Raw genomic sequence first — 288,358 nt, 5'->3', positions numbered from 1 at the left:
AAGGCCAGCACCATCCTGGCTTGTATCAGTAGTCCATTCAGCAGGAGCAGAAAGGTGATCCTCTCCCTGTACTCAGCTCTGGTGAGTCTGCATCTCGAGTGCTGTGTTCAGCGTGGAGCACTTTGCTACAAGGATATTATGTTGCTTGAGTATATACAGAGAACAGCAACGAAGCTGGTGAAAGGACTCAAAAACAAGAAAACGAGGAGCTGTTGAAGGGAATGTTTAGTCTGGAGAAGGCTGGTAACTGCTTGAAAGGAGATCATAGTGAGGGGTACTTCTCATTTCAAGGATGACAAATGAAAGGAATAGTCTCAAGTAGCACTAGCAGAGTTTTTGATTGGACATAAGGAACAATTTATCATAGAAAGGATAGCTAAGCAATGGAAGAGGCTGCTGTTTGTATGTGTTGCATTTTCCATAGAAATAAAAAGGAGGCATCCATTTCAGAGTGAGCAACATGGCTTGTTGTTTTTTTTTCTTCCTATTTATGAAGACGTGCTCACAAATTACTTCAGTATTCTTTATTCCTTATATTTAATTGCAAAAAAGAAGAAGCACCATCTTTTTTTCACTCTGCTGTACTGCTGTACATGCGCCTTTTGTATTCAAATCAAGAGCACAGCTCTGGAGCACAACTGTCTCCTCCTTCAGGTTTCTAATGGGCCAAATTTTTCCTCTCTACTACTTAAACCATTGTTCTTTAACATGACTATCACGCTTCACCCCAGAGCTACATGCTAGTAACATGTAGTGTGGATGCCCTGCTGTGAACAATATTTCACATGCCAGGCTATGGAATTGCTTTTTAAATGAAATGATGGACTACAGTAATTTCAAATGATCAATTTCCATTAGTCTAATTATAGCAGATTAGTTTTGTTTGATTTTCCCAACATCCATTCCACTTCAGAAAAGCACTTACACCAGTAAGTAGCAGCATTATTTCATTCATTGTTGTAATGGGACTACACATGCTTGAAATAGATGCATTAGCACTTCACAAAAGTAACTCTAATGGCAAAATCATTGTTACCATCAAAGCCCTGGGTTTCACTTATAACGTGTATTTTTAACTGATTCTTTCACTGAAGGACTAACACTTTCTAGGGCAAGGGACAAACATCTGTGTAATTTCTAAATACATTTCAATCTCCGATCGCTGACAAAATAAATAAATAAATAAATAAATACAAGCTCAACTGGAGAAAATTATTTTACATAGGTATTTCCTTACCTGAAAACTATCAAATTACTGCTGTATGAAGTAGGCAGCAACTTGACATGCAACAACCCTTGCCTACGCTGCTCCTTCACAGTATCCATATATGTTGTTCCATCAGACGTGCATATGTTGAGCCAAGTACAGCATCACAATGCAAGCTGATATTGTGACAAAAAGGAAGACAAAAAGATGAAGAATGGTAAAAGCACTAAAAAATTATAGTGACAGATATCTCTGAGAAGATAAAGGGCAAGTATCCCAGTGGCTCAGTACTGTTTACTAAAAAGAAAAGCTTATGAAAAGAAAAACATCCTATTCTATGTCTTTATGTTCATGACACTAATTTAAGGAAATCCTGCTTCCTTGATGTTGCTGTCACAATTTCCTTTTTTATTTTTTTCCCCTAGGCTTGTTTTTAATTCACTTCTATTGGATTTATAGCATGGACCTACAAGCAGGAGTTTTCTCAGTGCAGATGAGGTAAGATTCAGGAAAGGAGTGAGGTAGAGGAACAGAACAGGTGCTCTTTCAATTGGTATTGCCAATGACATAATGTGAAAGTAGCCTTAGAACAGGGATACATAGTTTGCTCTGCTATTCCATGTTAAGCATTTAGCTAAACAAACAGCTTCTGGGTATCTATCTCAGTTGTCGCAGCTGTCACAAGTGTTCTTTACATTTCAACATAACTTCCTTCATTTTCCCAGCCCAAGATTTTGCAGGGCCTCATAGTAAACTGGATTGGGAATCAAGACAGGACAAAAGATCAAGGACAGAAGTTGAGTTTAGCAGGGAAGGAGAAAATACATCATAGTGGGACATAAACAGTTCCCACAAAGCCAGTATCATTTTGATCGTAATCAGTGTTGTAATCAGCTTACTATTTTGAAAATTTACAAGTTTATGCTGCGACAGAGGATGAAGAGACAACATTTCAAATGCAGACAAAAAAAAAAAAGGTAGAAAATTCTTGCTTCTAAGAAATTGCCTTTGACAAATATGGTTAGAGATGGCACAACGCTGCAGTCTGTGTGTTGATTCTCACATTTCCTTATATGTATAAAATAAATACAAAATGAAAAAGCTGGCTCAGATAAAGTTAATATGATAACTGTCATAGATTTCAGTACAGCTAAGAATGCAAGCAATGTTTATACTATTATGAAGATCACATCCAGACTTGATAGAGTTATTCTATAGTTAGAATTTAAAAGGCAGAAGATGCATCATGGGTTCTTTTGCAGTCTTTAACCAATAGTCTTAAAAATTGCTAGGAACTAAAATGAATGTTAAAGGCATCTGACTTAACTTTTTTTATTATTTACTTTCATTAATGCTTATACTTTATCAAGAAACAAAGTTAAGTGCATTATTTTATGTTGTTCTTTGCTACACTTATGTTACCTGAACTTTAGTTTTCATATTATGCAAGCCAACAATAATTTTTTCATTATACTTTCCCCTTCTGGTTTTATGTAAAAATCACATGAAAAAAAAAGTTATGCTATATCCTATTTCCTTTGGTGGCATTTTCATGTCATCCTGTATTCTCTTTATAAACTTAGCATCCTAACTGAAATAGCAGATTAAGATTTCTAGTATGGCAAGGTCTTCTGAGTGTTATTTACCATAAACATTTGAGGTAAAGAAAGAAATGGAAAAGAAGTTCTTGTCTGATCTTTTTCCCAAACGTAATTTTTTTTCCACCCAGACTCCAAACGTTTTATGGCTATTGTGTAAACCCATCACTTTGCTTTGTGGGTAATTAAGTCATTACAATAACACACTATGTTACCATGAATCAAAGCAAAAATGCCAGACCTCTATCAGGCAACTATAAAAGGCCAGATGTTTCTAAGAGTTCAGGCAGAATCACAGAGCTATCACTAATCACCAGGTTTGTTTGCGTAGGAGAAAGTGAAACCATGAAGTCAATGTGAAACTTCCTATGTATTTCATCCAACATCATAAATTATGTTGCAGCTTATCTTTTAGGACCTGAAGTGATAGTTTTTCTGAAAAAAAGAAAAGAAAAAAAAGAAAAAAGAAAAAAGAAAAAAGAAAAAAGAAAAAAGAAAAAAGAAAAAAGAAAAAAGAAAAAAGAAAAAAGAAAAAAGAAAAAAGAAAAAAGGAAAAAGAAAAAAGAAAAAAGAAAAAAGAAAAAAGAAAAAAGAAAAAAGAAAGAAAAAAGAGAGAGATTGGAAGTATCTGTAAAGTCTCTAACTTTCAAGTCAGTCATATCAAATCTGTGTACTGATAGATCAAGACAAAGATTCAGTGAAAAAATTGAGACCTGGGCACACAGTCAATTGTATTTCGGTCCAGCCATTCAGGACACAGGATATAGATTGATAGATTTTATGTCAGCTTTATATTTTTAAGCCAACAGTGTGCCAGCTGTCAGAGACAAATTATATTTGTTTTGGCAAAAAACCTTGAATGATTTGGACCAGCAATGTTTGAATCAATATTAAACTTAGACAAAGTTAATGCACTGAAAGTTTTTGAACCTGTCTGAATCAAAGAATTAAGATCACACTAGATTATTAATTTACATCATAAGGTCTCAGCATTTGTAATTAAAACTCTAGAGAAAGATTATTACAACTAGAAAGTTGTTCTATTGTTTTTGTTGTTGAAATGATTTTGTTTTTATAGATATGTATGTTTACACTAGGGAAACAATTTACTTAGTTTCTCAAATACTTTGGGTTAAGTTCAGCAAAACTTATGAAAGATGTTAGTAAACTACATAGTAATAAGTAAATATCTTAGATCTATGAGAAAATGGGAAAATGGAGAAAGGGATACTCTGTAAGCAGATGCTTCTCAAAAAGATGCAATATACTTCCCAAACCAGAGCTCCAAATGGTCTCTAAGAATATTTATCTCTATAAATATATGTTTCGTTACTAAAACACAGTTTCTTCCTATGACTAGAAAGCATTAATTACTTTAGCTTATTTTATGAAGTAAATAATCCCGTGTGTACCAAAATATTAAATTTACAAACATACAGTTGAGTTAATCTGCTATAATTAATTCAAGAATAAAAAATTAATTCAAGAATGCTGAATTTATTTATGTTCCCTTTTTGTTTTTTCCAGTATGTGCTTTGTGTCGGTTAGTGGAAAGGAGAGAAAGTTTGTTTTCACTCAGATAATGTAAAAATTTGGAAAGGACCATCAAATACTCTTTGCTGACTATGGATATAGTGACAAATATACCATGTCATTCAAACACATTCTAATTCTATTCTAATAATCCCCCGAAAAGATCAACTATGAGACTGATAGACAGTTTGCTTGACACAGAACATCAGATCATCTGACATGATTTTCCATATATCATGGCCCATTAAATTCTATTAAAAGATTCCTGTTTTGGTCCAAATAACATGGTTTTTGTTTAAATCATATTTTCCAAAAGATACACAAGCTTGATGGACAGAGAATCTTCTATTATTTATAGTACAAATACACTTTATAATACAAATATGCCTGTGGCATATATATATATATTTTTTTTTGGTAAGTTTTTTTTTTGCAAATCCATTAGGAGCACAGTATTTTCTTCCTGTACTGTACTTACTTCTTAAACTTGCTCTAGATTTTTTCTCTAATCTTTGAATCATTTGGGCAGCTTGCTGCGTTATTGTGTCCAGTTTTCTAACACCCATTCAACAATGTGAACATTAGGTATTTGCAGAGAGCATCTGGTCCCTGGGACAATTAGTTTAGAGCTATTAATCATACATTTGTTCCTATTTCCAGTTCCTCTCTTTATGTGATTAAAAACAATTTGTGTTTTTATGCACAGCTCTATTGTTTCTCCTCTGCATCCCTTTAGTTCATCCTGTTTGTTTTTTTTATCCAAGGTTGCAAGCTACAAATCTGTAGGCATCAGCAACAGTACCTATGTAAACTTGTTAGATGGCTACTCAAAAAGTAATGCCTTCTATTTTATTATGTAGGCTTACAATGACATTCAGGTTCTTGTTCATCACTGATGAAAATGTGTAGCTAATGATGGTGACTACATTGAAAAAATAGTGTTTTGCAGCTGAGAACATGCTCTATCAAATGGTGTTATTGTGCTCATTGTAGCTGCCATTCCATGGGAATAAATAGGAGGCATTACTTTCAGAGTGACCTACATAAAAGGTTGTGTGAGAAGTGTACTGAAATGTAGTAATTTTGAGGAAGGATAGATCATACTATGCTCTGTACTACAGGCTAATCTTTGTTGTTACTTATAACTACCTCTACGTGTGTGATGTATTTCACCATCAGCATTTTATTTCTTTCCAGATGACCTGAGTTGAGGTGGATGCACCACCTACTGCTGCAGTTTCATCATAAAAATCTCTAATCTGTGATGGTTCCCCACAAATAAACATTTTTTGAAAAAGTAATTACAAATTAAAATTAGATAGGTAGAGATATATTATCCCAAGAATTAGGGTTAGCTGAATTGGCCAGATTTAATTCTTCAGTTCTTTAATGTAAGCATATGCATAAAAGGAGAACTCTTGGCTCAAAAAAAAAAAAAAAAAAAAATGGTACTGATTAAACCTACCAAGAATTTCATTCTGTTTTGTGTATCTTTTAGGACAATCATAGTGACAAGTGGAGCAGTGATGAGTAGTATGTCATACCACCATTTTTTTAAATTTTGCACATAAGCACACTGCTACGTTGTGGTGCTCCCCGCTATACTCAGTGCATCCTTATGAGAACCACTGCTTCTAGAAAACCTTTGCAAGCACTGCGGAGCTTCCTGAATGGATACCTCAACTTCACTCAGAAAGTAAATAGCATTAGACACTAAATTGCCAACACCATTCATCTGTGGCAGGCTTTCTGAACAGCAAATCCTGAATTCAGAGATTTTGAGACCTTGTGATACAGAGAAGAAACTTTGCAGTTTACAATTACACCTAGATTGCTCCTGTGGTCTCAGGAAGAAGAATGTAACAAAGTAAGTTTTGGCAATAGGCAAGAGCTCTTGTATGACTGCTGTTTTTGAGTATGAACTTAGAAAAAGGTATCCACTGCCCCTCATGGAGTCTTTTTCCTAGCCAAATATATTGTTGTTTTTTGAATTCTAACCAAATAAAAGACTCCTGTAGTCTAATAATAGGTACTACTGAGGAAGATCAGATTTTGACTTCTGTGTCAGGGTGTTCCAGCTTTTGCAGATGTCAGACTAGAGCAGGAGCTATGAACTCTAAGCCCAGTTTCTGGTAGGATCAACAGCATACTTTCACTTCTACAAAACATACATTCACTTTTTGCTTTCCTCATACTATGCAGTATGAGGAAATCTAATCCTCCAAGGCAGTTATCAATGGCTGGAATAGGAAGTTAAGGCCCAAGCAGTAGTGAGGTCCTTCAGTACAGAGGGACCAGAAGCCCCAGGTAGAACTCAGGGTGAAAACTGAAAGGCACATACGTGGTTGCCATCAACCTCCTCTGTTCTTTTGAATGTTATGCCAACAGGTTTTTCTGCCTGCCAGCCTGCATTGGTTCTACAGATATCTCCAGATAGTAGGAAGACCGAGTCAGCAAATCGTTATAAGATTCAGATGAGGCAATAGCACAAGAACTTTTCAACATTGACCTTAAACAGCCAGTGACCTTCTCCTTTCCATACTCATGTGGCAGCCAGTGGGGAGTGATGCTTATGGAGCTTGTCCAGAGACCACTGCTTGAGGAGCCCAGTCCACAGTGCTCAGCTATATGAAATAGCCTTCCTTGCACATTATAATTAAATTTATTTCACTCTTTGCCTATAAAATGCCTCACATACCCATGGCATCATAAAATCAGTAGTACTATATATATTTCTGTTGATGGGAAAGTTGCTATTTGCAGCTTATCCTATTCCCCACCCATGGGCCCATGTCCTGGTATGACCTCAGCCTGGTCCTGTCCCAGAGAGGTGCTTGAGGCCTGGGACTGGGACTGCTCCTGTACCCCTAGCTGCTTGTTGCTGGTGGGGCAGTGGGATGGGGCTACTTGCCATGCTCTGCCTTGGGAGAGACTATCCAGAGCCCAGGGGGAGCCACTGGTGCCATCAGGGCCCTGGCAATCCTTTCTCACTCAGCTGTGCTTCTGCTTTGACTTTGTCTGTTGCCTAGTTCCTCATTAACAACTTCATACCATTTTTCACTTGGTATCTGTTATAATTCTGCCAAGCAGTCTTAAATAATATAAACATATTAAACATATACTTACCCACTCTCCCAAAGGAAAAAAATTCATTCATCTTTATCTGAAGTTATCTTTAAGTAAAGAAACACAATGCCAAAACTTACCAAAAGCATAACACTTGGCAGTGACAGAGTTGATTCTGTACTTATTAGAAAGTACTTTCAAGTTGTGACTTGCAAAGCAGAGACAGCCAGCAGAAAGCAAGGAGAATGCCGTGTTTCTCAGGAGGAGAGTGATGAGTGGACCTGGAGTGGTCTCAGAAAATGGGGAGCGTTGACTGCTTACAAAGCACCCATCGTTCACTGTGACTGATTGCACAGTGTCATCATTGGGATTAGGTGAGAAGGAATGCAAGACTGGCCTAGAAGCTCTTTAGTCATGCTGGAAAAAATGCACATAATGATGAATATTAACCACACATCTCTGGAAACTTTTTTTCAGCATCCTCATATTACTTGAATTGTAGACTTTCGAGCAACTTGTGGTCCTCACATGATTATTCCAATGCATTCCAGACAATACTTCTGTTTATAATTTTTTGTTAGATGAAAAAAGGAACTAGAGGTTCAGACCAACAGTCTTGAAATCCTCTAATGGTAGAGAAGAAGGAACAAACGTCTTTAGATGAATTGGAAAGGCTCTTCCCTGTTCTGACATAAGTATCAGAAACTGCCACTGCCCCTTGGCAATTTTAAACTTTGCTCCTGAGAAACAGGTTCCATCCTTGTTTTGCAGTACCTGGCTGTCATGAGAGAAGGCCTCACAAACAGCCTTCCCTGTTTCAGTTACCCAGAAACCAAGAAAATACCTCTGGGCAATCCAAAATTTGGGGAAGAAGCCCACCACTTCTGTACAGAGTCAGCATTCACAATGAGGATAGTGTTATCAGGGCCAAGTGAAAGGCCACAGTATCTCAATGCAGAGCCTGGGCTGAGCTGCAGGGATGTATGCAGTAGAAAAACAAAGGACTAAAGGGAAGGCAGAAGAAGTACCATAGAATGTCTTTTGAGGCAAGTCATCCTGCATGCTTGCAAGATTATGGAGTGATAAGCAGTAAAATGATCTGAGGAACCATGAAACTTAAATGTTGAAGTTAATCCTGGAAATCATTTCCAGGTACATAAAGGAGAAGAAAACCATCAGAGTAGAAGATGATTTGCCAAAGAGAAGTTATGCCTGACCAACCTGATAAGTTTCTATAATGAAATCTGCAGTCTGAAAGGGGAGCAGTAGATATCCTCTTCCTAGACATCAGTAAGGCTTTTGACATTCTCACTCCTAAGTTCATAAGTTCATAAGTTCATAAGTTCATAAGTTCATAAGGTTGGAAAGGACCTATAAGATCATCTAGTCCAACCATCCTCCTATCACTATCTCTACCCAACTACTAAATTAAATCCTTTAGCACTTCATCTAAACGCTTCTTGAACAGCGCTAGGGATGGTGCCTCAACCACCTCCCTAGGCAGGCCATTCCAGTGCCTGACCACTCTTTCAGAAAAGAAATGCTTCCTCAGGTCTAATCTAAATCTTCCCCGGCACAACTTGTGGCCATTCCCTCTCGTCCTGTCGTTATTTATCAGGGAGAAGAGGCCCACCCCCTCCTCACCACAACCCCCCTTCAGGAAGTGGTAGAGTGCAATAAGGTCTCCTCTGAGCCTCCTCTTCTCCAGACTAAACAATCCCAGCTCCCTCAGCCGCTCCTCATAAGACTTATGCTCCAGACCCCTCACCAGTTTTGTTGCCCTTCTCTGAACACGCTCCAGGGCCTCAATGTCCTTCTTGTAGTGAGGGGCCCAAAACTGAACACAGTACTCGAGGTGCGGCCGTACCAGAGCTGAGTACAGGGGGATGATCACCTCCCTGCTCCTGCTGGCTACACTATTTCTAATACAGGCCAGGATGCTGTTGGCCTTCTTGGCCACCTGGGCACACTGCCGGCTCATGTTGAGCCGAGCATCAACCAACACCCCCAGGTCCTTTTCCTCTCTACATTCTTCAAGCCATTCTGCCCCAAGCCTATAGCATTGCATGGGGTTATTGTGGCCAAAGTACAGGACCCGGCACTTGGTCTTATTGAACCTCATCCCATAAGAAGCTGTTGAAATATGGGCTGGATGAGCATACTATGAAATGGACTGAAAATTGGCTGACTGGTTAGACCCACTGCAGTAGTATTCAATGGCACAAAGTCTAGCTGGAGACCAGTAATGAAGGGAGTACCATAGGTTAAATACTAGGTTTGATCTTATTTAAGATCTTTATTAACTGTATAAATGATGGAGTAAAGTGCAACCTTAGTAACTCTGTGGACAACTGAGGGTGTATGGCTGACTTGTCAGAGAGCCATGCAGCTATCCAGAGAGACCTTGCCAGTCTGGAGAGGTGTGCTGACAAAAAATTTGTGAAGTTCAACAAGCGGAAGTGGAGAGTCTGCATCTGAGAAGGAACAACCTTACACATCAGTACAGTACATGCTTGGGAAAATTCAGGTGGAAAACAGCTTTGCAGTATGGACCAAGGATGTCTGTCAGACAGCCAGCAATGTGCCCTTACCACTAAGAATTCTAATGATATTCTTGGTTGCATTAGACAAAGTATTGCCAGCAAGTTAAGAGAAATGTTCTTTCAACTCTGCTCAGTATTGATGAGGATGCATCTGGAGTACTGTGTTCAGTTCTGGGGTCTCCAAAACTAGACGGACATGAACATACTGGAAAGAGTACAATGGAGAACTAACAAAATGATAAAGGGATTGGAGCATCTCTTCTCTGAGAAGAGTTGGGACTGCTCAGCTTGGATCTTATAAATGTGTCAATCAGTGTATCAATACCTGAAGAGGGGGGGGTTTAAAGACAGACTGAAGTTCTTCGTGGTGATGCTCAGCACCAGGAACAAGAGGCTAAACATCTAATCTACTTTACTGCTTTATTGTGCAGGTGACAGAGCACTGAAACAGCTTGTCCAAAGAATTTATTAAGTCTTCTTCATTGGAGATCTTCAAAAGCTGTCTAGAAATGGTCCAGGGTAACCTGCTCTAGGTGACCCTTCTTGAACAAAGGGGCTGGACCATTTGACCAGCAGAGGTCCCTTCCAACCTTAATTTAACCATTCTGTGCAGAATAGGGTAACAATCCTCTCTGCCTTAGCTACAAGGGAGAGGATGACTTAAAAAATCACATGGCTACTAAAATAACACACTTTGAATTTTTCAGTTGCTCGCAGATATCTGAGTAGTCTAGTAGAAATAAATTTACAGTAAGATAGTGAACCCTGGGAGCCCTTCCCCTTAAAAATGCAACACTGGCCACTACTTTCTTCTAAAACTAACCTGGAGGAAAGAATTCTTATATAATGCCCTGACAAAAAAAAACACAAGCAATAATTAAGAAAACTGAATAGAGTATTGTGATCTAGTTTTAGCCCTCTTCTATAACGACTTGAAGTCCTACAGTAAGCACCCTAACCAAAGTAGGTGTGCAAGAGGTTAAGTGCAGTGGGCTGAGGGAGATAAATCCTCCATTTCCCATTGCCTTCTCATCCTTTCCTTCAGTATCTGATCTCCCACACATGAAAAAAAGCATACAGAACAAGTAAGGAAGTGATCAATGGAGCTGTGGTTTGTGATTTATTGCAAAAACTGTTTATTAGTCATTTGAGAAGCCAGTTGTTGTATGACATGAACAAATAAATGGCTCTCAAGACAGGGTCTTCAGGGTCTAAAAGAAGCCTTCTGATTCCATAGTGGGAAGAAATTCTTACATTTTGTCACTTTTGAGTGAACATCTATCTTTAAGTCTAGTTAATGTTTTGCCTAAGTGTTCCTGGTTAAGAGTACCTAAACTTCTGTAAATATGTGCAACAAATGCCCAGAATCTCAACCATCTTCAATGGTGTTGTCACAGTAGAAACTCAGATGAACAGACTGAGATGAACACTGATGTGTTCTTAGGAGATATTGAGTAATGAAATGATGATAGATCTACAAGAAATAAAAGTAAGATTAATTAAACTATTTTCAATGCTCAAACTATGAAAATTCCACAGAGTGAACAACCAGCAAAGCCACTACAAGTGATAAATGGAACAATAAAGCTGATGTCAATGCTCTTACCACAGTTTAAATATTCAACTTTTTAAGCAATATTGTGGTACTGTTCTTTTATAGTAGGAAAAGAAACAATTCAAAAAAGAAAAGCTAAAAAAGAAGGGGAAAAAAAGAACGAATAAGTATGCAAGCAGGAAAGAATAAAGGATAAGGAAGAAAGGGAGAGGAGAGGAGAGGAGAGGAGAGGAGAGGAGAGGAAAAAGAAAAAAAAGAAAAAAAAGAAAAAAAAGAAAAAAAAAGAAAAAAAAGAAAAAAAAGAAAAAAAAGAAAAAAAGAAAAAAAGAAAAAAAGAAAAAAAAAAGAAAAAACAGATAAAAAAGAAAAAAAGAAAAAAAAGAAAAAAGAAAAAAAGAAAAAAAGAAAAAAAGAAAAAAGAAGAGAGAGAAGAGAAGAGAGGAGAGGGGAGGGGAGGGGAGGGGAGGGGAGGGGAGGGGAGGGGAGGGGAGGGGAGGGGAGGGGAGGGGAGGAGAGGAGAGGAGAGGAGAGGAGAGGAGAGGAGAGGAGAGGAGAGGAGAGGAGAGGAGAGGAAAAAAGGAGAATGAGAAACAAGTGAGGGAACTTTATGCACTTTCTTACAGAGCATGGCAATTTGAGAAGTATAATGCACCGTGTCACACCTAACAGACAGTTGTGTTTTAGAGTTTATCAAGGAAAAAGGGGAACTGTTTCCTTAGAGCAAGACTTTTGCAGGGAACATGAGAATAAGAACTTGTAAAACTGCATTCTTAGCCTTGTTCAACTCGTCTGATGTTATTATGCAAGCTCTTTCTAATGAAGTTTGTGGCTTGATGATAAATTTCTCAATATTACTTTTTTATTGTTGCTGCTAAACTATCCACAACAGAAAAATCTAAAGCATTTTTTTTTCTCTGTGATTGCAACAAATCTTTAACAGATGCACCATACAAATCTTTCACTTAAGAAAAGATTAGCTTTGTAAGATCTGTTCATGTAGGTTAAGGGAGTCAAACTAATCTGACTTAACTGTCTTAAGGTGAAAGCCTAGACTGACTATATGTATGAAAGAAACAGTGGCACCTCCAAAGGACAGCTGTCTTCACTTATATTAGGACAAGTTGAGTCATCTCAAGATATTTGTCTGTTGCATTGTGAGTATGGGGATCCTATACAAGTAGTTTGAGCCAGATATTTGATTTTTAAATGGCTAAGTAATCCCAACTGAATATCTGTCAATTATGAGGCACCAGGTTCAGGTAGTGTTGGTAAAGACATAAAAGCTGCTGCCCATACAATGTTCCAAGATATTCTTTTTTTCTCTGTTTGCTCTGAGTACAATCATTTCTGTACTGTTATGTACTGTCTCCCCCTTTCCTTTACCTTTCCTGCCTTGCACTTGAATTATAGCTGAATGTTGTCTCTCATCTTCTGTTTTTCCCTTCTTCAAGGATCTTAAATCATAGTTAAATCCAGTGCAGTATCTTCTTACTCAACAGCTCTGATCCCTATGTGTGTTCCAAATTATATTTTCTTACTTAACTGACCAATACATTTTATCACTCTGGGAAAGATTACTTACAGGTTTTATAGGTCTGTAAGAATAATGAATCAATTTTCCAGTAATAACCCACGGAATTACTATAAATGATGGAATTCCTGTAAGTTTTTCTTCCCCAGAAACTGGGAAGTAGAAATAAAAAGGGGAAAAAGGGGGCTGTAAAATGTAAATTTGAAGAGCAGTTTTTCTCTCAGAAGCAGCAGAGGGACTGAAAAGCAGCAAACAAGGGCTCATCAACATAGTTGTATGATATCTTAGTTATTTGGACTACAGTGCAATCTTGCATGTCTTTAAGAATGTACATACGCTCCCTAAGGTCCCTAAGGTCCATACCACTACACATACACTTGCATTTAAAAAATTCCCTGGTTTCAGCTAGGATAGATTTAATTTTCATCGTGGTGGCTGGTATGATACCATGTTTTGGATTTAAGAGGAAAATAACCTTGATAACACACCACATTTTAGTTGTTGCTGAGCAGTGCTTACACTAACTGAAGGGTAGTTCAGCTTTTCACAGTGCTCTGCCAGTGAGGAGCTGCAGGTACACAAGAATCTAGAAGGAGATAAAGATGGAACAGCTGACCCAAACGGACCAAAGGGATGCCCCATACTGTATTAACAACAAAACTGGGAAATTGACCATGAGGACTACGAGGGTTAAGGACTGACTGAGCAACATTAAGCTGGTGGTGAGCATTTGCATTTGTTCAGCATTTGTTTTGTATATTATTTTCTTCTGCTTTTTATTTTCCCTCTTTTCCTTCCTATTAAACTGTCTTTACCTCAACCCACATGTTTTACTTCCTTTTTCCTAATTCTCTCCACACCCCATTGTGGGGAGAGGAAGTGAATACCTGTGTGGTGTTTAGCTGACTGACAGGTTAAACCACAACAAGAAACACTACAGAATGCATGCATTCATACTGTATTTTCACTGATGCCTGGTATAAGATGCTCTGCTCTTCAGGGATTGTCATCTGGTGAGATAAATGAATGATCATTCACCAGTATTTTTTACTTAGAAGAGAAAGATTTTACCTCTGCAGTTACTGACTAATAGACTTGATTTGCATATGTGACTTGTGATTATTACTTCAGTAAACAACAGAGAAATATCAAGGATTTTGGTAGTAGATACATGCATGGAAAGCCAGATGCACAAAGCAGCTAGTGTCACAAGGGAACTGAAAAGGCATTTCAAATGGTACCAGTCACAGATAAATTTGCTTCTTGTAATTTTTCAGTCTATTAATCCATGACATACGTCAGCTACTCTGCTTAACTTCACTGTCAGCCAAGCTAAATATTTTTGGGTAAGGATTCACAGAACAGAGGAACAAAAAATTGCTTGGAAATATTATGAAACTAGAAAATAATAATAAAAAAAAAGATTATATGATTCTCAATCATTTGCAATGTGTTCAAGGATAAGATCCAAAAAAAAGAGCCTGTAAGCTCACAAATCGTCATTGAAATTCCTGACTTCAAGATAAGGATATCAAACACCATTTCTAGCTTCCTGAGGTTAATAAGGGCCATGGGTGCCTGCATATTTTTCAGGACGCATCTCAAGTTGTGCATCTTTCACTGTGCAGAAGAGCTTCACTTTTCTGCTTGGGTTGAGCACTGGGGCAGTTCTCTTATTTTAGAAACTAGACAAACCAGCCAAGTAGTCTAATTCCTACCTCTCCAGAGCTATCTCATCAATTCACAATGACGGATGCAAATCCAGAGGATTACATGAGAGATGGCAGTGTAGCCATGGACATTTTGAATGCAAAAAACCGTTGGAAGAGGAGACAATGAGCATTACTTTGTCTAAGATTGTCTCTGCATATGGAGAGGCCCATCTTCAGTTCACTCACCAGGGGTTCATATTAACATCTGTTTTGAAGGAGATTGTTGTGACTAGCTGAGCTCACATTCGTTTTGATATCTGGAGGGATGCTCCCAGAATTGTTACTCAAACTTCTGAGAATGAGTTGTGAGACCAAGTAGACAAAAGTAAACTCTATTCAAAGTCTAGCATGGCCAGGGGATGATGGATGGGAACCTGGGCAGCCCTAACCTGGTGGATGGAAACACTGCCCAGGGACTTTGGAACTGGAAGATCTTTAAGGTCCTTTCCACTCCAAGCCATTGTATGTTTCTTTACCAATATTAATCACCATGTTCACCGAGAAACAGGCAAGTTTCTACAGGTAAAAGGAGAATTTCAAGGGGAAAATTGAAGGAAATAAGGATTTGTTTTGGGAGGTATCTCTACAAGGAAAAGCACTAGTATGAATAAAAGAAGAAGTGGCACCTTGTTTGAAATAAACCTAAAAAGTGATGAAGTGAGATTTCATTAGAAGCAGGAATAGGACTTTCCACCAGTGAAGGAAAATAACAGTGGAAATGAACATTGGTTGTGAAGGGTGAAAAAAAAGGAAGATATTTAAGCTATATCCGAAACAACACAGAAACAGAAGGCAATAAAGGTATGCAAAGCTAGATAGAATTTAGAAGATTAAAAACTCATGTTGGAGAGACAGCATGAAAAATGTATATTCTGTCATGTCAGTCAGGTGAAGTCTCTTGTAGCTGGAAGAAAGACAATGTCACATTCACTTTTAAGAAGGATAGAAGGGACAACCCAAAGAACTGCTGACCTGCTAGTCTGTGCTGGGGAAGATCATGGAACATATCCACCTGGAAACTATGTTAAGGCAAATGGAAGAGAAGGAGGTGATAAGAGTCAACCAGCATAACTTCATGACGTTCTGCTTGATCAACATGTTCACAGATTATTTAAAATTTAAGAAAGGCAAAGTTTGGACTGTGAGATTATATGTGAAGAAAGTATTTTCAGTCTGCTGCCACTTTAGAATACAACCAGTCAGAAATGTATGTGTTGTAGTTCTTGTGAGACTGAGTAACAAATTGGAAAGCTAAGGATAAAAATATGTAGAGTTAATTTTAAGTTAAATATGGATTACACACTACAGGTCTATGTTTTTATTGTAGATATCTCTAAATATAAAAGGCTACAGTGGGTTTATATTTTGAATTAGTCAAGAGATAATTAATCCCCAAATTAAAAATATTTCAATCCTGGTGCCAGTCATTATAAAAATGCTGTTTTGCTCAGAGTGGTTAAAGATCTAGGACTCCATACACTTGGTCTAAAATTATAAATGAATAACAGCATTGTTTCAAACTCAGGGTAGCTGAGCCTAAAATCCTGCTGAAACAGTGGCCGTCAGCAAGCAAGCAAGAGCAAGGCAAACATAGATGACAGTTTCCTTCCTCCAGTACTCTGCAGACCTCCATTGATGGTCTGATCATGGACTTCTTCAGACAATTGTAATTATGCAAGTGAATTGTAATTATGCACTAATTCTCAGTGGATATATCTTTCAAATATGTGTCCTATCTCTGTTCCACAGGCCTGCTACTCATTTTGTGAAGAACTGTTTCTACTTGCTCATATTCAAGCAGCTCCTACATACTTCATTTGATATTCTTGCTCATTATAGTGGAGAAGACAGTGAGTGAAACAGCTGATCCTGCATATATAGTGCGTATGCTGCTCATTATTTTTAGACCTTTATTATATCTCCCCAAAACTGAGTGACTAAATTCACTTTGTCAGTCCTACATCTTAGAATATTTTAGGTTGTAAGGGACATTTAGAAGTCATAGTGTCTGACCTCCTGCTCAAAGCAAGGCCACCTTCAAATTTAGACTCAGGAGTCATTTGAGTATTCCTACAGTTAAGTTTTTGCAGCTTTCCATACCTTATTTCTGAGAAAGAAATCCAAGTCTGCCAGGGCTCACCTATCTTTCCTGATCGAAGCTGCAAGTTCTGACCTGATACCTAACAAGTGAGATTGGTCTAAACAGTAGTGTCTATCCAAAAAATGTGGTGACTTATGAAAATTAGTTCTCAAGCATACCCTGTAATCAAGAAAGAGAAGAGCACCTCAGGATGTGATTTATCCCATGTAATCAATAGATCTCTTGTCATGTGCTCAACTGCCTTGTTTCTCCACACTGATTTCTAGGAGGAGCCTGGCCACATAAATTTTCAAAAAGAAAAGGATCAGATGAAAAAAAATCCAATAAAAATAAATCATCAGCTAGAAGGCAGTATTACAACAACTGAAAATCCCATAACAATCTCTGCTTCAGAGGTTTTATTTTTACCATGTTCAGTGCAAACTAACTTCTGAGAATGTACATGCACTTTGAAAGGATGCTGTAAAAAAAGAAAAGAAACAACAACAACAAAAAGCAATTATGTGATGTATCTAGTATGAGGAAAAGGAAATTATGACACAGGAAAATTATAGAAGTCAGGGATTATCAGCATCTAGCTGTTTGTCTGTTCTGCATTCTCTGAGAATGAGCTGAGTATTTTCCATTTTTGAAATGTTAACTCTACAAGTTAATTGAGTAAGTAATTTCAACTACTATAAAACAAAGTTAGTAATTCCACCTTCCTGGTCCAAGTCCCAGCAGAGATCAGGTTTTTACATACCCATGTAAGATGAAAGTGTCATTCAACTGCTAAAAGTTTCATCCAGCTTCCACTCAGTTCACACAACATGTACAGTTAAGAATAACAGAATGTTCTGTAGATTTATGATGTAATAATTTATCTCACATCCAAAATAATTAGCGTATTTTATAATCTGTACACAAAGTAAAATTCTCCATTCAAATATTTTTAATTTAAATCTATGGAAAACATTTGATCATGTATTTTAAAACCACAGCTCTCCAAAGCTACAAAAACTGTCCTGCACTCATCTTTCTTTCAATATTCAGTTGATTAAAATGCTGTGTATTATGTCATTTGGGGCCCATTCAGTTATACACACACACACACACACATATATATATATATCACACAGTGGGTAAATACTAAGTTGTTTTGAACATCAACCTGTTCTTGCCTCATTAAGTGCAGATTGCTCTAGCTCTTAGCAAGCATTATGCTCACACCAACGAAGTCTGCCAGGCCAAGTCTTCGGACAAGAGATTTTTTGTTGTTGTTCTTTTTTATCCGGGATGGCTTTAGAAGCTTTACTAACCAAGCAGAATATCTTACAACAGCCACTTTGGAGGTTAAGAATTCACTTAAATGTACTGCTAATTTTCTGCTGTAAAGTCACTTACTCTTTGCCATAGTAACTGCATCAACAAAATTTTACTTCAGCAGAGACTGAATTTGAAGGTCTGAGTTTCTGTGTTATCATTAGGAAAAATGGAGGAACTGACAAATTTTGTTGAAATCGTCAACCTGGAGGCTCTAGAATGGAATGCTGGAATTACATTTACTTTGCAACTTTAATTACTGAGTACTCCTTATATAGCATTGCAAACCTTGCTTAGATATTGATTATTTAGTTTTGGTCTTTGTAAAGCCTTGGAGATGACAGTTTTCAGCTGGTGCCTTCACTAGATGGCTATATATTTTGTGATTTTTTTCTCTCTTTTTTGTTTTATTTTGGAGATATTTTTAGTGAATAGTCATTTAACTACTTGTGTGTTGCATCTTAACCCCAATAGAGAGCTAAGCATCACACAGCTGCTCTCTCTCCCTCAATTGGAATGGGCTTAGAGAAGTAGTGGAGTAAAAACAAGAAAATTTGTGGGTCCAGATAAATACTGTTTAATAAATAAAGTTAAAACTGTATGTTAAGCAAAGAAAAATAAGGAATTCATTCTCTACTTCCCATCAGCAGACAGGCGTTGATCTATTTCCCGCGAAGCGGGCCACTATCACTTATAACAGCTGTTTGGAAAGACAATCACTCTGACCATCCTCCACTTCTTCCTTTTTCTCAGCTTTTTGCTTTTGTTTGTTTGTTTGTGTGTGTGTGTGTGTGTGTGTTTGTGTGTGTGGCACAAAACAGCTTGGACATTTTGACTCAGCTGGCCTGGCTGTGTTCCTTCCTAGCTCCTTGTGCACCCTCTTTCTCCTTGCTGGCTAAGTAGAGTGGGAAACAAAGACCTTGGCACTGTGGAAGCATAGTACAGCAATACGTAAAATATCATTGTGTTATCAACACTGCTTTCATCACATCCAATATATAGTATCAGATGAGCTCCTATGAAGAAAATTAGCTTATCTCTGCCTGATTAGTTGGAGTAAGGTGATTAACAGAAAATTAGAGCTGTCAGAAAAAATGATATAGTGACTAGCCTAAAGCATATCCATTAAAGACCATGCTAGTTCTTCCTAGGAAGCAGTCCTTAGATTTGTACAAGATAAAAGAAAATAAAGACCTACTTTATTCCAGGAAATGAAATGGAGGAGGAGTGAAAAGACACAAAGCGAGGTGCAGGGCAAGAACCAATAATACACTTAAGCAGTCAAGATGGGGAGGTGAGGCAGAATTAAAAAACAGCAGTTTGTATCATGTCCTGGCTGTGTTTTTGAGAATGATAGCTGGATCTTTAATCTGAGCCTCAGTAGCTAGATTGGATGGATCTGTGTATGTCAGCCAGTGACTTGTGAATCCTATAAAAGTTTCCTACATCGCTCCAAAGAAAATCAACTTTCTCTAGAATTATTTTTATTTTGAGCTGTTTTTCAATTAATTACTGAACCCATACAATAAGAAAGCCATTGCTTCATCAGGCTAACAATGAATGCCTTCCACATGAATGGTCTCAAGTTATATGCACAGGAGGCCTATAGGAAATCAAATCCATAGAAATGTACATAACCTCTTACGATGTTAAGATCTGGCATTTACAGTGTGCTCACATTTTCAAAAAAAAAAAAAGTTCAAGTAATGAAAGAAAAGGAGAGGTTGTTTCCTTTACAGACACTGTCTATACATGGTGACTGAGTTTCATCTTACAAAAAAGGCAACTTTACTCTGAACAAATAAGAAGGAACACCTAATCCTTAGTAGTCTAGACAACAGTATCTTCAAATATATACTGTTTTATTTGCAACATTCTCTGGTATTCTTCCAAGAAATGTAATGTCATGATGATTCATCTCAGAAGACTGGCTATTCCCTCCTACCCATACATTCCATATGCTGCTTTTTTGTTTGTTTGTATTTTATTGTTTTATTTTTTATTTTTTGGGCTGTCTGGGATTTCTGATGTTTTGTTCTAGTATTACCAGAACAAAACACAAATACAAGCCTCTATGTGTCCTCTACTGACATTTTTTTTTACTGTTAGCAGGATGAAACTGTTAACAGGTACAGTTGGTTCACCTTATAGTCTAACAGGATATGCTTTAATTGTGGTGGGATAAGAAGAAAAATGCTGCAGAGGTTCATTAACATAGCTTTCAATTCAGAAACCTTTTTTTCCACACAATCAGAAAAATAAAACAAAGTGTAATTCAAGGAACAGAGGTTCTTTTGCACTGAAGGGTAATTTTGAAAATGTTAACACAATAGTCTTTTCAGATCCACTGAGGTGTTTTTAATATACTGTAGTGCACTGCAAAGAAAATTAGACTAATAGATGGTCTTGTAGCTCCCCTATAAAATCCCTATGCCTCTCCCTTTGCTTAAATTGTCTGTGAAATAGATTCAACAGAAGAAAGGATTCTCCTTCTCCACCTCTTCCTCCTCCTCTTTCTCATCCTTCTCTCTCTTCCCCTCCCTCTCCCTTTCCTTCTTCCTCTCCTTCTCCTTCTTCCTTTTCTCCTTCTCCTTCTTTTTTATTTAAAAGGTGACTTTTAATTGAATTGAGATAAATCATATGTGAGAAATAAGAAGTAAAATGTTAATCCACAAGACTGAAATTAAAAGTACTTGTGAATGTATAACAGAATTGTGCTTAATAAATGTCACCAGGAAAATCTATCCTTTGAGTCTTGGGCCTTTGTTACCTCTAACAGGGCAATTAACCATTTTTCCAGTACAGTGTTGCTACTCTGGAGTAGGATCTGCTGCTTCATTTTCACAAATGGTGAAGAAAACCAAGAAAAAAAGTGATTTAAAGCAGTTGCAGAGGAGTACTGCCTGGATTCCCTGGTGATGTTAAGAAACAGTCTTCATGCTGCATTTTGGGTGAGTTTGAGTTTTTATGACATAAACATAAAATGCTAGCAATATTTCTAACCTCAACATATTTATCTCCAAATGGAATGTGAGCTCAGTGGCATTACTCGATGACCTAGAAATAGAGAGTGCTAGAATTGCATGGAAATCAGGATAGAAGAGAAATCCACACAGTGTACTATATTCCTTCAAGAATTATTTTTACTTGGGAAGACATTTCTTTATTATTAAAATGCATTTGCTGTGTGGGCCTTGAACATATGTACACTTTTCACAACTTAATAAATCACTGAATGTGGTTTTCAAAAATGCTGTTCCACCCACTCTCCTGTTCAGAGAAGGCTGCAACAAATGACAGACCTTTCCTTTAAGGTTTTCTGATTCATAGTCTGTCAAAACAGTGGGTAAAGAAATTCCGCAAGCTGAGGATCTTTCTTAGATCCCTCTGATTTTATTGCTAAGTCTCAGATGTAGTAATGCAGTAAGAAAGAGCTGCACTTTCGGCAAGGAGTAGGCTTTATCAGCCAACATCTGTTACTTGAATTGGACACAGAAATGAATGAAAGATCACATAGCTAGTGAGCCAATTGACTAAAAAAAATTATGAGTTTGTTGTAAGCTATTTTCCATTATGGAAGCTGAATGCTGATCCATCAAATGAAAAGATGATCCCTTTGCTTCAGTGAATGTGTTATTTGTACACATGAAGCAGCAAGACTTTATAGGAACTATGGCAGAGGCATGTGATATAAAATATCTTCCAGGAGTATTCATACGTATAACCAGGACTAATTAATTTTAAATGTATAAATAAAAGGCTAGTTAACATATGGCTACAATGCAGTACAGTACATATGAAACAAATGTTTCACCACAGCTTTGAGCAACCTAGAGACAAAGACAAGGAATACAAGAATGGAGTGACTGGAGATGAATTTACCTGAGAACCAAAGTGGGCTGTACGATAAGTCTTCAAATCCAATGGCTTAAGTTTATGATGCGTATGTCTATATCTCTGATGGAGAAGATACCGCTGTTGTTTGTCCTGAACACCATTCCAAGTACATCCTGCCATGACTACTTTTTGGGTCTTTGTTCCTTTGTGGACTTATTAGCAGAAAATGATTATAATTGCTAGAAATGAACAAAAAAAGCCCTAAATTTCAAAAAAGGCATTTGGGAATAAAAAACCCTATATTATCTACTAAATTATTTGCATTAGCTTTCCTATTTTTGCCACGAAGTGTTTTTACTTATGCTGTTGCTGAAGACAACAGTAACAAAGCTTTTGTCTTTTAAACAACTCTTCCCTCATCCTATTTTTTTTCTTTGTGAAACAAACTGTCCCTAAGCTTCAGTGAGGCATCCTGGCATGCAGAGCAACAATGCCATTCTGCATTGATATCACTTTAATTTACAGTGAAATTTGACACACAACATAAAAATGTAGCCCAAACTGAGAGACCTTTAAATAGTCCTGCAGAATTTGCATAAGGCTGCTAAAAAATCCACTAAGTTTTCAGAGCAAAACTCAGTTCAAGTTTCATCCTTGCAGAAAGCATCATTGTAAGAAAGTGAGGCCATAAGATCTGTGCACAACACATAGTTCTGAGCTGTTAAGATGTAAGCATAGAACGCACATGGAGATGCTCTTCCTGCTGTAACCCCAGAAGCAAGTGTCCTTTGAGCAGTCATTTGCTCAGCTCTGTTGCAAAGGGTGAGTGTTCCCAGATCCTGCTACCTAAACTCATTTAATAACAAGAGGCAGACAAGGAATGTAAGACCTGTGGAGGAGCACATAAGTGCTGGTATCACAGTTAAGTGGAATTCCTTGGAATTGATGGAACTGCAGAAACAATTCTGTATGAATACAAAGTTCAGTAGAGGACCTGAATGAAGTACTGAAAGTTCTCAGTAAGCAGGAGCATGATTCAAGGTCCCTCTACCATTCCAGTTGGCCAGCTTCACAAAGTCTTTAACTTCTCAGAAAGGCAGTTTCCCTCCAAACATTTTTCTCTCCAGCTGTAAGCTAGGCTGCTGATTTATTTTTTCCAGAGGTGGTGTATCTTCTTAGTCACTCACATGAAATGATATTTCAACAGATATTTTTGGTGACAAAGTGCACCCTGTACTGTCTTTCTGTAGGAAAATGTCAAAAAGCATGGAAAAGCTTAAATAAAATAATGCAGCTTATAAAAACACATTCCAAAGAGTCAGACTGATGGAAATGTTTTGGGGGTGAAACTTTGGGTCAGCTCAGCTTCAAAAGCAGAAAGCATCAAGAGGAGCTTTATCATGCTCCACAGAATGAATAATTATTGAAGTAGGGTAAGAGGAAAACTAAAATGGCTGTAGCCTTATAGTCCAACACTGTAGGCAGAAATGCAAAGAAGTTTGGTAGGAAACTAAATCCCTGTCCACCTCATGCCTAAGAGAAGGAAGGCCTGGATACTTCCAGAAAGCTTTCAGCTTACAAGGGGCTCTTCTTTTGATAACTTCATTAAATAGCTTCATTAAAGCAACAGCTTTGAATGCTTTGAATGCTGGACTATATCTTAAGTGCAATGTATTTTTAGCTAGCATTTGTTTTCCTTTCATTGAATTCCTTTCATAAAGAAAGTTGTATGTTAATACAGACATTGGCATCCTTTAGAGTGTTAAAATTGCTAAGGAAAACTAGTTGTAAATTTTGAATTATACATCTGCTTTACATTAAGAGGAGAAGAGAATAAAGAAATCTCAATTATACCTGCAAAATGTCTGCAAGCAAAAAATAATTGTGCTCACCTGACCTAGATGTATTAATAAACAGACAGAATTACGTTGATGAACAACTGCTTTGCAAACATGTGCAACTGCTAATGTACATAAAAGCAAGTGAGTGCATTTTTTGGCATCTATGTCCCAGTAAAATCTATTTGTACATGCTGTGATAGCCATGCAACCCCTTTACAGCTTGTATTTCACTCACACGCAGTAAACATAATTATATATTGTCAGTACATACAGATTTGTCGAATACACATTGTGCATCACCTGTAAAATCTCAGAGAACAAGTTTTAATAAAAATTTCTTGTCTCTAAGAGGAAAATAGAAGAAAATGTGGACACAAAAAGTAAAGCATTGCTAGTATATCAGAAAACTGGATCCGGTAGACTATTCAAAAATAAGAACAACTCTGTGATAGCAAAATGTGCCCAATCTGATGGATGATGCTAACACAATACTTAATGTATGGCTATGGACTTTTCTTTCTACTTTTCTGTAGATAATACCATTATGGAGATGTTAAATTTAAAAAAATAGTTGCTGTCATAAGAATATCTCTCTCCCACTGTTTCTTTGTCAAACTAAAAGTGGCAGAAAGAAAATAGTTTGCTGGCAGTATTTCTGCAAGTCTTCATTTTGAGAAGAATAATTTGGAACATTTGTCATGTAAAAATCCGTGAGAGGCCACATTTAAAGGCAAACTGATGATAAAATGAATTGTGTTCTCAATTGCACTGATGTAAGTTTGTTGTAATGAAGTTACTCCCTCTTTAAACCAATATAGTGGATGGTTGAAGTGGGCATTTAGGTTAAAAAGTGTAGGTTGAGGGGCAGCCAGAGACTCCACCAGTCTATTGCCTCTTGGAGCTATAGCACATACAAAGCTGGACAGTTTCAAATACAAAGTTTCATCCACTTGTCATGGTGAAGTATTAGAACCTTGCTGCACTGCCTGGCATCAGCAGAAAAAAAGAAATCGTGCCAAAATGAAGCAGTTGCACTAACTAGTTTTGAGTTTCTAGCATAAGGCTTTTGGCACCTGCAATTGTCTCATAAGCACCCGCCTGTGTTATCAAAACATCTGAATAAGTAACTGAGAGCAGCAGATTTTATTCATATGTTTGAAAAAAAAATCTGATTCAAATCTCTCCAAAAGAGGGATATACCTCCATATATATATACATCCTATATAGCTAGAAGATAGATAGACCCAAATGCTGAATTTATCTGGTTATAATCAGGAAACTGCTCAGATCTAGATTAATGAAAGGACAGATATTTCCACTACACAAAGTATTCTAATTCAGCAAGGATTTTGTTTGTACTATATTTAGTCAGAAAAGTCTCCATTTACAAATTCGTATGCCTCCTTCTCCCTTCCTTTCACCCCAGTCACTCTGCCAATCTTGTATTCCTTGGAAAATTCAGCAAACTGCAGGAGTGCTCACACTGGGCAAGGAGGGGAGGGGAGGGCTTATAAAACACATCTAAAAGGGAATTCAAGTGTCCTTCTGTCTTGACACAAGACAGCAACAAGGCTCCTTAGACAGCTAGTACCATCTTTCATGCAGGAGGCTGAATACAGCTGAAGTGTGTGCTTAGATTACTCTACTAGCATTTTTCTTAAGACTAAGGTTTGCAGTGCTAAAACTCAGAAACTCAAGTTAGCCTTTTCTAAAAATGTATGCTTTCTTCTACTTGGACCCATCCAAAAACACAGCTCTTATGTACAGGAAGCTCGTACCCTGAGTTTGAAGAAGACTTGATCACAGTTCAGTAGTTCAGTCCACAAAGAACTAAGTACTGTAGTCAGTACTGAGAAAAGGCAGTTCAGAGAAAAAATCACAGAAAAAAAATGGTTTTGGGGATAGAAAAAGTGATTTATTATGAGAGACAGGAAATGTTAAATAACTTTGTCTTGCAGAAAGAAACTTGACAAGTGCCTTGTTTGTAGTAGGTATAAATTCTTTATGAGAAGAAAATATGAAGTACAAAAATACAAAGTAAGAGAGAAAGACATGACAGAAAAACAATAATAACTGAGGTCAGCCAAGTGCAATTGAGATAGAAACCATAGTTACTCTGAATTTTAAGAACTAGAATAAAGCACCAAAGAATTCTCAACTCTTCATGCCTTCAGCTTCAAACTTTCCATCTTTTTAAAAGCTGCTTTCAACAAACAGAAGTTATTAGAATCAGAGCAAGGCCAGCAGAAAGTGATACAGTGAAACTTGATAAGCCATGATCTTATACTTAAGACCTAATTGCTCAGATTGCAGTAAATTCTGTGGCTCTCAAACATAACATGAGGAATGGAGAGCATTTAGATTGAATACCTCCAAAGGAAACCAGATGCCATAGACAATATTGCTGGTAATCCTTTCTGGTGCTAAAATAACTCCTACTGCACACCCTTCTCTCCTGCAATGCTCTATCCAGTAAGACAGGAATTTTAAAAAATCTAACTTTGATCTATGTTCTTTCTGACATTCTTCCAATTATATTGCCAGATTCCAAGTGTGAATAAACACAGCCTTCACCTTTACCCTCACAGCTTCTACTGGAAAAAAAGTCCTTATGTTTTGTTCTGTTTTTTCTCCTAAGCAATGTTCTAGGAGGAAATGCATATACAAAGCAATACAAAATACAGTAGAAAATTTAAGTTTTATTGATAGTGTCTATTTATTCTCTGCAGAAAAGAGATAATTCTGGCCTAAAACAATTTTGCAAATGCAACTATGCCTTCTAGATAGACAAATGTCCAATTAAAATCAGTGGAAAGATTCTCATTAACTTTCCTTGGCACTGGATCAGGCTTAAATAAATGCCAGGCAGACAAAGCACCATATGTGTTTGTACTCACAAGTAGATATTTAGATTTTTGTTTTCTATTTAACAGTCAACATTTCCTTAAGATTTCCTTCATAATGGACTCATGCTGATAAGAAGTTCTGTACTCAATTCAAGGGCAATCATCTATATACTGCTTTAACATGAAGCAGTCTTTTTGTGGATTACAGAAAAGCAGATAGCACCTGAATGAATAAACTCAAACAACATGGATTGTCAGTGGGTAAGGTTAAAATCACAACCATCTCACCAACTATTTCAGCTGAGAAGGGATATGACAGTCAGGACCAGAAACAATGAATGCTGGCGAGGATCAGCTCTTAGACTTCTCAGAAATAGACCTCTTTTCCACAACACATCAGTGAAGTGAAATGCTTACACAAGGGGATAAAAAGGTTTCTATGTCAGCTTTTTGACACTTTAAACTTACAACTCCCACATGGTACCAACCAAAATCAATCTGATTGTTTCTTCTCCATACTAGGAAACAACTGAGAGAGATGAGAGACCAGAGATGCAAGTGGAAAAAGCAGTGTAATTGAACTAACTTTTTGATGCTTAAAATTCTTGGGTACTGTAACTCTAATTGCTTGATAACAGGCTGTACTACATGCTTACTTCCTTCTCACATCTGTAACTACACATGACACCTTTTTCTCCACATTAAAACCACTGACATCCGGTCTGGACATGAAGCTTCAGAGGCCAGAAAAATTCTCATCAGTGATATAAGAACTGATGGTGGCCAGGTGCCACAGGTGTGCAGCAAGATACTAACTAGGCCTGAATTTTGAGAATTATTTGTTGTTTGTTTATAAATTATCTCCTACTCAGTTACCAATTTTGAAAATGAGAGTAAGGGAGAGAAAAAGAGAGAAAGGATTTTGAAGTTGTCTTCGCTCATGAAGCTAAATCCAGGTGCCACTGTTCAAAGAACCGTAAAAGGTCTAATGTAAGACTCTTCAGAACTTTCCCAGGCTAGACAATGCACTAAATGGCAATTCCACAAGTAATTGAAGTCTCAACCATAGTACGTAAAGCTTCCCTTCCATTTCTGTTTAGCTGAATACAAGAAACTCCTATTGAAGTACAGGAATAATGTGCAGAACTGCTGGTAATGTTGTTTTATAGAGCTGTTCATACATAAAAAATTAAAATAGGAGAAAAAGGTTCAGCTAATCCTTTGGGCCAAGCTTGCATATTTTCTCCTCCAGCTCCTAGAGCTGGTTGAATCGATGTATTATTCTTTTCCGTCTTCAAACCCTGATAGTGAAATTCTTAGCTTAAGGGAACGAAAGAAAGTTTCACTTATTCTTACGGTAAGGATTTAGAGGTGTTCTTGAAGTGATGAAATGGCAAATTTCAGCCAGAAGTACCCTAAATCTTGCAAGAGTGATGTAAATTTCCCTGCATGAAGCCTTTACTCCTCCCTCCTGACCAGCACTATCCTCTGAACCTGTTTCAGAAGAGACAGTCAACCATGATGAATTATGTATATTTGCAAGGGACCAGATCTGTGTGACCACCAAAGGAATGTTTCCTTTCCTGAAATAACTACCTTTCACAAGAGATTTTCTGTTCCCTTGCAAGTTATATTTCAAGCATTATTAATATCATTAGCATTTAATGAATGTTCTGTATGTTCAAACATTCACTATATTTATTACTTTCTGGCTGAGATTATCCTGAATTCTCTGAATTTCCTGTTATGTTCCATCTATTTATTACAAAAAGGCAGATGCAAGCTTTTGTCTAGTATGCTCAAGAAAATCCCAAAGTTATTTCCCTGGAGCACAGGACTCTTCATTCATTGGATAGAACATACAGAGAAAAGTGTAACGTTTTGTTCAGTACGCCTCAAAACACTGTCAAATTAAGTCACTAGAAAGTACATTATCCTTACATTAAGACATAAACTCTCACAATTACTACAGAGAAATCAAGTTATGAGACCAAGCTGTTCCCTCTATCCACATAAATATCCAAATTATAGAAGTATAAATAGTTAAAATATTTCAGATTTATATTCAAGCAAAAATTTCCAGGGCTTCTTTACACAAAATAAAGGACCAAAAAAACTCCACCAGATAATCTCATTTTTGTCTGCATACATTAAAGATTAGCACATGGTATGCTCCACCCATGTCTGACTGACACAGGTTCCACTATCAATAAATCCTTTCATTCTCAGTTATATATTAAATATAATTATATATTAAACATAATTAAAAAACAAGGTGGGGCTGGAAATCTTTCTTAGTCATACTGATCTTTGTTTCATCAAAATGTTTTTCCTACTTAGAAAATAAAGTAATTATATATACAATACTATTTATTTTTTCCTTTAATTAATTAATCAAGTAATGAATTAACTTAAATGCATAAAAGTTGGTTAGGTATTTAAGGTATATGAGGAGGTGATTGATATATGTCATCAGTACCCAGGAGCAGGCTCATGGAAAACGTGGCATCCTTCAACCTATTAGTAAGGCACTGTTGACAGTTTGATTTAGAGTCTTTTGGAGGAAGAGATCCTGGCTCCTTGCAAAAGGAGATGTGAACAAAGTGAAGGAACTGCAATCCACTAATCTCCGCTATTATCCACAAGAAGAAAAAAAAAAACAGAATTTGAAGAATTCTCTGAAATTATCAGCTGAACATGAAAAATAATTGATTTCTGATGTAATATTTCCACAAAGGAACTGCCAATCTCAAGAGGGAAAGAAGATGCACAGGCATGAAAAGGAAGAAAGGAAGCAATTTAGAGTTTTTATCCAAAACTGCATGCCACTGGAGAAAAAGAATAAAAAGAAAACACAACACAAATGTTTAGATAGAAAATAAAAAATAAAATAAATTCTGAGGTAAATGGCAGAAGCTTGGATTTTCATTAACTTGAAATCATTCCTAACTTTGTTTAATTCTCTGTTCCTACAGTGAAGTCTGCCAGGTTCAGCATAAGCCTGTTAGCATTATGTTTTCATGGGCTCCGTAGGAGTTCTAGGTGCCATACAGATAAATGACAGGAACACATCCATTCACCTTCCTCTGGTGCAGCTTTTTCCCTTACTCAACCAGAGAAATGAGTAGCACTGGGTCATAAATAGAAAGTGATTGAGTATGAAGGATTTGTGGAAAGCTGATTGGAAAAGGACGTTTTCCTTTTAACAATATTCATACCTCACTGTAATTCAGAGCAACACTTTTTTTTGGCATAGCGCATTAGACTTTTTTATTTAAATTCTATTTTTCACCAGAACTAGAAACAGCTGCTTTCTGATGTCGGGTGGTATATATGGTAGTAGTGTGGGTGGAGAAAGAGATTTCTTTTTCCTCACAAGAAATACACAACCATGGAAAGTATGACATTTTGGAAAAGTGCTAGCAGGTGATATAAAATATTTCTTTGGTTTACATAGGTTAAAGAACATCCAACCAAATTGCTTCTGAATGATTCCAGTTGTAGCATCTTTAAAGTACAAAGGTTTGATCACCACAACAGTGATTAGCACAGCAAAATAATCTTTTTTCTTTGAAATTATAATCCCCAGGAGAGGATGTTTGGAACATTTTTAGGCTACAGCAACCAAATCTTGCCCCTCTGACATATTATGAAGTGATTATGTGAAATAGAAGAATAAAAGTAGAAAGAGCCCAGTTTTCTGCCACTCCCTTGTAATTATACCTCTGGCTTTCTCATTTCTCTTCTGAAAGCAGGCATCTTTTTGGAAATGCCACTTAGTTATTTTCAAAGGTTTTTGACCACTGTACCACAACACAAGCTTTCTCTGCTTTAGTTAAACCTATCACATGTGATGTTCCTTCAGAATTTCCCTGAAAAGATGCATGGAAGTTTACCAATTTAAGCAGAAATGGGCCTTGTGCCTTCCAAATGCCTCCTTATCGGTTCCTACATCCATACACTCCAGCATTTTGCCCCAGCAATTCAGGCTGAGGTTTGCAGTAGCTCCCCAGTCACTTAGCTGCAGCCCTGCTGGCTGTAAGGAAATATGCCACAGTGTTTTTTAAAGCCCCAGAACAGGGCAGTGAGCAGGGAGACACAGGATGTTCCCCATAAAAAGGATTTTTAGAGTGTGTGCAATATTTATCCATACTGTGGACTGTTTTCTGCAGGTTGTTACTAAGTTTACATAAGTTCAAAGGCTATCAAATGAATTAATGAAATAAAGAGCTATCAGGGTTGATTGAATACAAATACTCCAGCTGAAGAAGTTTGTAAGTCACAAAATGTTTGCAGTAGAAGAATTCAGGGGAACTGTGGACACCTTCGCTTTTCATATTCTTCACAGTAACATCTGCTTCTGACGTTAGAGACATGACAGATCTATTCTTCTGGCTTTATGTCATTTGACACAGATACAGAAGCAAAGGTTCCATAGATTAGTGTAAGACTGGTCCAGTAGGGCAGCTATTTATATGAAATCTAAGATTAGATTTGAAAATGTTTCTTAAGAAGAAGGGATGCTTGGGGTGAGAGCTAGTTGTTACTTCCTTTCCCTTTCTTTTCCTTCCCTTTGGAAAGATAAACTGCCTGCATTATTCTCTCCTTGCCACTTTTCCACGTCCTTTGGCAGACAGACCTGTCTTCTTTTGCAAAGCAACCTTGCAGCACAACTCAGACTGTGGTTTTTCTGGTGACACTTCATGCTAATTAGAGCTAAATGTTATCAACACAGAGGCACAAGAAATACAGGGAGCTTGTATGGAAGTGTCAGTATGATTTCTTTTTGTGTTATTTGTCTTTTATGGAGTCTTCCTGAACACGTGTGCAGTTTAGGTCTAACTTCCAGTCTTAGGATTAAGAGTATCTTAAGTGGTCCAGATCAGGCTCCCTTTGGAATGACTCCTGGATGATTAAAAGGATCCACAACACAGGAGTGCTGGTCTCTGGTTTGACTGTCAGGACTCAGACTTAGCACGTGTAGGTCAAGAAAACAAGCTATTACTATCTTGAGCAGAAACAGTAAAAGCCTTTCACCTGCTGGGACTGGAGCTGTGCACGTTTTGCATGAGCTGACTGATTCCCCTTAGAGACATAGCCTACTAGTTCTTTCTTCCCTCCCCTTGGGCACCTAGAGAACCCTTGAAATGGGCAGGTGTTATGTTCCCAGGTGGAGCTGAGTTCAGCTGGGTTCACTCCAAGCCTGTGACCTCAGTCTGGAAGAGGAAGCCTCGCTTTGGTGCTGGAGGATGGTGTAAGGAAAGCAGGGACACGCTGCGCTGTGAGAGCTCCCAGGCAGGTGTGAGCTACAAAACACAAGTGGAAGCCCAGACTGGCCCTAGGGGGTACTTGGGAGAAACCTAGCCACTGGCCAGCCTTCCTCCTGCATTTTACCAGAGTTGTGGAAAGTTCAAGGTAAGCTATTCATTTTCTCTAGAACTTCCCAGTCTGATCATGAGGTCTATTAAGAAGTAAATGGCATCTCCATCAGCCCCTTGTAAAACTTGGGCTTATAACCTCAGTTGCACAGCAAGATATCACACAAATATATGTACATTTATTCTAGTTAGTTATCCCTTAAGAAAAAAAAAACACTTTTCCTTTAATCTGTACTCCATAATTTCTTGCATAATGCTCTCCTTAAGTGAGCACACAGCTGTACACCAGTGGCTAAAGACTAAGTAGAAACTAATTTCAGGCTTTGGCCTATAGTGATTTTAAGAAGTCACACCTGGGCTGGGACTTTGGGTGCCAAGATTTTAGCCTGGAGCAAATTTTTACAGCCAAGTTTGAAAGGCCTGAAAATGAGAAGAGAGAGGGAATGTTATAATGGAAAGGCTGGCATAACTTCAGCTGCTCTGTAGCAGCCATAGAAGTCTAAGAAGGAAGCAAATCTTCCAGCTTTCACTCTGTTCAAATAAGGTAAGTCTTGCTAAAACCTTTCACTGTTAAAAAAAAATAAAATAAAGTTGCTTTCACCTCTTCAGAAAGCCACCACTTATTAGGAAAAAAAAAAAGCAGTCAAAAATAATACAAACACACTTTCCATCAAAGTCTGCTTTTTTTCTTTGTGCTGCGTGATTTCTTTTCTGTTCAGTAAAATGAGATGTGGGAAACTACCTTTAAAATGAATGTGCCTATTCCTGGCTGGAAGTTTGGGCTCTACCTATCCAGAAAAAGGCAGTATAGTCTGGGCCATTCCCAACAATAGAGTGGCGGCAGGCTAAATATAACCTCGCTTACAGCCCCAGAATTGGCATCTAACACCAGGGGCTTACAATAACACTGGAGCTGCTCCTGCTCCAGCAACAGACGAAACGAGGGGAGGGAAAGCTCTGTTTGTTTTTCAGCTGGGCCTTCATTCTTCACTCAGCTGTTTGCTATTAGGGCTGGAGCAGTAGCAGTGAGAAATTCATTGCTGCTTGGTCTCTGAATCCTGACACAGTAACAGCGCAGACCCAACCAGCCAAATCCACAAAGGATCAAGGGAAGGGGAAAAACAGAGCAACAATCATTTGAATGCTTGCCGTTTCGTTTATATTGCACCTTTCATCCCTGAGGAGCCGATTTACCAAGGGTCTGACTCTGCCCCATTCCTGCCGAGATGCGTATTAGCGAGTGCTGGAAGTGGAGCAAGGAATTTCCTCTCGTCTGGCTCCCTCCACCCTACTAGTGTGACCTGTGTGACTGGGAGGTTCTTCCACCATGTCCCTCCAGCTGTCACCTGCACCCCACTGCCTGCCAGCTCTGCTCTCCTGCCGGCGGGGAGGAGGGATGGGGAGCAGAGCAGGACGAAATGGGACATACAGCAGGAGTATTCTGCACAGAGCTGCAGCTCTCTGCTCCCTGGAAGGGCACAAACCAAGCACAATCTTAGTTAAATTCATCCTGATGCTCTGAAAGCCTTTGGACCCAATTCTGCTGGCTTTGACACAAGTGTACAGTGAACTGAATTATGCTGAATGTATATATATATATAGCTATTTGATTTTAGCTGAAAAAAGGAAAGTTAGACCCATCTTACCAGCGCATCTCTAATTAGATCAGTGGAGTCACTGACATGCCACAGTGCTGGGGGCAAAGACTCGACCCCACAGAAACTTAGTGAAGAACACAGGCTTCATAGGGATGACAGGCTGAGTGAAAAGCAGAGATTCCTTTCTGAGGCAAGTGCTCCAGAGCATTTGCTATTCGGGAACATTAAAACTGCTTTCTGGGGCTGTTTTTGAGTGGTAGGAATGTGCTACCAAAGTGAATTGCTGCTTTTCAGAGCAGGCTTCCCGGCCGCTGCAGAGAGCAGAGCTCAGCTTCTCGCAGAAGAGAGCTTAGGAGGAGGAGCCTTGGCTTGGGGTCCCTGGGTACAAAGGGTGATTTCTGCTAGTCCAGCTCGAAAGCGCTGCAGCTGAATGACGGCTGCTGGATACAGACAGCGTGGACAAGAGTTCGTGCTTGAAAGCCAGTCCCAGCGGAGGAGCTGATTTGCTTTCATTCTTCTGCAGTCTATTTACATTTGAAAATACAAATGGTATGTAAGAACACTGGAGCTTTTCTGCCAGTATAGCTGCTTCCCCTTCTGGGGACTCTGTGCCGTCTGGCTTGTGAACTAAGCGATAAGATTCCCAGGACTGGGAATTTTGTTTTGCATTTAAGTGCCTCCTTGTCCTGTTGACATAATGATCTCATATGCAACAACAAATCACCCCCTGACCACAGCATAACAAATAGAATGCAGTACTCCACGCATGGGCTGTGAGACCATCTGCCCTGTTTCTTTTGCTGCAATAGAGTAAGAGGGTCTGTCTTTTATCTACAGCCTGTGTATTGCACTACAGTTGAGCCTATTGCCAGCTGTCACCTGTGAATATTTCCCTCCAAACTACGTTTTCTGATTACTGGGAACAAGTAAAAAATGTCCCCATAGGCTGACAAACTAGACATGAAGGAATACTTTGGTACATTTGAAAAAATAAAAACAGGCAACAAATGATTGCCTTTATACAGAGGCAGTCTGAGTTATTCACTAAAAAGCACACCTGTCGCCAAGTCTGTGCAGGTGTGTGTAACCACAGCTGGCTGTAAATGGCACACACACAGTGTGAGCAATATGAACAGCAACATGTTGATATTCAACACACTTGGGAGAGAATATCATGCATGCTGGCCCATCACCTAGATCAGTTCTTGTGATTACACTGAAACCTGAACTCCACAAAAGGCAGCAAGAAAGGCAAGACTCATAGCTATGGAAGCATCAGCTGTCAGGTCACAAGAACTGCTTCCCTTTGTTTCTAACCCACGGCACAGCACGTTTACTTCCTCTACTTTGTAAACAAAACTCATAGTTGTTTAGTACTAGAAATTCTTGGTAGGCTACCCAGCACACACAGGATGACAAACACTGCATGTCGACCAGTTGAAAAAATATGGTTCTTGTTTTAGATGATTTCCACAGACTTTCTATGACAGGTATCCAAAAAGTAATTAAAAAAATGTATTTCTATTCACAGGCTCACACTACATTGCATTAGCCGACAGGGCCTCTATTTAAACAAGAAAACTTCAGGAGCACATCTGCTGAAGTACCAGGAACCACTGGTATGTAGGGCAGAACTGTCAACCTACAGACATGTGAGTTTTGCTTTGTGCCAGGACCGTGCAGCTATTCAACTGAGTAGACTATTGTCAGCCTGCATAGTGACACTCTTATTCTCTATAAAGAAAACTTGACTAGTAAGAAAGGAGAACAGAAGAAAGCCTATGGCCTGCGTCACATCACATACATTTATTTCACTACTACAGAAATACAGTCAGTAAGAGCCATAGTAAATAATTTATTTCATCTATATCAGTAGCAATTGCATTCAAGTATCTGTGAATAAGCCCACTTTTTTAACGCCATTTATCTTGAGTATTTTGTGACTTTTTGGTATGAAAACATGGCAGCTCTCAACAATGGATATTAGTCAACTGACCCAGGGCTTTCCTCTTCCAGTGTTACCTTTATTTTGCCCTGGACACTTCTACTGCTCAGTACTGAACTGTCTTTTCAATAGGCTTTTATTCCAATGGTTTAAATATCCATTTCACCTCTGAGAAATAACTTGGAATTACTCTGCTAAGGCACATCTGGCATGAACCTCATTAATCTTGAAACAGTATGATATATGCTCAGCAAAATTTTGGCGCTGTGAAAGAGAGAAATAACAATGTTTCTTCAGAAGCTCTGAATTCCTGGCATTCTACACAAGTTACTATAGAAAGCATAGTGTACCTTAGGACCACACTTACAGATAGAACATCCTAGCAGCTGTCTTGAATTGTTTTGCAGGGATAAAAAAATAAAGTCTGATGTGTCTTTGCCAGTCCTCACCTGATTCAGAATAGTACCTACAAGTCCACTGTCTTCCATTAAGGCCCTGACCAGGTTACAAATGACTGAACCCATGAAATTAGCTACAAACCCCGTAGAAGGATTGTGTATTTCAAATATACATGAACTTCAAAAGACCCTTGAGGATATGAAATTTCTTTCAGCAACTTCTGTAACTAATACAACCACATGCTAACACTCATCATTTGTACACTAGGTGATGAAAATCAGATCTTGTAGACAATCATCCTTCTGCTATCACATTTGCTGTGGTGAGGTAGCTTCCACCTGTTACAATATGAAAACCAGATAAAGGAAATGCTTTTGACATTGGAGTTGCCACTATCATCACTAGAGGGAGTGAAGTCTGTTTTTAAAAGCACAACCTGAATCTTTGAAGTCCTTCAAAAACATTGACTAAGTCCTCTGCAAGTCTTTAAGTTGGTAATGATAACCTCTAGCATGTCTAAGAGCAATTGGAGCTTGAGAGATTTGCACATTTATCTGATCTCCTCAGCACCATCCTAGATGATGGAAAGAAATAAGCCATACATCTTACTTAAGGTTTCTAGATCAGGTAGAGGTGAGCCACACCCCAGACATGCCTATTTCCCTCAATTATCTGTTGAAGAGGCTAGAATGATTAGCTCAGAGATAATTACCTATACTTGATCGTCTAAATGCCACCACAAGACACTGCTTGCACTGCCAATAAACCTCTGACCCCAACTTTTTACAATATGTCTCCCTTTAGATCACAAACTTCTTCCCCCTTTCATTCATACTTGACTCCACAGGTTTTTTTTTTTTGACCACACTCAATCACAGTGATGGTCTTGTTCTTCACTGTTTTGGAGGCAAGCAAACAACAGGGTACATCTTACAACCTGTGAGTATCATTTAAACTTATAGTACTATGTGTGAGTAAAGACATCAGTGTGATTTAAAGTTTTGGTTATAGGCCATGCTGAAATCCTAAACTCCAAGCGTATTTATTGAAATGGCCCTAACTGTATGATCTCAATTATATTTGTCAAGGCTGTATCAGTATCATTTCACCTGAGTAAAGATGCCAGCTGTTCAGTCGTATATAACTCAACTTTAAAGAACAAATTACCTACTGTTTTGATCAAGTTACCTCTGGTGCTCTTGCATGTGCTTATAGGTTCTTAATACACAGTTGTTATTCAGTATTTGAGGTCATACTGCAGGGTTGCTATTTTGCAATGCATTCTATTCATCCAGTGATCATAAAACTGTAATATTTTCAATCAGATGGAGCTATGCTTTGGAAATCAGTCAGCAGCATTCTAGCTCAAGTGCATGAAGCAGGGGCTTTATCTGTGTGCTATATGATTGAGACTCATCAAGAATAGGACCACATAATACAAATAACACCAGCCAGATCAGTTAAAATGAGAACACTGATAGGATAGTTTCTCCCTCAGTACGAAATCAATCTGCAATCCCTCCAGAATGTTCTACTATTTTGTAGCAGTGACATTACATCAAATAATATTGGAAAAATTATGAGTCCTGGGGAAATAAATTAAGCTCATAAATCAACCATTTTTGTTTATGTCAACGAATTTCATCAACAAAACTAAATAAATGAATACATACATACATATAAAAGTAACTCCAGAGTGACCCTATCCACACAGCTGAGACTCACGCAATTTTTCATTTTCTCAGGCTCCTACTCCCTGGCCACAGTAAGCTGGATCAATGTCTTGGCTCCCAAGACAAACCAGCCATTGCAAACACGACATGTAGCCATGTCTTAACATCAGACAACTTATACAGCCCTAGGTACAAACCTGACTACTCTGAGCTTGGTGGGCACCAGGAAGCAGAGGAAGGAAGAAGAACTTCTTTGCTCCCCGGGGAAAGCAGCCACAGGGTGCTCCTGCTTTTAACAAGCAAGCAACTTCACCAACTCTTAGCCTTTGTCAGGGAGCTATTCTTGCATTTCATGAATGTTGATGTTTTATTTCAAGTTTTACAGACAGGAATGATATGAATTTTATTTTCCCACAAAACATTTCACCCCTATACTGGAGAGAAAAACTCAAGAATTTATGTAGTTAATATTTAAATTCCAAAAGACAAAAGGGCAAGAAAGCAAACCCAAATGGGCTTATTTGCAGCTCAAGAATTTTAGAATATCATTTTTGGGAAACTTAACCCAAGGAAAGGGAGAACATTTGAATGTTTGGGACTGGAGGTCAGAAAGCAGGGATCTACAGCAGAGTAGCACATGCCTTGGTACTGCTCCTTTCTGCCCTCAGGCTCCCACAGCAGCACACCGACCACACACAGCTCAGACAGTGCTTGTCAGTGGCCAACAAACAGCCCAACACCAAGACTTCCTTCTGCATGCAGCTGCTAAACCAGAGGCAGAGGAGCAAGGAACCTTCCCCTGAAGATACAGTGCCTACATAGATGGAAAGAAGGCTAGGGAAACCAATGCCCTAAGCTAGGTAAGCTTCTTTGTAACATGGCACACAGTATGAGGGGAAAGGCTTCATGGCATCATTAAACATAAATGTCTTCTGATGTGTCTAGCTCCTAGTTCTTCAGTGAGACCAGAACTGAAATGAAATACAGTAAAACAACTGTCCCTTTCTTTCTGAAATAAAATATAATAATAATAATAATAAAAAAAAAAAAAAACAAACTAAAAAGCTGCTGCAATAGGCAGCAATTTACTGTAGCAATAGGCAAACTTAATTTACTGTCTTCCTTCCTCCAGGGCACTGTCTTCTAGATAGGACATCTGAGAGGGTCCCTAAGCAGAGCTGCTATGTGAGGAATCCGGAGCAGCAGAAAAACACAGGACATGGAAAATTCTTTTTTCCAGGGTAGTCCTCACCTGGTTTCTATTGCTAATGAAATCATCTCCTGCAAACAGCCAGACTCACAGGCTCCTTTGATGCACGTCACCTCATATTTTTAGGCCACAGAATGATTTCCCTCAAATCACCCTTAGAGCTTGCTTTATACAGTGCTCTGTATGTTTAAAACTGAGAATGGCCAAAATGTGACTTTGCCAGTGGAAGCAGGAGGTATTCTTATAGCACTGCATCGTGTTGGTGCTCTGCAGTGCTCCAACAGATCCACAGGCTTGGATCAAACTATCATAGGGGGAGCTGTTGCTCATGGGTTGGTCTGTAAAAGGAAAAAGGATCAAGAGGAAAAAAATAATTGAACTCTTTTCATGGACTCCATTGATTCTCTTCTTGGATCCTGGGGTGTCTTGGTCATCTCAACTACACTCTTCCAGTGTAGTTTCATCCTCAGCTCCAAGATGAAAATTTGTGGAAAGTCCTTGGACCTCTGGACCCTCACTAGGAGAAGAAACTTGGGAATTACAGGGCATCTAATAAGGGCCTGTAAGAGTCCACATGACACTTATTTCCTGCAGCCAGAATACAGAGACAATTATCAGTATCCTTTACTTCTTGGCCCCAAACACTAAATGCTTCAGTTTGTCCTGTTTCATGATTGTACTGAAGTTGGAAAACCTTTCAGAATATCCCCTTTCAGATTTCACAGAGAGAGGATTCAAACCCATTGGCTGCTCCCAGACACGTATTCAGGTGTACAGATAAATGGTTTAAGCTAATCAGGCTTCACCCAGATCCTATTATTGTTTGAACGTGATGTTGCCCCATCACTCTTAAAACATCCCTCAATCTTTTTTCTCCCTGTTGAAGCACCCGCCAACTGCTGCCAAACTGTTCTGCAGTGCCATCTAGTGAGGCAGATACATTTTAACAGAACTTCATCACTGAGCATGGACACATAAATCATTCTGACAGAGCTTTTCAGTTTTTTTGCTAAGGCTCATTCTTTCCTTCCCATACAAACATCTCTCCTCAAGTCTTTTGCATTCAGAGTCCAGCCAGAGGAGCCCCTTCCACCTGATATGAGGCCAAAGTCTTGACTCCAGGACAGTTTCCCAGTTTACTAAGCATAACACTGCTGAAACTGGTTTATATCTTCACAGTCTGCAACATATTAGGTGGGTATAGATGGTATCCCTGCCCTTCAACAAAAGTCAAGAAGGCAAAGATAGGATATGTGGGAATGCGTTGAGCTGAAAGTTTGTGACAGGGAACAGGAACAGCAGCTGCAGCACTGAGAAGCTGGGAGCAAGCAAGGATTGGGATGGAAAGCATGCTCATGGGGGTCTATTGGGCATGAGGCCTAGTAAGTGTCAGAGGTAGGTGCAAAATGGTGACTATGTAGGCATTAGTATTCTTGTCTGAAGTTTGGTTATTTAAAGACCTAGGAAATGTAATGGATACCTGCAAAGCACACACATATGCAATTCTTACAGGTTTAGAATTCCAACTCTCTTAAATTAGCAACTGTCTGATAGGGTTGCTTGTACACCCTGGATCATTGTATGACTTAAAGTGAGGAGGCATTTGAGTTAGAGAGAAGACAAGAGGGTGCAGTAATAGACTTGTCTGTAGAGGACTGTGCCTGTTATTCTGCAGGCAGGACAGAAAAATGAGACAGGAGATGAGCTCATGGTTAAGGCAGCTGAATGATGCCACAGAGCTGGACTTTCTTTCCTTTCCCACTATGCCCAGTGGAAACATATCTAGTCTTTTAAGCTTTTTCTCAGGTGGTGCTCAGTGTGTGCTTCTTAATTTGAGGGCGTCAGGCTGGAGATCTAAGAACAAAGTTTGCAGAAAGGTGAAGACATGAAACCATAAATAAGACTGTTAGGAATTTCCACACTATATTGACACTGAGGGCTATACCAATAAACCAGCATGGAGGGCACATATACTCCAAGAAAACCATCAGTTCAAACCATAGCAGTTTCTGGCTTTCTCATGTGTTGCTAACCAATTTCCCCATGCTCAAGCACAACTCTACCTTTTTAGAAGGTAGATGTCCCTGTGGTCTGATCTGCTGTGAGTTTTCATGAAGTTTTATGAGGCTAGGAGTCAAAGTACTAATAAATGGAACTGCATGTAATCTGATCTTTTAATAAAACTACAGCTATTGGGGAAAAAAAATCTTTGTAAGATTTCAGAATAGTCTGTGCTGCATTTTCCATTTTGCTTGGACAGAAATGTGAAGCAGTGGCTGCACTGAGGAAGCAGAAGGCAACATCTTAAAGCCCTTAACTATATCTTTAAGCACCTGGAAGCATACCACAATCACTCTCAGTTTTAGTTCAGTAAGAGTAGGAACTCAGTGTACTTCAAAGTAGCAAAAGGGAAAAAAAAAGAAAAAAAGTGAAAGAGAGGAAAGCCGCAATAAACTCATGGGGTATTTTCCATACTGTATGGCTGGGTTTTCAGTATTTATGTTACATAATATACAGATACTAGAATTACTGTGTCCTATTCAAGAGAACTTCCGGAAACCAAATTATTTAGTGGCTAGCAATGAATGCTAACCCCTTCATTTGAAACACAAGCATAATAATATAGAAGTTTATTCTACCCAAGGGTATGGGCATCTATCGTACTTGAAAAGCATTCCTCTGTATGATGGACTCAGCTTGATGGGCATGTTTACAAAGGCTTTCTTCCTAGGATAATTGGACAATTTTGGTTTAGGGGAACAGAGACATTTAAAAAGTATTCTAGCACAGTAAAGCACTCCAGAGATCTGGCTACAAAGTGTTGAGGACTTAGGAAATGGGCAAAACTAGGAATAAAGAAATGAGATCATCAGTCTCAAACAGCCAAGAGGCCTGCTTGGGTAGGCTGTGGTTACCACTAAGAGATCCACGGTCGACACAGCTGCCCCTTTTTGCCTACACCACAAAAGGATGAGGACTACTGTTCATTTGTAATGCATGAGCTTACCTGGCTTACTTCTGATTTTCCCAAGAAATTCTTCCTGTGGAACACTAGAGATCTGTCAGTGAGATCCCCAAGGCTTACAAAGTCATTGCATCTGGCGAGTCATCTAACTGAAGCACAGTGTGAAAACAGCAGGCAGTAGACTTTGCTATGGCAATGCAGAGTCACACTTAAGTTCTCAGATGAAAAATAATTCACCACTAACACAAGGATTCAAGTGTGACAGCTAGATTCATGCAGGAGTGAAGGTTCACTGGTTCCTTGCTCTCTCCCCACTGTCCATACTGGTATCTTGAAGACCCTGGATATCCCACTGATTCATCCCATAAAAGGTTTATCTCTATAATATATAAATGTAAAGAGATGTATTCATTTACTGTATTTCCCCAATTAATGTCTGTTTTTTTCTCCAAAATACATTAATGGTTTGTATTCACTATCACCATTTATCTGTTATTCACAACCAGACAAAAAAATATATATATGTTACATGTGCTTGTTTTCCCAGAGAGTCAGGAATCAGGTTAGACAGGGTCACCGAGATGCTACTTCTTTACAGCTGCTAAACCAAGACCTTTTAGAAATAAAAGATAATAATTTCTTTAAAACAGCAGTTTAGTGTCCATTTTCAGAGGTGGAGAGGTGCCACAGCTTGCAGTGTCCTTTTATGCTTTATCTAGTTCAGACTGACTCTCCATGGCAGCACAGGGACTGTCAGAGTGCTCAAGCTGCACCTCCCACCCAAGGAGCCCATCGTGTCGCAAAGGCCGTGGCCTCCAAACCACCCTCAGCTCATCTGAGGCATCTCATTCAATATGTTTCATATGCAAACTTCTTATAAGAAAGTCACTATTTTGTGTAGTCATAAGCCTGATAGAAGGAGAAACACAAACTGGAGTTTAGTCAGAAGAAAGAAAATCTTAGAGTGGAAGAGAATGGGGAGAAAGTAGCACAGGTGATGAGCAGCACAGGGAGGACAGTAAAGACTGGCTACTTCATTTAAAGGAAGGATGCAGGAAGGAAGCTGTAGTAGCTGTTAGATCTCCTGTGCTGATGTGGCAGGTCTCCACTCCCTGTGAGGCTCTGGAATAACAATGCTTCTCAGACATGAATGGCCACTGAAACTAAAAAGTACTTTTTTCCTTAGTATCAAAACCATCAGAGACCCTCTGCTTTTTACTGGAAGGTTCAGTGTAAAATTTGTGTTTGTAAAATTTAAAATATACCGCCTTTATACACACATCTGCTTCCACTTAAAGGAATATCATAGCAGTGACAGGATAGTTTCCTCACCTTTGTTTTAAATGTCACCCTCACCCCACCTACCCCTAAGTACAGTTTTGCTGATTTCATCTTTGCAAGGAGATTTCCTGTACCCCTGACTGTCACAGGAACTGAGACCAACTAAGAAAGAGGTTTTTACTCTGTTCATGTGTAAGTTAAAGGGTGTCACATTCTTGGCACCTATGCTCAAAAATATCTCTGAGTCAAAGTCAGCTAACAATTCTTAAGAAAGGCATAACCTGGGCAAACTTTGTCAGACTACCAGGAAGAAATGTGAGCTGGCCACCAATGTTTTTTCCTCTAAACATCAAATTTATGTTCAGTAGCCAATGGGATTGCAAAGCAGGTGGCAGTCTAAAGCTTTAACTATTACAAGCTATCCATAAGCAAGGTTAGAAACCTCCAATTGTCAAAACCTATAGCTGAGGTTTGCCTACTATCAAGAACAGGCTACAGTCCTCAAGGTTGACTAACCAAATAAGGTAGCAACTTTGGGGGTTTTACAGAATTGTGAAGCTGATAAAAAGAAGATGGTCAGTAAACATTTGGACATTTTAAACTACATGGTATGGGTTCTAGATAGCCATGAATCCTTAATAAGTGCCATAACCTCACCTGGGAGTACCCCAAAATCAGCAAACATCAGGGATACTTTAAAAAGTTTCTTCCAATTGTGGAATAGTGATAGACCAACAATTATCGATTCCAGTGAAAACACAGATCCGGGACCCACAAGTCAAGTATATATCCTCTGACTTCATAAGCACATAGATGCAGATATCCACTTAGAAACAAGCCCATTAGGAGTGAAATTGTCGAAGACAAAACTGGATCTCATGCACCACCAATGAAAACATTCTTGCATAGCTGCAGAAATGTGTTCATGATGTCACTGCAGTGCTACTGTAAGAGCAAGATGTCCCATGAATTCCAAGACTCACTGTCTGGCACCATTTCTGCATAAACAAAACACCACCAGAAGCTTGTTTTGCAATGGGTTACATGCTGAAACAATTGAAAGGTATGGGGCAGAGATGAACCTGCTAAAGAACATCTTGATACGTATTTTAAGATAAAACAAAAAAGCTGGATGGAGAGTTAAGTAAGCTATTCACATTAATAATCACAAAACTTTTTGGTAAGTGGTAAGAGCACCTGTTGCACAAAGAGTCAAAGACTCAGAGGTTAGTGGGTGAAAACATTGGTGATAGCATTTTGTAGTCTGTATTAAAAAGAAAACAAGTCCAGACAGACAGTAATTTTATTAAATATTGAATTGTCTCTTAGTATCACATTACTATCTTCTGGAAAATTTATGTTGTCCTAGGAAAACTCTAGTGTGTAAAATGTTCAATTGAAAGACATGAGTTCAGTCATTTCTTGGGGCCTGGCATAAACAAAGGTGTTCTATGCCAAGTAGACATAACCAGGCAAGCTCTTTGACATTCCTACAGCAACAAGTAATTGTTATTATTCCAGCTTCAGATATGACAATAGCTTTCTTGTCTTCTTACATAAGAAAGAGCTATCATTTGCTTTGTGAAGCCTGGTAGGGAGCACTTTGTACCTCAGTGAAGAACAACCTAATAGAATTGATTTTAGCACACACGCTTCACAGTTTGGTCGACACAAGAGTATGTTCACTTCATATTGTGAATGAATTCTGAATGCAGTAAACTTGCAGGTTTTTCCCCAGTTTGGACTGTTGAAACAAGTCCACCAGGCTAGAGTTGCAGAGGTGACAACAGAGAGACCTGCTCACATAGAGTATTATAGAACACACCTTTTTGGGGAAGCATAATTTACATGTTTTCAAGATTGTTACAGCTGTGGAGAACCAGGGCTGCTCCTACTCTCAGGAAAGTAAGGGGAGATCTACTCCAACATCTCTGGGAGCTGAAAAACTATATCCCTGTTCAAGAACATTTTTTATGTCTTCTAGTGACATAAGTCATAGGAATTAATCTCTTATTCCAGACATCCAAGTGAGTAACAAGTATTAATTGTAATTGCCCCACTCCAAAAAGTTAAGAGTCAAAATCTGAATACATTAGGCCTTGGCCAGCCTGTCACAGGTGACTAACCTGCGCCTGTATTCTACAAGGCTATTTGTACCTTTCTAGGGAACAATTGCTGCTAGCCACAGACTGAAAGACAGTTTTGAATGCAGAGCATCCCAACAATGGTGTTTTGTACCTGGGCTCCCCCTACTATTACAATGGAAACATACCAACTTATCTGGCAACTGAGTACACTCACAATTATTCCCCATGTTCCCAAAGAGTACTTTTGCATCCAAACTCTAAAACTTCTATGCTCTGGCTGACAGTTTTTTTTCCTATGAGCATAGATGGTGCTCTAGTTATCAGATCCTCAGATACATTCACTGGCAGCAGCAGATTTTCATCTTCAGTCTATCCCACCTTTGTGCAACACACGTTTGACCACCACCAAGCAAACAACTCCTACAGTCCACCACAAAGTCTTGGAATTATGAGAAACAGAGAACAGAACTACTCTTAGAAAAATGTTCCCTTTCATCAGATCTGGGCATAACTATCACTGCCTAAGCATGTCTTAACTGGTAGGCACTCGTTTGTTTGTTTCCCATTTCTTTTTCTGACAGAACAGTGCAGTTACTTTCAACAGCCTTTTGTTATAAGAGAAAACTGTGATTGTAGAAAGTGTCTCAAGAAGCTGAAAAGAGAACTGGTGTCAGTCTAAATGCATGGTAAGAAGGTCTGCACTGTTTTCACCAAAAAAAAGCATCTTCAACCTCCAGATCTTCAACCTCAAATTTACACTTCTCTTACTTTTCTCTTTTGAGAGAGAATAGAAAGAAAATAATAATAATAAAAATCCCAGAATAAAGAGAAAAAATGGGGCCAAAAGCAGCAGCAACATGTACAACAGATCATCTTTTATCAATGGAGGCATGACCATTGCTGCCATGGCAACTTTAACAACTCACCTGCAAGGACTGTCAGCAGTCCTCTTCCTTTCTAGCCACCAATACATGACCGAATAGAATACACAAAGCCCCTTCCACCAGCCCTGATTCCCTCATGCCAAGTACTACACTGTTATATGCAAAAAAACAAACAAACAAAAAACCGACAACAGTCAGCATGTGTAAGGATCTGGCTGTTTGTTACTGCTTTCATTCCACAGACAACTCTTCCTGGAGTTTGGTCCCACAGAGCTGCTCTGAGTATCAGCAGTAAGAACTGAATTTGACCATGCTTGTGCAGAAATGTGATGTGTAAAGGAGACACTCCACGTCAATATCCAACACTGGTCTAATAAGAAGCATACCCAACGCAGCCATTTTGGTGCATATGTCTGACTTTTTGTATCCTTTCAATAGGCGTTTCTAGCTACACCCACAGTGGATGACTACGAGCATTCTTCTGCCATGACTGGTATGGAGCAATTTATACAGCTCTGGTGAAGAATTTTGTTTTAAGACTGTAGCCTTTCCCCATCCTTTTACATCCTGTGACAAAGGGGGATAAATTCTCACTAACTGCATTTCCAAAACAGCAAACTTATTGCTGCTAGTAATATTTTCAGCTACAAAATTAAATCAGCTGAACAGCCAAAGCTTCTGAGTGAGATAGGAGGATCCCACATTTGGAACTTTCTCTTGTTCTCTGTAACACATCAGCAGTCCCTGGTCAGCGTTTGGTCCCCTTTGGCCACAGAGATGAGGCAAGAGGCGCGTGCTAATGGCTCAGCATGTTAGCCTTTGGCCAGCATCGAGTGCGCTTCTCCTACCTGAGAACTAGAAAGATATGGAGACAAGGAGGGCAAAACAAGGGGGAGAGAAGTTTAAGGGAGAAGCAAAACTCAGTTCCCCAGACACCGTGAGCAATTGTTCCTCGTGGGACCATCTGAACATATAACTAGTTGTGTTGGTGCAGGTTGTAAACTAGCTGATGCTCAGGGGAGAAAAGGTTTCCTGGGAGACGTGCAGCTGTGATGTTGTTCACCACTGCCCTTTGTTCAACACATCTTTGTTTGCTTCCCCAGAAGTACTGGGTACTGTCAACAGCTGACAGATGAGGGCTGTTTTCTGCAATGGCAAAAATGGTTTAAGCTCCTATTCCCAACTTCTTCCCCATTACTGACACCTGTTTCCAGCTCACCACTTCTCAAACCTCCTTGCTTTCAGAAGATGGAAATGCAATGATCATCACCAGCCAAACATCCCCAGAGAGCTGGACCAGGACAACTGATGGGCTGGCAAAATGTGGCACCAGAGTACCAGAATCTCCTGCAGTGGGGCAGAGCCAGAGGATCAGCTAATGTTGGCTTCATAGTACAGGAAAACATAACACCCAAGGCAGGAAACTCTGGGCTTCCTTAAAGCAGTGTGAGCACAGAATCCATCTACCAGCCTCAGAAACACCCTTCTGTAATATATCTTTCATCTAAAACCATTTCTGGCAAAGCATTCACTTCCTTGCCGTACCACTACTTCTGGTTTTGATAGAGGCATTCAGTAACCTCCACTACATTCACTCCATTTTATGTTACTTCTAAGTATTTTCAAAATCTTGCATTTTGTCTGAGTACATGGAAGTTTTAGACAAAACATTTGCAATGTTATGCCATATTAGTCTTCAGTGATGTATGGAGTTGCAGTTAATTTGGAATATTATTAACATTCTCTAATTGAAAGTATCCAGTAATGGTTCTTCACTTATGCAGACAAAGTTTAATCTTCATGTATATTTTAAACTTTGTATATAATCAAAGTTTAATCACTGTGAGATTCAGGGTTTTACTTTCTTGCTTCCCAGAGTGTGAAAGAATTTAAAAACAACTACCGGTCAAATTTACAGTAGTAACATTATAGTCTTGTGTTCTAGAAGTGGGAGTCAGGCTAAATCCAGAGTATCAGTAGCTATTTTGATTTAATTCCAACTTGCGCACCTCTTTAGAGTGTATCTGTTAGAGATGGACAATACTTATAGCTTAATCATAGACATTTGCTATTAATATTAATCTGTTTTTGTTTATGACTCAGAGCACTTTGTTGCCAGAACACTGAAAACCCCAAAAGGCAGTGACAATGATCATATTTATTACATTTGCAGACAAGTTGGATGGAGGGGGTGGGGGATAAACTAATTTTACAAAATCAGAACTATGGCTATTTATTATGAGTCATTTTATTGTTTGTCTCATCACATTACCTCTCTTCAGTCTGTGCTAATGTTCATGCGGAGAGATAGCCCTTGCCCTGGAATACTTCCCAGCCAGTCAGGTGCCAAGCACCTCTGGAAGAGACATAAAAATCCCGCATGGAATTCAGACAAGGTGACAGGGGCAAAGTAGGAGCACCATGCACACATCCCACTGACTGCTTCAAAGGCCATGCAGCCCCAGATGAGGAGCAGACACCTATCTGAACAAGAAGGGAAAAGGGATGCAGCCTCCTACTCCACCTGTAAGGCACATCTTCCCCTGGAGAACTTGTCCTCATTTACTTGTTAGAGATGGCTGCAGATGTGCCTCACTAGTAAGCATAAAGGAAGAATGAAAATAAAGCTCTTGGACATCAGTAAGTAATGTCTTTATTTCTGGCCATTCCTCATTTGAAGGGATGGGATCTCTCTGTCAAGCTGGAAAGACCTACAAAAAGCTACAGATGTCAGAAGGAAAGGAAATTCATTTCCAACTATAGCAGCAAACCAAATTCCCTGAGACTCCATTTCACACTCTTCCAAGGAAGGATTTGTTTTATTCCCCCTAGATGCCATGGCACAGCTTGGCCATGTACAGGAGGACTGTTGGGTATCAGCCTCTACCAGGATTTCTATGGTAGATCTGTTTTACCCTGAAGAGTCCCAAAGAACTATTTCTTCCTACATGCTCTGAAATAAGAAACCTGCCCGAGTCCACACAACAAAAGATGGCACTATAAGACAAAATCTGGCACTCAGATCCTCACTTTCAGCCCTCCATGGTTCCACATGATGCCTCATAGGAATTTCCTCAGCTCAACAGATTTTCAGAACTTTTAAAATTGAGCATATGTGTAAAGAAAAACAAAAAAAAGAGGAAAAAAAGAGCTCCAAACAAATACAGAAATACAGAACTGAATCATTCAGGTATTAACTGAGATATAAGCAAGTAAGTGTTTCTAATTGACCAGAGTGGCCAATTGGTTACACAACATGCAAAACAAGGACTGGGCTGAGGATTTCAGTGCATTTGTTCCTCTGAGTCATAAGTGTGTCAGGCTCCCTAGAAAAGGCCAGCCAAAGGAGATTGCTCTCTATCTTCCCTTCTGTTTCATTCTATTGGCCACAGACAATTCCTGAGCTTGCTCCTAAATGGTGAAAAATAACATGAACTGGATCTCGTTCACAGGGAGCACATTAGTGTACCATAATCCTCATTGCTATCTCCTTTCTCTCAAGTACCATGTTTCAGCATAGCTGTCTGGCTGTGTTTTGTTTCTATTTATATGCCTTCTTTCCCTCCCAGATCACTTGTGTTGGTCCAGATATATGGTGAGTAGAAATGAGATGCATCAGACACAAATACAAAACAAAGTATGGATAATGTATTGGTCCTGGAGATTAAAAAAGGAATATATATATACACACTCTTCAGTAGTGCAGGGAGGCAAATGTGCCCTTTCATCATCTTTTAGTTGACTCATGAGGCTCTACAAATGATACCAGGAAAGTCTGGGTGCTGTAGTATTTTGCCATTAGGCTTTGCATAGCTTCTCAGATGTAGAACACCTGGCTCAGCTCACAGTACATTCACCGCAAACTTGCCGAAAATTATTGGATCACAAAGATCAGCTGGACTTGTTATTATCTCCAAATTTCAGATTTAAGTGTTGGAAGAGGCTAAAGAGAACCCAATAGAGATGCCTCCTCAACCTTGCATCTGAACAAAGTATGTAGCGTGTGGTTTTACTATGGTGCTTACACAATGAGGCCAACAGAATGCTTTCCCGATTAGCCCCTCTCTAGGGATAAACACTGAGAAGTACAGCCCATCTCAGCTCCTGCAAATGCTGTGATCAATTACACTATGCCTGTGCCTCCTGTGAGTCTTTGCAAAGCCAACCAGGATGACACCCTGTTCTTAGTCTTATGATCACAGGCTTAGCATGGCTCAGTTAGGAATCCAGTTCCAAACACTCAGGTGTCAAGTTAAAGCAGGAAGTGATGCTACTGGTCATCTGTCCCAGTCTAAAATAGGTGGTAAGTCACACTTTTAGATTCAGTGGTCCTTTCTACACCTGCAAGGAACACTCCCAAGTATGAGTCCATGCTGGTGGAATATCCCTCTGGAAATCAGCTCTGCAGAAAAGAACCTAGTTATCCTGTTGGACACCAACTTGATAACAAGCCAGCAATGTGCCCTTGCAGCTCAACAGCCTAGCAGTATTCTTGGATGCCCTCAGCAAAATGTTGTAAGCAGGTCAAGGTCCTTTCCTTCTACTCAGTGTTGGTGAGGTCACACCATGTAAGAAAAAAGTGAAAAAAAGATGAGAAAGAAACAAAGAGGTGCTTCTATCACATACATGCATACAGAGAGTAGAGATTAACAATTACCCTTGATGTGGTTTCCAAACTGAAAAAGTAGTGCTCTAAGACTATTCTATTTGTCAGGCAACATCTTTTTCTCCATAAAATAAAACAGGTAAAAATCTGTGACTTCCAGTTGTTGCAAAGGAGAAACAATGTACTGTGTGGCTCATCATCTTGGGTTGGTCAAGATCCATCCATACGAAGTCCTGAGTGATCTAATGGTGGGCTTCCAAACCCATGCTGACTGGAATGAAGGAACATCATAGATTTATCAAGAAGTTTGACTGCAGTCATTAGGATTAATGCAAATAAGGGTCAGTTGAACATCCAATTCAGTACCATCCAACCACAGGGTCTTGTCCCATAACAAAGTTGCATTAAGTTACCTACACTAAATGTACAGGTATTTGAATTTGAGGTATAGGAATCACTATTTCTTCCAGTTGAAACCTAAGTTGGCACTTCAAGAAATATGCAAGTGAAAATTTTCTTTCCTTGCACAATCTTTCTGGAAGATTAATATCTCAGGGTCTTTGGCATGATTTCATTCTACATCAGGTGCCATCACATTGCCCAAGGTAGAAGAATAATTCCAAGATTTGCAAGAGGCAGAAGCTTCCAGTTTTGTTATTTTCCTGGAAAACATAAAATTCTTTTTGCACTTTTGTCTGAGATGAATAAACAAAAGAAATTGTATCCCACATCAAACTGAAAATAATCCATGACTTCTGATTTAATTTCTTCAGCCACATCTGCTTTGTATCTTGCTGATCTTGTGAAATTTTTTTGATTTTGTATGTGTGGCATACATCCAAGATGCCTTCAATTTGAAAACCTGTAATTTTGTTCTCTGAAAGATCAGCCAGCTGTAATAGTAATATTGCCTCATTCTTCAAGGAAAAGCATAAACATGCCCCTCTAAGATTCTCTTTGCAGAAGTTGTAGTTGTGTATTTCTGGTGCATATGATTTCTCAGAGAGATTATGGCATATAGAGATGTAAATGAGATAGTTATTTCATGAATAATAATAATATTAGAAGAGCAAATAGTATTTTGAATTCAGTGAGTATGGCTTTTCCTGACTTCTTAGCCCCAGGTCACAGAGAACATGCCATTTTATTGGCAGTTGCATTTGCATTCATTCTGGTCTGGAAATAGGCTATCCAGGATGGGGAAAGAGGAGAGTCCTTACTAAAACTGAAGCAGGAATTTCCCAGTCTTTCTTCCAACTCTTACAAAATCTAAGAAAACAGATGCAGCAGGGGCACTGTGACACAACAAACGTTAATATGTAAACACTTAGAGGTTCTGAACTGTGAAATATATTCTAGCTTGTTCATGGACTGGAAGCTAAACACATTTTGCTGCAGCAGTGTTCAGCATCTGGTTGCTGGATTAGAGTTCGACAGCTGGAAGCCTACAGTTAAAAATAAATGCTATTGCAGTAGTAAACAAAAGGCCCTCTTTCAAATGTTTGAGTAGCCAAAAGTCAAGAAGAAAATACAAGAATAAGAGGAGAAAAAAATATTATCTCAGTTATTCACTATGCTAAGTCAGATAGGAAAGTTTGAACTAGATAGTTATTTCTTGATACGGAGCCCAAAGTGAATGAAGGAATGAGTGTTCAAATTTAAGACTGTGCTATATAACAAGGATAATACTTCCTTAATTATGAGAAAAAGTAAAACTTTTCTGCAGACAGTTCTCCCTGATGAATTCTCCAGAGTCTGTGGCAATATCCAGTCTATCTGGATTCTCCCTTATGGTTGGGCTCATCACGTTTAGCTCCAGAATTTAGGCATCCAATCTAAGGTAGTTACTTACATACCTTTCATGGACAGTGCTAGGAGTCTTTCCAGTGTTGTTCATTTCACCAATCTTAGCAATCTACCTCTGTCCAGAAAAACCCTCACGAGATGATAGTGAGGGCCTTCAGCATTATCAGGTGCTCAAGAACTATTTGAGACCATGGAAATGTTTAATGTTCTAAAGGTCATATCTGGACTCTGAGCACACACCTTTTGAGAAGTCCAGAGGGAAATAAATAACACACTACAGAACATATTTGGAGACTAAGAAAACAATTCTAATAGACAGGGTTGTATATCAGTGCTTGCAGTGCCTTTTCTGTAAGCCTAAACAGCATTTCCTGTACAAAGTAACCCTCATTGCTTTCTGCACAAACTTATCTATGCCATTTCCATAGAAGAGCTGAAAACACTAACCACCAGTCTCTGCTGGTACAATATACATACCAGAGCAATTTCAGAGATCTCCCTTTACTACCAGCAAAGCAGAAATACAAGTGGGCATTCCCACAGAGGGACAGGGAAAAACTGGAAGACTAGGATTCTTCCTACAGTGAATGTTACTATCTCACAATGTAATAAATGAGTGAAATCACTCTGTTTGCTAACTCATAACCTGAGAAAACTGCTGGGCTGCTATCAATAAGCACATGTCAAAATAATAAATTATTTCACCGAGGACTCTCAGTCTCATCTCCATGCTACTGGGAAGAGAAATATCACAATACTGGAGAACAGCTCTCAATAATGGATAAGTTTCCTTACCAGGAGTTAGCCTATACAATTCCTCCCAATTTTCAGTGTAAACAAAAACAAGAGGGAACTGAATAAAGTCAGAAGAAAAAGAGAGCAACAAACACAGAAGCAGAATTACAGACTTTTTTTTTTAGATTTATTGATTATTTTTTTTTTTTTTGCTTTTACAAATGGATAACAAGCTCATGAAAAAGCTTTACAAGAGATCTAAATTACTATATATAGATATCAATCTCATCAAAATATGCATAAAAGAGAAATCACATTCTGGCAACTGTAACCTTATAAAAACCTGTTTCTATGCTTGAAAAGTTCACTCAGTTATTTCAGTTGGTAAACTGCAGAAGCATCCATTACACTATATTCAGCTTTATTCACGTATGGAAAAATCCCTTGGAATGTAATAAGAACAAAGCTCAAATGGTCCAATAGAAATGACTGTATCCAACATTTATATCCCTTCTATACAATTCTATACATTGATTTTTAAATTCTGTGAGAATACTATCACTCTATTAAAGTCTGTCAGATTTTTTCCATAAGCACTACGTGCAAAAGTGCTCATAGCAAATATTCCCATGTTCTTCTACAGAAACAGAAATACAGCAAGATCTGTGACCTTCAATATATCCATTTGTTAATGCTCAATTGATTGATACTAGAGAAGAGAGACCTTTCCTTTCTTTGGACTTAATGGTATTTGGAAAGAGACCCCCTGCAATCCATCCAACAAGTCACAGTGATGTGAGAAAAGAGACCGCTAACACATCAGTACTCTCTAATATTGGAAGGGAGACCCCCTTTTGCACTGAATTAGTGCCTGGAAAAATCTGCTCCCCTTATGCTTTTTCCATGTGATTTGTTGGAGCTCGCTCTTGCTCCATTGCTGGGAAGGCCAGGACATATCCCCTGGCAGTTTTAAAACTTTTATAAACTGGAAAGTATTTTGCTGGCTTGAACTTTGCTCGCCTAGAATCTATGAAAGATGCTGCTGTTATTGTTGGGGTGTTAGTTAAATCCTGTTATTCATTACCATTCAACTGAATGGTTTGATTTATTTTTTTAAAAGGTTTTATATTTACCTCAGGATGTCAATTAATTCTATTCCCAATTGCTTATTTGCGTTTCTTCCATTAGTTTCATTCTCATGTGTTCAGAAACTTGGTGTGGGGGGAAGGGAAGAAACTTATTATTCCAGCTTGGTTTCCAATTTTTTATTCCAGTCTAGGTGAGAAGGCCAATCTGCAGTGATTCATATACCTGCCAGGTGGGAGGGAGATGGATGTTCTGGTGCCAAGCAAGCAGACCTTTTCCTAAGCAACCTTAAAAACAGCTGCATTTTCATCATCCTCGAAATGTGAGGAAACCATGCCTAGAGAACTTTGATGTTTCAGGTGAAACAGAACCATGTTTTTATGATAAGAATTTGCACGTATTAAACGTGAGCCCAATGGCATATCATGTTACTCTTTCTAAAGAAATGAACTGGGCCTCCCTGAACTTTCACTGGCTGAAATATGGATTTGAAATCCTGGAAATGCCAATGCATGTGTCTGTATGAGCATATGTGCACAGAGAGGGGGAGAATGCAGCATTCTTAGTTCTCCTTCCAGTTTTCATTAAAGTCCCTTGTAAAAGATCTGAAAATATGTACGAAGTATAGATCTTAAAGTCATTACCATTCAGCACACTCAAAACTCTGCCAACAAGTCATTCACTTACTTATTTGACTCCTTGCCTATGAAATTCACTGTGGAAGGATTTACACAAAGAGTTTGATGGAAACGGGAGACCAAGTCAAGACCATATTTCTGTGCTGCTGAGGAAATGTGTCTTTAGTAAAGTGAATGTACTTTTTAAGAGTGCCTGGAATGAAGTTTTAAGCAATAGTTTTAATCTGGTGATTTGTATACTTTGAACTCTATAGTGGAAATAATACCAACCACTGATTTGGGCAAAACTAAATTCTGGAATGGCTTTTGTCCCATTGATCATTCCTCTGGGAAAGAAAAAACTTACTGCATCTGGAAGCAATAACTCTGGAAAATCAATTCAGGAGAACAAGTAAATCTTTTTAAATCAATCTCAGAATTTCCTGAAAGCCACAAAACACTAGGACAACATCAATTTGGGTATTTCTAATTATTTGCCAGCTTCTGTTGCTGTTATAAATGCAACACTTTACTACAGATCATGTTATGAAGTGTCATGACTTGCTCCTACAGTAGGAATATACACAGACTTGAAGTTAGAAGCTACTGATCTATCTGTATCAGTAATTTATTAACTTGCACGTTACCTAAGGAAGGGTCATTCAGACCCCACCAGAGCATTGCAAACAAGTGAGTGTGATGCTGAAGTATACCTGACCCATGTCAGATGGGAGCATACATCTGCTGGTGTGCCCCACCCAATCTCTCATGAACTGTGCCACGATCTTCTGACACATTTTCAGTGCTTCCTAAGGCTACATGCTAATGAACTTTACAGCTGTGCTTCACCTGAAGATATCTGACAAAAGGGCAAAATATCCATGGCAGGAAAGTAGTTGGGGAAGGATGCACATGGGAAGGCCTTTTGGAAAGGTTATTTTAATCTGTGTCACAATTGAGTGCTTGGAAGAGCCACATTTCTACTGTATTCTTCTAATGTGGCATTTCTAGGAGGCCTGGCCCTTAGTTATAAGTCCAATCCCTGGCCTCATAAAAACATAGAAAAATAGGGTGAATCATGATGAAATTTTCTGGACTGGTCTGGAATAGCCCACATGAGTGCCAGTTTATTTGGAATTGATCCCAACAGTTTTGGTTTCTCTCAAAGTATTCATATGTGCTCAGTTCTGTATACAGCACATGGAAAGCAAACAGGGCACAGGGAGATGGGCAAGAATACTGAGATGTCTGTACAGAGAGAAAGGACTCATTGAATTAGCTGGCTTTCTGTATATGTAAATATACCCTGCTAAGCAACATAAAATAACTAATGATCCATGGTCTACTGAGAATCACAGGCAAAATGACCTTACATCTGGCTTAATTTTTTGTTATGATATTGTATTGAATAAATGAATTTATGAACTTTAGTTTCAGTACCTTTTTCCTCCAAACAGAAATTAACTCTACCTTTCCTGTATGGAAATCTTCTCACTTATGATAGTGCATTTCTCCCTCATTATTTATCCACTCTAAAACCAACATTACCAAACACAGTGTTCCTGTACAGCTTTCTCACAAGGCTGAAAGAAAAGCAAAACTCTCAAGTAGGCAGGGACAAAAGTGTTCAGCAGTGTCTCAGAACATGTCAAAGAGTGCAGTCCTTGCTTGTTACCATTGACTGAGAGGGAAGAACAGAGCTCTTTTTGAGTGGTTCCCTTCTTCAGGACCAGCCATCTCACTTACAGGTACAGCATCTCCAGTTACAACAGCACGTGTGTGCTCACTGACAGTAAAATATCTATGTTTAAAAGAGGTATATTTATTTTTGCATTGAAAACTGCACAATGTGCAGCACTCCTTGGCTGAGGCCCATGGACTCAGGCAGACCACCCACAAACACTGCTGTATGTCATTCTATAGAATGGAAATACGGCCTTGATGAGGTCTGAAGTCATTGATCGACTTCTCAGACAGCAATCACTCTGTGGAAACCACTAGATTCTCTGACAAAAAAAGGGGTAAATATTGAGTAACAAAAAAAATTCCTCTAGGTTAAGTTTCATTTTTCACAGAAAAACTAAGAACAAGCATAAAGCATACTATTTAAACAATCCTTTAAAATAACCCCATCATTAGGAGGTGGTAAATACAGTCTGGCTTTCAGTGTTTATTCCCATTCCTGAACAAAATTTCCTTTTGGGCATACTGCACAGAAAGCAAAACCTAGAAAGTGCCTGTAAAGTTGTTACAGCAGGAAGAAAAGTGCCAGCTAGCAGTAAGCAAAGCTTTTACAATAACAATACTTTATGAAAACTTTACAAGCAATCTTTTTGCTATTGACAAAAGCTGCAAAAATGCAGATTACTGAAAAGTATGAAGCAGATGATGCCTCTTGCCAGTACCAGAAAGAACAGCAGTCATTCAATTTAAACCTATTACAAGGGCTATTAATAACTTGCTGTCCTCCAATGACAAACATTACACAACAGAAAACTCCAAAGCACATATGATATCAACATATGTTGTATTCATGACATCATGGATTGCAATACTCAATTTGGATATTCCTAACACAAGAGTAACGTGGGTTTTTTTTAGCAACATCAAACCATGCACTTGAATAACCATAAAGCATGCCTAAAACCAAACCCAAAACCAATGCTCCATAGCAAGAATGTAGCCTCTCAGTTTGCTCACTTTGAAATCTATGCACCATCACGTCCAAAGGACTAGAAAATCTGGTCATGCCAAACATGTACATTACTTCCCTGAAGTTTTGCATCCCCTTCTTCTGACTCCACCCATCCACATAATCACCACTACAATGAAGACAAGAGTCTTATCTAGCATTGGATTTGGGAGGTGGTACTGAAAGGAACAATTAAAATTGTTTGTCTGGTGGAAACCCCAGACCCACAATTTCCTCATAATTCTAACAAGCTGTCTGGAATAGTTTTGATATCTGATTCTCTATTCAAAAGAAACTGTATAACTGATTCAGGAATTATCAGCTCTCAAAGTCTATACTGCTTGATTTTACCTTCAAGGATAAATTGGGTTTAATCATGATTTACAAGGCTGTTGATTACCTACCAGCTGCAAAATTCCCATCCCAAAGGCATCTCCAGGGCTTGAAATACTAGCTGGGTTTCTAGACATCCAAAATTTTTGGATGCCTCTGCCTTTCTAACCAACTCCCACAGTTCTAAAACAACGTGTATATCTAAACCAAACTTTCAGACTCACCAGATTAAGATCTCTGGGTTTTTTCTTGACCTTCTACAGAGCTGTGAACAATGCCCTTGGTCTTTTTTTACTAACAAAAATGTTAAAATGGATGCAGGTGGCTCACAATTCTATTGCCTTATTTATCTGCTGTAATTACTTCACCAGATGTGGAGTTCAGTGTTGTTTACAAAGTGTCAACAGCATCCAGATCCTCGTTTTCTCAAATATCATTTCACATCAAAAATGCAAACCAACACCAAGAGAACCAGGGATGTGGAAGCAGATACAAACTTCTTGTTTGAAACCTTCTTATAAACCATCTCTTTTACAATGTCCACAGAAGAATGAGGAATAAGTAAGAGATCATTATTTTAAGGCTTTTCTACCATTTACTACCTCCAAGGAAGGATCCAAAGGAAGCAATATGGCCAAGCAGTGTCCCAGAGCCATGTGTCTAGGTAGAATTTATAGACTATGCAGGAAGTGAATAGCTCTGTTGTGGAGGAGGTCCTTTTATCCTGCTCTTGCCACTTGATTCACACCCAGATCTGTCAAAAGTTACTTGATTTGGTGATTTCACAAGATGAAGAACATACCACTTTATTTAACAGTTTTTCTCTCACAGTGTTACAAAAAAAAAATTGTGGTTTTAGATTTTTTTGAAGGTTTTTTTTGCATGTGTGAAAGAAATATTTAGTACTTTCTTCTCTCCAGATATGAAGGTATTTAAACAGAGCATCCAAGCTCCATCTTTTTTTTTTTTAACATAAGTTGCTGAAGCTGTTCAAACACCTCATTGTGAATCATTTCATGTGCCCTAACATTACATCTCTAACTTTTCATTTTTCTTGATGACTGATTAACAGCAGCACTGATCTTTAAAGTCTGACATGTTCAAAGTGATATCATTCTACCACTCTTCAAGGTCTCTTCAGCTGTGCTATACTACCATATCGCAAGTGAATCATCAACTAGGACTCTTTTCTCCAGCTGACAAGTTTGCTCCCCAGTAAATTTTATCTATTGCATTTTTTTCCTGCTTCATGTTATGGATGATTTGAAGATAGAGATTCTCTGATGAAAACACATCATTGTATGTTGTAATATCTTACATTCAATCCTAAATCTATTTAACATATACCACTATGATGTAGTGCTAATTTTAAATACAATGGCATAGTTAACAAGCTACTTTATAAAATCCTAACACTTCATATTTCAGCTCTGTTATATCAGTTGCTAGAAACTGCATCAAGAAATTATCTAACTTGTTAAACAATTTTCCATGTACTATGTACACTCATGGCTTAAAGCCTCATACTTTAACCATCACTTCATATCTGTATTAATTTGTCTGTTATTTTATCAAGGAAGTAATTTGGGTTAAGTATTTTTCACATGAACACATCATAGTGCTCTTAAATATTAGCAGAACATTTACACTCAAATTCTGAGACATCCTCTGTTTTCAAAGATCTATTTAAAATTAGTATAAGGAGACTAAAGATTCTCAGATTTAGGATTTTCTGACAAATTTTCTGCAGCTTATGGCACAGAAGTACCACAAAAAATCTCTCACTTTCCAAATAATTTCTCATTCTACAACTATGACTTAAATTTCTTTTAACTTTATGTCCTGAGTTTGCCACTGAACCATGTTTATCAGCCAGATTATTTTTTTCTGGTAATGTAATACAGCCTTATATTAACTTCAAACATTTTATGAAATCCAAGCTAATCCAAATCGCCCTTCTGCTCAACAATACTCAGCTCGTCCCATAGAGAAGCTGTATGCAGGATGCAATTATGTTAATCCATCAGAAAGTCTGCTCTATTGTTTTTTCTAACATTAATATGGATACTGATGGTACTGAGCATCCAAGATGTCATTCCTGGAAGCACTTCAAACTCTGTGGTGAAGAATCCAACACAGACAATATAATAATCACAACATAAAGTGATAACAAAAAGTGATAAATAACAGGGAAAAGTTTCTCTACACTGTAAACTGACATATTTCAGAACATCCTTGGCAAGGCACAGTGCTGAGGATAGCAACTACCACAGTAAAGGAGAAGTATACCAAGTAGGCCCACAAAACCTTTCCCTTTGGGAAACTCCATTTGACCGACCCTGGAATGGTACCATTGAACTACAAGGAAAATTAATGCCAGCTTCTTTCAGTCACAGGATTAGTTGTCCTCAGTACATACATGCCTCTATATAGCTCATATAGACTTGGCCAAAGGCTTACAAAGCCTCTATATAAATTTACCAGTAAGCGCAATTCTTCATTTGAGATACTAACCAAATGCGAGCCTGACTTGCTCTCAAAACTGAGGTCTTTTCTAGGAAAAGAAAAAACAACCCTGTTCACCTTCCACGTAAGCCATATGGACACCCTTTTCCACGTGTGACAGCTCTGTTCTTTGCAAACCAGCTTTTCTCTGCCTTCACTGACACTTGAGGCCCTCCTTACACCACTTTGTATTCATACTTTAAGCTCCCTTCCCATTCTTCCACTGTTTGATCAGAATTGCCCCCTCTTCCCTACAAAATCAGCACCTGGAAATTCACATGGATAACACCTTAACTCTCACCATTACCTCCAATAATGCTGAATACCTGCAGTCCTGGTACTGGGCTTGTGCCAGGACCTGGCAGCCACACAGAGCTGGACAGCATGACAGGCAAAGTTACCTTCGGCTTTTGGCTGCAGATACCATACCATGCATGAACAGAGACAGTGTTTCTTTATTTTAAGAGCTAAAAACTTGGCAGACGAGATTAAATGTCTTAGATAAAGAACTTATGTCAGTCCCCCTTTGGCTGTTTCTAAGGTTTCTGAATGTTTTGGCAAACTCCAACCCACTCCTCAGGACCTAGAAAACACGTCCTCCTCCCTCATAGTGCAACCTGCTTTTTTTCCCACAGGTTGTCAGCAGCCTAATCTCCGTGCAGGCTAGCATACATCTCTGACCTGGCCAGCAAGTCACTGTGGCCTGCCAATTAAATGTCTACACTTAACACACGACTTTGTCTTAGTACTTAAAACATTATACACTGAAAAAGGGACCTTCAGACTTCATCCATTGAATGGGAAAGTTTTGGACATATTGGTCTGCTGCCTCACCTACAGCCTTGCTTTTGCTGCCAGGGACAAAACCAAGATCTTGGTTTCTGTCCACCTGAGAGCTCTGAATTCAGGTCTGATCCCAAAACACACACTGCAATACCTTTGAAAAGTTAGGGTGTCTTAGAAAAATCAGATGTTTACTGTTACTCAGTTTTAATCAACAGCTGCAGCCATACTAGGCTCATCTCAGAAAAACTGCACAATGAGTCCTGTTTATAGCTATTTTTTATTGGAGGCAGAAAAGATTTGCTTTAAAAGGAACTCATTTGGCCTAGATTTCTCTCAGGAAGAATATCAGCAGTTGTGGAGCACTGGATTTTTAATTGCTGGACAAACAACTCCGAGATTCTCCTCAGCCTCTGCTATGGATTTGCTGTGCAAATGAATAAGCTCTATGCTTTCATTCACACCTCTGTGAAGGAAGCAAACTGTCACAGCAAAGGCAGGTAAAGGACTTCACTTTTCTAGAGCATTTGGAAGATGGGTAACTTAAATGTATAAAAGCAGGAAGATTAACACCATAGTTAGTGTTATCATATGATACTGAAAGTATAGTATAAGAGCATCATTTGAAAATGTTGATACCTTACTCACTAACCGTTGAATACCACAGAAAAAGAATAAATCCAGTTCACAAAAATATTTATTTTGTAGCACTCCTAATTTCTCCTTGTTAGCCAGCAACAGGTTACCAAAGAATCCAGTCTTTATTTAAATAAAATCATTATTCCTGCTAAAGCCTATCTGAATCAGAAAAGACAACTTCTAACAGTACAAGCATTCGCTATTCATACTGGAAGATATAAAATTCACAGAAATTTCATTTTTCAGCCAAACGCAGGACATAAACTGGTGATTCAGTTTATCTCTCACCATCCAGCCACATACTCAAACATATGGCTAATACTACACCACCAGGATTCTCCTGCCATCATACAGGCAGTTACTGCAACCTTTGAGGAAGAGGTTTGATACACTCCTCCTGGCTAGCAGTTTCAGTAACTTTGTGTGCTCTCTACTAGCAAGTTTATCATATCTTGGCAGTTGTCATCCCCATTCTGGAGAGATTCTTTCTTCCCTACCATCTGCCACTTGCCAGTCCCCAGACAGCCTGAAGAACCAGCCTGGACTACTGTACCAACTACCTCCATTTTGATGGAAGGCAGTCACCACTCATCCTGGCCCAGACCTGTAAAGAACTGCCATGACAGAGAGTTGACAAAGAACTTTTGGAGATTCCCTCCCACTATCAGTCCCTACCATAGAAAACTATAATATCTATTAGTGGCCAAAGAGTTAACAAAAATTCACAGAAAAAGCTCAAGATGGAGGGAAGTTGGCAAGAAAAGAGGAATCCCCACAAAGAGGGATAAAGAAATCCCCAGAAAGTAGCTGTGATGGGAAAGGGATGCAGAATTGAAGAGCTTATAGATGAAGCACTAGCAGTACTTCCTTTGTTTTGCACAAACCAAAGGAGTTATTCTTGCCACATCCTTAATGTATTACCTCACAAAGGAATATAAAAAACAAAAACATCATGCAAAATAGAACGGAAAAGATAAAACATTTCCAAAAGAGCTTCAACACAGGAAGACATTGTGACTCAATCCAGATTCTTAGGTCATGCATGCAACCTGGAGCTCAGTGTCACCAGTATAGCTCTGCATATTTTTCCTAATAAAAATGCAAAACTCTGTTGTCAGTAATGCATTAAGCTGAAGGAAAAAAAAAAACATTAGGATCCTCATATTTGTGTATGTGCATCTCTGTTCTTGAAGAGAAGTTGCCAGGAAACAAACAGTAGAATCATGATTCAACAATCTTTTATATTCACATAATGTCTTTTGGGATTTTGTATGTCCTAACACAAAGCCATATGTTATGTGATCATGGAGAATAATCATTGCTATTCTATACAGGCATGACTTTTTTTGATGGATAATTGAGCATTGTTTGCATAGTGAGTACCACAGAGCTTACATTTCAAGCCAAGTAGCTGAACAAGTCAGTACCATTCCTCATGTGTTAAGTGAGGTTCATTATCACTATTCATGTTTGGATCTGGAGGTGACATCACTTTGTGCACACGTGCATCTTTAGCACTTCATGCTTCAATAAGAATGCCACATAAAACAAATTAGGAGGCTCTTCTCACATGAGCTTTTGAGAATAATCTCCCAACATAGATACAAAAAAAAGCAACCAGCAAGGAGCAAACATGAGAAATGCAGATGGCAACTCTGGTTAGTATGCTGATCAGTCATGTTTCATCAGTATTTTGGGGCACATATCATGTGACACACCATCTCTGACTGCTGTGCAGCATGTTGCCTTTGGAGTTCAGGCACACTGTGGTCCAGCTAGCCTGATGAGTCAGTATGAATGATTTTCTTTACTAAAGTTCAATTGAAATCTTTGAATAATTTTGCTGTCTGGGACTCAGACACTGTATAGAATGAATGAGAGAAAGGGAAGTTGGAGGAAGAAAGAACCACAACATTCTGGTGCTATCCTAATCCATGTATATATTTTGTCACATTCTAGTTTTTCCACAATATTTATACTACAGAAGCCTTGAGTACTGCAGTAACTGAAGTTCAGCACAGACATTCATGTAGTGGAGCTATAAAATTTGATACGTTTTTCATTGAGGCTACTAAAAAGAATGCGAGGTGTCTGCAGGACAGATTAATTGGGATTAAGTGGTAGGATCCTGGGTAGCAGGAGAATCACAGCAAGTTCAACAGACCCAAGAATTTTAACTCTTTTCATCACTTCATTTGTATGGTATCAAGATTAACATTATAGGGATACCCCCACTTTGAATGTCTCCTGTTTGCAAAGAAATTGAGAACCCCATATTTATATGTACATTGTGGATAATATTGGAAAGTCTGCACACTAGGAAACTTGAAATGCCATCAGCAGAAGTACTATTTCATGGTTCAAATTGGATTTGATAGCCACGTTAATAGACACTAATGTTATTTTTCTAGCAAAGTAATTAATGTTTTACTCCTAAATTCAATTTTCTTTTTCCTCTTTAAGGCTCTCTAATTCTAGAAAGAGTAAGAGAAGACTAGAATCTCATGAAATATTCTCACCTCCTACTCCCCCCTGGCATAGCTAAAGTCATAAGTCAATCACTCTTTGATTGGATTATTAGCAGCTAATGAAATAAGCTTTCTAGCCCTGCAGCATATGAAGGTCACTAAGACAATCGAACTCAATATTAAAACTTCCCTCATTTATTTTATTTCCTTTTAAATACAAAATGAAAATGGGCAGGTGAGCATAGACTATGCCCAGACTGGAAGTTATTTTACACCATCTATGAAAACACTAATGAAAAGGAAGGCAAATTAGTTACTAAAGTAGTATACGGACCAGCAGGGCTTTTGTCCTGAAAAGGCAGTGATGGACTTTTCAGAGATGCACACTTTAGTTTAAGTCCCTTACATTTCTTGAGTTTATTGACTCAGTAAAAGCAACAAGATCTGGGTGGTCCCTGGACTAGGATTTTAAGACATCTCCACTTTTGTTTAGGATTCCTAGGGAGATGCCACTGATCTGGAGGCTCTTGGTTTTCCAGTTAAGTATCTTACCAGTTTCCCAAGCTTTTTTCTCCTACTCTGTTGGCCAATCTGAAGGCTATGCAGTGGTCTCAACATTTCACTCCTTGCCCATCCATCAATCTAGCTCCTCAGTTACCCACATTCTACTGTTTTCTGCACTGCTTGGGAATCAGAGTATCCATGCACTGACTCTTAGACATCATCTGAGACGTTTAGGGATCCTGTTCCCTGACTTCTCAACTAACCACCTTCCCATACTCCACACTGACTTGAAAAGCAAGATTATGAGAAGGTGAGCAGCCCACCTGCCTGCAAGCCAGACAAAAGCAGAAAATTAATTGCTCTTGGTTCCTGCCTATCTCTTGAAGCAGAATAGAACAAAAATCCCATGTTAGGAAACAAGCCTTAAGACCTGCCTTTTAAAATTTTACCCTCGTTCAAAACAAAGCCCTTTTTTACAACACATTTTTGAGAAAGATTTTCATTTTCCCAGCAACACTGATGGAGCTATTCACTAATTCCATTTCAGTAGTGAGCTAAATACACATTTCCTCTCTCTTTGGGATGTTCAATGGAGTGAAGGGAGCAGAGATGAAAGCAACAGCAACTCTGAACTTCTGCAAAGCTCTATCCCTTAAAAAAAAAAAAAGGAAGCAAAGAATGAGTTCTAGAGATTTGGGCATTTTTTTTTGTCTGTTCAGAGAGAGTCCTGTTTGCAATGAACAGCACATTGCCAAAGCACAGAACGACAAGCATCTAGAGAAAGGGTTAAGGGACCAAAGATAATTCAGAATGTCTTTTTCTGACATCGCTTTTGAATGCGGACTTACAGTTGGAAGTTTTTCTAACCCAATATTAGTGAGGACTGGAGAGGAAGTGGCTGCAGCAACTCACTTCATTTTATTATCCTTTTTATAGAAACATATCTATCACTCAATGTTAGTTTTACAGGTAGAAGGCCTCAGTTAGTTACCTGATTTTAGGGACCTACAAGTCTGGAGCAAAAAATTCCTCTGCTTTGTCTGTAGTTTTGTTATCATGTATGACCTCAGAAAATCTAATCAAGCAAAAGAAACAAATAATTATTTTGCCAGCCTCATTATAAGGACATCCTTTCATCTTCTCCACTTACAGAAAATACAAGAACTTCACACTCCAAGTCTGAACCTTAAGATTCACTAGAAGCCCTTGTATCTCCTTGGCAACCTTACTGTAAAGGAATTTGGAAAAAGCATTACAAGAGGAAACCTCACCCTTCTTACAGGTTCTCCTCCGGGACAAAGCTATTTCCCTTCTTAATTATATTACTTCAGAAGACACCTATAAAAATGTATTAACTACATACAGTAAATACAGACCACATAGAGATGTTGCTGGGTGTTAGTTCCAGTTGTCATTTATTAATTTTGAAGTGTTTTGCTGGACTGTGTGCCAGAGGACTATGTAAGATGATGATGTACATATACTGTGACATATATAAAGGGTGTGCAACATCATTACATTCAGTGAGTGTCCACACTTGGAAGAAAAATGCCTTAGATCTCCAGTCTCCTCCACCCAAGCATTTTTTTTTTACATCCTTTCAATTTATTTTAATCTATATCTCAGGTTACTCAAATTGTTCTCACAATACAGATTATTTCAGAAGTTGTTGAAAAGAGAAATAAGCTAAGATTATTTGTACTAAAGCACCAGTCAGCAATCTGAAGATTGTAAGAGTGAAAACACCCCTAAAGAAGAATGAAAATATAGCAGTGTGACTCCTGGAAAGTTATTTCCACAACCATTATACAACTTTGTTTTCTTAAGCAATCTCAGCATAATTTACTATCATGAAACTAAAGCTGCAGAAGATGAAAGACAAGTGAGTAAGAAAATGGATGAGTAAGAAAAAAAATCATACTCCTGTGTTAGGACATAAGATAACTTGAATTTACCAAATCTGAAGTCTCCATTTTGTGCTTCATTTGTCAGAGATGTTGTGACTTCAAAGATGGGAGAAAAGAGACAGAAAAGGTAAAAGAAAACATATCACCATGTCAGACCACTGGTCACAGTTTCAACTAGAGTAGAATAAAAACTTTTTCCAACATTACATCATTGCCCAGAGTCACATATGGAAGAAGGCATTTCATTCATTTGCTCAGCTTCTATTCCCTCCCCTTGAAATACCTTTTTTATCTACAATAGTGGAGAGTATTCTATATTCATTAGTCCAAGTTCCCCTGGTGTAACCCTAGCTAAGGGTATGGAACCAGGCCAGGAACACATTCAGCCTCTGGTCTCATTCTTTCTGGAGCCATTACCACCTGAAACCATCATCCTCCCCTGAGGCACAGCTTTTTGGTCAGCTTCTTGGCACACACAGACATGAGGCAACATTTTCTGCACAGTGATTGGTAGCTGCCTATGAGACCAGTCTACAAATTGGTAAAATGAGATACCTTTGGGTATTGTGGGAGAGTATACTATATGTAAGCATTTCTCTCTTCCAAATGAAAGATTAAAAGGCAAGTTTAGGGACAGGTGCTATCCTGGGAAAGCAGAAAGTGCTTAATCCAAGCATTTTGACAGGCCTCTGAATAATAGCATGAAAGCAGAAAAGCAACTACATTACTGTGTGCTGTTATTTTTCACAGCTCACACTGCAAGTCAGCTCTAGGATAAGCTTGCTGTTGCAGGCTCTGCAAATAAGTGGAAATACTCAACCAGTGTTCCAGTCAGTCTGAATTTGGGCCTGTGTTTAAGCTATCCCTGCCGTTTCTTACTTTCTCACTGTTGTTCAAATTAGTAGAACAGGCAGAAAAGATCCAGCTCATCTGGGGTTGCTCCCTGTAAGAGAAGGTTGCAGTCTTACTACTCACATCTCACACAAGAACAAAGACTTTGGATAATGCTTGTAGACTATTAGAACTCCTCCTCCATGTAAAGATTAGAAAGTACATCAGATTAACAAGGTTCTAAGCCTTGTTATCCTTAGAATTTTGAAATCCTGTCCTCTTTTGAAATCAAAAGAACACAAAAATCAGGTTCATCCTTCACATTGATTGCAATTAAATGCCACATCAAGATCCTGTAACAATGGAGAAAACACTGACTTTGGATAGCCCTCCACCCTTAAGAAAACTGTATAATTCTTTTCTTCTGTTAATGCCAGAAAAGAAATGTTATGCAAGAACATGGAAGTTCCCTGTATACGATACCACTGAGAGAAAAATGCAGCTGGGAGCCTCCAGTCACTCTCCTAGTAAGGCCGGTCCTGCAGTGGGACACTGTAGCCTTTACATGAAAACTGCATAAATACTCAGAAGGTGCTATCTTGAATATAAAGCAGGAATATATTTTTTCTGTCCCTTTCCAATAGATGCTACACTACACCTTTGTTGATTCAGAGTATTTGCATTTGATGTAACAGTAATACAAGGACTTGAAAGAGAAGTCAGACTTTAGTTTTACCAGTGCAAGTGAGGAATGGCTCTTTTAACATGCTTGTAGGGAATAGATGTAAAACAAATGGGATAGCATTGTTGTTACAGTGCCTGGTCCAAGGACTTGTACTTGCTTTTCTCATGTAAGAGCTCCTTGAATCTAACAAAACATTTAGGACCAAGGCCAAAAAATTCTGTCAGTGTCCAGTCCTCAGATAAGAAACATTTGAATATAAGTGCTCAAGTATTTATTGCAACAGGGGAATAACACACCAACAGTTCTGATGAGTAAAGAAACATAACTTTGCACTATCAGATAGTAAATTACTGATAACACCCACACGATGTTGATCTCAACAGCATTGCAGAAGCACTATGATTTCACTGGAAAGCCAGAATAAAATAGTAATTTCAGCTATTCTCTCCCCAGCCTCCATCTAAACTAAGTAAATAAGATCACCACCTTTAGCAGCAAATATATAATCTAAGAGCCAACTCAGCAGGCAACTGACTTCTTCCACCCTCCAGAATCTTTGTTCATTAAGTTTACAGCCAATAATAAATAAGGAAGGGCTGGAGGCACTGGGGAGCAGAGGATCAGAACTCAGTTTCATCTTGTCCAGTTGGAAAAATGAGCTGAAATTACATGAGGGAGAAGTCAACTTTGAATAGTGACAAGTTTTGCCATTAGGAAATAAGTTCTGCTACACACATTTGAGGGGTGCAATAACTATCTTGTTTGTAACTTATTTTAAAGGCACTGGAGATAAAGAAAACCTTTGGAGTGAAGTCAGCAACATTACATAGCTTTAAACAAACACCACCACAGGAGATCACCAGATTATAAGTTATATAACTAAGACTAGCCAAGTCAAGCCTTCAGACAATACAGCGTTGACTTGACCTGTGATATAACCTGATGATGTAAACTGCAGGGAGTGCTATGCTTCCACAAAGAACACAGAACAGGAAAGTACAGAAAAGAACAAATATGGACAGAAGTCTAGAAAGCATGACCTGTGAGGACACATTGAAAAAAGCTAGCTTTCTTTTGACTAGGAAAGATAAATCTGAAGGGAGACTAGTAACAATCCACAGATACATAGAAGGCTGCTGCTAAGAGAATATAATCCATTATGCATGGAGAATAATTTAAGACAGAGACTTAATGGGCTTAAATTGTACAAGGCAGATTTCCTACCCAGGGAGACTGCAGAATCTTTGACACCAGGGGTTTCCAGGATCAGTGCAAGTGTCTGAAGAATGATTTAGAAGTAAATGCACTGGGATGGTGGGCTTGACTTGGGTGACAACACTTCAACTGCTATCTTTTTTCTGTGACAGAACAGTAATTTCAACCTAATTACCACATTAGGTTTCAGTACTTCTTAGAATAGACTCTAATATTGAGGTTCTTTAGCTTCAGCCAAATCATAAAATTAATCCATATTCTTTTAAACAAACCAAAAATGAAACACATTACACCTTGTATTAAATACATTTTGTTGTTACTGTACTTCTACCCGTTGATGGGACAGCATTTATGGAAGTAAAGAAGTAGAAGTTCAACTTAAATGATAAAATGAAAATTAGTATCCATAAGAACATCATCTTACTGCCCTTGATTAAAGTTGATCTATTAAACCACCAAGTATTTCAGAGAATCCTTGAATCACCACAATTGCAAAAGACCTAAGATCATCCAGTCCAACTCTCCGCCTATCATCATTTCCCACTAAACTATGTATGTCAGTACAATATCTAACCACTTCTTAAACACCTAAGCAGCTCCACTACCTCTCCAGGCAGCCTGCTCTAGTGCCTAACCATTCTTTCAGAGAAGAATTTCCCCTAACATCTAATTTGAATCTCCCTGGTGCAATTTGAGGCCATTCCTTCTAGTCCTACATGGGAGGAGAGGCTGACCCCCACCTCACCACAATCTCCCTTCAGATAGTTGTAGAGAGAAATAGGGTCTCCCCTGAGCCTTCTCTTCTCCAGCCTAAACAATCCCAACTGCCTCAGCCACTCCCTGTAGGACTTATGCTCCAGACCCTCTCAGCAGCTTCTTCACCCTTCTTTGAACAGGGCCCATGGCCTCAACATCCTTCCTTTACTGAGGGGTCCAAAACTGAGCTCACTACAAGGTACAGCCTCATCAGTGCTGAGTACAGAGGGATGATCACCACCGTGCTCCTGCTTGCAACACTATTTCTGATGCAAAACAGGATGCTATTGGCCTTCCTGGCCACACTGAAGGCACACATTCAGCCAAGCATTGATCAACACCCTCTCAGGTCTGCTTCTTCCACACAGTCTTCCAGCCACTCTGCCACAAGCCTGTAGCACTGCCTAGGATTGCTGTGGCCTAAGTGCAGGTCCTGTACTTGGTCTTGTTGAACTTCATGCCATTGGCCTCAGCCCAGCTATCCAGGCAGTCTTAGTTTCTCCATAAGGCCTTCCTACACCCAGGCAGATCACCACTTCCTGTCAGCTTGGTGTCATCTGTTAGCTTACTCAGGGTGCACTCAATGGCTTCACCCAGGTTATAAACACCATAAAGCAAACTTCTCTTCATTGTCTGTAAGTGCAAAAGCAATTAAAAGCTTTGAAAAGATTGTTGGATATGATTAAATGAAGGAATGACTGAAGGCAAGCATAATCCCCATTACCTTCATGTTTGCATTTCAATATGGTTAAATACTAATTGAATACATGTATAATGGAAAGCAACATAATCTTGAAGAATACATCTGAAGATGGCTTATTTTATGGTGAACTGAAGAAATGGAAGTCATAAGAGGAAAGCACAGTTTGTTCTTGGACTTGCTCTTCCCCTCCTCCTGACAGGGCAACCCAAGTTTTTCCATCTCTCCTGGGTCACTATGGGGGTATAAACGCTAGAAATCTACATCTCATGTCCCTCAGTAATACATCTAAAGTAAAACCACTCATGCTGGCAGCAGGCAGTAATTTGCTTTCTCTATTTCCATAACATCTTTCATCTCAAAGCAATCAAGAAGTCCATTTGCCTCAGCAGCCCTTCTCTTAGAATCATAGACCCACCTATGTCAGAAAAGTGCTCCAAGATCACCCAGTCCAACCATTCACCTACCATCAGGTATTCTCCTCACTAAGCCACATCCTTCAGGATAACAAGTTTCTATAAGAAACCTCTGCTTTCCTCACACCCCATACAATAGGTTGGACAAGGAACAAGTAAATTTGGTATAGGTAAAACTTATTTGTTTCCATATTGTTCTCTCATCCTTGTTGATCTCAACTTCCATATTCATGATTGACTGTACTTTCAATCTTTAGGCCTCACAGTTAACTCCATATCAAGCCTGTATCATTAGTTCACACAGAGATGCTGCAATATTACATGACTAGTAGTGACCTCAGATTTGCACTAACTCCCACTTGCTGCTATAATGAAGCACTCAGAACATCAGAGTCTTAAGCACAACTTTCCTCTTCCTTGTGAGTTTGCTGTTGAGGGCTCTGGTGAGCCTCTGCTACAGCTGTGTGGCCATGAATAAAAGAAAGAGATGCATCTGAAGATACATGAAAAAAATTGGCTATGAGGAGCAGAGACTTGCTCTCCTTCACTCAGGAGTGACTTCAAAGGTCAGGCTTTCACTCTTGTGTTATGCTGCAGGTATGTCTGAGCCTGCCCTGATTCTCACACTTGTTCTGACATAACGTCTTTATTTGTTGCTGCAAAATTCAAAGACGCTCAGCTGGGAAAGCCCCCCAGGAAGCAGCACTCAGACAGGAAAACACTGTTCCTCTACCCAAAGCACTGAAATTCAAGGTTAGATACTACACAGTAACTGTAACAATAGGAGGCAGTAGATACAGTTGCTTTTAACCAGTTTCCGACTACTAACAAAGGGTCACAATTTAGTTACAAAGAAAGACTAGCTTACCCCTTTCAGAGGATCAGGACTCACCAAAAACTTCCAATGGCACAGGCCCCAGGCAAAGATGTCTCTCCTTCAGCTGCCAGCTCTTAAATGAGGTTAAGGAGGTCTGAGCCCAGAGACCACCCCCTTCAAATTGCACAGGTGAATTACTCACACCTGTGCTCCTAGGGCTGGCTGCACCCCTTTACCAGGTGCTCAATCACTGGCTCAGGCCTTGACCTAACTGTTCTCACGCAGTAACACAGCAAATATTTAAGGAGACTGAACTACGTTCCTTCAAGGCTAGTTTTCTATTTTTTTCTTTTCTGTAAGATATTTGGTGGATACACTGTGCCCCAAATTTGTCTGAAAGCACACTTAAATTCCTCAAAATGGCCTATTAAATATTTAGTTGTCTAGGAAAATTTCTGATAGCTGCTGTATGTTATCTAGTTAACAAGCAAATTTTCCTTTTTTTTTTTTTATGTCTCATTTCTTATGTTTTGTCTTTATGTTGAAAAACACAAGTTAGCATGGTTGTCTGTTTAAAATCAAAGGTGTAGAGCCTTGGCAGGCACATTTGAAAAGTAGCACATGCTGAAAAGTAGCCTTTTACGATTGCAACTCTTTAGAAACTAGATATTCTCTTCTATGTCCTTCTATCAGATTTTTAAATATAACATTATAAGACAGCAGCACTCTCCACAACTACTTTTTTTCTCATCATATTTGCCATCAGAAAACCTGATTTCAAGCATTCAGCTTTGCCAAATTTGAGCTGTGTCAGCTAAAGTTTTCCATTCTTAAAACCACAAGCATTCAAGCATTTCTGAGGAGTCTGGGGGGAGAGGGAACTCTTTTATTTTTATTTATTTATTTATTTATTTTGTGACAAAATTGTAGTAATTTTCCATTTGAAAATATTTAGTGCCTGTGTGGTACAGCAGATTCTCTCACCCCTAAAGGAAAAATTCTTGCTTTACCATGGAGATGCACATCTGCAAGTAATGGATGGATGAAAGACTCTATTCAGCATGGATTGGTGATGCTGTGGCCATTGACAAAATGTTCCAAAGTGCTTTTCTGTCCAGCAACAATCCTTCAAGAAGGTAACCATAAAGGCTCAGAAATCCAAGTCTCACATTAAGCAAAGAGAGATAATCCCATAGATTTAGGAAAGAGATCCTTCTGCAGAGAACAAACTAGCCCAAGATTAGGAGGTGTTGCTGGGATATGCATTGTTTGACTGTGGACTAGTAACAGTCCTAGAAGGTAGGATGCCTACAAAATGGAAACCTTTCCCTTTTACTTCAGCGCCGTGGAGACAAGCATTCTCTACATTTGCAGGAAGGATTCTGACTTTTTTTAGTGTGTCTTCTGCCTTAATAATGCTATATTTCTGCTTCAGAAATTTGGTATTTAAAAAAAAAAAAGTAATAATTATCACTAAAACATCTATAGCAGAGAATTGAAATTATCTGAAGAGCTTGCCTCTTCTAAGAAGGCTGCAAGCCACAGTTCAAGAACACTTTCCTGGCAAATGTATTTGAATAACTCCTGATGTGGAGTTCAGAGTGAGTGGATGAGAAAGGTAGCTAAATGAAGTCTGAGAAAGACCATCCTGAGAATCCACCTGTGGTGAAGACAAAAAATTAAATCTTGCTAATAATTTGTAAGTGTTTTGTATTAATGTGGAGCCACAGAGGAGAATGTGCTCTCTTAGTTAACCTGGTTTAGAATTGGAAAAAGTATGCTTCAATCATACCAGACTTTATTCTGATACACAGACTCCTGTTGATTATTATCTAGCTGTGTAACACTTCTATAGTTATTGATAGGTTAGATGTTAAGAAGAAACTCTCCTCTCAGAGGGCTGTGAGTCACTGGCACAGGATGCCCAAAGAAGCTGTGGATGCCCCATCTCTGGAGGTGTTCAAAGCCAGATTGGATGAAACCCTCAGCAGCCTGAGCTGGGGGGTGGCAACTCTGCCCATGGCAGGGCATTAGAATTAGATGATTATTGATGTCCCTTTCAACTCAAGCCATTCTATGATTCTATGATGAAACAGTTGTTTATAGAGAGTATCAGAGTAGGATAGATAGCAATAGCATATCATTTTGCTTTGCAATAAACAGCTAAAGCTATTTCAAAAGAGCATTTTCTAAGGAATTTAAACAACTCATGGATATGCCATGATTTATATGTGCTATGACATGTATAAATTAAGGGTTCTTGTTGAATACAACATTCCTTACAGTACTGAAAAGGATGTAGCCAAAGTAGTTGATGCTGATGTAACAGTATGTAATCCACTATTTCCTTTTTGTTGTTTTTGTTTTTTGTTTGTTTGTTTTTTAATTATCTGACTAATGAAATGTAATGGTTCTGTTTTAGAAATTTTAGCTATTTCAAACAATATTCATGTTCATTCCAGTAACTCCAAAGGTACGTAACAGAAGGAATTTTGTGGTATTTCAGAAAGCCAATTCTTCTCCCTCTCAGATTAATTTAAATATTTGGGCACAGGTAGACATAGCTAAAAAACAGGAACAGTTGTTACTTTAACTGTGTTTGCAATCTTGATCAAAGTGGTCCCAGATAAGCAAAGCTCTACATTATATTCTTAACTACAAATAATCAAGCAGTCCTTTAAAAGCCATTTCTCTAGATTTGCTGGAGTGAAGTCAGAATTAGTAGTTTTTGCAACAAAGATAACAGATTGTGCAACAGAAAATCTTTGAGAACAGTTTCAGGAACGTGCATAAATAAAATCAGAATACATCTACTCTTTTAATGGGAATATTATGCTGCTTGCATATGCCAGTCACCAGTCGCCTTTCTCTCAGCAAAACATTGTTCTCAGAGCAAGAGGGCCAATGCTCCACAAGCTGGCAGATCTCAGGGGAGAAACAATTGGAGTTTACCATCCAAGGTGGCAGTGGTGAGCTGCAGTTCAAAAGAAAAAAGCCATGGCTTTAGTCAAGATCTTTCCAGTGAGTCATGATTGCTTTAGTGTAAAGTGAATTAAACTGAATTTAAATAACTTCTATGTTAAAAGAAGAGAAAATTTCCATGCTATTCACCTTAAAAATTGCACCACCTCTTCTAACCCAAATTCATCTAACCCAAACTAATCTGAAAATTCTATTTTTCCTTTTTTTTTTTTTCTTTTCCAGCTCTTTAAATTTGTGTCAAGACTGGCTAACACATCAACAGTTTGTACAAACAAAGCATATGTTTAAACCGCACAGAAATTTAAACAGACTTCACTGCATATGAGTCAAGAAAGGGACATAGAATAAATATGAAAGAGCTGGAGTAAATGAAGATGGAAAACATTATGCATTAAGTAAGTCATACCAAGTACAGTTTTCAGACTTTCACTGGTGTTGAAATGTAGTATAATTTCCTTTCTAGAATGTATACTGAAAAGGGACACAAACCTTTATAGAGAAGCAAGCTTCAAAGGCATGCACTAAGAGCCCCTAGTTGCGTTAGCTTTCTTTAATCAGTATCACAAAATCTTCATTATGAAATAAAAGTGAGTACAATTTTCTGCAGTTCCATCTGTAAACAAGCACTTGAAATCCTGCTATAACTAGGAAAGTTATGATCTTCAAGTGGTACCTTTTTTTCAAGTTGTTTTCACTGTGTGTATCAGGACTAACAGACACTGATATCAGTATACTTTGGTTGAAATAAAAAAGACATTTTGTGCTCTAATCAGTTCATCAAAATTCATCTCATCACATCACTTACAGTTCTATTTAACTTTTTCTCATCTTTATTTTCTCAACCTGTTATTGGACATGCTAGTCATTCTTTTAATTTCTTTGGCTCAAAAATTATACTTTTTGCTTTGGAGGTTTGTACATCCTCCTTCAATATCTCCAACAACAAAGTTTTAATCTACAACAGCTATCTCCAACTGTATTTTTATTGCCATTCACAAGACTATTCCACCTTTTATAAATACTTTTATTGGCTCCCTATCTAACTCTGTAACTTGTTATTGGAAAGAGGATACGTTAATAAAATATGTAAGTAATCTATCCTAAATTAATGTACACATTTTTTGAGAGAAAAAAATAAAAATAAAACAAAAAGAAAGCTTTTAATATTATTTCAAATTATTAACAAAGAGCTGATCTAACCTATCAATTCAGAGATTCTATTCTAACTGAAGATTCGTTATTAAATCAATTTAATTTTTACAGGACCCAAGAAAGTCACCAGCTCCATCTTTATGCTCTCAGTGGAGACTGAAAACAGTAGAATGGAGTATCACAGAATCACAGGGTTGGAAGGGACCTCTAGAGATTATAGCTGCAAAAGTAGCTCCCTAGCCCAGGTTGCACAGGTAGGTATCCAGGCGGGTCTGGAACGTCTCCAGAGGAGATTCCACCACCTCTCTGTGCAGCTGTGCCAGTGCTCCATCACTGCACTGTGAAGAAGTCCCCACGTACATTTGTGCAGTACATCCTATGCTTCAGTTTGTGGCCATTTCCCCTCGTCCTATCACCACACACTGCTGAGAAGAGTCCAGCCTTGTAGCTTTGGCTCCTGCTCTTTAGATAGTCCTCTTCAGATAGACCTCTTTTAGACAAAGCTATGGCTTTGTCAAATTTAGGAGATCTGTAAGAATACAAGTTTTCACAACCAGTTCTAGTGCTGCACTGGTCCTCTGTTGACTTTCTTTTTTTGCAGTGTCCAGATTGAACCTCAAAAACTGCAGCATGTGGTTACTGCCTTATGTCATATCCTCCAACACTAATAAAACACTGCTTGGCTTCATTTTGCTAAATGCAAATATATTCCCTAAATGGCTATTACATCTGTCTTAGAAAGTCCTATTGTACATCCATTACAAATTATCCTTTTACTCAATCTAACCACCTTTCACATATTTGACAGCACCAAAACACAGAATCACGGAAGTGTTGGCCAAGCTAAAACATGCCCCTGTCTAGCTTTCATATCACTTCTTCTTGGTCACGTGCAGATAATCTTACATGTCCTCCACTTTCTCTTTCTACTGCTTTTTCACCGTGCTTTCATCAGCAGCAGATAAAAAGAGGCTGCCCTTAGGCTGTGTCACTCTCCAGATAAGTATACCCTATACAGAGACAGGATTATTTCTTTAGTCCAACTAATGCTTTAAAAGTCTAGTGAAAGTAAAGCTACAGTTAGACAGTTATGTCTCTGTCATCATAATCCAAGTTGCCTGCTTACTACAAAGAAGTTTCACCAAAGAGTTTTCAACATGGTCAGTGATGTTGTTAGCATCCTGAGGCATTCTCTGCAAATTTAGCAAGTTTTTTTTTTTTTTTTTTTTTTTTTTTAAGTAATGTGAGGTGTACACCGCCTTCTGAAACAAAGTTTATTGTAGTATCGCTCCATATCACTCCACCCTTCAAACCTGCTCTATCAGTTGACTTTAAATCATTTATTTATCTATCTCCTACTGGAATGGGACAGAAAGATTATACAGGTATAGGAGAACATGTCAGACGTGTCAACAGATTTCTCATGTAAGTTCCTGTGAAAAAATTCCATATGTTTCTACATCTGTGGCCTTGTCTGTATCATCAAGTAATATGGAGCAAAAGCAGTGGGAGTGTCTAAATTATTACACTTAAGAGCTATCAAAATTGATTAAGAACATGCTCGTATATTTAGAATCTATTGGAAATTAAATACTTTTTTTGAGTTAAAAATTGTTTTATTTAAGTCAATATTATAATTCCAAACACAGAATATAGTGCTACAGTGACCAGCAGGATCAGAAAGTCTTTCTATTCTATCAAATGTGGAGCTACTGCAGAAACATAATTAAAAAAAAAAAAGAGCCACAATATTTCAAACATTACCAGGACTGCAAGAGAAAAAGAACCAAGAACCACAGGGAATAGCTGAAGTGTTTTGGAGATGATGATTAGCAAATATACTTCTTAGTTTGCTAAGGCCCAGGAAGCAAAAGATTGTCTCTAGTGAAAGAGGCATAGAACTTCTTTCTATTAAAAATGTAGAAAGCTATACAGTTTATTGTCTCAAATAATTGTAATGTTTCAGTCAATTACTTCAAGTGACATCAAAGTTGTAAGGGATATAAGTCACTGGGAAATTAAAAGAAGTGACATTTTAGGAAGCCAGACAAAATAAAATGGTTATAATGAAACTATAATAACTGCACAAAATTCTTCATTTCTCTTTTTTCTTCTACTGAATTTGTAAAATATTTGCTTTGGGCTTCAGACTTAGGAAGTCTTGGTTTCAACATATATTGTTCTTTCTTCTCATACATGCACTGATGAAGTCATAAATTTGAAACTGTCCTTCTCAATCATTTCAAAAAAAGCAAACGGAATAGTTTTAAAAGTTTCTGAAGTCCAATCTTGCAGATGAAAATATCCAACAATGCAACTCCTATTGGCCATTGCTATTCTAGTCTCAGTTATCTCAGTTATTATGCTACATATTATGTTATCTTAATAAAATGTATGTCCAGAAGTGGAGGACTGGCAACTGACAGAAGTCACGTGCTCGCACCAAACATTGAGGAATAAGTAAATATCAAGCTCCTTCTGTTAGTTTGCTTATAGCGTCATTTCAACTGTGAGATGAAGTCAGGAGCTTCCCTGGATACATTATAATTACTTCTTACGCCTTGAGACCTATGCAGGGACTGTGAAATCAGTTTGTTGCTATTTGGGTAACAGACAAGCACAAGTTATAAAGATGAAATGTAAAAAACAGGCTGACCATTAGTCCGCAGTCTGAAACAACATGAGATGAAAGCCTTCCTTCTGTACTTCTTGGTAGCAGAAATCTCTATAGTAATTTCTGTTATACCACATAGACAGTTACTATAGATCTTAACTTGGATGCTGAAGATAATTCAGATTACAAGCAACGCTCTAAAAAGAAAACAAAACAAGCAACAGAAACAACAACAAAAACACTTCAACACTGTACTTTATAATCAAGGTACAGCAACCAGTAGAAAAATTTCAAAATATTCTGATAGGATTAGCCTCAGAAAAACAATAGCTAGCAATACAGAATTTCAAACTTGAAGTGGTTTGAATTTCTATGTTAACAATTCAGAACACATTATCTTCTTCAACTCACAATCAGTACAATTTTTACCATGATATAGCCATCGTAGTACAAGATTTACCAGTTATGTCAGATTTTCTGAAACTGTAATCATTCAAACCCCTCAGCTCTCAACTATGCTACTCCAAATCTGTTTTATATTATATTTAAAATGTCAAGAATTGTTAAGTCAATATACCACTCAAAATTTTGAATTTTTTTAAAAAGTTGTCAGACTATTACATATTTAAATTCTGGCAACACTTCTGCAATGAATTGGAACTCTGTGTAAAGGTTTCTTATGTGACATACACCAAAACATTACAAAATATTGGAGGATAATATGCAAATAGAGTTAAGAATCTTGAAAAAGCCCGGTAGCTGTGCAGAAAAAAGTATAATCTTGCAAAAAAATAAAAAATAAAAAACCCCACATATTTTAGCAGACCAGATGGTAATGCAGTTTTTAGAGGTTTACTATTTTTAGTTTTATTATTCAAACTACTTGAAAATAAGAGGGCACATATAAAACCAAAACTGCAAATTCTAATTTAAGGATGGTATCGCTGAGCATCTACTTTCATATCTCTATGGTTATTTTTACATCATGACAAAAATCATGGCAATTTTTAGATTTTTGTAATTGAATATAAGATTTTTTTTCTATATTTTATTCATTTTTACCTACTTATTATTCTGTTTCTAAAACCTTTCCTTATTCAAGCTATCTTCATTTTCTCAAGGTATGTGTGGTGTTATTGATAGAAGGCATTACTCAATGTGTTTGAAGTTTGGTACATGAGAACACCACCTCTTGTGGCACATATTACATTACACTCACATTACTTACTGATACAATAAATATCAATTTCTGGCAGCTGAAAACACATTGCAGATTAGTGCTGGAAACAGTATTTTGATTACTGTTTATACTTTTAAAACACTAAAATTTAACCATCAATGGAAATCTCATCATACCAAGAATCTTTAAAAATATATAAATGTGAAATAACTCACAACTAAATTTACATTAGACTTTTTTTTGCACTTGTAACAATATTAAATGTAAATTAAGCATATGCATTTTTATGATATATCTTAAAATCCATAAACCATATTATAAAACTCCACATTTTTAATCAACAGTGGTTGATTATCTAGGCTGATAAAAATTTTGGGAAGTAACTTTGATCTCTTTTCAATGAATACAGTCAATGTCTGTAACAGATTTTTGTTTTATCATCTTTGAACCAATAAATGTGACCTCTGATTTTATGAGTGATACACTTACTGTTGCTATATACAATTGTCAGAAGACAAACGGTGTGGCTGAAATAAAACTGACAGGAATACCACTAAAAACTAGTGTTTATCACTGAAAATAGAACCAGCAGTACAACAGTTGCTCTTGAATTTGCATTGGTTTGTCAGTTATCAGTAATCATTGGCAACAGGAGACAATATGGAACTGAATTTTATTATATTTTTCCTTTTCTGCAAATGATGTCTAAAGCAATGTAGCCTTCTACCTTTGTCCCTGAAGATACATAGTACATGACAAATCTATCACTCTGGCTCTGTGGTTTAACACAAGAAAATATATCTAATAAAAATATGGAAAGATTTGTTTCCTTGAAAGATGGCTAGTTAATCTGTCAGCTATAATCTAGGAATTCAATCAGTTGTATCAAAACCACATGGTGTTGTTTTTATTCACAGAAAGATAGTACAGAGTGTTGTATTGTTAAAACAGATACCCTTTTGCAAAAATGAGAACTGAAGGGAAAATAAAAAAAAAAAAAAAATCAGGTTAGTAGGTTTTAACCATAATTCCTTGAGGTATAAACTCCACACACATAAAAACATAGAGTACAGATAATGTCATTCATTATCTGAATGTTCTGTGTTCATAGTACCCATAGATGATATGCTCACATTTTTCACTTTCTGAGGCATGAAATTTACTTAAATACAATTTGTGCATCAGTTATATATATATATCTTCTTGCTTCTAACATTCACAAATTATTTTCATTTCAATTTTGTATTGATAGTAGTACTTTATGTTTGATAATTACTAGACTGAGTTTGAGTTAGTTGCTTTAAGCATCAGGCTGAGTGGATGTGAAAGTCTGAAAGAATAAGCTACCCTAAATAACTGCAAACACCTGTAATGGATCTCATTTACTTAACTTTGACTTCTCAAATGTAAATAAGAATCTGTGTAAGTACATAAAAAAACCCAGGAAGACAATAAAGAAAAATAAGCTACAACCAAAAATCCACTTCATACTTTTCTGCCTCTAGAGCTAAATGAAGAAACAAACATGACAGACGGTAGAAGCTTGTTCCACTACTGGAAGAGGGTACAACACCACAGCAATGCAAATGCTATGAAGATGGATGTGATAATGGGGTAGGATTGTATGGAAAAGTCTTTCACACTTTCCAGATTTGAGAAGTAAGCCAATTTTTGTTAAGTCCAGCAAGACAGTTTCCTCTAACCTCAAGGGGCATTGGATCACAACTTCATATAAAAAAGCCAGTAAGTGAAACAACACACTACTTTAGAGTTATTCTTTACAACTTGCAGTAATCAAAAAATCTAGTTTATTTCTTGCTATCGTATTATTAATGACAACTTTCATAGACCCCTAAATGATGTTTTTCTTTTAATAGGCCATATTAAATATTTTCATTCCAGAAAACATGCCATTTTGGCAGTAAACCCTGATGTGTGCAGAGCAGTAGGACAAAGTAGTGGTAAATATTCCTTATGTAAGTACACATGAATACATTGAATTCAAGCTGCTAGAACACAAATGAAAGGACATAACTGAATAAATAACAGAAATTTTTCAAAAGGTAAGACTGAATAAAAGCAAGGATTGAGCTGTGATGACACCGGAGAATTCTTTATAATGTGTTCTTAGCACTCTCATATACAGTGTTGTTTGACAGAACTACTGAGGTGAGTGCCTTGTGTAAAACTTCAGTCATGAACTTAAATAAATTGTCTTTATTTTTCCCTTCCTGTAGGGTAACCTTTGCTCACTTCTGTAGTGTTGTCTTTCTTGAGAGTTTATAGTTCTGAATTAAATCACTGTATTCACTTGGGCTTTGTGACATCATATTTTTTATATTGAAACAGTAATAGTTGTAGATGACATCATAGAAAGATAAAGAGAGCTAAAGTGTGAAAGAACAGCCACATTAAAACTCCCAATCAGCATAGCAATAAAAAGTGAAATAAGAACTTATTAAGTACTTTTTTTTTTCCCCACACAATCTTTATTAAGTTTGTTTCCATCATAAAACTCTGCCTCAACAGATACTCCATTCTGGTGATCTAACATCTTGGGGTATGCTTGAAAATCCACACAGCCTGATACTTAAAGCAACTAACTCAAATTCAATCTAGTAATTATCAAACATAAAGTACTACTCATTTCTACACAGATGGGTTGCATACTCTGCTAGTGGGAATGTATCCATACTGTGTAAAGAAAATGGCAATATAGAGGAAATAGATATGAGATTACAGAGGGTGCGCTATACTTTTCTTTGCCAGAAATGATACAACCTGGGCAGTATTGAGGCATTGGAACATAGCAATGAAAGAAGCTGCAGTTTATTACTGTGTATGTTTTGTGAATAAAAAGTAAACTTCTCTACAGACCACAGCTCTTGCAACAGCCAACACAGTTCGTGTCTCAATTAAACACTATACATTATTATTTAAGAAATCCAGCTTAGTGTCCTTTGCTTTCAGATTCAGATTGAATCAAAGATATCAATTTAAATAATTTTCAAGCTAAAGTGTAGATTTTTGACTTGCCATTGGTATGACTGCACAGCAACAATAACAGAAATAGGTAAATACTGTATATATACATAAAGTAGTTCTCCAAAAGAATTAATCAGTGCTTTCAAACAAATTTATGTTTTCTACTTTTAATTACGACTGTACATTGATGTATCACTCAGTCAATGTCAATAAGAAAGTAAAAATATTTTCCTGTTAAATTTTCTTCAACATGTTTATATATAGAAGGAGGCAATAGTGAGAGAATCTTTAGTGGGTAGGGAATGATGAAAGATAAAACAAAAAAACAGTATTTTGAATGTTGTAAACACCATTTGAAATTGATTTTACATAAACATAATGAGTCAGAGAAAACAATAAAAGTTTTAGCTATCTACTGAACATCTGATCATAAGCAAGTCACATCTCTCACTGCAGGCCTTAAGTTCAATACAAGCAAAGAATAAACTACACAGATAAAAAGTTCAATAAGAAAGATTCAGAAGGGACAAATAAAAGGAAAAGTGGAAGGATTTACTTAATTCTTTCCCAGATTAAGGAATTTTAATGATGTTTGTCTATGTGAACCTGTATTCATGAGCTCATATCCATGTACATATATGAAGTTTATGTTTTACTTTCTTTAAAAAAGAGAACTTGGTTATATGTCATGTTCAGATAAAAAACATTTCAGAGTATTTCCTACTAAACCCACAAAGGAATCTGCATTTAAACAAAGTGCTATGTCAATATTGCAACATCTTCATAAATAAATATCAATTAACATAAAAACACACAGCACAGAGTAAAATCCAGCTGTTTTGCTTCAGGATATTATGCTCAGGGAATTAACAATGTCTTGCTTCTCTGATTCACCCACACAATGGCACTGAACTTGTTACAACCTTTTGTTGCTAGAATAACACATCCCATACTTATACTATTTATTCAAAATTTACAGTATCTAAACAGCCTGTGAACTTACATATCTGATATTTCCTTTTTGAGAGGTCATACTCAGAGTCAATGCTTCTTTGTTAAAACTTCCTTCTGATAAAAAGCAGAGGAATGTCAGCATTCCTGAGTGAAGTCCTGCTGCTACTTGAATCAAAAGGACAGCCACCAGCAATCACAAAAAGCTACAATTAATCTCAAGGGATTCATGATTTATCTCACCAAGAAATATTACCACCAGCTTTAGGTACTTCTAGATCTGCTGGTAGACACCAACAGAGACTCACAAAGCATTATCTCTGCTGAAAAATCTTGAGCAAGTTGAAATGTGGAATGTGAACATCACAAAAATATTTCACTTGTAAGAAGAATGTGATATTTTTGAACATATTTTCATCTCTGTTCAGTTTTGAACAGGGTAATATTTCAGTTGCTCCAAATTTTCACTGGTTTGACTGATATCATTGACAGTTACATCTCAGTTGCAAGTGGTCTTTCTACCACAAAATTTGACCATGCAACTGTCAAGGCCAACTCTCCATAAAATGGCATCTGAAAAGGTATATTTCTCAGAATGAAATCTATAAAAGTAGCATGCGAAGTAGGGAACTGTTTGAAAACAGAACCAACAGGGAATTGATAAAATCAAGGAAATGCCTCAACTCCTGTCCTTATCCAGGGTTCAGGGTTTTACCATGGCATCTGAAGACTTACTTCACTTGGTATTCAAGGTCTAGAATATTTTCCTGAAAATATTTCCTTATGAGCTGTGCTGCTGTAACACGTGGCTGACTACTGGGATCCATAGGGATGTTCTTGTTTCTGAATGTTTCACTGCATGTTCATCTTAAAATCACAGCTCCTCACTGTAAAACGTCTTCAATAAGAATTGATACCACATAAGAGGAACTGACGCTAGAGAACCTCCAGTATATGTTATAGCATATGGCTGCAGTTACGTGCACAATAGATATTTCAGTGCCATTTCCAGATGACCCCAAACAACAACCTGCACCAACATTTACTCATTTCCACAGGGAAGTAATGGAATAAAACATGTATCCTAGACAAAGAGATACAGATCTGTTTCATACATTATCAAGATCCATTTTGTAGAGTGTTTCTGTCCCTATGTCTCAGATTATGAAGTCTGATCCAAGTTCTTGCTTACTTGGTTATTAAGCTGGAAAATAGAAAAAAGTCTAAGTTTTTCCATAATTGCTCTTTCTAGGGTGTCCTCTTCAAAACTTACATGGCTGGACTAATATAACATAGCATCTTCTGCTGCCTCATCTCAAGTCCTGTGCAGCAGATGCAAATTTGTAGGAATTAGAGGAGAGCTGTTAGTCTGGTTGCTGTTTTTTGTTTTTGTTTTTGTTCTCCAACCATATATCCACAAGTTTCTTTTGTCTATTCCATTTTAAATTAGAGGCAATAGGGAAAGGTTTCAGTGTAATTTCAGAATATTGAAACCAATCTTGAAACAGTCAGATGGCTGTCAGGAGTCCAGATTAACTATGGAGTCCCTAACCTTGGAAATACTCAAAAGTTGCTTGGACATGATCCTGAGCAATATTTGTAAGTGACCCTAATTGATCAGATGGGTTGGACCAGACAAACTACAAATATCCTTTCCAAACTATTGGTTATGGTGGTATCAAACTGAGATGTCAGAATGGTGAAACAGATCTGTAGATGCTGTAAGATGAACAAAAAAAGAGTGCAATGAAATAGAGTACATAATGGATCCCAGTCATTATGTATGAAAGGATTCCAAGATTGTCGCTCTCCTGGGTACATTAAAGCAAAATCCAATTATATATGAAAGAATGAAAATATGTAATTAGAGATATAGAAACGCATAATAAACCATTTTTAATGTAGAAAAGAGTTTTGCTGTATTCCTTATAATAGCAATTCTGTAAAGTCTGCAAAACATACTTAGAACTCACATGGCTGGACAAATGATCACTTATTTAATGATAGGTTTGAAACAACTTAAATGTAATCTCAGACATTCTTCGAAAGACTGCCTTAATCTCCAAGGCTGCTAATGTTTGCATGACATCATTGTCGTTACAATCCTGTCTCTTCACTCAGTAATGAGAAAAACTGAGGGAAACATAAAAAAGAGGTTTTACTAGCATCCCACTGGGGTATATAATTTCAGTTGCACTAATTCCAATTTGAAACCTGAACACTAGCTCACAGATAAATATGTTAAGAACAAAACAAAACAAATCCTTTCATGCAATGCCAGCCACACACCAGCAGTCAGGCAATCTCCTTCAAAGTAGCTGTTATATACCTCTAATTATCTTTGATACACCAAAAGAACAGATTTTTCTTCCTCAAAACAGGGGATGTATCAGAATCTAACAGGATTACATTTCTTTTTATGTTATTCACATTCAAATGTCTGAACACATTTACTTACAGTACATACTTTTTTTTTCCAAGACCTGTCATTGTCATACTACTTCTGCATTTAAAATAGTCACTTTATCATGAAATTATGCATCAAAAGAGAAAGACAAGTACCAAAAGTAAGTTTTATGTACAAACAAGTTTCTCTGACATTTTGCATTCATAATTTTCAAAACAAAATACAAGAAGAAATGAAAGTTTTTGGTTTGATTCAACTTGGGCAGTGTTATGTATACCTGTATATGTCAATTACAAAAATTTGCCCTATTGTGTTCTAAAAGCATAAGGGAGAGGACATTTTTTTAAAGTACTTGTTAATTACACATCATATAGGCACAAAAGAGCATAATGAAATCATTTAAACCAGAAAGGTTTACACAACAGATCTAGATACGGTTGAGAGAACACTGGAATGGGCTGCCCAGGTTGTGGGGTCTCCCTTCTCTGGAGACAGTCAAAACCCACGTGGACCTGTTCCTAGGTGACTTAATCTAGGTGTTCCTGCTCCAGCAGGGGGATTGGACTAGATGATCTTTCAAGGTCCCTTCCCGTCCCTGACATTGTGTGATTCTGTAAAAGCAATTGCAAGTGGACAGACTTCTTCAAAGTAATTACATATACTGTTGAAACTGACACCATATTTTAAAATATTTTTTATTCTATAAAGATATAAGATTTTTTTCTATGCAGATGTATAAAGATTATTCATTAAAAAATATATATATTCTCTCAGGTTAGGCTGTCTGAAAGAAAGGACTGCAAAAGAAAATATACCACTGTAACAGTTTGCAGTTATCACTGTCACAAGAGGCATTCTAAATATCATTGAATTTTAAATTATTTCTGGGTAAACTATTCAAAATAAAGAAAATAAACGATGATTAGATAGTAAACAATTTATGTGACCTCAAAAACATGCTTGCTGTGATGCAGTAAGTCTACATAAATACAAAATTCATATTAAATATAGCACCAATATGATTCTAAAAGCAGACAAAATTCATGGAAATAAACAACTTGAACTCTGCTCTACCTCTACTAAATATATTAGTTCTCTAGGTAAGTTAACTTATTAAAGCCTCTTTATTATTAATTATTATCTTTTATGCACTCTGAGTAATAAGTATGTATTCCAAAATTTAGTAAAGTAAAAATATACAGTGATCAAATTAAAAAAAATTCAGGATGACTCTCTCTCTGATATAAACTTTCTGGAAAGAAGTAGAAGTATATATACACCTTACTGATGTGACAAAGTTTAACCTGACTTATAGTGTAACTTTATAACTTGAACTACAGAATTGAACCTTCCTGACTGAACTCATGGAAATGTAATTTCATGACAAATCATTGCAGTGGTATTATATTAACACTTCCCTGAAGAAGCAGAAGGCAGAGGGAGATTCCACTGAGTCAAAAATACTTTTGGAACCATCTGTTGAGTGTAATTTTTAAGAAGAACCTTGAAGAAAAGAAGTAGCCAAATGTATTTTCCATGTATAATGAAGTACAGTTGTTGGCAGTCAAAAAACATAAAATAAAATGAGACTTTAAAGCTTCACAGCTTGAAAAAAAATGTCTTCCTTCTATTTAATGAGACAATGCAAGAGTTTGTACATGGAAGAGTTCAGGTAGTTCATTAACAGCAGTGAGAACGTGAATCTGTAAACTCCACAAACCCATATTCTCAGAGACTTGGGCTACTGTCATTTGGAATCTAACACACTAAGTATCACTAATAAGCACTAAATCAGAGTGTTTTCTTGCCATCAAAACAGGCAGGCTCACTGGTCTAAGAATGAAAGATGAATTTCTACGGTGCAGAAAGCTACAAGAGAGCTACAATAATCTATGGCAGGATCCATGCATTTTTCCATTCACTATCTCTCCAGTAACTATACCTTGAAGAGGGCTTTTTCATCATGCTTTTACCATTCCACAGATGATTATTTTAACATTTTTCCAAAGAAATCTGTATTTTCAAATGATCATCATTGGCTTCTGTAATTACAAAAATTGTTCTGGATTGCAAAGTTATAAGGGGAAAATAGGGCATCATATATCCAATGAAATCAAAACCTGTGGATTCATAAAAGTAAATCGCCTAATAAGCAGTTTGCCACAGTGTACAAATGCTATTTCCCTGAAGTCAACAAAGGCTGCCTCTTGCTTTTGTGAATAGAATGCGAAGTATTCATTTAGCTGGAAAATTCTAGGCTTCTGGAAGGAAGATAAGTTACTGATTCATAAATAACTTGAAAATTATGCACATCCAGCTGTGCAGATTCATCTTGCTTACAGGCATCTCCTACAAGTAGAAACATGTAAAAGCACAGATCATGATCCTTCCCTAGCAAGCCACATAAGGCTCTTGTCTAGACAGGCAGAGTTTTTGAAAAGACACCCCTGGCAAGAAAGAGGAAGAATTTACCTGTGCTATGTACTACATATATAGCTGACATAAGTGTTGTTTTCCTTCACATGTAATACAAAATAGAAATCTGCTTTTTGATGAAATTTAGATACTAAAAAGAAACTTTTAGGATGATTAAAATATTGTGCAGATTTACACTTAAACTTATGAAATCCATATCTAGTAAGACTCTTGTTTCTGTGCAAAACAGGAGACAAGAGCGTACATGATTTTTCTTTGCCACCTTGAGCTGTTTCTAAGAATTAGTCATCACATCTGGAATAGTCTTCACTTATTCCTCCACAAAAGTAAGCAGGATTAGAAGGGAAGCACAAACTGATTCTGCTTTTCATTTTATATTTTCACTTAGGTAAATTAGGAAGTTTAATGTATCTGGTAGCTAAAATAAACCTATTAAATGTGCAATCTGCAGATTCCTCACCACTGCAATTGACTATTCAATAATATGCTCTACATGCAGAATTATTTCAAAATATGAATATTATTTATAAACAAATTATTTAACTTTGCTGCCATTTCATTGCTAAGGGCTATATTTTGTTTTTTTCCTACAAATGATAGGCCTTAACACTATCCAATACCTCCTGGACAGTATATATAATATAATTATTACACACTAAAAAATTGCAATGAATGTATCTGAAATCATGCACTTTGAAAAGGGACTATGTTTACAGGCAGTAGGGAAGAAGGGCACGACAAGAACATACACTATATAGTGAGTTTAGAAACTGTCTGGAAATAAGATGATCAGAACAAAAGTTTGCTACTTAAGTAATACAGAATCGGTACAACTTTGCATGGCCAAAGCCCAAGGACTTCAAACACAAGCATTTATAATAGTACTGCTGAGACAAGGGCTGATCTATCACATTTGTTATTTTACAAGTGATAATTGAATACTTTTTTTAGGGCATATTTTGGTTCTTAAAGAAAACCTTGCTATATACCATACTTGACAAAATTCATTATTTAATACATGCATCTGAATTCTTATATAATTAATCTGAGGTAATATATATGTATATATAAATGATCAATTTGATTCACTGCAAATATCTTTAAATTATTGGTCATTTTCTACTGTTTTGTTTTTTACAAATTAAGATGTTACAGTCTAACTGATTTTTTTCTTTTCTTCTTATATGCAATTGCTATATATGCTTTTGAAAATAGCCCAAGTTAACAAATATTCCAAGTGTGCACCATTGTAAACACTTTCTATAGCAAGCTAGTCACAAGATGTATGCACAAAATAAATATCTTAATTTTCAGAACCCTGAATATTTATCTATTTCTAGAAACTTTCCAAATTTGTAAGTATTGAGAAATATTCTGCAGGAAAAACTGCAATGCCACATTGAAATTTGGAACAAAAAATTACTAGAATAATATACATTCACAAAATACCCAGAACATTAACAGAAGAATAACCAGAGTTAGTTTCCTGGAATTTCTTAGCTCACAAAAGAAAAACATAAGAGAAATTAGATTAATAGCTTTCTTAAAATGTGTTTTTCCTAAGTGCACGATTTGTACAGCCAAATGAGAAGTTTAAATGTAGCATGTCAAGTAACAATCTTCTTCAGTGTGCTGTACCTCAAATATATATATATATATAAACACAAGCATGAAATGTAGAGCATACCTATATTGTTAAATGGCCCATGGTACTGTTATGCTTGAGCCAACAGAGAATCCAGGCAGTATGTCGATATGGCTTATACAGCATTATGCAAAATTACTTGCAGGAGTTCACAGGCAGGCAATGTGGTCATCTTGGTATCACCTTCCAGTTAATAAGGCTGACAAGTTACTAGCTCATCTGCAGTGCTGGACTAGATCATGAAACTGCCCAAGTCATAAAGTGGCTTTCTAATAATCCACTGAACAGTTTAACTCTGGTAAGATTAATGCAAGTTTGAAGTCCTCAAGCACACCTACATAAAAAATATGTCCTTAATTTTTTCAAGTCTCAGAGTTACTAGGACATATTTGCTTTAGTGTGGCTTAAATCATGGTAAAAACATGGATCAGTCTTCAGGTTGCAACTTTACAGATGTCTAGCTTTGAAAAATTTCCCTCTGGCTTGAGCTGATATCTTTCAACTGATATATCTCTCTAGGCAGTTCATATTTTCATATATTTCATATATAGGCAGGCACCCAAAAAGCTGGGAAAAAGGTATCAGACCATAAAAAGAAGTTAAGCATGTCAGCATATGAAAAAATTAAACACCCTTCCACAAAGTACCCAGCAGAGACTGATAGCAAGTGAATCTTCAGATTTACAAAACCTGCAATGACGCACACTAGTATTTGAGACAGTGTCTTTCTCATTTCAAGAGATTTGATTTCATTCAACATTAGAATGCCAGTCCACATTGTTATACATTTGCAAGTTCCTTTATGTTAATCAAGTGTCAAACAAACTTACTTTAACCCTCAGAGTCGCATAATGTTTCTGTAGTCCGTGGTTATCAATACTATGTGTGTGAAGTTAATTTTCTTGGAAACATGCTGTCTTGCACCCCTATGTACTTACAGTACTAGAAGAAAATAGTTTGGAAAAGCAGAAACAAAAGGACATGTAACACAGAGTCAAAGACAAAGGATAGGTCCAAAATGAATTCCTAGTCAGGAGCAGAAAATCTGTCATTTTCCTAAAGGTGGTCCTGTTGGCAGAAGAGCTAACAAGAAAGGTTAACAGGCAAAATGTCAATTACAGAAGCAAAGCTTCTGGTGTGAAGGCAGCTGTTCAACATGAGGCCATTACAGACATCATCTGTTGAAACACTCCTGAGTGGTTAATATTAACAGACAGAAGCACCAATTTGAATCTAACTAGCACACCAGCCATATACAAGGTGCTAATGCCCTTCTTGACAAAGCTTGGACCAAGGGTACTCCTTGAAATCTAAAACCAAATTTTCAACTGAAAACAAACAAACAAACAAAAAACACACCTTTTTCTCAGTAACTGAATTGGAATACAAAAGGGAATGAGTTCTGTTGTCACCATTCTGGAAAGTCAGACTGCTGAGGGCTAGTGATCTCCCAGAACGGTGACAACAGAGTTCCTAATGGTCAAAAAAAAACCACAGTAGAAATAATGTCATAGTTTTTACTGATGCTTCCACCTGCTTCTGGGTTTGGATACTCAAACACATAGCTACATGAGTTCTTCCTTTAAAGCATGCACGTGAGAACAGGCTCTAAAACCAAGGCACAGGTGAATCTCAGTCAATTCAACAACAAGATAATAGAGAGGTCACCAGTGAAAGAAAATGACAAAATTATCACTAAAATGTCAACACAGGGAATACAACCCCCAAAACAGTAAACAATAGAAGATTACTAACATGTTCTATGTTATTTCAGAGACAATAAAATCGAGTGGTCTTATAAGCATTAAATATCTGCAGGTCAGGTTTTAATTTTATCCTTACACCCTCAAATTTGTTAAGTGAATCAGCATATGCCTAGAATTACATGAAAAATTATTGAAATCAGTTCCACTGTACTTGTGTGGAATAGCTACACAAAAAGTGATTTACAGGAAACTTTCTTAAGACTTTCAAGATTTTAACATTTTCTTGGAAATGTTCTGGAAAAAAAAATTAAAAGCCTCCTCTTTAAGTAAGTTCCCAAAATAACTGTGTTATTTTGTGTATAAAGATTCTCCATTTGTTATGTTGTGTAAAATCATGACTGTGGCTACAGGTGCTATTTTGCTTAGTACTTAGTATACAGGTACTATTTGCTTAATAGCCTCTGGACATAATATTGCAAATGAAACAAATGACTATTTCCACTAATGTCAATCAGAACAGAATCTATAATTTAGGCTCTGTTCTTAGAGCACACAGAACACAAAAGCAAGATTTTCACCATTGTCGACACATAAAGCTTTTTTCATCATACATATTGTATAATGCCATATTTAGGCCAGTAAAATCCCATGCTCTTGTACTGAAAAGCAGACTCCACAGCCAATTAAAATAGAACTGTTTATCTGTCATGAACATTTGATGGAAATTTGTCAACCAGACTTTTCAATTCTGTGATATTTAATATTCCAAAGACAAAAAATTCCTTGTGTAAGCAATTAAGCTGTTTTCCAGGTTTTGTCCAAATTTTAACATTTTTTAGAATATGATTCTGGTGTAAAGCTACAAGATGCTTCTTCCTTTTAAATTAGAATACTAGCTAAAATTATATTCTTCCCAACAGACTCAGTTTTAAAACTATATTTTCCAAATTTTAAATTGGAAAATCAGATTAATTTATGTTTGACACTGTCATTACTATTAGTTTACACTTCCAGATGTTCAGTATTCAATATGATTCTTTGACTCTTACATGTAAACAATAAATGAAAATTATTGTTCCATGACACAAACTTCTTTCTTGTGGCATTTAGAGCAAAATACAATCTGCTATTCTGTTGAAGTATGTCTAATTTCTAATGTCATTGTCTTGCAAGTTTAATATATATATATAGCATATATATATAACATTTTGTTCAACTCCATATTTGGTTTTCTTATTTTAATGCTTTCTCACTATTGTTAATTTTAAGAATTTTTGAACTTATAAAAATAATTATCAGTACTATCTTTTCTTGCACTTTAAATCTTTGCACTTACCATTATATGAAAATGCAGTTGTTCCTTTTTTTTTTTCTTTCCAGATTCTGTTCTACTTATATTTCTAATTTGTTACATTTCTTAAGTTTAACTCTGTACAGTAATTTTAGTGCCCTTTTATTCTAAGTTGCTATTATTGAATTTAAGAAGTACTTTTTAAGTCAAATCACTATCAACTATATTCCAATAGACTCCAAGGAACAATACTCTGATCTAGGTCAATGTCTTCTCTGTAAGTTGCCTAAGATTTTTCCTTTTGATCACAGACAGATCAGAAACAGGGAGAAAGTATATATCTAGTGGATATATTTCTTTCAGGAACAAAACATTTTGCTCTCTCTCTTTTTTTTTTTACTAATGGAAGTACAAATTCACAAACATTAAATTGTCAAGGTGTGAGGTATGAGCCACATTAATGCTTCACCTTCCAAAGGTACCTTTTGAATAAATAGAAGCAACTATATTAATAATAATTTCCATGTATAAATTTAGAGTAGGATAGTGCAAACAGCTTTCTGAGTATCTAGTAATTCATGAGAAAACATGAAATGTAATTATTTTGGCAAGTAATTATCAAAACATGTATAGCTGGCATAAGGTAGTCCTAATAAGATTCTTACATATAAAGTATGTCCTTTCCATTGGCTCTTATTTCATTTGCAGAAGTCAAAACTAAAACAAATCGTAACATTGCTGGATCACTTCAGTGTTGTTATTACCTTGACTAAATAATGCTACTTTTCTTACACAAAATTTCACATCTGTAATACCTACTGTTTCTTTCCTAACTCTCTTTCTTCCTCCACAGTACTTTTATACTTGTCTTTCTTTTTCCCTACTGCAATGCTTCCTTGTCAGCAGAGAAATTTCTCTTCTGTACTCCTCTTGCCGCAGAGAAAAAGCATTATACATTATTCCCTCCATTCCTTATTAACATATCACTTTCATCTGACTTTTCCTCTTTCCAGTGTAAACTTTCCTTAGTTTCAGTGTCCTTAAGAGGCCTGCTGTTTTCTACATTTGTTTCTCTAGCTACAGATCATTTCTCTCTTGCTTAATAACAAAGAACCTGCTGTTTGCAGTCAGGTTTTTGTTGTTTTGTGTGTGTGTGTGTGTTATTTTTTTTGTTTTGTTCTGTTTTGTTTTAAAGTCAATTCCTCTAAATATAGAAATACTTTCTGCCCTTATATTTCACTGAAATTATTTCTGATGGGGCAGTGAAACAAGACAGTGGCAGTAAAACAAAACAATCAGCTTGGTGTCACCACAGGCAAGTCCTGCCTGACCAACTTAGTGGCCTTCTACGATAGCATAACTGCCACAACAGACAAAGGAAGAGCACAGTAAATTCTCATACACAAGTGGAAGAAAATGACCGTGATTAGGGAAAACAAATGAGTAATATTTTTTAGTTATCATAATTATTTAAATTCTTTAAAAGTCTTACTAGATTTAAAACAATTGAGGTATAGATATATCATTATTCTCAATGTAACATTTCAGTTAGAAACAATTTTGACCACATTACATCAGCTATAATAATATATATTGCATGTCTCCAGTAAATAACCTAAAATGGGCATTCAAAATAGATTGCTAATGTCAAACATGATTAAGTTTCTTTGGAACTTGGAATATTTTACCTTGGATATGCTGAAGGCCAATCTGATGCAAAATTCCAAAACTCACTGTTACCATATTGTCCTCTACAATTCCACTACAGCACAAAAACAGTCTGCAATGAAGCAGGATAAACAATGCAAGCAACTTGGAGTATGAAGATAATCTGTAACAAGGGTAAGCAATCTCTCAATTTTCAGTGAACTTGTTAAAGGAAGCAGACATACCAAGGATGCATGTGAAATGATTTCTTTTGAAGTATACATGTAACCACTTTATTGCAAACTTTCTGGCTCACGTGCCAGAGGTTTAAAACATCCCTAGTGATGTTCCCAAAGAAATACTTCTTTAAGTGACTGTGATTTGGTCAAAATGTGTAATTCTGTCTGCTTTTACCCTTGTGGCTCCCTTTGTTTTCTTTCCCTTGCCACCTTTTTGTTACCTATACTTAATTCACAATTATAGATCTATTTCCTTCTCAATTCTCTTCAGCAACAGTGCTGACTCAGCATCTATGCAGTTTCCATAGAGCACAGATTCTTTGCAGAGCAAATACCATGCGGATGCCTAGATGATAAATGCTTTTATGACAGTTTCACAGCCCTGTTAAGTCCTTCAACAGGAATGCAGCTGTTGACATGTAATCATTTATTGAGAACATGGTAATCCATCAGTTTTCCACTGCTATAATTTTTAAATAGAAAGTCACTAAAAACAAAAGTGCACAGATGGAAGCAGCAGTTTTGTTACAAATACTTACATGACTGTTGTTCTACTGCCACTTATATAAGTCAAAGAAATAAAGTTTGTCATACATCATCATACAGATTATCAAAAATATGAAGCTACCATTCATCATTCATCCTCAACATCTATGTCCCATTAATATAATACAAATGGGTCGTTCAGCAGAAACTTCAGCTCCTGAAATATTCCATAGTTTGGTATCTTTTTAAAATCCAGTAATGAACTGGGAAGAGATTTTTTAAACTGTCCTTGAAATACTTTGAATGTTGCACCTCAGTATCACAAAGAAGAAGATCAACATTAAAATGATTTTTAATATGGACAGCTATGATCAGGAGCTATATTGGTAACTAAGCCAATATACAATCTCATTTTGATTTGTATTTGATGGCAATTGTGGCGAATTCCAGAATTAAACCAAAAATGACACATCAGTCAATACTGAATTTCCAAAGCAAAGTAGTGTTCAATTCAGGGCTACGCACTGTAGAGCAGAGCCACCAACCAATCAGAGACTATTTGAAATGACAGTGGAGCAGCTTGGATAAGGTCGCATGGAAAACAGAAAGTGCTGCCAAGAGCTCTGCAAGATTTAATTATCCTCAGCCTGTCTTCCGCAGCATGGTATCAGATCATACGGGGGATCTAGCTCTGTAAAAATATTTTTTCAGCTGTCTGACAGGAAAAGATTGCTGCCTAAGTTTGCTTCTCATCTAGAAATGTTCAAATACACATAAAAGCACAAATAGTACTTTAATTTGCTGTCATTTTCTGCAAACCCATGAAAGATGTATCTGCATTTACTTATCAGAAAAAAATATTATTTTTCCCCAAACATTAATTGACATATATATAAAAATTGCCTCTATTTCTTAAACAGAGTGAATAAATAAATGTCTTCAGTGATAAGCCTATCTCAATGACAATGACAGCATTATAGCATCACAGTTATAACTAGGCTGAGATGGCAGCCAGAGAGGTGGTTCACATTCACATTTTTAAGACAGAAAAAAACACAAAAAATGTGTGAATAAGTCATTTTGTTTTATTTTTACTCAAAAATATCTAAGCAGCTTTTTCTGAATAGCTGAGTAGAAAAACATGTTAATAATTTGTCCAAAGAGCAAAAATATCAGAGATTAGTAAACAACTGACATGATAAAATGAAAACATTCACAAAAACCACAGTATTATTCAATCCTAATAGCTGTTTATAGAAACATGATTTTATTTTTATTTTTTTCTTCATTTTGTTTCATTTACCTTTTTCTATTGTACAACTGTCATTTTATAAAAAGACATGAGACTCCATGTACAGTGAACTAAAGCTATATTACTCAGATTACTGGAAAGAAAAAAAAAAGGCTACTTGCCTACTGATTTGTCATAGCAAAATTCCACAGTTTACTATCTCCAACATAAATATGTTAATATAAACCACTGTGAATGGACAAATACACTGACACTGAGAAGTATATGGAAGGTATTGAAACCATTAGCAGTATCACCACTGATGCTTTATACAAATTGAGGTGTACTATGAATGGAAGCAGTATCATTCTTAAACAACCATCAAAAAGAAACTCTGCTGTAATAACAAGGTAATCCAAGTGATTCACACTCATAGTAAGCAAATATAACTCAAATCGCAGTCTCCCTACAGCAGTTTGGCATACAAATTTCCTTCAACCTTAAGGTCTGGAAAAATTCTGAGGCTTGGCAAGAGAGCAGCACAAGACTGTAACTGTATACAGTATTGTGAAGAAAAATTCTTCCCCTACCACCCCTCAAAGAAAAAAAAGACAATATAAATTAATGCAAAGATTTATCTATTTTTAAAGACACCAGAAAAAGTGTAATCAAATATTCAAATCTTTTACTACTTCACCACAATTCAGTAACAGTATCTGCTTCTGTAGTTATAAATTTAAAGTTGTAAACTCTAATTTTTATCACTTAGATAACAAAATGTCAGCTATTCAAAATGAGACTGTGAGCTATACAACTATTTTCTAAGGAAGCATTATATGTGGAATCCTCTTTTTTTATGATATCTCTTTCCTTCCCAGAGGAACAGCTGTCTCAGTGTTAGTCATGCTTAGTAGACTTAGAGAATACATCTGTAAAAAGAGAGGACCACTCCCATTCTGGCCACAGCATCTTCCTGAAATTGTCCCTCCCAGGAAACTCTTGGACCACCCATGATATATGCTACTTAAAAGCTATTTGTTACCGATGGACCTTCCCTAACTGCCGACTTACTATGACCACCCATTATGGGTCTGCATGAGGCATGCAACTCATTCAACAAAAGTAGCTCCAGGAGTCAAGTTAAAGGACAAAAAACTCAACAATGAATAAATAAAGTAAATGAATAAATGATAGCTGAATAAGTGCCTTGTGTAGGTTTCAATCCCTTCTTCGAGCTGGATTCAGAAGTTCTTTTAAACCTAAATGACTTGAGTATTTTAAGACTGCTGTTTAGTCCATACTGCCAATGTCTGTAACTGACACATAACACGCTCATGTGTGTAAAGTCCTGGAAAGGTACAAAAGCCTCTAATACATTCATATGGGTTACATGTTCTTGCAATCTACTTACATTTCCTGATTAATTCCAATGTTATTCATTCCAATATTAATAAAATGCCACTATTGACTTGTGAACATATAATTAATACAGTATATAATATTCTCTCTACCATTCAAAATTCCATTTGCTGTCAAATGCTGTCCTTACCATCCACTCCATAAATTCCAGTCACTTTGATGTTCTCTTAGTTTGAAGTGTTGCACTATTATTTTTGACTTCTAAGTCATTCCAATTTTTAAAGCATGAAATCTTTAACTTGTAAACATAGTGGAAATAAAAATGTAAGAAAAGAGTTTGCACAGTGGGTATGGTTTGAATATTGTCCACTAATCATCATTAGTAACTTAATTCTGATTAAGTTTAGATCTTAGGTAGCCCTTTATTCTAGATCTTGAGTAGAATTCTGATGTACCCTCTCTCTTTGTTCTCATTTTGAATTGTGAGGCCTTATTTTGTGCCCAAACAGCACAAAAGAAACAAAATTTAATAAATGAAGTAACATCAGAAAATAAGTACTTAGATATACTGAAAGGCACTTTGCCATCTAATTTTCTAGTAACCTAAAGTGATTTTCAATACTACTTTTTATACTCTACTTTCTGTCATCACTTCTTTGGAATCAGTACACATTCAAGCTCCAGAAATAACTCAGTGGAACAGGAAATACTTATAGAAGTGGGAGCTTAAAAACTACAACAGTTCTATGCATCAGCCATAAGCACTGTGTGACCAGCTGCCCAGCTGCAGTGGAGTCATTCAATTAGATTCCAGACCTGATGTCATGTAGTTTATTTACAAAAATGGTTAATGGAAAAAAATATATATCTCTTGCTTCTTTACACTTTTCCATTACGTAATTAAACAATTGGATTAAGGGTTGTTCTCTTTTACTTAATTCTGGGGAAGCAGAGATCAACCTCTTCAGACTCTCTTGTGTTCGGTTTGCATTTTCTTTTTGAGGCAAGGAGGAAGGTTAATCTTAGTCCATGCTGATATATTAGCTCTCCTTGTATAGAAACAAGAAGTAATATAGCTCATTTTGCTGAATTGCTTGGTCAGCCTTCACTAGTTATATAACCATCAGAATTTTTAAAGAAACATTAATAGAGATTTGCTTTTTAAAATAAACTATCCTAAAGCATTCCTGCCACTTACAAACACATCCTGAAGTTCCTTAATGCACATTCTCATTATTCCATATGACATAAAAATCAGTAAATCAGTGTGTTGGTTTTTTTTCCCTTGTTTTTTTTTTTTTAAGTTTTAATTTTCCTCTGGATAGTACTCATCTTCTATGGCTGACAGATTTATAATTCCTATGTGTGCCTGGACAATATGACCTGGAACTGAGAATATATTTTGTTTCTGCATTATTCCTTCCCATCTCTATTTACCCACAGAAAGAAAGTTCATTTTATCACTGGGTAATCCACCTTTTCCTCAGAAAAATATTTTGCAGATCATAGCAAATTCAAAAGCCAAATCATGGTTTTAAATGACATACTGCATCATCAAAGATTTTCAGGAGAAAAGGATATATTTTTAAAAGCAATAAATGCATGTAACTCACACTTAAATAAAGTGGAATCATATTTGTACCATGCAGACCTCTATATCAGTTACAGGAATCTTGAAATAATGCACCTAACTTTCCTGAAGGACCTTATTATTATTTGCAATATGCTTTTAAACATTCCGTTTCAGTATCTAAAGTAAAAGTAACAAGAGCTGCTCAAGTCATGGGATAGCAGCGCTTGCATAACACTTGGTAAGACAGTGGGAAAACCAGCTAACCCTGCCAAGCTAGCAACTTCCCAGTGGAGAGTGTATCATATTCTGCAGTGCAATCAAAACGTTTTGAAGTTGAGTCATTCATAGACAGAATTTGTTCCAAACTCCAAACATAAAGTAAATTTGAAATTTGGAGAAAAAAAATACTTAGAAGCAAAAAAACACTCAGTAAGCAGCATAATATAACTGTATGGATACATTATACATGGCAGAACTTGAAATGCTGTATTATATAGCAGAAGCCAACATTTCAGATGCTAGCTGGAACTTATTCAAAACTCTTAGATCATGTACAGTTTACAAGAAAAACAAAACAGTAACCTGTGCCCATAGCTTGTACTCAAAATACAGCATTCTGCAAGTAAGAGAAAGAATTCTGGAAATCCTTAAAAATTTTATGAGGAAGCACAGCTAAGAAGTCCCTCATTTAATACTTTTTTAATGGTAAGATGAGTCCTTACAGATATTTAACTAAAACAGCACAGTGAAAAGGGGATTTTTCCCAAATAACAATATTTTGTAATTATTATTACTTGACAGTAATAAACAGCATGCATTTATGAGCATCATTTTCACTAACATTCCTCTAGGCATTCAGACTGCTTCTTAAGCAAAAAAAAATGTATGTCTTCATTTTATATCAAATACAGCATTAATTCAAGTTTCATAGCAAATCAGCCCCAAACATAAAATGGAATAAATCCACCTTGGTTAAATCAGAGGAGAAAATGTTATACTCTGTTAGATACAACAAAATTTTGTCAGACATCATGTGACATTGGGTTTACAATACAGTCTCTTGGATGTTCTCAAGATTCATCTGCTGGTTCTGTATCTGTTACTCTTATGAAACTCTAAAGCAAGTACATGAAAAAATAACATTTCTGCCATACTCTCCATAAAACATAAACTCATTTTATGACTTTTCTTAGAATTATATAGCTTAAATTTCTATTTTCATTTCTATTATTATATTATTTCCTATATTTGACATTATGCATTTAAAAAAAATAGGATTATTAGCTGAAATATGATAATTGAAATTAAATTCTGCTTTTCACTGCTGCAGTCTTCTCACCCCCAGTAATCCACATTCAAATCAGGCAACTAACCTCTGATTATTCACTCTTACAAAAGCTCCTGTGCTACACTCTTTATCTTTATATTTTAAATCTAAAATCTTAGGTATAACAAACAGTATTTCAGTCTGCACGGGTGCATTTTACATTTCAGTCAGCTGTTCTAAACCAGTGAAGATCTATTGGTGATTCTGAGATGGAAACAAGCAAAGTAGAAACTTTAACTGGCACCTGGAAAGATTTAGAAGACCGCACAAAACGCAGTAGGCTAAGTATTTTGTTTGGCAAGTAGGAAGGTAAGGAGAGTTCATGAAACGGTTAAGGAGAGAGAATGTAAATGCACAGGGCTTGCACGAATAAACTCCCATTGACAAGAACTAGCCCTCCATGTGCAGGACCAGTCAGATGTCTTTGGACTACACTTTGCAGAGACAAGGTTTTGGAGAGCTAATTAATTTTAGTGAAATACAAGATCGGAGTTATTATACAGACACTGCAGGGTGACTTCTGAGACATAGCTCGTAAAGGCTAATGGGCTCAAGCTGTCTACATATGATCAGTATCTGCACTGTAATAAAAACATCCTTTGCCCGTAATAAAAATATCCATTCCGTACATAATTTTTCACTGCCTGAAGTATGCCACACCTTGCAGAGCCAGGCGAAGAAGGTGATGTGGAAAAGTTGGGTTTCAAAACTTCTAAGCTGATGTATATACACTTTATCTCTTTTTGAATATACTAAAAATAGCATCATTACAAAGTCTTTTCTTGTAATTTCTCTCTGCATAATAGTAAAAAATAAGATTCATACTCCACTAGTCAATTATCATCAACTCTTTTAATAAAAGAAAAATACAGAATTTTTCTGGACAGAAAAATATAGTTCTTATTTGTTTCAGTAATCTATATTTATAGTTCTTGATTCAGTAACTTATATTTTGTTATAAAAATTATAATACATTTGAAAGTAGACAATATGACATCTTAAGTTTATTAATCAAACTCTCTAATCAAGACTAATGTTCTGCAGAAGTAAAATGGCCAAGTGAACTTTCTAGAAGATGTTCTGGCACTAACAGTTCATTTAAATGTGGAATTTCACTGCTTTTGTATTTTAAGAGAAAAGTACTACTTTCATTATTACTGAACATTCTAAATGTATCTAGATGGAAATGGTGTGCGTACATGATAAATCTATGCATTTATTCAGACACATATTGATACAGAGCAATACTGGATATTCCTGGAATGTTTCCAGGATTTAGCTAACCCTTCCTTTTTCCCATAGTCTCTGTGTATGTGATAATCTGAAGACTGTGGGGCTATTTAAGTAACTGAAGAAAAGGATGCATGTATAAGAAAATTTGGTCTTTTAGTTTTATGGCTCATTGTGAGGGCATAGAATCATATTCTATGAATATGATTCATAGAATCATGTATAAGGCACCAGGGTAACACTGAATAATTAGTGAAAGATTTTTCTTCAGAAAATGACAGTGATGTTTATTTGAAGATAATTGAAATAGCAGAAATATTTTCTTGCTATTTCTTTACAAATTACCACAGGCATCATGAACTCAGCAAAATCTGTGTATAGTTCTAGGACTTTTTTTAAGCAAACATAAGAAGCTTTTTATGTGTATATTTCTTTTGAATATAAACTTTAGTAGATTCTAAATATAAATTGTATAAATTATCTGGTTGTGGTGATGACAGCCTACTTTTAAAATGATGAAATCTAGTGTTTTTCTCCAAAAATGTTTCACAAAACGTTCACCGAGTTATTTTGTGTGACAAACGGCAGACTGAAATCTTATCAAAAGGGAGTTTCTGAATTATTCACAGCAAGCCATACACTTACAACAAGTAAAAAAAAAACCTTCACAATTTCTGCTTCCAAAAGAGACAACACAGCAATTCAAAATTTTACTCTTTGAAGAGAAAGTTTTCAAATAAAACTTCAAGATCACAGGAATCACTAGATTTTAGTTGTTGGGTTTTTTCTCCACACTATCCCTGGAAAGCTATAAAAACTTAAAATAATGACAGTATTTTAATTGTCTGTGGTTTCTGTTCTTACTAGTAGGAAAGCTAGTCCTAAACAAAAAAGTTGTAAAATAAAGTGGTCAAAATGGTAATGACTAGAGCTCGTAATTCCCTAGATTTCCTATTACTGTTGTTTCTGATAGCATTTCACCAACAACATCTATATAATGGGATAACAGCTGAATCAACCTGAGCACTAAAAAAAAATGCAAGGGAAAATCCTGAGGTGTGAAATTAGGAATATAACCGTATCAGAGCAATAACACCTGATCTTATATAGGATAGTTAGGTTAGTTAGATGATATCCATATTACTCACAGTTAAAATCCATATTTTCAGATTGAAGTAGAAAAGGAGAAAAAAATAATCATAATAAAATAAGTAAGACATACGTTGAAATTAAGTGGCCAACATGAACATGAATATGAACAACCATTTCTCACCCATCTTCTGCAAGTTGTGGAATTTCCCCATCACTAGTGAAGCATTGGAACAGGGTGCCCAGAGAGGCTGTGGATAACCTCTTCCTGGAAACGTTGAAGGCCAGGCTGGGTTGGGCTTTGAGCAATCTGGTCTAGTGGTAGGTGTCCTTGCCTATAGCAGGACACTGGAAGTAGATGTCCTTAAAGGCCCCTTCCAATTCAGATCATTCTATGACTTTTTTAGATGTCTCATATAATATCTCAGATTGATATCCAGGTTAAGAACAATGGCAAGTGGCATCCTTCAAGGGTCTCTATTGGGACATGCACCATAAAAGACCTTTGTTTATGACATGGACAATGGGATTGAGTACATCCTCGGTCTAGTTTGCTAGCAACACTAAGCCATTTGGTGCACTCAATATCCTGAAGGGATGCTATCCAGAAGGACCTTGAAAGGCTTGAGAGGTGGGTCTATGTAAACCTCATGAAGTTCAACAAGGCCAAGTATAAGGTCTTACTCTTGGGTAAGGGCAATCTCAAGCACAAATACAAGCTGGCAGAGAATTGATTGAAAGAAGCCCTAGGTAGAAGTACTTGGGGGTATTGACTGATGAGAAACTCAGCATGACAGCAATGTACTTCAGCATTCATGTCTTAAGCTATTCCATGTTTGACATCATATAAGCAAAGATGTTTCATATTTTATTACTTATTTGACAGAATAAAATGGCAATACTAAAATAAGATCAATGATGGAAACTAAAACATTTCTAAATTGAAATTGATCAGCCTTAGAAAAAATTATAACTATTTTGTTTTCATTCTCTTGTAAATAGAAGTTATATCACAACACTTTCTTTTATTATTATTTATTTCACTCACTCACCACTTCCAGTAACAACTGGTAGTGAACGAGTCTTCTGTTTAGCTTCTTTTGGAAACCAGAAATAAAATAAACCACTGGAAATAAATGGGCTAGAATTTCACGTTACAGCCATCATTCTCTTCTGATCCTTCTTAAGCATCTTTATCTGACCTAAGAAGTTGTTCAGTTGTTTTCAGGTGAAACATGCCTACTTAAGTGATATTAAAAGACAACTTGCAGATGCATAGTATGTCTTTCTCCTCTAAATTCTCTTTAGAGCACAGTATAGGTTGCCACCTGACTAGCTAATCCTGACAAAAAAGACAATGGCAGAAATCAATGTGGCTCTCTCCAGATGTTCATAGAAGAGCAGAAATGAAGCACATAAACACTGGAGAAAGTCCCAAACGTAGGCTTGTAGTATAGTATAATATGGCAGTAGGAAATGATCTATTTGTTCAAAGAAAGGTTCTTCCACAATTAAGCAGATCCCCGGATGGGATACTGCTACAGTTCTCTAAAAAAATAAAAATAAAAAATGATGTCACAGGATGTCTCAGCTAGCAAGATATGCCAAACAAAGTAGACACAGCAAAATTAGGAAGTAAACATAGATAAAATCAATCTCCTCAGATTACAATACTATTATTTTAATAAATGAATTACTGTAGTTGTTAGACGTCTCAAATACTATTCTATAGAAACCCAGCAGCTAGGAACAACAGTGATTACATCTGTTGATTATTTCTATGGAATAAAAGAAAGTTACATGATCCCTTTATCAGGATCTATTCCTTCCTGCCCACACAAGCTGCAAGCCAGAATGGAAGAAAACAATGCAGAAACCTCCCATTGCCAAGTCAGTTCATAGGAAAAGTTTGCTAGGGAGTAAAGACTTAGCAGTTATGAGCCTTCCATTTTTTATACAAAGAACAGGAAGTTTGTAAGAAAATAAGTACAAAAGGCAACTTTAAATAATTTCTGCTTCCCTCCTTCCCGAGTTGTGCTGTACACAGTCGAGACACTGCCAGAAGCAGGGCCAAAACGTTTGGTGTGGCTATATCATACTTTACTGGACAGCTGGAAACATTTTATGTTGCTATTTTAATTTGAGACAGAAGTTGTGTCTGTTTTTCTTTTCACATTTAATACGTTAGCTAAGATTTAGTGTTCCTTTTTCCAAAAGCTCATTTGGAATGCAGATTATTCCATTCTTCATTTTCCTTGCATACAACTAATTGCATTTGTAATGGCTGAATTCTGCTATCCTATAAATTCTCTGTTCATTTATATCATAACTGCCAATCGATTTGGCCATAAGTTTCTTGAAGACTGTGTAGGAAAGGAGAATCTTCTTGGAATACAAATGTCTGGATTTTCATCAAGGTGCAGGAAGACACTTTGTACCTGTTCTACAAAAAAGCCCGGAACTGTGGAACCGAAACCTCCCCCAGAGCAGTTTCTAGCATCAAGTGTAAGATTGCCTTCTCAGAATGCTCTTTGTTAAGAAAAATATGTGATACAGACTACCTTTAAAAGGTGTCAAGAAATAAAATAATTGAAAGATAACTTTCTAGAGGGCTACATAGGAATTAGAATTTAATTATCTTATTTCAACATTTCCATAAAAAACATAGTTGAACAAACTACTAATGTTTAGCCTTTCCTATTTTCTTTTTGCCAAAGCTTATTCATTTCAGTTCCTCAGGACACCAGAGGAGACTGTATTTGAAGCACAAGATTTCTACCTCACAAAATATTTTTCTACGTGCTCCTTTATATAGCATGAAAAGCAGATGCTGATTAGCTTATCCCTTTCAGTACTATATTATTGGTTCCTGCAAGACAGTTATGTAGTGTGTGAGAAGAGCAAGAAATATTTTTTGTTTTTTGTTGTTTTTTTTTTTAGTCTGGCAGCTCTGCTGCAAGTCCTTTGCATTGTAGTTTTTCTGAGGCATTGAGCACAGTAATTTTCTGAAGTGTTAAGATCAACTGTGAGTTATAAGTATCTCTGAAACCAAGCATGAGACATCTCACTTTTGCTATCTTTTTCAGAAAGACATAACTAAAACTGCATAAACCATTATTCTTATCCTTGCAGCTATTTGCTCTTACCTCTCACTGCAGGGCTTTCACTCCCTCCCTCTAGGCTCTCTCTTCATCTCTCCAATATCATATGTAGGTTCTTTGCTTCCAATTCCTATTGTTAGTCTCCAACATTCCCTTTTTACACTGATTTTCTATCTGATGGTCTCCAAGAAGCTCTTTTCTCCAGATTATCCCTATGACTACAGTCAGTGAATTTCCTTCCCACTCCCAGCCAATCCTATCTCCTTCCAGTCCACAACTGACCTCAGCCCTCCCTGTCTAGATTCCTGGTAAACAGAACTCAAGGCAGTTGAGTAACCAATTGTTTGGTACCACCCCTAAGTATCATTCAGACTATTAGTGCCACTCAATAGACTATCTACATTTGTAATAACTATAGTAAAGATTTTATAACAAATGTACTGTGAATTGAGAAGCTTACCCAGTACAAGCACATTTATCTAAAATCATGTGGTCTACAGCTGTGCTTTGCTGGCAGCATACTTAGAATGACTTGAGTATCTCATGATTAAATTGAAATGTATTGTCCTTGCTAGTTCTCTATTCCTTTTTTTAAATTCTACCATCCCTCTTCAGAGTTGTATGTGCTTACAAATCATTTCTTAAGTATAAACAAACTTTTCTGATAAATCATATTACACAAAGTGGAACATAGCAATACTGTTTATTAGAAACAGCAGAAGTAACAATATTCCTACTGTATGTGATGACATTTAGTACGAACTTGAAAAGTTAGAAACTTAAGTTACGAACTATCAGGGAATGGAATAAACATAGTAAGACTACCTTCTGTGTCATTCTAATAGGTTCTCTATACACTCAAGCAACCCTATAGCAGGATTGGGATACAACTAGAAGCTCTACTCAGTTTTTCCATTAAAGCAAATCTTACAAAGGCAAAGGCCAAGATACGTACATAAACAGTATAAAGAGGTAGGAATCAAACTAGGCACTCTAAGGAATTAGACCTACTTTGAGAAGCCCTCGAGGGTGGTAAAGCTGACAAACCTTCTTTTCCATGAGCTACTTAGAATAGGATTAAATTTAGGATAAAAGATAAACTGTAATTTTGTCTTTGGCTGAATTTCTAAAACCATGTAACCTTTCAAAATTAACTAGTTATGCAATTACTTAAATTTGAAGAGTTTCTCAAGAAACCAGGCACCAAATGTAGTTGAATTCTTGGCAAAGATGATCCTCAGACAAAGCTTCCATACTAATTCTTATAAGGAAAATAGAAAACTGAAATTCCTTCCTCAGTATCTTAAAGTAGTATGTAGAAAGGACATGTTTGTGAAACAGTATGTAAAGAGTTGGAAACTTGATGTTAAAACACATAAGGTCAAGTTGATGTATTGCATGTACAGATCCAATTCATCAAAACCATAAAGTAAAATATACTAGCTATTATAACTGCAGTTGCAAATATTTTGTTTAATATTCATACTTTCATTTGAGCACAAATTGGAAGATAGCAAGATAGGTTGCTTATAAGCAAGATAACTAAAGATAGCTGTGCACAGCACAGAAGATGCTTGAAGATCTCTCTCTCTAAAAAAGCAAATAAATAATTAGGCTTGAGAATTTGTGTATTCAAGAATAATTACCAAGTCTGCAGTATCCTTTTGGCCAAAACAAAAATTGACTATTTTTTTCTCCTTTAATAATAATTTCCAAGAATGTCATTACTGCGTTTAGAGAATATGATTTTATAAGTATATTAAATTTAACAGGCATAGTATAGGTATAGTTGGTTCAGCTTGGGACAATCTCTGAATTTCCTGAAACTACAGGTAAGTGTCTCTTCTGAGATTAATAGTAGCCTACTGCAAAAATGTATTTGTTTTGGAGTTAATTAAAATGGAAAAGTAAATAATTAATCTTCACATTTTTACCAAGTGACCTTTTCCACAAATATATGTACATCTTAAATCTTAGTATCCAGCTTTTTCAAATGTCTGGAAACCATTTCTACTCTTTCTAGATTTGCATGGTTTCATTAACTTGAGTAACACAAGTGGTCTTCTGTTCATTCTCTGCTTCAGGGTTGCCACATTTTAAGTCAAGTGAGCTATCTACCCTGAAAACAAGTTCTGACCACTTTTCATTACCCCATGTTTCTGTCTTCTTATTCATAAAGATTCAGACTCTCAGCTGTGTCCCTTCTGAAGATTTCTGATGTGACTGCAGCTCCCATTTCAGCATTCAAACAAGCTTACTTTCCATCTTACTCTATTTATTTTGTCGATGGAGGTCAGTTCAAGGGCCATACAGAAGACAAAGGAGTCTACCAAATGATGTTTATAGAAAACTTTTTAAGGCTTTGTTATTATTATTATTATTTATGTAACCTAGTCTTCCAGCAGAATTCAAAACTGTGATATTAATTTAAAGAAATAATTACAAAGGCGATTTTTAAAGAATTTGTTGGCATTTTTTAGCCTTTGAATTTGATTTCTGGGAATGAAAGAACAGAAAGACTAGCAACTGGCTGTTTATTCCTTTTACAGAGAAAATTTAAGTATAAAAGCAAATGCTAAAAAACTTCTCTTACATCAATTTTGATGTATTTGGGGACTATGAGAGGAAGTATTTAGACTGACTTGACCAAACACTATCGTCAAAAGAACCACGCGAAAGAGTTCTCCTGTCTTCAATTAAATCATATCAGAGGTGAAGCTGGTTACAGGTTTTATATCCACATGAATTAATCTGTGACGAGATAGTTCTGAGTCCTAAGGCAGCATATCATTCTGGAAAAAATGTACCCTACATAGGGATGACACAAAACTAATTTGATGGTAAAGCCAAAACTCAAGCAAACTTAAGAAAGAAGAAGATTTTTTCCATATCACTAAAAAGTGACCTCCACTGGGGAAAAATTCATGATTAAGTGAACTATCAGCAGTGAACTAAAAATCACATAAGGATGGCATCTTCATACAGTATGTCCTAAAGTGAAATCTCCAGATGTTGCCACGAGGAAAAGTATATTCTGTTAGAAGCTAGTAAAAGATAACTCATTTTTCCAGACAAATCCAAAACAACCCCAAAACTACCTGTAGCCAATTCTGACTAAAGTGATGGTTTTAGTGAATAATTGTATTACAGTCTGAGAGATCCACAAGCAAATCTCATTACTAGGAACACTGTCTCCCTCCAAGCAGGTGCAGAAAAAATTACTATGAAATTTTCAAAGGTTTTCAAGTAAACCTAGCTGCAAAAGCATCTTCCAGATATATTAATTTAAATTTCTTCAGCTGCCAAATAATACACTTACTGACCGTTTCTAACATAAACTTGTCACAATAAAAATATATCTGAAAGTAATACCATTTGAAATATAGTTGTATTCACTGTACATAAAAATCAGACTTTTAACACCAAAAAATTATTCTTCAGACTAATATTTGAATTAATACCTTCCATACATGTAAAATATGCATTTTACTGATAAAACAGTTTGTGGCCTGTTTAATTCACATTCCAATTCAGCAAATTCAACTTTGCATTGTAACTTACATGAAAAAATAGAAAAGTTTCTTTAAATGACAATTTTAAAATGTTATGCCTTCAATGATTGGAGATTTCTGGTGCATACGCAGTATCATAGAAACAAAATAATTCAGTTTATAGGGACTTCAGGAAATAATACCATCCAACCTAACAAGAGGAAGATGAATATGTAACTCTGTCCTGGTTGCTCAGGGCTTTTTCTCTTATAGTCTAATTTTCGGAAGAGAAGGCTATTTTTACCTGAAGCTATCTGTTTATCTGTTGGGTGGACATCAAACTGTCATAAGCTTACTTGCTTTAAAACTATCAGCAAAGATGGAAAACAATCGATATTCCACATTACAAAACATACAAATTTTATTTTTGTTATTTTTTCATCAAATATCCTAAAATAATGTATAGTACGTTTTTTTAAATAGTTATTTTGAATGGGTAGCTTGCTTGTAACCTTAGTAAATCGTCTATTCCACTCTTCTAGTCAAAGTAAGGCCAATACTGAACTCAGATTATGTTTTTTAGATTGTATTTTTTAATTCCCAAAACTTATTTCTGTGTGCATGCAAGTATGTGCACATGTACTGCCTCATAGCTTGGAGTTGCATTACTACTAAGAGAAATAATATGCAATTGTACAGGACACTGACAGTGTATGCCCAGATTGTATAAAGATGAAATCAACAGTCAGCTAGACAAAAGCAAATAAAAACCTGCATAGAGCAATAGCCTCCTCATTTGCTTTTATTCTGCTTCAATAGTATTTCATAAAGAGATGATTGATAGCTTCCCTATTTAGCAGACTCATTCCCTATTTTAACCTCATTTCACAAAACTGCATTGTACTTAGTAGTTATAGTAGCTTAAAAACATAATTACACTTAACGTACATTCTTTAAAATAGATTTAAATTCACTTAGTGTTTATAGCAAACTTAGTACTTTTCCCTATATAAATTTTAAACAATTAATGAAATCAGGAAGAGGCATCGAGAGCCAAAGACTAAGAAATCAGCTTGAAAATGAATCCAGAATAAAGCCAATACTTTTGTCCAATTCTTCTGTACCAGGTTTCATGGCAAACATTTTGTAAGTCACTCCAGAGAATTATATGATGAAAGGACATGAGGTGTCACGTAAATTAAAAAAAAAATGAATTAAAAAGATCCTTTTTTCCCCTTATTTCTGGAACAAAGGGATGTAATAATGTTTGGAACAAAATGCATCATGGACAGGTGCTGGTCAAGTAACAACTGAACTGGATTGCTGCCAATACACCTCAGTTCTGGCTGGATCTTTCCACACACAAAGCTCAGTTATAATGTTCAAATTTCAGTAATCAGCCACTTCCCTGTTTTCACTCCTTACTCTTTACCCTGCCAGTGTTCCCCTTTGAATGCAGCAGAGATTTGCATAGAGGTTATTCAGAACACAAACTAGTTGTTAACTGTATTCTTTCAAACTTCGTATGAAAGAAAACTGAAGTCAATTTTAAATTCCTAACAAGTAGCAGGTATGAAAATCATCCAGAGTTGGAGCCTCTGGCTGCCTAACACAAAGTCTTCCTTTCAAGGAATAGGATTATTATTTTCTGATTCATTTGTGACTTGCTTTTTTCCAACTCTACAGTCTTCTTACTGATATTCTTAGCTTCTTTTCCTTCCTTCTCCTAATACCTTCAATTGGAACTTCATGCTAGCTCATATTGAAAAGCCTCTGCATATTTATTCTTAATTGATTCCCCACTAAAAACTTATTTAGAAAGCATTGCAGACTGCTTTACAGAGAAGGACCTAGTTAACAGAAACTACTTTTCAGTTCTAACCTTCTAAAAATGCAATTTCTGCATATTTCTTGTTTTTGATAAAGTGTTCTTGATAATATCAGCTCCAAATCTTTCCCTAGAACCATAACTAGAGGGGAATTTGTAATGTGGTTCAAATCTACAGTTCTTACTTCTGAGTTCTTTGAGAAAACAGTTTCAGGTCCTTGAACTTCAAATCTGGCTTCTCAGCTGTGATATTAAACGATATTAAACTGTCTGTGTGATGTTTTATAAAATTTGATATTAAAGGCTTTGTGTCCCAATGCACACTGTGTTAGACCAGCCTGACAGATCCATAGCCAGCATTTACTTTCTATCTTTTGCTGATTCTACCTCTCTAGTCTACAACTGATTTTAACTCGGTTACTTTAAAGTCTTGGGTCATAATGCTGAAACTGAGCCTATATTGCTTGTACTCTGATTAAAAAAAAAATCCATTCCAACAGCAGGACCTTAAGATCAGGATGCTGCAAGACTACAAGAAGTCACTTCTACTCTTCAGCATATAAAATCTTTTATATTTTGCAGAGAAGTACAAACTCTTAAACTAGTCTTAATCTGGAAGCAAATTTTCATAAATTTTACCCTTTTATTGAATGTACTGTACTGCTGAATCCAAAGAGCAGAAATACATAGTGTTCATCACAGGATAGTAATTACACATTTTCTAAGTTCAAACAGCATATACACAAGGAACAAAACTTCTAGAAACTCTAAAATCACAGAAATGCTAGCACAATCTCTTATATACAGAAATATGAGAAATGTAATTCCTTAATTATTTTTAAATAGTAACAATTCTTGTTGAGGAGGTAGCGAAGTAAAAATGAACTACAGTGTACTCTAGGGTAATGCATATATTTATTTACATACCTTGTTATCATTGTTTAAAATATTACCTTTAAAGTAAGGAGAAATATTGAAATAGTTTATGTTTTTAAATTTGATACTATTGAAAAACAAAATTATAAAGCTTCTCAGTATAAATCTGTGTCTAGAAAAATTTCTGCATGACTGTTTTTGAGAGAGAGGGTACATACTTTATATATATTATAGGGTTGTGTAGTCCACATTTTATGTACATATGTTTATACATATACATACATCAGCAGATAAAGCTTCTGTTGTTATAAATAGAAAAAAAGCAGATGTATGTGCATATAAATAAAAACTTTGGTTATTTCTTAAGCATTTGTTCACATCTCACATAATTATGTTTAAATGGATGACATCATATAATGTCCTTTTATGAGCTATTCCTAAAGTAACCTCAGAAAAGAAAGCATGATTATTTCTTTTTCAAATCTGAAGCAGTGGGAGATAGAAGAGGAAGAGGTAAACCGCTGAAGTCCATAATAATCTAGGAACAGAAATAGCCTGGATTTCTGAGTATTCCAGTACAAAAAGTTTGAAAAAGTATTCTTAACCTTTGACATGAAAGTACCATAAGCTGTGTGAGTATGATTATTCCTGAGGAATGGTAAGATCTGACTTAAGCCCCCAATCAATATATGTAATTTAAAAAAAAAAAAGTCTTCCAATGTATCTTAAAAAAAAATTCTAAGGGTTAAAATATAAAGAACCATAAAGTAATTATTTTTGTAATCAGATAATTCTAAAAGATTCTACCTATCTCAAGGAAATAATTGAATGAATACTGCAAAAAAAAGTTTTTATAAGGCAACTCTAGAAACTGAAAACTTCTTTAAACTAAAAGTGCTTATTTTTGTAGTTATTTTAATGAACATTTTAAATGTTTTAATTACAAAGAAAAAAAAGACTTGTGGCAAAAAGGGACTAAAATCCACATTAATGACAGATTCTGTGTGTCCTCACAGTTTATATGAAACAGTACTCGAATGCATCTCATATATATAAGCCTAAAAAATAATGAAATAATTTTCACCTCAAAGTATTAAGATGCTATGGATACGCCAAATTATAGTACAAAGAAGGCAAAAGATTCAGCCTGCACAGAAGTTAGGAATGTTTCATAATATCTAGACAGATAAGAATGTTCTCCCCATCTTTAAAGAGATTTCTATAAATTAGGATAATTTTTCAAATGCTTAACTGAAACTAATAAAAATGAAATATATATGTTTATATATGTTTATAGGGAGTATGCAATTTTTTTTTACCTTGAATAAGACACAAGGCAACTCAGTTTGAACTTGCAGACAGCCAACTGCTACAATATATACATCCTAACATCTTTTGCACTTAATTAACAGTCTTTCCAATTTATGAAAAGATTCATGGGCCAAGACAACTTCTGAAAAACACTTAAGGTCTCACATAGAAAACAAAACTCAGCAGTCAACTCCAAAGATTCTATAATCCATGCCAATGCCAATGAAATTTGACAGACCTCAGTATCAAACATTCTATTCAAGACTATATTCACTGAGAGGCTCACTGTAAATCCACTTAATAGCATCCTGTTTATATACCTCCCAAATTCTTGATTCAATCCAGGATACAGAATTAACATTATCTAGGGGCTTCAGTCAGCTATCTAACAATGGACAGGAAAGTAAGTATCCATTTTAACCTCTGGATTCTTTGTAGCACAGATATCTCTATACTAACTCAGAAAAGTAGTAGAATCTCAGTGAATGTGTTGAAATCATTTTGCCCTTCCTAAATCACAATGTTCTCTAATTGGAAATTGCCTACAATAGTAAGACTATCCTCTCTATTTCTTACATATTTCAGGAAACTAGTTAGTAGAAGTATTAAATTGCTAATAATATTCAAGAAGCAATTTTTGTTTTAAAACCTACAGCTACAATGACTTACACCACCAGGAACTTGACCAGTTCACTTGGGAAGAAAGAAGCAAGAGGAACCCAAACAAGATAAAATTGCTATAATGACACAAAATAAAGCAATATGTTGTGTCTGTAGGCATGAAATTATTTGCTCTGATGGAAACTATAAGCACGTGTTAGTAAATAGTCTGTATACAGAGCTATTCAGGTTCTTGCCTGTGAAATTTTCCATACAAGAAACAATACAACTGATTCTTCTTTACCGATTTAAAAATACTAAGAGTTTTGGTTATGTGCTTCACACCACAACCAGACTACAATATTGACAGATCATTAGATTTAAAAAGAGAAGTTTTCAGAAAAGTCTAACAGCACCCTCCCAAATTACCCTTATGTTATAGGCAGCAAGACTGTACTCATCCATTCTCCTCCTTTCAAACTGTCTCTCCATTCTTAGCTCAGATACACCATGACTCAATGGATATTACATTTATTAGATTTTGACACCTGTTTTATCTCAGTAGTGTTATGATCTTTTTTTCATGACAAGCTGTTTATATATCACCTGGCCCTGCAGCGCAGAATTCATACAGGACTTCCTTCCAAGAGCAGAGAAGTGGTCTTCTAACTCCAGCAAAGATGAGGCGCAAGGACTACAATTAGGTCATACTTCACCACAGCGCCAGTGAAGACCACAGATTTCATGCCCATACAACTAATGAGAAGTCTCAAGAAAATGAGAAAAATATTATGCTGAAGTAAGAAGTGCAAACTCCAGGATACATCCATGGAGGAGATACACGCAGGAGAGGAGAGCAAGATGCATTACGAGCAGTACTTCCCTCTCCAGAACATGTTCCTCTGTGTCTTACCAGCTGAAGAGGGTACTCACAAGAACAGAGAGAGATCATCCTTATCAAATGCCCCCACATCCTGTGAAACTCTGTTAAGAGGTTTCAATAGTATTGCAATACCTAATAATGCTGACACTTTTTAGTTGTTTCTATCATTAAAGATTCAAGTCTTATTCTTTGTCATTGTACACTTCTCCATGTTCTTTGGAACTGCAGGGTTGGCAAGAACAGGACAAATGTCATTCTGCTTACTAAACTTCAGAACTTTGTTAGATAGAAAACATAAACAGAACAAAAGAATTGTTTTGGAGAATTGTTTGGAGAACAAAACAAGAATTCAGGTGCTTGACATGAAGCATATGTTCTCTAGACCACACACTTGATGCATGCGTGAGGAGACAAAAATGGACTTATGAATTTCTTTATGCTCATATTGCAAGCTAATTATTTTTCAGCTGAAATTTGTCGTAAAGGCTGCAACAGTTCTAATAGTGAGGACAATCTTCAGCAAAGAAGAACAGGAAGAAGACAAGACTATTCTTATCTTTACTCTCCATCACCTTTATCCCTTCTGACTCTAAATTGCCTTACAGACAGTTTTCCTCATTGAACCTACTATCCTCTGGCTCTTTCAAGGAAGTAGGCACAAGGAAAAGATGAAGGCGAGACCACCAAGTGTCAGAATAAACACTCTAAATCACAGACATAGTGTGAGCCAAGAAGAAACATGTCATCATGTTTTAATGAAGACAACATAACACAGAGAGAGATGGTAAGTGAAGTTGAAATATTTCCATCATAATTCAGTGGCTTGCAAAATTTTGCCAAAGTTTGAAAACTAAAAAATTATCTTTCAATTCCATATTTTAAGTTTTATTTTAATTGATGAGGAATATCTTCATTTTTGGCTAAGTCTCCAATTCCCAATTCCTCTGTAAAACAGATGTTAAAACACCCTATTGTTTTTTTTTTTTCTTGTTTGATTTGTTTTTTGTTTCTAAGATAGATCCCATGAAATACGGGAATTCTAGTAACTTACGCTTTTTCACACTGTTCCTAAATCAACACTTCAGCTCATCTATTTCCTTTAAAAAATGTTATGAAGTTCCATAGTTTTAGTAGAATCTACTGTGCGTGTATTCAAACTGCTCTCTAAAAGGACAACCTACAAAGCATTTAAACTCTTACTTCCCACCTTTCAAGACGTGATCTTAGTGCTGAATGCAGCACATAAAACACACACAAAAGGACTAGGAACACAACCTTCTCCCAATAGAAATGCTGTTTTTTTAATTAATATTAAATCTAATAGTTAAAAATTAACAGAAATAAAATTCAGGTATTCATAAAAAGCGGAATAACTCCAAACAAACATTCTGTAGACTGCCATCACGCTAATTCTGCTACATTTGTGATGCCATTCAACTTGACTATCTGCTCTGTAACAACTGGGTTTTTCTAGCAGTTTCTTCTTTACAGTAAAAAAAGAACAGTAAGTAATGTATAAATGACACTGTAACAGTAACAACAAAAAAATATTGAAATATGAATTCAGTGATAGCAGAAGAACGTGTTCTTCAGTAAATGAAATCTAATAAAGACAGAAAGCAAAACAGTCTAGAAAGTGCTCAGTAATTCCCTAAATGTGTATGTACATATAATCTGCTACAGACTTCAGCCAAAGTCAATTCCTTTTTTTTATATTAAGACCGATTTTTTTTGTTGTTTTTGTAATAAAAATACTGATTCAGTAGATACTGGTATTTCCTCTCCATTCCTGTATAAGGGTCAGCCAAAAGTAAAAATCATTTACCTGTACCAATAGCTTCCAAACAGGTTTCCTGCAACCATAACCACATACTTGTGTTTCCATTCACTTGAAGTCTGGAGAACATTTGGAGTAGTCATTTTTCACTAACCCAAGGTGTAAGAGTTTATTTAGCACCTTATACAAGCTTATACTTTCTTTAAACTTGTATTAAGAGACAGGGAAGAAGGGTGAAAGTCTTTTTTTCTCCTCAAGAAAGATGTCCAAATGCAAAACCACTTAATTCTACTACACTGGTAGGGAGGGTATGCTATTAAATTGACTCTGCCTTCAAAGCAACCTTAGTACAAGCTGTTCCAACTGCCCTCTAGTCTAATCCATGGCCACATGCATTTGAGTCAAACTATTCACAAGCTTACACACCCCTTCAGGAAAAGGGAAGAGGAGAAAGTAAGTCAATATTAATAACACTGAACACACAACAGAATAATATTTTTTATCAGTTCTTGCATGGAGACTGAAAAGCAACATTTGAAAGACACTGTGGTTTTAAATTACAGTGCCTTCTTAACATATTTATTAATTTATTAATTATTTGGATAATAAGTAAATAAGGAAATTAAAAATAAAAGACCCTAGCATCTAACATACTAAATTTGACCTTAAACAAATAGAGATTTCTTCTTCAGAAATTTTGCATGGAATGGCCAAAGTCATCCTTTTCCAGGGACTACTTAGTGTAATATTTCAAATGAGCTCCAGCAGATGGAAGCATTGGAGTATCTGGTAGAAAGATAAATAAACTTACACTTTCATGAAAGGCATCTGGATTTATTAGTAAGACATTCTCCTTTTGCCTCCATTAGTGCAATTACATCTGGTGCACAGTCCCTTGCTACATAATACAAGTTTTTGGCTAGCATACCACCATTCTGTTTACATTGGGCCCACATATCCCACTGGACTATGTATTTTTCCTTAATCTCAAGCTTAAGAAGCTCCTGAAATACTTGTACTAAAATGTAAACTAACAATGAGCCCAAAGCAGACACCCAGCATGGAAAGTTTCAGTACAAAACATTCCCGGTTACAAACAACTGAAAACAGAATTATAGTGGAAAGTGTCAGACTGCTGTAATTACACATATCAGTGCCAACTCCACACATAATAAAATAGATTTTGCAAGTTTTCTAAGCACTGATGAACAGTCTTCAGTCCTGAGACATGTCATACAATAGTAGCACGGAAAGTTCAAGCCTATCTCCAGAATTTTGAGTACAATATGCCCTTTGAGAAACTCTGCCCTTCTAATGCAACTTGTTGTGGAAGCTGTTTTGGTGAAGAAACAAGAAATTGCCTTTTAGAGTAGGATCCCAGTTTCCATTTGAGTTCCTTCCATGTAACACAAAAGGAGCAATGGCTAAAATTAATAAAGCTTAATATTAATTGTTAAAGCTTAATATTATCAAGATCAGGCCTTGAGGGTATACTTTTCAGATAATTGTCAGTATATTGATATATATCTAACAGTTTAAATTTTCCTCATTAAAGATTATATAAGAAGATCCAAAATATAAGTGAATTTTATTTATCTAAGCTTTCTTTCTTAGAAGCTTCTAATTTATATTTTTTCTGATTTCAGTTTCTACTTAATTAGTCAATTTCAAAGTCTTGTATATATATGCTTGTTTCCATTTCTATGCCCGTGGGATTTATGTAGCACCATATATTGTTATATTTAGGTTACTTTTATAACTCACTTAACTTTGGCAGAGCGCTGAATTACTATTGAAGATTTTGTTCCAGGAAAATTTACCTCCCCCCTAGTTACAACTAGAAGCAGAACAGTTGGAACATATCCACCCTGAAAATGGCTCTTCAGCTGTCGCTAAGGCTGTCCTTCTGCATCAACTTTAATTGCATTCCTTGTTTGTGTACTGCTATTTTTTGACAGAAATACTACAAAAAAGATGCAGACGATCCCCATTCAGCTGCTTAAGCATAAGAGAGAATTTCAGCTTTACAATGAATTGTTCCATATTAATAAATTTGCAAGCTCAACTCAATCAACTGCATGGACAATAGGACACACGTACCAACAATACATAAAATTCTTCAGATGTACTGAACTATACACATAGAAACCCCAAAACCTGTGATTGTAAACCTATATCCATGCTTTTTTAGCACCCCACTGGTTTATTTGGACATAGGTAACTATTAAACATGAATGAAATTTGGATATTTATATCTACTTTGACTTCCCGTTTCCCTAACATTTAAATATGGGGTATTTCCCTTAAAACTAATATTCTTCAGCAAAAAGCTAACATCAAGTATTTACACTCTGCTGTCAGAATTACCTGCAGTAGTGACCCCTTACTGACTTGGACAGGTGCAGCTCAGAAGATAGAAAAAGGTTCACCTCCCTTGAAACTAACTTAGTGGGACAAGATACCAGGCTTAAAGGTTAACAGTACCACACTGTAGCCCCATAAATTTCAGTTTTGACAGGCAAATAGATGTTTTGTAGCAGTTAAGTAAACATGCTTAGAATCATATAATCACTTGAGTTGGAAGGGACCCTCAAAGATCATCTATAGTCCAACTCTCCCACAATGAACAGGGACATCGGAAGATAGGACAGGCTGCTCAGGGTCCCCTGCCACCCGACCTTGAAGGTCTCCAAGGTTGGGACATCCACCATGCCTCTTGGAAACCTATCCCAGTGCCTTACTACCCTTACTGTAAAACATTCTTCCTTATACCCAATCTAAATCACCACTCTGAAAACATTTCCCCTTGCCCTACCACAGCAGACTCTGCTAAAGATTCTGTAACCCTTCCTTCTTATGTACCTTTACATACTGAAGGCTGATCTCATGTCTCCCTAGATCCTTCTCTTCTCCAGGCTGAACAGCCCCAGTTCTTTCAGTCTGTCCTTATAGGGTTGGTCTTTCATCCTTTGGCTGATTTCTACGGTCACTTCTATAGCCAGCAGAATAACTGTCACTACTCTCAACTACTACTAGCCTGGATTTATATGCTGGTCAGTTCTGAGATGTAGGGGCACCATAGATAAAGCAGTAGTCTGAGCCAATCAAGAAGACAACAAGAACAGTTAATGTGCTCATGCTGATATAATTCCATGGTTCGTAAAATGATCTACCGCAGCTAAGATTTTCAATCATCTTCAAAGATATACCCAAAGAGAACAGAGTAGCAGCCTAGGTTAATAAGAAAGTGACATTTACCTCTTCCCTCCTAGGGCAACACTCATAAAAAGCCAATCACACTTCCAAAGAGTCCAAGAAGCTGAGGTTCAAGAGTAATACAAAGATGTATTCTTCCTTGGAAAGGGATAGATTTTGTCCAACAATTGCTGGCAGAGAGGTGATTGCAATCCTTGTCATTCATCCTCTGCCATTTATATTCTTCTGCCAAGCAATGTCAGTTCTGCTTTTTTCCACAGTAATCATTACTAATGCTATTTACTCCAGATGTTTTCCTTTAAAACTTGAACAATATGGATATACAGAATACAATTTGATCAAAATATAATTGAGATGTGTATGACACCAAAACCTAAAATATCTTAGATAGTCTCTACCACTGCTTCATAAAATACATTCAGTACTGCAAGCCCTCTGGTACAAAGCGTAGACCAAGACAATAAATATTACCACTATCAGATATCTAAAAAAGCAAATTTACAGAAGGTATCCTACTTGCTTCCAAATCCAATATTAGAGTCACTGAGCATATACTACTGATCAAAGATAACTATGTTATCAGTGATGAGAGCAATAAATCTAACTACACATAAATACAACTCCTGAACTATTAGCATGTCCTATCTCTTCCACATACATACATCTATAGTAGAATACCTTTCTCAAAACCCGTGCCTTTCTTCATCTCTAATCCTTTATCTTCCATTCATTAGTACCTAAAACATTTTAGTGAAATCATAGTCTCAAGAGGGAGATAGACAATGACATAGTTTTATCATTAACACTCTGAGGATCTGGGAATGCTTTTCTCTCTACTACTGAGATAATTTGATGGAATATTGGACGTAATCAAATGCAGTTTGTAAGCATATTACACCACAGACAAATAACATGAAAAGTTTCATGTAAATAAGATTAGAATAACTGACTGCAGTAGTAAAAAATTGAGGTAGACTTGTCTTAATTTTCCAATCAAATAAAAAGCACAGAGGAAAAATGTCATCACTTAACTCTGTTTTATAAATCAGAACTGAGCCACGGGAAGACTAACAAGATTAAAAATAAATTTATGGCAGCCAAGGAATAGATCATAATCTCCTAAGGCAATGATTAGGTTAGAAAGTAGTGCAGAACAAGAGAAGATATATAGAACAAAACAGCAACTCGGTTATAAAAAGTAATACGTTTGAATACTGTTAAAAGATTAAGGGAGTAAAACTCCATTCAATCATATACATTTCATTAGAAAAAGTACTTTGGAATCCATTTCCACTTTCCTGATGCCATTTTTCTTTTTCAGCCTACCACTCAAGATTTTATTTCTCAGATAACCAGATGACCTTCTGAGAGACAGATAAATGAGCGGAATGTTCTGGCATTAGTGCATGAACTTCATTCAGCTGATCTTCAAAGAGCAGAGATGCTTGTGGTATAAAAGTTAAAAGCTATGTGAGATGACTGGCATATATTTCTCTACAAGCAAAAGCAACACATATTGTACTAGTCACTGTATAGACATAACAGAAAAGGTAGTTAAAAAAACCAGAAATACTTTAATACAATGTTACATTTAAAATATTTTGATAAAGTCGTGCAATGTACTATGAAAATGCAAAATCTGAATTCCAGAACTTAGCATAATATTTTTTGAAATTTTCTTAAAATGACAGATATCTGAAGAACAGATGAAGCATTGAGATACCACCAGAAGTAGCTAATGTACAAATCAAGCTTGATTTTCGTTAGTTTTTAACAATATGTTTTTCAGGTGATGTATATAGATATATTACATTCTCAAATAATAGTTCTTCAAATTGATAGGAATTTAAATGCTTAAATAAAAATATTATCCTCTTTCAGTCTGTAGAAGAAACTAGATGAAAAAGATACTTAAAGATCAATAAAGAAAAAAATCTGCTTCATGATAGGCAATACTTCTCCTCAGTATAATAAAGCACAGGTTATCCAAAGTCAAAATATAAAACATAGTAGCTACAGAAATCTGACTTAAACACATTTCAGTTTTGTCATTATTGCAAATAGCAAATTTGTATCTTAGTTTTCCACAAAGAGGACTTCCCTTCTTGCACAGGAATATATGAAGCCCTGAAGTAAGTGTGCAAAAAGTGACTTGCTGAAGTTCAAACAAGAAATTTCAAAGACCAAAACACCTTTCTTCTCATAAAGAATTTCTTAAGGAAACAGCAAGGAGCAGTACTTGGAACTTTGCTAAAGCAAAAATATGCTCCCCTGCACTAAATAAAACATTGCCACAATGTCTGTTTACTCTGAAGGAACACTAGGGAAAATGAGGAAGAAAAAAACTTGAAATTTCTATGTAATTTCAAATAGTAAAGCTCCTTTCATTATGGTTTCTCAAAGCCAAAATGTATGTGACCAAGTAGATGATGACTTTAAGAGATAGCAGCACTATTTTTTTAAACATTTCTGAGGGACAAAAAAAAAAGTTACTTTTAAAATATTTTTAGGTTGGTATAATTACAGATAAAAATAAAAATAAGAATCTTGTTACATAATTCCCTTTTTTTCATTCTCATCAAGAATTCATATTGGAATGTATTTATAAAAGGTCCTAAAAGATTACCTGTTTTTAGATGGTGAATTTTATGACTAAGTAAATATCTGGCAATAAAACATTAAATATATTGCTTAGAACATCTGAAATCCTTAGTTAAAAAGGCTGACAGTTCTAAATTGTGGAACATCAACTATGAACATTCTACAGTGTATCTTATGCCAGATGCAGAATCTTGTACCTGAAGACAAATTAGTCAGCAATTACAATCATTCACGGGCTTACAGAATGCTTTGGATATGACTCCTGAGTAGTATGTAATCAGCATCATTTGTAAAGTGTAAACTAACTATAAAAATCAATATTTCACAAACGTTAACATTTAGGAATTCTGCAAGTAAACAGGACTGATAATAAGTATTAAATCAACAGACACTGCCTCATGTTCCTCTGTTCACTGTTGATGCCCTCTGGAGATTAAAAAAAACTCTACTACCTCTGAATTTGGTGCCTTCACATTTTTGGAGGCCTAAACTTAATGTCAGATTTAGGATATGCTTCAACAGCATCACTATAGGTAAAATTCTGCATTTCAACTTAAAACGATAACATAAAATAGAAGACAACTTCATACAATACCTTTACATTTTTCTTATTGATAAAGCAACCCCTTATGCTGAAAAAAGCACTGGGTTTCCAATATGGGTGAGTCGGCATGAAATACAAACTCAGGTTGTGAGACTTGTCATAGGAGCAGACTTTTAAATTAGCAAATTGCATTTCAGCAACGAAGCCAAAATGTGTCACTTAGGAGAAAAGAGAATAAAAATGATCTGAAAACAATTTAAGACCCAAATCTTTACTACTGCAGTCCCTATTTCATTTCTGGGAACTTGGAATTTATTCAGAAAGCCTTAAGGTATTGGGAAAAAATAACAATAAAAACAAAGGAAAGAAGTGAACCTAATTAGATATGAAGTAAAACAGCTAACTAGGACTACACTGAGCACAGGAAAATTTCTGTTTTCAAAAGAAGCATTTCAGACATCTAAAATACTTTTATCCTTTTAGAATAAGATTTCATAGATCAGGTAATATTTAAGTAAACTTTTTTCTACAATGTCATGGTTTTGAGATTTTTGTCATTGATATTCCACATCATAACATCATGTAGTGCATTGGGAGTTAGAGAGTTAATGCTCCAGCTCTGTGGATCATACACAGCTCCAGGTATACTTGTCTCAGAAGAGAAGAACTATGTACACCAGAGGACTTTGTGTTGCTTTGCATTTTTTTGTTTTCTGCTCAGAGGGAAAAATAAAAGTTGTTTGCATGTCATGAGACACAGGCTCCTTCCTTTCAGATCAACCCAGCAGTGGTGCTCACTAGCCTTCAGCATTCAGTGTGAGGCCTTTGGTTCTTGGACACTGACATTCTATTTGATTTATTAGCTTCAATTCCAATTGTATTGTGTTATTTTTGCATTTTGATATCTTATTTAGTAAATTAGCTTTCCTCCTTGGATCATTGCCGCTGTTTTGTTTTCAGACCCATCTCCCTTTTCCTTTTTCCCTTTCCCCCTTCTGCTTTCCCAGGTCATGGGTCCCCCATCCCAATTGTCATGGAACTGGGCTGAGCCAGCCCATAAAAATTGATATACAGAGACTGGGAAAATGGAAATCTAAACCCAACAGCAATATTTGTCTAACATCCTTGGCACTATTCCTTGATAGTAAGAAACTTCAAACTGTACAATTGTTAAACAGTCAGAAATTATATCAGAAAGAGTCAACCCATACCACTTGTCACATTAGGCTTTTTAAGATTAAGACACTAACTGATGTTAGAAACGTTAACTTTCTAGATTCTTTTGATCACTATGAGTTATGGAAAAGCTTATCACAGTTCAAAACAAGGATACTGTAGGTACCTGCTTTGGTCAGACTGTCAGGTTCTGCACAGTTCTTGCCAAAATTTCTTTGCAAGTGGGAGTAGCAAGGTATGGGAACACTTGCAACACATAACTTAGAATATGCATGCAACACACACATGTTCACATGAAAATAAGATGTTACTTTAGCCTAACAGGAACTATATCAGTTTTTGTATCAAACAGGCAGTATATTACAAAATAAAAGGCAGATAGGAGTTGCGACTCTTTGTTTATAACATTTCTGTTTTCTTTACTCTTTGTCCTGTAAGAATATGGTTATAGTTTTGCTGTTAATTAATGCAGCCACCACATATTTCTCTCTGACAAACGTGTTGCACATTGTAAAATACAAAAGGCATTTTGAGATTAATATTTCTCAATTATAACACAGTTCTTTCCCTTCTAACATAAAAATCAACCATATTTGTTAACCATGGGATGCAAGAATTGCTTGTGAGAAACTCCAACATGATTGAGATGTAGTTACTGGTCAGTGGAAAGTTACATTTCATCATTTAAGAATAACCAAATAACCTGTTACCTCTGCTCATACATCTTAACAGTTTTTATAATTCCAGTGGACATTAATTTACTGAATATTATCTGCAAAAATACCTGGATACTCAATACTCTTAAAGCTGTCCCAGTTACACATATGTCCATTTGTCAAAATGTTCCTAGTTTAACAATATGAATGGACTATTCAGATTCATGTTCAGTTTTATTTGTCAAAAGGAAATACAAAAGTACATTCAGTCAAAATGTTTCAAAGAGAGGCCCATAAATGGCCCTAAACTATATTTTGTCCTAGCAGTAGGGCCATAGCAAGTTTTTAGCAAGTTTCTCAGAATTTGAAACTTGACTCAGTTTTCCTGAGGGGACAGCAAGAACAATGAAAGATCTCTAAGGACATATGATGCAAATTTTGCAAAATTCCTCCCCAGGAACCACACTAAAACATACTGACTGGCACTCTGCCCACCAGAGACTACGTGCCAACTGGAGCAGGATGCAATCTAGCTACTTAGCTTCCTATAATGAGCAACCAATTGCCAAGAAATCATGCTCTATAAATTTATTTTCTATCAGCATCATTTCTTAACAGAAGCTTTATTCCAAAAGAAAAACGGTTTTACAATTACACCTCTTTTATATTATTCATCCTCAATGTTAATTGGAAAACTAATATATAACTCAATTAAATATATATATAATGCATTGAGATCAATATTAGATATATTTCATTTTACAGACAAAGTAAAAGCTTCTGTTCTGTACTGAAAATTACATTCTCAAATGCAAGTTACCAGAAGCCTGAAAAATATATCTTATCATGGAAACCATGAGAATATACTAGCCACTGCCAAACCTCCAGCAATCTGCCAATAAAACATCTATCCTACACACATGGAGTCAGTATTTCAAAACTGGCTACAATAGTAAATTCCATTACTCTGAATTTGAAGCTGTCCAGAAACCTTGTGTCGCATTCTTAATGAGTCACCTAGAAAGACCTAGAATTTAGACAGCTTTCCTAACCAACTGTTTGGAGAAAATGTATTTATAAAGAACCTAACCCCCACCCCTGGGAACAGCCCCGTTTCAAAGAGCTATTCTACTAGCTAGCAAGTACATATCTCTTAGTAAACACCAGGGTCTTAGTAAACATTGCACCAGAAACACTGGACACCAAGTTAAAATTATGTGCAAACTCAGAAAGGTAGCAATAAATTTTCACTCAATATTCTTTGCTAAGTGCAGCTAATCCGAATATAGAAGACACTGAGTGAGAAAAGACCTAGTCTGTGAGGGATGCATAAATATTCTAAACACAAATGAGGGCCTTTTCATTATGTATTCAATGTTTCTGTGAAATCAGCAATAAAAGCTTCGTCATCCTGTGTTTGATTACATAGATAAACTGATGTGTAGCTGCTACATAGTTCCTGAGGTCGAACACATACACATAAAGCTTCACTACAGATATCATTCTCTTCATCTTCGATGGCATGTGACAACTGAGAGTCAAATTCTGTGAAAATTCTGAGAAATTAACAGTCGCTATGAGTGACAAAATTTGACTATTTTTCACATAAAGAACATAAACATCAGGAATCAAATTTTAGTGCTATGTAGTAAGCAAGCATATAAAAGTACAAGAGTCCTCAGTTTTGCACATTAAGCTGAATCATAAGAATATGCATGAAAGGATTATATTGTGTACAAAACAAGTAGCTCCAGTAGATTCAGAGAAAAATAAACAAAAACAGTACTTACACACTTGTTATTTGATCCACTGGCTACAAACTGCCTGCAAGGAGATACTGCAACTCCACATGGATAGGAATGACTAAAATGTCCCTCAAATTGACGTTCATACCTTCAGAGAATTTTCAGAAAGTCTTATTAATAAATACTAGAAGTAGCTCCTTTACCACTACTTTCACAAAATTCTGCTCAAGTCTTATCATTTTTCTTAGTATTCGAATTTAACTAAGGCAAATACACCAATTAAATTATGAATATCTGTCACAGCATTTATGAAAACTGAAAGGCATTAAGGAGTGTCACTGAAGAAAAACAAAATGAGTGCGCAATACTTCAGGACAATGCCTAAGCCCATGCTTTGGCCTAGTTTAGTTTACAGAGGTAGAAACATCATTAGCATTTAGAAATGAGACCTGCCATTAAGCTACCATAGTTAGCTACCATAGAACTGTGCAACAGAAAGGCTTAGGCTGGATTCCACCTTAGGCATCACCTAATTCCAACCTCTCTGCTGTGGGCAGAGCTGCCACCCACTAGATTAGGCTGCCATGGCCCACCCAACCTGACTTCATATGCCTTTAGAGATGAGGCATCCACAGCTTCTCTGAGTAGCCTGTTCTGTGCCTCATCACCATATATCATCAGCAAGGAAAGCCAAACCAACACTGCTTGAAGAGTGTTTATGTAAAAGCCAGTCTGCTCTTCACAGCTTCAGAAATTCCCCTGAAGCAACTTCCTTCGAATCAAGATACAAAATGTTGAATCATAATGTAAATAACTATTGCTCACTTTTTTTGTACTCAAATCTGGATATTTAATTTGCGTTGCTGTATTTACATTCCTACTCCATGCATTAGTTTATTGCATCTGGTAAAGTCAATATACAAATGACATTCAAAAATTATAAATATATCTACAGTACAACTGTTGCTAATCTCTTACTTATCTGTATTAGTATAGCATAAAGAAAGGAATACATTTAAACTTCACAGAAGGAATGAATTACCCACTTTCAATGTTAATATTGCAAAATAGAATTACTAGCATTGTGGAGTAACTTTTTGATAGCTGAGCACACCTGAGCAATTTAAAAAAAAATTAAATGAGTTGAAGATCGCTATCCATCTAAAAAAGACCATTGTAAAGAAATGTAACAGTTCTGTAGTCATAGCAAAACTAAGGCAAAAAGTACAATTGATAGTTGTTTCAATGTTAAAATCCATTTTAACACGTATAAAACTTGGAGCTCAATCGCATTCAGAGTGATTATTTACAAATGTATGCTTCATTTAGAAGATTTAATTAAATAAGTAACTTTTCACACTGTCTGATAGCAATAGGATAAGGGGTAAAGATTTTAAACTAAAATAGGGGAGATTTAGAACAGATATTAGGAATGATAAAATTGGGTCCCAGAGTTTAAGCCCTCATTCCATAAATGCTAATTTCCCTAATGAACTGCTTCTTCTTCACAGAAACATCTACAAATAAATCACTGATTACTCTTTGCAAAAGAATTTGACTCTTCTGCAGCTAGTCCCGATAACTCACTTCTCTACCTGTGAATGGATTTATAAGAAATAACACAATTCCAAGGCTTCCACTGTTGCTTTTTCTGCTACACTACAGCAAAGAAAGGCTGAGTCATAGGAGAGTACAACTCCCACCCCCCCCCCCCCCCCCCCACACACACACACACACTGCTAGTTACAGCCACAGTAATAACTAACAATAAGTATTACATTTTCTCAGTTGTTCCCCATTACAATCAGGTTGTATGTTCTATTACAAGTATAGTTACTATCCCAATCCTTCAGAATTCTGCTTTGAAATGCCACCTAGAAAAAGTGATTCCAGTCAAACTTCCCACACAATCTGGTAGACATTTTGCTATGCTATCTATTATTCTCCAGATATCTCCAGGTACTACAGTGATGAAAAGAAGTGGAAAAAGAAGCCTTTAAAAAAGAGCTGCTATTACATGTACAATTTTAGCTTATTCTAGGAGTTCACTTATTTCAGCCATTATTTTCCTCCTGTTGTGTTAAGTAGCAACAGGTGGTGATCAAACTTATTTTGGATATTATAAGCTTTCTTTGTCCAACTGGCATGCTGTCCTAGCCTCCTAAGTATAAAACACTGGTCAGAACTTCTCGGGTTACCATGGCAAACATCTGGTAATTGCATGGGACAGCAAATAGCCAAGTTTACCCTATGTTTTCCAATGTACAGCTTGTAGACTTCTTTCAAAAAAATGTATCTTACGTCACAAACAATTTGGAGAATACTGGAAAAAAAGGTGACCTTTTTTCTTGCCTTTTAAAGAGAAAGATACCAAAATGGTATGTCTTGATATATACTAGGGAATGCACAAATGAGTCTATTTCTTTCTTCTTCAGAATAAACTTGATAGTAGTCCAAAGTTTCTTCTTTTTAACCACCTCATCTTTTACTTTATTACTCTGTATCCGTGCTCTGCTATTTGCTCAGAGAATCTGCAATACCAGCAGATCCATCCAGATGCTATGAATATCCAAGTATAACCTGACAAGAGTAGTACTACCTCAGATGTTCTGTACACATGGGTTTCATTTAAAACCCACACTGAACTCTTCATATAGAAGCTCAGTATGCTTTCAGCAACAGCATGAAACAGGGACCATACATTTCCCATCCTGTATGTTTTGAAGCAACCCCAATCCCAAACTTGGAGGAACTCCAGACACTACTTATCCCTTTCACCCTTGCTATCCTCATATAACACTTAAATCTTTGGGGAGAAAGAAGGAAAACATACAACAAACAAACAAACAAAAAAAAAACCCAAAAAATGAGAAATCACTAGATACTCATGTTCAGAAGAGACCAAGAAGTATTAGAAATAATTTTGTTCTGAATATATGTTTCTGCATATCTTGCTCAGGATGTCAGGCAGTTAATGCATAGTAAAGATAGAAATTGAAAATTTTCTGAAAATTGAAAGTAATTCAATCAAATTACACGCCTGACCCTAACGCCCTCAAAGCGTAATTGTTAGAAAATGTATGAGATGAGTTCCATGTGCCTGAAATAATTCCACTGAAACACACTGCCAAAGGAGCTTATGATCTAGTTGCAAAAGATAATAATACAACTTGGAGATAGTACTTTCATGTCAAAAGCTGTCTTGTGTAAAGAACTGGCAAATCTTTTCAGAGGCTGAAAGAGGGTGAAACTGATTTTCTCTCGGATCATCTACCAAAGTATTATCATGAACATGAGTAATCTGCAGGAAAAAAATCAGTATGTCCAAATCTAATATTCTTCAAAAATCTTCACTGTGGTCCCATGAGTCCAAGTTGCCTTTCTCCAGGAGATGAGGAATGAATGCTCCAGCAGCAAACAGTTAGAGAAGCTGAACTTCTACTCCTTAACACTTAAGAGTCAGACAGAGACAGACTGCTGTGGCCACCAAAGGCATTAGTTGTGGTGGAGCCTGGAGGTTCCTCACACGTTGCTGCTGAATGTCAGAAGTAACAATCTAGTAGCTTGTCATACCTACCTTCCCAGACACAGCATAGTAGCAGTCCAGTCCTCTAAATGGGGCAATTGCTTTTCTATTCTCTCCCCACCTCCACATAGAAAATGAGCATATCTGACAAAACAGCACTACTGTCTCAATCTCTAGATTAATTCCCAATTTCATATCTTTTTCCATCTATTTACACCTCATAGTAGTTGTCTTGACAAGTTCTCCACACTATAAAACTCATGTGGCAAGTAAAGAAAAGAATATGCTGGTTTTATAGATTTATAGAATACACGAGATTAGAAGGAACCTCCAGAAGTCACCCAACCCCTTGGGGGTCTTCCATAACCCCAGGTCCTTTCTGCCAAACTGCAGAAAAACCACCCAAACCAGCTGGGTGGTTGTTCCCTGTCACACACAGGACTCCACCCTCTCCACTCTTAATGTTCTTGCTAGTCCACTTCTCCAGCCTGAAAGTATCTCTTCAGATGGCTGCACAATCCTCTTGTGTATCATTCACTTCTCCCAGTTTTGTGGTGTTTTCTCTAGGATGCACTCTATTCACCATCCAGAATATTAATGCAGATATTGAACAGGATTGGTCTCAGAACAGATAAGTATTCCACTAGTTACCAGCCTCCAAGTAGACTTCATGTCACCAGTCACCACTCTCTGGGCCTACCCAGAAACTGTTCATCCAGTTTCCAATCCCCCCACTGTGCACTCCTTCAGCCCATTGTTCAACAGCCTCTCTATGAGGATCCTAGGAGACAGTGGCAAAAGCCTTCAAATGAAGTCCAGATAGACCACATGCATCATATTCCTCTTGTCTACCAGGCCAATCATTCCAACACATAAGCTTATATTGGTGAAACAATGCTATCACCCTGGTGAATACGTAGCGATGACCCCTGATGGCACTCTGGAACTTTGCAGTCCATTAACTGGTTTTCAGAATTAGATGTTCCACCATCTTCCTAGAGACTGCAGAGAGGCTAACCAATCTTTAGTTATCTCTTCCAGTTGCTTCTTCCAAAGGGCCTACTCCTTCCAAATTAATCAGTTTTTATTACATATAGAACTTACAGAAACTATGTCTATGGCCAGATAGATAATAAGAACAACTTCTGAATAGATATTGTAAGGCTACATCTCAAAAAGAGCCACATTGCCTCTACAAACACGATCTTCGCCCTCATTTATCTCATGTTTTTCCTAATGCTAAGTGTTTTGAATTAAGAAATCTGTTCTGTTGTTGCAGGTGTTCTTCCTGCAAAGGGAAGGAAATGACTGATGAGGACAAAGACAGAATATTTATTCATGTCTTAGAACATGAAAAGACTCTGCTGTTTATATAATACTTCACAGATTTCTACATATACTTCCAGTGTTACTATTCAAAAACTGAATAAATTTTCTCTTGGAACGTTAAGCAGTTCTTGGTTTCTAAACTGCACAGGTCACACCTTAGTAATTATGAGAAGAGCATCTCTTTAGTTTTAATTTTCAGTTTCTACTCAAAATATATAGGTACTAAGAAAAAAGAAACATTACAAGGCATTCCTTAGGGTGCATTTCCAGACATGTGAAAAATAATATAGTGAATGTTCTTGTCAGAGTGCAGAAAGAATGGAGCTGCTATAAACAAGAAAAATTGCAGAGAAGACAGGGTGAATAAGGTGAATAGATACTGTCATTGCCAACCAGGGCACCATCACACCATATCTGAATAGAGTAGTCTTCTGTAGGGCTCTGATAACAAGGTCTATCAACTGTCTCAAAAGTCTCAAAAAAGGTGAGATTATAAACCAGGTCTGGGATTCATCCATGAAGTTTAGTCATGAGAAGCAGATATGGAGCCGAAGGATAGCCATGTGGTAGGTACTTTCTGAAGACAGAAATCAGGGCAAGCTACCTAAAGCAGGTAGATCTAAGGTCCACATAGAAAACAAGGCTCAAGTAGAACTTGAGACACACAAACCTATATCATACGCCTGGCAAAGACTGAATATCCAGGACTTTAGCTTAAAAGGAAAATCTGGAGCAAAGTACAGAGCATTTCAGTAGTGATTCAAGGCTGGTTTGAGCATTTAAGGCCCAGTGGGGCTCACAGGGCCCTCACAGCGTAGTCCATAAGCTTGAGTTAAACTGTACCCAAAAAGTAAATCAAGATACTGCTAGAATATGCATTTAAGTGTCATAAAAAGAGTGAATCTACATGCCTCCATGACTTTAGCCACATTTCACTCATGAGCAAGAAAGTAGAAAAGTTGAAATCTACCTGGAATAAAGCTTTTCACCAATTCACATTCTGGAACTCCTCTTACACCTGTGACCACTTGGAATGAAAAAGCACAAGGAAAACCACAAACTTCTGCAGAAATCTGGACAGCTGATCTTTCCCAGTATCAGCCAGTCATGAAGATAAGAGCACTCATGAAATTTTGCTGATGAATGTGAGCTTATGCTACAAGTCAATGAATCAGGCATTTACAGAAGTGCAGAGAGCAACACTTAGAATTAGTCTCTTCCTAACATCACAAATGGAAGAAAATTTCTTTGTGGCTACTATATCACACGGAATTATCTTATCTGTAAATGGGAATAAAAAAAATGAAGAGTAAGACAAGTAAAAACTGTCACATGAAATTCAAACAACAAATGTAAGGAATCAACTGGCATTTTGTCTAGTCTGCCATTTGTGTTTGTATTGTATAAGGGAATGGAATTTTCCTTAATATTAAAATTATGTTCTAAGTGTTGATTTTACAGCAATGGGATGCAGAAATTTGTCTCCTGCCACTGTGTTTTCATGACAGGCTAAAAGCAGACAAGATTGATGGATGAGGCTTAATTTGTACTTGGACCTGTCAACTATTGTCATTCCAATATTTAAAATGAACATTAAATGGTAAAGGCAACAGGTACAGATGCATGAATGAGTACTAGACTCCTGACCTCAAAAAAAAGTTGTAATGCTTCTGAAATACATTCAACATAAGGAGATAAAAGGGTCAAGATGATAAAATGGTAACATTTTTAAGTCTTACAGGCAATTAAGTGTCTACAATGTTTCGTCGTAAAAAAGACTTAAATGCTCAGTGACAAGGGGTTTGAATGCTTAATTTGAGTTTGTCTGACATGCAAAAGGATTGCTGAGAGTAACCCTAAAGTTTCTCTCAAACAGCTATGAGTATAACTTTCATGTTCACTGCATCTAACTATTGTTTCACTAATAATTTCACTTTTTCTCCATCTAGCTATTCTTTGCACACAAGACAGACTCAATATGCATTTCACAGCTGATCAAATGTCATTATCTTACCCCATTACATGCATTTATAAAGCCTGATACTTATTATAGTAACCTGGAAGAATAGTATCCAAAAAGTTGGTGGCTCTTCCAAGAAGATGTAACCTCACCACCTTAGTTATTTACGTTGCTTTGTAGACTGGAACTTTTCTTAGCAGTGGTTATAAATAAGAATGCAGGATAAATATAAAAATGTTCACAGTCTTCAGATGTAACTTTAGAAATTCATGCATTTAAAAGCAAATGAAGCAGGAGTCTGAGCAAGTCCAAACATCACTAGTAGTGTCCAAGATTCTCTCATTTATTGGCAAGATGACCTGGCTGTGTGAGGTTGGCTGGCAACATCTGAAAGTTAAAATGCCTTTTCTTGTATCACCTTCAGAGGAACTCAGAAGACTTTTTGGCACTCTCTGAAGCAGCCCTGGAATGCTTGCAAACCACCAGTACTGAAAGACATAGACAGATTCACAGCTTTATCTAGTAAAGATGATGAAGTTGAAGGAGCAAAAAAATTCTCACCAACTTCAAGACCAGAGAAAAGATTAAACAAACGAATTTCCACAGGTAGAAAAAAAGTTTGATAATACGTACTGAGAGGGAAAAAAAAGGAAAAATAAACTTAGTATGTTCAAAGCTTATAAAGTTGTAAGTCAGCATGAAGCGCCAGAAGATTTACTCTAAGCAAGGTTTAGAAACCAAACCTGAGCATTCTACAATTCAACTATGATTAAAGCAATGCATACCAGCAATTCATGTCAGAAGAATGAGAAATGAAGAATGACAAGAAGAAACTAACAAAAAGGCAATAAGAAGATAAACAAAATCAGAACAGTTCTTAACATGGTTCCCTGAACACTTAGAATAAAGACAACAAAATAAAGTTGATATCTTGAAGTTAGTATTACTACCCACAGGGTTGCAAATACTACACATTAGAAGGTGGAATTACCTTTTCCATACATCAAGAACACTGGAAAAAGATTTTAGGAACAAACCTTATTCTGGCAAACCCAAAGCAGAAAAAAAAAGATCATTCCAGAGGGACCACTCAAAACACAGTAATAGCAGATACACTAACTTTACAAATCAGCAATAAGAGATTAAAGGAATTGGCCCACCACGAGATTGTTTAGAATCTAATCTCCACAGTACGTGCAAGGAATGGACTGGATTTGATTGGACAAGACTTCTAAACAAAAAAGCAAAAAGTTTTCAATACTTGTAACTGTATAGTCGACCTAACACTTCAGTGAAGACCTTTTCCAAGTTCAGGCAAAGCTTTCCAAATTCAGCCATTTTCATATTATTTATGTGTAAAACACCTGGTGAACACATTAGGAAAAAGTGAGCAGCTTTCTTCCTTACGAGAACTCAAGAACAGATTTTAAAATACAGAAGATTTAACCTCTAGCCAGAGGAATGAGAGAAAATTTGTAAAAATTGGTACTTTATCCAAAAAAAGTTACGAGCAAATGAAGAAGTGATCTATTTTCAGTTTCTTCTCTACAATGATTACCATCGTTGATCATCATAACATGAAACAAACATATGTACACAACAGCCAATGCACATTCTGAAAATAAAGTTCTTAATGACCCATAATTACCTTTTTTTAAAGTTTGACTAACAGAACTCGGACACTAGGATATACTGACTTTGCCAAATTAAATACAAAGCAAGAACATAAATTATTCCTCTCTTCCCAGGACCTATTCATTTAATTGATTGCCCAGATTTTACACTTTAACTGTTTTACCATTCACCTGCTCTACTCATAAGCAATTTGAAATGAAGAGACAGATAAGTGATCTGTGAAAATCTGTTCACTTTTTCATTACTCTTCTAGCAATAGAGTTAAGGCAGCTTATTAGAAAAACATAAGAAGGTAACAGATTCCAACCTCCGCATTCTCTAGCTACATTATTTTCTGACAGGTAATACAGCAATACTTTTGTCAAGAGCACATGTGCCCCCTATAGGTTTAATATGTTCTTATCACAAAAATATGAAAATAATTGAAACAATCATTAAACATTTCCTAAACAGAAAATGCAATTGCAGAAAATAATATTTTTAATTCCTTCAGTGTTTACATGCACACACTGAATATGAATTATTCCTCAATATCTGAGCATCTTCCCCATTCAAATGCCTTTTCCTTTTAAATACAATCTTTTCAACCTGCATAAAGAGCTTGTCTTAAGAATCTCTTCTACCATATAATTTTACCTGTCTGCCACTCTCTCTCTGTCAAATGGCTTTCCCATATCCAACATTATAAGTTATGTTTTTTTAAAAAATTGTAGCATCTTATTCTGAGTTCACCATAATGTATTACATATTTATATAAATACATAAAGATATATAATAATGTTACAGTTACATTTGTATTTTAAAAGCTAGATCATAAATATTATCTTCCTTAGCAGAATGGATATGCTGTTTTGGAAATACTATTAGCATCCAGTTCAATGTGCTATTCTGTACACACAATTAGATACCACTTATGACTTATCCATCTTGATAAATCTTGATAATTTAATGGTTTACACACAAATAACTACTACTGAGGAACCAATGGATAAAAATCTACAGAACTGATTCCACAGCGAGTATGACAACAAAAGTATGCATTTTTATTCTAAGGTACCTATTTTAGCCTTGAGAGTTCTTAAATCCCAGAGTTTGATGCCATCACATACAGCTGCAGTCATGGAAAGGTTGTAAGCTTCTGTCTTCTGAGTGCTGAATGCTGATCCCTGTAAATATTGAAATTAATTTCAAATAAGTTACTGTGGTGCTAAGTATTACTTTATTCAAGAATAAATACTACATTTTATTAGACTATGAAATAGAAAGCTTTTCTGCAAAGAGAAGTACAGAGGAACACTGGCACATGTACCCTACAACTCATTCAGAAAAATGTAGCACCATCTCAGCTTCTTTCCAGGACAGCCTTGATCCAGGGATGACACCTACCAAAATGAGTCAAAGGGAATCTCTGGGTCATCACACAGACTGAGGGGGATAATAACCTATGAGTATGAGATTAATTAGGGCAGTAGGGGGAAGAACATTTTGTGACTGCACAAGACTGTCTTGGAGTAAGTGAGGGTCTGAATACCAGCAAGTAGAGAGGGAGCACAGACCAAGTAGCCTGTTGGTCCACGTGCCAGCAACTGGAGAGATTGGAACAAGTGAAATTAAATACCAGCAGTTGAAGTTGGACCACTGGTCATAGGGGCTGAGGGCCTGTAGTACAAGTAGCAGGGGCAATTCAGGCTGAGTAAGCAAGCATGTATACACTTAAACTTCAAGCAGGACTAGCCAGAGAGCAGTTGAAGTAGCTCGGAAGCGAGGTGTGTGTATGTCAGGGAGTAAAGAACCCAGAACTGACTACAAGAAGGCTAAGGCCATATGACACAAATTTTAAAGATTTTCTTTTTAATAAGGGACAAAAAAACCCATAGCAGTTATTAGTATTGGTCAACTGCATTTCAAGGAATTTTCATGTCACCAAAAACTAAACATTTTACACCATATTCTAGATACAAACAAAATATTGATCAATTAGAAAAAATGTGAAATAGCCCACATCCATTCATTAGCAAATTATAAATTCCAAAAGTTAGAGTCTGTAACATTCATAGAATAACTAATCAATTTTGTTTTCACAGTAAAGAAAACATACACAATGCAGGCAGAGAATATTCTAATAAATTCTAGGTTGAAGTTACTTTTTTTTCCAGGCTGTCTGGGTAAAGGACAAGAAAAGTGAAAACAAAACTTTAGATAATTGCTATCTCAACAAATTCAAGCTGCATAATACAGATAACTAGAATAGTCCAGTGTTTAACTATAAGCCACATTTAGTCCAGAGCATGCACTTATGCCTTTCTAATTCCAGTAGTAATCGTGCTCATCCATACCAGGATTGATTTGGGCTTCATTCCTTTAAATAATTAAATCCAGGATACATTTAAACCTCTGACTTTTTTTGAAATCCACGTTGGCAAACCTTGACCTTTTCACTGGCTAAAACCTTCTTTCTCCAGGGAACAGAACAGTTGAAACTCCTTTCCTTTCCTTGCCATTCACATTCTTGATTTGGCTGAATACATCATGGAAACCTCAAGGCCATTTCCCGCAATCAGTGCTGAACTGCCAGGAATCTTCTATTTCTTATGAAAATTGGCATATGGATGGAAAGTTCTCCAGTATTTAGTCAACAGAATTGTCCAAATGGCAAGACAAAGCTGAGCACTCAGCACTCAGAGTGCAGGAGTTTTCATTTTCTAAGCTAAGGATTACCACAGTCTGCTCTAACAGATGAATTAAAATGCACTTGCCACTGATTTCTCAACAAAGTTGAAGTTTACACATTCTCACAGTCTCTGTATCTCCATTATGCATAAAAACAAAATCTAACAACTTGCAAAATAGACAGTATTCATCCTAAGGATGGTGTTTGTTAAGCTAGAGCACTTTTTTAATTTGCTTCAGAAATGCACTATCAACTGTTGCTACAAGCAGGAGTGATCACAGATAACGCAAAAAGTTCTCTGAAAATGAAAATATGTTTACCTTACACACTTCTCCTTTATGAAAGGCTAACAGTACTACTTGCAAGACAACATTCATGTAAAAACTTTGCTCCTTTCCTGCTCTAAAGTTTTGACAGTAAGATAAGCTACATCTTATGTAGCTTATATAAGATCTTACTTCTTAAGCTCTAATATATCAGTTTAAGTTATAAATGGAAGTTGGAACTACAATTATTATTGAATATTGCTGTAGAAAACAGCAATGAAAAACTCAATATATACGAGTTGGAATAAGCAAGCTGGAAGTTATTTACACTTTTGTGGTTTTACAGTTCATTAATTTGTGAGTTATCCTAAAATGCAAAGCAGTGGGGTATTCTGTATATTAATTTCTTCTGACAGATAAATCACTTATTCCCATCATCTTCATCATCCATCACTGCAATCTTTTCTCAGCTTCTCTCTAGAGCAGTTACATTGCAACTTCCAAATAAAAATTATCTCCAAGTTAAACAGAGTTCAATAGAATCTTGACCACATTCACTGACTACACATCAACATCAGAATCATCCAGTCTTGCCAGCTTACGCTAGAGACATCAAGGTAGTAGCATTAGATACGTTTATCTTAAAGAAAAATCTTAGCTGACTGTTGGAATACTATATAACCTCTGGAAAATACAATAAATAAACTACTTCTACATCATGTACTTATCCTTGTGAAAGGATGGATGACCTTGAAACAAAAAGATCCGGGGGGGAGTGGGGTGGAAGTATGAAAAGTCAAGTAATATTTTGTTAATCATCATTAACCAATTTTCTTTAGGTGATCCTATGTACCAAAACAAACACATAAAGCTGTAAAACACTGTTTGGAAAAGAACCTACAGCAGTGTAAATAAGTTATTAACAGTTTAGGATGTTAACTTATACTGAACCTGAAAAAGTGAACTAAAAACTTTGTTAAAGCAAAGTCATCACAATCAGAATACCAACATTTTCTCATTGCTTCGAAAGAATCTTAATGGCATTATTATGGTCTAGTAGTAACACTGTACTAAAAGCAGTTTTAAGAGTGTTGAGACTGAGGGCTGGAAACCAAAACTATCTTCTCCCACATAGGTGCTGTTTGTGTGTGCTACACCATACTTTCTCTTTCTTCCTCACTTCCTGAAGCCTGCTCTGCATCCCATGGCACAGCTTAAGAGAAGAGTGCACAGACCCTTGACATTAGCCTATTGCTTCCTGTCTATCACTGAAAAGTGAATGACTTCCAGCATTGTCCTCAAGCTGAGGAGAACACTGAATCTTTATCTCCAGTTTCATGAGAAAATACTCTGAAACCTAATCTTCTGAGTCTGCAACAATATCACCACCACATCTTCAAGAATCATATAATTATCCCAGTTCCCTAATGAAATTTATGTAATTGTACCATCTACTAATTTCCATTCAGAAATTTTTTATCTGTTTCACAGTTTAAATGTGATGGAGAAAAAGGTCTCATAGCTACATTTCCACAAGATACTCATAAATGAGTAACTAGCTAAAAAATTCAAACTGGGACAGTAGTAGAAAAGGAAAGTGGCACACATGCCTGCTCTGAATGTAACTCTTGTTCAACTAGTAACAAGGACTTGATAAGAAGATGAGGATGCAGTTGAAGAAGGGTGCTCAGTGAATATAGGGAGCAAAACTGAAAGTATAAGTGGTGTAAAAGTGAAGGTTATAAAGAACACAGTACTTGGAGTCACTGTGGGTTTAGAAGATGATATTTATGACCTAAGCTTAAAATTCTTCAGAAAGGATGCTTAACTCATTTTATTATTGCTGGAATAAACTGTAACTGAAGATGGAGGAACCTTCATCATAATCATGTGGCATGTCCCAAGGACTTCAGGACAGTTTGGTGTCAAGAGGCTTAGTTAAGGAAACAAAAAAAATACCAAGTTTCAAATGATAGGCATTAATATGCTCAACTAAATAAAGTTTAAAGAGTTTCAAGGCAAGCAATTATAAGCACTAAAATTCTGCAAGTAATTTCATTTCAAACTTTTCCCATATACCAAGCTTCCAGAGCCAGGCACATATGTCATTTGTGATTTCCTCTCCTGAAATTCAGTACTGAAGTTGCACTATTTTGGATCCTGAACAAAGAGTTCTGCATTACAGTCAAATACTAAAATCTGTCTATAAATCTAACCTATGAGACAACTTGAAATATGAACAGACACCAGCAAGTAACTACACTACATAAAGAAAAATATAATGGGAAAGCTTTCTAACATGTTACAATTTTGCCCAGCTTCCTCTTCCCATTCTACTACTTTCTTCAAACAATACTTAAATTTGGCACAGATCTCTAAGTACAGCTCTAAAATGACCTCTTCATACATCACAGAAAAACTATGTTCCATCCAAGGGATGCTTGAAACATTCCTGCCCTGATCTCCCTTCCCAAAGTAACACAAATTCACAACAAGAGCAGTGTTCTCTAGAAGATATACAAAGATCCAAAGAAAAGGCACCTAGTCAATGAAGTATTACAGACAGACAGGTGAGAATATATAGAAATATATGCCCATAAATATATGTAGTGCTTGTGTACACATACATGTTACTATCAATCACTGTTGCAATTTAAGGTTTTCAAAGTAAAAGGGGTAGTACTAAGACATTCAGCTACTCCTAGCATTAAAAAAATACAAAGAAGGAAAGAAGTACAGCAGTATACATTTTGTATTACGATGCAAATCTAGTATGCTAATCTATACTAGATTCCTAACACTAGATTCGTTATTCTATTATTTCACTAGCTTCATTATTCTTCATCTCCCTATAAACATGTAGCAACACAAGGCAACTTCTCACCATCAGTCATCTCTATAAAGATTGGCTAGCCAGAATTTCCTTCTGACATTCAATAATAACCAGTACTTGTTCAGCATCCATGTAATTTTTATAACTTTCTTCAGCATTGTACTATTGAGTTTTTTGCATCCAAGATAACTCTGCATTAAAAACAGAGTTTAAGACTGTCTTGCCATTTAACCGCTACTGCATTTAAATACGCTTAGAATTACTTTTCAGAGTAAAGCAGAAGTCTTAGCCTTCTGGAAATTAGCTTTAGTGATGTTGGTCCCTATCTCCCTTCTTCCTCCTCCTTTCTCATGGCCATTACCTGCCCTAAGCTTCCTTCTTATAGTTCTTGCATCTGGCACCTCTGAGCCCTTCTAAAACACTGAGGTTGAAGGAAGTGAAAGGAGAACACATAAAGCAGATTAACACAATTCTTTCTTACTGGAAAGTATAGAAAACTACAGCCACATGATTGTGGATGACCAGAAAAGTAATGAGGAATGAAAAAAATATAAAGGATTGTATTGGAAAAGGGAAGTAGATAAAAAGGAAAGAGACTGCAGAAAATGGAAACAGCTGCACAAGCGTTCATCCAGAGTGAAAGGATGAAACAGGACAGAGTATCAGGGAAGCAGACCTCAGCTGTAGGTTACTCTGAAACTGTGGCAAACTGGCAGCAAGCTTAAGGCAACACAGCCTTCACAGAGATTGTCACTTTTCTCCCTTTCTCACTGCCAATATAGAAAATAACCTGGAAACTCCACCTGGTTGTTGCTGCTTTCTTCTCCAAGGAAGGAGAAGAGCTAGTAGGAATCAGCAGAACCACCACCAGATTCACAATTCACCTGAAAAGAGATGAAGGAATTTGCTAGTCTACAAGAGCAAGAGTTTTTTATATTTAATCTACAACCATTAGAGAATTCAAGGAGAATGAGGAAGTGTGAACTTAATAGTTTTAGCCACAGTATTTGGAACAGATTTGGAAGAGAGACCACTGTAAGTAATTATTCTCTGGCTTCACTGACATTACTGAAAATTTTGAGAACTGAAACAAGAAAAGGATTTCCTGATTCACATAAATTTTAGCTAACCGACCAGAGAAGAAGACTTTGAAAATTAGACAAGATTAGCACAACAAATTCTTGGATTTAGTTGATATTTTATTGCTTGAGTGTTCCTTTGCACAGTTGCCTACACAGCATTCTAAATTTATATTCTGTCCCCTGTAATCTGGGAGTATCTTTACAAAAATGCTGATTCAACAGCAGGTTACAGCACATACAAGTAACATGACAGGCTTATTTAATTTTTACTGCCACTCATTATCTTCTAAACATTTTTATATTCAGAGTAAGAAATTTTAAAAACAGGATTCACATTTGTTTAAATGGGTTCCAAGTTGAAAAATAGCACTACATCACTCTTTAAGAGTGAATTTATAACCATTGGTGCAATCTTATATATGAATACATGTATTCACAATATTTCCTGCTAACTTTTTTTGGAAGACAACTCAATACTATTTACAGGAGACATGCCTGATGCCTAAGAACACATTCCAAGTGACAAAATAAGCTTAATCAAGTACATTGAAGGCTGAAATAAAATTTGTACATTTGCAGACTGCAAGTAATCTCTAGAACTGACAAAAAAGAAATATTTACAATTGAAAGTATTAACACAGCAAGGTATATGTACTTTTGTACAACTGCTGTTTTTCAAAGCAAGCAGTAACAGAATTGCATGCTGGTTCTATATGTTAGTAGAACATCCTATACAAAGAACAGATATGCAAATCAATCAAATCACAACTTCATCAGTGTTTTATCAAAACCTTCTTAATAGATTTCCTCCATTATCTGTTTTAAAAAATAGACATCTTCATTTACTACTGTTCAGGATGCATACAACAGCAACCTTAAAACATGGAAACTGATATACTTTTGCATGCAGCTATACAAAGGAAAAAAAAGCACTACAAGAATAGATCTAATGCATTGCAGCCATTAGTGAACATTCAGTTCACAAGGCTAGAATTGGCCTAGTCCAAAGGAAAGCCTCCATAAATATAACGGTATGGACACCACAGTTTTAAAAGCACTTCACAGGTCTCCTTCTACACCATCCCACTCCAACAGGAAGAGTAGTCAAAGTTTTAGATTCTAATATTCTACTCTTTAAACAGGATATATGCAGCATTTACTATTATTGTGCAAGTCTACAAGATATTTCAAAATGTTGTCTTAAAGCAAATGTACCAATTTATATAGACTTTTAACAGTTTATTCTAATGTAACAAGATAGCAAGTATAGAAAACTATACCATCAGCTAAAGACTAATTTTATGTAACTGGAAAAATAGAAAACTTTGATCTATAGTTTTCTTCTAAAATGAGGAATTTTGTCTGCTATACCACATGCCTCTAGTTTTTCTCCTAAGTGAATACTTGTCCACAGCCTTAAAGTTTTTCTTGATTAAATAACCTGAAACCACTCAGCTGACCAAGCAAAAAGAAAAGCCAAAGCTTTAAGTTTATATGTGTTACAAATAGCACTGAAATAGTTAGCACAATTTTAAGTACTTTACCAGATCACATCTCACAGGAAAACCCACAAAGTATTATACAAAAGTAGTAATAAGGAACTGTTTTAAACCCACAGAAATAAGGACTTTCCAAATGGGAAAGAATCAACAAAACCTAACACAGTAGGCATTCTATCATGTAAAGGAACATAAAATTTCCAAATGTTCAAATCAATCTTCAAGTTTCTTTTTTTTTAAGAGGAGTTTTGAAGTTATCCACTCCACTGCAATACTGAGCAATTTTTCATTTCCAAAGTCCCAAAATAAATCAGATGACTTAATATTCAAATTTATAGAACACTTGCATAAGACAACAGACCTAGAAAGTCACATAATACCAGATGAACAATATAATTAACATAATATAACAAGTCACATAATACCAGATGAACATAATACAAGATGAACCCAGTATTCATTTATATAGAGACTAAGATGTACATTCAATTATTTAACATATAAATTATCAACTTCTCTTTCCCATGTTAAGAAAAGAATATTAGGAGAACACATAACCCCCAGCATAATCCCCTCAGAACAATGTACATAGTTTTGGTTTCTGGTAAAAATAATGCAGAATGATCTAGAATAGGACCCATTTCAATTTTACAGCTCTCTTCATTTTTGCGTGCAAAAACTAAACATCCAACTTGTTTCCTCTTAGTCATGAGACATTCTGAGGTACCAAAAATTCACTGTGAATGTTAAATACCATCTATATAAGCATTGCAACAAGTCAGTAAGGAAAAGCATTCAGTTTCCTAAACAGTGTGGTAAAAGTGCAAGTCAGAAACGTGGAAAGTGTTAGCAGCTATGAAAATGACTAGAAGTTTACAAACATCTCACATGTTTACAGTTAATCAATCCTAACAGCTATACTTGGTCCAGACTGTTCTGCTGCTAAGTGTAAGACGCACTGTCTCGCTAGCAGGCTTGTTCAGCCATTATTACTACCCCTGGCCATTAGAGAATGGATGTGATCTTGTCTGTGGATACACCTTTATCACATAGAATTATGCCCTGTCCATCCCAAGACAAACTCTAATGATATGGGTAATTATGTATTTAATATTTTTTGCTGATGTACATCCACTACTATAAATATACAGATATATATACCTTGTTTTGACAGATCTGATGGACTGATCTAGTATGAACTTCTGGTATCACTGCTATGCTGCAGCCTGCATTGAGATCAAAAACTTCCAATGCTCGGTCGCTGCCAGCTGTAAAAACAATATCTGTAAGATTACCTGTGTTAAAGTTACATTGGTTTAAAAGGAGCAAAGATAAATTTTGTTGTATTTAGTGCCTTACAAAACAAAGCAAAAAAAGAAATGCAGTTCCAAGGTACTCAGTACCACAAAAGTATGGTATCAACACCAACAGAAAAGAGATGTAAAAAAAAAAATGCAAATTAGTTTAACTGTAGTTCTTTCCAAGTCATCAGATACAAAACTCCAAGTAGAAAACAACAATTTGCTAAAGGATACAAGAGTAGAAATCATTTACTGCTGAAAAGCGTAAAGGTGATTTCTGCTGTTGAAGCCATGGGTAATCTCTGTACCAATTGGTAAGTAATTCTGTTTGTATCTGCAAAAAAAAAAAAAAATCAAATAAATGCTAGTGTTAATGAAAGAGGTTATGATATACAGCCACCAGTAACCTCTCCTTGGAATCATAAAGCAAACCAAATCACATTCTTTTATTTTTAAAGTTGAAGCCATAGATCTTTTTAAATGTTCATGAGGTCTATTAAAAAGGAAGCAAGCAAAACAACTTTGCAAAAAATAGATTTAAAATAGACATGATATCTAAATATAAAACATCTTCCATCAACATGAAACACTTGAATAATCCCATCTTTATAGGGAAAAGAGTAGGGGGAAAAAAAAACATTAAGCGCCTATGACCAAAAAGAAGTGCCACTAGTTCTTTATAGCATTTCATGTACCAATTACTGGGACTATAAAAAAGGAAATGGGCAGAAAAAAAGAGTAAGGAAAGGATAATTTCCTAATCCCTGTAGGTGGGAATACGAAAAGGGGATGATTGCATATCACTGAAGGAACTGGGCCCTCCAGCATGTACCAGACTCCTCAAGGTCCTAAGGGACACTGGCAAGCTCCACGCAGGTATTAGGGACAATTCAAGCCCTCTAAAACAGCTTCAAGTTTACTTATATTACATAGTTAAATTCTAATACAATGTTTAATCTGATTAGAGATTTCTGTTTAATGAAAAATATCAACATAGGCAACACAGATCTGATCTTAAAATCCACCAAATTCAGCAGAAAACTTTGCTCCAACTTCAGTATGTTCAGGCCTAAGTTAAACCTGACTAATGATTAAGTCTTCACACTATTTCAGACCAAGTTGAAATGGCTTATAAGAGTATATTAAGTGTATGCATATGCTGAGCAAGAGGAGCATGGTTTCCATAGAGGAAGGGATCTACAGAACATGAAGAGAACAGTTAGTCATTGTAATGGGTTTAACTTATTTTCCTCATAGCACCCCATACTGAATCACGTTGTAGATTTGCAACTAAAACATTGGCACTTCACAGTTATCAATAGCACAGAAATGTTTTCATTACTTCTGAAGATCATCACAGCCTGAAGGCCTTCTCTGTTTCTCACACTGTCCCCATAGCAAGTAAGCTGAGGGATGGCAAGAGGCTAGGATGGGACACAAGCCAAAACAACTTATCTGAGCTGTTCAAAGAAATTTTAAAAATTGTCATTGCTCAGAGACTGGCTGGACATCAGTCTGCTGTTGATGACTTCTTGCATAACTTGTTTGTTTTTTATTAACTTAGACTGTATTTCTTTAGACCCCTGAGTTTTTTCTTACTTTTGCCTTTCTCATTCACTCCCCTACTCCACTTCAGGAGAGTGAGTGATGAACAGAATGGGGGTCTCACTGCCAGGTATAGTCAACACATCATAATAAATCATAATTTCTATGTTTAATTCTAGTTGCAGGCACTTGACGGATTAAAATAATTCCAATGAAACTAAGTACTATATTTCTATCTCAGTGCATCTAATTACAATACCAAAGTCCATGTGTGACACATTTTCAGGAGTAATTACTGTTTCTTTCTACCAGTGCAGAGTTTGGAAAACCACAATCATTTGGCAAAAACCGTATATTTTTCAATTGAATATGTCCTGTTGACAAGTGTTCTTAAATACTTTGCTTTTGTCAAACAGTCTGCTTCGAGGCAGACAAAGCTACTTCAGCAGCAATAGTAAGCCATAAGTCAAAACACAGTGGCCTGCAATATAATCCAAGATATTTTTTAATGGTTTACAATGGTATTTTATTCAATCAAATTATAAAAAAAATAACCCGTTCTAGATTTAAGGATAACTGATTAATCACCATTTTTGACAAAAGATATTCAAGCTAACTTTAAACAAGCTGACTGAGGTAACAGGAACAATCTAACGAAGGCAGCACAAAGTTTCCTCTGGGTTAACTGACCCCACTGGAAAAGATTTACTCAAACAGTTAAGTAGTTCCCAAATGCCAGATCAATTGTTTTGGGTTAGCTGAGTTTGCTACACGTACTATACACACAATTCAAAGTGTAAGTAAACTGAAATAAAGCCAGGAATTGTGGACACACTAAGCTGGACACCCTACACTAGTTCCTGACTCTTAAATGTAGGTTACTTTATTTAAAAACAGAGTTCTATTGTTTTAATAATATAGTCATAAGCTAAGAATTAAATCCAACACAGAAGGTAGGTAACCAGCCACTGGAAGAAAGGTATTATATAATTCAGATACAATATAAAAGCTTAAACATCACCCACTTGTAATTTATATAAACAGAATTCAAGAATAAAAACGTAGGTAGAACTTGTCCTAAGCTTCAACAGCCTACATTCCCAGTTAATATAAATTTCCTATTTACTATAGGAAAGATTGGTATAAATCTTACAAAGGGCATGTTGAACTAATCAGAGGAATTACTCCAGTAAAGGTCAGAAGGAATAGTAACACTTATCAAAATAAAACAGTAGAAAAGAAACATCAACTTTTTTTTTTTTACTACCACGAATGAATAATGAATGTAACACGCAGTAAGGTCAAGAATTCCACTCTGGCTAGTTACTATAGATAAATTTGATGGCAATTCCCCTGTTGTAGGATTGCCAATAGGAATGCACTGTCAAAGCCAATTCATAGAATCACCAAGGTTGGAAAAGACTTACAAGATCGTGCCCACCTACCACCAGTATTTGCTGACTAAAACATATTGCTTAGTACTAAATGTTTCTTGAACACCTTCAGGGACAGTGACTCAAGCACCTCCATCAGCAGACTGTGCCAACACCTGATCACTCTTTCAAAGAAATTTTTTTCTAATATCCAGCCTGAACCTCCCCAGTGAAACTCGAGATGATTCCCTCTAGTCCTATTGCAACATTGTGAAGCTGTTTGAAGATATTAGAAAACACTAAGACAAGTCCTAGAAAACACAGCACAGACAAAAGCTAAGAACAGGAAGCATATATAGGCAAAATTCCAGATCACATGAAAACTGAAGTGACTATTGCAACATAAACAGATCTAAATTACACCACCATCCCAAGCCAACAAAAAGCTTATGAGGAAAACCAACGAGGACTGCCAAGTATCTTTTCACTTTGTTTTTTTCACACCTCCAATTCTATACACAGTACATAATCTCAGCTGACAATCCTGAAATCACAGCTGTTTTTATATAATCCAAATTACAATTCTATCCTCCTTTAATGCCTTCAATCACTAGAAGGTGATAACAATCTAAGTGTCTCATCCCTAATGTCTTATATCTTCCATATTTTGGAGATATAATCATTTTGGGGGGATAAATTTAAAGAACAATTATTTTCAGGGGAATTGTGCAGCCTGTTTATTTAAAAAAACATTACATACACTTCCCAATTCATCACAGTAGGCATTACAATGCATAATGGCTTTAAAAAGCAACACTTCTGTTACTTGAAAGGAGTTTAAAATGAATAAAACTACATTCAAATGGTTCCTTCTGGTCTTTGAAACAACATATGAAACTACATATAAAACATGAGATGAGATTGTTTTGCTCAATTTCATACACAAAGTAATGTTTTGAAAGCTTTTAATGATTCTTAAAAAATTCTACACATCAGTAGACAATTACTGATAATAGTGGAAACTCACTGGTCAGAAATTTTCAAGAATGCAAAGAAACTGATTTAGGTTGTGAAACATTGAGATTAATCATAGATGTAGAAATCAAGAAATTCATATTCCCAGAACTGCAATAAATACCCTCTATGACATTTATAAAGAACATTTTCTTATTTCCACTTCTGAACTCCAATTTTGAAACTCAACCAGCATTTAACCATTTAAATAAGTTATTCATTAGCTAAGCGTTACAACACTAGCAAATTGTTTTTAAAATTCTACAGAGAAACACCAATAAGATTTTTCATTGTATTGTCTTCCCATCTGAAATACAGTACCAATCCATTGGTTAGCCAAATGGTACAATTATGCCCTTCTCATTAAGGATATAAAGCATACTCGGGGGTTAAATCAAACTTCCTCTTGAATCAGCTCCATTCAAGCATCCTTCCAGACTTGACGCAGAACGCAGGATTAAAAGTTGTGAGAAACAAAAGAAATGCCATAGTGTTTCATAAAAGAAATGCTGGGAAATTAACTGGAGGGAAGCCACAAGAAAATGTCAAAGAATATTAACCTCCAGTACCATTTTTTTTTAATAGATGCATATAATCAGGCCTCAGACTGGTTTGTGGATTTATTGTAATGTCTACAATTATATGTTCCATCTTCTGGCATTAATATCCTGGAGAGTCTAATTGCTATTTTTGCTTTTGTGTTAATCCATCAAGGAATACTGAAAGCATGGCAATAACAAAAATGCTGGTAAAAAAACAACCCTACACACATTAACAGTTTTAAACCAGGATATTACAAGCTTCTAATAAAGCAACTGGAGAAAAAAATGAACACAATAAAAGATCAGCATCCAAGTCCTTCCAAAATTGCTTAGGTAGGTACTACAACTACAGAATACTCCATAACACTTCTAGTATCTGAACTAGTTAGATTAAAGATAGTTCCCATCAGTCTTTGACACTATGGAATTTCTTACTGTTATTGGATACATTACTCTAGGAGGCCTAAGCCCAGCAAACAGAAGTAAAAAACATTTTTAACTACATCTTCAAATGAAGAAAATAACCAGAAGAGGAAAGGGTACAAAAGAAGAGGGTATTATTTTCCATCTTCTTTTCCTAAGTTCCTGTATAGATGTTAAAAGTTAGGAATGACACTAGAGATCTGCCTCAGTATTCTGGAATTACTAGCTTACTCTCAACAGATTTTCAGCAAAACTGGGGATCAACTTTCCTGACTTCCACCTTCAATTTCATTATTTGCACTCTACACTAGAAAAATAAAACTATTGTGATGTATATACAATTAAATGAAAGCAGGAAACTGTATTCCATTGAATTTGATTTTCCAGTCTATGTGCTGTATTTTCATTCCTATTACTAATATAGGACTAAGATCGTGTAACTAAAGGCAAGAGTGATGTCCTCCATTAAGGATTTTGATAAGAAATGATATTTAAAGAAGAACCCACAAGTACTTTGGGATTCACAGTAAAAACACACAGATCACTGAAATCCACAGTTGACTAAATACTTGGATAAATTTACAAACTGAAATCAGATCATAATGCATTAGTTACTTCCTCAAGCAAGAAGGAAAATCTCAAAATCTATTTTAAAGTAGTGATGTAATTGAACATTTTTTTTTTTGGTAGGACTGTTCAAAATTTCAGAGACCAACAACTTCTTAATATTACTTGATATCACACTATTCACAGTATTAAGTAATAGACTTCAGTGCTGTAATCTCAATTTGGTTCTCCAGTCTTCTGAAGACTCCATAGTGGTAACAAAAACACTTCAAGGTTTGTTTGCTTTAAACACTACTGTGTGAAAACGTATGCATTCATATATAAGAACACAAGTTCAAATGTAATAAAATATCTTATACAAAAATACTGCTGAAAACCAGCAAGAGCAAGGGAAGAACAGAAAGACTTAAGAACAATTTAGCTTCAGTTGTGAACAAATGCCAACCCCCCCAAAAAAAAGTATAGCAGACAGATTTATTGAAAATCTTGATTCCAGCTCAGAAAATAGGATCCAGTTTATGATCAATAAGGTAGTGTTCATAAAAAGTGCATGAAAGTTGCTACCAATAAAGATGGAAATTGAAAAAGATAAGAGATCAATATAATAGATGCAAAGTCATTGAAAATGAAAGTAATCTATTTCCATTTGACAGTAATGGAAGAAAACACTTGCAGCACGTTGAAGCCTCTGAAAGAAAATGCATTTAAAAACTATTCCCACAAGAAAAGGAACTGCAGGAGCTATTCAATTATAGTTTAAGATATTGATTGCACACTAAGACTAATCAAGTAGAAAGTAAAGTACAGAAAGTCCTGGATTACTAAAAGTAAAGGCAAAATTGTATTCATGCACAATGAAGCGTGTAGCATAAAAATTAACAATCCCCTTCTCCCCCCCCCCCCCCCCCCCCCATTACAACAGAGCAAAGAAATTATTGTAGTTAGCTTGTTCAATTCTTTCACCTATAATATTCTTCCTAGGACAGCCCTCCATCCCATGTTACCCACCCAGAAAATGCTCAAATCAGATAATAAAAGGAGTTTCATGTATTTTCACTGGTCTGATAAGAATTTACCTCGACGTCTTAGGTCATCCTTTGCTGTATCTAGATGGAAACTTAATAGATAAAAATCAGCTCCACAACACAGCAATAAATATGTATCTATAAAATTCTGTGAAGCTGACAGCTGGGGAACATCTTCCCTGAAATACAAGATATATCATTAAGAATGGATTTTAACATAAACATCTTTTGTCTAAGATGCCTAGTGCTAAAGAATAATTTCCCTGTTAAACTGACCATGTGCCAGAAGGTTAACCTACTATGTAGTTGCCCTTACTATTTTTGGAAGTTATTAATTTCAATAGAAAGTTCTCATTCTACTCAAATTAGTTGGCAGTAAAGAGTATCTGTAGTCAACTTAATCCAATGTAATCTAGTCTAAACTTCCACATGAATTGTAGAGAAGACTATATGAAGTTAAGCAGAGCTGAGCCAATGCAAATACAAGATATATAGCAGACATTAAAATCAAAACTTCCTGACATATCCACTAGAATTGGCTACCAGGCCTTTTTCCACAGATCATTATGATGAAAGCCTAATTTGAAGGCAATGAACCACCTAGATCTTAGTATCAGCTTGAATGCTAAAAGTCAGTAGCTCAAACAGTCCATGTGTTCCTCCTACCAAATCATTAACATGAACTTAAATGAACGTGCAAAGTATCATCCCCTGTGAACTAAACAGCAGTTTCTAATTACTAGAATTAGGGCAAGTTCATTCTTGCAGACTGACCAGACCCTCACAGTTTTATCATCCAATGCAGAAACTAACCACTTCTAGTCACGACTGCAGCCAGAGTTAACTGCAGCATCATGACCTAATAAAAATAATAATGGAAATATCATAAACCCTGTTTCTTGCGCTTCCACATTTCTTCAGATTTAATCATATTGTTTTAATACACTTGCACATAACATTAAAATACATTTAAATATAGGTTTCAAATGGTTGGATTTAAACTGGCAACAGCAAACCATTCATTGATTTCCCCCCCACACACCAAAATCCTTGGAAAAATGTCCCTCAATAATTTAGGTACACAAAATTGAATAAGGTCCGAGATATCAATCTACTGTACCTGAAATCTCATATATATTTGTATGACATTGGTTCTATTAGTGCAAGGAAGGCTTGCATGGAAATACTATAAAAGATAAATTTCATTTATATTTTTTAAAAGATGCTAATGTTTTAAAAGAATAAAAGCTAGCTAAGCTTTCTTCAGCTTTCTGCAATTTGTATTTGACTCAACTAGAACTACAAGACTATGCTAGACAACTACTTAAAAACAACAATATATTTACAGGTCTTTATTTACAAGTTTTACCTCCACATCAGGCTGAATGGGAACCACTGAAGTGTTTGTAAAGCTGCTGACACTAATAGCAAGTCTTACTGATAGAGGTAGTTTTTTCGCCCCCCCCCAATTCATGTTGATGTTTTGCAATAATCATAATCCAATCCAGCACTTATTTAACTCTGAGACTTGGGAAAAAATAAAACTCCATGGAAAACAGAAGCTTGACCATCAAGATCTAAGTCTTCTAATCAAGTTTCTACTGTCTGCAAAAGCTTTGTTCTGACGTGAAGAGGTCCAAACATCAGTCTGAACAAGATCACCCAAACAAGAATATTAAGGGAATAGTTCCATTCTGTTTCATCTTCTTGTCAACAGTGATAGAATCATGCAGGTAGGAAAAGACCTTAAAAATCATCAAGTCCAACATCAATCTAACCATTCTACTCTAACTCTAACAACCCATTGCTAAATCACACCCCCGAGCAGTACATACAAATGTATTTTAAACACATTCAGGGACTCAACTACTTCCTCAAGGAAAGTAAGTAAACTTCTTTCTAAGGAAACATCTGTAAAGATGTTTTTCCTGATATCTAACATAAACCCCACACAATGCAACTTGAGGCTATTTCCCCTTGTCCTTTCACCAGGAGACAGCGAGAAGAGAAAAGCCCTGCCTTCACTCCAATCATCCCTCAGATATTTGAAGAGAGCAATAAGGTCTCCCCTCAACCTCCTCTTCCCCAGACTAAAAAGCCCCAGTTCCTTCAGTTCTACAACGGGCATACTTCCAAGCCCTTCACCAGCCTTACTGCCCTTCTTCAAACCTGCTTCAGCACCTCAGTGTCCTTTCTGCATTGAGGTGCCAAAACTGAACACAGTAAAATGGTTTGCTCTGCTAACATCATGGGTACCAAATATTTCAAAGCGTACTTGAGATTAAGGTCCAGAGTCCTATGATCCATTGCAATGCCCAAATGACAAACAGGAAGGCATCATACAAGAATACAGCACTTAAAACCTACCTCCTAGCCAGTATTTGATTTACAAGGAGGCCCAAAAAATGTAATCTAGCTCACATTAGTCCTATTGATATTCATGTATTACTTTCTTCTGACCGATAAGCTGCCCTAATAGCTTCATCCCTGATAGTTTTCTCTACACACAATCTTAACAGCAGTTCAAAAATCCAGAAAACGGAAGCTAGAAGCCTGACCTTTTTTTTTTTTTTCCTCTTGTCATAGGCCTGCAACAATTGCACTGCTGCAGAAAGGCTGAGATAGAAGAAAAATCCTGAATCTCAAAAAGGTTACTCAGACACTGAAGGCCACCAGGAGTTGAATCAGGCTTCAATAAAGACCATTTTAAATGCTTCCTAAGCTTAAGTACTTAGGAAGTGATTTTTTCAAAGCTGCAAAATGCCAAAGAATTTGAAAGAAAAAATATATATAAGTGGTGGGCATTAACTTCAAAGTTCACTCTAATAAAACACAAAACATTAGCAGTTACAAAAGAATCACCAAGCTAACTTAACCACAAAGATACCCCTATATCTCTACAGTCAGTAGGGTAGCATTTTCAAGAAACATCTCTGAAATTCAATTCAAAGAAGAAAAAAAAAATCACAGTACTAATCAAAAGAAGAATATCTGAGCACTACACCATAATTTAAACTGATTTTTCTACAGGACACATATTAAAAATACTCTGAAAGTCACTTAAGACTTGCAAAAATTACAGTAATTTCTTCCATTCATTAGGTTTTTATTACCAAGCTGTTTCTGTAAAAACATAATGAAAATGCCACTGCAGCAGCTTCCATAGGGCTACTTCATTAGTTAAAAATAAATGAAACAATAATCTGTTTACAGAAAATAATTTAAAGAATTATGATGTCTTCTTTGTTGCAAAAAACCTCTACAAGAATCAGACTCTTCCACCTTGGTGGAAAAACACTAAAAATAAGATTAGAAAGCTATGAAGAATGAGCTTCAGAAGTCAAACACATAATCAGAAACTGAAGTTATTAACCATGTCCAAGACCATATTGCTGCTGATCAGAAAATAAGAATATGCTAAAATTAACAGACTTCGGTCCACACAGTGCTTTTAATTTAAGCCTAATAGACTTCATTCAACCCTAAAACATTCAAAGTTCTTATATTGCCCTCTAGTGCACATTTTCTCTTTAATCAACTGAAACTCCATATCAAATATTTTAATTTAAAATTAGAGGAAGGCTAATAGATATAGAATGTATCTAATCCCAAATGTAACAGCTATGGACATAGAAACAAAGGGGAAAAAAACACACATACCTTCAGAAGGCCCCAGGTACACAGGGATCTCCCATAATACACTCTTGTCACCACTGCTAACCCTTGAATGAGGTCTGAGAAGGGGTATATCCTGGCTTCACCCCTTCAGATCACTCAGGTACGCTGCACCTGGGCTCCTGTGGGTTGGCTCTGCCTTTCCACCAGGTGCTCAATCACCATTTCAAGCTGCAACTTTGCATTTCTGCTACAGCTGGCAATTAATATCTTCTATGATAATATCCATCTGCAAAGGGGTTTATAAAGAAGTTATTTTAATTAGCAAAAATATTTCCCATAAAAACAAGCAGAAAGTTCAGCTAAAAAACTGCGTAGATACTGGGTAAGTACTTACTTTACTCTCAAAGCAAATTTTTACGTGAGGGCTTTGGTTTTGTAAAATCACGTGGAAGCTTTGAATTGCCATTATGAGAATAAAATTTACAATAAAATAAAATAAAATAAAGAACATGAGAAACTTTAAGAAAATTTGAAGTTTGAGTAAGAACCTAAGACTTCAGGTCCCTTTTATCTTGAAGAACAGTAAAGAAAATGTCTGCTCATTTGCAAGAGGTCAGTAAGCTTCAAAACAGACTTTGCTCAGGGTTCCCCAGTCCTAAAGCACATTGAGAAGGACAGTAGCTGGTTTTTAAGAGTTCTTCAAAAGGGCCTAGTCTGGCTGTAACCCTTTTAAAGATGATCAACTTCACCTGTACTTCACAGCAGACCATAGACACCTGAGGAGCCAACACTGACTGGAATGCACAACTACCTTAACTGATAGCTCTGGGGAACTAAGTTCAATGTAGTGGACTTAAAGCAAAACTGCTGTTGTTATTCCCTCTCTTCTCTGCATTATAAATACATTTTCACTAATCAGTAAATCAGTGTTAATAATCAGTGTTAATGCTGCCATGAAATTTTAACAAAATATTTTTTTCTTTATATCTCTCAATTAAAATGAATAAATAAAAAGCAAGGTTTTAAATTACCAAACAAACTCATCAGGGAATTAAATTCTGCTTCCTGAATCAGAAGCATTTCTCACTCCTATTCTTTTTAAGTCGGTGTAAGTGAAATCTGTTTATTAATATGACATTTTATGTTAAACTCAGTTACATACTTCTCTTTGCTAAAGCAATTCATAAATTTTCCTGCAAAAATATGACGTGTATTGGTGAAATCGGAGTTGAATATCAGTACAGTCTTGTTAGCCAGCCCACAGGCCAGGTAATGTCCATCCCCTATAAAAAGATTTGGATGATTTGGAAGCAACAAGGAAAAAGAGTGCTATCCTTTTATTCATAAAATTATACGTGCCTCTACTATAAAACAAACACTAAGTATGCATTTCACGTCTAACAATTTTTTTGCATGAACATCACAAACTCACACTGTAGAATTTAGTATGAATTTATACACCATTAATTTCCTCAGTTCCTGATGTGTTGTCACAACACTTACTCATCAAGTGGCAGAAATTTGCTTTATACAAAAAAAGTGCTACATATTTTAAGTGTAGAAATTTTTAGTAGCCATGTAGATCTGTTTCCTGACTTTTTAATTTTGCCATCTTAAAAGTTATATCCCCTTTTCACTGCCATGTTAGATTATCCTGATGTTTCTGAATTAAAAACAGGAAAACAGAAAATTGAACCAATGGGGGAAGCAACAAACCATAAAAAAAAAAAAAGCAGAAAGAATTTTTATAGTTTAATATATATATAAGTACTGAATAATCTTTAAATGAAAAACAGTATTCTGACTCTTTTGAAACAGAACTTCGGCTTCTAACATAATGACACCAAGTAAATTACTTGTAAACTTTCTTAGTGAAAGAAAGTGTTAGACCATTAATTTTCAAGTTGTATTGGAAAAGAGATAGAATGGGGCCAAAAGCAAACAAGACATAAAATCAAAGGTGAATTAGAAAGAATCCTTTGGTGCATATTAGCAGCTTGCATGGTTTCACAAGTCAAAACCAGGCAGCAGATGCCAGATTTTTCTAGGAATTCACCTAGGAAATTCACAGCTTTTATAAACAACATAACACAAATTTTCTTCTTCTGTCTCCACAAGGACACAATAGTACATTTCATAAAACTATGCATACCAGAATACTGAATGCAATAAATTCTAGTTGGTTTACAGCTAACAGATATTTCTGTCCCAGTGTTGATTGGAAGAGAACTTGCCAGTGGATATTCTTTATTTTTACTTCAAAAAATAGGAAAAAAAAGGAGGGGGGAGAGGGGGGAGAATAAAGAGAAAAAAAAATTGAGATATCTAAACCTATTTTATTGTCATTTTAATAAAGAAATAAATATTGCTCGCAGAGTTAGAGTCATTCTAGATATTTTTATGTACATATTCAATTGAGAATTTATACTAAATCCAAAATATGCATCATAAGAAATTAAAAACTGTCAAACTACTCCCATCAGCAACTATTATGAATTTATGAAATAAAGAATTAACATAGCATTTTACAAAACTAATTAAAAAAATTAAAAAACTTCTTAAATAGCACAATTATCTGGTGAAATTAATTAAAACATTATAAACATAAGTAGGACACTGATCTTTTACTTAACAGCATACGGACCAAAACAGTAATTGTGTGTAATATCCCCATGTAACACACCACATCAATCAAGAAAAAAATGCTAGCTTTATAAAAAATCAGCTCTTGTGTCCACAGTGATCATGAATCCACTGATCAAACTGTACCACCACAGAATTGCAACGGTCGGAAGGAACCTCAAAAGATCATCGAGTCCGATTCCCCTGCTAAAGTAGGTGTCCTCCAATAGGACTTCTCATTTCCACTTTTAAGAATACCACTCTGCTGAGATCTCATCAACAAAGCAAGGTTAACTTCCAACACATCAATCTTGTCTTCAAACATTGAGGTGATCAAGCATGAAACCTGCAGTAATTACACTACTAAACAGCACTCCATGCACATCATAATTTAAGCTCTAGCATGGAAGTATTTAGAATGGAGAATGAAGCTGTTTTCTGTTTATGAAAATTTCTCAAAAATATCCATGGATTTAGTCTCACAGAATTAAACAATAAAAAGTGCTTAATGCTGTCCTTCAAAATATGCTTACGTTGCTTATGTATATGTCCTAACAGAATTACATGCCTAGCAATCACCAAGATTGCAATGCCTTCTACAATGCTATTTCTGCAGTAAAGCTTGTCAGAAAAGAAGCACACATGGAGAAAAGGCTGGTTTCAGAGACATGCTGAGAACTGAATAGCAGACATGAATGATTCAAGTAAGAACCTTCTTTAAAAGAAAACACTGCCATGTCAATATGACTTAGGTCTAGACTCAGCTCACTTCTTAGGAAAACTGTAACATAAAAATGCTAGGAAAAAAATACCTTTCATATCCTAAAAAGCTTTTGTTGATTTTCCACAGAAATTTTCTCACAACTCAGTTTTTGCAGATTTCTTGGAAGGATCCAGTAATTCATCCCAGCATCTGCTTCAGGAAAAGTCTAACAATGTTTTCACGGGTTTTTTTTCCTCAAAGACAGTGCCTCTGCTCCAACAGTGGTCATTCTTGACATTCAAGGTACATGCCAAGCACTAGAAAAAGCAACTCACCTTTTGCTTTCTAGTCACTTCAGATTGTATCCAAATTGAGAGTTTTAAAACTACCCAGCTATTAAAACTATAAAACTCCTTAAAGAATAATCTCCAGAGAAATAACTCAGTAATTCACATTTTGAATAAATAAAGTGTACATGTACATTATTTGGAAACAAAACACATAATGTTTATAAAACATAACTGGAAATATAAACATTCATTAAATAAATGATATATATATATACTCACCTTTGCATTAACTGCTTTCTTCATTTATGAACACAATCTAGCAAATCGAATGCTGAGGCCACTGTAATCTTTATCAAAAAGAACACAGTGGTGAAAGATGTGTTTACATTTAAAAGGGAAAAAAAAATTACACACACTGATTTGACACCATCATAGCCTACTGTTTTCAGTATATATCCTTCTAGCTTACAGCCATATTGCGAAGTATGAGTAGAATAGCATGCCTTGTACTTAGGTTGCTAAACTGATTAAGAATTCACTACTGACCACTACAATAATCTAGCATTGGCATATGTTGTGAAACAAGTCATAAATTACAGAAAAACATAGTAAAATTAATTATTACAATAAAATATTAAAAAACAATTTCTGCTGTTTTAACTAATTATTATACTATTTATATCAGACAACAAAGAAAAGCATTCACAATATATTGTAGTGAGACATTTTCTAATCCTATCTTTGTAACATAAAAATGCTTCCAATTCAAAGTTTGCTAAATTTGTTAATAGCAAGCCAGCAGGGGTTCCTATCCAGAAATAGCTTCTATTCAGGGCAAAGGATCTATTAGGAAAAAAAAAATAAAAAATTTAAAAAAGAAGAAGAAGAAGAAAACATACATGATTGTGATAAAGCTTTTTTTTTAAACTATATAAGACACAGTAATACTAGCTAAATCGATTCCAATGCAACAAAAATAATAAGACAGCTCAAAAAATATTTGAAATTTATTTTTTAAATCTGCAGTTCAAAGGAAAAAGTTTAAATTAAAATATGTGATGTTTTGAAAAACAAGAACAGAACACAAGTCTTGATGTCATGTAATTGTTCCTGGCAAATCTAAAGCAGCATAGGAAATACTTCAAAAATTACTGTGGTTTGTACAGCTGAAAGATGTTGTAAATTAAAATGAAGAGATAAATCCACACATATTCTTGTTTTTTTAATATCTCTCTTATGAACACGTAAGAAGCAGTGAAACTTAAGGAATTTTTGTATAATATTACAGCACAAGAGAAGGACCATCACAGACTACAAGAGAAAAAAATAGCCTAAAAAGGCAGGCAGGCTTGAACTGTCTACACCAGTCAACACTTAGCAGCAGTAATACTGCAGTTACGTAATTCAGTATTCACAAACACCACAGACTAGACCAACTGGTTTCAATTTCAGTCAACACCCAGCACGGACATGAAACTTACTAATAGGATGATGATAACAAAACAAATTTTGCCACTCTCAAAACTAAAATTGTTTCAGCGTCACAGTAAATGAACGTCAACATAAATATTTAATTTTATTTTTCCAAGTAAAATTGAATCAGTTTTGATTTGCAAACTAAGACCACAAGAGTTGAAATAGGAATATGGAAAAATACAAAGCTAAAGCTTGGCCTTAAAAAAGTTACCACAATGATTTAATTTTTTTTAATGCTATATATAGTTTTATTTGTGGTTTGCACTACTTTCATGCACTGCAAATACAGAGCGATTCAATTTGTGAACTCTTTTAATTATATCTATGGTAAGAAGTGGCACTATCAAGTTATTAAGAGCAATTATACCAAGTTATATACTTGGAAAGCATATAGCAAGTATCAAATTGGAAGTTGATTTCAGGTACTTTGCAGTATAAAATGCCATTGGAATTATTGAAGTTCAGAAAGCTTAGGGAAATAGTGGACCTGTATTTTTTTTGTACATCAGGGCTGCAAAGACGCTTCATTGTTGCTTCCTGTAGCAGGCAGGAAACATGAGAAATCCAGAGCAGCTCAGCTGTTCTAAGAAAAAGGAACCTTCTGATAAAACCAGTATATGACAACTTAAAAATCAAACAGAAAACTACTTCTCATCACCAATCTCATAAATCAAAAAGTTATGGAGCTGTTTTAATGTTAAGAATCTAAAGTTCATTGTCAAGCAGAACAAAATGGATAATTGTGATGCACTGACAATAACCTCAGAACCAATAGGAACTCCTGGGAAGATTCCAGCCAACTACTACAACCAACACAGAATTGGAGCAGGTTCCAATGAATATGGTTATGGTTACTTTCAGGAAAAGTTGTATTGGAGAGGAGTGTCCTTGCTGCACAGATGATGTTTGTCCTCCTCTCCTTCTGTTCTCATCTTTCTATAAAATGTAGCTTTTAACTTTAAAGTCAGTGTATGCCTTCAACTACAGACCCTGCTAATTAGCCTACTGGTACACTTAAAGTACTTCCTTTCATTTCATATGCAAAATTTAAAAGAAAGAAAAAAGCACGTAGACAGTGGAAGCATTTATACATCTCTGTAAATGTCAAAGGTTAAATACACCATAACTTACAAAGTTCTGTTCATGAAAATACACTGAAACTATCTACCAAATTCAAAGGAAAATATACATGCTGGCACATTGTTTACTAGAAATATGTTTACTAGATCAACTAAACACTTACATAATCATTTTATTTTATTGTTCAGATTGATAGATTTTACTATGAAAAAGTATATTAAAAAGGAGAATTTACCTGTTAATACTCCTGACTGATATATTAATAATCCAGTAGAATAGTTCCATACCTTCAGGAAAATAAAAAATAAAAAATAAAAAAATACGCGCCTACTTAGATATTTAAGGAAAACACAAATTTTTAAAGGCCATCAAGTGGTGAAAACAGGGAAATGCAGCCAATGAAAGCAATGCAATATAGTAAGGTTGTTTGATCGTTTGTTTGGTTTTTTTTGTGTCGGGCTCTGTTTAATTTACAAGGATCCCCAGCAAAAAAAGTGAAACCCACCTAGTATAGATACACAAAGTAATAGAAGTATTTCTTGTCATCTTTGCTTAGGTTGAACTCTTGGTCACTCAAGCTAAATCAGTGTAGGGCCATGCTTGAACTAGTTGTAGACTTCATACAGGGAGCTTGCTTAATTTCACAGTTTTCATATTGAGGCCTAATATTATTACTAGACTTATGATTATTGCTAGTAATTATGATACCACAATTTATTGATCTACATTAGATTTATAGATCTAAAAAACAACTTTCATTATCAATTAGACTGTTTCTTAACTATACATCTAATAGTTAAGTAAGAAAAATAAATAAAAACAAAGTGTTTCTCTCATGCTGCTACATCTACACGTCCTCCTCACCATAATTTCTTCCATTATATTAACCATAACTATCATGTATACATTGAAAGAGTTGCAGCCAATCACTCTCTTAAATGAGCTTTCATATAGTTCCCAAGCTTATCTTTTTGCTAATGCTTCATTTGCTTCTGAACGTACATACTATTTTCCTAAAAAGCTGTTTCATAAGATGCTGTTTCTCGAAATCATCTGAAGAGATTCTCACTCATTTCACTTCTTTAGCCTCATAAAAGTCCTTCAGACAGAATAAGGCTTTTGATGTTCCCTGTTCTGCAATCATAGGAGCCACCTACGAACTACCATAGACTTTAGCATGGCTGCACTCAGAGAATTGCCCCTAACCTACAGAATAAGGCAGGGAAAATAAAACAGGAAGTCTTGTTATGTATTATTCTGATTGTCATTTTAATCCTAATTTTTATCTAGGTTAAAAAAAAAATCAATTTACTGTTGGAATTTTGTGTAATCCATCAGCACCTCATCAAGTTAATAACATTCAGTCATTTTCACTTCGATTTAATTTGTTAAGTCTATATGAGCTAAATAAGAAATTATCAGAAAGTCAGAATTATTTAACTTTCCTAAAATTCCATTTCAGTGTTTGCATTTTCTTTATGAAAGACAAGGACAAAAATCAAAATGACATTTTCTCTAGGACAGTTTCATTAAATAAATAAATAAATAAATAAATAAATAAATAAATAAATAAATAAATAGACTTGGAGATAAATATACATTATTTTGATAAAGCAAAATTTGTTTTGATTGTAGTACCAAAAGTTTGCTATGTTTAGAGTCATATAGGGAACAACCAGTAGAAGTCTCAACTTCTACTGAGCAGAAAACACTACCTTTGCTTTTTCAAAGTGAGTGATATAGGATTAATTTTTCAGATGTTTTCAGAATGTTAAGATATTGTTTAACTTCAACACTTTACTCTCATGATTTTTATGGCATATCACTTTATAATGCTATCAAGCATTCATTTATTTTTATTTCCTTCTAGATAAGAATATGAATGTATTGCATCATGATTTTATTGAAGTTAGAGAAAAAACATTATGGCTACAAAGAATGGTATCTCACCTTTGCACTTAACACGTAGATGTGTTTTCCAGCACATACTGCCACCTGTTTGTCATCTGGACTAAATCTTACATGAAGCACCAGTCTCAGAAGAGTTCCAATAATAATTCCATGAGGTGTTGACCTTGCATCAATTATAGAGATTCAGCAAAATCTAAAACTCTGATGCAGCAGGATTCTCAGAAACATTGCATAACAGCTATGTAACAACACAGTTATGCCAGTGTATGTCAGGAAAATATACAAAGTAACCCACCATTTAATAATACAGAATACTTCAGGTTGGAAGATCTAGTCCAACCAGTCTAGGATATTGGAAAGCAAAGCACAGAACTATATATCAGAAAGATTTCTGCATTTACCTTCTTGCCTAGACCATATCTGGTACTCTTTGCCACACTAATAATAAGTGTGCTTATCAAATCACAGTATTATCAAGGATAGAAATTTTGTAGCAGATGTCCAGAGAACCTAGTAGTGCCTTGTTCATTTTGGAGACAAGAACTCCTGATTCAAGCCCAGCAGTACAGAGGTCTGAAATATATTTCTTCCAGGTGAATATTTCAGCCATTAAGCCACTAAGTAAGAGGGACTTTCCTTCTCTTTGTTTTAATTCTTCTATGGGAAAAAGCTGAAGGGGGGAAGTACACCACTGAAAATCACTGCATCGTAAGATGATACAAATGGCTTTGAGAACAGGTTCATTTTTCATCCCTTTATTCACCACATTGTTATGTTCATCTCAGTGGTTCTGCAAATCCACATTTTATGATGCTGCCATTAACAAAATGAACATATTTTGGACATCTTATCAAGTCTTAGTATTCCACAGGCAGCAAACTAACCAGAGCACAGCCACAACAACTATAGATGTCCTTTTCAAGGTTTTACACTAGATGCTGTGAAGTCTTTCTACAACACATTAATATGTCAAGGTTTATCAACATTGAGAGACAGATCACACAAATAGCTCAAATTCCTGATACATTTGATGAAAATAAGGTGGAAGAAAACTGACCAAGACTGTGCAGAAGCCAGAATGACAGACTACACAGAATCTGCTGAAGAGCCTGTGGACAAGACAGAAAAGGAAAGAAGGAAATCTAGCAGCAGTAAATTTGGATTTCAAATGTCTTTGTATTAAATCTACACAGACTGTTTACTGATCTTCCACTAACTGACTCTAATTAACTTCCGTGTTTGTTCCCCCTGAATTCTTAGTCCAATTTCATAGGCACTTCCTGAATCATTCCTTGATTCTCTACATTACACTTGCATGGACTAAAGAGTGATGATGACATTTATTATAAAAGTACTTTAAAAATTCTTTAAAGCATTTCTTTACAAGTTTTTGGCTTTTCTTTTTTTAATAATACATAGCTTTGCAAATTCAGTGTGGCAGAGTAGAAGACACAGCTCCCATATACTAAATCATAGTCAAATCATTTTTAACAATGATCATTTTTAACAATGATCATTTTTAACAATGACCACAAGACTCTTTGACAATATTGACACAAAAAGAGGGCCATGAAGCTATATATAATGCTGTAACAGTGTTTTCAAGACAGAATGTCATTGGGGTACTAGTGAGCCAGGACTTGCTCTCTTTCATTCTCTGTCATTCTCCCTATACTCTGCAGTCCATTTAGGCTCCCAAAAGCTGCCGTTGAGCCCAACCCCAACTGTGGGTCAGCACCTTGGCCAGCTCCCGGCCCTGCCAGCTCAGCCGCACGCCGGTCACTCGGACGTGGAAAAAAAGGCCAGGCTGGATTTCAGTTTGGCATCGCAGGTGGAGAGCAACCAGGAAATAAAGCGCTGTCACTTTTAGGATCGTTGAAACTGAGCGGTTAATGCGTTCTACTCAGAAATAGCAGGTTTTTGTTGAAGTGGTAGTGGAAGGATGGTTGTTTGCTAAGGTGGACACTGTTGAGAGACCAGTTTGGCACTGCTGGGCTTGTAGGTGGTGGTGAGCGCCTTCGCTTCACTTCTATTATATACATATCTAATATGCATGTTACGTAAATAATACTCTACATTCTCACAGTTTCTGTGCACATTCATCTTCATCAAGATTCCACACTATCACAAGCTCACAGGAAGCTGAACAGACAAGAAGTGGATTGATTTTATTTCCAGATGACAGTGCAGAAATTGAGTGCTGATGTCCTAACAAACGTAATGGCTGGCAAACATATGAGGAAAAATGAGTCACTTCAAATTGAAATTACAAACAATGCAAACTGTTTCAAAGTCTTTTTTTTATTATTATTTTTTCATTGATCCAAATCATTTAATGATTTACAATATAGCTGTACTGGGATGATGTAAACTTTCTTTGTAGTAGCTTGTATGATGTTGCTCTGGGTTTTGTGACTAAACTGTCCACATGCAGATAATGCACAATATTTGGGCATTGTTGAACAGTGCTGGAGGTGTCAAGGCTTTCTCATTTTACCATTCTGATGTGCCAATTTCCAGCAAGTATGTTGGGGGCAGGCAGAAATCAAGGGGCTGATACAGCTGGGCAGACGGTATAAGAAACTACCTGACATAAAATCATATAATCATAGAATTGTTTGGGTTGGAAGGGTCATTTTAGATGATCTAGTTCCAACCTCCTGCTATAGGCAGGGACACCTTCCACTAGACCAGGCTGCTCAAAGCCCCATCCAGCCTGGCTTTGAATGATTCCAGGGATGGAACATTCACAGCCTCTCTGGGCAACTGTGAAAGACAAAAAACATTTTTCTTTGTCTCAAATCTTGCTTCATACGGCCTTTCTGGTGATAAGACTTTAGCTGACAACTGCAAATTATCTAGGGGGGTTTACCATAGCCAGCAACCCTTTATGTACAGTGTTTACATTTGAAAGCACTTCTTTGGAGGTGTTTTGCTCAGGAGTGTTTACTGGTGAAAGATCTGGTCTGTGACCAGATAACTGGTACCGGAAATGAGGAATGATACCACTGAATCTTGTGAAGGCAGGATACAATTTGGCATTTCCCTCCCCCTCTCTTATCTGCTGGCAAGGCCTGGAAAATGGGAACAAAAGAGTTCCTGTAGAGATCAAAAAAAGCCAGGAGCTGCCTCTCCAAAAAGAACTGACTCAACCACCTTGGACTTATAAAATAAGCTATAACTTTGTTAAGGATTTACGCATGCACAACGCTCACACAGTTTGTACACAGAAGAGAGAGAAAACAGAAGAGGAAAATAGAAGTCATCACCATCAACCAAACAACACAATCTCCAACGACCCATCACTACAGGAGATCAGTGCCTGAACTACAAACCTCACTGGACCCACGGTGGAGATTGTCTCTCTCTCACTTTTTACCAAGACTCCTTGCTTTTTATTTCTTATCACTTTTCTATTGTCCTTCTTCCCTTCTCCATATCCCTAAGTGACTAGGATTTGTAATAAAACTGGTTGGGCTAACATTAAGGTGTGTCTTAATCTCTCCATAGGATATACATATATTTTTTAAGAAAAAGAACCTCTTCTCCCTCCTATAAACTGGAGCAAGATAGCAGCCTGTTCCAGTGTCTCACCAACCTCACAGTAAAGAATTTCTTCCTAATATCTAGTCTAAATCTTCCCTCTTCCAGTTCAAAACCATTTTTCCTCATCTCGTTGCTACATACCCTTCTAAAAAGTCCCTCCCCAGCTTTCCTATAGGCCCCCTTCAGATACTAGAGGGCTGCTGTAAGGTCCCCTTGGAGCTTTCTCTAAGCAGAAGAGCACCAGCTCTCAGCCTGTCATCGTAACACATCCTGCTCAGAAATAAAAAGTGTTGGGGAGTTGATAAGAAGGTAGATGGGCTCTGCTTGCAAGAGGCACTTGTCTTTGCAGCACTTTTTTATTTGTTTTTCCGTCATTAAGCTGCTCCATCTCAGCACACAAGCCTTTTCTCACTTTTGTGCATCCTCCTGCTCATCCAGGGAGGGAGCGCCGTCACTATGGCAACAGCGTCACTGCCTACGGGTCCCCGAGAGGGACAAGTGGCGCCGCCCAACTCTCGCGATAACACAGGGCTCGGCCGCCGTTGCCGTCGGGGCGTGCCGGGCCCGCCTCGGGGCTGGGTCTGTCCGCACCGTCCTGCGTGGTCGCACGTCCGCGGGGCCGCGGCCTCCGCCGTTCCCGGAGCCGTGCAGCAGGCCGGAGGTGACCCGCGCCGCGGAGGAGAGAAGGCTGTTTTTTCTTAGTTCGACAGGTTTGTGAGTTGCGGGGCTTCTTTCCTTTATGCAGTCATTGCAGAATCGGTGGGCCTCGTGGCCCCTGGGACCGAAACGTGGGAACTGCTGAGAAGTTCGTGTGTTGTTCCTCGAGCTGTGAAACCCTGAGGACTGACGTGACATCTCAGCGGAAGTCATGCAGTTTACCAGTGATTTAGTAGAAGCTGTCGTGCTTTTTAAGGTTAATTGCTTCCATGAAAATATGCCGCTTTTGGTCAGAGAAATGTCCACGCTGCAGAGACATCGTTTAGTGCATTGTGTTTTCTCAGTACATCATCAGTTTGCATTGAAATTGCTTGACCTTGCATGAACAAAAGAGGATTCCTTCCAGGAATTAGATATACTAACTCTTAAATTGTTTTGTATTTGCAGTGTACCGGACTTGAAGAATCACTTAAGAGCCATGGCAGCACGCTGGAGGGGAATCCTTATAGTATTTGTGGCAGCTCAAGTACTCTGTGCGGCAAATACCTTTGAGGAAGAGGATGTACCTGAAGAATGGATTCTTCTTCATGTTGTTCAAGGCCAGATTGGAGCAGGAAACTACAGCTATTTGAGACTAAATCACGAGGGAAAGATAGTACTTCAGATGCAGAGTTTAAAAGGTGATGCTGATCTGTACGTATCCGATATGACTCTCCACCCCAGCTTTGACGAGTACGAGTTACAGTCTGTTACCTGTGGCCAAGATGTTGTCCATGTACCTGCACATTTCCGCCGCCCGGTGGGAATAGGGATTTATGGCCATCCCTCTCACCAGGAGAGCGAGTTTGAAATGAAAGTCTACTATGATCAAACAGTGGTACAGTATCCATTTGGCGAGGTTTCCTACAACCCAGAGGAGATGAAGGCAAACCAGAAGTACTCGCACTCTATAGAAGATGAATCTCAGGATGAAGAGTCTGTTTTCTGGACAATACTTATTGGAATCTTGAAATTAATACTTGAAATCCTTTTTTAAATTGGTACATAATGGACTAAATCACATTTCAGCCTGTGAAATTGAACGTGAATAACTCTCTATAATATTCAATACTCTTTATTGTTTCCTGAAGAGGTGTTCAGGTTACTTTTTGTAAAATTTCTGTAAATTTATATCAATAATTCATTAGTTTGCAAAGACAACTTTTGCTGAAAGCAATTTGCAGAATATGGTTAAGATAAAATTGTGCTCATTTTTTCCCTGAAATTTAAGTCTTTTCCAGGAGTAATTTTTGCCTTTTTTGAGTCTTTCAAAATAACTAATTGCTATGCAAATAGTGTGTATTTAAATTGCTCTGTAATCCTTCTTTTCACAGAGCTTACAGATGAGTGCACTGAAATAAACGAGTGTGGTACTATATAATTTTATACAAATGGTGCATGTACCATTTAAATTTCATTATGGAAAGCCTTCTTTTTTGAATAGGAAATTTGACTTTTTTGTCTAGATAGCTGACATGACGTGATTAGAGACTTGTCTCACAAAAATGGTTATATAGCCAAAATTAAAAGTTTATTTGGTAAAAAGAAAAAACGCAGTGGTATTGTTCCTCTTAAAGTGGTCGTTTAAATAGCACCAAAGTATCGCTGTAATTTGTGCAGTTAAATTTTGAAACAGCAAGGTTTTTTAGGGGAGTTTAGCCTTCCTTGCTGTTTTTCCCCCTTCTTCCTCCTCTTCTGGGTATGGGAGAGTCTTTCTGACAACAATCACAAATCCAGCGACCTAAGAAAAGAAAGTTATCAATTAATGGAAAACTACCTTTTTTTTACTAGCTCATCTAGTTATACACCTTTCACCATTGCAATAGATTCTCATCAGTTTGTAGCACTTCTTTTAACGTACAGAAACAGCTCTTTAAAATGTTAAGGATCTTTCCTAAAAGATACAGAAAGCTGCATGTGAAATTCACCATCCCTTGCAGACTCATTGTGTGTAACAACTGGTTACTCTTAACCCGGAAGGATGTCGAGAAGTGCCAGCACTGCTAAGGCAGTGCTTATTAGAAACAAAAGGACAATGAGGTTGCAAGTTGGATTTTCATGTGAATGAGTGCAGTTCAAGGTTATGGGTGGTTGGTTGCTCACAGCTGAAAAGAATGGCAGTTGAAGAACATGTTATTGTGCCACAGGGTAGGAGGGCTTGTTTCCCAAACTGGTGTGCAGTGCAGTTGAGCAGCAAGCACAGCGCTGCACAGAGCAGCACTGGCAGGGGCTCAACACCAGACCTTGTACAAAAACCCATTAACTGAGGGAACAGTAATGGGTTGAGTAAAGAGCAGGAATATTAACTATTTTTATTACAACAACTGTTATCACAGAAGCGGCTTTGCTGGTGTTATAGTTTTGTAGGAATATAATCTGTTTTGCTTAGATTCTCTCCTTATGTCCGCCTGAAAGTTGAATCAGCCACAAAACCTGGACTAAAGTGAAAGCAAGCTCTAGTGCTTCTGCAAATAGGAATATATCTTATATTTGAGGTAGCAGTTACAGGGAATACTGTCACTGAATATTTCATTGTGAACTTCACATGGATTTAGTATCATATGAAAAGCAATGCTGCTACCAGTTACGTCTCTGAAGCTTTCTTTAGCAGGCCAGGAAATAGCAGTGGCCAGGTAATTAAAAGCTGCCTGAAATTTAGGTACCTCACTTCCAGCTTTGACATCTAATAATAAAAAAGGTAAGGAAAGGTGTTTACAAATACTATATTAAGCATACTTTTAATTTATAAACTGAAAGTAGCACACTATTAATGTGAAAGCTGTATTTCAGCAATATGCAGCAATACAGGCATCTTTACAGGTTTCTTTTATTTAAAGAGGTAATTATTCTCAGTATTCTGTGGAAATATATATTTAAAAATAAAAAAAGCACTGAATGCATCTGGATTTTGTTTTAAAAGCCAATTATATTTCCTATTCAGGAATTAAACTGTGCAAATATACAGAAATAAAAAATGGGACTGCACTGGATGCTTTCCAACATATTGTTGGTTTTAAACTTCTTTTGAAAGCAATGTGTCTATTCTGACAGAGAAACCCCTGGACTCAGAGGAGATGGGAAGAGAACAATTAAATCTTTATTACCTGAGGGAATAGCGTCAAGCCCCACACAAAAAGTGTGATAACCACGGTCACATACATCACAGAACATCATTTCTTCTTCGTGGTGAGGCTGCCCACACATAATGCACGTTTTACACTCCATACATTGCCAAGGGTAAGTCTTAATCATAGCAACAAGCTCCGAGGTCATATCAAGGCAAGAAGGGTGGCCTAGATTAAAACCAATATTATTACTATGTCTGAAATAAAATGTACGATTATTTTGACTGCTTTTACAGAAGCTGAGCTCACCTCCTGGTGAGATCTGATAGTGCATGTAACATATACTATATATAACATTAAATAGGAAGCTTTAATGATGGAGAGAACAGGCAATGGGACTGTTGTACATGAGTACAAATATTTCCGCAAAAAAATCCGTCAGAAATAATCCCTTGGGAATCCAGTTAGTGCATACAGATACTTACCACTGTTGTCACACTGGGAGCAATGTATAAGAGCTTCAGCCTTTCCTTTCTTGTTGGACTCCTTACCCTTCAGACAAATTCCACATATAGCATTTGGAATGACCTTTGGCTGGAAGGGTAGAAGAGGACTATAAATTCATTCCAGAAGAATTCACAGATTTAACAGGAAATCTATCTCCTCAACACTTAACATTCATGACTTATCTGCTGTGTGAGCCTTAGTACATATGACAGTAATTGGCAACGAGTGATGTTTAAACAATCTTTGATTAACTACATAACATTTAACTACATGTAGTGAGCACTGTGCAGATTTAACTGGGGTAGAGCATGTAGTAGCATCTTCCTCTGAGTTCATCAGCTAACCATTTTTTACATGTAAATTACATTACTAAAAATGTTGGGGGGTTGTATTTTTTTCCCCAAAATAGAATACCTCCTTATAAGTGTCTGCAGATTTTCCATGTGGAAGAAATTAAATACACTTTTCCCTTTGCACTGACTCACTAAATAAATTTAATTACTGTATCTCTATTTAATTTCTGTATCTCTAGTTTTAAAGTATCTGGTTAACTATGTTATATACTGTTACCCTTCCTTCTTGTGTCCAGTCATAACTGCAGTAAGACATACACACTGTTGCATCTAAGTATAGTTGTATAATATTTCTAAGAGATCATCTGGAGCGTACTTGAGATACATTAAAAAAGTAAGAGAGAAATAGGGTTCTGAGAAATTGAGTAACATTTGTGTGTTAATTCTGTATCCAAACCCAAAAGGCAAACCAACAGAGTTCTAATCCAATGATGATCAAAGGTGCTACAAAGCATTTCAATTTTCAGAGACATCTTGATGAGCACCAAGGAACAAACCAAGCATTTCAGATACATTTCAGTACACCATTGAGTTTTGAGTTGAGTTTTCACTAATTTCAATATAGTACTCATTGATTTTAATGACTACTGCCAGAGTTTTGAAAGCAAATGGTGCTGCAGAGACACAGCCACCACAGGGAATTCAAGGCATATCCCATTTTCTCTGGAACCAAATGGCTCATCAGTGAGCAAGAACCATTCCACTCGTTGAGTGGGGAAAAGAATGAGTTTAATGAAGAAAAATGTATATATTAAAAAAATGTATATATTAAAAAACAACAGCAAAAATGTATATATTAAAAAACAACGAACAAACATAATACAGATTTTCTGTAATGCTATTTATACTTCAGTGGGTCTATTGCCCCAGCCAGTTTTTTTATTCTAGCATCTATATCTAGTGAAAATAATAACAGTAATAATCTGAACTTAATATTAAGTAGTCAGGACATTGCCTAAAGATACATGAAGCACTCCATCTGTTCAGTTGGTTTGTTTTTTTTTTTGTGTGTGTATGTATGTGTGTTAAAACACAGCTATTGTCTCTGATATTGTCTGGTCTAAAGAGTTTTATTTCAAAAAAATCACCATACCAGCTCTTCATTTGGTAACTTCCTTCAAAAGATGACAGAGGCATTCATACAGACTTTTTTTGCTTATTTATTTAAAAAAAGCATTGTCAACCTGTTTTATACATAAATATAATAAAACAATAAAAGAAGTCTAACATTCACAAATGTCTCTACAAAGTAATAAATATAAAGCAAAAACACACGTTAGATCTTTTACTGTTAGCTATTCTATGTGTCCTACATGTATACCTTTATACCCTGCTCCTCTCAACAAAAGTGTCACATGCTTAAACTTTGTCAGTGTTCCAGCATTTACCCTTCTGTTGTTCAGCCTACATTCTAATTTACATGGTGGTGTTTTTTTCATCTATTTTCTAAGTAAAACAAGCCTTTCTAGAATAGCAAGTGCACTTCTCTAACCAGACTTCTAATTTGTTACGGATTTGTATCTCACTGCCTCTAATATTCAGCAGCATACTCCCTTGTACTCCATCAAAACTAAAGTGAGCTACTTTCTTGTCACTGTACTTGCATCAGGATATGTGCATTAACTCTCTGCTCTACGTATTTCTAAAGTCAGACACTGATACAGATGCATTACTTCAAACTGCTTCCATCTACACTTACTTCTCTAAATTATGTTTATTAGAAATTGTGCATTTAGGGGGTGGGTAGGACAGGAATCACAGCCTATTAATAATACAGTTCCAACAGTATGGAAGTAATTTTTCTTTAAGAAAAGTGGAAGAAAAAAAAAAAAGAAAGATTTCACATTTTTTAACAATTCAAGTTCTGCCACCATAAATGGCTTTTAGAAACACTACGAGGATAGTGTTACCAAATCCAAGTGGGAAGTCACAACATCCCATCATTAGAGTATACATTGCTTTGTACATACTCATCTAATCAGGGTAAGGATGGGGGAGGAAAAGAATGCAGGTCAAACAGACAACTGCTCTCTCTGTCAGTTTTAATCTCCATGCTGCTGTGCTGCAGCTCTCAAAGTCAGCATTCCAACTACACCGTTTTTTAAGGTCTTATTCTGAACACAAAACACTCCACTTGCATATACAAAGACCCAAAACCGAATGTTGTAAAATATAGTTTCTCAATACATTTCAGTTTTATGTGCAAAAAAAAAAAACAAACAAACAAACAACCCCCCCAAAAAAACAAAAAACCAAACCTCCTTTACTTTCAACAATACCCTGTGTGTACAGTTGCAATAGCCAGTCCTGCAGCTACTATGACTTGCTACTTGTAACACAACAAAACATGTAACACATTCTAACCTTTCCTTGTTTAAGAACTGACAATAAGAATGCCTCTATAACAAAATACATTATTTCTTTACTTAAAAATAACTCAGTGGAAATGTGTGAATCCTGTAATACTCACAATGTGGCTGTAACTGTACATTTGCATTCTGATGTCATAGCAATTATCCTTCAATTAAACTACAAGTAACCAAGTTTACTGTCCTACAAAAATAGTCAGATATTAGAGAACGATACAGAACAAAAGTGTTACAAAGATTTAGAATTCACAGGGACATTAACATTTTAAATCAGTTAAGCCTTCAGCTCAAAGTGCCTTAACATTCAGGCACATGTGGTATATAGTTATCTGGTGTTTTTAACTAACAGACAAGAATCTTTCTGCCTTACCAGCTAAAGCAGCTCATATATTTGAGTTTACTGACAGCATTTACACACTCCCACGAACAAGAAAGCCAGTCCTCTCAATATTCCAACAAAGCATCACCACCTTGACCTATGAACAGGCTGATGCAGGGAGGAAACAACTGCCACTGAAAAGATGTGGCATCATGAATGTCCAGTAACAGTGTGTTACTGATGCAGTCAGTGACTCTGAACCCATAATTGCTATGGAATGCAATGCTGTATGCAACCAACAGAACTTTAGAAAAAAAGTTCTGTTTTTTAAAAATCTTCTCTCTATGCACCCAAAAGGTCATGCATAGATTAAACTAATCAAATACTCAGGAATCTCAAAAGTTAAGTGCAACTTCTTTCTGTAAAACAATGGCACACTATCTCTAATGTTAAGTTAAACAAAGCTAAAAAAATGTCAAGTGCCGTTGCAGGATTTCATGTTCATGGGAACATAGGTATGCATTCTGAGTCCACAACAATTTGTGAAGTTACATATAAAAAATAAACTTGTGATACCACAGTCTAAATCTCCATAGTTTGCATATTTCTTTAAAGTTTATGAAAGACAAAACACAATCAGAGCTTGACATCTGTTATGAACTTTCACAGTTACTGTATGTAGAGAAAATTTATCAAAGCTGTTCAATTCTTGCTGTATATTAGCATCTTAATTTATAGTTTGTTGTTGACTTGGTGGCTATAAAGAGTTTTGAATACAGAATGAAAACCATCAACAGCAACTTCTCTTGCTGAGAAAGTTTCTTGATACGTATGATTTTGCCACTGACAGCAAGCTTTCTTTTTCATAATCTCTCAAGATGTACTCCTGTTTGTTCTATTAACTTTGTTTAATGTAATGTTTTTCTTCTCTATGGGCCTACTCCTGCTCCTTTATATGTCAAAGGAAAATTCTCACTCCTTTCAGTGGAACAGGATTGGACAACATTAATGTTTTAGAAGCGTTGTTACATTCAAAACACTTCTTGTTAAGCAGAAAAACAATAATGATGATGTATGCCAATTTCTGTTTCTTTTGAAAAGTATTTTATCGATCTTTTTGCCATCTCATTTCTTTTTTCAATTATTATACAGTAATACTGATGATGTGGGTCTTAGGTTTGCTAACTGCTGCTTCATAGCTCAAATGTATTAACATCCTAACTGAGGCAGATAAAAGCATATTGCCTACAAAGTTTTCTACGTAGCATGAACTACATAAAAGCTCTTTTCCTTATACTGTTAAAGTGGTTATGTAGTGTGTTGCCTGTACGACTGCAGCAAGCTCCTTGCCTTTCATCCCATACATTATAACATCTAAAGATGAAAGACTATTTAAAATGAACATTATAACAACATGTTCAGACACATAGCTGCACTTTAGAGCACTGATCTCTAGGTATGTACTAAACAGTACAAAAAATAACGGACACCAAGTGCTAGTTTTGAACTGGCAAGTAATTCTGACTGGCATGTCAATGTCAAGGCAGACAGAAAGATGTAGAGTTCCAATGACCGATCCACAATGGATTTTTCTAGTGTAATTGCCTAGGAATCAGAGAAGTTAACAGAAACAGAGGCCACTGTATGGCTAGAGTGCAGGAGAGGCCCATGTGAAATGAAAGCAAAAAGGCAGTAAGGAAGCAAACGTTGGAACACACAACAGGAGAGCAGCTAGTGTAGTACAGCAAGCAGAAGTTCCGTAATACTGAAAAACAAATATTTCAGGGAGAGGCTGGTCAGTAAAGATGTTCAGTCAGGGGCTTTTTTCTTCTACCTTGTACCCAGGAACTGATTTGGATAATACAGAACGTTTTGAACCATCTTTTCTTGGAGTAGCACTTTTGTCTCTTGTTTTTTGTCTTCCCTGAAAAGAATCCTCCTGGTTGTCTGTGGCGCAATCACCTTCAGATACATTGCCAGATGAATTGTCCTATAATGAAAATACCATAGCTATATTTTTTACTCTTTTGGATAGACAGACAAGTCTTTTGTATGCCCTTAGAACCAACTGAGGTAAAAGAAGGACATATCTTTCCTTCTACAAAAGCATGGGGTACATCATGATATAAAACATCTTTTCTCATAACCTTCTTTATCTATTTTTTCACATGCTAAGAGACTGGCATCAGCAAAAACAGTAATGTTTTTCAGTTATCTTGATAGCAAAGTGGGATACACTACAGTCTAGTTCTTTGAACCATTTTCCTTTGTAAGTCAACAAGAAATCAACTGTATGCAAGATACTGTTTACATAACAAAGGGCCAGTAAAAAGTTAAAAGTGCTCTGGCCACGTATTGAAAGTTTATTACCAAAGAGCACTATCTCAAATTAAATACGTGAAGGTTTTTTTCTGCCACCCTCATATCATATTTTCACCAGGAGCACCCTAAATATTTAATGTGGATTGCAGCAGAAGAATGCCATCAAAGGCAAAACATGCTTCAACATTTAATACAGAACCAAATATCAATTTCATGCTGCAGTTAAAGAATTTATTTTTTTTTTTAGGAATGGGAAGGTAAGAAAAAGGGGAAGAGGTTCAAAGAAAGTGAGAGACCAACGTAAGCATAATCAAGAGCAGCAGCACAAGATTTTTCTCAGAGAAGCATTAATAAAAGCCTCCAAAAAGCTCCAGCAGAAAACAACCCAATCAATCACATTTATTACACTAAAAACTGAAAGGCCATGTAACAACGGTGCCCTACAGTAACTGGCACCCTGCACAAATAGAGTAATTCACCTATGCCCCAGAACCTAAACTCAAAACAGACAAAACAGACACAGGGCAATAGGAGGAATGTAACAGAAAAGCAAAGCTAACTACATGGCAAAACGAAATTGTATGTTTCACAGTTGTTGGTTTGGGTTTTTTGGTGTTGGTTTTTTTTTGTTTTGTTTCTTTGTTTTTAATTATGGCAGGTTTATTTAGGACAAATCCATTAAAACACTACAGAACAGGAAAACTGCTACCTGACTCCAACAATGGAGAGGGGATAAAAGGAAAAAGCATGTTATAGGACTCAACAGGGAGAATGGTAGACAGCTCAGGACTCAGGAGAAGAGGCTTGAGAACTGTCCACTTTTGCATTCAACAGATATTTTGGCCAAACAATACCTTCCAATGATTACTAAAGAAGCCCTACTCTGTATCATACTCACTTCATAAGAATCTCCTTTCAAATATTCCCTGTACCTTTCCAGCAGAAGCACATTTTCCCTTCTGTGTTCTCTCATCAAAAAGATATTTGATATTTCAGTGGAAAATGAAAGGATAACCTGCTCAGTCCAATTACTTTTCTTCGTCATTAAGAAAAATGGAAGCCAGCAGAAAAGGGAACTAGAGAGTGATTAAAGATCAACTCTTAAAACAAATAAACAAACAAAAAGCCCTCAACTTGTAGCATGATTGAATCAATTTTTTTTGTTGAAATTTAACATGCCAAGTTTACTTTTTCTTTCCCCAAAATACAAGCAAAAAGGGCATAGTAACACTACCACTTGCTAGTCTACAAGCTGATCCCTCCCCTTCTTCTCTAGTTATGAGTATCTTGTGAATATTTAATAAATTTTCATATAGAGAAATTTAATTTTTTTTTACCCTCTATCAATTAACCACTGTCTAAAATTTTAGTCAGTTGAAGTAGACATTGTTAAATGCACCTGTGATTTTATATTCTATTCTTCTTAGAATTTAGGGTTCAATTTCTAGAAAATGGTCATCACCAGTACACCAACACCAACATACCAATGATTTAGTAGTAACTGGACAGCTCATCTGAAGCACAACTGCTCCTGAGCATCTACAAACACTACCAAAGTAGGTATGTGAAACTTCCGCTTACATTCCAGTGACAGCCAATTTGAAGTCTGCTAAGTAGAGAGAACATACACACCTATTAAAGATGTATCAGAAAACAACAAAACTGCTTTCAAACTTTTCTTTAAGCTGCAGCAATACAGTAGATGTTTCTGTATTGAATACTTCCTGCTTCTACTTCACAGGAAAATAAACAAGGCTAACAAGTCCTCTGCTTTAGTGATAGAATACATTCTGTGAAACTAAAATAGCAAAACATGCTGAGAACAGAACTGAAATTCACTTTTCTCAGAAATGCTAGCAGCCTGTTACCTGAGGAAAATGCTGTAAGAAGGAAGGTTCTTCAAAAATTAGTTAAAAAGAAGGAACAAAGGGCCTGATATTCCAAAGATTTGTTTGACTTTAAAAACAGAGCAAAATGGAAATTGAAAAGTTATAAAATAAAAAGAAGTACTAAAAAAGTGGGTATTTTGAGTTTGCAATTCTACTTCATTTTTCAAATGTTAAAAGATTCTAATAGGAAATCACTGAAACTTAAAAAAGGTGAAGAGAAAAGATTATTTTCGTTGTTGAAAGAATACTTTCAATTTGTCTCACCGAATTGCCTTTGGTTTTCCGTTTCTCGTCACCTCGCCCTTCCTCTGCATCATCTGAATCCCCATCACTGTCTAAAGCAGGCAGCTCTGGATCCAAAGGGGGTTCATAAAGAGCTGTGTTTAATGGTAAGTAACGAAGTTCATCTGGAGAGTATCTGAAGTTAATAAAACAAATAAATGAATGCCTGTGCACTTTATGCATAGATGTTATTCACAAAATATAGAATAAAATTAGAGAGAGAGAGAAAGAAATACAAATAACTCCAACTCTCCTTTTCAGGGAAGCACAGATAAATGTGCAGTTCTAGAAACATAGGAAACTTATTTATTCTCACAAATGTTATGCTATTTAGTACTTGTCCTCTTTGTGTAGGCAGATATTCAAGGAACACAGGAAGAGTGTATTTGCAACGTTCCAAACCTGAGCAATCACAAAAGGTCACCTGAATGTCTACAAATTTTTAATCAACCCATGCCAACAAACCATATACTTTGTTTACAGAAGTACACAGCATCAATTCTAACCAGGGCACGCAAACAGTAGAGTCCAAAGCAAAATAAGTAAAGATGACATATTTCAGATCACGTTTCATGATTACCAAAGGGGAAAAAACTGCAAATAAAAATAACTACAGGATAACATCAATATCTAACCAGATTATGTGAACGGGCCAAATTTCAGGCTCCACAATACATTAGAGGAGAGGAGGGGACACTCTCCTAGCAACTATTACATATGTGTTGCTAACAAAAGCCCATATGCCGTGCATTTATTAGACCAGCATGTGCCTCAAGCATAAGTGTAATTCAAAACCTGACTGCAAATACACTCAAATGTTTTCCATCAGCTAGACGAGGAGATCAGTGGAAAAGAAATATCAGTTGCAATGCTCTTAAAATACCTTTTGTAGTACTCCTGGAACTGGCCGGGTATGAGAGCCACTGGATAAGGACTAACCTTTGTTCTCTCTGTAGGTAAGATTTTGTATTTTCCTTGAGGCACCTGGATGATCTGTTGTTGAACACAAAACAATGAAGGTCTTGTTTCGCAAACTTTTGAGCTTTCCTTACCCTCCATTCCCTGCAAATTTTGGGCATTCCAGTCTATACCTTTTACTCAATTAGAACAGCTACCTGAGCTCTCCCATGGAAAATTTAATTCTTTCAAATGACAACAGATCCCACTCATAAAGCATTACAGATTTAAGTCCAATCAGGACGTGCTTGGTGAACTGAAAGAGGTAAGACTACTTTTAAGGCCAAAACCAGATTGTAATGCTAAAAAATCCCATTAACAACACAAATACATGAAAAATAAGCTTGTAGAAGCCTTCTTTAGAAATGAGTCGAAGTAATTCCATTTATCTTGTTTGCAGCACATCACTATCAGGAAAATGTTATCTTTCCATAAGATACTACTACACTGTAATAATTCACACAGAGAAAATGTAATGCCTAACAAAAATAAGGGCATAAAATTTGACACAAAGCATTATTTTAGATACACAGTTTACTTTTTAACTCAATATATTGTTCAGAGAGATTTTCAGAAGAGTTCCAAAAAGAACTGCCCATTTACATGAACAGATATAAGAACAACAGAAGCTTCTTAACCTAAACATCATCTTAATTTTATGCATATTAGCAACAACAAAGTAAAAGCTTCCTCGGACAGAAATTAAAAAAAGTTTTATATTAAATGCATTTGAAATTATTATTCTTAACCATGCTGTGAAATGGTTAAAGTTCCCATACGTCTGTAACAAGACAAATCAACCCCTGGAATGATAAAATTGTTAGAAAGGCTCTAAGAAATGCTCTTACTAAAACAAGCAAGGAGCTACGTATTGACACTGATAAAAAAAAAAAAAGATTTGCCTACATGTGTCTGTAAATCAAAATAGGCTCTTCTTTCTTCCATTCGCTCTCGATTTAAATTACTGTTGAATTCTGCAGCCTTCTTGGCAGCTTTTTTAATATATTCTGGAACTTTACTGGCTTCTACTTTCTGTGTGTTCTGCTGCTGCATTTGCTGAAACAAAAACAATTTAATTAACTTACACACATTCCACTACCAGTTTGTGAACATATTTTTATATATTCCAAGTTACAGATCTGGTTCACTTAACATATGCTGTTTACTCACAGAGTACTCTTTATAATGATCTGTTATTCGTTGACGTTCTTTCTCTTGCAGTATAACAGAATACTCAGCATGTTTGGCAGGGTATTCTTTAATCATAAGATCAATTACTTCATCACTACGCAGAGCTGTTAGACCTAAAATAGATAAAAGCAATAACGATGCTATTTGGAAAAACTAAATGTGGCTTATTTATATCTCACAATCATCAGCTGAAGTTTTTGAGCAGCTAAAGACAATAACCTACTGTGCACAGGGCTTCACTTTCTCTCATGTAGGTGTGAACTTAATGCCATTTAGCTTTTGAGGTTGATTAAGGCTTTGATTCTTCCCAGGGAGGAAAGATTCATTTCTTCTCTTGCTTACAGCTACAGAATCCAACCTCTGTGTTCACACTGACTGTCACCTACTAAATGCCCCTATGAGGCACAACCTTTGTTGAAAGCAGGACCTGGTAACATGTTAGCTTCGGTTCCCCTTGTATTGGTGAGTGGTTTCACTATGTTGCACTATTTAATTGTGAGGTTGGGTTCTCTATACAAATCAAGAAAGAACCACTGTGAGGTCAGTTCATAGCAGAAAACTGCACACAGATGCCTGACTCCTGATTAAAGTATTCCGAGTTCAAAAGTCAGAATGTGTCACTTTGCAGCTATCAAGTCACACAGACCGCCTTTTCAAAAGCTTCCAACGCACCTAATCTCTGTTGACAACAGGATGGAAGTTGGCATATGTTATCACAGGGACATGCAGCAGCACATGCCTCTACAGTATGCTTGAGACAGAGCATAGCATTTTGCATCTACTAATAAAAATTGGATATTGTTAAATCCTGCATACTTAAATAAAACTTTCAAGAGAGCTGGCAGGTGAGAAACAAAGGCAGTGCACCAAGGACTGTTAATTTATAAACTGATGTAACATTTGCATAGATCCATGGGTACACGGGAAAAAAAATAGTGACAGGCATCCTTTAATTTTTAACATGCTTCCAGTCACATGTATTAGCACAGGAAGAACAAATACCTGAAGTTCTTTCAATACAAAATGCATTCATGACACTGTTCTATTGCATATACATGCAAGTGGTTTAATATTCACCCTTCTGACATCTAAGACGTCACAAGATCGCCTGTATAAAATACACTAATGTTCACTGAGTCACAGCTAATTCAGCTGAACAAAACAGATGAACTTTTTAGTTGAAAAATGATGCTGATCTTTTTCTATATGGAGAAAAAGGCTCTCAAAGTAAAACCTATGTTGTAAATAGAACTAAAATTTATTGTTTATGATAAACTGAGCATTGATTTCTTTTGGCCAATTTAAAGAAACTAAAAATTAAATATAAACTGGTTTTCATGTCAGAATTTATATTTTTATTAGTCAGTGATTCACTTCTCTGCCAAACTGAATCACATTTTCAGTGTCATATTTTATACTCTAACAAGGAATCTTTTTTTGTTCTCTTACCTAATGTGCACTGAGTCTCTGTGATAACATTTAGTTCTCTGAGGTAGAGTTTCTCCTTGTGAGATAGATCTCGTCGTTCTAGATCTTCAGAGAAAATAGAAGAGAAAAATAGCAACAAAAGGGTATAAAGTTGCTCAAAATCCCTCTTAAACAATGTCAAGGTATTTTGAGAATTTTATTTTCAGGCAATGAGTCTGCACTATACAGGAAACGGAATACAGAGTTAAAGCCAGCTTCACAGTAAGAAATCACCAACAAAATACTTCAGAATAAAGCTGCGGTCAGACTCCAAAAGCTACTTGCTTATCTAACACCCAACCCATTCTTTTGTACATATTTTTCAGTGGCAAGACAGAAAAGTCTTAAATTACTTTGAAAACTGTAGGATACATTTTCAAAATGCCAGTAACAAAATCCAAAAGTACAACACACAAAATTGAGATCTACTTTTGCTATGGTCTTTTTTAATTAAACGGACTATTCTGCACTCAAAAGAGACATAGAAATTACAGTCAAAAGGTAAGACAACAGATTTTTAGAAGAAAGAACTACAAAAACAAATACCTGGATATTTTCTTTTAAAGGAAGTCACACCCAAATATTCACTAACTTGCTCCTGAAGCATATAGTACTCCCCTGTTTCATCTGGTGGCCACTTGTACTCTATCAGGTTTTCAGCAGGAAAATAGCTGTAGCTGAGCATAAGAACAACACGAGAAGAAATCAGAGAATGCTGGGAGAAAAAGACCAACAGCTACTTAGACTACTCAATTCAGAAAATAAAACAAAGAATATGAAAGAATGGAGAAGAGCTAATGCTTCAGCATATCGAACAAAACAGTAAGAAAGACTAGCAATAAAAATAGTATTACGCAAGGTCCTGACTAGAAGTTTCACAGCTCCGAGAACTGTCCCCTGAGCCCATCCGACGTCTTTTGGATGGCTGGCTGCCATCATTGGAATTTTCTTCGGTGTCATCCTGAAACAAAAATGCAAATAGATATTAAAAAAATTTAAGTATTCAATGGGTAATTTAAAACATCAAAATCATTCTGAGACAATATGAAGTTTAGACATACCTGAAGTACTGAGCTATTTAATAAGTCTCTACACAAAGCTGACAGGATGATCTACACAGCAAACAGAAGAACTGGTACACAGCTTATGAGAAAATCAAGTAGCAAAGGCTTTTTGTTTATGGAGGCATTCAGAAAAAAAAAAAAAAAACTAAAACTAGTGACTAGTAACACTGTATTAAGCTGTTCTGAAGTATTTGCTGCAGATGGAGAACAACATATCTGCACCCTTCTTATAATGGGGGCCTGCCACAGTGCCCAGATGGGGCCTCACAAGGGCAGAGGAGAGGGGGCAATCTCCTCCCTCTCTCTGCTGGCCACCTCTCTTGTGATGCAGCCCAAGATACCGTTGGCCTTCTGGGCTGCAAGAGCACACTGCTGGTTGTGTCCAGCTTAAATGACAGTACCAAAACTTTGATAAAATAGGAACAGTGTCATACTGATTCTATTAATATGCATGATACTTTTCTGAAGTATTTGAAACAAGTGGAGGACAACTGAACAGAAACTGGAGCCAGTTACTATGTACTTTAGTCTCAGGAAAAAGCACCCAAGACTTTTTGTTTACTGTGCCATTTTATGTTATTGTTAGAAGTGCACTTTTATAAACTCAGTTTCTGATATTAAATCTATCACTACTGCTATTATACTTGAGATGAATTGAGTAGCTTTTAAGACTCCCTTTATAAATGCTGAAGTAACTTTTTCATTTCAATGAAATATCAAGAATTAACTAGAAAACTAGATTGTATGCAATTTATTGATGCTGTTTTGCTAACTTGCAGATCTGAATCACGAAACACTTTCAGTAGCTGAAGAGCTAGTGCAAGCATCTAATTTTGTGCTAAGAGCAATGCTACCATTTTGGACGGCTGCTTTAACAGCTTTCAAGCAAAGCAGTTAATAGTAGCTTTTGTTTTTGTTGTTGTTGCTGTTTTGTGAGTTAAGTGTCATTCCTGAGCTGATTTGATTTAGGTGGTCAGTTTCTGATGAGCACAGAAAGTTACAGTCCTGTTACCAAGGAGTTTTGGGCTGGGTTGTTTGACCCGGATCTTGAATTTCCATTTAGATTGTATTTACAAGGGAGGAAAAAAAGCGTGTTTGGGTATCTCTTATTTTTTTCAGGTATGCTGACTGATTCTCTTCCTTCCTCAGCTGGAAGTTAGATTAGACTGCTCTTCTCTACAACTAATAAATGCCCACAGCTCATTCCTTCCTTCCACACAGCACGCTGATTGCACTCTACAGTTTACAACTACTGGACAAGAAACGCAATTATTAAAGTTACGTTTTCCTATAGCAAAGCTGACAAGATGCTTCAACACATTCTCAGGAGTAAGGCCCTTGCACCAGTTTCTCCTTTCTGCTTCCAAGTTTTCTCTTCCTCGCGTTTACACGACCCGAGCACCCACACCGCCTCCTCCTCTGCTTTCAGTTTCACTCGCAGATCGACACAAAACACCCCGGGAAACCACGCAGGCCGATGCAAAGGAGACTGCAAACAAGTGAGAACATTCGCACAGCACTGCAAAGCGCGGTGCAGCCCAGCCAGCGACGGCACCGACAACAAGGGACAGTTCAGCAAAAAGACGCGGCCGAAAAGAGGCCTTCCCCGCCTTGTAAACTAAGCCACGCCCAGCACAGCCGCACGCCTCCCTGTTGGTTGGCTCTTTAAAGTTACAGAGCGAAGTCTCTCTACGCCAATCAGCTCCGAGAGCTCCGCCACGACGCTTTATTTTGTAACCGGCAGCCGGAACTGCCCGAACCTCCACCGAAAGTACCCGCGGAGCCGCGGCCGCTCGCAGCCGGACCCAAACTTGGCGGGGCGCGGCGCTCCATCGCGGGCGGCACTTGTACGAGCGACGGCGGCCGCACGGCCGCTCAGCCCCGGCCCCGCACCGCAACTTCGGCCCCCGGAGCCCGCCCCGCCGCGAGGACAGCCCGGGCTCAACGCGTCGCCCCGCGGGGGTAGAGGGAGCTGGCCGAGGCCTCCCTCCGCTCGGCCGCGGCCTCAGACCGCCGCCGCCGCGCTCACCTTCAGGGACTGGTTGCCGGGCGTGGCCGGGTCGCTGTCGCAGAGGCGCGGGGACAGGACGGCCGCCATCAGCGCCGCGGGGGCCGCCGCCGGCTGGGCGAGGAGAAGCGCCGCCGCCGCGCGCCCCGGCCTCGCGCCGCGCCCGGCTCCGCCCCCCCTCCCCCTGCGGGGGGTGGCAACGGCCCCTACCGGCCAGCCCGGGCACGAGCGCGGCGCCTCGCGCAGCTCCTGCTCCGCCCCCCTCCGGGCTGCCCGCGGCGACCCCGGCCCGCGCCGCCGGACCGGCACGCGGCCCGTCCCGCCCGCCGCTCCGCGCGGGCCCGGCGCCGCCGCTCCGCCGCTGCTGCCGCCGCGCCCTCCACCTCCTCCTGCTCCCGCCGCCGCTCGTGCGGCCGCGCGGCCCAGCCGCGAGCGCGGGGCCGATCCGCCTCGGCAGCGCTTGGGCAGCAGCGCGGCGCGCAGGGGCAGCATCCCCCGGGCGTGGTGGGCGCCGAGCGCCGCCGCGGTCCGGCGCGGGAGCTGGCCCCGGCAGGGCTGGGCTGCTTCGTCTCCGGCGCGTCAGCCGGGGACGAGCTACGTTTGTGAACCATCCACCAGCGCAGGAGGGGTGTACGGGGGGCGGGGGGGAGCACTCGCAGGAAGCCGGTGCGAGCGCTCTCCCCCCCGAGGAGGGCGTTTGAAGCCGGCCCCGCCGCTGCGCGGAAGGAGCGAGCGCGCCGCCGTCAACCCGCACCCCCTCCGGCCGCGCCCGGCGCCCCTCCCGCAGCCATACCTGGCAGGAGAGCCCCCGTCCGCTCCGCGCCTCGACCCGCACGCGGCCCCGCCCGCACCGCACCGGCGAACAAAGCGCAAAGCCACTCCCACGCGGGGACCGCAGTCCCCCGCCTCGGGCCGCCGCCGCGGCGGACAGGGAGCTGCCGCACGGCCGGCAGCGAACGCCCAGCGCTCCCGCCCGCGTCGTGGGCCTGGGCGCCGCTCCTTGCAGCAGGAGAGCCCAGACGCGGGCACGTTCAAGGGTAACGCCGCCACCTTTCTTAAAGATTTACGTGGAGCTCACAACAATAGAAATGGTGTGAGCGCTCCCTTTCCCTATACAGGGGTTCTAAAAGCAGGTCTCCGCGTGCCTCACAGATCTGCCTTGTTCTTACTAGCCGCCGCTGTGCTTGCCGTATACAGCCCGTTAGCAATAGCCATGCTCCTGAGCCCGTTGTCTCGCCCTTGCAAGCTGCTTGCAGAATTCAATACTTACCCACTCGCCTGAGCACAGCAGTACTTAGCACAAGCCTAACACCCAAGGAAGCTACTGATCAAACTCAACCCCTCCCAGGCGTGTGCGTGGAAATTTACACGAATCAAGTGTGCAAAACATAGCTTCCCCATCACATTCCTACCTAAACTGGGATTTTATCATAGATACAGCAACAAAATAAATAAAGCCCACTTCCAAGAAAACCATTACCTACAATTTACTGTAAACATTCATTAACTCAAGGCATGCAGCAGACATGCAACATTCAAAATTTTCTGATGTTTTGCTTTTCACCAGTTGCTTTGACTTTCACAGCAGTGCTCTGACAGATGAAGCCCATATGTATTCAACCATACACATTTCAGAAGTTATTTTTTACTAAGAAGAGTGGCCAAAACTATATCAACTCTCATGCCAGTTTTATTATTTTAGTGCTAGATTTTGGACTGGTGCTATTGGGAAATGAATAGCATGAAAATTCCCAATTACACCAAGTACTGTGTCACACAAAAGCAGGTGCTTCTTTTTGTATCAGTCGTAATAACAAGCCATTATCAAAGCCAGTGCAATGAAAGTTTTGGTTTCATATTTAGCTGAAATCCAGGTGTCTCGCTGAACGTCCGAGACCCATCTGCTGGCAACCTAAAGGAAAGACAAGACAAAGCTATTAGTGAAATTATTTGTAGCACTATTTTTGTATTTCAAAAGAACATGCTTTGTTCCACAAGTGCTGACATAATTGCATGACTAGAGCTACAGATAGTAAGAAAAATAACAGTGAAAAATGAACAAGTGCTATTTGATACTAAAATGCAGATTCTTCCTTCACGTTAAAGGTCCCACTACAACTGACCCAAAAGCGTCTACACCAAAAACTCAGTTCTGTCACATTCACTTGTTAGCACTTTAGCATACTGTAACATAACGCCAAGAGGCATCAGTGTTGGCAACAACTTCAGCTAAGTAGCTGCTCCCCTCCACCTCCAGCAGCTCTCTTAAGCATACTTGCAGCTATTCTGAGCCCTCAACTTTTTTTGGTAAAGCGCTTTTCCAATCTAAACTCTGTGAAAATTGACTACTGAAATAAGCATGTTCTCCATAGAAAAAAAAAAGTTAATTTGGAGCATTTGAGTAAACCATCTCATCCTACAGCTCCACACCCACACAGTGCAGATTTAGAAGCAGCATACTGTGACACAGCACTGGGAAAGTGGGTAGACGAAGGCCTTTCACAGACTGAAGACAGCATCCCTTCAAATATTGTTTCATGGAGTACATTAAAAACAAGGCATGTTTCCACCTTAGTGAGAACATGAGTGTTTTAAGAGGTGATGCCCTACACAACTACAAGTGCTCTCCAGCACTCAGGAAGAGACCAGAAAGAGCACAGAAAGCCAACGCAAGCTCACAGTACTGTAAATTTACATTTAAATGCTTTTATTTTGGGGGTACAAAATTCAGCTCATGCTTGTCAAGTTGCGGTCCCAAGAGCATCCATTTGGAAGCAACAGCAGTTAAAATAGTTCCCCTTCCTTTTGTTGGCACCTATTCCTTCCCATGTCACCCCATGCTACAGCTGCACTGCATCTGGCACTGACATGCAATGGCCAAACTGGCAAACAAAGTTCACTGGAAAAAGGGAAAGAAAACATTCACTGCCATCACACAGTTATACTGACACAGCACAAGTGGAAATAACCGGTTGACAGAGATGCATGGGCTGCTTACCTCTGTTATTGCCCTCAGGAAAAGAAGAAAAAAATAAATGAAGTAAAAAAAAAAACCACAAGTAAGGAACCAAACGGCTCCAAGACCACCTCTTGTTACTTTGCTGAATGTAGAATGCCTAGGAGATTGCATACAGTTGTAAAAATTAATTTTCAATTTTGAAAAGAGGAACATTGTGAATAAGGTGTTTGCTCACATTTATTGCTTGACCTGCCTTCTCCACAATTAACTCTGTTACCACATACTTATAACGGTCAAAGCCCATTTCCTTTGCAGCCATTAATATTTTTTCTGAGATTGAAGCACACAAGGATGGACTGGAAACTGCATTATATTTGGCATCTTGAATTTTATCCTATCAAAAATAATATTGAAACATCTTAGTTTTCATCCTTTGTGAGAATATTTTACAGGTATTTTTCACTAAAAAACTGAGTAGAAGAAACTATTGAGTATAAATGATACCCTCAAACAGGAAAAGCTGCGCTATTTTTACTCTAAAAATGTTTTATCTATATTTTGAAAGTGACAATTAAACATGCCCAACCAATCTCCATTCAGTGAGCAGGGATGTATTATTCATCTCCAAAATTTAGGCACATATCACTGGGAGAGAGCACTACAAACACCAGCTGAAGGCACATTTTCAGAATGATTAGAGTTGGTGGCAGCTTTTCAAGGTATCACTAACAGCTACGTTTTAACTTAATAGATTGCTCTCATTCTTCCCTGAATAGCTTTCATAGACAGTGGTCAGACTGTTGAGGACACCAAGTATATTTTATGCAATACACATTATAGTCATAGAAATAACTGAAGTAGAGTTTCACAAGTTCAAGATCAGGTCTTTGGGTAGCCGGATACTTCAGAGATTGAGCTACTTTGAACTACTACAGCTCACTCCAGTTTAGAAGTGGGAAGGAGTATAAGGAGCTTCATCTTGATCATAACAGCTTTGTGGCTACCCTGCAGAACAAAGCACATTTATACTATGTGTGTGCCAAAACTGAATGCCTGCTAAGACTTATGCACATGCTTAAGCAACTTCCACTGTTCCATTCATATAATCACTGCAAGACAAATTACAGTTGCCAAAAAATAGACAGTTCATAAAGACAACTTTACCGTTAGTATTGCTTGAGCTTTGTCTCTTATTAAGCAATCTTGAAATTTATTATATGGCTCTAGTCTGTATGTATTAAGATACTTGATTTTTGCAGTAGTTTTTGATGAATCCTCGCAACACTCTTTTATAGGAGGTAAGCCTTCATAATTTGACAGCGTCCTCTTTCCTTTCATCTGTGCAAAATAAGAAAAACTCTGCATTACATATCAGTGACCTACTGTTTAATGGTTTCTAAAATAAACAAACAAAGTTGTGGTAATAGATAAAAGGGAACAAAAACAACAAAACAGTCCAGGAGAAAGTTTTGGAAAACTGATGCTGTCTTTCAGGCTATTTTGAGCCCAACAATCTCACTTAAAAGTAGAGCAGTACTTCTGCTCAATTTTCATTTCTTTTCCACAGAAACCTAAATTTAGATTGTACTTTATCTCAGCCAAAAAAGAAAAGCACACCATACTAGCACCCTACATTCACCGTGTTTTTAGATGAAAACAAAAATATTTGCTTCATCAAATTCAATATTTTGAAATACCTGCTCAAGATCCTCATTGAAACTTCATACACAAAACCTCAAATACATGCTTGGTTTGTTTACTAGGAAATTTTACTTGCCCTATTAAGCATATGCTTTATACATTAACATCTTCATCTGCTAACTTAAAAAGTACTATAATGTGCAAGCTTTGTAATTTTGGTTGGAACTTAAAAGCAGAATGGTAATTATTTTTTGTGCATCATCAGAATTCTGAAGATCCAAATCATCTTCCCATCCAGCTTCTGTAACATAATTCCCTTCAGCCCCCCCCCCCCCCAAAAAAAAAAGCCTTCTACAAATACAAGTGGCAAGATTAATGGTACATACAGGCATCATCACCTGCTGTCCCCCACCACTGGCTTAAAACAGAGCAGTAGAACAGTAAGCAGAGAAGGACATAGAACCAGTGAGACTGCAACAAAAGCCACACAGTGGTCACCCATATCAGTTACCTTGTAACTACTTCCTAGTTTTGCCATTTCTTCAGTCCCTTGCTCTACTTTCTGACTACATAGAGAACTTAGACCAGAGAAAATGAACAGCTAACTCCCAAAAGAGAGCATGAGGGGGGATACGAAACCACAGGGAAAGGTCTACGCTGAAAGGAACAGAAAAATAAGATGTATGCTTATGGATAATGGAAAAATCTAATACAATTTTTCAGAGAAGATGCATTACTTAGAGGCTCACAAGTCTTTCAGTCAGAGGAGTCTAAGAATAAGGGAAGCAAAACAGTTTCTATGATGTCACTTAAACATTAGCCATGCAGACATGAAAGACATTACCTACACCTTTCTTCTGCTTCCTTAACTTTAGATTAATTCTGCTAAGAGCTACCTATAGCCAGTTGGCATAGACTGCTAGCATTACAACCCATTTGTTGATACCATGTCACAGAATTATAGGGATTGGAAGGGACCTCTGGGGATCACCACTCCTCTGACGAAGCAAGTTCCCTACAATAGGTTGCACAGGAAAGCATCTGGGAATTTTTAATATCTCCAGAAAAGGAGATTAATGTCAACAATTCGAGCTCTGAATAGTACTCACACTGCTCTAAAATGCAAGTAGATAAATTTCCATTCAGACCATAGACTCATAGTCTGAAACTCAAGAATATAAAGGCTATAATCCCTACCTCCTCATTGCAAGTCTTCTTGGAAGAGAAAAAAAATATATATAATTAAGAAATTGCTATCTGAGCTACTCATGATCATCTCAAATTACTTGGAAGGAATTGAACCTGTGAAAATGGTAATTCATTGATCATACAGTTCAATTAAGTCACAAGATCTTCAGCCTTGCAATTATAGATAGAAGAAAACATGTCTACAGCGCACAACTTCACATAGTACTCTTATAAGACGTTTAACAGCAGGAATGACAGAAGCTTCCACAAACATTCCCTTCTCTATAATAAACTATTTACTAATAAGGCAACCAATATCTCTAAATAGTGATGTCCTGCCTATGAAGAACTGAAATTACTTCTAACAGGTTTGTGGCAATATTAGGTAAAGCATTCACAGGTAGGACAATTATCACATACAGAAAGAATGGAACTCACCTAACTAGTGAAGGGGCTCTCTGATTACACAGCACTCCCTCACAGAAAGCAGCCTACATCCAAGAGATACCTTCCTTTTAGTGTCTGGTTCTTATGTGAACCAGGAGTAGCTCCAGCTTGGGTGCACCCCTTCTGGTGTCATGGGGAGCACAGATACAAACAAGTTGCCTGTTGTGGGGTAAATAACTCCCAAGAATGGTACTCCACAAAGAAATAGTATAGATGATAGTATATTTTGAGTAGTTCTATATAGATAGGATACAAATAATACAAAAGAGAAGATGTCTCACCTTCAGGATGACAAGGCTTGCATGGGACTCCACGTGGGAGGGAACTCCAAGAAGAGATCCTTCCCTGGTGGTGGTCAGCCCTTAAATGGGGTTTGGGAGAGGTGGAATCAGGCTCCACACCTTCCAATCACACAGGTATATCACCTTCACCTGTGGCCCCATGGCTGACTCGGTGCTCACCTCAGGTTCAGTGGTTCAGGCCATGATTCAGCAGTTCCCATACACCTGTGCTCCCTTGGCCAGCTGCACCCCTTCACCAGGGGCTCAATCACCAGTTCAAGCCCTGACCTAACAGTTCCTCTACAGGTGTTAACTTCAGTAATTCATTAACCAAGATTTTCAAACAGCTAACAAGCAAATCTACTTTTGTATTTTACCATGTAGACACTGAATTCTACAATTTGCACATCATGTTGTGATTATATTTCTGTGCAGTATCTACACCATTCTGGAAAGAATCTATCAGAGCCACACAAATCAATATTGCACTGTTTGTACTAAAGCCTACTTCACATTCCTGGGCTCTGTGAGAGAAGCTTAACTTTGGACATATGAGAATCAATATGCACAAAAAACTAAGATTTAGCTATTTCATAGAATCACATAGAATACTGGGGATAGAAGGGACCTCTGAGGGGATGATCTGTTTCAACCCCTTACAGAAGCAGGTTCCCTACAGTAGTAGGGGAAGATACAGGTGGGTGCTGAACATCTGTAGAGCAGACCCCACAACCTCGCTGGGCAACCTGCTCCAGTGCTCTGTCACCCTGAAAGTAAAGAAGTTGTTTTCTCGTGTTCACACGGAGCTTCCTGTTTCAGTTTTTGCCCATTGTTGCTCATTGTGTTTCAGGGCATCAACAAAAAGAGCGCGGCCCCAGTCACTCAGCTCCTCCTCTCGCCCCTCAATCTCAGGACCGCCAGCGGCCAAAACCGCCCCTCGCGGTTCCTCCCTCCCTCCCGCAGTCCCAGCCCGGCTGCTCAGGGTGTTTATATCACGCGCGCTCGTTCGCCGCCTTCTCAGCATATGGGCGGCGACGGCTGAGAATTTCGACGCGTTGCGGGACCCGCTTACGGCTGCCGGCCTACGGCTGCCGGCCTGCGGCGCCGCTTTCCCCAAAGGCGGGGTGGCGGACGCGAGCAGCCTCTCCGACCCAGGGTGTGCAGGCAGCGGCCACGAGAGCCCGGCGTGCGGCTGTGCTTCGGCTGAGCGCCGTGACGTAGAGCGGGAGGGCTCTGCAGCAGCGGAGGTAACAATGGCCGAGACGGCGGGTGTGCGAGTGCTGTGCCCTCGGGCTCCGTGCGGCCGCTGCAGGGGTTGAGGGGCCCCGCGCCGCGCGGAGTTGCTGCGGTTCGCGTGCTGCCACGGCGGTGAAACCCGGAGCGAAGGGCAGAATGAAGCGTTTCTTGAGCAATGCTATGCGGCCATCTTAGGTTAATAGCACTCAGGGCGCCCCCGATGGCGCCTGCTGACGGCTCCTTGTCGAAGCTGTGCTGTTTATTCTGTTGCCGTTGGAAATAGGCAGTGTTTCCTTAAGCCGTGTATTCAGCGATTGGCTCTCCTACTGGGAACAACACTAGTCTTTGCACGTTCTCTAAATGCGTACTTGTTTCCCCATGATCATCAGCTATGATCATCAGTCTAGCTATGTAGGTTGCTCAGAAAGTGATGCCTCCTATTTATTTCCTATTTATGTTGTGAAAACTGCTGCAACAGATACGAAGAGCACAATAACACTGTTTGATGGAGCACGCTCTTAGCTTTGAAGCACTGTTTTTCAATACAGTCACCACCGATAGCCAGTTAGCATGGATGAGCCGATCGAGACACTTCATTTTGTGTTGTGACAGATCTGCATGGCTGTCCAGGCCTGTCTTTTGTGTTGTTGACACCACTGCTGAAATGTGCCATCCACTGTTTGGTCTCCATAAACGTTTAGCAAGCATTGAGGAATGTCAATGAGTGCCATTTTTTCCACATGGAGGAATTCAGTTCTACCCCCTTTCTTCATATATACTTCCATGTCAGATGCTGTTATGTCAGGCTGGCCCCTGTTGCAACAAAATGTAATAGAATATTGGTAGGAAAGTACTACCTATACTTCCATATCACCGACATCTGCTTCTGATGTCACCAGCCAATGTAATAAAATAGGAGGCATTGCTTTCCTAACGGGATTTAAGTTAAAAGAAACATTAACACCCACTCAGACCCAACCCTCTGTAATGGACAGGGCTGTCCCCAACAAGGTTGGGCTGCCCACGGTCCCATCCAACCTGACCTTGAACACCTCCAGGGATGGGGCATCCACAGCTTCTCTGGGAAGCCTGTGCCTGCCTGTGCTTCTCCACTCTCTGGGTAAACAATTTCCTCCTTATGATTAGTTTCGTAGATATAATGCATCAGAAATATACTGAACTAGAATTATGCAAATAAAAATAATTTTATCCTTTTCAGATGGCATCATCAGACTTGGTCACTACTTGTCTTTCTTCAGCTGTGCATTATGTGATCTGCAAACTTGGATTCGAGAAAAAAGAAATCTATGATATTGATAATATTGTGTCTGAAAATGGAGAAGTACATTGGCAAGCCATTACAGAGCATGTGCATTATCTTGAATCAGGTTGGTATTATTCTGATACAATGATAATACATCTAAAGTTGATGCAGAATCTCTCTCTACAGTTTATGGTATGCAGAACTTAGTTATATTGTTTTATTTTAGTAAAGCATTAGTTTCATGGCTAGAATATGTACATTTATTATTTACAGGGAGCTTTAAATGTTTCATCCATGTTTGATATTTGTTTATAGCTGACTCCTAAGATCCATGTAATCTGTGGCACATAGGTAGCTCCATCTTTGTTTCTTCATTCTTGTTTCCCAGCTCCTTTCGCCTGTTCATAAGTTTTGCTACTCTCTTGCCTTATTATTATTTTATTCTGTGTTCTTTATTTTTTTTTTGCAGTAAATTTGGAACTCCTGGTAGTTGCTAGTAGCGCTGCTGTTGCTTTTGTTTCCTTTTCTCCAACTTTTGCTTGTATATAAGTATTATTTGTTCTCCCTTCTGTATGTAGAACAGTTTATAATTATGCTTTTTGAAGCAGAACAAAATATTTATGTTCTGATGAACCAGCTGATTGTTCATTTGCCAAACTGCAACCTTTTGTTAGTTTGCAGAGGTGGTCCAAGTGATAGATATTTCTGCCTTGGGCAATATTTTTCTGTGAATCAGGAGGAATTTGCCAGCAAAGAGAAGCAGTTATACCACAATGTAGGGTACGACATCCATCTGCATTCTTTAAGGGGTGTAAATAGTGCTGCTTGATGAAGTCCTCAAAGCCTGCAGTAGCTTCCAGGTTGGTTATGTGGAATTGCTGTACTCTTTCACCAATGGATTCTTCCACTTTCAACAAAAAATTGAATGTAATTAGATTAAGTTCTATTTATGTTCTATTATAATGCAATTCCATGTTTTCTTGCATTAAGTTTCCTTTTGGAGAAGGCATTTGGACTTACCTGTTTTCACTATGCACTTTTACTTTTCTGTAGTTCATTTGTGTGTTATTTTGGACAGTAAATTTTAGTTTATTGGTTGTTCTGAACTAATAGGGATAAATATGATTGAGCTAAATATGTGTACAGGCTGCTGGAGGTTTCACTTATTATGACTTTTAAAATACTGAACCTTCATGAGGTTTGGTACTCTAACCACATCCTGTTTTTCCATTCAAGATCAAAGTGTGGATTATATCAAAAGCATACGATCACTTGGACCTGTATGTGAATCTGTTAATTTGCACTTCAAATCTCTGACCAAGGAGAAATTCATAGTTCAGTATGCATTATGGTTCCACTGGACAAACTACACAGAGGTATGGAAATATCTGTTGACAGTTGTATTTTGGCACATAACCTCTTTGTGGAAGTTTTTCAAAAGGACACGTGACAGAGCAACAAACCACAATGCTTAGAATTTGTAACTAATTGTCTTCTCAGTTACATAGTCACTTTTAATTTTCCAGACTCAATAATTAGACATATGTATTTAATTATACACTGGGGTTGTTCTAACCAAAGATTGTAGGATTTTCTTTTTCTTTAAAACCTAATGGGCTGTGCTTAATATCAAATATTACTATGCAAAGTCACTGATAGTCTTTATAGATGTGTGGTACTAGGTAAGTTTCAACTACAAATGCAAGAAATGGACAGTGACCCTGCAGTCGTTTACAGCTTTATCAACCTGGCATGGTTTTCTGTCTGTATTTGTGTAGTGACTATCACAGAAGAATATTTAGATCACATTTTTTATGTGAGTTTGACAATTTGATTTCTCCTTCTGAATATGTAATTCAGCACTTTTCCTCTTATCTCCAACCCCTCTTCCCGAATCACACAGTTATTTCTTGAAGTATTTGATGTTCTACACTATGCACGATCTACAGAAGTTGCTCTTGGGTTAATGAAGCTAACATCATGCTTGGAGAGAGCTTTGGGTGATGTAAGTGCTGCCATGAGGATTCAATTGCAAGTTTGGTTTTATAAGATGTGAATATTAGATTTAATTGCATGTTGAAAAATCGAGATTATCCTGTATGGTGATGATGTACGGTAGCCTGGCCACATCTTTAGTAACAGTATTGTGTGCTTTGTGAGCACAAATATTTGAAAACCTAGTAGAAAGCTGGATTGATGAACTGTACCAGTTCTGTAACTTAGTACCTTTCCTTCTTTTATTTCCACACTTGTTATTTTTCAACTGGTTCCAGTCCTTTTTTTTGTTTCACTCCATAACCACACAGGTTCCATCACTGTTAAGGGGGGCATGCAAGCTACGGAGAAGGGAACATGTTTTATTGTCTTGGGGAAACCACCTCCTTGCCTCTTCCTACTTTGTTTTCCTGTCAGGGTATGTTTCCCATAGATGAGATAAAACAACTGGTTGTTAAATCTCTATGAGGAAAGGGCAGAAGACAAAACAGGAAGAAACAAAATTTTCCTAAGTCTGAAGGGGTGGTGAGTTTTTGAATTAATTTAAAAATTCCCTTAATTATATGTTCGTATGCTTGCTTTCTTGCTTTTTACATTTTTTTAAACGTTTTCCTTGGGGTGATATTCCATGGGAATATAAAGTAGGATATGCACTCTTTCCTGATGCAGTCCATAGATCTTAATTTATCATGAAACTTTATAATTGAAAGACTGTTTCAATTGGTGGGTTATGTCTGTTTGCATTTTTACAGCAATGAAAATGTTTATTAAGAGTTAAATTTATCAAAGTCTATGCTTGAAAGACAAATATTCTGAATTATTTATGTTTTAATCATTTCTACTTAATATTATTTTTTTAATAGGTACATTTACTAATTGGTAAAGATTGTCCCTTCCTTCTAAGAGATTTGCTTGCTTCTGAGGAGCTTGCAGTTGTTTTTGGACGAGTTGTTGTAAGTGCATCTTTTTGAAATAAGTAACAAATACTGAGCTGATTTTCTTTTTGTCTGGTATACAGTCAGAGTCTTTGCTTGTCCTAAAGAAGAGTTTCAAATTCTGTAATACATTGGGAAAACTTCCATTGCAGAGGTGTAAATAATGAATATAATAATTGTAAATGGAAATAATTTTTAAAGGGTAGCCTGTAATTTTTAAAATTGCCACTCAATCCACGTACTTAAAATTTCACGTGTCTGGCAAGGGGGTGAGCAAGCAACAATGTTTCTGCCCATTTTTGAGTTTCACTACTTGAGAACATACGTCTTGCAGTTACAGTTTCTTGTAAGATGTGTTCCCCTTCACCGCTACTATAGTAAAATGCTTTATAATATTAACCACAATAAAGTTTGTGTGTAGAGGAAACTAGTTCTTCTATTGCTGTTTGCAGAAAAATAATAATAATTCTGAGGACCCTTACCTTCTTCTGTAAACACAGTAGAAGGTCCCTTTCATACTGCTCTACAAATACAATTTATTTATTTATTTTTAGAACAAAGTATTGGATGTGTACAGTTAGCCTATCTAGTAGTTTTGTAAGGATTTTGTCTTAAATTATAGTTCCATGTGGAGTAGTTTAATTCTTACTATTAAAAACAGTTTCCCATTTCCCAGTGGAATTCTGGGAATAGAATTTTGAATGCAAATTTTTCTTATGTTCTTTCATGTTAATTATTATGGATTTACAATATGATAAGTAAAAGCTAAACGTGATCTAATTTGTTTTCCTTTCGAAACTGTTTGAGATGTTTGGAAGATTTGTTCTTTCTTTATTATATTCTATAGCATGTTTGAGTAAGCTAAGATTTCCTTTCAGAGAGTACTGGGAATTGTGAATAATGAGTTGCAGTTAATGTAACAAGCTGTGGCCAGTAGTCTTGACAGTAGACATTATAGTTTCTCAATAACTTCTCAAATTTCTTGTCAGAGCAAGACACAAGATAATAAATAATAAATTTCTTCATGTAGTAATCTGTGTTTATTAATTAGATGGATGTACTGAGGATATTCATTGGATCACCATATGGTCTGAATCTCCGTAATGTTTTGTGGCATGGGTTTGCATCCCCACAGGAAATTCCTGCAAAGTAAGTTATTAAAAAATATATCTTATTTTCTCATCCAGCCAGGCTAACAGTGCTTGAAAATCAATTAATACAACTTGCTACTCTTACAAAAAAAAAAAAAAAAAATGCTGTAAGGCCTTTGGGACTACCCTGCCAGTTTTCCTGCTGCTGCTACCACTTCCTTTGGAACTGGATTTCCATGGAATACTTCAGCCATTATGAAACTGGTCAGTTTTAGGTCCAGAGTGTTTTTTCTAATAGGAAAAATGAAGAAACTTAAGGTCTGGGCAGTCAGGAATAAATCAAAAAAGGCAAAGGCATAGGAAAGGAAGAAGAGCAGCAGCAGCCAAGGAGAATACACTGATGTTTTTTTTCCTCCTAACTCTACATTGTTTTGTCATGGTTGTAAAATGTAATTAATCGTTAAGCTCCCTTACTCAAAAGGGATGGGCAAAGTAGGTACTGGATCTTGTTTGATAGAACAAAAGAAACTTTTGTCTCTAACCCAAAAATATGGATTTTTGCAAAAGATTATGCTATATTTTCTTTCCTAATATGTTATAATATTCTCCCTAGATATTGTGCTATGCTGCTTTTTTTAACTGCAGGACTGGGTCAGTTGTTACAGACATATCTTCTGCAAACTAAATATATTTTAGTACATCGACCATACGTGACTTTCATTAGATTAGAGGAGCTTGATGCATTCCCAGGCAAGTATTTAACCTCTAGTCATTATTTTTTGCTATATTCATTATTGTTTCATTATCCAAAAGTGCTGTTGACTGTGTTTTCTGCAGTTAGGTGACTGAATCTTTTAGGTAAGATATTTGTATATATTGTCATCGTAAATCAGCTGTGCTCGTGGACAGCTTTTTAATGCTTACTGTTGTAGTGATTAGCAAAACAAAAAAAACTTAATTCTAAAATAAACATAACACACTGAAATGTGTTAATAGTACAGCTTATGAAAGGCTTCAGCTATATGTTTCAGTGTTGTGATGATAATTCATTTCCTTTTAATAGTTATCTAGTTTTTCTTTACAAAAATCTTTCCAGAATCAGCGTGTTCTGGCTGCAAGAGTCCCATCAGGAATATTCTGCATCTTGCAGGGCAAGTAGTGGAGAAAGAGAGTATAGTGACACATCCTCAGTACTCTGATAACTATCTTGGGAAAGGACCTGTGTATCAACAGCTGAAAATTTCCAACATCTGTGTCCTTCCCATACTGGGGGCCCCAGGCTTGGCCACAGTGCCCAGATGGGGCCTCACAAGGGCAGAGGAGAGGGGTCAATCTACCCCCTCTCCCTACTGGCCACCCCTCTTGTGATGCAGCCCAGGATACCGTTGGCCTTCTGGGCTGCAAGAGCACACTGCTGGTTGTGTCCAGCTTAAATGACAGTACCAAAACTTTGATAAAATAGGAACAGTGTCATACTGATTCTATTAATACGCATGATACTTTTCTGAAGTATTTGAAACAAGTGGAGGACAACTGAACAGAAACTGGAGCCAGTTACTATGTACTTCCCCCTTTATAAATGCTGAAAGTAATCTTTTCATTCTGATGAAATATCAAGAATTAATTAGAAAACTGTAGATTGTATGTAATTTATTGATGCTGTTTTGCTAATTTGCAGATCTGAATCATGAAACACTTTCAGTAGCTGAAGAGCTAGTGCAAGCATCTAATTTTGTGCTAAGAACAATGCTATCATTTTGGACGGCTGCTTTAACAGCTTTCAAGCAAAGTAGGTAATCGTTGATTTTTTTTCCTCCTATTTTTAGTCTTGTTCTGCATTTTTATTTATAGATCTTCATGATTTATAGAACACTAGCCAGCAGAATTTGTAGATTCCAGAAGTTTTTTGTTGAATCTGGAGAAGTTGTAGCTTAGGAAGGGAACTTTACAAAGCAAGTGGAAACATCTCCTTATATGTTAAAATGCTGTGGATTTTTTGTTGTTGTTGTTTTTTTTAATAGTATTTTTTTTTCATCTTCCATTCAGAGTTTTGTAAGTTAGTGTCATTCCTGAGCTGATTTGATTTAGGTGGTCTGATGGTGTTGGGCACAGAAAGTAATTTAACATTCATATGGTCTCATTACCAAGGAGTGTTGGTTTGGGTTGTTTGACCTGGATCTTGAATTTCCATTTGGATTGTATAAATAAGGGAGGGAAAAGAAACTATTTCTGTGTTACTTTTTCAGGTATGCTGACTGTGTGATTCTCTTACTTCCTCAGCTGGAAGTTGGACTTAGACTGCTCTTCACTACAACTAATAAATGTCCGAATCGATTGCTAACAGCTGAGGTAAATTTCTGTCTAAAACAGTTATTGCTAGCAGTATTTGCAAGGTAATTATTTTGGTAGCACTGTGTCTAAATTTAGCTTCCCCCCACCAAAATCCAAGAATTAATAGAACATTATTTACAAATTTCTAGTACGGTTTGATGAATACACCCTCCCCTCCCCCCCCCTCTTTTTTCTTTTAATAAAAACTAAGGGAAAAGGTTGCCTGATAGTCTGAAAAAGTATTTCAAGATTAGTGTCCTGGAATAGTAGTATGAGGGAGGAAAGTAGATCACATTCCATTTATTAAAAAAAAAACAACTTGGTTAAACAAAATCTAATACTCTTTTCTATTTTGTAAGGGTTTATTTGCTATCAATACACCTCTGGTATCTCATGTATATTGAACTTAGATTTACTCATTTACATGTCTGTATAATTGTTTTCTATTGATAATCTAATAATGGTTATTGTTTTCTTTTTCAGTCTTCTGTTTTCTACACCACTTTCGATGAGGTATTTGTGTTTATTCTTTTTAAATACATAGAAATGTCATCATTCAAACTTGGACATGTTTCTCGTTAATAGAGATCAGAATGTGCTTACTGGTTGTGTTGGATAAGGCCTTATTTCTAAATTTTTCCAAGTAGAAGATGATGGGCAGTAAATATACCTTAAATTTGTCATTTTTCAGAGCATAACAAGATCAGTGCAAATTTTAATGAACAGAATTTAATTTTTTTAATGTTTTTATTTTATATTTCTTCATTATAGAGAAACAGTTATTCTGCCACTTTTTGTAAACTCGGTTATTCAAAATAAATACAAATAAACCTTGCGAGCAGAAATCTTCAGTCTTACAGCTCTTATTGAATTATCTCAGTCTGTCAGTAACAAATAGGCCCTTCAATTTTGAAACAGATTAATTATTTGTTTACTATTAGAAAAGCTCATTACTTAGTGTTTTTCTTGTGATATATATGATTTTTTAACTTCCAATAAAAGCTTTCTTTTCAAATGACTTTTTGTAGATGCTAGCAAAGCATTTGGATAATGAAGAAGTCAATCAGCTTCCTTCAGTTCTTGAAGAACCTGCTATGGCAAGTATTTTGGAAATTCTTTTTGTGGTTGTTATTTTGCTTGGGTTTTTCATTTGTTTGGTTTGGTTTTTGTTTTCCTTAAATTTAGCAGTGTATCTCTGATTGTGTATTTATTTATCTCTTGTTGCCTATCTCCAGTAGGGTAGTACCAGAAACTTGTTCCTGTTTCACTGTGAAGGACACAAAGTAGTACCTGACATGCTACATTTGGTTAGAATATAACTGTCTTTCTATCTGAAATGTTCAAGTCTGGATGATTTCTGTGGTAGACTTTTGAAGAGTAGCTGGAGAGAGAAGAAGAAACGATGCCCCCTGTGGGGAAAACTAAATTGCTTTCCAGTTTCTTCTGGGGTATAACCTGTACTAGGTGGGTGGGCAGATGGTACCACAGCCTAGCTGCAAACTTTCCACAGCACATCCTGCATACTGCCATGCAAACAGACAGTAAACATGAAAACAATTTAGAGGTCTCTTGAGACTGTAAGAAAGATATTAATTTTTTGCACTGGGAGGCAGAGACAGTGAGGATTTGGGACATAAAATCAGAGAAAAATCTGTTGTTTCCCTTTATGGAATAGCTTGCATGTTAGTTTCAAGTTTCCTGACGGGCTAGCAGTGGACTAAGGGTCCTTTTTAATTTTAATTTTTTTCTTATAGGCATAGTTTGTGTTGTTTTCTTTGTCTAAAGGCCCCTTTTCTTATGGACACAATTACATATTTAACTTTCAGAACGTAATCCTATACACTTACCTCTATTGGTATATATCTCCACAGGAATTTCTTTGGGATTTCTTGAACCACCAGGAGGGCCCACGCGTAAGAGATCATTTAAGCCATGGAGAGATCAATCTAAAAGAATTTCCCAGACAAATAGCCAATCAGTTAGTGGCATTTGCAATCACACTACTCTGCAGGTTCTCAGATGAAGACATGGTTACTTTTAAGGTAGGGTTTCATATTATGCTGTCAGAGGAATCTTCGGTTGGATGACAGGTGTGATTTTAGAGAGCCTTAAGACTGCATCTTTCTTGGCTGCAGCCTTCTTTGGAAACAGAATATTCCTCCAAGTGGGATACCATGCAAGTATGTTTTCTAGGATTGCAGTAAAATAAGTGCAGAAAGTTTTCCAGATGATTATCCTTTCTCAATTTGTTTGATTAACCAATCCTTATTCAGATAATTGATGCATTATGTGAAATGACTATAGTTTACCCAGAGAGACATGTAATATTTGAGAAACTCTTTATTTCTGACATACTATAAATAATGGAAGTAGTTTAGAAATGGAGATGTGATTTGTTAACTCTCCTTACTGTGTACCCTTTTTGTCTAGCAGTACATATTTTGTAACATTACCTACTATTAGATTTGCTCTTTCAAGTTTCCTGTTTGTATTTGCCATTACTTTCAATCTGATAAGATTTATATATAAGATTGCTTTGTACTTACTAGTTGGAGCTCATTTTAGTTTCTAAAGAAGATTTTCATGCTGCTGCGTTAAGAGAGTACATAGTTTATCTCTCATCTACTGCCAGCTTTTGTATTTGGAAAATGTCAGAGAAATTAAGCTTTAAACTAATGATCACTGTATTTGTCCCTCAAAAATATGGAAATCTTCAGTAGTGTAGACAGCTTGAATACACTTAAGCATAAGTCTAGGTCTACTCAGAGTTAGGGCAGTTTAAAGGAACTTGTATTTTGTCTTATTTTTTTTGTAATCAGGAGCACCTGGTCATAAAGCCACTGATGAACTGTGCAAGCTGCTACCGTTCTCGATTTCATCCAATTTCCCGACTCAAGAAACAGGTATGTGCTTGAAACTGAAAGCATTTTAGTCCTTGAAATTGTGAATCCTTAAAAATAGCCTTAGTTACTGTCTTCAAACTTTATTGTTCCTAAAAAGTTAGACTTTTCCAGAACTTTTCTTTTCCTAATACATTTTCAGGTTTTGAAAGGTAATTAGGCACACTGCTGGTCATACAACATATACTGTTCCTGCTCAAATCACTGTATAGCTTTATTTTTACCTGAATGTTTGCTGTTTTATGGATTTCTTAATCTCCTTGTCCTTGACACAGATTAAGTTCTGTGAGAATCTTGGATTAGGCTACCACAAGTAACATTTTTGTTACATAAATGCCAGTTATTTGAAATTATCTGTAGCAAAATCTGCTTTCCAATGTCTCAGTATCTCTCACCCAATTAGTTTATGTACTGCTTGAGGATGTTCTTTATTGATTTGAGCTTGCAGTAAACAGCACTCATTTTAAACAGTTTTTGAACTGTATCTTACAAAGTCTTTTTTTTTTAATATATATATATATAAAAGAAGAAAGAATAGTAAATTAGTTTCTTCAGGTGATGTTTTAACAGGAAGTGTACATCAAGGCTTTTTGCCCTAACATAAATCTTAATGCTTTGTGCTGGTTTACAAAATATTAATTACTGAACAAGTATTATTAATTACTGAACAAGTAATCTGCCAAGTGTTGCAGTTTGTTTTTTCTCCCTAAAATAGCAATTAAGAAAAATAAAATATATTGTCCTGTATGTTGTCCTGTTTGTCTAAGGCTGTACTTTGCATAAATTTTTTCATATTACATTCTTAACTTTTAGGTGCTAGAATGTATGAAGAGCATTTGCTCGTGGCGTGAATTACCAACAGTGTCTGAGGAGCATATTCAAACAATTAAAGGGTATGTGTATGCTGTTGTAAAAAAAATCCTTCTCAAAAACATATGAATGACAGAGTTTGAGATTAGAAGTCTCATTAGATTCTTTACTCACACCAGAGGGATTGTGAGGAGACCCCTTCATTTTTCTTTTTAAGTTAATCTGTGCCATAGAAATCTGTAGCCAAAAGATACTGTAAAAACTACAAATACTGCTGTCTGGAAGGGAATATTGGAGCCCTTTGAAACCAACATAAAACTGACTAGCTGTTCTGTTTGTGAAGAGATATTGAAGGAACCCTTAGGAAATTACACTAGACGTTGAGCCCATCACAACAAAACCAGAAAGATGACTCACCAGATATAAAACAAAGTAATTGCGTGTTCCGGAACATGAAAGTAGTAGCTGAATTAATGGAAGGTCTCACATTGAGGTATTGCATAGAAAATAGAGTGTAACATTCTTTTGTGATTTGAAAAGGAAAATGTCAGTGTAATTTCTTCCATTGATAATGTAAATGATGTGTAAAGCTAAGAGATGGAAATACAATGTGTCAGGCATATACCTAATATCTTCAGGATTTTAATGAATAAGTAGAGGAGTAAAGAGGTTAAGAAGACTGCTGAAACAGAAAAGGCTGTTTTTAACTGGAGAAGGAAAGTCATGCTTATAAGGTAGAGGGAAAACACTGCTATCCAAAATATCTGCATTTTGATCTGTGCAAATATTAAGACAAATGTTAAGTATTATGCTGCGTTGTCATCTCTAATCATACTTCTTTGTGTTTTTTTTTTAAGGTTGGAAGGAAGTACTGAAGCTAGTACTTTAGTTTTAAAGATGGCTGAAATTCTCTCTCAGTTGCAGCAGTATTTGCCCTGTAACTGCTATAGTTCAGATGACCCAATGAATCCTGTTGCAACAGAGAGGTAAGTTTGATCTATTCCTTGTTTCCACTGTCAACTTGTTCATGCAGTTCACCACAAGAACACTCAAACCTAAGTTATTCATTTCTCCATCTTTAGAACAGTTCTTGAAATGTTGCATGTTTTTCCAGTGTTGTTGCTGCAACAATAAAACATTGTAGAACTGAGACATCATTATAGTACTGTTCTTGTTTGGAATTCAGCATGAAAAAAAAACCTCGCTCTCATAATGGGGAAGCAATATCTTTTAAATATTTATGTTCTGACTGGATTAAATTAAATTTTATTTAAAGCTTCATCAGAAATTTGTTTTAATGTGATTGGTGTCACAGCTGTGTATGGCATTTAAAGATAATAATGTGCCAGTATACATTTATTGCCTTATGTGCTTTAGGAGCAAAATTCTGAAATAGAAAATTCCTGTTACATTCGTGGTCAGATTGTAGAGGTATGTTGGTAGTTACAGTTATAACTGATGTGAAATGATGATCGAAACAACTTGGCTTTTAATTGGTATTCTGGTGGCAATCTTAAGAGGCTTGTGAATCCATGGATATGTTGGAACAAAATACCTAATCAAATGTAAGAGGTGTGGGCAGGATAGTGCTTTATTTATATAAATTGCATACCTTGTTTACTAGTGCTCTACTTATATGAATTGTATGCCTTCTCTTTAGTATCCATCTCTGCATTTGGTCTCATTTATTAAGAAGCCCAATTACTAAACTGTTACATGGTTTTAAGATTTTTCTGCTTTTATCTCTTTTAGTTGTCAATGTTTTGCTGTCTCAGAGATAATTTTGGCATGAGGGAGATTAAGAAACACTTTCATAAGAGCAGAGTGCTTAAAGTGATGTGTGACACATTATGTTTGCAGATTAGAAAATGACAGAAGAAAGGTATTTGGTTACTTCAACAATTTGTAATTTGGTGTGTAGTTGATTAAAACGTTGGCTTCACCTCCAGTGTTTTAAGAAGCATTCAATCTGCTGCTACTTCTGCTCAGAAGGAAGACCACACACTGATGAGACTATTAATTAATACCGTTTGTTTGAATAAGTTTTATTCTGGTGGATGCTAGTTCATTGTGAACTGAAATATGGTGGGAGGTCTAAACCACAGATGTTTTCTGATTTAATGTGTTCAGTGTATCATTTTGGCTACGCATTTTTGTTTAGTGTGGTTGTATTTCTTTAATTTGAAATGGGAAGCGTATTCATCACCAATAGCTCTTTAATTATGTTACATAAAGTGACAGAAAACACAGCCACTGCTCCTACAGAGATCCTTACTTTTTTTTTTTTTGTCAGAGTAATCGTTTTTTAGCTAACATTACATTTCATGTTAGCTGTAGTTTGGTTTATATCTCATGTTAAATCCCGCTGGCAAAAGAATGAAACTAACAATTACTTCTGGTTTTGAAGGCTGTTGCTACAACTTTGTGATAGTCACGTTTGCACGCTCTATTCTCCACGACCTGTACTGGAAGTGTTAGTGGTACTTCGTAAAATAAGCACACAGTGCCATCAAGTGTCCGAACAAGTTATTGCCAGCATTAAGTCGAGATACCAGCAGTGGACGGAAAAGACTCTACGCTCTCGCCAGAGGCATAACTACCTACGAATGCTGAACAGGTTGGTTGATATTTACTCTTTGTAGCTAGGTTTATGAGAGAGTTTCATGCTGCTGTTGCATGTTTTCAGAGTTCTGTCATAAAAATACACAGTGTTCATGTGTTCTTGAGAATCATCTCAGAGTTAAGTGCCAACCCTGAATTATTTTACAAACTAGCAGAAAATCTCTATTTGGAGAACAGTTCAATGGATGTTTTTAGCATCACTGCACTACTTACCTTAAGCTTTAAAATGAAAGAGTCATTTAAGATTACATTTTTATTTTCTTTCTTTTCTTATTTAAACATAAAAAATGCTATTTTAGTTTTACCTGAGTACAAAATGTTAAACTGATTTCAGGACTCAACCTTTTCCAGTTCTAGTGCTTTTTTTTTTTTGTTACACCTGAATCAGTATCTTTTAGAGGAGTTAGAGAGAGATTTTTTTTAGGATTAGGATTATATTAGTTTTGTTTCTATTCACAAGTGTTTCCTTATTGCACTCTACCACTTCCTGAAGGGGGGTTGTGGTGAGGAGGGGGTGGGCCTCTTCTCCCTGATAAATAACGACAGGACGAGAGGGAATGGCCACAAGTTGCGCCGGGGAAGATTTAGATTAGACCTGAGGAAGCATTTCTTTTCTGAAAGAGTGGTCAGGCACTGGAATGGCCTGCCTAGGGAGGTGGTTGAGGCACCATCCCTAGCGCTGTTCAAGAAGCGTTTAGATGAGGTGCTAAGGGATTTGATTTAGTAGTTGGGTAGGGATAGTGATAGGAGGATGGTTGGACTAGATGATCTTATAGGTCCTTTCCAAACTTATGAACTTATGAACTTATAAAGAATTTATGAATTTACTTCAAAAACTGGAGAATAAAATATTTTTGGCTTGATTATATTCTTCAAAATAATAACCATGTTATTTAAGAAACATAGCTTAAATGGACAATGAATATTTGCAACTCAGCTGATCTTCATTTTATTATCTTTGTGTTAACAGGTGCTAGTGACTTTTCCCCTGAAGTCTTAGTTAAACATGTTGGATTTTTTTTTCCTGTTTTGAGATTTCATGATTTATAGTCTTGTTTATAATTCTGATATTTCATCTGTTATTTGCTAATGGACTTTTTGCACTCTTTCTCACTATTAAATACTCCTCTAATTAGCATGGTTTTAGAAATCTGAGAATTTATTTTTGTACTAGTGATTTCAATGTAATTCAGGTTTATTCATTTATTTTACTTTTACCTGTTTCTAGCATTAAGTTTTTATCTCCGGTGTTACGGCTCATCTTAGTGTTGATTACTCTGGAGCTTGTTAATGTCCACTTGGTCTGTAAGAAGAATCCTTCTGATTACCATCAGTATGTAAAGTAAGTATATAAGGCATTGTGGAAACAGCAAGTTTCATACACTCTTTTCATAGCCAATTGAATAGATTTGATCTGTACTACAAGTCCTGTGGAGACAAAAAAGAAAAGGAAAGGAAAGGAAAAGGAAAGAAGGAACAGCATGCATTTTACTGTATTATCATCTTTTCTGTAATTATAGTCATCAGTGCTATCTCATACAGTATTTGCTGAGGGCTAAAATAACTTTGAAAATATATGGTCCAATTGTTCACATTTTTACTTATTAGACTCTCTCTCTCTTAGAATAAACAGAAAATGATCTCACACTCAAAAAATGTTAAACTATAAAAGCTGTATTTAATATGTAAGTAATTTTACTCCTAGTGTGTCAGTTAACAAGTTGCATTATGAAGCATTTGACTGAGAAAGGAAAGGAAGCAGTATGTGGACAATTGTATTACACATTATATCATCACATTCTTTGTGTCAGTACTTAATTGCAGTTCTGAAAATCGTTTCTTGCTGTTGGAATGAAGGAGTGGTTCTTTTCCAGAAGTACAATAAACTTCAATGTGTTGGTCACACTGAGGGAAATATGGAAGTTTGGAGAAAATAGCAACTTCAAGTCAGGCACTGAGGTCCTTTTTTTTTTTTTTTTCCTCCTTTATGTCCTTTAATTTAGAGTTTTATTTCTCTTTTTATTTCTCATAGGTTTTTGAAGTCAATCTTGCAGTATACTGAGAACTTGGTGACATACACAAGCCCTGAGAAAAACAAGTGGGATGAAACAATGCAGCTTACAAATAAGGCTTTGATAAAAATAAGGAAATTCAGTGATGGAAAGCTGACATTAATACAGTCAGTTAAATGAATTAAATACTTTTAATGTTATTTGGACATCGTTATTACTGAAATGCTTTGGAGTCCTCATGCTTGTCAAGTCTAAGATTTGAAAACAGACTTAATCACTGTAAAATTTTGGATGCAGAAGTCATTATTTTTTTTTACAGTGGAGTTAAATGGTCAAGCTTCTGAAGAATGGGCTGTTCACCAAATTCACTGGAAAACACTGAATGTGAACCAAGTCAGGATGGTGCATTTTCTACTTTAAGTATATGTGCTTTGTAGATTTATATATATAAATAAAGTTTTTTATTACACTGTAAGTATCTAAGAGTGTAAATAAATACTCTGAAAAATTGTCAAATGCCTGAAGACTTTTTTTTGTTGATGAAATACACTAGAAATACTGTGACCAACATATTAAGAAACAATGAATAGCACAGTGTTTAGGATTAAGTAGTATTCCTGGATAGCTATGATTGTTTTTATTAGTCCAAAACAGACTCAGATTGTGTACAATGTTTCTTTTGTTTCATTGCACCTATTCATTCCAAATCTAGTTAGTGAATTAACTTCATGCAGATTAAATGTGAGTTCTATCTTGCACACTCATAGGCACACATTTATTGTGGTACAAAAAATTATTCTGTTGTACATGAGATTTTTTATATATATATATATTTTTTTCAAAATATGTTCTCCCCTTTTCTAATCCTCAAAGAATGGAATTTCAAGGAAATTGCATCAATTAAAGAACAGATTCCCATAAGACCTATCTCTGTTTCTTTCTACTATGGAGAGTAAGACCAGAGGATTAATCTAGAGATTGTATGGATATATAAAGGATTAGAGATATACAGAATTGCAGGGGTTGGAAGGAACCTCCAGAGATCATTGAGTCCAACCCCCTGCCAAAGCAGCTCCCTAGCCCAGGTTGCACAGGTGGTTGCACAGGTAGGCGTCCAGGCGGGTCTGGAATGTCTCCAGAGAAGGAGACTCCACCACCTCTCTGTGCAGCTGTGCCACTGCTCTGTCACTGCACTGTGAAGAAGTTCCCATGCACATTTGTGTGGAGATTCCTATGCTTCACTTTGTGGCCAATTTCCCCTTATCCTATTGCCACACACTGCTGAGAAGAGTCCAGCCTCATCCCTTTGCCTCCTGCACTTTAGATATTTATAGACATGGATCAGATTCCCTCTGAGTCTTCTTTTCTCAAGGCTGAACAGACCCAGGTTTCCCAGCCTCTCCTCATAAGGGAGGTGTTTCACACCTTTTATCATCCTGAAACATGATTCAAGTCATGTTTCAGGAAGATTCTTTTCAATGTTTCTTAGGAAGAAATCATAGGGAGAAAATTACAAGTTCAGTTTATTTGGTGTGGAGGGTAGATCTAAACTGACATTGTACTGCTTCCTTTATGCTACCCTTGCAACATACTGTTTTTTGTTAACTACATCAGTTTCCATGTTTGTCACTACAGAACTAAATCGTACGAAGAAGTGAGAACTAGAGAAGAAAAAAGATTAAAACTAGGCATAATTAATCCAATGCAATTTTTGAGACACAATCTGAATTTTCGGCTTTTTTAACAGCAGTAGTGGCAAGTCTAATTATATCTTTGAAGGCGTATTATCTCTCCATTGACTTTGCTCAAAGTGTTAACTTCTGAAGTGTTAAATGTCACTGTGAAGCTGCACTTACAACGCTTGTTTTGATGAGGTTAAGTGCTATATGGCAAAAATTTACTAAAGCTTTACGTATTCACTGTAAGAAAGTGATAGTAGCAGTTTAAAAGTACATAAGTAGACGACACACTTTCATAGAATTGCCAGGGTTGGAAAAGACCTCTAAGATCAACCAGTCCAACCATCCACCTATGATTGAAATTTCCCACTAATCTATGTCCCTCAATACAACATCTAAATGTTTCTTGAACACCTCCAGTGTAGGTGATTTCACCACCTCCCTGGGCAGCCTGTGCCAGCACCTGACCACTTTTTTGGAGAAGTATTTCCTAATGTCCAATCTGAATCTTCCCTTCTCCTCGTTGAAAGTATGTTGGTGTACAGAAAAGCACCTTATGGACCATAGATGGGGATTTTCAATATGATTTTTTCTTCCTGTATTTGAGCTTTGCTAAAATGATCTTGCATGCTTTTCTTTTCATCTGCATTTACCTAGGAGGAGCACACTGACAGTTTCTCCTGAAGTAATTAATGCCATAGCTGTCATTTGATGCTTGAAATGTGCAGTAACAAGCATGATGGACTTGGGGCAATTTTGTCAAAGATGTTTTTCCTACCTCTAAAGTTATCTGATGGGAATGCTGCTACCACCTATTGTTGTCCAAACTTAGAACAGACTGGTATAATCCAGTTAATTCTGACTTGATGTTGTTATTTCTCAGATGAGTAAATCTATATATTTATGACTTCTTCCCGCTGTTACAAGACTTACAGAGCAGAGTTGCAGATTAAGCATATATTCTATATGTCAGTATACATATGCACACTGAGGAAGAAATTGCAAGGGATCAGTTTTTGTTTATCACTTCCTTGAAATTACTTCTCTACTTAGGTTCATAGGTTCATATGTTCATAAGGTTGGAAAGGACCTACAAGATCATCTAGTCCAACCATCATCCTATCACTATCCCTACCCAACTACTAAATCAAATCCCTTAGCACCTCATCTAAACGCTTCTTGAACAGGAGACTTCAGTTATATATCTTCGCCATCTGCTTGAAATTACTTCGAGTTTCAAGATACTAGGAGTCTTGACTGTTTTACTGAGAGCAAAAGAGGTTTGGAATGACCAGAGACATCCTGCAGGTGTGTGCAAAAGTAAAGCTGACAAAACACATTTAAATGCAAGTGTTCTGTATTTTTCTTGTCCAAACTGAATTTGGAACTGAGCTGTCCAAAACTTCACAGTCTCCTGTAAGGCTCTTAACTGTACCTATTCCAATTTGAATTTTCAAGTAAGAGTAGGGATCCTACGCTGCTTGAGTTAGAACAAGTGAAAATCAATGAGTTCAGAAGACTGCCTACAACATTATATGAATGGTTTTGTTCATACATGTAAAAGTTCGAAGAAAAGCTCCTCTCTGAAGCAACTTTCTTGCACTTGTGTGAATATTTTTGGGTTTTGATACCTTATAAGGATGATGATATGAACTAGTGGCTTATGGAGCTGGGCACTGTAGAAACAGAATGAAACATCAGACATGAAAGAACCTATGTGTGGAAACAAAACTTGTTCTCTCTCATTCTCTAGCCACTGTTCTTCACTGTGATGGTAGTGCTGTTCCTAAAACCTCCTATGTATCCTTATAGATGTGTAACTCAAGTGGCCTAAAATTTTTAAAACAACTTCAGGGTCGTCATTTCTATTGTATTATATGGGAACAGAGCAACAAATTTGATTTGCTTTACCTTTTAATGCTTACCTTCGAGCAGTTTTTAAACTGCTACCTCAAATAGTCTTTAAAGCAAACACAGGGTGGCGGTGTTGGGTAATGCAAAATTGCATCTCTGCCTGACCACTCGTCTCTTCATATTCTTAGAATACACGTAAAGAAATCAAGTCTCTTAATAACGTCAGCTTCATTATTCTTTATATGTCCTTTATTGTGGCCGTTGCTTCTGGTGAAGGTTTTTTTCTGTCCTCATTTGTTTCAGATCACTTTTGGAGAAATTAAACATTCATAAAAATTATTCCACAAATTTCATTCTGGTAATTAGGTAGATGTTCATCACTCACCATGTTGTTTTCTGGGGACTTTTCACATTTGCCAGAACTTCATCACATCTTCTTATCCTCGAGGAGTTCCAGAGAATGAGTTAATAAAGATAATTTAATACATTGTTTCTTACAGAACATGAGGTAGTATTCCTAAAACATTCCAGATCATCATTTGCTAATTGCTGTGGTGTCATGGAAAAAAAAATTTATTTCAGGAGAAAAATATATCTTTTGTACAGAATGTATAATTGTCAAGGAATGCACTTATTGAGAAAATTGCTCTGAGGTCTTAGATCATTGCCATGGTAATGATTTTTCAGTCTGTTAAAACTGAGATGTACAATTCGTATGTCACCCTGTGAAGAAGATATAGTTGAGCATTGCTTGTTGGGTGGCCTTTGACATCCATGTCCACAGTAGCAATTTCAGACCATCCAAAGAGGTTACTGTTAGAAAAGATTTTCATTCACATGAAACAATTTATTGTATGCTGTGAAATTTCATGTAGAAATGTTGGAATGTCCCCAACAAAGCTTGTTTCTGCCTCATAGTACATTAGTGCATCTGGTCCTCGTAGGGTGTATCACCTTTTTTTCATAAATTGGTCTGCAGATGCTGAGCAGATTCCTGGCATAAGCTGTTCTTGTCCCCATTTACTTCGACGCAGAGTTTCACTGAGGATTTGCCTCATGCTCTTTGGGTTTTCCTTGAAATGAATTGGCTCCTATCTAACATGTTATTTTGAGAGGACTGGAAGAAGGGGCTGTGTATTTCAGATAAAACAGCTTTGTAGAGAAACGTAATTAACTTAGTGATTTACTTCACGACGAAGTGGGGATCATCATATGGAAGACTTCCAGGCTACATGCTAACCTCTTACTTTTTAATGTTTTTGTGTTGGAGAAAGAACTTCACTCTAGAGAAGAACCCAGTTTTCTTTCTGAAGCTTTTTAGGGGCAGTGCTTTAGGCTGAATCTCTCAATTCTCGCATTTTCTGAATCTTTAAAGATAAACGGAGATCTGCTATTTAAAAAGTTTTTTAAGTCATATAGATTTTCAAATAGAAACTGACTGAGGGAAGAATACCTGTTGTTTGCCTTCTCTGGATCCCAAACAAGGATGTAAATATGGGTAGTGAATGCTGTGGGAGATCAAACTGGCATTTTTTTCTGAAGGTGAGAATCCAAGACAGTGTATACAATTAAAACCAACTGCCTTTCCTACCAAAAGGAGTCCATGCCTTCTGGCATTCTTCACTGAATGCCTCCTCTGTTCTTCCTCTCCCATGTATATGCATCTCACAGTTTCCCTCCAAAAGAAAAAAAAAAATAGGCATTGTAGAACCAGCCAGTGCCAGTTTGTTTTCCATGTTTTCTTTTCTCTGTAAGGGATTAGTTGTAGTAACAGATTTCATGTGCCAGAAAGTGGGTGAACATTAACTATTTTGTCATGCACTGATCCTTCCCACAGCCCTGCAAAATTCGAAATGCAGGAATGGTTATTCATTAACGTTTCTTTGTGTCTACAGGAAGTACATTTACTATGTAAACATGTTTTATATAGAACATACAGCTGTTTTGAACGAGCACTCAATGAAACATAAGAGTACAGTGCCTACACTGCCACTTCAGAAACTCCAAGATACCAAAGCATTGTGTTTTGGAACAGCAAACACAAAGGCTGCCCAGAAAAGTGAACGGCGCTAGTTTCTTTAAAATAAAACAACCTACATTATTTTAATTTGGTTTTCATATCTGAAATGCTTGGATGCTGAGCTACTGATGTACAGTCACTGTTTAGAAGTGTGGGAGAGGAATGGTGAGAGGGCTGAATTTCTTCATCCTGATTTTAGTACAGATCTCCTTAGAGAAGAAAGATGCCAGCACCTTCAGATAGTCCCTTTAGATTGAGATATCAAGCGAAAAAAATTTATGGTATAAAAAATATATACACTCAAATAAGCTGTATGTTGGAGGCCCTCTCACATACAGTTAACCAGTCTTAAGGACCACGAGGCTGACTTGGGTAGGTGTGCTGTGAAGAGGGCCTCTATACAGCTGCTGTTGGGTATCTCTTCCTTACACAAGAGGGAAGGTGTTGAAGTAGTGAAGTATTGAGGCCAGCATTTGGACTATGGGCTGGTGTGCAGCATCTCTGACCTTTAGCTGAGCATGTCCTTTCTCAGGAAAGCCCCAAATAGGAGAAGGTGGTGTTGTTTTCTCTAACAGATCTGAAGTGCATCTGCTAGGTGTAACTTTTATTGAAAGGTTAAGGAAGGGGTGGGTTTCCAATTGCGTTAATGGGAAAATAGTCATGCTCTTAAACTGGCTGAGTAGTACAATGATAGGAGGTGACAATTAGATGAGCTCACAGATGTTGGACCAATGGCAGCTGAGCAGAAGTAGAAGGTTAATACTACGCAGTTGGTAAAGAAAAAGCAACCAAAAAAAAAAAAAAAGAGAAGAAAAGAAAAAAGCTGCAGTTGACCCTTCAGGATATAATGCACTTGTGTCAACATGGACTCTGCCCAAACATTGTTCTGCCGTGGAAGCAGCTGGATGCCCTGCCCTTTGGTTTATATAGCGCCGAAGGGAGGGGGCATGGCAGGATGAGGTGAGGGAAAGGCAAGTGGGAAGATAAAGCAAACCCAGCTCACCTCTTAAAACAACACAGCTCACTGGACTGAAAATGTCCCACAAACCAACCCTCCCCTTGCTTGTTCCTTTATATGCCGGGGCCTGCAGCAGCAAAGATTGCTGACCTCAGAGTGACAGGAGTTGTTACAAGCAAGCAAATTTTCTGCTTTCTTTAAAAATATTGTTCTTAGGGAGGATAGGCAGGGATGGGGAAAGTGGGGCAGGGAGAGAGTAATGGCTGTTCCTGTCTGGCCTGCAGTGTTTGTGGTCTAATTTATAGCACTGCATGTAGCACGATGGTGTCATTTTAATGGTGTATTAACACTGAAGTCTGGATTATTTATTTGGTTGAAAAATGCATCCGATACCAAATTCATCTCAGGGGAGATGGCTGTGGGATGATTACAGAACTGACAGCCATCAGACTGATAGCGTTTCTCTATCCTCCCAACTCTGCTGCTGTAAAAGGGAGACAGGGTGTTTTCTGGGTGAGAGTAATGGTCTCTGTGTTGTCCTTGGGGCAGATGTGGCCCAGCACCTGCGCTTCGCATCCCAGACAGACAGAGCTGCTGCACAATTATCTGCCAGTTTGCTGTAATTTCTATTCAGTTTAATCAGTAGTTGCTTGACATGACGACTCACGTTGTGAGCTTCAAAGCTTTGCCACACATTTTTGTTTGCTTATTTACAATCTGTTATTCGCACTTGGAATACTGGCCGATTTAACCTGACTTGTAATCCTTCTTCCTCTTTTTATTCTTTTATTTTCAGCTGAAGTCTCCCTTGTGTATTTGCGTATGTATAGTATACATAAACCAGGAGGATTGTTGTTGTATTTTTTTTCACTTGAGTATCTGTACCAGGTAATACAAAATAGTGCACAGCAGAGATTATTGGCATCCCTCACTTCTAACTGGTTAATGTGTTGAAGAAAGAGATACATATTATTGATCTCAGGAGAAGGACTGAAGCACTGAAGTCGTGTTTTGTTTGCTACTTGCATCATGGCTGTGCCTGGACATCCTAAGTGATGTTGTAAATCATCTGAACTGAGTTGTGTATGACTCAGCTGTGTTGTGTGATTCTGTGTACAGATCAGGAGTGAGCAACCACCTCTGCACACATATGCATATTTCATGGACATGGACCGTGGCAAAGCTGTGCTTGGGATATTTTGATAAGTTATTTTCATTGACATGCAAGCGAGATGCAGATGTGATGAAAGGAGCCCTGAATCCCTGCATCTGCTACATGATTCTTAGTGGCTGGGGCTCCTAAAGGCCCATAGAAAGTGGGTGTGAGAGCAAGAAGTCTGGCTGTGTCCATCAGTGGGGCTGTGACGGTGAGGATTTGCTTGCCAACACCCTTGCTGGATGGCAGGGACTGCAGCTGTTAGCAATCAAGAGGAAGCTATTGTTTCCTTTTGACTTTTACAGACTGGCCTAATATGAGTTCTATTTATTCAGGTGGTTTTATCCAAATTTTCCAAAGATCCCGAGTTCGACCTTTGTATATGTAGTTTCCCCTCCAATTAGTAAGAAGTGTTTAGAAACATAAAGAATGGGACTGGAAGGGGCCTCATAGGTGCTGTGTGCTGCTGTAGCTGCCAAGCAGATTGTGTCTTTTTCATCTCTATCAAATACCAGAAATAATTCATCTCTCCTACTCTTCTCTTTGATGTACTGCTGTACCAGAACCTTGCTCACGTTGCTTGGAAACCCTCTTCTAGTACCCAGTTTTTTCATGGCCCATTCATATTCATTTGTGCCAGTGCTAGTATTGTCCCTTAGTCAGGTAGCTCTTCTCCTAGTCTATTATTTAAACATCATTTGGATGTGTTCATAATAAGGAACAATATCCTTTCTCAGTTTTCATATTGCTAGGCTAAACAAGACCAGTTCTTTTAGTGTCTGCTCATAAAATGAGTTTGTTATTTCCTGGATATCCCAGTAGCCTTTCCTCACACCTGTTCTAGTTTCGGTTCTTCATTGGTGGGACCAGCCCTGCAGGGAAGGGGCTCAACAACAGATATTTCTTCCCGTCTGGACTGGTTTCACTTAATGTGCTACAGCATAGGTACACATCTGCCTTTGCAACATCTATTGCTGATGAGTCATGGCCATTCTATCATCACCTAATACATAAAGCTTTTTTGCCCCTCAATCTGCCTTAAGTAAGCATTCTGGGTTTGTCCCTTTTTTTATTCCCCTCTGGAACAGTACCATGCACTGGCATTAGATCTCCCTTGCTCCTTTCTCACCTGAAATACTTGCTAAACAGATTGCCCCTCAGTTCCCTCTGTATTTCATAGCTCCTTAGGACCGGGTGACTTCAATCTCCACAGCTTTCCTCCCGTTAGCAATCCATACCTCTAATTCACCTTCCTTCACAAGGCCTGGAGGAGAAGCCCGTGTCTAGGCTTAGACTTCTGCGATGGCTGCAGCTTCAGGAAACCCTGAAGCATAAGCTTACACTACATTTAAATGCCTGGATTACTTTATTTGGGTTTGTCTTGTTGAGGAAGGTTTTGGTTAAATTAAGTGGAATATTTTTTATTTCAATGGCAAACTTTCTCACACTTAAGAAGGATTTTTCAGAGGGCCATCCCTATGTCTTTAATTTGATACACTTTTAATGCGATTGCTCATCCACACGAGTTTGATGCTGACCTTACGGCATTCGCCTCTTGGTCAGAGGCTTGATATTTCACAGAACTCCAGGTTTCTTCCAGAATCAACCTCACTGAGATTTTCAACCCAGCTTGCTACACTAACACATCCCATAGTATGCTAACATTGAATTCCCACTTCAGCCTATCAGGCAGGTGACCACAGCACAAGCTAGAGCTGCTTTTGCAAAACCTTCTGAAACATGGTAGGCCCCAGCCCTTCCTGCCAGTGGGGGCAGTGGGCCATGTCCCTGCTGCACACAGCATTGCCCACATGGGGCAGGTGGCAGAGAGGATGTGCAGCTGTGGAGCCAGGGACACCCACCCTTGGCATCACCCCGCTCCTGCAGCGGCATGTTTGAACAAGAAACAATAACACACTCAGTAATGGTGTGAGTAAAGTTTTACAAGGAGAGCAGGTGCGCCTGCTTGAAAGATAAACTCTTTCCCCATGCGACGATAAGATAAATGATCTGAATCTTGTGATTTAGTTAATGTTTCTGTCTTTAGCCTGCTGTGTACACAGCACCCTGCTGGCTAAGCTGCCCAGAACTGCGTGCCTCTGTGTGCACAGAGACATAATCGCCAGCACCATCGTTCTCTCACCTGGTGTGTGATTAAACAGCCTTTAATCATTATACATCGTTAATAGGTGTTCCTTATTGTACGGTGCAGCAGCTACCTTACATTAAAAAAAAGTCCAGCACCAACATTAAACAACATCATTGGCTGTGAGAGGAGGATCTTGTTTCACTGCTATTTCAGGCTGTCACGTTTCCCCAGATCAGTATTTAAATTATGTCTGAATTTAGGCAAATGTTTTTGTTCAGCTGCCTTGAGAATTAGGGTTAATCCATCTTTCCCACCCAGAGAAAATTCCTCCAAAGGCATCTTGCTCTTGTTTCACCGCTTATTGATTATCACTCCCAGTTCGCACGTTACTGACTGCAGTGTTCCAGCTGCATCTGAATGAGCAAAAGAAAAGCCAGCTGGTGCTCTGTTGTTCTGATTTTTATATCAGCATTTTGGTTTCAAAGACATTTATCTAATCTTATTAACTGGCTTTACCAAGAGGATTTCCTCACAGACTTAACTGAGAGAAAACAAATAGACAGCAAGGAGGGGGTGGTTGAGGATCTATTCTGTTACTCTACACAGAAGCATTCTTACCTACTGGGAGAAAAAAAAAAATAATCAGATTTTCCATTCACTCAAATGCTGGCACATCCCATCTAGGGCAAAGCCATTCCCTGGTGTGAATGGGCTGTTGGAAGGCACTGCAATGGGTCCTTGCAGAGAAAAGGCAGAAGGCAAACCCTGTGGCGGGTGGAACACAGCAGCAGTAGGACTGTGCCTGTGTGTGTAGGGAAATGCTGCCAAGCACGGGGCCCAGCGGCTGTGCCCTTGGCACATCCCCACACTCCCTTTCTAGCTCACCTGCTATGTGTGGGGCTTTCTGTAGGTGGCCAAGTGCCATGCATATGCTCAGAGAGTGCAAAAAGGGAATGGATTTGTGGAAATGGTTTCAGATGGTGCCTACACATCAGGGACATCTAAGGCTGAGGGTGACATCCAAGATCTCAATGAGGCACATATTTTGGTACTCATTGGAAACTGTAGAATAAAATACAATGACACTGCTGTGCAAGCATACCTATTTCATTATAGAGTTTTTGGAAAATAGTTGCTGGATAAGCAGGATTTCTACTACAAAAAAGGATCATATATTTAGCCAGACTTTTAGCGAGCAGCACTCAGCTTTACCTTCTGGGCTGTATGCCCAGATCTTCCTTGGTCAAAGGGCTCCCAGAATCAGGAAGGTTATCTAGTTCTGATTCACGGAAACTTACAGCCAGGACAACTGGCTGACAGGCAAAGTCTCCGAGAGCATTAGGAAAAAAAGAGGAGCATGCAAGTGAAAGGAGCTTCACTTTCTTATACAGGTGAAGTGAGGAGAACTATAGCTCTCCTTACATTTTGTGGTGAGTGGAGCAAAGTTGCTGGTGGTAGGTATGGACTTGCTTGCTGTTCTTTCTTCCCTCTTCGTCTTCCAGTTTCACCTCCCTCTTTTGCTGGACTTGTTCACAGTTGCATCCTGAGGAACACTCTGGGGCTACACACAAGAGATGAGGATCTGAAGAAATATTGAACACATTTATATACCTATGTCCTAGTTTAATTTTTCATCCTTCTTATGAGTTGAAAATGGGTGAAACCCTCTAAATTCTTTAACTTCTCTTTCCATTTGACAGTTTTCCACCAGAACCATGCCAAGGCAGCCTTATCCTCCTTGTCCTTAGAGGATTTCCTGATTCAAGGGAAATTTCTGCAAAAAAGTGTTTCTGCATTTTCTCCTTTTTAATATGAAGCTTTTTACTTAGCTCTCCAAGTCAGTGTTTTGTATTCTCTCTTTACAACAGCAAGGTTGGTTTTTATTTGTTTTGCTGCTGTATAGCTGTATCCCACTACCCCACTGAACTGATACCTTAGCCTCTAAACATTCCCACTTTTGGATCAGTGTACCATTAGTAAGTGACTGGCACTCCTGTAGAAGAAAGTTTGGGTTCTGCAGAGGGATTCCAGAGCTGCATAGTATTTTACAGCTTATCAGAAGCATCTGACCTATGCAGTTTAATTCGTTAGTTCCTGAGCTACACACAGATAAATAGAAGTGTCATTCTGTGCCATTTATAATGTTATAGACCCTTTGTCCCTACTGTTAAAATTATATCTAATGTATATTTTACATATAAATGTTGTAGCCACTTACTGAAAATTAACATTCACGATAAAGATTAAACATTTCCAGTTGCATTTGGAGAATTAGTAGTTAATTTTTTAATAAATTTAATCTAAGAGCTTTGATCTTGTAGTGTCCTAGTTTTGTATTTATTTATTTTTTATTGAAATGCCATATGGTACCAGGTGAAATGCTTTCTGGAAGAAAATCTCCTATGCCATTATTTTGACCATATTAATCAAACGTGTGGTTCAACAGCTGTTGGGTATCCTCTGTGAAATACTTTTTTACATTTCTTCATGGTAAAGTACCTTTTTTCAGCCTTGATATAACTCCAGGGGGCAGAGCTTAAAGAGAGTCACCTGGTTTGGTACACAAGACCCATTTCTGTTATGACTTTCCATGAACATTTAATTAATTTTGTGCAAGTATTCAACCAAGGTGGATGTAATCCATAATCTCTGTTCTTTACACAGAATTTATTCAAAGTCTGCACAGCCTATGAAACAAGGGAAGGATGACGCTACTATCAACATTTGCCAGAGATCATTCTGCATAACAATTTGGAAGAAGCACAAGTTCATAACTCATTCTTTTTTACCCGTGAAATACTGTACAAGTTGATGACTTTGTGTAGATGAAAGCTTATACACACCTCCACAGCTCAGATGTGAACAGCCAATTTAATTAATTATTCTAATAAGTTCACATTCTGTGGATTCAGTTGTATATCTAGACTGCATGCTTAATATAATTTAGCAAAGCAGTGAATGCCAGAATTCAAGTCCAACATTCCTTTTATAGAAACCTATCCTCAGTTCCAACTTAAATACCAAGCAATGACTCCCTTCTAAAGCTGGCTACTTCTGTAAGCTCTTCTTAGGCTGTGGATATTTACAGTACCTTTCCTTTCTTTAAACACCTGCGTGTTAGAAAGACAAAAAAAATTAGGTTTTCCATATACAAATTTTTTCTTTTTTCTTCCACCCATTCCTCATTGGCAACACTTTGGCCTAGAAGACCGCCAGCAGCATGGGCTGTGGACTCCATTGGAAGGTGACTGAGGATGAGCTGGTACCCACATTACAACAGCAGCACCCCTCCCAGAGGTACAGCTGCTGGAACAAGTCTTTCTCTCCACCACTTCTTCCCTTGAAAATTTGGTTATCGTACATATATGGAAGACAAAATCTGAAAACCAGCTGGCCAATGAACATACACTGCTGGGTCAAATAGTAATGAATAAGTACAGAAAGTCTTCCCAGAGTTCTTCTTGGACACGTCTCCCATTTCTTTGACACTTAATCTTTTTTGATGCCCCATGAATCACAGCCCTGACTCCTACCATTATTCATTTGAAGCGCCATGGTGTTGTGTGTCTGAGGTCCACCGTCCCCAGCCATGGGATGAGATGAGAACAGTGGCATACAGGTGAGCTGAGAGGTACTTGGTTGGCACCTTCCCTCAAGACACCACCCCTCTTATTTTTAGCTATAGAATCTTTTTTGCAAGATTTTTGCAAGGTTGCAAAGCAGAAGCAACTTCCTAGTGATCACTGCAGTCAGTTTTTCCAGGTGCCCAGGGGTGATGCTCTTATACTCAAAGTGAACTGGCTGTTGACATTTTTTTTTTCTATGTATTCCCTGTCTGTCATCTGTGTGATGTCTGAGTCTGGCTGCCACCCTGCATGAGCTCTGAGGAATTTCAGCCTACTTGAGTGAAGTACTTGCTTCCTGCTCTGCAAACCTCAGAAGCTGGAAAACTACAGATCCAGCTTCCTTGGAGAAAACAAGAAAACAATAGAGTATTGCATACTAAAAGTCTGCAATTTCTGCAATTATGGTGGAGTTGTGGCCTTCTCTTCTTTAAAGAAAAAGAAGAAAACTGCATTTGTTTACATATGTGCATTCATCATTAGTAAGAAACCCAGATGTTAAAACACTTGCACATCCACGCATAAATAAATAACAAATAAGGGCAAGGTGTCTGAATGTAGGATGCCTTTTTAGAGCACATTCTCAAAGGATTTTTCTTTTCTGAGTATAAAGCACTGCTTCTTTTGAAAAAAGAAAATCAACATGCGCCATAAATGACAACTTGTTATGGATGTAAATATTAATTATACATTGAAATTCTGGAACTGTTTTTACTAGAAGCTTGTTAACTTGTTAATTATCATAATTATCATACAAGGGGAAAGGGAAAAGAGAGAGAGAGACTGATTAGTGTTGGTAATTTGCCTCATCCTTTCTGTGCTGTTGCCTTTTTTTCATTTTCAGAAAATTAATTCTGTGAAATTATCACTAGGGTGCTGTGCTCCGGGACACGTCTGTACGATGTGGCATTGTTCTGGCAGAATGCAGACTTAATTCATGCTTGGCACCTTTCCTGTCTCTCCCTTCCTTGCCATGTTCGAGTCTGCCACACTTGGGCAATGCCGTATCATTCTCTCAAAATGATAGTAATAAAAAAGTAAAGACAGGGACAGATACACAGAGCTCCTGAAACCTCGGGCAAATATGGCAGAAGAGTAAAAGAAAATGGTGGTGGTTTACTTACAGTTGAATAGGGGAAAATTACCCGTAGGAGATATAAGTCTGTTGGTTGACACCACTAGGAGTCTGACATCCTTAGTGTTTAGGAGCATCCTTTAGGAAAAATTCCACCTCTTGCTAAACTTAACATACTCCTGTTATCTCTTTTGTTATCTGTATGTGTTGGAAAACCCTGGTTCCTGAGAGAGGAGCACAAAAATAATAGATCCAGTGTAACATTTGCTCATTCGAGTGTTTTTATCAAATCTGAGAAAGGAAAGAAAGGAAAAGTAGGAAAGAAAAGGTGAGTTTAAATGTCCATAGCTCATCGTGGCAAAAATTTGCCTTTGGGTTATTTAAGATTTCATTTTACCTCCTGGGTTGCTCAGGATATTCAGTAGAAATATGGAAAAGGTGGCTGTGAACCACCAAACCCACAGGGATATAGAATTAGTCAAATTCCAAAAAGACTGTGAGAAACTTCAGAGGCACCTAATCTGACTAGATGAATGGGTGACATGGTGTCAGGCAAAGTTCAGCTCTGCTCAGACAAAGTGTTGCACACTGAAGGAGAGAAAAAATGGATGTGCTCGTATGGCTCACAAGGCTCTCAATTACATGCGGGGGCTTGGGAAAGGCAGCTGAGTTTCACCATGGATGGCTCAGTGATCATTTGGATGTAGAGCACAGCTCTAATTTATTGGTCAGGAAAGGTGTTAGGCTGCACAGGGAACAGGATGGAGAATAATGCGTGAAATACAAGCAATTAATAATGTAAGTCAATGTTGCATTCGCATTTGGAATAACATATGTGGAACTGGTCATCCAGTACTCCCAGTTTTCACAAGAAGACAGCACCAAAGCAAGACAGAGTTCAGAGAGAGGTGACAGGAATGGAAAACAACACATTAAATCTCTCATGTGAGAAGAGACTGACAAGATCAGACATTTAAAAATCTAAATGATCTAAAGATCATTTAAAAATGGTGAAAAAGGTAATATGTTATGAATATTGTAAAGGTAGGTCGTGTTATGAAGATAGCAAATAGAAAGCCTATTTGACTGGTGTTACAATTCAGGGTGAAAGAGGAGTGACTAACTTGAAAATGTAGCTTTCTCAGAGCTGATGAGAAAAAGAAAGCACTTTGCATATATATTACTGGCCTTGCTGCCACCAGACATTTGTTGCTTAGCCTGTAGCAGCAAATAGCCTGGCACAGCAGGAGCAGGCTCACAGTGCAAATGACTGGAGATGGTGACCCTCCATCCACTCTACTTGTGTCCAGGGCTGGACTGGACCTGCTCTGATCCCATCAGCAGCGACACTCCACAGCAGGAGCCAAATTGTAGGACTGGGGACTGTGGGGAGAAGCACTTTGGTAGCACATCTCAAATCTAAGCTGCAGAGTTCATGCAGGTGTACTGTTTGAGCCTGAGAAACTACTGAGAGTCACTGTGGGGCTTGAAACTTGTACTGTAACAGGAATAAATAGAATTATAACAATGAAACTTAGATTTTAATAAGTGTAGTCAAGTCTTATTCATGTAATATTACAGGTCAGGTTTTAAGCTTTAAAGCTGATATATTAAAGAGAGTGAATCATCCCATATCTTTCTGGTTTGGGTTTCTTCTGTCTTCTTCTGGAGCTGACAAAAATCAACCAGCTCAGCTCTGCTTCCTGACAGCTGCTCCCGGGCTAATGTTCTCCCTCTGCCTGTTTGAAAACAAGGCTGCCCCAGAGATTCCTGAGCTTCTGCAGTGAGCACCAAGAATGACTAAAAGTCAGAGTGGAAGCTAAGAACAATATTTAAAAAAACATTTTTTGGGTGAAGGAGGGTCAATAAGGATATGCGAGTATTTAATTTTTTGAGATAAAGGCCAAGGAGGATACATATTGCAGAAGTCTGCTGCCTTTTCAAACCTAGTGAATTATGGCATGAAAGGCTGTATTAAGTGTTTTTTATACATATTATTTGAAAAGTGCATGCGTGCCTATCATGCATTTATTTAGAGCAGTTTCTAGGATGTTTGTCAAGGTGCCGTTTCTTTGTTATCCACACACGGATTCTGGAAAGGCTTTTGAGCTGAAAGCAGTCCTATGTTGCTAAGGATCCAGCTGATGAAATGTTCAATTATTTTGTTGCTTTCAGGTTGTCAGAGATATTCACATATTTCACAAACCAGCTGAGGCTTTATGGACCGAGGGGCAGGAGGGCTGTATGGGCATGTGGACTTTGAGACAGGTTTCTGCCACCTGGGCTTATTTATCAGGACACATAAACCGTGCTGCTAGAGTGGGAGCAATGCCATGTGCTGAACACTTACTACATCTTCATGCACCTTTCTTGCATTCAGTGTAGGCAGAATCAGAGAGATTGCTCAGAGACCTGGCTTCAGGGAGATAAGTATCAAGTGAAAGATTAAGAGGAAAGAGAAGGAATGTAAGCAAAAGAGCATTTGGCATAAACAAGCACAGTGGTGACCCAAGTGAAGGAAACTTGAGGACCCTGTAATGCCAGCATATACAACAGAAAGTGTCCCAGCCCAGCCAACTGCAGGGCCAGGAAGGGCCAGTGCAGGTTGTGAGGCTGCCCAGTCCTCACTGTGTCCCAATGGATTGCCAGCAGCAGGAGCTCCCTGATAAAAGGTCTCGGGAAATTGCCCTATGGAGACCACAGGACGACATCTGGAAGATGCACCTATCTCTGGAGGAGACTGGCTCTGCTATAATTATTCATGTTTGATAATTAACCAGGATGTAATTAGATATAATCACCCTGATGACAGTGTGCACCTTTTTCAACAGACAAGGAGGAGGCCTTGTTGTCCACCTGTGTCTGATCAAAAGGATAATAGAGGAGCAAACCATTAGCGTGCACATGATAAGAGAGCTGGGCCAGGGCTCCCATTGAAGGCCTGGTAAGTGATACAGCCAGGCATGGGAGAAAATAATTAATTCATGATATTTTTTTAAACTTTCTTAGCCATCATGATCTCAGTTATCAGTAGCCAACCTGTTCGAATAAGTTGCATTAAAAACAAACTAACTAACAAAAAGAATAAAAAAGAAAAAAGGTGAAGGCAGCCAAAAGAAGAGAAACAGCATCAGCAGGGTTCAGTGAAATTACTGCATCCCTTTGTTGCTATAAACAACAAGAGAAGAGCTGAAATGTTTTGAACCCATCTGTGCATGGCACCTACCCAAGACCTGCTTAACATAAATGCTCTGGAGCCTGTGACAAGGGCTCTGTCCAGTGCTCATCCAGACCGCCTGGAGCAGCGCATAGAAAACCCTGTCCACAAAGGGAAGGCTGAAAGGTGAACACCAGGCACTTGGGGTGTTTGGGCCTGCTCTGGCTGTGCCCAAGGAGCAAATGAGGTCTTTCTACTTAGGTCCTGGGGCATGCAGAGAAGAGCAGAGACACAGGACACCTTTAACCAAATCATCAAGAGCAGAAGCTTTCCCACACATTGCTGAAGCCCATGTGTGTTTATCAACTGAAGGCTGAAGTGGGCTCTGCTGTTTTAATGGGTGATGTTGACTCTTCTGGCCTTCTACTTGAGATGTGAGGGTTTCCTTTTGACCAAAATGCATAGCACAGGGTGTTCCCTCAGAAGATTTGAAGGCTCTTTGAGGATTCCAAAATATCACTAGTTTGTACCTGAACTGCAGCCCAAGGTTTTCTTCAGAGAAAAGTCTTCTAAAGCAGATGCTGCCCTACAAGATCATGTTCTAAATAGATTTTTTTCATACAAGTTGCATTGGGAATAATCAAAATTTAATATGTTGCATTAGAAAATGCTGTTAACTGGCTTTCTAAAAGAAGATGTGCTACGTGCACATAGACCACTTCTAGGGCTAGAATCAGAGCACCAGCAGTCAATGTTTCAAGCCAAACAAGCAGCCTAGCCAGGAGCTAGACTCTTTTTAAACCACCTAACCACCACAGTTTATTATTCTTCCTGCTTCCATGGATGAACACATGGGTCTTAGTCAGTTCAAGGAGGATGCCTGCACCTGCCTGTGCTTGATTCATCCTGTACAAGGTAGCTCCTAGCTCCCTGCTTCTGCAGGGTGGCAGCAGGACAAGCTGCCTACAGACAACACACAAGCTAAGCTGTAAGTATACTTTACTTCACTGTGTTTCATTCACAAAAACATCTGTTGGTCTATCTATCCCTTTATCTGTTAAATATTCCTTATTTATTTTACTACATGTTTTTGCTCTTTCCTCTGGTTTCTGTCCCATTTCCCTCCAAAACAATCAGGCAAACCAGACTTTTTAACATCATGATGGCAAATGCATTATTTTTTTGTTGTTGAAGTCCTGAAAACCCAAAATGAGACTATAAACAAGGTGCTGCTACACATCACTTATTCTTCTGGTCTCCCAGATTGTCCCTCCCCTTTCCACATCTTCAATTGACATTGCCTTCTGGCTGCAGGATCCTGACACGTACCGCTGTGAAGACACCACAAAGTATACATTAAAGAGGCTCCCCATCACTTTAAGCAGAAATGTCTCTATTGGTACAATAAGTCTTCGAGTTTGCTTTTTTCTAGATAATTTTCCAGGATTCACTGTATTTTAGCAGTCAGCAGAGCTGACAACAAAGTATTTTTTAAAGCATTCATAGGAAGCAGGCACCAGAGCAGTATTTGTACAGGTGAAATCAAAACTCATAACAATACAAAGGCAATTTTTCTGCTTTTCCTTTCTTTTTCTTTCTTTCCCTTTTCTTTTCTTTTTCTTTCTACTTTTTCTTCTACCCTCTCCCTCCACACCCCTCTCCACCCCCATTTCCTCTCTCATTTCCTCCCCCTCTCCCCTACCCTTGCCTTCCCTTCCTTTCTACTCCCCCTTTTTCATATCAATATTTAGGAGACTTAGGTGTTCAGTCTGTCTTTCTAACAGTGCTGTGGAGGCTGCCTTGTGCAAGGCAGGTGTCCCAGCAAGGAATCCAGCATCTTGGGACAGGGACTGAACCTTGTCTCCAAATGTAGCAGCACCAAGAGCTGCGTGAGCATCAGTCATGCTGCTTCCACGAGCTGCTGACAGATCCTGTGCTCACCAGGGATTTTCCAGATACGGTGCTGCACTCAGAATAAGGCACCCATAATATTTTCCATCTTCCCACGTGCATAGCATCAACGTTCCCTCCAAAAACACATCCCAGCTCTCACTTTCATATGGTCAGTGCAGTTCAGGGGAGAGTCACATTCACCCTCCCCTCAACCACTATGCAGCCACCTGATGCAGCATAGCAGAAAGACAGGGTAAAAGGAGCTGGCCCAATTAGCACAGCACCCTGGGCCAGGCACTTCAGCTGGGCTTGCTGGGCCTCCTGCTGGGCCAGCTGTGATGTGGGAGCAGCAAGTGCCAGGCAGAGGAGCCAGGACCTGGCCACATTCAAAACCCTCGCCTGAGATTTCCATGCTTCCTTTTTCTCTTTCTCCCCTTTCACCACGTGAAACACGCGGTGGGCTGTATGTGCAAACACTGACAGATGGTGACACCCGGCTCCGGCCCTGGCAGATTAGAATGAGAACCCGGTGTTCAAGGGACCAATTACCACTCTGTCCCCTCAGGGAAGAGCATATCAGATGTTTACTGGGGGTTAATAATAAATGAATTGAAAAAAAAATTGCTCTTCGAACACCATATTCTGTGTATTCATGTCAGCAGGTTGTAATTAGCTAATTAAATGCTTGGACTGACAGAATGGCCCCAGTGGGGGTTGCAACATTACAAACCTCTCCTGAAATATGAGTAGGAAACATCTTGGAATATGCAGTCAGGAGAGCAGTTAACACCTCACATTTAATGGGACACCTCTTCCTGCAGAGGTGATGGGGGATCAGGGAGGAGGGCTCAGACAAGGCCTGTGTCTGCAGGGTGTATGGCCAGGGACAGCGTGAGTGTGGGGCAGGGAAGGGCATGGCAAGTAGTCAGATGCTCTTAGGAGAAAGTAAGCCTGGAAGAAAAAGCTTCTAAAATGTGAATATATGGTTTAAAATTAATAGCAGCTCCTGGTGCTGCGGTGAGCAAACTCCAGGAGATGCAGTTTCCTGTAAACAGGGGTATCAAAGATGTATGATCACTTTGAGTCACCAAGACCAAAGCCACACTCAGAGAATGTGAAAGGCCCACCTTCTCTCTTGTGAAGCGAAGGAAATGGAGATGCACGCCCACCCTGGGGGTGTCAGCTCATGCAGTGTATCCCTGCCCTCCTGCCAGGGCAGAGCATGCTGTATCACAGACCTGTCACCGCTGCCTGTTTGCTTGCCTGGCTCCATCGCAGCAGCAGGGCTGAGCTGAGGAACAGCAAGGCACCTGGCACGCTGCGCAAATAGGGGAGCAAAACCCGTGCCAAGTTACAGCGGGAATAATGTATCTCTCTGGAAAGTATCAAAGGAGGCATTTGTAGCACCAGCAGTAGAAATGAGAGTGCATCAGGCTTTTTCAAGCACTGCCTTTCTTTGGTCCCACTTTTAGACACATTGCTCTGGAGGTTAAAAAGATGTTTATGAGGAGGCTGTTGCTTCCCTGGGGTCCTGGGTGGGACATAGTGACTTGGCTCCAACAGCATTTGTCCCCTTTTCTTCCCTACACAGCCTCATCCTGCTCCCAGCACAGCTGGAGGGATGAAGCCCTACCCCAACTCTCGAAACAGTGATTTCCCAGAGATGAAAGGCAGGGTAGATGAAAGGGGTGCGAAGCACTTAACAGATCCCTCCAAAATGTAAAACATGAGATATCCACAGAACATGGGAAAACAAAGGGAAACACGCCACTTTGCACCTTGCATTCATTACTGCATCAGAAGTGAGGCGTACTCAAGGCAGCTCGTTTGGAACCATTTTGAGTCGTGCATTAGACTGGTGATCCCGCAGCGTGGATCTGTGTGTCCGGGGCTGCCGATGCACGCAGGAGCTGGGGAGGACCACACTGCCGAACAGTGCGTGTATAGGGGCCTGCCTGCTGCAGATAGGAGGTGTCATCTGACTCTCACCACTAGGAATGCTCTGATGAACTCAGGAGGTCTAACCAAACTTTGCTTTGCTGCAGCTGTGATGTTTTCCTCATGCCCTTGCCTGCGCTCCGCGCTCTCTGCTGTAAACATGCCCACCCAAAGAGCCTGAGAGAGGAGGGCTGTGATACACTGCTGCCAGACTGAGATGTATGTCTACTCTGTGAAAGCTTGTTGAGCCTCCCTCTCCCGGAGTGCTTGTTAGGACTGAAGGGTCCTGCTGCTGCCCCACAAAGCACCGGGCTGATCCTTTCCCCTCTCTTGCCCTTCTACAGTCCCAGCAGAGAACCCTCAGACCCGGAGGACAGTTTGGCTGAGCAACAACAGGGACAAGTGCTTTTCTTCTTCTCCTGCCCTTGCACATAAGGGAATGAAGCAGGTTACTTTGCTTATGATTCATTTTTAAAACCTTTCCCTTTGTTGAGTCAGTTTCACAAAGCAGCATGCACGCAGATTCTTTTAAGAGCTTTCCAGCACTTGTTGGAGAGATTATGGAAATAGTCTTTTTCCTTGTATTCTGCTCTGTTGGACCAAGTTTAGCCCTCTTTTCTAGGCCAGCTGGCTTGTGAGTGCCAGAGTAGCTGAACTTGATTCAGGCAGTGGCAAGAGCTTGGTAAAATGAAACCTGCACCCAGGATATCTCACCAATGCCAGTCAGCACCTTGCTGGCAGATGAGCACCTGGAGGCTCAGCATCAGTGGGATCTGGGCAAAGTGGTTCTCTGTAGAGATGCTTATGGGAAACCTGTCCTACTGAGTCTTGTGTGGGTTTGTGGTAGTCCTCACAGGCTCCTTGAAACATGGGGAAAAGCATCAGTCCTGCAACATGGGACATGCATACATCCTGGAGGAAGTAAGGGCAAGCCACAGGCATGTGAGGTCTGGCTGGGAGGAGGAGCAGGTCTCTTGCCAACAATGTGATACTTCCCAGGAACAATCTGAAGGTACAGATATATGCTGGCATGGCTGGAACTACAAACAGCAAGATGTTTTCTGGGGAAACGTGCAGCAAAGAATGTGCTGTGCATTGCAAGCACTCAGCTCATGATGTGCGTGAGGGGAGGAAGGCTTTGTGAAACCTCTGGCTCCTGCTTACTGGGTGCTGACCTTGCTCAGCCACAGTATTCTAGAACAGCCACCAGCCATGCCTGTAATTATCATATCACACAACCACATCGATTTATTATTTACACACACGCTTTATTGGCATTCATTACAAGCTGTTAATGAGGTGACAGTTTTAATGGATGCCATGAAGCTAATGAGCAGGAGGTGGAAAGATTCTGCCTGAGCACAGCTGCCCTGAGACCACTCAGTGTTCCCTGGGACCCCCAGCTCCCATCCTTGCCCTGAAGAGACCAAGCAATGCCCCTCAGCGTTGTCCAGCTCAGGCTCAGATGAGGGATGCATACAGGATGAGACCATGCTGGCAGTATGAGGCCATGCCAGCAGGACAAGCCCTTGCCAGCAAGCATGAGGCCAAGCTGGCAGCTCCTTGCCCTGCAGATTTGCAAAGCTTGGGCTCACCCCAGCCCACTTTCAGGGATGCAGCATGACAGATGCAAGGCAGGCACCATGAGTGGAGGCTCCCATTCTTTCGGCCTTGGGCTCTTTACAAGCAGTGGCCTTCTTGAGAGTCACCCGGCATTTGGCCAGATCCCCGGTGGCTTTGCACATTCCTTTTCTTTCTCTGAATGAATGGTCTAATCTGGCTGGAGGGCATTGCAAGGCCCAATAGCCAGTTTGCTGCACCTGCTCATCAAAGATTGAAACACCTGCCCCGGTTAGGGCTTAGCATTTAAGTGCTGCTATTTGAAGACAAATCTTGTCTTTTGTTTCTGCCTGAGCCTTGTCTCGTGTGCCCCCCTGCCATCCCCCCCACCCCGTTTAAAAAAAAATGAAGAAAAGAAAAAAAAGAAAGAAGAAAAAAGGCTGTGCTGTGTATTTGTTGGATAGGGCTCATTTTATCTCTGATTTTCCAGAAAAACAACCCTTGCTTTCCCTCTTAGGTTAATTGCTAGGGAAGATTAGGTACACAGGCACAAAGAAGAGCGAACACTTTCCTTTGGCCTACAGCTATGCGAGGGGCTTGTGCTGACACTAAAGTGCTCAAGCGTTCAGCAGATGCACTCCAAAGTGCTGTTGCATCCACCAGGTATTGGCCAGCAAAGCCTTGCGATGAAGTGGTGTTCTTATTAAGAGCAAATGATCCTCCTCCTCCATGCAGTCTCCTGCCTGCATTTTGACCACTCCAGCTGTTTTCTTGTGACAACAAACAACTAACATCAAGTCAGTAATGTGAGTCTTATTTATTGATAATGAGAAGGGGGTTATGCTGCTCATGACAGTAAATTAGGAGGCAAGGAAAATGAATTTTGTTCAAGTGATTTGATATCTTTCTTTGAAGAATTTGTATGTTTGGGTAACTGAGATACTCCAGCTATGTAAGGAAGCTGTGGCTTTACAAGATTTGTTCAATAAAATGATGGAAAGATGCACCAACTGAACAGGGCAGGGACCAGGTGATAGATCTCCTAGGATATCAGGAAGCATAAGATGTGTTTTTGGTAGCACTCAGAATGTGTGTCCTCGAATCAAGATCTCCAATGTTTCTCTCAATGATCTGGAAAGAAATGAGGCCATATTAGGCACAAAAAGAGCAAAGACTGCAAGAGAAGTAAGTGAGGAAGGCTTCAGAGAAGAAAGCTGGGCAAAGCTGCATGCTTAAACAAAAATTCCTAGGCAAAGCATAATAGAGAAGGCTGCCTGCCCAGCTCAGCAGTGGGAACCTGGCAGCGTGGGGCTCCTCTGTCTGCCCAGGTGCAGTATCGGTCAGAGCAAGGGGCATTATTTTGTTTGAATTATAACATCGCATTAAATACTCAGGGAATTTATTTAGGCCTAAAATAAGAACATATTCATTCCATAATGGTCAGCCCATGAAATTCTCTACCCTAGGTACAAGGTGATCAAAGGCACAGTCAATCTTTGGAGGAAGAGCTACTAGTAAAAAAGAAGCAGGAGATGCTGTGTTCATCTGCACAACTGGGTGAACTTGCTGCAAGGCACAGATCAGTTGCTGGAAGGATGAAGAAGAAATTTCTCCATCATGTAGCTTGGATAGAGCAATGCTCGCTCCACCAATACCTCAAGAGACGGAAGCCCACATCAGTGTGCTGGGAGCTGAGCCTACATGCCTTTCATGAAAGACACAAAGAGTTTTAAGAATTTTAATCAGCTGAATCCTCATATATCTTTACATTGCAGTGCCTTTGGTTTCTTTGAGATTGTGGTATTTGTTGCAGTTAAAGGATGAGGAAGGCAGGAGCGAGGCCAGGCTGAGTTTTCTGTTGTTGCCTTTGCCTGAAGCGTTTAGCAGGAGGCTGCTGAGGGAGAAGGGATGTCAGGCATGATTTGATCTGGCACGGGTTTTACTGATACAAATTCCCTTGGCTCTAGCCTCTCAGGGACTACACCAGCTAAAACATGAAACAAAATAAAGATCAGAGGCAATTCTACTTACGTGTCCTTAGCAGTAAAGAGAGAATATCTTAATTATGCTTCGCCTGTGAGGTTAATCATATGGGACTGTTGTCCTCTCCTATTGCCTACAAATTTGAAATAGCCCTGTCTTATGGAAGATGATTCAAAGGAGAAGAAATTTCACCTGGAGGTGTTGTGGCTTTGTCCTCTACACAACATGGCTCCCTGCTTTCCATCAACATGACATGTAGATGGGTAATGTCTTATATATCCACAACACGCAGATCAACCCGTAGTGCCAGACACTTCACTGGCACCAGCACAAATTTCCAGCAATGCTTAGGTATAAATTTGAGTTACAATATACTTACTACAATGTGAGATGCAGACTAGGCTAATTCTCTACAGCTAAAAAAAACCACAACAACCCAACAAACAAACACATAAAAAACAACTGCAAAAAATAAATCTCTGTGTCTTTGAAGCAGAGGATGCTATTCAAGTAACATACCATAGAGAGTTAATGGTTACAGTGCAGTGGGTGGAAGTAAAGCCACTGCAGGTGTGTTTCTTAATGAGGTACTAATTGGGCAGGTGCACATAAATAGGGGACAGGGAGGGCTCCCTAGTTATGGGGACTAAAGAGAATTCTGTGCACTGCTGCAGCTGGAAGAAAGGTTTATTTGTTTAATCTGTGTGTAATCAGTGAGGATGTTGGTGCTGGTAATAAGGAGAGAGCTGTGTGCTGGAAGGGCAGCATAGATAATGAGGGTTTGGGGAGATAAGGCTAGACAGTAGAGGATAAGGGTACTGCTTGTGTGCTTGCTCAGCAACAGAGCTGAGTTATTTTTGAGTTATACCAGTATCGAGAAGCCACTAAAGAGCATTACACAGAGTGTAATGAGCTGGAAGCAAATCTTTGAAGAAAAGAAAACTGTGTGGATATTACAACTTCAGGCCACAAGCATTGTGGTAGTGAAGCAAATGGTAACACCAGCAATTTCTGGCTACTCCAGGAAAAAATATCTGTTAGTTGTATTGAATTAAGTCTTGAGAAAGATTTAAAGAGGTTTCAGAGAACTGTGCTTGGAATGCATGTGTAGAGAAACAAATCTGGTGGAGAGGTTTTGGATGACTCCATGTGTGCTCTGGGAGGACTCCATTTCCATGTCTTCACCAGCTTCACTAAACAAACATGCATTCTTCTTAGGCATTTCTCCTGGGACAACAAGTATTGAGAATCTATCTTGAAGCATATGTTGGCTATCAAACAAATAGCTGACAGCTTAAAAACTTTCAGTTGTTCTTTAACTGCTGAAGGAACTCAAAGGTGCAACTGGCAGCCAGGCATTGGGAACCTTTTAGCATTTACCTTCTGTGTGATAAGTTTTTACATGAATTTTGTCAAGTATAGAAGCTGTGCTTTGACGCTGGAAGTATTGATTTAGAGGAAGCATCAGTTTGGAGTCTACTGTTAAACAGCAGCTGGGGAGGATATATGCTCCAGAAAAACTGTATATCAGCTGTGATCCAATTATATAAAAGTTAATGTTGGGAGTTGCATTCACTTGAACTTGTTGGGTGTTTCATGTACTTCTCATCTCACAGTGCTGAAGACAGATGGTACTAATGGGGGTGAGGGGAAGATAAGATATCTATAGGATCTTCAAATGTCCAAACAACACAAGGATCTATTTATTTATTTATTTTTATCTCTGGATGGAGAATGCTGTAGCAGTTGCACATTGTCCAAGAGTTGCTCTGACATGATGTCACATTAAGCTTAAGACAACACAATATACATACATAACAAGGATAATAAAATCTTGTTTTCTTATTTTGGGAGAATCATACAAAAAGTGATAAAGCTTAGCATCCCCCTCAAATGAAGGAAATCATAAAGCAGTCAGCAAAAAATTCATTGTGTTTTTGTTAAGTGTTGTCTTATTCACATGCGTGAAAGTAATAGATGCTATATTAATCTGTAGGTGGAATACCTTAGCAAAGTCCTGGTCAATAGAGTTGGTGTGTGAAATTAAAAAGTTCTGACAACTTGTACAAGTGTGTCAACATCAGAAGTAGGGTTAAAGTTCTACCTGGCAAAATCCTATGGGGAAGCTGTTAAGTGGGAAATGGAACAGTCATTGAATGCTCAGGATGACTTCTGCTTGTAGTGTGCCTGTGATTACTACTTTTTGGAGTCAAGAGAGTAACCAGGAATTCTCTTTTCTGCTTTGGAACTTCAGAGGTGCTTCACTTCAACCATGGCATTACTGGCACCTGGGAAAATGGTCCTAGCCAAAATAGTCTAGAAAGTTCACAGACGTATGATTGCATTTAATCATACTGGTTCTCTACATCTCTGTCTACAGTTGCTCTAGAGAGAGCACACTGTAGGAGTGGAACAAATTAATTTATATTATCTTAAAAAAATTGTGATTTTATATGCCTAATTAAAAGGAGTCCCTGGAACATTCCTTGAGAATGTAAATGTGAATGTTGAATGTGAAGGTCATTTTAAAAAACAGGTGAAGGGTGTTAACATCTTCTTACTGCTTTTGTATTGCTTTTGCCATATTATTTAAAGGATGAAGTGGCTTTTCACTAGCTTTTCAACTTCCATCTGTGCAAATGCACAGTGGTGACCAGGCACAGAGCAGGTAGTGAGGAGTGCAGAGGTTTAGGATGAGATCAGTGGAAAACCAGGTCTCCTGTTTGTTAGAGAGCTGTAGCTAGAATGCCAGTATTATGACCAGTATCAGTTAGAAAGTGATTACAGGCAACATCCTCTCTCTTGTCAAGTTTGTTATTTTTCAGAGCTGTTAACATTTTCTGGAAAATGAATCCCAGACCACAAATGTTGCTTGGGTATCAGTATCAACCACCAGCTTGGGGTTCACCTGCTTCCTTCAGGAGACAAGCCAGCAGCTTGCACTTTCATAAGGAGTCATTTCTTTCCAGAAATAGTGTAAGTTTTTACTACACTTTTCTTCAGGAATCAGGCATTGTGTGGTCCCAGAATTCCTGCCACTGATGTGCTTTTAACAAACTCTGTTCCTCAGGGAGTGTCAATGCCTAGTCCAAGATGTGTTTATCCTCTCAGCAGATTGACTTGCACCCAAACAACCAGGCAAACACTTCCTCAACATGGCAGTATTATTCTAAGACAGTGCATTTCACTGGCAAGACTTTAGGATTGTTGCCTCCTTCATGCCTGCCCAAGCCAGCAAAAGATGTCTTGCTCAACTTGATGGGAACTAAAGTGTCACCTTTGCCCCAGGAGGGATTGGCCTCAAAGGCCTGATAGCATCTAAGGAAGGATGTGAAGAGCACCATCAGTCTTCTTGTTGGGCCATATCCTTGGTGGTACCAAACACCCTGGGTGGCACAGTTTTCCCCATAGCAAATCCTGTAGCACCAAGGAGCTAGGAGATGCTGACACTTTTCAGCTTAGGATCCCATCCATTTTGCAAATCTTGAACATGAAGTCTGAGAAATAGCAGCTTACAGATGTAGATATACAAGGGCCAAGTTCTCCCCTCTGCCTCCCCAACTCTGCCTCCACCTAAAAATACTGCTGAATGAAACATAAGGCTGGGGTCCAGCAAAGGAATAGCTGTTTAGTATTACCTTTTTTTTCTTTTTTAAAACAAGATCTTCAGCAGCTCTCTGTATGCCAGTTAATATAAAAAAGTTGTTTGTTGCTGAAAAGCAAAGAAAGAAGCCAAAAAGATGTCTCATTTTCAGCATTTCATAATTGAAAGCTTAAACATTACAAGCATGAGTTTTGCCAAACAGAGTTCTCAGCTTTAATAGTTCTTTTTTTTTGTCTTCGGAGTTAAATACTTGGTATCTGGTAATCTTCCATTAGAGAGATAATTTTAAAGACTATATTATAATGTTACTTTCAAATCCTTTCATTCTATTGAAACTTATGCAAGTATATTATACAATTTAAAACAGGTAATTGAGCAAAGCATCAGCAGGAGATTTAGCCTGATTGCTGTACACGCTTAATAGAAAATGCTGTGCATGTTTAAAAGAAAAACACACTTAAGTGCTGTGACATTCAGTTTTTAAGAAACCCAGTTTAATTATATTTTCCCTAATTAAGGATTTCATTATAGGGGATCACATGATTTAATTATATCAATACCCCAAAGACCCGATTGTGAACATAAAATGTGGATTAAAAAGATGCCTCATCACTTAATTACCTGCTAGATTGGAACAGATCCATGTTGTAGGTCAAAAGGGACATAAAATGCAGGCTTCTGCCTCCCTCTTTGTTGTGTGTGAAGGGCTCTGTGCGTGGAAAGGGGGGAAGTGCCCTTGTGTGTGTAATGGGAGTGATAATTACCTGTGAACAGCTTTATAAGCATATATTGAGAAATGCAATGTATTTTTTAATTTATTTTTCAATTTAAAGTTCTTGGTGGGCCTGCAGTAGAGGTGAGCTGCATTGTTCGGACTGCATTCTGTCTCTGTCCTGATGTGGAAAATGACTACTGAAGGAAAAGCTGCACAGCTATTGTCAGTCTGGGAAGAGCATGCAGGGTGCTGTATTTTCTAGGGAAGAAACTCCCAGGTACATGAGAGTGGATACTCTCTTGAGAAAGGGGATAGTCTTCAAAGTGTCCTTTTGCTCTCTGGGGTCTGCCTGGTAGCTGAAGCATCCTACAGATATCATCTTGCTGCAGTGGTGGTGTCTCTGCCTGGCACAGGCTTGGGTAGCAGGGCTAGGCAAGAGCAAGGTCTCCTGTCTGTAGGACATCCCCATAGAAAGTGCTGCTGACAGCTGATGCTGGTACATTCTAAGTCATTGTTATGACCTTTCTAAAAGCACCAAGTAGAGCCTGAGGCTTTGTGAAGCTCTGACTCAGGACTCTTTCCAAGAAATCTACCTGATTACTCACCATGGGACTGAGCCAGGTCAGCACTCTGCAGCTGGTACCAAGTGACTCCATCCCTCCTGCCCTATGGTTACAGTTACAGTCACCCATCCCTCCTGCCCCATGGGCATGGCCACCCTCTCCCTCCCACTCTGGCACAATGAGGCCAAGGAGAAGGCTTTGTACCTACTGCACACTCTGGGGTAATGTGTCTGAGTGATGTAAAGCAAAAGAACACACTGACTGTAAAATTAACATCTGCAAATGGCACAGTGCTATGGGATGAAGACCCTTTCCTTTTACTTTGACTTGATCTTGTTTTTCTAAGCTGGGAAATGCCCCAGTGACAGAATCACTGCAGATGGCACGACAAAGCCGCCCGACTGGCACCAGCTGAGTTGGCACAGTAAGATTATCATTTTGAGTTTGCGTCTGTCTTTTTTTTTTCCCCTGCTCTGCTGCACTAATAGCATTTCTGTTACCTTATAGGCTTCAGTCAGCTCTCTCAAAAGGAAAGACATCAAAATAAAAAGTAAATTTAATTATCACTGGCAAAAAAAAAAAAAAGGCCACAGAGAAAGCTAAATGATGTTAGTCTATTTTTTATTATCTTTTTCTCTCCCTCTTTCTCTTTCTCTGTCAACCAGGAATTGAAGTTGCAGGATCTCCAGGGCAGTAATGCAGAGAAGCGTGGTTTAATGGGGCAGCTGGTGGAGAGAGCCCAGCACATGTTTCCTTTACAGTTTTCATCTTCATACTTCACAGAGCCCAGGGACTGATTGATGGAATTCTTTTTTTTTTTTTTTTTTTTGAACATAGCTTTCTCAAGGCTTAGAGACTGCCTCTCTCAGCCACACTGAACATATGTCCACATATTCCCTTGGGCAGTATTTAAATGTGTGCATCCATGTGGCTGTATTTGTTTAGTGTGTGCTCCCACTGATCTAATGGGACCTTTCCCATGACCCATTGCTTCCCTAAGTTTGCCACTTGCTGCTGTCAGGAGAGAGAGGCTTTAACTTGGATGGCTGTAGCTGTAAATGAATGGGATTTTTTTTCCCTTTCAGTACTTTTGACTGCACCCTCTTGCTGATGGATCATCTAAGCCAGTTTGGTTGAGAACCCTTCTTCTCACTGTTAAAAAAATGCCAAACCTAAACAGACCCCATCTGTTACAATCCCATGTCAATTTATGTGAGTGCAAAATTGGTAGGGCTGCTCTCTGCTTGTTAATAAACCGTCCTCTGAGAACAGCACTCCTTGAAAATGCCGAATACGATGTACTTTGCTTAATACACTGATAGCTCTGACAATAAACTCTTTGGTAAGAGGAAAATAAGTGACTACACAGCACTGACTTTTCTCTGAGGAGGCACTGCAAGATTCTGCATGGCATTTAACTATCCCAAGGAAGGCAGCCTGGGGAAACAAGAATCAGAATAGAACTGTCTCTAAAGACATTTGCAGCACACATCATCTACTGAGTAATACTGGTACGATTCAGAAGATGGCACAGTCACGTGCCATCTCCCCCAGTGCCACACCATGCCAAGTGCTTCTCGAAGTAGGGCTGACTGCAAACCGATTCATGGGTCTTGAGCTGCTTTAAGAACACCTCCACATAGGTTGCATCAGCAGCCAAGAAGAGCATAAGGGAATTCACCATGGAAATCCAAATGTTAGCTGCAGACCTAAGTCAGCTATCTATTTAACTTGACATAGATTAGAGATGAAATCAGCTGAAGAACAGGAACAAATATACAAAATAGAGAGTGTTTGTGAAACCACATTTTCTATCAAGTAAAGTTTTATTAGCAATAGGAGTAGGACACATATCTTAGACTGAGAAACAACACAAGAGAACTCAGTCATCCTGAGACTAAACTGACTTTTTGTTAGAGAATTATTTACTAAACAGGAGGACAGCTGCTGTGTTCCCACATGCGGGGCTGGCTTCCCAGAGATGCCTTACATCTCTTCACTCCTTTAGCCTCCCCTTGTATCCCTGTGCAAAATTATGATAAGAAAACATAGCAGCAGCCTGTGAAAATACATCTAGTTGCACACTTCCAACTGGATCATGCTAAAAGTCAAAGGAAGCAGGACCTTTCCCAGAAGTCCATTTAAATTAATGAAAAGTCCTCACTGGAGTAGATATCATCACTTCGAAGTCTCTTGTCCTCTTATTTTGTATTTGTTACTTGCCCTCTTTGGCTTCAGCTCACTCCTCAGGAACACGATGCTGCCGCAGGAAGGTTTCAAGGAGCTTTGTGCAGTAAGCCACTGGAAATACTGAACATGGCAAACACAGCCAGTATATCCAAGGTGCTTTTTAATATTTAGGAAGATAAGCACAACTAAAATATCATCATATCAATTTCTCACATACTACTGAATTGTTAAGATAAAATTCTGTTCTGGGTTTATTTTATTTTATTTTATTTTATTTTATTTTATTTTATTTTATTTTATTTTATTTTATTTTATTTTATTTTATTTTATTTTATTTTATTTTATTTTATTTTATTTTATTTTTTCCCCTCTTTTTTTTTTTCTCATTATTAATGGCAAAAATTCAGGCGAAGCACATTAATGACCAAAAGCATGAAGACTGGACCCACCAGGTTACCTCAGGGACTGACAAATGACAATGTTATTATACATATGGCAAGTCCTATGGTAGAATACTGTCATGTGATCTTGCTCTGGGACATCAATCACTGGGGTTTGTGTCACTCTTAAGAGGAAGCTTACAATGAGGGATTAGCTTATTTACTGCTTCCAAGGAAATATTTCGTTTCAAGTTAATATTTAACCTTACTTTCTTTAATCTACTGAATGGTGCACTTGCTGGTAAATAACACTGGGAATGAATGACCAGTGCAGCATGCTGATATTGCTGGAGTTTGGGGTTTTGTTTTGTTAATTTTTTTTGTTTCTAGGATACTGGCCCCAGGAGCATGGCAAGCACTGTTATATGCATTCTGTGCCTGTCACCACCACTACTTTCATGCATTTGAGGGTGCTTGGGAACATGCACTTTGGAGACTGTTACACATAAAACTCCAGAGACATGCTTCCCATGCAACTCTAAAAATGTCAATGCCCTCATGAGCTAGGAAGAAAAGCTCTGCTGATGACCTTAAATCTGTTCTGTGCAGTGGGATGCACCTGAGATGAGTAAGCAGAAGGATTAGTCACTGCTTCCAGACTCTACATCAGTATCTGGTGCAACTATTTTCATTTTCTTCTGTCTTTCTTTAAGGAAACTGTCTAATTGACAAAGCCCACTTTCCCATTTGTAATAGATAATTTTGCTATGTTTGCAATGTGAAATATGAATAACAACAGAAGTTCTGAACAGAACACAAACAAAACAATTCCTCCCCATTTGAAGCAGTTATCTGGAGTGCTGTGTCCATGTTGGGGCACCACGCTGCAAGAGAGATATGGACCAATTGGAAATGGTCCAGGGAAAAGTGATGAGAGAGCTCAAAAACATAACCTATGGGGAAAGTCTAAAAGAGCTGTGGTTGTTTGGAATAAAGACAGGACTAAGTGGAGACTAGTAACATAAATTCAGAAATGTAAGTGGTTGCTACAAAAAGAAAGGAAGTAAACTCTTCTCTATGCTGAATGTGGACAGGACAAGAAAAATGGCCTATAATGGAGGACTACAGATGTATGTAGTCTTGACTTTCTGATTAGGAAGAGTGGCAAGCTCAATCTGTGGGACACTATCCAAGAAGTTGAGAAAGGGTGAAATCCAGAGCTTGGATTGTACCTCAGCAATCCAAATCCACACCTGTAAAAGAAATGTGTTCGACACAGAGCAGAGAAGGAACTCGAGGCTGGAAGGAATGATGACAATCAGGCCAGCTGTGGGGAGAAACAAAATGTTTGTTTGGACAATTTGCATCTGTTGCTTTTCTTAACCGGATAAGAGAGTACACTGTGTAATATACACACACCAGCCTCACTTACCGACAGAGAATTAAAATATTTATACCACAGACAAACAATGCCAAGGAACTCCCCTACAAATGCAGTGGTTTAATAAACACAGTACTGTAATGTAGCATTTATCTTTATTATATATAATCAGCTGTTGCTTTTACTTGGGTAGAAATAATGTTGAACTGAGCCAAGGTAAGACGACAGGGTTGGAAAGTTCCCATTTCCCCATTCCCAGACATACACACCTTTTTGGCTTTTGCTAGCACATATGGATTTAAGACTGCACGAGGCACAGCTCTGCATTATCAGCTCCCATAAGTCTGTGCAGAATGGAGCACCTCACAGTCCCTAGAAGACAGCTTCTTTCCTCTGTCTTCAGCAATCAGTAAAGAAATATCTTCCTAACCAACACTGATAAGCATGTATGTATGCATCTACGAAAACGGTACATATTACTTCCCAACCTTGCTGAAAACACAGGTTACCTCTATGTGAAGATCTTCATTAAAATCCTACTCAGTGGTAGCAATTTAGTTGTTACCACTACTTAACAGTGGAGAAAGTAGTGAAGGCATTACACCATGACTTCAAGGGCAGTTCATAATCACATGCTGATATTATATAAATCATTTAGGGAATGACTGGCAAAATGAACTATCTCAGGTGCTTTTACTTCTTCAAGAAAACATTATTAGTACAAGTGTAGATAAATAAAAAGCAAACATGAGAGATGAACTAATGGATATTTGTCAAAGATATTAACACTCTCTATAAAGCTAGGCATTTTTTCATTTGCTCATGAAATAAGACCCAGTCTGATGCTTTATCTTTTCCTCTAGCAATAGCTTGTGTTAGCTATTAAATACTATAATAGCTGTGTTAGATATTAAAAATAGCAATAGTTGTGGTCTTCAACACTCATGTAAAATAGGGAATTGCCCCCCAAAAGCATTTCTTCAACAAACCACAGTTTTTAAATGAAGCTTTACTTCTGAAGAAAGAACTTCAGAAATTGTTTCAAAGCCAGAGTAGAAGTTGGCCCACTCTGTGCAAACTTGTGAAAACATGATGCCAGCAGGCTCAGAGAGTGGAATGAGCAGGTTTTGTACAGTCTGGACTCAAATGGATGTAAATACATAAATATTACACCTAAGGAAAACTTACTCCTTGGGCAGCGTGATGCCAGAACTGCAGCCATTAACCAATTTTGTTGCACATGACTCACAGTCAACCAGCTCACAGTAACACCAGTGGTCCCTCCCCAGCAGGTCCCTGACAGTCCCACACCCACCCCAGTTGAGTTCCATACCAATATACTCAAATTACACTGGCCTAAATGCATCTTAGCGCCTTTTCAGACTGCTATATTTTTTCCCCCTTCTGATTAAATATTTAGCTAGAAAGCTATTTCTTTCATGTCAAATCAGGGATAAAGCTACCGAAGATGGACATCACAAGGAAAAGAATTTGATGAACAAAATAATGCTGAATGCTTTGCAAGTATAGGCGCCAGTGTAATCTGATCAAAAATTAACTTAATTGAAAGAATAGCCTCCTCCTGAAGAGATGTTTACTTGCTCTTACCCAATTTCTTGGGAAAGTACCGGGCTGTGGTGTCTCCCAGTGCCAAAACAATGAGACCTTTAGAGTGAAGGAAGGGATGTTTTGAACAGTACATGGATAACCTGAAGTTACAATATATTCAGGTATAGGTGAGCTTCTTGAGAAGACTACCAACAGGTGCTGTTACTGGTTCTCAAAAGAGAGCCTTGGTCTCGTGAGTCTTATCTGTCAGTAATGGAAAGATGGACAAAGGCCACAAGCGGCATTTCCATTAATATCTAGTGATTTTTTGACTAGAAATTGTGTGACCACGGGATATGAAGGGTGCCCTATATAACACCTGTGGCAGAGTATTAGGATAGCTTATCCAGGTCATGCTGGATGTGCCTTTTTGGTACCCAGGGACTAGTCCCTCAGTCACCATGCATGAAGGAGTGCATGCCAAAGTTTCTTTCTGAAGTACATGAGGACATGCAGAGACAGGGACAAATGAAAGGTTCATGTGGCACCCTGGGGAAGACTACAGAGCCTCCCACATTTCAAAATTCAGTTGTGATGCTCCTCAACAATTTTCCTTCCACAACATAAAAATATTATCAGAAGGATTATGGAGAGTAGTCAGCCACATGGTAAAGCTACAGCAGCACCAAAGCTACTACAACACCAAGGTGCTGTTCTGCAACTGAGGAAGTATATAAGGGTTTCTACTTCTGCAACATTCTGCAAAATCTCTCTTAATTCATGGCCAGTGCTGGAAAGGATTTTGGGATATCCCCTTCTATGTGACAACAGAGAAGACAGAAATAGATCCTTTTCTCTATCAGATTTAAGAGCAGAGCTGGGCAACTCAATGAAGGCTGCCCTAGAGCAAAGCAAGCAGGGCCACCAAAGCAGAGGAGGCTCACTGGAGGGATGGCTGAGGAGCACCTCCATGACCACCTCTCTCAGGCACAGGAATGACACAGGGAGTTGGTAGGGCTGCTCTGGGGACATATCTTCACTGAAAAGGGGCTGTTAAACTCACTGTTAATATCCAGTAAATATCAATTTCCTCTGCTGTCTCACCTGGGAAAGTAGTTACTCTATAGAGGAGGTGACTTCAAGGCCTGGAAATTGAGCAGGTGCCTCTGGGTGCTGCGGAATTCTTGAAGACTAATGAGCAAATCATTTCTTCTCAGGTTTTGTGCCTACAGACACTGAAGTGATAGCACAGCAGTGGAAATTCAGGTTTTTGAACTGAGAGTTTGATTATAGCTGTCAAAGATACCTGGAGTAAGGCATGGAGAAGTTAGCACTGCAAAGGAGTAGTGAGATGGAGGACAAAGATGTGGGGTAATCAGGGGTGCAACTCAAGCAGAAACAGGAAAGACTTGGTACTCACCAGGCACATTTACACTGTGGTGAAGCAGAAGCTGATATGTACTCCCTGAAAAATGTTCATCTGCTGCTTCATGTTTTCACTAGAAGTCCATTGTCATGTCTCAGCAAAATGTGGGCTGTGCCTCATCAAGGCAGAAATGTGTTTCTTCCTCCTTTCCTATTTTGATGTATTTCACTTCCATATAATCTCCAGAGGGATCATTTAGCCTGTTCAAACACCTTATTAAGGAAGGGAGACATTGTTCTTCAAGCTTTTGTGCAGTACCGGAATGCGTCTCTTCCTGAGCTCCCCCGTGCATGGCCAGGCCTTGATAAAGCAGTGCCTGCTTTTCTCTCATTGTTTCACACTGCCTTCTCCTTTCTTTCTCTATCTCCATTTGTCCGAATACTAATCTGTGTTTATAACAAGAAGCTGTTCCTGCACCTCCCCTTTGTCTCTTAATTGAAGGGAAACTGAGCAACAGGTGGATCTCAGGAAATATCATTAGTCTCTTTTCATTGTTTTTGGCACTTCTCTGAAAGCAAAGTTCAGTTCAATGCAACTGGTTATTCGCTGTTTCCAGGCTAATTGCCACAGGATCCAAATGAGGAACACATTCAAACACATTTAATTTAAAGAAGGTGAGCTCTTCATCTGATTTCAGTGGGACTATTCACAGGCTCACGATTTGCATGCGTGCTTAAGGACTCTGATACATCTGAGCAATACAACTAAATCCACAAAGCAAAATCGATCCCTTCATTATTGTATAGCACAAGAAATACAGTTTGTGTATAGAAACATGGCCTGCCATGAAACAGCACTTTCATGTTCCATTAAGGGCTTCCTTTTAACCTGCTCTTTTGTTCAGAGAGAATAGAAACAATGTGAAAGGATGGAAGTATTGTTGTGTGTTTGATTTTGAGAGGTGCTTGTAAAGGAAGCTTGCAGCTAGGAAAAGAAAAGCTGACCAGTGAGACTGCTGGAGAGTCTCCTCAGCTAGTAGAACCAAGGAGTCATGGAGACAGGGGAAGGATGCTAAAGAAAACAAGCAGCAAGATCCTTCAGCGTGTGGTTTTATCTCAGCAACTCCCAGTAGGACAAAAGAGGCAAAGCTCACAGTGTGCTCCTATCACTTAGTAGACAGAGCTCCAATTTGTGCTATTTTTAAAACTAGAACCCCAAGAGACTATTTCACCATTGAAGATCAGACAAATACATTAACAAAGTGCTCCACCTGTTACAAGAAGGCAGGCAAGGGGCTGGATGATGATGGTTGCCACCTGATGGCCAGCAGTCAGGATATTCCTTACAAGTGTTATACAGCAATTACCGACTAGCTGAAAATCAGATCTTGGGACATGCTTTGTAGTCCAAGGCTTGAACAACTAGATAAGTCATAGGAAAACAAGAGGGAGGGGATATCTCCATTAATGTCAAGGGTATGGCAATAGGGGTGTAAAGTCTGAGAATGCAGAAGGTCCTTTAAATGTTACTGGTTTAGTGATACTGGGTGCTCACCACTGCCATCAGAAATTTAAGCTCGTCTTGTTTCCATCTGCTCAGAACCTGGAAGGTTCAGCAAAGAAATCCTCTGTCACACAATGTGTCCTGAGTTGTTTGGAGCAGTGGTAATCACGGGGTGTTGACAACAGGAGGGCAAGAGGTGGTACAGCAAAAACACACACACACTCAACTACAAAAGCTAGGAAAGCCAAGGATAGTGAAATTATGATTAAACAAGCAGTTCTGCCCTTGACGTGGCTGCATGGATGGAAGTAGAAAAGCCCTGACTTTTCAGAGATATCTTTATTGGTTTATAATTGTAAATATCCTCTTTTTAAAGGATGTATTTAGGAAGCAAAACTGTTCCTTTTTCATGAATGATCTGTTGTACAGGGCTTAAAAATATGTCAAGGTTTGCTGCAGTAAATCCTCCTTACGCTGTAACTGAGTAATGTAAGCAACTTGGGTTGCCGTTTAAACAATTCCCAGTGTGTGGCATGGCCAGTGCAGTTTGAAATGCCTCTGTCTATCTAAACAGAAACAGATGTTTGAACAGCAGAGCTGTGCAGAAGTCATTCTTCAAACAGTAGATTAAAACATCTGTCAGGACCATTGGATGGGACCAGACAAGTAGCAGCAATATCAGCTGGGCCTGCCAGTCATGTTGGCCTCATCCTGGAGGTGGAAGGGAAAGGACAGGGGTACTTCTTGTGGTCTGAGCATCTTAATACCTCATCTTTTATCTTGTTTCTCCCATCCTGCAAAATATGATGGACCTGGTTGTATGGACTGACGGATTAATACCTCTCTCAGCGTTGCCTCCTGTAGTGGAGGTCTTCTTTATTTCCACTTTCCTTGCTGCCACTGGCAGTTGTTATAAAAGCTGTGAAGTTTTGGTGTTATGCCAGGTTACAGCATTTGCAGTGATTTCCATCTGTCCTTCGTGTTTCAGCATTTGTCCGGTTTAGTGGCATTGTAATTGAATTCTTCAGGCCTCGATGGGTCAAAAATATAACAGCCGAATAATCTTCTGCCACTTGCCTGCAGGATCTCTGCCACAGGCAGGGTATTCATTTCCAGCTAAACAAGAGTCCAAACCAAACTCTTGGATTAACACCTCTTTTGTATTCAACCCCCAAAATCTGAGCCAAGAAACCGAGGCAAGGAATGGTTCCAAATTTTTGGTGAATCAAGCTAAGGCTCTGGATCCAAGCAGCCACTGAAGGCTGGCCATTTTCACTATCTGGATCGGAAATCTGAGCCTTGACTCTATTCTCTGCTTCTAGCCTGGATTTATTCTCACCTCTTATTTCAATATCTAGAAGAATAAACAGGGACAGCCCTGCCCTCCAGGCTGCTTATTTTGGGGTGGAGGTGCTATGGCTACTTTCCCAGTGCATTCATCTCCCCAGCACACTCCTGCCCTGTGCACTGCAGCCGTCTCTGCCATCCTGTTCCTGGGAGACCCTCAGTGTTGCATGAGGCCAGTGCAGGGGTCCCAGTGAAGCTGGTGGGGCAATCCTTTCTGTACAGACTGGTCTCACTCTCGCCTTGTTTGTCCCCCAGCGCCCATTAATCGTGGGCTGTAGCTGTAGCAGATTACCTCACGACAGCCTGGCAGATGTGCTCTCGCTGAACAAATAAACTCATTTATATGGCTGTAATGACTGTTGCTTCTGTGCTCTCATCATGAAAACTCCAGCCTATCTACAGCAGTTTATAAACAAAGCTGCTTTGCCTTTATGGAAAAGCAATTTGTGACTGAGGATCCTCAGCAGTGACTCGTGCCAAATAGAGCTCAGGCCATTTCTCAGGGAACAGGTGTCTGCATCATTAAAGCCACAACCCCCCTTGGCATTAATTGCTGTCCCTGTTGGCACACTAAGAAAAGAGACAGGGATTTGTCTGGGCCACGTGTTCTTGCTTCCCTGCTCCTTTCTCATGGTAGTCTTGCATGTGGTGTGCTGCCATGGAGGGGTGACCACATCCTTGGCCACCACCAGAACAGTACATCTTCTGCAGCATTTGCTCCTTGGCTGTCCGGGTAGGGAGCACTGGGAAAACATGGCCAGCACAGACTGGTGAACAAACAGCACTCGTGGGAGGGGGAAAGAAGGAAACTCTTTATTAGACAGAGCAAATTCATTAACTTCCCCCTTCCACTCTGTATTTATTTTAGCTGTCCCCTTATTTCCCTCACTTCTTGTTTGTTTCTTCCCTTGTTTCCTTTCGTGTTACATTATTATTTCAAAAAGGAAAGAAAACTTCACCCTTCTTGCAGCTTTAGAGCAATAAACTATGACTAAAAGCACATTGTGCTATGGAAGTGTGAGTGATGTTTTAATTTATAACCAGAGAGGTGTGACTAGCTTAGTTAAATGCTTTGGTCACTTTGAGTTAAAATCTGTGTTAAAATAAGCCAGGGTTCATTCTGAAATGAAGATCTCCACCAAGAGGAGACACAGCTTTTTGAGCAAAGTTGTTCACAGATCCACATTGAGACACTGGACATTGCCTCTCCAGCTATGGGGAGCCCTGAAGGAAGTGGCCATGAAGACACAGGAGCAACAGGGAGCCTTTCTGGGACTGGAAGAAGGACAGCCATTCTCAATGGCTGCAGGGAGCCATCTACATTTTACTGTGGACATCCTCACATTTTCTGCCAGGTCACCATCAGAGCCATGGCACTTAACAGTCTATCCATGGCAACTGCTCAGCCCAGGGATGCTCAGCTGGCTCTGCTCCATGTAGCAGTGCAGGACATGGGCTCACTGTATCCTTCCTGCCCTTGCTCACAGACTGATGGAGAGTATTTGTGCAGCTGTTTAAAACATTGGGAATAGTTGCCTTCCTTTCTCCATAGCTCCTCTCCATCACGCTCCATCATGGGCAGCACGGTGAGCACTGCCTCTGCTTTGCAGCAAGCCCAGCTCACACTTGCCCTGGATCTCTCTTGCCAGCTCTTCAGCATTGCTGTGAGGTGCAGTGAAGAGTTAACGGATTGAAACAGTTTTCAGGGTCAAGGCCAGTAATATTTTACCTTCCATTACCTCTGCTGTTTTCACCCTCTGCAGTTAATTAAAATTCAGTTTAATTGTTCTCTTGTTTCTGTCTCTCCAAGGCTTGCTGCGCAGCAAGCTGAAAGGTTGTACTTTAACACTCCTCTTTTCATAAACCTTACCACCTAACTCTGTGGTTCACTTCCTCTCTCTCCCTGGAACCTTAGCAGTTAAATTGATCAAAGATGACTTCAGAAATGACACAGAGACACAGAAATGACACAGCCTTCCCTCTCCTCTCTGCTACACAGCCAGGTCACAAGCAACTCATTTCCCTGCACCTTTCTTCCCTGCACAACACCATGCAATGCAGAAACACTGTGCAGCAACACACAAATGGGCAGAGAAATGAGGAAAAGGAAAGAAAAATCACATTGAGGAATATGTGCACTGTTTCTAAAAATAAAAAATAAATAAAAAATAAGCAAAAACTTTGGCAACCTGCATGAAATTATAAAAATATTCCACGTCTGCATTCTTATTCAGTCTTGACACCTTCCTATGGCCATCACTGCCTGCCACTTCCCCATTTCTTTGGTAGACTAAATCAGGTACATTAAAAGTATGATGTTTATGAAATGTTTTAGTTTATCTTTTTGAACAGAATCCTTTTCTGCCTTTTGCAATATGGTGTGTTCTCCGTTCATTAGATCTCTTTTGTTTTTTGTTGCCTTTCTGAGTACATCCATCTCCTGTTGAGGCTGATTTTGTTTCTGCAGGCAGGTATGTCACATAGAAGACTGTCACAAAAAGACTCTTTATCAAATGAGAACAACTTCACAAACCACAACTAACAGGTTCTCTTACAAAGAGAACACTTTGAGATGTCCAAAGAGAACTCTAGCTTGTGAGTTATTGTTCATGTAAGATGAAAATGTCATAACATACTTAACTGATAAAAGCTGGATCTGCTCTCTTAATGTCACATTGTAAATGGTAATTTCCACTTAATTTTCCCAGATTATGGCCCAATTTTCATAAATTTGCTCTAAATGTGAAGGATTTAATATTACTACTATTAAAAGGATGGCAGTGGGGAGGAAATTAAAACCCAAGGGAAATGCTGGAGCTGCGGACATAGAACTGATGTGAAGAACAATATTTTCTATCTAGAAAGTTGATCATCAGCCATGCTTTTCTCATTCAATTTGGACTACTCAGTAACTACAGTTGCTCTGCATTCCAGAGGAGTATCTTAATCTGCCTCATGCAGCAGCACAGCTGAAAATGCTGTTGGACATGCTGAACTTCCAGCTGTTTAAATTTTCTATGCATTTTTTTTTGTCAGCCCATGACTTAATGACAAGAGTTTCGTCACTGAGTTAGCAGCCACAGCAGCCACATTGAGTACTTAGGGGAAACAGTCTGGAAAAAATATCTCCTACAATGTACCTTCATGAAATTGTTTTCTGTGAAAACACTCTATTTTGGGCTGATTGGCCAACCTAAATGTCAAGGAGCAAATATTCCTTGTGATGAATATCTGGTCAAGAGTATTTTTGTAATTTTTTTTTTTTTCATGGATCGTGTTTATTTTTTTCTGATCACATCTATTAGAAAGTAGTGATACAAGTCCAGAATAACTCCTTGTCTACTAAGCTATACAGACTTAAAACATACATAGTAAAATTGGCATGATGATGAGAGAGATGAATAAAACAGCCCAAATAAGGTAAAATTGCACAGCTCCCTTCAGCCTCCAGGAAAGAAAAATCTATTTACATCAGCGGTGACTTTTCATTCCAGTCTACAGGGTTCAAAGTCAGTACTGGCACCTGAGTTCACTACCTATCTCACATCACGACCTGCAAAAAAGGTTGTGTTAAGGTAATGCTTTTTTTCACATCCTTCCTTGGCCAGTTGCAGTGTATTTAATTCTACTCTCACCATAGTTCAGCAACTCCCATGTAGTGATTTGCTGCCTGTCATGTCGTGACCCACCAGAGGTATCTCCATTTTAGTGGCCATGCAAATGACCCCTCTTTACTTTTTTCAGTCTGCAGACAATTTGGAAGGCAACGTTTATGCATTAGCAAGGGGTGAAGATGATACCTGTTCATTTTCTTCTTTTGTGATCGAAGGCAGAGAAGGAGGCAGAACAAGGCTGTCCTCCCTTGTCACTGATCATATTAAGTTTTACTTTTCTTTGAGCACTAGGCACCAAGAGTTATTACCTCCTCTCTTTATGTTTCACATGTGGTGGCTTTTATGTGTGTCCTATTGTGACTTGACGCCTATGTAAGTATTCTGTGATGCACAAAAGCCAAAAGGGAAAGAGAAAAAAAAAACACCCACTCTGAGACCATCTATTGAACTTTGTTTTTCAATTACCTGACAAATTGCTGACTAAGGACAGGATAGGGCGGTGGAAATATAGGACCTGAATGCACTGTACATTCCTCATCTGTAATGACCAGAAAAAGTGGGTGTTTGTTAGTGGTTTTAGCCAATTTGCAATTTATCTTGGTTTTAACCCAAGCAGGCTTGAAACCAAGACAAACATTCTTTGATGTAATCTAATTGTGACTAAGACCGTTTGCATAAAGGTTTCAGAGCTAGGATAGGAAGAGGAAAAAGACCTTGAAAGCATTCCAGTGGAAAAGTCATGTGGAGTAGGGTTTTCATTGAACCAATGGCACCCAACAGCTCATTGTTTTAGTTGCGGCTTAAATTAATACCTGATAGCAGAGGAATTAAAGCCTCGCTGAAGTCATGTATTCACTTATTCTTGTTTTTTACAGTCATGTTTGTACAATGATAGCCTCAGGTAAAGAACTAATAGGACAAAATGCTCTTTCCCCGTTTCCATTCCTACTCCATTCCAAACATACATTAATAACGTAACTTGAAAACTGGTCCCATATTCATTAATCAAGCTAGGCTGTCCTCACAAACTAATTAAATTGTGTATTTGTGGAGGGGTTGGAGAAAGAGTCTGGAGAGTGCCACAAGGGGTCCCAAAGTTGTGCAGTGCAGGTTATCATCAGTGTCTATTGTTTTTCTACACACAGATCTGTGAGTCTCAAACTTCTGAGGCTCCCCCCATAGCAGAGTTAAGTTAAAAATAGTGGAGGTGTCTTTTCACCATCTTCCCTTGGTCCTGATTTATGGAGAGATCAAGCACAAGGGTCAGTGAGATGGTAGGAGGAAGAAGCAAATCTAAGAGACAATCTGTTCTGGACAATGCTAAAAATATAGTGAAGGTGTCTATGCACTGATGTGATTCGCAGCCTACTTCTGCATGTATCAGGTTTTTATTCTGATTTTCCTTTTTCACACAGTACACCATCTCTGAATTGCAGCAGCGTAATTCAAACAAAACTCCTACCAAATGACTTTGTGTATTGGTATGTGTATGCGTGTGTCTGTCACAGGATCAAGAACATTGTACAATATTTTGTTCTACCATTCCACATGTTACTATAACACATTTCCTACTAATAAGCCATTATGGTTTGTTTACTGGTCTTTCAATCACAGATTTTTTCAAATTCCCACTGGGGACCATGGATAGTATGGTACAATAAGCAATTTCTATACTCAGTACTCTAATGTAGCTTTCAAATTGGCCTGAAAATTTACCAGCCCAGGCATAAAATCTGCTCATTTGATGTTTATGCTTAATGATAATGAAAATATTCAGTGGTATTCTTCCATCCTGCCAAAATACACTCTCCTCCTGGCCCGTACTTGTGTCATAATTTGCAAAACAATGACTGCAAATTCCCTAGTAAAGCATTCATTTGTATCTATTAATACATTATTTTTGCAGAATTAAGTTAAACACTTGAAAAATCAAAATATTAGGAGTTTAAACTCATCCACACTATTTAGATGCAGACCACACAAAGTATTCTGTCTACAGAATAGAAATGCTTCTTAATTAGAGTACTATACTGTACTTTTTCATATACTGCAACAGATTTGACTATGGGATGATGCTTAAATTTCTCCTTTCTGATTGGTTCCATATCCTAAATAATTTCCTTCCTTCTTCCTTCCTTCCTTCCTTCCTCCCTTCCTTCCTTCCTTCCTTCCTCCCTTCCTTCCTCCCTTCCTTCCTCCCTTCCTTCCTCCCTTCCTTCCTTCCGCCCTTCCTTCCTCCCTTCTTTCCTCCCTTCCTTCCTCCCTTCCTTCCTTCCTCCCTTCCTTCCTCCCTTCCTCCCTTCCTCCCTCCCTTCCTCCCTTCCTCCCTTCTTCTGCCCTTCCTCCCTTCCTTTCTTTCCACCCTTCTTTTTTTTCTTTTCTTCCTTCCTTCTTTAAATTTCAGTCAAAAATTCACTCTTGCCTTTTACATGAAGACCTACAGACAGATGAATTACTTTCCATGGTAGCGGCTGGTTAACCAGATGGCAGTATGAGAAGAGCGTGTAAAAGGATATTGAGATCTCTACATTCTTAATTCTTATGTCTTTGTGAAATAAGCCCATAACTGGCTCAGTGATTAGTTCAGGAGGATTTCCCTAGAGACCAGTAGATGGCTAATACATGCACTGCTTCCTCTAGGTCAACTGGAGGGACAACTGAGAGATAATATGTTAACAACACAGAAAGTTACAACCCAAGAGAAATACGACACTAGTTAAATCCAATGGGATTTTCTAGGTGTTACTTTCTTGTAACATTCTCAGCAATGTCTGAAAAGCTGCTAGTTTTCAGAATAATGCCTTTATAGATTAATGCTGCCAATAAATAAGAGTTGTTATTTGTGATGAAAATCACACAACTGCTGGGTCTAAAGGCTTCTTTGGGGCCGAAAGCTTTCTGTACAGAAAGTTGTTGTTGGGAAACAAGGGACTGGTGTGTTACTGTAAAGGATAGGTTGTAAAAGGGATGCTTAAAAGGGGCCCAATATGGTTTGGATCGCAGCCAAGGTCTTGCATAACAGGATGCCTCATAAAAGAAAGGCTTAAAGGGGTATGGTTAAAAGACAGACGTTTCTTTTGAGCAAAGATGTGCCAACGGGAGGATCACTGACAAATCTTTGTTCACTATTATGTGTGCATATAATTAAAAAATGTTGGTGTTTGCAGCCATTCCCAGATGATGTTGACTTGTGTAGAGAATCACAGTTTGAAAAAAATAGACCACCAAACATAATTCAAACAGGAATATTTTTCTGTGGTCAGATTTGAACGTCCTTCAAGATTAGAATTAGGAATGTTCCCCAGGCCTTGAGATCAGGATCAAAGCATTCAAAGCTAGGCATGACTACAAATCTCAGGTAAATGCCTTGCAAATTCACATGACATCCAGAATGGGGTAGTTTGTTGGGAATTCAAGGACAAGCATTTGCATTTAACAGGCAAGTCAGGGATCTACCAGGTTGGTTGAAGAGACTTCAATGAAAGATAGAGAAAATTATCATTCTATACACAACAGAAGGGAACTTTTATTTCCAGCTTTACTGCCTGGCAAGAGTTTGCATTTGCTTGTTTGACATTCAGAATCCAGTAACTGTATCTTAAAGGTGTGTAAAAATAACATCTCAAGCTCCTCTCCATTTCTAGAGACAAAACTTGATGTTGGTGTCCAGAGACCACGCAATGCAAGTGTGAGGAATTTATTTTCCCTAATGCTAAAATGCTGTGTACAAAAATGCAGTCAGCCACTGCCTTCTGTCAAGGTTCATGTTCCCTGGGATTTATAATCTATTGGGATTTTACTCAGATCATAAATAAAACCTCTGGAGATACTGCTATTAAAATTGTTTTGACTTTAAAGAAGAAATATAATATGCCATATGACACATCTGGCACACTTTTTCCAAAAGAAAATCTAGGGGTTGCAGTAAAGAGGTCACAAAAGAGTAAAAAGTGTGATAAACCTCTCTCTTTACCTAGGATACCAGCTGCAAGCTCTGTGGTTAAACTCTTCATTGATCAGGAATAAATACAGACATGAATATATATATTCTAGACATGGCTTCATAACACTATCACAGATAGTGATAGTTTTAAACCTCGCAAAGATTTAGGGAGATAAAATGGCCTCATGTCCTCCCTTGAGCCTCAATCTGGGATGCCTACTAACTTCCGTCTTTCAAGCTAGAGGAGACTAGTGAGCAACATAGGCAAAATACTGTTTTCCATCCCATTTCCTGCTTAATAACTGAGTAGCAACGTCTGCAGGCTGTGTCTTTCCTCATTTACAGGCCAGATCTGAGCACAGGGGAAGTCTCATTAGAGCAGCTGGGGAAGGACAGATGTTCATGAGCAGAGCAGCAGCAGCAACAGATGTACCTATGGTTGGCTCCTGTGCACTCCTCCCACAGCTGCTTGCCTCCACAGCTGTGGGAACCATCCACCCCACTAATCCTCCATCCCCCATGCTTCTGACCATGGTTTGATGTTTCTCTTGTAGAGTGGCAAGTTAATAACTCATCAACAGTTCTCTTTACTCCAGCTCCCTGTGGAGAAATCAGCTGTGAGTCTAAGAAGAAAAGATTGTCATAGATATTCAGAGTTCATACTCACTATGTTTCTGTGTGTGAGTGTAGCATCAAGACAGTGCAAATTCCTCTCAGGGACAATTTCTTCCTTGCTTACAGTGTATTATATCTAAACACACAGTATATCTTCTACTTTCAGCATCCATCTCTACATTTACAGTGTCAAGAATTAATGATATTGCCATGGCCAGATTCTTCCTCAGTTCCCAGTGTCATGTCACAAAATAAAAATGTTAATACAGTTTTTGCATATCTGTGCCACAGGGGTGTACTGAAGGAGAAGGAAGAGCTGCATCTTCAGTCTCAAGAAAGGAGTTTGCCGAGGTGTTGCAAAGAAGTAGGAAGAAATCAGGTGGGTTATTGCCCTCTGGTGCACATTTGATGCTGTGGTTCTGGTTCTGGAAGCAGAAAATGTTCCTCTGAGATTCAGGAAGCAGTAGAAGACCTTTGCTAAGTTATAGCAATACTTAACATGTAACAAAAAATCCCCTTCATACACTGGGCTTCCAAGAATGAACCCAATATACTAAGTGCTCATCTATTCAATATGAGCTTTCTGTGGAAATGCTTGTATCTAAGCAATTTCACACAGAATGCAAAACACTTTCTTTGCAGAACAGCCTTCCAAAATGGTGTGCTCCTATGCACATAGAATAAAGTGTTTGATGAAATAACAACATGTGATGGACAGAAAGGATTTCTCAGGTCTCTGCTGCAGGAAGGAAAAAGCACACAAGCTGAGCAGTTAGATCTGGCAGAGAGGCTGGGAGCCAGATAGTCTCCAACAAGTATTTTCACACGTAGCTCTGAGTCTTCCTCAGTTAGACATCTGAACTAAGATCTCAGACAGGCCTGGATCCACTGTAATTACCCACTTCTGTGCAATGCCATTACCCCACCTTCAATATATTGGACTCTGAAGCTAGTTTTACAGATGACTCATTTCATTGACTGCAATAGATTCAAATACCAAATTAAAAAAAAAAAAAGCGAAAGCTGAACTCATAACAGGAGGAGAAGAGATTCATGCTGCTGTTTATGTTGGTGCAATCAGAGATTAAAATGTTATCACTCAATATATCTGCCAATGTTTTGATGTAGGCATGCTATTGTGTACTGCTCATTTCATTCCACCAGTGTAATTAAAATAAATAAAAAAATCAAGACTTGTCTCAACACTAAATATAACTAAAATTCTGGCATTCCAGGATTCTTATTTTTTGCTTTGTATGTATATATTTGTGTATAGTTTGGAAAGTAACCATAGTATATTCTAGCAGGAGTCAGACAGGTCAATCTCTGTGAATTCAAGATAAAGCAGTATGCCTTGAAAAAAATGTTAGGTCTAGAGACCAGGCTTGAGATAAACAGCCATCTGAAAGATAATAGATTTGCCTGACATTGTTGTATCCAGTAAATCATAACAAAACTTCAGAATGTTGGAGAAAGGCCAGGAATTGGTGACTTACATTATTGTTTTATTGTCACATTTTGGAAAGGTAAAACTGAGAGTTCTGTTTACTTTAATTAATATTGACAGATTCTTAACTCATGGCTGCCCAAAATCCTCCTGCTTCAAATCGCAATGTCCTTACTTTTCAGCTATTTTCAAGTAAAAAGTCTGCCAGTCACACTGGGGGAAAAGGAGAAACATTATTTGGAAGGGTAACCTGGACCTGCAGGTTAAATACATTTTCAGATGATGCAGAAAACAGAGGTGTGGACCAAGCCAATGTCCACGAAAAAAGTCTCTGGCTGGTTTATTCTGCTGCCAAACTGCTTTCACAATTCAATCACTTTTGAGAAATAACACCATAAAAAGGGAACTAAGGTGTCTGGCTGGGGTTTTTGGACATCCCACCACAGCCAGGTACCTATGCTGAAGGAATTAGACTGCCAACATAGTGCAGTCTAGGGACCAGTGAGCTGGGGACTCCTTGGTGGGACCTCCACATCCCTGACCAAGCTACACTCCAGTGTTAAATATGTCTTTCCCAAAGCAATATCAGAGGGGAAAACTCTTCTCTTGAATTTGTTGCATAACGGGAAAGGGAAGAGTGACTAATTCTTTAATGCTGATATTGGTATTTAGAGGTTTGTATCTCAACCCCTAAAGCGCAGTGTAAATATTTGTTTAGAGCTTCTTGCTCTGCAAAGCTAGACAAAACTCTTTGTAAACCAATTAGTTTTTGCTTTACTTTTATTCTGATATCCTGTTTTAAAACATTTTCATCAAAGAGATACTTAGAAGGGTTTGAAGGATGCTACCATGTTATTCCACAGGGTCAAATTCAGAGGTGAGCTGTGAGTTAACCCCTAAAAGCTCAGATCTCAACAGCACTAACAGCTGCATTCTCTGTGCAGAATGTTGTCATGGTTTTATGATTTTTGGTACTGGTATTCCACATCATAACATCATGTAGTGCATTTAGAGTTAAAGAGTTAATGTTCCAGCTCCGTGGACCATCGATAGTTCCAGGTATGCCTGTCTCAGAAGAGAAGAAGAACTCCATTCCCCAGAGGACTTTGTGATGCTTTGCGTTCTTACGTGTTTACGCTCAGAGGGAAAGATAAAAACTGTCTGCAGTCACGGGACTCTCTCTTCCCTTCGGGACCAAGCTCGGCAGTGGGTGTTTGTTGCAGCCGTCCGCCTTCAGCGTTAGCGTAAGGCCTTCGGTTTATCGGACACTCTCTCTCTTGCTCATTTTATTTGATTCATTTGCCTCAATTCCAATTATATTATATTATATTGTGTTATTTTCCTTTCTGATATCTTATTTAGTAAATTAGCTTTCCTCCTCAGATCGTTGCCACTGTTTTGTTCCTGGGCCCATCTCCCTTCTCCTTTTTCCCTTCCCCTTCCCCGGGGTGTGGGCCCGTGGGTCCCCTGCCTCAATTGTCACGGTACCGGGTCGAACTGTCCCGCAAACCGGTGACAAATGTGGTGATTGCTACAGCATCTCTGCAAACAAGAAGAGCTGTACCCTAGCTGTCATCCTCACTAATGGGCTATGAACCAGCATGGACCCAGATTCTGTTACGACAGGGTTCTAAGAAGACCTATCCATTTCTGCCTGTTTTATCATCAAATTGACATTAGGCCTTTTTAGAAGGTTCCTATTTTACTCCCATTTTGCTGGAATTCTTCTCACTTTAAGTTCTCTGTACTTCCACTTTTGACCTCAAGAAAGAGCACAATAAATAGAAATAAAAATAATAAAATAAAATAAAATAAAATAAAATAAAATAAAATAAAATAAAATAAAATAAAATAAAATAAAATAAAATAAAATAAAATAAAATAAAATAAAATAAAATAAAATAAAATAAAATAAAATAAAATAAAGATTATTCTCACAAAATCTCAAACCTATCCACAGTGTTTTGGAAATCTTATAGGGAAACTTTCAAATTAGATTCCTGGCTTTCACAATTAGAAAATATTGTGTAATCTATTCTAGCTAAATAAAGTGTTTGTGTCAGCTTAACCCAGATGGGAAAAAAAAACAAAAAACAGAAGATGTGTTTCTTCTAATAAAGCTTCAGACTGATGTCATCTGGCTTTACAGTGAATACTGACTCTGTGCTTGTTTCCTTACTTTGGAAACTTGGTCTTTTTCAAGACAATTCCTTTCCCTGAAGCGCTTCACTAAGGGTGAACCTATCCCCAGATCAGCAGTAGAGTTCTCAGAACACAACTACAGCAAATATACCTGGCTCTCTGCAACCTAGACACTAAACAGCACCAAACTTCACATTTTTAGTGTGATAGTACCTGTTGTGTGCACAACTATATCAGCAAAGCGAGAACATGAATGTTGTCTGATTTGAGGAGTTACACGACCCAGAGCTTAAATACAGCACTTCAGAGTCAGTTCTGGGCTCCTGTTGAACATCTCAAATGAATCTTCTATTGGCATCATCTGATGGGGTCTGTAATGAAAATTTACTGCACAGTTTAATTACGTACATTGACAAGGACGAGATAATACTGCCAGAATCAAAGAATACACCAGTGCCTGACTTAGTGAAAGGGTCCCAGTTCAGTACAAGTACCAGAAAACTGTATTATTTTCAATAATCTCTTTGATATTTTGCACCAGACTTTTCTTTGGAGTTAATTGGTACAGCCAATTATACAAGGGGATATGAAGTGATTTACACAGCTGAGTAGTTGGACTGTTATGCTAAATTAGCATTATTCTCCAGATGTAAGTGGACAGTAGGGTATGACAGAGAATAGCAGTCTCCTCTGGGTTGCTGCAGGCTGGAAAGACTACAGGCTGCATAGACTGAAATGACCCAACTACAGTCATTATGATAAATAAACAACAGCTTCTTGTAGTGTTGAAAGTCCTGAGGCAACAGGGATGAGCTCCAGTATCATGCAGGTAGGCACTCACGACAGAGTTGAATATAGTTTTACTGAAACAGTGTTAGCTCAGCTGTGGCTTAGCCTCACACTGTTATTTGCATTGCTAATGGCAAACAACACCAATGATTTTGTCATTTATCTGCAGGAAAAAGAAAGAAAAGAAAAGAAAAAAAAATCCTGTGTAAGCAGTGATGTTCCTTGAACAGGTTCCCACTAAAACTATCTGTGGACTCTTAATATGAGAAATCAGGCCCTTATCAAGAAGAGTATCCAGATTCCCAGTTTCCCTCGCAGAACAGGGAGAGTTTTCATCTTTGGGTTTTGTCCTCAAGCAAGGGACTTGCTGAAAGAAACATGAGTGAAAGAAAGTGAGGTTTAAATATGAATCTACTTAACAACAGGGCAGAACTTGGCTGTCCAAATCAAAAATGGAAAAGTAATACGGAACATCTTGACCTGATTTGATCACTTCCTTGTAAAAACAGCAGGAGAGAAAATGACCCTTTTCAGATGAGGTTTAGAAAAGGATAAGAAGTCAGTATGGTCAAGCAAAGCAAAGGATATAATATCTCCCAGTGCTGGATTTCACTACCAGCTGGCTGGTTATATGAACAGACATGATAGAACAAGCAGAGAAGGAAGGTGGGATGTCTACATGACCTCTAGCATTGGATCATAAGAGTGACCATGTCAAATGAGGACAAAGATTTACTCTCCCAGCCTGGTGATCTGCACCTAAGGATTTTCAGCTGTAAAGATACACTGCCCTTTGCATTCAGGGTTCCACTTGTGAATATATCCCCAGAAGAACAAGTGGAGAACTTTCAAAAGTGTCCAATGGAGTCAGAAGAAACTTGTCCAGTCCTGTGCTCCTAAACTGTCTGATCATGCTGAAAACCCATCTGCCTCTTCAGTGCAGACTGGGAGCTAGAAGGTCCACACCAACTGTGCCTTTTCTTTTCTGGTGTGTGCAAGGGTCCACTGAGAGGGGTAAGTTTACTGTTGGCTTGGCTCCAAATGCAGTGCTACTATGGTTGATTAAGTAATTGTGACACAGTTTTTGGTGTGAGAGTCATTACTGAAGACAGAGTTCTTTCATGTCAGGCATGCTTATTGGTGTCAGGGCAATGCTAGACTTGAGAATCAATTAGTCATTGATCTGTCCTGAATTAAAGTGACTAATCCTGTGTGCTGTGGTCATCTTTCCCTCAAACATACTCCTGCTAATTGAGGAGGTCAGGAAAGTATCGTTCAGCCTATTACGTGGATGCAGTTGGGAAGGGCGGTGCTTGTGGAAAACTGAAGGAAGAGAAAGTTAAGAGAGTTTGTAGTACAGCTAATTTTTACCATTTGTTAATCTCTTACTAAAGGTCATTTGCTGAACCATGGCTGCTGTTCCTACCCCTCCTCCTCTTCTTCACAGCAATGAACAGCCTGGGAAAAGACTTATCCTCTTTCCAAAGGATTGGCAAAGAGGAAGAGTTGATGATAACGGTCCTGGGAAGTGAGGTAGTTGTACATGGATCACTTGCCAGGACACGGAGGATGTATGCACACAGTGCACCCAGGAAATGAGGTTAATCTACACCTCCTCACAAGGATAGTGAAAAATGCCTCCTCACAATGATTATGAGACTGAGGTTTCTGCTACTTTTTGTCCTGACACAAATGACTAGGCACAATATCCAAGCAATGTGATGACTGACTGTCTCCACAAGACTTTGAAATTAGTGGGGAGAGACTCCTCCAAGGGATAAGGACTTGGGCTTTGCATTGTTCAATGCCAAACTGGCTTATCAGTTGACCAAGATGCAGAGGTGAGGCAGACAGAGGCAACATCACAAAAAACTTGCAGAGAACGTTTTCATGGAAGAAAATTCAAGCTGTGAGGAAAGTGCTTCATGCAGCAAGAACGTGCTGTGTTCTGTCAGTGATGGTAAGCAGTTTGAGGAACTTTCTGGTGAGAAAATGAACAAACTTTTATGCTAGAAGTTTGATGGTAAAGTAAACAGTGGTGTATGAGATACCTGAGGCTAAGCAGTCTGTCAGTTTTGAGGCAGCTTTGGAAAGAAGTTAGAAAATAACTTGGTAAATTCTGTTTGATTATCTCACTTGGGATCTACTTTTGTCAGTCCAAGCAGATTTCAGGTCCATCACTGCCTGCAGGTGAATGATGGAAGTGTCACATTAAATCTCAATAGTCAAACTCTACTTTTTAGGAGATTTCTCATATTTGCCTAGTAGGATTTCACTGTAGACAGCAGAAGTTGTCACTGCGTTCTTTATATGTGACAAACAAGTGCATGTGATTAAGAATCTTTTACAGTGACAGGAAAACAATCACATCAGGAAAAAAAAAAAAACAGACACTTCAGCAATGTGTCATATTTAAAATGAAATACTCTTCAAAGAAGAAGTTGTGTCAATCTGCTAGTCAAAGGATCAGGGCTTTCCTGTGATCCTACAAGCCTCTGAAAATAGCAGTCAGATGTCCAGTTCAAATACTGGAGGTAACGTAATTAATTAAATATTAGATATTTTGTGGTTGCAATGTGCCTGGCTTCAGGATAACAAAGTGTTCTGGCAAAAGCTTGCCTTCTTATGTTTATGAAATTTGATGTATTTTTCTTTAGAAAACAAAGGAGTAAATCCTAACCTCCAAAAACTTGAAAGGAGACCAAAGTCATTGTATGTTCTGTAGCACTGACTAAACTTTTGGATCCTGAATTTCCAAGAAAGAGACATGACTGAGGTGTCCTGTGCCATTCTTTTCACTTTGTCTTCTCAGCAAGATCTTGGAGTTTTTGTTGCTATGAAACAAAGAAGGCAGGAGAAAGATGTTAATCATGTACCATCCTGCAATGGAAATGATCCCTGTATAGTGACAGCAACAGGCAGTCCTCTTATTCACTTTCAAGAATTAGTTAAACTTCATCTTAAATGCACTTTGGAAATGTATTTGTTCTTCATCTATTGGAAAGGCCCTTCCTTCTCTCATTGTTTGGATCATGTGTGATGTACTTCTACTTCTCCTAATCCCTTTCATGCCCAGTTAGCATTTGTTTGTTCATGTGCCAAAGTTACATTCTAGTTTAAATAACCTTTTTCCCTCCCTTAGGTTTATGGCTTCTTGATGTGTTTACAGTCAACACTTAACATCCTCTCTCAGTCACTGTTTTCCAAAACAAATAAATAAATAAGTAAAAAGAAAAAAAAATTCTGCTTTCTTGTAAAACAAATTTTTGTAAGGACATAAAATTACAGAATAACAGTCTTAGATAATTACTGGCTTTTGCAGTCACCACTAACCACAGTCTTCCTGTGCTAAAATAAAAGGATGTACAACACACTTCAGTTCATAACCATGGCAAGTACATTCAAATATAAAGGCCTAAGTCTTTATCTCTGGTTAAGATTATATGGAAATTGTGTCCTATTCTAATGTGATGAGCACTTCAGCTCCTCATTGAACTCAGAGTCTAAATACATTCCCATTGACTAAGGACTTGAAACAATAAGCATTAACACCAGTATAGGACAATGATGCCCTAACTATAAGTGTTTTCATTATAGCCACAGTATATGCTCACAAACAACCACACCTCACTGGGCTCCTATAGCTCCTTACACCTAAATGTAGTGAAAAATTTCCTTTCCCCCTCCATACTTACTAATCTGAATTAAAGAGGAGATATCAATTATCCAAAGTCAGAGGAAGTTGGAAGTAGGCACAGGAAATAACCACTTGAGGAATCAGACTTCCATCCTCTCCTGATGATCTTGATCTATCTCATTTGAAATCAGAAAAAGGGAGACTAAAAGAGGTTGCTGATTAAGAGGTTTGGTGATGAGATCATATTTAAGATCACTTTTTCCCCTCTGTGTCTGTGCTTAGTTCCAAATAAAACTAGTGAACATTTTGAATATGCTTTAGAGGGTACAGTTTATATTTTCATTAATTTTGTAAATCTGTAGACTAAAGGGACAGGATCTTTCTTGTCCTATTAATCATTTTGGATTTCAGCATTTTCAGTAGTTGGCATTGGATTAGCTGTCCTCCTGGAAATAAATAACCATTGTTTAATTTTGTCAGCAAATGGCCGGCTGCAGTCCCTGTTTATGATTCATAAGTCTTCCCCTCTATAAATAATACAAGGGTGCAATGTCCTAGCTCATTGCTCTTGGCTTTTTAACTTCCTTCCTGTCAGCATCTTCCCTAATTCTTTTTTCTTTTTTTTTCTAAATTTTTGTGAGTAAGATTAAAATGGTCCTGTCCATTTCTTGTTGAAATATTCTGGTTCATTACTTCAATCTACTTTTATATTTTGAATTAATCTATCACACGATAATTGGGAACTCTTAGAAATAGACCACACTTCTTTACTGAATTACTTTTACTATGCATTGATTGCTATGAGCACATAGTCTATCAATCTTAGCTTATCCAATTAAACAGGCAAAAAAGCCCTCTATTTACAGCTGCTTTCAGACTGTCTTTCAAGTGGCTTCTCCAATTTCAGTGAACGCAACAAAAATCAGAGGCATTTCAATAGAAAGCCTGAAGTGATGGCCAGTCACTGAAACTGGACTAAGAATTAGGTAAGAATTTATTTCATATAACTCCACATCTTTGCAAAGATCTGATTCTTTATTTACTTTGGCTGCTATATTTTGAGATTTAAAACCTCTTCATAGCATGGATGTCCCCATATCCAAGGTCATTCCTATAAAAATCCTCTTTCTCCCCACATGGGATTGATATTCCAAGATCTTCCTGAGAAACAAAGAAGCTGAGCCTTTATCTACCTCTTGTTCAACCATGTCTATGGAACACAGCAGTAGGAAGCTAATTTACCATAAAGTAGCTGCACACATCCTGTTCCACGACCATAACGTGAAGCTCCCTGGTATCTGTGTTCCCACCACTCTGGGCACACTTTGATTTATCGTTCTCTTTGTTTGACAGGTTTCCTTTTAGCCAAATACTCACCTATGGCATTCCAAGGATCTTACAGTATGAACAATGCCTTCTGAGAATAGTCCCAAAAAGAGGACTGCTTTATCTGAGTCTATATTCTACTTCTAGGTTAACATCAAAAGGACACTGAAGCATATCCAGATGCTTCTAAGGCCTGAAAGACAGAGCGAGTTAAGAAGAAGAAATAAAAACAGTAAATGAGTAATAATATTTTGTGGTTTCAGTGGCCCAAGATAGAACTCAAAAGCCCTGGGATGTTATACATCTAAAATATGGCCATTAGTACATGGTACAGCTACTGCTTCTATCACAAGCCAGTTCAAATGATACATATTATTGTGATGAGAAGTTCAGGGGCTGTGGACCCAAAGAGAAAATAGAGGCCCAGAGCATCAGGTGAGCTAGGGAAGCGCTCAGATTTGATACCAGACGTTAGCAAGACTTGGAGTGACAGCTATGTGATGAAAGAGAAATTTAATCCTGCCTTGCACAGTGGATTGTTGCAGCACTGGTAGGAAAAATGTCCCACTTTCACAGCTTCAGACATTAGCACCTAAAGACCTTTTATTTTTTTTGCTTGAACTGCCTGAGTGATCTCTCACTTTAAAAGCCTTCATGGAGCTGAATAACTTTTATGGTTCTACTTTAACTTTTGCCTAAGCTGTATGTAAATGTGTATACCCTGCCCTCCTGTCACAGCTACAAAACTGCCCATCATCTAAGGTCACATCCTCATTTACACCCTGACCCCAGTCACTTGTGCTCAGCTACAAAGAGCTGGGGCAGACCACCACCCCCTGCTGACCACCACTTCTTAGTACCATGGTTAAATGTGAAGATCCGTTTGTGTCCATTGGACCAGGCAACCAAAAAGCCATGTGAGAGACAAGGGTTGTTAAGCTTTTAGTACTGGGATATTGGAGGGGGAAAGATGAAAATTTCTCTATGGGCGTCTCTAAATGAAACACAAGCCATCACTCAATTCATGCTAACTGGAAATAGGAAAAATATTAAATTATTTCATGTCTACATCTACATCTACATCTCTATCTGTATCTATTTCATATCTATATATATATCAGGTAACAACACAAACTGTAAACTTGGCAAGCATGCACCAACCCAGATTCTATTCTTATGATTAAGTTTTGCCCAATTTGCTGTGATAAATTCAAATTTTAATTTTAAGAGAAGGAAGGCTCTTCGGGAAAGAGGTTTTGAAAGCCTGTATGACAGTCTTCTAAATACTTGTGTATTCACAAATATTCACAAAGTTTGTTCTGCTTTAATTTTATAAACGAGTCTTTCACTTCAGAGATAACCATGTACAGATGAATGTAGACCTCCATTTACTTGACAAAATGCAAATGGAAAGACAGTGTTCTCAATGTAAATCTTAAAGCCACAGTAATAGGCTCTGATGTGAGGTAGGAGGATACCCACAAAAAGTCCCAAGACAGAGCAGGTTTGGGAGGACTCTGTCAAAGAGTTGTTAATTTTGAGGCCAGAAACTTCACAAGCTCCAGCTGTGTTGATTATGAACACTGTATTCGGAAACCTAAAATGAATGTTCACCTATACATTTTAATTTACCTATTTCAGAGAATATCTTTGCAGTTCATGGAACAATTGCAAGAACAAAAAAGAGGCTAACACATAAGAAGTTCACTTCAAGAAAGAAAACAGGTATCCCAAAAATGTCCGTGTTGCCCCATTGTGACAGGGATTCTCAGGCAATTTGGTTAGAAATATGCCTGCTGTTATTCTAAAATTGAACATGCCCATCTGGAACTCTTTCCCAAAAAGCTCCACTTTTTGGGAACTCAGGACCATTCATTTATGCAGAAGAGGAAGCAGATTCACAGCTGTACATGGTTTTCAAATTTTAATGTTTCATGTATCACTCTGAAGTCTACTTTTAATACTGTCTTGTCCCCATTTGTTTGCCCTTTGACCCTCAGAGAGGTTTGATTCATGAATCCTTGCTCCCTGCCGTGCATTTCCTGGCAGAAGTGAAGGAGTATGAGGTCTGATGGGCTCAGCATTGCTCTGTTCAAATAAAGCAAAAATCTGTCCATGAGATACATAGGAAGCAGGTCAAGCTTTTAATTTTACCAGTGAGCAACGGGCTGAGCAGTACATCTATCAGTTATTAAATCTTCAATTTCTGCCTCTCCTTGAGGCTTGCCCTCACTCCCCCTTGGGAATGTCTTGACAACTCCTGTCAAGACACAGTGTGGTACTTGGTCATTCATGTACAAGTGACTCACTGTGCATAGATGGGATTAGAGGCTCACAAGTTATGTATAGCCCTGCTTTTTTTCAGCAGCATCACAGTCTGAAGCATTACTCTGCTTCTTTGGTGTCCTACATAGTTTTTCTGCCTGCCAGTGCTGGTGTTTGATACCTGAGACACCTTGCAAGTACGACTGCCCCTACTGGGGCAGAGGCCCAGACATCTTCTTATCTCCCTTTTCATGCCCCACAGGAGAAGCACAGCAGTTACCCCATTATGACTGGAATATATTGCTAATCTGTGCTATTCCAAGCAGACCTTCTTAACCAACTTAACTCTCTTTCTCAGTTTTTCCTTTCTCATTCTACTTAGTGTTTCTGTCTGTCCCTTCACCTTCCCATCTGGCAACCAGAACAGGCAGTGAACGCTTTCCTTTGCTTCCCTTGTCAATCAGACATTAACTTCACTTCATCTCCATCTGTATCCCCACTGTCAGATTTGATTTCTCTCTCTCCTCCGTTTCATCACTCTGGTTGTTACTGGAAATTGTTGAGTATCTTCTTCCTTTCCAACATTTTCTTTGTTTTTCTTCCTGTGCTTAATGCTAAGTCCTTATTTCCCAGACACTGATTAACTCTATATCTGCTATTTGCCATTTCTCCTATATGCTTTGGAAGGTCTTCACTCAGCCTCTTACCACATTATCTTCCCCTTCTAAAGTACATCACTGCGCATATGAGTTCTTCACAGACTGGCATCCCAAGGTGGTGTTTTGATGGCATCCCCATCAGATCCCTTTCATCTTTCTCCCTGAAAATCCATGCAGCTGCCACCCAGACAGATTCCTTGATTTTGTCTTGTCTCATTCCTCGTCCCATCTGAATACCTTCAGGAGCATCTCTCCTGCTTTTCCTCATGCACATAACAGTCTTATGTATGTCATACTTGAAGAGCCTTAAAGGTTCATATGTTTGAATTTCTTATTGGATTTCAGACTTGGAAGCATACATTCAGAATAAAACTGGCATCACTACTTATTAATACTGTTTCAGAAGAGAAATCCTTAGGAAAGAGGACTATTTTTTTATTAAATTTTTGGAATTTTTTTAATTAAATTTTTGTTTTCCTCAGACCATGGGTAAGTATGTACTTAAATTTTCATTTCACACTTCCCTTCAGCTAGTAATGACTAGTGAGAGAGACTGCTCTACTTCCCTCCTCTAGCTCCAGATGCTAGTACAGCCATCTCTATTGCCCTCCCAGGAAAAGGGGCCTGATGGCCCTAAGGTTAACAGTTGCTGCTGCTTCATGGTAAATATCATTCAGAAGCCTGAGGAAAAGCAATTTTACGTTCACTTCCTAGATAAGAAAGAAAATTCCTTCCTGATACTGATTCCATAATGGAGAATGAACTAACTTGATAAAGTCAGCCCTTTGTTTCAGCACTGGCTGTGGGCTATTTTAGCGCAGGCAGCCCTCAGCTCACAAGAGATTAATGCAAGACACACAGAAGAAAGAAAATGATTTGGTTCTCCCATGCCCCTGAGGGGAACCATCTTTGTTTTCCATTGCTAAGGTCGCAATTATACTACCCTGTCTCACCCCAGGTGGCACTGTAGTGCTCCCCCTGGGATGGCCATGTGGCCATGTCACTCTGAGCACCTACTTGGGTGCCCAAAGGTCCCACACCATGGTTTAGACAAGCGGGCGCTCTGCTTCCTTTCTGCCCAGTGCCTGTGTCAATGTTTGCTTTACTTCACTTGGAGTTTACTACTGGGTAGATGCCAGCGTGCACTCAGAGGGATGTGGCCAAGCAGCGGTGCTCTGCTGTCAGGGGGATGGCTTGCTTGACAGGTGGTGACAAGTGGTACAGAAGTGGGAAATGTTTTTTCCAGACATCCAGCCTTAACCATCTCCTCTCCTCTCCCTTTCAGGTTTTCTTACTATCTGCCTCATAGCTACAACATGCCTATTAGCACACACACGCACACATACTGCAAGGGCCTTTGTGCATCAGCATGGATAAGCCCCCCAGCCATGATGAAGAGAAAACGTTTCCACGTATGAATTTTGCAGGAAATGGGAAGTGGGTGACAGCAACAGGGGCCGTGACCTGGCAGACCTCTCTGTCTGTTGTAATGCGATCCTGAGGCGGGTGGGGGGAACAGGGAAGAGAAGTCTGGCCCTGGGACTGCAAATCACAGCCCGTGATGACAAGAGGGGGCCTAATAAAACTCAGCACTCTTCACTTTTAAATGAAATGTGTGGGGAGAGTGAGTGGGGAAAGGGTAATTTATCGCCTAAAGATATCCTGGGGTATCACTTTCCTAGATATGCCTTTCACTGGCCTGTAGAGCTTCTGTGATGGAAAATGTGAATACAGCTTGGAGCAGTTAAGGTCTGTATTTGAATTAATTATAATAGTTATAATAACAAGATGTAAGCAGTGGAGAATAGGGATGATAAGATTTTGCATTGCCTCCCATTCTGTCTCTTTACTTCATCCCTGGAGTGCTACAATCATGAGGGACAGCAGTGCTGCAAGGAAGGGCAGGTTGGGATGTCTGGGCGGCTCAGGTGGCACGGAAGCCCCTGCAGGGGCAGTCACTGGCTACATGAACTCATTGGACTGACACAGGTGCCAAGTTTGCTCCTGGTCTGGCACGGAGGGATATCACAGGGCTCAGAGGGGCTTCTAGCTTCCCTTTGGATGAGTCATTTATTCACTTCTGTTTTCATTGCTTCATTTAGTTGGATTTGGGATTATGGACTATAAATCTCAAACAAAAACAAATCAACAGAAATAGACAAACTTTGGGAGCTTCAGAAATTCTACTGAAGTCAGCACTTACAGTGCTAGGAGACTGATATCTCCCTGTAATCACAAAAGTGGATGGTGAGCCACCCAAACAGAAGCCCCCATATGAGATTCAGTGTGAACTTCTTTCTGGTTGGGCTGGAGATGGATGTCTTTCCCAAAGGATTTTGATAGCTCACCTTCTGGACCCAGAATTTTTTCTAATTAAATTATGCAGAAGGGAGGAAGAAAAGGAAAATTAATTAAGAGTGGTTTTTGTTTGTTTGATCTTATTTGATGGTTAAGCTCAATTTTTATTGAATCTTTAGGCAGAAATTCTGGTTTGTTTAATCTATCTGTCTGATTATTTTTATATTTCTAGTAGGGTGAACACCAACAATAAATGAAAGATAATGAAATAAACAGAGCCAAGTGCGGCTGTGCCCTAGAGCCATCTCAGTGAACGTGTCAGTGTTTCATCTTTCCCAGGAAGAGATTTTGGGACCCAGCTGGCACCAATAAAGAGGCATCGCACCAGGGGGGAGAGCTGCGGCTGTGCTACATGCAGCCTGCCCCAACCCAGTGCAGGATGAGGGAGGGGATCTGCAACTCCTTCCCAGACACGCTCTGTCTAAAACTGCTCACCGCATCCCATAGAGCTGGAACTGTGCAGCTGTTCAGAGCATCTTTGCACCATGCCTAAGCACATCCCATCCTGCAGCACAGCTTTCTGTGCATAGCTGAGGCAACTCAAAGCACTGTGGGCTTTTCCTTCAAATCCAGAGAGTGTGGAGGACCCTCATACTTTCAAAATGTTCAGCTCAGGTGAAGGTGAAGTTTTTAAAATGATGTTGCAGTGGTCAGGCACTGGAATGGGCTGCCCAGGGAGGTGCTGGAGACACCGATCACAGGATCAAGGAATGTTTGGACATTGTGTTGAAGGACGTGGTTAAGTGAGAACTATTGGTGATGCTTGGATGGTTGGACTGGGTGATCCTGTGGGTTTTTTCCAACCTTGGTGATTCAATTATTCTATGACTTTTTTCTCTACTCCAGATTTGTTCTTAGAGTTGTCTCTGGTGGGGTCAACCCGTGCCACAATAAATATGCAGAGAGCATAGGTGATCACTAAATGAATAAAAAGAGGCTGAGGTTCTCAGAGGACAAACATCCACCAAATTATTCACACATCTCTTCATTCTATGAGTTTGCACCAGAAATCACAAGAGCCCAAGCTTGTTTACAGGATTGCTGATGAATCTTGCTTTTGGTTGGGAATTAAAAAAATACCTGGAGAACAGTCTCTCAGACAAGTCCTCCCCCATTGCTTTATAGATATTCATGCTCTGAACTGGAAATGCCAGGGCTGTTCAGAACTGCAGTGCACCTGCAGATCTGTTTGGGGGTGGTATCCATGAGCTGCCAGGGTGGAGTTAGCATCTGGTTAAATGTTAACATGGGGCTTGGTTCCATCCTTTTACAATGTGTAACTTGCTGTAGGTAAATGATAAACCAGGGTGCAGCCCTGGTTGCTGAGTGCTTAACTCGTGTTTCATGTTGTTGCTGTTCAGAGGAAAAACAAATAACTGTCACTTGAAAGCAGGTGAGTGGAAAGATGCTGCATGCTGATTACTTACTCCCTTGAAAGAGGTTAAGTTGTGAACGTTGCACTGGAAACCATGTTGCCTAGTTCAATATTTTCTGCACATTTTTAAGCCAACAGCAAAAGTTGTCGAAGAGGAAACAGGAGAAAACTGACAGCCACTCTAGGACAGAGCTCACTAAGGACTGCCCTTCATTCCTTTGATCAGGCCAGTATTTCTCCTGCTCTTCCACCCCCTGCTAGCCCCTCAGCTCCCTGCTCAAGGTCTGCACACAGAGTGTGGGACCGGGGCCAGCCAGGAGGACGTGCTGGGCTCACAGCCCAGCCACCACACCTTCCCCTAAGCTGCTCATGGGCTGAGGTCCTGCCTGGCCCGCTGAGCCCAGCAGAAGATTGTGCGGCCACTGCCGGAGGTGAGAGGGGAGGGCGTCCCTTTCCTCTGCAGCATCCGGCATCACCTCCGCTCAGTGGCAGGATGCTGGCTGAGGTGGACACAGCCCGCAGCCAGGTACACACCCTCCGTGGAGCAAAGACAGCAGATGCAGCCCAATGTCTTTTGCAGCTGTGCTTGCCTCTTTCCATGTGCCACACCTTATCAGCAGCTGCCCTGACCCGTGAAGGGGTTCTTCAGAGAATTTCTTCCATCTCTGGGGCCCTCGTTTGCTTCCTGCAGGCATCAGTGTGAATTTATTGCCATCATCTCCCGTGAGTTTCTGACGCTTGGCATTCAGAGGCTGTGGGATGCGAAGTTAGGCAAGAGGATATAGCAGCTGCAAAGTTGCAAAAAATAATACACAGTTTAGCACAGCTGACAGCTGCTTGCTTTCTGGCACCAATTTGAGATGATTTCATCATTTTTCTAACCTGCAGTGGTTTTACAGACTTAATTATTAGGGTTCTTCCTTCTTTTTTTTTCCTGAGTGCACTTTTCAGCTGTCCTCTCCCACCCAGCCTCTCTCTCCACCTCACACTGGCGTGCACTGCAGACTTCCTGCCACACTTTTATAAGCTGCCAGAAGGAAAGTGACCTAGTTCCGTGTCCAGCTCTGTGAGCTGCCTCAGCAGTGCTTTTCCTCTGTGCATCCGAAGCTATGGGCTGCACTGCAGCCTTCCTGGGTTTGTGGCAGCTCCTCTCTGGAGCCTGCAGTCACTGACTTTGGACAGAAGTGGCAGAATAAGATTATAACTGTGTTATTATTGTTATTTTAATCAGTGTGAACCGCTCTTAGCAGATGCCCCTCTGAAAATAACTCATCAATCATGGGAGTTGCCTGCAAGAGGAACCGCCCAGAGCCCTGATCCGGCAGTACTTACGCAGCAGGATGCCCGTGTTATCAGTGAGGAAATCCACATGCTTGGCTCTGCATACGCAAGTGTCCTCATTAGTTCCTGAAGGTAGCAGAAAGAGAAAGTCCTGGCCAGCCTCATATAACTCGCCTGGCAATGCCCGCTACTGCCATTCTGAATGCTGAGGCAGCCAGTTTGTTCTCATCAAGGGACCCTACAGCAGTTCCCTATAAACTGTATTTTCTCCTTTTTGATCTCTCTCTATTTTTTCTTTTCTTTTTTTTCCCCCCTAACTATCTTGAATATTGAGTATACCCATAAACTATTCTGGATCTTTCAGGTTCCACATGAACCCCAACTTGCAATTCAGCAGCTAAGATTTTGGGAGACTTCTTGCCAACACCCTAAGGTCATAGATGTTAGCAAAATAAGAGCTGTTCATCCTGTCTGTTCCTTTGGCTAATGTACACTCCCATTTCCAAGATAGGTCTGACCACCTACAGGTTAATGGGTGTCCTCCTGGATGTCAACCTGTGCAACCTGGTCTAGGGAGCCTGCTTTGGCAGGGGTGTTGGGCTACATGATCTCTAGAGGTCCCTTCCAACCCTACAATTCTATGATTCTGTGATCACTCAGGAATACTGGCTGTTACAGTAATAACAGGATAAATGTTCTTTCTGGATGTGAAAGTTTTCTCCTGCTTAATTTTTTTTTCCAATTCTTCCAAAACTTTCATCTCTTTTATTCCAGAGTTATAACATAGAGCTAGGCAAAGGACATCTAAGGGATACTCATCAGTAAAAACGGTTATTGCTTACCCTATTTTTGCAAAGTTCCTCATTCTGTGTCATTAAAAAAGCCAGTCCCAAATAACATGTGCTGTTATGCAAGTCTCTCACAGAAGCTGACTTACTTTCAGCCACTATTTATGGTAAAACACCTCCAAAACACCGCCAGACTTAGAAGCTTCTGTGACCAGATCCTAAGTGGGAGGAATCAGTGCTGTGCCACCAGTGAAAGCAGAGGCACATCACACAGTCTCAAGGTTCTCTACTGGAAAGCCACATAAAACTTGATGCAGGTGGCAAAGTAAAAAGCCGTCCAACACTGTGGCTGATGATCTCAGGCTGTGGGGTTGGTTGGTGAGCACGGAGAGCAGCCTGCCCACCACCCTGCCCCATCCCACCCGCCCTACCTTCAGCTTACTGACCTTCAGCTTCCCCCTGACCCTGGGGACAGAAGCCCTCTCCCACTGTCTGCAGTAACACCAGGTTTACTGTTCTTTCTCAGTTCTGTAGTACAATTTTCTCTGACTCCCCTAGGTGTCTTTGCAAGTTATATTGGGAGCTTACAAGCCAGGACTGCTTTTGTGGATTTTTTTTAACCAGGGTAAATGCTATTAGTTACAGAAATAGGTTCATAGGTTCATAGGTTCATTAGGTTGGAAAGGACCTACAAGATCATCTAGTCCAACCATCCTCCTATCACTATCCCTACCCAACTACTAAATCAAATCCCTTAGCACCTCATCTAAACGCTTCTTGAACAGCGCTAGGGATGGTGCCTCAACCACCTCCCTAGGCAGGCCATTCCAGTGCCTGACCACTCTTTCAGAGAAAAAATGTTTCCTCAGGTCTAATCTAAATCTTCCCCGGCGCAACTTCTGATCTTCTGTAAACCCTATCCGGCTACTACTTTCAAGAAGTAATGCTCCTCTATTTAATCTATCTTGATACTGATATTTCAGTGTGACTGTTATTTTGCGGGGTGAAAATAACAAATTCTGTTTTAACTTAGAAGTATAGTTCTAGAAGTTGAAGATGACTGGTCTATATTTCTGAAATTCTCATTTTTCCCCTTTTTTTATTATTGGGAAGACCCTCCTCCAGATTTTCAGCATTGTAGCTGCCTGATTCACATATTTGTAGACAGCATTTTAACCATTACCAAGTTGATTTTTCCTAGCTAGAACATATAAAACATATTTTAATACTTGATCTTTCTTGCCACTGTTTGCCAGTGGATTTTCCTTCTTCAGAGCCTTTTGCCTTGTCTCCCTTTCGCAGTTAATGTTCTTCTTGTTAATCTTCATTAATCCAAACAAGATTTCCCTACTCAGTTCACCTCCACTTTCTGAATAACAGATGTCCACTAATGACTTCCAAAAGCTTGCAGACTGTCACCCACCCACTGCCAAGAAATATCTAATTAGTACAAACTCCGTACACCTAATTCTGGTGCTCTGGATGATTCTGACACTTACTAACATGTTCATCTATATGATTTGTCTCATGTGGCAGCAGAATCAGCCTTCCACTTGTGGCTGGGCCCAGTACTTTTCACCATTAGCCATTAGTTAGATATTTTCCTCACCAAGCTGAGTATGTGATTCTATGAACAACAAAGGGCACCAGGTTTAGGTGGGAAGGGATGTTTGGGGGTTCCTAGTTCAAATTTCTGAGCCAGTAGGGTTAACCTGTAGGCTGGATCAAGCCCTCAGAGCCTTGTCCAGTTGATTTTGAACTCCTCTATGGATGGAGGGCCTGCAGTGTCCCAGCTCTCCTCACCAAACCATGGATACTATGTTGGTTGAGCACTGCTGAGGAAGGAGACTTACATTTTTCTGCTCAGTGGAGCAAAACCAGAGCACAAACTAATGCTCTACAAGCACAGACAGGTGCTGAATGCATTGAATATTCTGATGCACATTAGTTGCCCAGCTCTATTAATTAATTAATGTTTGTGAAGAACTTGGAGGGTTAAATGCCCTTCAGCTGTCATTCACCTTAGCTTTGCCCCCGAACTGACATCAATGAAAAACCCTTAATGTGGTGGAAGCAGCAGTAGCAGCACTGAAATTTCAAACCCTCCTGAGGCAAGAAAAACATGATTTTCCCCTTCATTTTATGGTCTATTGAATCTTCTGTTTTTCTTGTCATATAGAAGGAATAATATACATGGCCTTGGAGTATTCTTGTGGTTTTCCAAATATCTCAGCTTTAATTTGGCATCTTCCACAAAAATAATGCATTGCCTCATATACTCCTTCTCTGTGAGTGTTGCCCCTTCCCCTGTTCCACGGAGGGGTTCTTGCATCTAACAATAAGCCTGCAGAGCTGCTTCTCAGAAGGTGAGGAGTCGTGCCTTGGCAGGCAGAGATGGCACAAGAAGTCAGATCCTGATCGGGAGGAGAGGTCAGCCCAGACCTTTAGCATTGGTCTGAATGCAACACACCCATCTCAGAAAATAAACCAGAAAACATAATAAGATGCATGTACAGGCTGTCTGTTAACAAGTCCAAACCCCAACATGTAAGAATAAGCTTTGTGAATAAGTGCTCTCACCACTGAATTGTGCTGTGTGGTGAGCGACAGGGATTGGAGTTGTTCTGACTAATGGTGCCTTCTCTTGGGCTGGGCTCAGAGAGGCACTCCTTGAGTAGAGTCTTCATGTCTGAACCTCTCTAAGGGCTGAGGCTTGGGCTCTCAGCCCTCCAAAAAGGATGTGTTTAAATCACACAAAGAAATGAGAAATATCCAGCCTTTTCCAAGTGTGTGTCTGTTATCCTAGGGACTGAGATTCAAACTCCTGAATTCAGTTTCCTTCTGCAGGAACTGCATTCTGAAATTTCAGAGTTGATGCATCCGTTCTCTGAGAAGAGACGGCTCTGCACCCAAACATATGTCAGTTTGGTTGAAGAAAGAGGGCAGTACAGGCATCCCCCATTAAATCTGCTTTTGACATTTATGCTCCTCTACCTCACTACTTGCAGTCAGGGGACCAGATGAACTGCAACTTCAGGATGCTCTGTGGACAAGGGGAAAGTCAAAGCAGAGCCAAAGTAGATCATTTCCCTTGCACAGGGCTGCATAAGAGCTGTAGAGCATCCTACTGCCATGGCTTTCACTTGCACTGTAGCATGTGAAACCCGTAGCTGTTAGGCTACTACAGATCATGCCAGTGCTTCCAGTGCTTCATTCATGGGACTGGATGAGGAAGGTACTATCACTGGGTAGCAGCATAGCTTCCATCTTGAATTAGCAGCATAGCTTCCATCCTGTTTACAGTAACATCTTGCAGCTCTATAGCTTTAATGAAGCCCATTATATTCTTCTATGCATGAATTCCATGTTTCACAGACCATCTGGATGCTTGAAACCCCATGGGGATATCGATCGGGTCATACATCTCTGCATGTGAGGCCAATGCCCCAGACTGCATTAACACTCCACAGAGTAGAAAATATTCTAGTCAGCAACATTTTCATGGCAGAGCAAAATCATGGCACTAACTAAATGGTAGCTTGAGACAAGGCACAAATCTGCAGGAAGATAGCGAATAGCTGCAAGTATTTTTCTGTCTTATGGCACTACAGTGTGTGTTATAGGTCACTAACTTACCTCTATCAATTCAGGAACATTCCTGAAGATACTGAATTTTTGATAGTTTAGTTCATTTTCTTATAAAATATCTGCAATGAAGGAAGAGACATAACACTCTCTTAGTATTAAGCAATCTTGATCAGACAGACTGCAAAAATAAATAAATGAAATTCTATTTCCAGATTGTGATCAAGTCAGATAATGATCAACTCCCTTCCTTTGCCTGACTTGTAATTCCCCACCCCACCATCAGCTCTTGCAGCAGCAAGCAGTGTCCTTCACATGTTGCTGAGCACTGTGAAACGACAGGGGAAAGACTTCCTGTGAGGGACTTGATCTCCATTTCCAGGTGCAGTACCCAGCAGCAAGGATGTTGGGCACGCCGCTCCACGCCTTTCCTAACCTCCCCCACCCACAGTCCTTGCTGCCAAACTCTGCTCATCCCATACGTGAAGGGGAAGCTGGCCCCTCCCTGACCTCTAAAAACACGGACAGGGAGTGCAACCCAAGGATGTACCTGTGCTGTTGGTTATTGGCATTAAGTTTGTCGAATTTTCCAGAACAGGAAAGAGTAGCACCAAATTGTATGTGGGTCTGAGGCTGCAGCTGCCCCATGTAACTGACAAAGGGGTGGATGGAGAACATACATCATGGTGGGCCAGGCCAACTACAGCTATTCCTCTTCATGTCTTAACTGGAATGAAGGCCAAGTGCATATGAGGGGTAATCCTATTAACCAAGATATAGCCTGTTCTCTGGAGACAGATGATCAGCGTGGAGGTAAGAAAATACAAGTTTATACAGTATATACATGAGTTTTCTATTGTGAAGTGGTAGTGTTTGTTCTTCTGCCTTTTTGCTTTGCCAGAACGACCAATGTGGACTGCAATGAAGAGGTGAAGAGTGGCAGAATCACAGCTGGTCTGCAGGGACACAAGCTGAGCAAGAGAGCTGTCTAAATTGCCTTCTGCTACTCTCACTTGAGCACTAGACTAGTATGCATCTGTGTGTTTGTTCAAGGAGAGGATCAATTAGTTAGGTGGTGATTGGAGCAAGGGCTCTCTGAAGGCTCTGGGTCTGCCCCCTACCAGATTTTACTGACATTTTCTGAACACTTCTATTAGCTCAGAGGGCACAGCTTGCAAACAAGTACAATACTCAGTAATTGTTTGGTATGATGGGAGCTTGAGTCTCTTTTTCTCTTTTTTTTTCTCCCAAGGACTGTTTCTATTTGTTACTACAGCTCACTTTCTAATCTGTCTTTGTCAGAGGTTTGTCCTTTTTGACAGTCTCAGGTGCATGTAGGCAGAGCTAACTACTCCAGCCTTAAGAGGCATTTAAGGCCAACTGTTTATTTTTTGTATTTCTGTTTTCTTTCTAGAGAATACAACAAGAAAAGGCAGGGGAAACTGGTAAGAAAGACAAACATATTATTAGCAAAAATAAATACAGCATTATTTGTTGTTTTTCATACATGTTACTCTTTCAACTGCTCATGAATTGTTTCATCCAGATTGTAAAATATTCATATTTATATGTTACCCAGAAAGAGAGGAGATGCCCTGGAGAGGCTAATTCTTGGTTTGCAGATTGTTTACAAGCTGTCAATTGCAATTTGAATATATTTGCAATTCATAAGGTTGATAAATAACATAAATCACATGGCATATTTTCTGCAGTACATCCCAGTATAAGTAACACCAAGGTAGGCGAGCATTTGTTTCTCCATCTGCCTCTAAAATCACACATTTAATGGAGCAAGCAAACATAATACCCAAGAGTACCTCTGCAATCTCATAACAGTATTCTGCCCTGTCTGACTCTGGAAATCTCTAATCCTAGTACATTGTGTGTGGCCACCTTCCAGCAAGTTCCATCCAAGTTTCAGCTCTCACACAAACAGGATAAGAATTCTGGATGTCTTTTCTATATGGCACTTAGCGCATGTGGGACAGCCAACCAGAATAGAACAAAAGGAAAACTATTCCTCACTAACTTCATATTTAGCACAAGAGTGGGTGGCTGAGAATTCATTGGGAAGGGGTCTGGTTCATTAACCCACATGGATTAGGGTGATTCTATTCTTTGAAGAGATTATTTATGCAATTTTAAATGTAACACAATTTGTAAATTGCAATTTACAATAAAGTTGCCACATTCAGCATTCATTTCTGGGTCCTATTTTTTTTTTTTAATATTTATAATGAACTTTCATCAGTACTTTCATAAAGGAAGAGTTCATCTTTGAATCTTCCTAGGTGATGAGGCTATTATTTCATACAGTATGGTTGCTTTTTATTATGTTTCTCCTCAGTTCTGGTTGATGAAATCAACCCGATTACTCACAAGAATTTACACAATTAAGTCTTTTCACTTCACCTCCTGGTGGAAACAAAATCCTGTTTCTTGTTCTTCTCCTAAAATCATGGATATTACATTGTATTGACTTAATATCCAAATCTCTCCTACATTTCACCCTTATCCCTTCTTATTCTCTGCACTATAAGTAACAAATTATTATTACCATCTATGGTAACCTCCTATATTCTCAAGTTCTCAACTTCTCAAGTTCTCACACCTGATATTTTCTAAGACCTCTGTGGATTTTTCTTTTTTTTTTTTCTCTAAGTGGGTTATGGTGGTTCACATCTTTCCTGAAGCCCAGTCAACAAAATTTGACTCGATGTCATAAAGGACTTGGATAGAAACTGGTCAGATAGGAAGTGTGTCCTGATGTGTCTCAGATGTGATACTCACATCTGATGCAATACTCAGCTTTATCTATTCTTGATAATAATTTCTTCTTTTACATTTTTGCTTGTGATATTCTGTATATAGTACAGTGCCTTCTGCTGTAGAACTCCTATCTATGAATTTTATCTCAGCTTGTATTCATGTAGAAGCTATCTTTAAAATGATCATTTTTTTCTTTTACTGAACTGAATCTATTTTTTCCAGATTATTTAGCCAATTTCTTAGAGCCTGACACAGTAGACTGATCAATTGCTTTTCCCTTTTCCAGGGCAACTGTGTGAATCATAGAGCTTTTCTGTTGCTCTCATTAATCAATCCTGGTTGGATTCCCTGTTTATATATGGTCTTGGGCATCAATCATGTAAGACATAGTGATGGGTATTTACTGGTTAGTCTGAGAAGCATTGTAAAAATGTCCTATAATCCAGATAGAGTATAAGAGAACAGAAATACATGCTAGCTCATTGTATTTCAAGCAGAGAGCAGGGGAGCTTTTGAAGTCCCATTCTTCCTTTGACTTAGCAACACCAAGTCTGCCCTCTTTTCTCCCTTTTCTTTTGGCTGGTTTTGTGTTTGGTGGCAGAAGGGTCCCTTGAGACTGCCTTTATTCTGGGCTCTTGCATGTAGAGGGGAAGATGGGCTTCCAGGGCTCAGTGGGTTTGTGATTTTAGGGTGGGTAGCTTTTGAACACCCTCTCTGGGTATAAAGCATAGGTGTCCAGCCTTTTGGCTTGAGTTGGCCATTTTGTGTAAAGAAGGATTATCTTGCGTTATATGTAAAAGATATAATATAGTTCATATTTCTAAATAACAAACTTCTTTTTTTATTATTTTTTTATTTTTTTAATGAGAGAAAAAAAAATTATAAAAATTGTGGGATATTTAACTTGTGAAACTAATGCATTAATATCAGGTTCAATAGAAATGGTTGCAATTCTTAGTGAGTTCTCAAGGTGTTCAATAAAGATTTTTGATGAAATCTTTCTCTTCCTCTACTTTATCCTTGCAAATATTCATTCACAAATGTACATTCTGCCAAAAACTGGCAACATGAAAATAAGGTATAATTGCGAAGTGGGTGATATTTCTCCCTGGTAAGACAGGTCTTATTAAAGTCTGGTAAAGATATATGTTTTTTGTTTTTTTTTTAATTTGAGTTGAATAACTGATTGCAACATTATATATTCCATTTGAAAATTTGCTGGCAATATATTTATGCCCACTGAATATGAAGTCACACAAATGTACCAAAAAATTAATGATTTGTTTTGTAACCTTGAAACCTGTTCTCAAATTCCTTTCTCAGAAAGGAAAGCAAGGCTGCATATTGTTCACTGCCCACAAAACCGTATTTAACCCATATTGTTAGGGATGATACATTTTGGGACAGCATGGTCGCTTGAGCTCGCAGCATTCCTCCAGGGGAATGGTGCGTGCAGAGAGAAGAAGAACATGTACTTGATTTAGCAACCAGAACAAGATCAAGAAAAGTAAAATGTTATACCGCGTAGGTCTTAGTGTACTTAAGTGATAATGTGTAACTAATCAAAGTTTTGTGTGGAATGCATTATGTAATCTAAAACTAACCAATCAGAAAGCACATATCACGAGTGGTGTGCATGATCTTTGTAAGAAAATACTATATAATAGGTACCAATTTAATAATAAATTTGAAGCTTGCTCACATTGAGTATGTGTATGCTTCCCCACGTCACTCTGGGTTAACCTTGGCTAAACGCGGCAAACACCTTGGTTTGCAACATTTGGCGCCCGAACAGGGACCCGAGTACGTGGTTTTGGACCAAAGCCTCTGCTGCTTTGCAGCAGAGAAGCTGCGCAGGTGCGGTCGACCGCACAGCGGGACCGGCACAAATGCGAAAAGCGGAAAAGCTGCGTAGCTTCGGTTGACCGCGCAGCGGGACCGGCACGGGATCCAGGGGCTAAGCGACTGGCCAGCGCAATTTCTCCTCCTCAGAGTGCCTTTGTTCCTGCGGGACAGAACGGATGGAGAGAGAGGTAGCCCAAAATCTTTTATCATGCTTTTTAGAAAAGCGGGGAATTAGTGCTGGCACCCTTAAAGCAGTGCCAAATATCTTGGATTATGGTCGGACAGTAGGAGTTTTCTTGACGGCAGGGACATTGTTTAATATCGATCAGTGGCGTACCTTAGGTGAAGTGTTGTGGGATCATGTAATTGATGATAGAAAGGAGGCGAAAAAGCTGATGAAGCCTTGGCGGGAGATTTCTAATTGCATAAAGCGGCATAAGATTGAACAGGAGGTAGCGGGACAGGCAGTTGCTCAGTTGCAGGGCGGAGCTGCCGCTGCGACTGGTCGAATTGAAGATCCCCCTCAACCGTCCCTAGGGATCCCTGTCCCTGTACGGGTATCAGCGGTGCTGCCTACTGCACCAGCGGCTGAGGACCCGGAGACAGAACCTGATCTTTTTCCCCCAGAGGAGGGAAATGGGGATCTCCCACCACCACCGTCATTGCCTCCTCCGCCACCGCTTTCAGGCGGCAAAGTGCGTAAAAGTGGACCCACCGCAGGTCCCCTTGCACGACCTCACTGGGCAGAAATTGCTCGACAAGCTGTGGAACAAGGTCACTCTGACGTGGCTGAAATAATTGGTCTACTTATTGTGGAGGTAATTTTTCGAAGGGAAATGCTTATGGCTTACGTTATACATCTGAAGGAGGGACTAGGAGACAAGAGGTTTTAATAAATGATCAGTCAGCTAAAGCTTTACCACCAGGAATTTTCCTTATATGTGGCGATAGAGCCTGGGCAGGCCTCCCAAAGAACATAGTTGGGGGACCATGTTATCTTGGCAAATTAACCTTGTTTGCTCCTCGCAATCAGGAATGGCTGAATATCTCTAAAGCCTTGATCAGTAGCAACAGTCGTCGACATCGGAGAGCCGCTTCACCGCTGACAGCCGAGTGCTCGGACAAGATAAAACTATGGACAACAACAGCAAACGCCTTCGCTTCTTTCCTGGTTCCAGGTGTAGCAGCAGCCCACGCCTTAACCCAAATCGAGAGACTAGCTTGTTGGACTGTTAAGCAAAGTAATATTACATCACTGATTCTTGAAGAAATGTTGGAGGATATGAATAGCTTGAGACATGCTGTACTGCAAAATCGCGCTGCAATTGATTTCTTATTGCTAGCACAGGGGCATGGGTGTAAAGATTTTGAGGGTATGTGTTGCTTTAACCTATCTGATAATAGTCAATCTATTCATAATCAAATTCACTGGTTGCTCAATCACACACAACAGGTAATGAAAGACCACCACCCCATCGATGATTGGTTTCGGTCACTCTTTCCAGGACTCTCATCCTGGTTATACGGATGGCTTAAGGAAATTGTAAAATGGATACTTATCATCATTGTAGCTATTATTGTGGCCCGCATAGTCGTCTCCTGCACGGTCCGACTAGCTACGCCACAAGCAAATCTTGCGGCGACAACTGATATCTTTCAAAATTGGCTAATAGAGCAAGGGGGTCACGACTATTTTACTTTAAAAGAAAAACAGGGGAAATGTTAGGGATGATACATTTTGGGACAGCATGGTCGCTTGAGCTCGCAGCATTCCTCCAGGGGAATGGTGCGTGCAGAGAGAAGAAGAACATGTACTTGATTTAGCAACCAGAACAAGATCAAGAAAAGTAAAATGTTATACCGCGTAGGTCTTAGTGTACTTAAGTGATAATGTGTAACTAATCAAAGTTTTGTGTGGAATGCATTATGTAATCTAAAACTAACCAATCAGAAAGCACATATCACGAGTGGTGTGCATGATCTTTGTAAGAAAATACTATATAATAGGTACCAATTTAATAATAAATTTGAAGCTTGCTCACATTGAGTATGTGTATGCTTCCCCACGTCACTCTGGGTTAACCTTGGCTAAACGCGGCAAACACCTTGGTTTGCAACACCATATATCAAAACTCATAAAAATTTTTGCCATAACTTTATGTTTCATTTTGAATGCTATTATGATTGAAACAAAACACAGCTGAGTTTCACTTTGAAGTGCATGTCAAATCCACCAATCTCTGAGCCATTTTTCATCTTCAAGTTCTGGAAAAAAAATTCCTTTTGATTCCATAAATGACTTGATTTCATTTTGCAAACCATAAAATCTTTTTATCATTTTAGCCCAACTTAGCCAGCCACTTTACTTCAGAAAAGTAAATGATGCCCCTATAATCAGCATCCATCCTATTAAGGAACTCCTGGATTTGGCAATGACTCAATCCCTCGGACATTTTTGAAATTCACAGCTTTGATGACAATTTGTACATTATCTATTTTTAAAGCTTTCACTCATAAATTTTCTTTATGTACAATGCAGTGCGATTGCATTGTCTTCTATTAATTTTGTAAGTCCTTTTTAATCAGCTATCACTAGGGTGCCATCAGGAGCTATACCAGATATTCATTAAGAAAAATGACTTTAATGTAATTTTTACTACTTCATACAAATCAAGAGATTTAGTTGGCACCAAAAAAAGCCATTTCTTCAGTGGCTTACATCCATACCTCTAAAAAATGGCAAGCAGAACCATATATGCATATATGTATATATATATACTGATATATAACTGATACATATGACCTATATATATATATATATATATAACTGATACATATATAACTGATACATATATGTATATATCAGTATTTTCATCTATTACCAGAGCAAAAAAAAAAAAAAAAAAAAGAAAAGAAAGAAATTTGAAGTTTTACTCTCCAAATTTCTTTCAGTAGATTTTCCCATTTCTTTGGCTTGCCTGGCTATGGTCTGGTGAGACAAACTAATTTAAGAAAAGTCCATGTTTTTATCAGAATGAATTACATCTGCCACATCTACAAAACATTGCTTAATAAATTCACTTTTGATAAATGGTTTTGATTTTTTGATATCAGATTTGCCAACATATAACTAGCTTTTAAAATAAAGTCTGTTTGAGCTGTAACTCCAAAAAAAAAATTGTTGATATATCAGACTGTTTTTATGGTTCTATTTCATCTTTAAGAAGCATTCCTTCATGTGCATTGAATTTGGCAGCATTTCTTTATTTCTTTTTTTTTTTTTTTGCATATAATATCTTTTCAAATTATGATCTTTGAAAATTGACATGATTTATGGACAAATTAAGCATGGTACCATATTCTTTGTCTCAACGAAAAAATACTTATCTGCTTATTTTTGATTGGATGAACTTCCTTTATCCATGATTTTTTTAGAGGGGGTTATGTTTTCTTTTGGGATGATATTAAGTAAGTTGAAATATTATCAGTAATCACTGCCTTTAGCAAGTGTTGCAAGCACTTATAGTGTGTAATGCACATGGGTTTCAATTCTGAGGTAGAGTTAGCTCTGCACTGCACTCCCCCCCCCTCCACATCATCCTGTTGTTGCCTATGCAGACCACACTCAATCTACATGCTATCGACTCATGAAAAATATTGCTAAAAATCACATAGTAATGTTAAAAGTTTATGATTTTGTGGGGATGCATTACGAGCTGACCCAGGCTGCATGTGGCTGTGGGTTGGACATGCCTGATGGCACACAGCAAAGACTACAGAAGACAAGGCTCTCTAGTCACTAAGAATGAGGGTGGCAAAGTAACAGAAATGGGGTTTCCCAAATCCTCAAGCTGACAAACTCTCTAAAACTAGATATATTCCTGTAATGGAGAGAGAATCACTTATTGCAATTTGTGATACCAAATTACTTGCTTTAATAATTGTTCTGTGTGGAAACAGAATATTTCAAAGAAAATTAACCAGTTTGATAAAATATCTCCATGTAGACCATCCACAAGTCTTTCCCACTGTCATTATGTGAAGTTCTTTGAACTGTGTTAACCCACCATTAGCATTTGCCATGTGTACAGAGTCAATTGTTACCCTGAGGAATGGGATGGATGATGACATGCTTAGATAGTAATGCTTTAAATTAAGGTTCTTGAATATGCCTCTGATGTACGGAGGTTAATTAAGAAGCTATTGTGAGCTGAATTAATACCATTTGCTTATTGAAAACATAAGTCATGAGAATTAACAACAAAGCCATAAATATATTTCCCTAAGGGCCAGATTCTTCAGCTCTTACTCATTTGAACAATTCTTACTCCTATGAGTAGTTCCATTGAATTAATTTGGACTACATGTATGAGTTCATTTATCTGTATGACTGAGAATTTGTATGGTTGAGCCCCACCAACTTACTGTTAATCTAAAATGAATATGTTTTTAATGAGAAATTGGTATTTAGATGGACTAAAATGATTGTTTATGTCCAAATCTTGTTTTAATAAGGCTACTTTAGCCTGCCAAGTAAGTAAATGCCACTCATTATTAATAATCAAGTGACAGAGGACCAACAATTACCAATTAAAAGCAGAATTCCAACACACATAAAAATCAGGTTTGAAGTTTGATTAGATCCATTAAAAATATTTACATTTTCTGTGATACCTGAATGTAAAGCTGGTACATCTTCACCATTGATCTTATGCCGTGATCCACAAGCTCATTCTGAGAGTTTGCTCCAGAGCCAAAAGCTGGAAAGCTGC

The 288,358-nt window shown here is 38.1% G+C and overlaps 5 protein-coding genes across 6 annotated transcripts; 2 read left to right on the top strand and 3 right to left on the bottom strand.

The window, feature by feature from the left end:
- Positions 1-74,915: 74,915 nt before the first annotated feature.
- On the bottom strand, positions 74,916-167,491 carry WDR27 (WD repeat domain 27). Its single transcript, XM_065735875.1, is given in 21 exon segments — positions 74,916-75,167; positions 113,979-114,077; positions 127,578-127,673; positions 137,044-137,144; positions 145,491-145,612; positions 145,865-145,898; positions 145,900-145,964; positions 148,265-148,267; positions 152,177-152,259; positions 152,261-152,298; positions 152,860-152,980; positions 156,933-157,020; positions 157,890-157,993; positions 158,593-158,705; positions 159,632-159,699; positions 160,077-160,208; positions 162,144-162,195; positions 163,859-163,982; positions 165,904-166,043; positions 166,692-166,893; positions 167,418-167,491. Coding segments are annotated over 21 exon segments (2,034 nt in total). The 3' UTR covers positions 74,916-74,992.
- Positions 167,492-168,462: 971 nt separating this feature from the next.
- On the top strand, positions 168,463-169,221 carry CUNH6orf120 (chromosome unknown C6orf120 homolog). Its single transcript, XM_065736462.1, has one exon. The coding sequence runs from the start codon at positions 168,501-168,503 to the stop codon at positions 169,056-169,058; it is 558 nt and encodes a 185-aa protein (XP_065592534.1). The 5' UTR covers positions 168,463-168,500; the 3' UTR covers positions 169,059-169,221.
- Positions 169,222-169,570: 349 nt separating this feature from the next.
- On the bottom strand, positions 169,571-186,027 carry PHF10 (PHD finger protein 10). 2 transcript variants are annotated; one of them, XM_065730749.1, is made up of 12 exons: positions 185,876-186,027; positions 183,637-183,743; positions 183,329-183,459; positions 182,765-182,848; positions 181,295-181,428; positions 181,031-181,180; positions 180,051-180,160; positions 179,150-179,303; positions 176,509-176,664; positions 171,612-171,720; positions 171,166-171,354; positions 169,571-169,802 (listed from the first exon to the last, which is right to left on the bottom strand). In XM_065730749.1, exons 1-12 carry the CDS (start codon positions 185,942-185,944, stop codon positions 169,717-169,719), a joined length of 1,479 nt encoding a protein of 492 aa, XP_065586821.1. In that variant the 5' UTR covers positions 185,945-186,027; the 3' UTR covers positions 169,571-169,716. The 2 variants fall into 2 exon arrangements, with proteins under 2 accessions (XP_065586821.1, XP_065586813.1); XM_065730741.1 differs by lacking the exons at positions 176,509-176,664; positions 182,765-182,848 and having other exon boundaries at positions 185,876-186,024.
- A 1,510-nt stretch (positions 186,028-187,537) lies between these two features.
- On the bottom strand, positions 187,538-192,532 carry DYNLT2 (dynein light chain Tctex-type 2). The gene is made up of 4 exons (XM_065735861.1): positions 192,515-192,532; positions 189,978-190,151; positions 189,049-189,207; positions 187,538-187,766 (listed from the first exon to the last, which is right to left on the bottom strand). The coding sequence occupies exons 1-4, from the start codon at positions 192,530-192,532 to the stop codon at positions 187,656-187,658; spliced, it is 462 nt and encodes a 153-aa protein (XP_065591933.1). The 3' UTR covers positions 187,538-187,655.
- A 957-nt stretch (positions 192,533-193,489) lies between these two features.
- On the top strand, positions 193,490-210,381 carry ERMARD (ER membrane associated RNA degradation). Its single transcript, XM_065730641.1, has 18 exons — positions 193,490-193,617; positions 194,826-194,994; positions 196,107-196,246; positions 196,774-196,875; positions 197,729-197,818; positions 198,852-198,949; positions 199,505-199,641; positions 200,570-200,684; positions 201,138-201,240; positions 201,706-201,735; positions 202,251-202,319; positions 203,094-203,264; positions 204,042-204,125; positions 204,936-205,015; positions 205,790-205,918; positions 207,340-207,549; positions 208,783-208,896; positions 209,587-210,381. The coding sequence occupies exons 2-18, from the start codon at positions 194,826-194,828 to the stop codon at positions 209,744-209,746; spliced, it is 2,001 nt and encodes a 666-aa protein (XP_065586713.1). The 5' UTR covers positions 193,490-193,617; the 3' UTR covers positions 209,747-210,381.
- The last annotated feature ends 77,977 nt before the right edge of the window (positions 210,382-288,358 follow it).

This window comes from Cyrtonyx montezumae, unplaced genomic scaffold (assembly GCF_038088225.1).
Source record: "Cyrtonyx montezumae isolate F1298 unplaced genomic scaffold, pur_monq_1.0 scaffold_0, whole genome shotgun sequence".
In the NCBI taxonomy this organism is placed as follows: domain Eukaryota; kingdom Metazoa; phylum Chordata; class Aves; order Galliformes; family Odontophoridae; genus Cyrtonyx; species Cyrtonyx montezumae.
Note: the sequence above shows the minus strand (reverse complement) of the source record. Positions and strands in the feature narration are given on the sequence as shown.

Coding starts and splice junctions, on each gene's coding strand:
- ERMARD (XM_065730641.1), top strand. CDS start 194,826: ATGGCATCATCAGACTTGGTCACTACTTGTCTTTCTTCAGCTGTGCAT. Junction 199,642..200,569: donor GGAGCTTGATGCATTCCCAG/GCAAGTATTTAA, acceptor GCTAATTTGCAG/ATCTGAATCATGAAACACTT. Junction 200,685..201,137: donor ACAGCTTTCAAGCAAAGTAG/GTAATCGTTGAT, acceptor TTACTTTTTCAG/GTATGCTGACTGTGTGATTC.
- PHF10 (XM_065730749.1), bottom strand. CDS start 185,944: ATGGCGGCCGTCCTGTCCCCGCGCCTCTGCGACAGCGACCCGGCCACG. Junction 183,460..183,636: donor ACTTCTAGTCAGGACCTTGC/GTAATACTATTT, acceptor TCTTATGCTCAG/CTACAGCTATTTTCCTGCTG. Junction 179,304..180,050: donor TTCCAGGAGTACTACAAAAG/GTATTTTAAGAG, acceptor TATTAACTTCAG/ATACTCTCCAGATGAACTTC.
- CUNH6orf120 (XM_065736462.1), top strand. CDS start 168,501: ATGGCAGCACGCTGGAGGGGAATCCTTATAGTATTTGTGGCAGCTCAA.
- DYNLT2 (XM_065735861.1), bottom strand. Junction 189,208..189,977: donor AAGCTCAAGCAATACTAACG/GTAAAGTTGTCT, acceptor TATTTTTGATAG/GATAAAATTCAAGATGCCAA. Junction 187,767..189,048: donor AGGCAGGTCAAGCAATAAAT/GTGAGCAAACAC, acceptor TCTTTCCTTTAG/GTTGCCAGCAGATGGGTCTC.